This window comes from Poecilia mexicana, unplaced genomic scaffold, assembly GCF_051168715.1.
Source record: "Poecilia mexicana isolate PSO_F unplaced genomic scaffold, ASM5116871v1 scaffold_13, whole genome shotgun sequence".
Classification (NCBI taxonomy): domain Eukaryota; kingdom Metazoa; phylum Chordata; class Actinopteri; order Cyprinodontiformes; family Poeciliidae; genus Poecilia; species Poecilia mexicana.
In genome coordinates, this window is record NW_028263382.1 from 14,492,693 (window position 1) to 14,781,050 (window position 288,358).

At 38.8% G+C, this 288,358-nt stretch overlaps 10 protein-coding genes and 2 long non-coding RNA genes across 24 annotated transcripts; 5 read left to right on the forward strand and 7 right to left on the reverse strand.

Annotated features, from left to right (window-relative positions):
* The first annotated feature begins 17,099 nt into the window (after positions 1 to 17,099).
* On the forward strand, positions 17,100 to 17,672 carry LOC106914381 (uncharacterized). The gene is made up of 2 exons (XR_001417587.2): positions 17,100 to 17,365; positions 17,444 to 17,672. It is a non-coding gene; the product is annotated as an uncharacterized LOC106914381 (long non-coding RNA).
* A 12,279-nt stretch (positions 17,673 to 29,951) lies between these two features.
* Positions 29,952 to 74,524, forward strand: ecel1 (endothelin converting enzyme-like 1). The gene is made up of 17 exons (XM_014981130.2): positions 29,952 to 30,802; positions 31,986 to 32,054; positions 34,278 to 34,388; positions 34,483 to 34,575; positions 36,759 to 36,883; positions 51,704 to 51,926; positions 56,172 to 56,270; positions 56,749 to 56,823; positions 59,371 to 59,474; positions 60,277 to 60,335; positions 62,015 to 62,066; positions 64,969 to 65,036; positions 65,457 to 65,581; positions 67,953 to 68,018; positions 69,137 to 69,232; positions 71,837 to 71,913; positions 72,044 to 74,524. The coding sequence occupies exons 1-17, from the start codon at positions 29,957 to 29,959 to the stop codon at positions 72,141 to 72,143; spliced, it is 2,388 nt and encodes a 795-aa protein (XP_014836616.2). The 5' UTR covers positions 29,952 to 29,956; the 3' UTR covers positions 72,144 to 74,524.
* A 2,772-nt stretch (positions 74,525 to 77,296) lies between these two features.
* xaf1 (XIAP associated factor 1) lies at positions 77,297 to 81,579 on the forward strand. 2 transcript variants are annotated; one of them, XM_014981128.2, is made up of 7 exons: positions 77,297 to 77,424; positions 78,038 to 78,173; positions 78,288 to 78,344; positions 79,045 to 79,267; positions 79,360 to 79,427; positions 80,197 to 80,433; positions 80,522 to 81,579. In XM_014981128.2, exons 1-7 carry the CDS (start codon positions 77,387 to 77,389, stop codon positions 80,564 to 80,566), a joined length of 804 nt encoding a protein of 267 aa, XP_014836614.2. In that variant the 5' UTR covers positions 77,297 to 77,386; the 3' UTR covers positions 80,567 to 81,579. The 2 variants fall into 2 exon arrangements, with proteins under 2 accessions (XP_014836614.2, XP_014836615.2); XM_014981129.2 differs by having other exon boundaries at positions 80,200 to 80,433.
* Positions 81,580 to 82,394: 815 nt separating this feature from the next.
* On the reverse strand, positions 82,395 to 86,862 carry tekt1 (tektin 1). The gene is made up of 7 exons (XM_014981099.2): positions 86,697 to 86,862; positions 86,424 to 86,589; positions 86,155 to 86,283; positions 85,888 to 86,034; positions 85,240 to 85,465; positions 83,867 to 84,063; positions 82,395 to 82,648 (listed from the first exon to the last, which is right to left on the reverse strand). The coding sequence occupies exons 1-7, from the start codon at positions 86,860 to 86,862 to the stop codon at positions 82,489 to 82,491; spliced, it is 1,191 nt and encodes a 396-aa protein (XP_014836585.2). The 3' UTR covers positions 82,395 to 82,488.
* A 2,248-nt stretch (positions 86,863 to 89,110) lies between these two features.
* inpp5ka (inositol polyphosphate-5-phosphatase Ka) lies at positions 89,111 to 100,473 on the reverse strand. Of its 7 annotated transcripts, none has more exons than XM_014981127.2 (14): positions 100,327 to 100,473; positions 99,390 to 99,465; positions 97,082 to 97,186; positions 96,598 to 96,706; positions 96,366 to 96,482; positions 95,676 to 95,851; positions 95,493 to 95,604; positions 95,269 to 95,378; positions 95,151 to 95,177; positions 92,115 to 92,334; positions 91,619 to 91,756; positions 91,466 to 91,549; positions 91,279 to 91,383; positions 89,111 to 90,525 (listed from the first exon to the last, which is right to left on the reverse strand). In XM_014981127.2, exons 2-14 carry the CDS (start codon positions 99,455 to 99,457, stop codon positions 90,436 to 90,438), a joined length of 1,461 nt encoding a protein of 486 aa, XP_014836613.2. In that variant the 5' UTR covers positions 99,458 to 99,465; positions 100,327 to 100,473; the 3' UTR covers positions 89,111 to 90,435. The 7 variants fall into 7 exon arrangements, with proteins under 7 accessions (XP_014836613.2, XP_014836612.2, XP_014836610.2 ...); XM_014981126.2 differs by having other exon boundaries at positions 99,390 to 99,518; XM_014981124.2 differs by lacking the exon at positions 100,327 to 100,473 and adding an exon at positions 99,781 to 100,263.
* A 3,508-nt stretch (positions 100,474 to 103,981) lies between these two features.
* Positions 103,982 to 119,451, reverse strand: LOC106914375 (phosphatidylinositol transfer protein alpha isoform-like). The gene is made up of 12 exons (XM_014981121.2): positions 119,299 to 119,451; positions 117,412 to 117,442; positions 111,784 to 111,929; positions 111,437 to 111,528; positions 111,204 to 111,211; positions 111,051 to 111,125; positions 107,522 to 107,599; positions 106,958 to 107,035; positions 106,743 to 106,853; positions 106,498 to 106,620; positions 105,049 to 105,106; positions 103,982 to 104,964 (listed from the first exon to the last, which is right to left on the reverse strand). The coding sequence occupies exons 1-11, from the start codon at positions 119,313 to 119,315 to the stop codon at positions 105,059 to 105,061; spliced, it is 807 nt and encodes a 268-aa protein (XP_014836607.1). The 5' UTR covers positions 119,316 to 119,451; the 3' UTR covers positions 103,982 to 104,964; positions 105,049 to 105,058.
* Positions 119,452 to 120,591: 1,140 nt separating this feature from the next.
* Positions 120,592 to 148,383, reverse strand: LOC106914374 (large neutral amino acids transporter small subunit 4-like). The gene is made up of 14 exons (XM_014981120.2): positions 147,645 to 148,383; positions 144,641 to 144,856; positions 138,735 to 138,954; positions 138,599 to 138,654; positions 138,420 to 138,496; positions 130,502 to 130,594; positions 130,244 to 130,377; positions 129,180 to 129,391; positions 125,658 to 125,801; positions 125,239 to 125,365; positions 124,555 to 124,687; positions 124,130 to 124,203; positions 123,806 to 123,929; positions 120,592 to 123,718 (listed from the first exon to the last, which is right to left on the reverse strand). Exons 2-14 carry the CDS (start codon positions 144,798 to 144,800, stop codon positions 123,557 to 123,559), a joined length of 1,716 nt encoding a protein of 571 aa, XP_014836606.1. The 5' UTR covers positions 144,801 to 144,856; positions 147,645 to 148,383; the 3' UTR covers positions 120,592 to 123,556.
* A 1,782-nt stretch (positions 148,384 to 150,165) lies between these two features.
* On the reverse strand, positions 150,166 to 208,576 carry LOC106914373 (unconventional myosin-Ic). 5 transcript variants are annotated; one of them, XM_014981114.2, is made up of 32 exons: positions 208,348 to 208,576; positions 173,591 to 173,746; positions 172,612 to 172,727; positions 170,141 to 170,339; positions 169,817 to 169,897; positions 169,381 to 169,560; positions 167,892 to 167,990; positions 166,070 to 166,180; positions 165,062 to 165,133; positions 164,779 to 164,898; positions 163,945 to 164,018; positions 162,644 to 162,749; positions 161,700 to 161,780; positions 160,757 to 160,848; positions 160,570 to 160,664; positions 158,535 to 158,581; positions 158,370 to 158,450; positions 157,766 to 157,871; positions 156,233 to 156,350; positions 155,149 to 155,262; positions 154,948 to 155,024; positions 154,797 to 154,865; positions 154,611 to 154,695; positions 154,331 to 154,490; positions 153,967 to 154,050; positions 153,772 to 153,865; positions 153,639 to 153,694; positions 153,424 to 153,559; positions 153,256 to 153,326; positions 153,063 to 153,160; positions 152,356 to 152,455; positions 150,166 to 152,190 (listed from the first exon to the last, which is right to left on the reverse strand). In XM_014981114.2, exons 1-32 carry the CDS (start codon positions 208,435 to 208,437, stop codon positions 152,164 to 152,166), a joined length of 3,195 nt encoding a protein of 1,064 aa, XP_014836600.1. In that variant the 5' UTR covers positions 208,438 to 208,576; the 3' UTR covers positions 150,166 to 152,163. The 5 variants fall into 5 exon arrangements, with proteins under 5 accessions (XP_014836600.1, XP_014836602.1, XP_087867848.1 ...); XM_014981116.2 differs by lacking the exon at positions 208,348 to 208,576 and adding an exon at positions 203,681 to 204,144; XM_088011722.1 differs by lacking the exon at positions 208,348 to 208,576 and adding an exon at positions 203,061 to 203,624.
* A 3,234-nt stretch (positions 208,577 to 211,810) lies between these two features.
* LOC106914371 (uncharacterized) lies at positions 211,811 to 213,831 on the forward strand. The gene is made up of 2 exons (XR_001417586.2): positions 211,811 to 212,999; positions 213,068 to 213,831. It is a non-coding gene; the product is annotated as an uncharacterized LOC106914371 (long non-coding RNA).
* A 1,349-nt stretch (positions 213,832 to 215,180) lies between these two features.
* LOC106914370 (uncharacterized) lies at positions 215,181 to 221,919 on the forward strand. The gene is made up of 5 exons (XM_088011731.1): positions 215,181 to 215,253; positions 215,418 to 215,588; positions 216,831 to 216,923; positions 217,357 to 217,497; positions 219,780 to 221,919. Exons 4-5 carry the CDS (start codon positions 217,434 to 217,436, stop codon positions 221,465 to 221,467), a joined length of 1,752 nt encoding a protein of 583 aa, XP_087867857.1. The 5' UTR covers positions 215,181 to 215,253; positions 215,418 to 215,588; positions 216,831 to 216,923; positions 217,357 to 217,433; the 3' UTR covers positions 221,468 to 221,919.
* A 7,738-nt stretch (positions 221,920 to 229,657) lies between these two features.
* Positions 229,658 to 244,677, reverse strand: ywhae1 (tyrosine 3-monooxygenase/tryptophan 5-monooxygenase activation protein, epsilon polypeptide 1). Of its 2 annotated transcripts, XM_014981110.2 has the most exons (7): positions 244,587 to 244,677; positions 243,441 to 243,695; positions 241,511 to 241,710; positions 239,378 to 239,484; positions 237,028 to 237,234; positions 235,696 to 235,832; positions 229,658 to 230,828 (listed from the first exon to the last, which is right to left on the reverse strand). In XM_014981110.2, exons 2-7 carry the CDS (start codon positions 243,502 to 243,504, stop codon positions 230,776 to 230,778), a joined length of 768 nt encoding a protein of 255 aa, XP_014836596.1. In that variant the 5' UTR covers positions 243,505 to 243,695; positions 244,587 to 244,677; the 3' UTR covers positions 229,658 to 230,775. The 2 variants fall into 2 exon arrangements, with proteins under 2 accessions (XP_014836596.1, XP_087867869.1); XM_088011743.1 differs by lacking the exon at positions 243,441 to 243,695 and having other exon boundaries at positions 244,587 to 244,649.
* A 1,156-nt stretch (positions 244,678 to 245,833) lies between these two features.
* crk (CRK proto-oncogene, adaptor protein) lies at positions 245,834 to 259,935 on the reverse strand. Its single transcript, XM_014981109.2, has 3 exons — positions 259,134 to 259,935; positions 256,511 to 257,079; positions 245,834 to 250,486 (listed from the first exon to the last, which is right to left on the reverse strand). Exons 1-3 carry the CDS (start codon positions 259,345 to 259,347, stop codon positions 250,349 to 250,351), a joined length of 921 nt encoding a protein of 306 aa, XP_014836595.1. The 5' UTR covers positions 259,348 to 259,935; the 3' UTR covers positions 245,834 to 250,348.
* Positions 259,936 to 288,358: the final 28,423 nt, after the last annotated feature.

Consider the following 288,358-nt stretch of genomic DNA (forward strand, 5'->3'; position numbering starts at 1 on the left):
CTTTGCTGCCTTATTATTCTTTGTGTTAGCTTTCTCTTTGTATGTGTTGTGTTCAGAGCTTTATTTGGTTTTTGAATTTCTTCAACTCTGCTTATTTTTTTATTCCTTTTTCACTGTTGGATTTAGCCCTTGGATTTCCCCTCACCTTAGCTAAGTTTACATTAGCAAAGTCCCTTGATTGCATAAAATGTATTTGGAATAAAAAATCAGAATCTATCATTTATATGAGCACAAAATTAATCTGGCCAGGATGCACTAAAAAACCCCCACAGAAGTTATATTTTCATTTGTGCTGAACCTAAAAAGTGTGTATTATCTGTGCTTTCTGAGCGGCCAGAGTCGATCCAAGCCAGGTTCTGACAATTTAGATGTATATTTTCCAATCACATAGTGCTATTTTATACCACAATCAAGTAACTGTTATCTTTAGTTGTTCTTAAAAATTTTTAAAAAACACTTACAACATTTAATAAGCATAAAAAAACAACTTAAAATAAGTGTATCATTTAATCATTGCTGTATCTGACATCTTGAAAATGTCCTCTGTCTCTTTAAGAATCACTTACCTTTTGTGACATTTCTCCTTCAGCACGCTATCACAATATTGTTTTATTGAGGCTGTTTAAAAACGTTCTTCTGTTAAATAAAAACAAACAAAAAACTCTTTTTTTCAATTTAATCCATGTTATATCTATTTTCAATGTCAATCTGAAATATCCCACTTCCAAAAACTGGACTACAGAAATACTGTAAATGCAGAGAAGGGTTTTCTTCTCCTCAGGAGTGGGAGGATCTTTAGCATGGAATAAGGTGAAATGAACAAATTTTCAGTGAAAAATATGTTAATTGGGTTTAACTCAGTTCAGTTCTGCCATATAATAATCTGCAGTGTCTGCCATATATAATTGATTCATGCTCATAGTTCACTATCCAGAGATTCTTAACAAAGTTCATCGCTCCAACAGGAACAAGTTCCCCTTCATTCAACATATTTTGGCTGAAAAAAAATAGTTTAAAACAGTATTTAGTTCATGACGTCATTCACAAAGCGACATATTGTTTATGCTAATGCATATAATCTGTTTTATTCAGTCTTGCTGTCCGTGCCCACATAATCTCTATGTTATAATGGCTGAATTTCAAAAACAGCTGTTCTCATTCACAAATTTTAATGCTGAGTCTGAAATTGTGATTGAAAGCCAGTCAGTCCATTTAGACTACATTTGTAACTGTGGTCACTTTCAACCCTCTTATTATCATCCCATCAGTGACGACAGAATTTGGAATGAGCTTTTAGTGTTTTTTTTTTGTTTTTTTTGTGCAGTTTCACTGTATAAAATCTTAATAAAATTATGTTAAACTATAAACTGTGCTGTTATTTTAGCTATTTACCTGAAGTGTTACAGAACATAGCTAGACCTATTCCTCCCTCCCATAAACAATGAAATTGCAAGCTAATTTTATCGTTTTGATGAGACCTCGGTGAATATTCCTGAGACAGATCAAGCTATCAATATTTTGTCCTCACAAAAACGTTGCAAAAACTGGCTCCAACAGTTGCCCACACCCAGACACACAAACACTCAGCTGCCAGGTTGCCTCATAGGAAAATGTTGATGGTGTTTCTGCATGAAGTATCCAAAAAGGCAGGATTACTTATTTTTTCACTGCAAATGATGCCCCATGAAGCAATATTAGGAAGAGATGTTCTCTCTGTTACTGAAGTAAACAAAACAAAGCAAAAGAAAACAAAAACAGCATAATTCCTTCTTACTCAAGATGTAGCGTACCAAGTCTTTGGTGCATGAGTCCAAGTCAAGTCTGACGTTGTAGTTTTTGTGACTGAAGTGCAACGTAAGACCAGCGTTAAAACTTGAGTCACCATCTCTAGAATAGAAATTTATATGCTAAATTCACATTCATAACTGTGTTAATAAAGGGTGGAAATGCAGTATAACATTAGATAATCTGTTAAAAAAAAATAAAAAAATCAAGGTCCTCTGCCTCCTGCCTGTGGTCCTACTGCCATCTGCAGAAATGCTCCCAGTCAAAAACAACCAATCAGAGACAGGAGGTAGGTCTAAGCTCTGTCAATCAAACTCATGTACGCGCTGCAGCTGTGCTAATGGGAGAAAATAACTTAGCATTAAAGGAAATCTGTTTACCAGCTGTCACCTTTTTCATGCTAACTAGCTAGCTTCATTGTAGGGGCGTGGGAGTGGTGTGAACACAAGCATGATTGACAGCACTAAGAACCTCCTTCTGCCTCTGATTCATGTTATACTGTCAGGACATAATGATAGTTTTAAGAAATATATTTTTCTAAAAGTTGCATGCAGCAGCTTTAAGGAAGGAGATTATTTCAATTAACATTTATACAAATCATGCTGACTGCAATGAGTTCAGGTAACTCGAATAACCAGACATGTCATTTTTCATAGTGACTTGTATAAGGTAACTATGATTGCGCTAATGAAGTTACTTTGCAGTTTGACATCAAAAGGCTGGAAAATATGTATAATTGTCAGTAAAAAAAAAAAAATAGGCCTCATACTCTTATTTATGGTGACTGGAACCATGGAAACTAGAATTAAGGCTCTGTGTAATATCAAATGGCACTTAGGATGAGAATAAAAAGGCAAAGAGGGGGAAAATACATTTTAAATGAGTGGAACATTCTGAAAGGAAACAACTAGAATTTAGTGAAGAAGCATATTGGATATTTTAAGGTGTAAAAATTGAAAACGATGGAATAAAATCAGGATGAAACAGCCTGTTTGTGTCTGGGTGAAGGTGTGTAAAAACCATCGCTCAGCATCAGCTGCATCCTTTAGGCGAGGCTGTATTGACAGGTGTTGTCAGCAGGGGGCCTAATCTAGTTTGAGTTTTTTTGCCAACGGCGTTTGTACCCATGTGTGGGCAAAGACTGTATAAATTGGGTGGGGCAGCTGTCTCTACGTTCATTTTCTGTATCTAATATTTGTGCAGCAAACTATTGTTTATTCATGAGGAATATTTTATGGTTTGTGTGCATAAGTTATACTATGTCTATCAGCTCAATATCAGCATTCCAATCAATTGTTTCCTTATTATCCTGACTGAGTGTCCAGTTAGCTGTCTCCAACATCAAACAGCACCTGAAATATTGACAAGAGAATCAACAGACAATTAAAAATCAGAGGGAAGACGGGATTATTAATTATTGGTGTTTGTGTAAATCATTGAAATCGGTCTGCAAGGTGTTGATCCTCCTCTCTGACAGTTTTGGAGCTCCACACCCGACTGACTGAAGGCAAAGGACTTATGAGGCATGGCAGGGGGACAGCCTGCAGCTCCCTGCAGCTTTGATTGCCCCATTTGGTGGAATAGAACTACACCAATACCGATGATGGATGAGTAGGAAAATCGGATGGTGGCTAACCGTGTCTGAAATAACAACAAATATATTTCCGGAGATCAGAACAAGCTGTAAACATTAACTACTGTATGTGGAGAATTGAACACCGTGCTGTGGCTTTCACTTTGCATGCTTTCAGCAACGATGCAAATGTGTGGAGATCAGATGACTGTTACAGTTTTTAACCCCAGCTTTTTTATGCAGTTATGCCTTTACATGTTCCTTTTTTCTACACTTGTAGACAGTGTTGACTACCAGTTTTATACAAACATGCTTGAGTGGCTGACAGTAGATTACAACACTGTGACACTTTTCATTTGCGTCTTCATTATGATCTAAAGTTAAAGTCGGCAAAGGATAAAAATGAGAAAACTAGATTTGTTAATATGGAGGAAGGCAGAAAAAAAAGTTTTGTAATTCTGATTCAGCTTATCCAACTGAATGATATATTTTTAGTGTGGGATTTTAAGTTCTTTGACTGCATCCAAATTTTTGCTCCCAGTCGTCAGAAAAAGCCAAAAACTCTCATCTTACAAATGCAAACTGATACATATACTTTGCACATCCCAGTTGTCCCAGGATATGTTTTGAATCCATATACCGGACTTCCCACTCTCATGCATGAGATGTGTAATAGCCACAGATGGAGAAGCAGAGAAGCCAGAACATTAAATTCAACTCTGGATATTCCTTTTAATTATCAAAAAGACAATTTCATTTTAGCATAATTAAGGAATAACAACACAATAACTGTTGGCTCATAACAGTGAATAATAAAAATCCCATCATCTTGTCAGTCTTCCAAATGCCAACTTCAAGCACTAGCTGTGATCACACAGCCAGTCCCTCTCACTTTACCAAAAGAAACTACAGCAGATCGCCGAGTGGAGGCTCAACCTACAAGGTTTCAGTTGTTCTGTTTCTTATAAACTCAGTTGGGAAGGGAACTGAATTATTATTAAAGTACTTTGAATAATTTGTACATTTTGTGTTAAACTGAATCAGTTTGTGCTGCACAGTTGGTGAAGATATAGCAGATTGGATTGCTGTTTTAGCTCTGTCTGGGTTCTTACTAAAACATGCAGACCTCCCTGACCCTTAAATCCCTTCTATCGCCCCCAGAAATCATCTTATTAGTTAATAGAGCACAACTGTGTGTAATTTAATCCCAGTGCAAATCCATCTGTTCTGTGAAGGTCTCAGAGGTTTGTTGGAGATCATTAGAAAACAAACAGCTTCATGAAGACCAGAGGTCACAGCAGGGAGAGACCTGTGAAAAAATTAAAGGGGTTAAGTTATAAAAGAATATTCCAAGCTTTGAAAAGCTCACAAAACATTGTTCCGTCTATAAACTGAATCAGGAGGAATTTGGCACAATTGGAAATGTTCCGCGTTTGTGGGGAAAGGCTTAGCTTTGGGGGATCTGCAGTGATCCACAGCTCAGGTGGGAGAATCTGCTGGCGCGACACAACATGAACACTACTGGTAAAGCAAAGCACAACACAAGACATATAGGAGACATGGCAATTATGTGAAGCAAAGTAGTAAAACAGAAGTTTTTAGCTAAGTACAAAGTCCTGTAGGTGGCAGCAAACTATCACTGCATTTTACGGTTAACATGACATCCCAATGGTGAAACATGGTGGCCACAGCATCATTCTATGGGGATTTCTTTACGCAGGGACAGCAAACTGGTCAAAGTAAATGGGAAGATGTATGGAGCTAAATAAAGGGCAATAGTGGTGGGGGGAAAAAACAGATAGATGGTGTAAAAGACTGGAGAATAGAATAAAAGTTTACTTGTGAGGAGGATATTGGCCCTGAACACACAACCAGAGTAAAATATGGTTATGATTGAAGCATATTCATGTGTTAAATGATTCACTGAAAGTCCAGCTAAATCTAAATGAGAATCTCTCCCATTACTTTAAGAACTGCAGCTCAAGCTCAATCTGACTGAACTGGAGCTATTTTTCAAAGAAAATTTGCCTTCAGATTTGCAAAGTTTGTAGAGATATACCACGAGACACTTGTAGATGTATTTTCATTAAAGTATTGACTCACGGGAATAGCAACGCATGCCATAATGCTTTATTTACAAAAACAATTAAAAACCACACATTCTTTAATTTAAGAATTATGTGCTACTTTGTGGTCACATAAAAGTAAGTCCAAAAGGTTTATGTGATTTTAAAAGACACTGAATGTTATATTGGTTTTAGTACCTGATAAGAAACACATTTAAAGTGATACAATATAAATAGAAAAACAAGTTTATTAAGATGGCGACGGCAAGCAAGAGCTTGTTTGATTGTGTGAAGTCCAAACAGAACCTCATATGTGAACTGAATATCTTGACCATCTATGAAAATGGAGACACGCACACTGAGGCGGTGACGGGAGGAGGGCGATGTGATCTCTGGGAGCACATACAATTTAATTACAGCTGCCATCAGACTGACTTACAATTATACCTACACACCAACCTGTACCCCAGCCTTGCTTTTCTTTTGCATAAATTTAGACCTTCCCACATTTATCTCTGAACTTAAAACTCTGCCACTGTTTTCCACAAATACTCCTCATACAGACACAGAGGTACATTTATGCCATCCAAGGGGGAAAAAGCTAATATGATACGATGGGTCGACTGCAAGTGCACAACCATGGAGAGACAGGCATACACTTTTTAGTTTTTTTTTTTTTTTTTTTTTAGCTTTAATGTAATCTTGCCTCAGCTGCTGGCTTCGTTGGACTGATGTAAATGAAAACGGGTATTTATGGTTTTCAGAAAAGATGGATTGAGTGGAAGGGAGGAGGGAGCGTGAGGGGGTTACAGCCCTGAACTGACTCCACTCAGCCTATCAATTGGTGGAAAGGGATGAGAAAAGGAGAGAGGTACAGTGTGTGTGTGATATCTGAGGGACTGGGGGGGGGGGGGTGTGTGTCTGCATTGGATCAGAAGTGGAGGATGGGTAAAGACTTGTTAAATGGATGGAAGGAGATGTGGAGAGATTAGTAATAAAGGGGGAAAGGTGAAGAGATTGCATGAGGAGAAACGGAAGGAGGAGATGAAATAGAGATTGGAGACGGTGTAGATTAAACAGATTGAAAAGCGAGGGATTGTTTTTCCTTTTCATTTCACATTGGTTTAACTTGCCAAGAGGAGCAGTCAAGTCCGACTGTCTGAGTGCGAGTCTCTGTGCAGAGTGCAATGTCGCAGTGTGATATACAGTCTGACTATTACATGCAGAAAATCCTCCCAGGAGGATGCTGTAATGTGGGCAGTAACGCAACACTGTCAACAGAGGAGAAGCAGGAAAAGTCAACCTATGTGTTCTGCAGAGATAACAATGATGACAAATGCAGAGGTTGCACACTGTCATGATCAAACAACTGAGTTTCTAAAAGTTGAGTGCTTCAAGGAAAGCTTTGTGAGCTTTTATCAATGAAAGAAAAAAAAAGTCCCCTCTTGAGTTACAGGAGTAATTCAACTGTATAAATAATTCACCTGGGATGGAAAAATACTTAAATACTAATAGAACTCCACAGAGAAATCAGACGATGCTGAGACTGCAATGTTTCAATTCAGTTTATCTACAGAGCACCAACTCACAACACTTCATCTCAGAGCACTTAACAAAAAAAAGTGAAGCCCATCCAATCATACATGTATTATCTGAGTTTCTTTACTCTCTGTATGTGGTGATGGCAGCGAGGAGAAGAAAGAAGAACGTGCTGTTGCAGTCTGTGCAACAAGTCAGAAGATGTTTCTGGCTAAAGACAGAGTTATTGTGTAGTGCAGAGATTGCTCAGGACTGTTCATCATGTTTTCATGTAATGAAGCATCCTTCTCTTCGAGGCCATCCTCTGCTGTTTCTTGAAACAGTTCAGGTTTTTTAAGGTCACTGGCTTTGATGCTTCTCTTGTTCCTTTTATATGCATCACTTTTGCATCTTCAGTCTCGTCTGTTGTCCAAGGAACAAACTCGAACAACAGACTTAGACCCTAGATAAAGACACAAAGGTATTGATGTCCTTCCTCATCTGCACCTCTTCTCCCTTCACAGAAATTTTGGTTCACATATTTCTGCTTCCTCTGAAATTTGCAGTCATCTCCTTTGTCCTTTTCACGTGTTGTTTGGAAGTAAGAAAGATCGCAGTTCTTGGTTTTTCTTGTAGTGCTGCTGTCTGACTGCATTTGGGTAAAAGTATTGAAGAAATCTCCACCTCTTTCACATCTTGTATCTGGCAGCATTTTGGGGGCTTCAGCAAAGAAAAGAAAATACACCTGTAAGCACTCAAAATACAGCTATTGGCTAACCTTTAGCCTCATTTCAGGTTTTCTATGACCTTTGAACCAAAGGCCCATTTCACTGGTTCTAATAAGTCTGTGCTGATATCATAATCTGTTTTTCAAGATCTGAAATACCAAAACTAATCAAACCTGAAGTGGATAATTCCATATTTAACAAAGATTGTTTAATAATAGGGCTGCAATGCATGCAATATGTCTTAATATTGATGAGCGATATGCCTTGAGATACATAAATATTCAAAACCATATTTCTGCTTTGGGTTCATAGCAAACATAGACCCTTGATAATGACAAGTCTGTTCATCTCAGTCACAAAGTTTTGTTGGAAAACTTGCTTCTGTCTGACTTTTTGATGTTTTGGTAATGAAACAGTTCAGCTCTAGTTTCTTATTGACTTGGCCACCTCTTTAGCTTTTAAAACATTTTATGCTGCATTAAACAACAAATGTTACCAGATATATCAGGAGCAAACAGACCCTGAATGAATCATGCTTAAATAATTACCAAACACCTATTGCACTCCAGTCTGGTGAAGCACTGCCTCACTTGTCATCATGAGATGTAAAGTACTAATAATGATAAGAGAAAGTCAATTTATCCACTTGACTCTTTAATAAATATATTTTTTGTATGATTTCAACATTTCTGTGAATTTATGCATTTCCTGTTCGAGTACATTTGAGAAGAGCGAGGTGAGGCCGAGATAAGTGTGACTCACCTTAGTGTTTATGTGTTTATCTTATGTGATAAAGCAAACAAATGACTAACGAACTGTTAAAGTCTGGTTCTAATTACCAACCAGGATTAAGTCAACAAAATAAATTGAGTTTGTGGACAAAGACATGAGCAACAATGTGTTAAGATATTCAGATTTAGATAGTTAATAGCTTTGGAAAATAGCAGAGTTGTGGGAGAATAATCAAGAGATGCAATGTGGATGGAAAAGTACTATTAAATATGCACATTAATACATAATTGAATCAGGGCATGCAATACCAAAAAGCATCAGAACGTGTAGAGAAGAGGGACGTAACTAGTTTAGAACAAACCTTACAGTAGAGCTCATAATAAAACATCAAATTTACTCTTTCACTTACTTTTAATTCACCTTTATTTCTGTCATAGACAATTAACAATGGTCTATATGCATTACAAAATTTCATCATGAGTAATGAATTACTGAGGTTAATTTTCTGTTGCTGAGAGCATCGGTAGAGATCCGTTTTCAAGATTTATCACTGGGTTAACACTTTGACTGGGTCATTCTAACACGTGAAGGTTCAATTCATCAACAAGGACAGCAGTAAACAGTGTTACCTGTAGAGAACAAACCAACCTTTGTTTCGTACAAAGGTCTTCTAGCCACAGGTTAATTTACAAACCCATTTCTTGGTTGGACCTTTTTTAAAAAGGCAATAAAATTAAAATGAAAGATTCCCATCACACACAGAGATCCTGAAATGCTGCGACCATTAACACGTAGATGAAAACGCATATTAGAGAAAACTAATTCTCCACAACAAAGTAAGTTGGTATCTATCAGCGTTCACATATTTAGTTTTCTTTCAGACAAGTTTATAATTCACTTGGGAATTAAAAACTCTAAGATCTGTTAACATTTTTATTGCTTACATCTGAGAACCTGTAAATAAAAAGGACATTTGAAGTAAATGATGTTTTGGATCTTACTGGTTTGCAGTTTCCCTTTCACATGCAGGCCAAAAAAGTCGATTTTGCTCTCATCTGGCCTGAGATCTGTGACCTCTCTCCTACATGGCTTGTGGGAAACTGTGAAAAGGACTTTTGATGATTCTGATTTCTGGAGTTCGTGACTAAAAGTTGTCCTGTCAACAGATTATCCCACCTGGGCTGTGAATCTTCTGCAGCTCTGCCAGAGTAACAATTGGCCTCTTGGCTGCTTCTCCAATTCATGCTCTCCCTAATTGATATTCAGTATAGGTACGCAGAAGTATACCCATGGCTCCTCTCTGTTTGTTCCTCAAAGACAATGAAATGTATTAAAACGTACAGCCCTTAGATGTTAACAGAAGTTTTTAAGAAAAAATAAATGTTATTTTATTGAAGCACTTTACTCTCATCCTCTTTGTCTTAATGTGATGGTGAGCAGCGATCGGGATGAGCTTCTGTCAGTGGGTAGCTGGAACTCCACAGTCAAATTAAAACCCAATTATGTTCTCATTTCACGCTTTTTTATTGGACCCATAATGGAGAATTTGGAAATCGACACAGTGGGGAAGGAGGACAGAGAAGGAGGGAAAATTGAAGTAAAAGAATCCAAACGAGGTGTAACTATTAACTAATCCCTCCTGGTTTCTTTCATTTCTCTCCACCTCTCTGTGTGTATATTTGACTTGCTGCTCTGAAAGCCACAGTAGCGCTCACAGGGAGGATAAAAGAATCAAACAGGCAACCAGCAATGAACAGGATGCAAATGAAGAACTTGCGTGCCGCAGCATTTCTATGCCAACATCCAGACTCAGCTGTTTTTTGTAGGCAAGAGTAGGTGATATTTTAACAAGTCCTAATTGTGACATAAAATTGCTTTCAGTCCCGAGCTGAGATCAGAACACAGCAAGCTGGACAGACTTTGTTTTTACATCAGATATTGTTTTATTTCTAACACAGAGACCTGTGTATTTGTGCAATTTTAAAATTGTAATTGGACCTATTAAGGGAAAAAGCTACAAAAACCAGCCTAAGTATATGTAAATTAACAGTCTTAACAGGCCTAAAACAGACAAGTCATGCTGAGAAATCCTCTTAAAACAATTCTGCAAGGAGAAGTGGAACAAAATTCCTCCACAGTGATGTAAAAGAGTGGCCTGACATTTGTTGCAAACTCTGGATTGCAATTTTTTAGTATGTTGTGTTATAAATAAATATGCAAACAACTGTATATATTTATTAAAAATAATAAATTAGGATTTATTGTGTTTTCTCAAATCAACACAAGGCACACAGGGTCAAATATGCCCATTCCCCAATCATTTTTAGTTAAATACCTCTAACAAGTTGCATTCACTCACTTTTTTACGAAAAAGAAACTTCTGGCATAATCTTGCAGGAGTATTTCACTTAAAATGCTTTGTTCCTTGACACTGGGCAAGAGTTAAAGCCCAGTTTATATAAATAAACAAAAAACAAAGTGATTTTGGCATTCATCCCCAAAAAAGCACCATAATGATATTCCTAATAATTAAAAGTAGGCATTTGGCTCTTCCAAGTTTGTTGTAAAGGGTCACATTCATAACAAATTCTGGATTCTGGATTCTGATTCTTTAAAAGTAAAGTTGAAATAACATAAAATTTTGTCATGACTAAACACAGATATAAACTTTGCAACTTACTACTGTTCTGCATCATTATGTTTTCTAAACAACAACAATAAAAAAAGACGCACGCACTCAAGCAAACACACATCTTCTCCTTTTTCCCTCTGGTGTCCTCTCTGGGATGACTGATTGATTGTACAAGAGAACACAACCGGCACAATTAGTTCATCTTGTTAGTGCTTCCCTGGGGGCCATGTTGACATGTTAGCCTCCCTCTTCACACTGACACACAACGGTTTCTCCTACTCCCCCTCCCCTCCACCTCTTTTTCATTCTCCCTCATCTTTTCAATCACTCTCTACACTCTGACTTTTGCCATTTTTTTTGTCCCCAGCCCTCTTTCACCTCATGCCCCTGCCCCACCTTTTCTCTGTCAATCAGTCAAACAGCACCTTATTAGCCAACACATCCACATCCTTGCTTCTCTCCCGCCGCTGCTGCTGCTGTTGTAACTCTTTTAATTACAATGAGTTAAAAATTACGAGCCCAGAACGCCGAGCCGCTTGGCAGGTTTGCTTTAATTGGCTCATGTAGTAATTCCGGACAGAGGAATGGGAGTGGGTCGCAGGGTGGGTCGCTCATGGGTGGCAGCGAGAGAGATATAGAGACTGACTTTCAAATGACCTCCTTAATCAATTGACAGACGATGGGGAAGCTACTGCAGCGCTTGTTTCCACTTGCTCTGCCCCGCCCTTCAACCACCCCTGATGAAGTTCCCTTCCTCACTCACTCATCTGAATATTTGCTGTGTAATAAGACCTGCATTGGCTCTGGTTTGCACTTTTAAGAAAAAGTGATGGCTGCATATCAGTGTTTGCCTACCTGCACCTCTGTTGGTGGCCGGTTCCGTAATTAAATCTCAGCTGCGGGTCCCTTTTGGACGCCGTACGTTTTTAGATTCAAGATGGAAAAGGGCCCAAAGACAAGCCGCACATACACATCCCAGCAGCATTCCACTTTCAGCCATGAATTCATAATGATTTGAAATGATTTATGGCCCCACCCTCCCTCATATGGTAAGCCACCTCTGGAAGCACTCTGCTATATTAAAAAGGAATGCACTGCTCCTCCACACCGCTGCAAGAGGTAAGGCTGGTCAGCCTAAACAAGTCATAAAGCTCTTCTTGCCTCAGTAGATCCTGAACTGTGGCTGCTCCACTGCAGTTCCTTCTGGGCTGGCTCCGCCCATCCAATAATACAGATATATTTGTGTCCTTTGCAGCAAATGTGCATTAAAATGTAGGTCGCTCAGAGGCTAAGTGGATATGTGTGTGCAGATGGTGACAGTGACAAAGATCTAAGTGATGATGGCAGCTGACCAAAGGATCCATATAGGGATGACATCACCCTCCAAAGAAAAAGAAAAAAGGAGGGTTGCTTTTTTTGTGTGCAAACAACAGGCTCAGAATAATAATGTAGGAGGAGATCACTGCTGCTCCTGAGGCTCCTAATCTATTGATGCCTCCACTCCTGCACCCTTCAGTGTCCATAGCTCTTCTGCAGCTGGCCCTTTGTCATGGGGTCCTGACACCTGTCCTTTTCACATGTTCACGAGTTTTTCCTCTCAAAGTGCAGGTTACCGGTCGCTAATCAGGTCTCTGCCTTCTACAATCAATTTGGTGCCACTTCCCCTTCAGCTCCAATCTGTCTCTTTTTTTTTTTCTTCTGGTTTGTTTCATTCAGTGAACTGCTTTAAAGCTGAGCGGATGCCGTCCCTGACATCTTGATGAACATATATTTCCTCAAGTAAATGTAAAGAGTAGCCATCGATGAAATTACTTATTTAGAAGTAAAAAAAAGTATTTGGCTTCTCAAGTACTGGGTAAGTGATCAAAATATCAATCATGTAATATTTTAAAATTGCATCATCAGATGGACCAAAATATAAAATTATGTGAAACCTTTTGTATTTTTAGGAACAAAATGAAAATTATTATAAACAATTTACAAAATAATCAACAAAATAAAAAACTCCAAATAATTTTCTTTCAGTGTAAAATTTATGAAACTTTAATAAAAACTGCAGCTGTGTGTCTGTATCTGGTGAATTTTTGGTTAAAACAAAAATTTTAACCCCATTTTAAATAAATATTCCCCCCATTCCTTATGGGGGGAATATTCTGTCCCCAAAATTTCTGACTGAATGAAATTCAGTCAGAAATTTCACTCACGGAAGAACCAAATATTTTATAATAAAACTACTCAAATAAAAGTAGATAATGCACATTAAAAAATATTCCTAAATGTATTTTTTTTCCCAAAAAGTTACTCAAGTAACTGAGTAAGTGTAGTTACTACCCTTCTTGCCCAGGCTGTTTGCTCAGGTGGGCTGCCATGACTATATAGATGGTGGGTTGAACTGAAACTGGTTGCACTGGATTTTCTCTTGAGGTAAAATTGGATGACTGAAAACCTTCACTTGTCAGATTTGTGTCTGTAAAAATTTTTTAAAATAAAATCCAAGTATCCTTTTCCTTCTATTTCTCATTTATTCTCAACTTTCTGTTGATCAATTAAAAAAAAAAAATCTAAGTACAGTATGTGTTGAAATGTTGGGTGCGGCACCCATGCAGAAAAAAAAAATGTTGCATGCGTGTTTATGCTTTGAAGGTGTGAAGGTGTGAGAAGTCAGTAATCTGTAGTAAGTGCAGAGGCTGCTGCAGGCTGCCAGTCATGTAGAAAATGCTCTCATTTGTTAAGATTAACTACAGCAACATCTCTAAGCCAACGCCTTGCTTATTTCCTCAAGTCAAAAGGCTCCGTGTTTGTCTGAAAGTTTCTTCTTGTGACTTTCTGCTTAGTTTACTTCCCTGTTTCTCCTCCCTTCACTTATCCACCAATTCTCTCCATCCATCTCTTTCTTTCTCGGCATATCTATCCTATCCATGTTGCCTCTCTCTCTTCCGGTTGAAGGAGAGCTCTTTGAGGGTCCGCTGACTTAATTAGTGTAATGGGGTTTTGACACTTGAGACTGAACAAGTAAAAAAAGATGTAGAAGAGGGATGGAGAAGGGGGCAAATGAAAGGACATTATTAGTTTTATACAAAAGCCTTGGTTCACAAATCTAACAAAAAGCACCCATTGCTCCATGGAGGAATGGTTTGCTGGAACATTTGTTGCACTTTTTACAATTCCTTCATTAGTATGAATGCTTAATTGTTCCATTTGTGTTTGCAGGAAATAGCAACTTTTTGGGCACATTTCCTCAGCAGTCAAGTATTCTCAAGCCTTTCTCAGAAAAAGAAAATCCTAATTATCCGAGTTTGTGATTTTCACCTTGTTTATGGTCTCTGTTCTTAACTGCAGTTCAAGAAGTTTTCAGAAACCATTGAGGGGATTAACTTAGTTTGCAGAAAAGAAATTTGTCAATTTTTTCTTTTCCTATCAGAAGGAATATTTTTGACATGCTTCTTGAACTTTTGTGCATTTTGTCACACCTGAAAGGCATAAACACATGTCTATTTAGTAAAAAAAAAAAGAGAGAGAGAGAGAGACATGGATTTCAAAATGTTTCAGAAATTTGAAAAGAGTGGAGTTTATATCTACTACTTAAGTCTCTTTGGATCAAAAGTTTGTTTTACCTCCCACACAGCTTCTGGTGAACTGCAAATAAGACTCCATTTAGATTTCTTTCAACAAGGGCTTTCTTTTTACAAATCTTACCTAAACTTAACATTAAAATCCACAACTTATATTTGTCAACCCTCCAGATTCATTAAGGGCTTTTCTGACTAATAATATTCAGTCCCCATTAAAACAGGTTGAAGGTTGTGATTGTTGTGAAAAATGTTCCAGGGGCATGAATTCTTTCAGAGGTGACTGTAAATCTAACACATTTGTATTCCTTTGGAAGTCTGGTTTCTACATGTTCAGCAGAAGATATTATTTACAAATGCTGTCCCTGGCTGCACAATCTGGACCTAAAGGAAAGGGAAATAAACAAGAACAGATGAGTAAAAGAATGATATGCACAAAACAAAGAAGTCAGGAAGAACGTGGCTGGAGAGAAGAAAATTGAAAGCCAAGTTCTTGTCCATCTGCTTTAGGGTTTATTTACATTTCAGATATTTTCTCTGTATGCTGTCTGGCAGATTCATAAGGCGGAAAAGCATGCAGCTATATAAAGCAAATTTAATGTAGTTATTATTTAATTTGAACTGAACTGAACATATGCAGTCCATATCTTTAAGAACATGTTATTGCCATAAACTGCTGGAAGTCTTATACTCTAACTGAAGTGCGGTTTAACTCTACAATGGTGAAAACTCACGCTTAGTTATATGTCCACAGATTCATTTTCTCTGAGCTCATATGTATTCAGCAGAATATTGTGGTTTTACTTTTTATTCAGCTCTTATTGAAATGTCTTTTAATTAAAATGTTGGGTCAGTATGCTATTTATTTTCTATAGTTGATGGTTTGATGCTGATCGGTCTACTCTTACAAACTGGAATAAATATTGTAGGTTTATTATCATGTGAGAATGAGTCTGTTGTTTTTCTGTCAACATATTTCCCACCTGGTTGTGTTGCTGTGTTGTGTTTGGCACCCACAGTGGTACCACATGAAAGGTCAGGTGTCTTTAGAAACATAAGACTCAGATCTTTGAGGACTACAAGTGTAGGCGGGAGGAAAATAAGAATAATTTTACAAAGCAGAGACTGGTTTTTCAAGGCATTTGTTTGTGGAGTGTTTGTAGAAATGTTTTACGATATGCAAAGACAATTTGAAGTTATACAGTCATATTTATTTAAAACTCCACCTCTTTTGGACGTTGAGATCGGATTTTAATTTTTCTTGCACCTTCCATGCTCCCCTCTACAGCAGCATGCAGGCACGGTTAGGAGTAAGACACTCGCGCTGCTTCCATAAATAATCAAATGCACTTGATTAATAAACTGCATTATCAGTAAATGTGACCACCTCTAAAGATTCGGGAGTCTTAGCAGTTTGCTTATTTATTGCTTGAAGACGTTTTACTATACCAAGATGGAAAAACATCAGTATTAAGATGGGAAAAGCAACTGTTGCCTGTCATCAATTTCAACCAGGGTTAAATGGCCATTTCCATACAATCTGTCATACTGAGTGAAAGGATGTTAAGTTGGAAGATGAATATGACTTTTTTGGAGCCATATTCACAAGCTGACATCAGTACTAGGAAAAAGTACGTGTGGCTTGGATTCTCAGTTACTTTTCAATTAATCGTATTACCTCTCAAACAATATTTTCAGTATATGTCGGACCAAAGTAAGGCTGCTGGCCCACTGGGTTCTGTACCATTTTTGGAGTAAAACAGACAGAGCACATCAGGGCTAAAATACCTACTTTCAATCCTGGTGGTGGAGGGCTGATAATTTGGGGATTACAGAGTCAATTCCTGTGTCAAATGTAAAATTATCAGCAAGGCTGCAGAAGCCTGGCAGAAAATGGATCATAAAACAGGACAATGACCCTCAATTAAAGCTGAAAATCTTCAATAGCATGGCTGGCAGATAGTTTATGTTTAAAAATACATTGTTCTGTATAAACACTCTTTCACTCATAAACCTACACAGAAGTGTTGTCAAAGCTCTCCAGCCTTTTGCTTCAATTAGAAATGGAATTAAGATCAAATCATTTGTATGGCTTCACATTCCTGCCAAAAATCCAAGGAGCGCATTAAGCATGTATTAATCAAGAACACACAGAGCTGAAACGTGGCCGCAATACCATTCATTGAAACAAAGAGTGAGCGCTTTATACGTTCCTCTGGCTTTTGGTAGGAATGTGATGCCATAAATTTCTTTAATGTGAATTTGTTACTTACAGGACATATATTTATACAATAGCTGATTGACTGCAGCTGTAGAGTTTACTCTGAAACAATTGAAAGTGGCTCACTGGCCTGACTTGACATTTCACTGACATTGTTCATAAACCTACTGTCATAAATTTCTTGTTTCCTGCCATGATTCGTGTTGCTACTCTGTTCACAGCTCCTCCCTTTGCTGCTGATTAGCTCTTTGCTCTCACCTGTGCCTCTGCTTTAGTGCTGCTGATTACTGATTGCACGCACCTGTGCTGTTGCCTATATAAACTCCTGTCCCATGGCCTTTCTTATGAACATGTTCCAAACCTGTTGTCATCTTCCTGACCTCCACCTCTGCCTGCTCCATGTTTGTACTACTAGTTTCATGTGCCTGAATATTGATTATTGCCTTGTTCTGCCTTCCATGTCTGCCTGTTGCTGGCCTCAACTATTTGACCCACCATTTAGTTAAAGATTACAAGCAAATGGATCATTCACTTCCTCTTGGTAAGGCCAGATCATTGTAGTGGAGCGTGTGAATCATGTTACCCCTCTACTAAAGTTTTTTCTTTCTCCAAAACATAGAGCGCACACAGTTCCCAGCGTATAGCGTGTTCTTGGGTGAAACAATCCTTGGACATTTTGCTTTCCTCCAGGGATTCAAGACAATCGAGGTCAGAGTCACCGTATATCTGAGGAAACCACCTGACATCCTATCTTCTTCACAGTCTGACCAGATGGCTGCTGCTGAGAGACCATTACATTCCAGCTTATGCATTTCCTACTGTTTCAATAAACATTGCTTTGACCATTACTGGGTTGTGATTTACATCTTGAGTTCAACTCGTTGAACTGTAAGACCTTATACAAACTAGTGCTTTGCATTATTCCTAAGAAATGAACGCTAAAATTGTCTGAGAAAACTTGGGCTTAAATGGACATTATGTCCCTCTGATTTCTGGGTGTCCCCCTACAGCAATCAACCAAACCTATAACCTGGGGATCCACAAATCTAGGCCTCAAAGGCCTACAGGTTTTAGATTTGGCTCTGCTTCACCACAAGCAAGTCAAATAATCAGGTCATCAGCATGACTACGGAGAAGTTGATTGCACACTGAATTCAGCCATTTGATGCAGGCATGTTGAAGTAGGAACAAATCTAAAAATTTGCAGAACACTGGATCTGGAGGCCTGGATTCGAGGACTCCTGCTATAAATGGTCAATAAGAACAAATTATATTTTGCTACGGGCCACTTTGTTCTCTCTCTGCACTGCTCTCATCTGGCATGCTCATTCCTTTTCTCAGCAGCTCGTTGCTGTCCCCTTCCAGTTCCTGCTGCATGTCTCCTTTTGCCGTTGGGCTCGTCCCTGAGTTTTGCTCCTGCCGGTCTGTCTCCACCCATCCTTCTATGCCCTCGCTGCTCGTTTGTTCTGCTTGTGCCTGCTGCCTTGTCAATCTGGTCTTTCTATGCCACTGCATCTGATAGGGAAACACCTGCACATTCAGTGTGTTCTGGCTTGAGTGGGTAATGGCCTAAAGTTTAACACAAATATAAAAAATATATACTCAAACTAAAACATACAACACAGCAAACTTAAATAAATCCAAAGTTCCCATCCTCAGTTTCTGGCTGAACTGCACATTTGTGATGAGAGAAACTCTGAGATGATTGTGAGAAGGTGCAAATTCACTCTCTGCCACATTTTTTTAAAATCTATATATCCAGTGCACATATTCCAAGTTTTTAAAACTTATATTTAGAAAGCATTTTAACAACCTTTTGCCACTTAAATCTGAGTCTGATGAGGACAGATTAAAATGCTGCAGAAAATCTCAATTTAGCAAAATATCTAACCGTGCTTTACAATGGTACACATACACACACACACACACATCTGCTTTAACTCCTCCAGGCTGGAATCAGCCTATCCGACAGCTGGGGCAGGGTCCCAGTAGGGGTACAATCAATATAAATGGTGCTCCCAGCTCCCCATTAGTCTGTCTGAGAGGAAGATGTAGGGGGTGGACACACAGGGTGGGGCTCAGGTGCTGAGCAGGCAGGTCTCCTCTCGTCTTATCCAAGTTGTACCTTTTGGGCAAACTGCCTCCATCCATCTTAAGCCAAACTAAACCCAAGAGCTACCTGGAGGCTAACCATCCAGTTCTGTTTTAGCCTTTGGACAGGAAGCACAAGTGTGTTATAATGTGGTCCACCATGGTTTGTGTATTCCTTTGAAATCAATTAGCGTAGTTTTCTAAGTTCTTGAAATACAATAGTCTTTGCGTTGGACTCATCTCTCTGAGATTTCAGCTTCATTAGGGATCTTGATGAATCAAGTGAACCAGGTCAAAGGAATATTTTTAGAAACTCAGAAATAGCGTTGCAGTATTGAGCTTATTGAAACTCTTGGATAACCATCAAAAGATGGTATGTTTGCATAAAGAGGTTTTTCAGACCAGCCTTTTTGTATGGTATTTAGTTTAACCATTTTAACAATCCCCATGGCCCATAGATCTTGTCCCTGTTGTCTCCACATGAGGTAGTCTGGATTTCTAACTGGGAAGTGGTTTTGTGTACAATAAGGCCAGAAGTGAACGGGTTTCTTTGCTTGTCCCGGTGGCAGCAGGTGTGTAAATAACATCCCAATATCAAATACGGATGAATCAAAGAGCTGAGGGACTGAAACACACACTGCCTTCCCCTTCTTCTCATCAGCACATTGCTCCCTCCCTCTCTCACTCATGAGAGTGGGGCACTTGTTATAATTCTGGGTCTGTAGGCCGCATGTGTTGCAGCATAATTTTGCCAAGTGTCCTGCTTACATGCAGGCTGACAGCTGCCCACATCCACTGCTTCACTGAGCCGAATTACAAGCCAGCAGGCCTGGTTTGCCTGACATTATTGTTTCCTGTTAGGAAAATCAGTGCATTGCATGGTGGGAAGAGTGCAGCGGAATGGACCCAAAGAAAAGGTAATTAGGAAATAATTTTAAAGCAAGTTGTCAGTCTTGCAGTGGGTTGCAAAAAGTTATCATACTGTAACCTTTAAGGTTTTAGTACATCGCTACATTAGAATGTATATCATCACTTTCCTAAAATAATTGCCAAAGTCTTTTATTGCCAAAAATGATTTAGGCGGGGGGGGGGATCCTCACCTCTTTCTTTCCAAAAGATATTAAAGGTAATAATAAATACTTTGGGCAAAAACTTACTGAGGCCATTATTTTAGAAAGGTGACCGACATAAATAGTCTGTGAATTGTGAGCTTTTACTAGATCTAACATTTTTACAAGCATAAATCTGTAAAGTGTGCCGTGTAAGTCTGTTCAGTCCTCAGAACAGAATACCACTGTACACTTTGTAGAAATCATTTGTTCAAGTCTTCCCACAGATCCTCAGTTGGATTTAGGCCTGGACTTTGACTGGTCCATTGCTTGGTCCATTCTACAAATGAGTTTGTGCTTGTATTTAGCTTGACCCAACTTCCCATCAGCTATCATCTTCTGCTCTACATCTAATAAAGAAAAGCTACCTAGCAGCATGATGTTTTGCTCTCATGTGAACAGAAAACAGTTTTTCCAAATGTTTACTATGATTTCCAAGCTTCAAACATCTCCTAGAGCACTAATCAATTCATCATCCAAAAATGAAAAGCCAGCACACCATCAATGGTGTCAAGCTAAACTTATGGGTGAGCAAGAAGACCATTAGAGAAGCACCTTAGAGAACCATCATTGCTTTGTAGGAGCTGCAGAGATGGACAACTCAGGATGGGAGAATCTGCCAGTAGGACCATTATTCATGCACTCCTCATATTTGGTCATCATGGTGTTGTGACAAATGGGAATTTAACCATAGTCATGCAGGGGAACAGAAAATATTTGGAAACACTTATTCTGGTCACATGTGACTAAAACTTTATTTACTGTTTTACTTGCAAACTAACAGTTAACATTATCTTGAACACACCATTCCCATCATTAAAGTAGTGGTGGTAGGATTATAATGAGGGAATGCTTTCCTCCAGCTGGGACAGAGGAGATGGTTAGTTGATGGGGAGATGGGTGGTGCTAAATCATGTAAACATCTTGGAATAAGCCTTGATAGAAGCTGTAAAACACTTTGTAGACAAGAGAGACTGGGGTGGAGGACAACAACCCTAAACATAAATCCAGAGCTATGGAGGAATGAGTAATGAAGTTTTTAAGATAACAAATGAACATTCATGACCTGCAGATCAGTGAATGGATTGATTTTATCCAGAGGCTTGGTGGTGGGCCAACCTTTATTTTCATCAGGTATGAAAACTGTAATTGAATTTTAGCATTTCATGTAGAAAAACTGGTGTGTTTGTTTTTGTAACTCCCTGAGGTGCAGTTTCTTTAAACATGCACTCATCGATGTGCATGCGTGCACGCCTGTGCGTGTGTGTGTGTGTGTGTGTGTGTGTGTGTGTGTGTGTGTGTGTGTGTGTGTGTGTGTGTGTGTGTGTGTGTGTGTGTGTGTGTGTGCGCGTGTGTGTGTGTGTGTGTGCGTCTCACCTTGTTAATGAAGCATTCCCTCCCTCTCTCCCTCCCTCCTCCTCTGTCCTCATACATCGGAGGCTGTGCGCTGCAGCGGCCGCAGAAAGCGCCGCGGATCCTGGTGTGTGCCGATCTCCGGAGGGTCCCGGATAATCCAGCTGGACCCTCAGTGGACTGGATCTTCCTGCTTACCCAGAAGTGGGGGGGTTTCACATTCCGTGCGGGGATTTTTAATTCACTCAGCGCAGGTAAGCCGTTTTAGTACCACAAGTTTTCTTCACTCCGCGGACACTCACGTTCCACCGAGGCTGCTCCTCTGGGGGTTTGCCGCCTGAGAGACACGGCAGATGGGGTTCAAATGATAGAGAATGATGGTGAAACAAGTGGAAGCGCCCAGAGATAAAGTGAATAAGTCGGAGACTGTGTGCCCTGGTCCGCTCCTGTCTCTGCGCACATGGTCTCAGTTTAGGATGCGCAAGCGACCGAAGTTTTTGTGTAGCCACCTGCTCATATGGAGACTGAGTCTATTTGTTAGACTAAACATTACATACTTTCTGCTCTTATTGTACATCCAGAATGCCACACTTAAATTCTCTGAATGAGTTAATTTGCGAGCGAACCTGTTTCCAACGTGAATCGTTGCGTCCTTTCAGAGTTATTAATTCATAGATCATCGGAAAACATTTGTGAATTGTAGTTATTCAGATAGAATATATATTAAAAGTGTTTGTACTGCAATGAGGTTGGATCCCCAGACCTCCACCTCCCCCAGGTGCGTCTTTACGCGCTGTCAGTTCAGTCGCCAAGGAGAAGATCGGACACCAAAGCGAGTGTAAAACCAAACTGCTTAAAGAAAAACAAACGGAAGAGTCATGCGTCCTCTTTGTTTCTTTTAAATCTTTATACCCTACAGGAACTTCTGGAAAATGTGTTTGTAAAGCAAATCCAATTTTCTGAACTGATGGTTCTCTCCGCGTAATACTCAACCTTGTTTAAAGTTGACCGAAACCCCTTTACATCTCTCAAAGTTTGAACTTACAATTTTTAAACAGAAAATGTTAATTGGAACAAGAAATATTAAGTAAATGTTTAAAATATGCTGCCGAGTCAAAGAATAAACAGGCGCGTCAGAGTTAAAGTCCTCAGTAGGTGTGTGCTCTCACTTTTACTGCTGTTTAACTTCAATTTTAAATTATGTTCATAACCGAACTACGCTGATTAAAAATACATTTACCCAAAAAGTTTGGTGTAATTATTAGCAGAACTGTTGTCAATTTTAAACAATACATCTAAATATTGATGCAGCATAAATAAAATTCTAACAAACTATTATTCTCATTTTGTTATCTGGTTGGCATTCTGTGTTAAAAGAGAAACAAAAAGCTGAAAGAAACATAAAAAACTGAAAGAAATGAGCTATTGTCATCTATATTGCCAAGGAGACTTGTAAATCTTTCCACTGACAAGATGCGCTGTTCATTGGTATTGACTGGCTCAAGATTAAGGAGCTCAGCCAGCTACCAAATTTCATTTTTGAAACCAGCTAAAGTGGATTCAAGCTTACGTTCTTGTTCTAACACAAAAAAACTGTCTCAATCACAAGTCTGCTGGAAGTTCAGTAAATTATTTCATACCTTCATACTAGAACCCATAAACACATAACAGTCTTAGCTTACTGTTCTCTGCTCGTTACCACAGGTGGTAACATGTTATTTAAGGTTTAGGAAAGATTTGTTATCAAAATGAGCAAGCTGATGTTTTTAAAATTGAACAATTATCAGATATTGCATTTAAAAACTGATATGCTTGATTGCATTTTAATTTTAACGACTAATATTTAATGCTGTCCAAAATTCATTCATTCATTTTTACAGTGTAACAACTCAGATCAGAAGCAGGTCGTGCACTTTCACAGAAAATAAAGGATGGATCAACAAAAGGGATTTGCATCAGTGTGGATTCAGAAGTGGCTACACTGTAAATAAAAGGACAGACTTGACTTCATTAACATTTTTAGATGTTATCTTACCGTTACCGTCAACCCTGATACGTCAATTATATTTTTCATATAAGAAATTATCTTCATCTAAGATACATTATCACTTTGGGTCTTCTAATAAAGTATCACAATCTGATACTTGTCATTTTCAACTATTGTTATGTTATAATAAAAAAAGAGAGAACAATTGAACTATTAGAAATGCTTTAATTCACCTTGTGTGCAAGATTCAATACATGCATGCTTAAACAGCTCCGCAGAAGAAGTTCTGCTTGAGTACAACTCTAAGTAGGATGTTAGTACTCATGAGCAGTGTGTCCAAATGGGTAGCCCATACAAATGCAGCGCAGCGCTCTGCTGCAGCCTCTGGCGACTGGTGATAAGACTCGAGGGGGCTGACTTTCACTCTGAACCCTCCGAGTGTCGTAGCTATACTGCTCACGGGGAAAAGCTCGGTGACCATTTTGATTAAGGGATAATAAACCCATTTATAGAGGGCTTGCAGGTGATGCAACTTGGCGGAGAGAAGATAAAAGAAGAGGGTTGCTTCTAAGCCCTTATTTCTGGGTACCACAAAATATCATTACAAACTGCAGCAAAGAGAGAGCAACTTTTTTCCTTTCTCCTCACAGAAAACTTGCAGTTGCTGCTTGGAGTAAAACATGAGCATGATGTGTTCTGACCAGTGATTAGATGAAGAGTGGCAGAGTTATTATTAATGTATTAATATCATATAATCTGGGACTCCGCTGTGAAGAGTTAGCAGACAGTTTTAACCTCAACTGACTTTCATCATCAGAGTGAAATCTACGAGACCACAGGGAGCAGTTTGGATCTCATAAAGTCTCAGCTTCCCATGACTCCAAAGCGAAACCATAATCAGCTTCCATTTGCCGAGAACAAGTGATATTCTCATTTTAGGAATCTGAATTATGTGACAGGTAACCTTTATGATCTGAAAATTGTCATCCATCAAAAGTCTGTGTGACAGTGATGTGAACCTGGTTCTGCACAGATGTTTCTAAATTAAGCACGAATTGATACAACGTGATTCAGAACTTCAACCACCGTGATTCTTAAAATAGCTTTTAACATTTCCATCCATATTTTACACATTTATTCTCTGACTTAAAGTTCGCTCTGTTTCTTGTTGAAGTTAAAGAAAACGTTTTCGTTTCTTCCCCAGTCGCAACTAGTTCTTGAGACATTTTGTCTGATCTTTGAGAAATTCATGAATTTGTTGCTCTCAGCTTTGCAACAATAAATCATTATTTGTTGTCGCAGCAAATGACAGCCATACTGAGTTTTTAAGACCAAAAGCAATTTGTGTATCTGTTAAAAATTAAATAATGAATGATATGAAACAGTTTGGATACACAACATGAAACTCTCACAATTCTTTTCATAAAGTTAAAATGACCTTTTTTTATTGCTTTTGCAAATAAAATACATTTTTATAAATAAACACTAGCTTTTAATCTGCAACCATTGTAAAATAAAATAACAGAATAAAAAATATTTTCTAATTATAAAATGGTTCTAATGCCAAAAATACATTCAAAAAATGCTTGTGCGGGTTTCAGTCAAACTATTTAGATTTTGATCAAATTTGTTCCAGACTCATTAAAGAAATGTGATACAACTCTTTTGTTAAATGCCAGCGCTTCAAAGCGGAGCCCAAATTAACAGCTTTTATTGACTAAAACTTGTGGTATTATCGCAGTGTTTACAAAGTATTTGAATCTTGTCATTTTGTCAGTATTTCCATTTTCTCGTTAGTACCAAACTGAGGTGAGAGCAACGACAGCCGTGAGCGCTGGCCTGTTGCTGCTGCAAGTGACTCTGTTGCAAATTGGTCACAGGTCCGTACCTGCAATGCTCTGAGAGGTTTTCTCCTGCATTTTATCTGATTTATGGTGACTGCGAGAAATGCACTCCTAAAAGCTGATTCAGGTTCTGTTCATTTTGCCGTTTCTGTCCACGGCTGTAAACTGTCACGCAGAAAAGATCATGTTGAGCAGAAATGACTTTGTTCTCCAAATCAAACTGTGGTACAGCTGGGTGAGTAGGATCGAATCAACTCAGTGTGTGAAACTAAAATATAGACCTTTTTAGAAGGGTGTCATGAGAATTAACAGAGATTGTCTATTTGTTTTTATTTTTGTCAGATTTGCAGGAAGTGCAAACTTGTTTGTTTGGGTCAAAAAGGATGATCTACAACTTTTAAAATGTTGGAAGCTGTTGCTCCACTTGCTCCATTGTTTAGTCAAGTGTATTTATGCAAATTAAATGATAGAGAAAAAACAGTATTTACTTACAAATGATAAAAAAAAGCATTACATTAGCTGTTGTTGCTGCTTGTTTTCCCCTTCTCCTTTTAATTAGTATAAATGCTCAACTAGGAGTTGGAATCAGGAGTCTATTTTATTTATTTATTTGGGTCAAACACTGAAAAGTTTGCAAATCATTGTGCTAATGGACTACTAATGGGTATTCATACATGGAGGAGGGTCAACGTAGTGTTAACGGGATCTCTGTTCCCCCTGAAAAGCCACACTTTATATCAATAAGTAACTGATGTATGGTGACTTTTTGACAACTGCTAAGGAGCTGTGCATCAGCTGTGCTGTATCAGTGCAGCATTTAAAGGTGCATGTGACAAGCGAGAGCGAGAAAGAGGGCGTGCATGTGTGAGTGTGCTGCTGCATTAGTTTAACTCTCAGATATTAGGCTCTGTCATGTTTGGTAAATAGCCATTTATCACGCAAACCTCTCACTGCGATGGTACCCACAAGATCCAATCCATTAGCCATACATTAAATGTCCACCCAGCGTGCGATCATCTGTTGTGTGTGCACGTGTGTCTCATAATTTATTATCACACTTAAGGAGTTGTGACACAGAGATGGTGTTTGCTAGAGGAGGGAAGTTGCACGGAGAGTTGGGTTGCTTCATATTTTGAATTGCAATCCAATTTCCTTCACATTATAGTGAAGAGAGGGCAGGAGTCTGTGTGAGTGGCTGTGCTTTCCTGGACCCAGAATGATTCTCATGGGGTGTGTGCATCTGTGTAACAATGCAGAAGATTGATGGATGATAGGGTGGAGTGATAATGACTCTCCACAGACACAGAATCCTTGAATCTCACTGAGTTTTCTTTCCTATTCTTCTCACTTTGATATACTCAGTTTATCCTGCTCTAGACTTTTCACCTGCAAGTCTGGAGCAGCGTTAGAATGATGTAAAGAGCAAGAGGTCACCACGGTTCCACAGGCTACGTACAGAAGATGAACAAAGTCTGAGTGTAAGAAGGGAAGCCTTGGGCAGAAAGGGAGATTCCTCTGTGGTACTGAGAAATATGTCACTTTTATTGCCTAGTAAGCATTTTCTGATGTTTTATGATTGCTCTTAAAAGTTTGAAGTCATTCTCTGTACAGTAAAATAATCATTTATTTGATTATGATAATCAGAAAAGGTCATTTTAGATACCAAAAAGCCATAAACATATTTTAAAGTCACATGCACATGGTTCTAAACTAAAAGCTAAAGGTATTTACAAAAGCAAAGACAGAAAAGCAAATCGTTGTTAGTAGTAAGAAAACGCTACATTTACACTCTGTGTAAAATGTGGTAAAATTTGAGATCTATTTTTAAATTAAAAATGACAAGTAGAGTTTCTTTCATTTTATTTGCCTATGATTTAATTCATATATATAAATACGAGATATATGAATTATTGTGCCTTGTATTTATTTATTGTAAAGCACTTTAGTTAATGCAAAGCATTGTTGAAAGGTGCTAAATAAAGATTGTTAAGTTTATTATAGGAGTAAAAGTAAATATCCTTATTTCCTGTATTTAGCTGTTAAATAATCCACTAATCTTACAGAGTTCATTATTATGCCTCATAGAATAAAACGTGGGATCCACTTTTCCTTAGCTGTATTTTCCTTATCTTTATACAACACTTAAAAAAGTCAACCAACAGCTTGTAAAACAAATCAAGAGCTAGACCTGCATTCTCAGTGGCGATAGCAGGGATCAATTTTTACGAACTGCCTTCAGAGCTTTCAGCAAGTGGGTTTCCACACACACTAAGACACTCTCACACACACTTTCTTTAACAGTTGATTAACATAATGCATCATCCAGCACTTTCCACTAACATCAGCCATCCCAAAAAGTCTGTCCCTAATGAAGATAATGAAAACTATTTTTCCATTTTTTTAATCCCCTGTTTCAAAATGCCTTAAATTTTTAAACTCCTTAAGTCTTAATTAGCTTAGGTGCCAAAAAAAGAAAACATCTCCAACTGTTTGTTTGTGATTATTAATTTAATCTACTAGGTCATTCTTTGAACACTGTCTTCTGTGGGACAGAATCAATTCCCTTTGTTGGAGAATTTGGGTCTTGCACAAGTAAACTTAATAATACATCAAAAGAGAGAAGTATGAATTACATAAGAACTTAAATTCTGCATTTAATGTTTGCAAATATTTGTGTAGTGTAGCTCAGACCTAATAAATGTTACTCTTTTGCATGATTCCCAGCCTCTTTTACACCTGTTTAAATAAGAAATTTAGATTTTTGAACTGATGAAGGCTGGGTTATGAATAAGGGAAAAGAATGCAAGAATTATCTACAACTTTCATGTAAGTAGGGAAACGCCTTACCAGATTTGCAGAACTGTATGCCCAAAGTCAGGATCTCACTTTTGCACAATTCTACACAGGAGATTTTGCAGAGCAACCTGTGAATAAAGTGATACAAATATAATATTTTTAGTGTGTAAGTTTTGCAAATATATTTCATTTTGCAAACAATACTCAGAGCTATGCTAATTGTTGAATGTGCCTGACAATATTTTCAGTTGTACCTGTAATTCTAAGCAATTCCAAGAAAAACTTTATTACTTTGACTAAAACAGCTTGAAAAATAAAATAAATCACTGATTTAAAATATCTTACAAGTAAATGTATTAGAAAATAATTGTTGCAGACTAATTTACACTGAGATTATTGAAATATGATGGCATAAAATTCATTTAAGTCTTATGATGGAGTAGTTAAGAGTAAACCAAAAAGTATTATCTCCCTACCAAGGATATTCATTGGCATACATCTCTACACTGGAAATGCGATTTTGTCCTTTTAGAGACAACATTAAAGGAGATGGTTGTTGGTTGGGCTGGTTTTCTAGGAGAGGCCCTAGAAAACGACACTGGATCAAAGTAAAGGTTTCTGCTGTGCCTTTGGCAAGATCTGATCAACAGAAGAAAATTACAATACTGGCTTTTAAATTTAAGCCATAGAGGTTACAAAGTATTGAAAAACAATTAGTTCCTTAACTGAAGTATAATCAATCAACACATTAGAAATATTTTGAATTAAATCTCTGTCTCCAATTGGCTAAAGGTAGAGCTCAAATTCACACAAGAAAAATAACCATGCAGACACACATGCCTAACTGAAATGGGCTATCTTTGGTTTTAAAAATGTTGCACATATATCAAATATGATTTAAAAGAAATTTGCCTTTGGAATTTGACCCCTGAAATTAGGTTTCTGTCCCTTTAAGAAGCTTGTCCTCTTTGTGACTCTCCGACTTCAACACATCATTGCAACATTTCTCCATTAATAGTTTAGGAACATTCTTGGGAGAATTAGTCTGTGTGATCAGCTCAGCAGATGCACAGCTCCACCAAGCGTTTGCTTTCTGCTGCTGCCACTAGTCTGAAGGAGCTGAGCAAGCTACATGAAGGCAAATAAAAATTCCCATCCTTCATCCAATTAAACCAGGTCCTCGAAGAATCCTGTTGTGAAAATGGCCTATTTTTTTGTTTGTTTGTTTAATACCCCAAATAAGCAGCTTTGCTGGACTGATAAATGGCGGACAGGTTGAGAACATCTGTCTGTTCCTGTTGATGCGACAGAGGCAATAAAGTCTGAGTCCCCCTGCAGTAATATTAGTTTACATCAATTTGGACTGACATAAGTCAAGTTATGGTTATTGTAACACCTCTCCATGGCCCAGCTGATGCCCAGCTCTTTGCTCGCCATCTCCAGTGATCTGCAGGCAATTTTAAGTCACCCAAGGGATACTCTCTGTCCCCTGTGGGATGACTAGCACTAATCAATTGAGCAGCTTGAGCTGACAAACAGAGGCAGACAAGGAAGGGAAAGATGCGGCAAAACGGATGTTATTCTGTCATTCTCTGTTGTGCTGTTGGATTCAATTTCCTATTTCTCTTGTGAGTTACAGCCCTCCTCCGTCTCATTTCTATTTTTATTGACAGGTGACCTGAAACTGATTGCCAAGGAGGAGGACGGGAGAACAAATGGAAGGACACCAGAGAGAAAGTGAATAAGAAAGAGACCAGAAGCAGGACCAGAAGGTTTCCAGTCTCTTTCAATACAGGGCTTTGACTTAAAGAGCAGACAGTGGGCATTACCAGAATAAAAAAGGTAGGCTTTAGACACATTTTAGTCATGAGGACATTATTCTAAAGGCAGAAAAACGTTAATATCCCAACTTTTTTCCCTTCAAACCTTCAGTTACTACCAGATCTTTTGTGATGGAGAAGACATACTCCCTAACTGCCCACTACGATGAGTTCCAGGAAATCAAATATGGCGGTCGCTACAGCAGCGACATCCTCAGCAATGGCATGACCCTTCACTTGGGGGGCAGCCTGGACCGCCATGTGGTCCGAGGGAGGGGCAACACCTGGTCAAACAGCCGAAACAAAGACCTGAGCGGCAGCAGCAGCGGGGGCCTTCCTCGCTGGAGTAGGAGGGAGAACTGCCTCCTGTCTGCGTTGGTCTTTGCTGCAGGCATGTGCCTCATCCTGGGGAGCATGCTGGCTCTCAAGTACATTTCACTTGATGACGCGGACTGCAAGCAGGACTGCCAACACAAACGCTCCCTTATGCGGGCGACTCGCTTTGTTCAGGCCAATATTGACATAACCATACAGCCTTGCCAGGACTTCTATTCCTTTGCCTGTGGAGGCTGGCTGAGGCGCCACGGTATCCCCGAAGACAAGCTCAGCTATGGCATCATCACAGCTATCGGCGAGCAAAACGAGGAGAAGCTGCAGCAGCTCCTTCTGGAGCCGGTTCAGAGACATGGGCCAGACTCCGCAGAGCGGAAGGTCAAGGAGTTTTATCGGTCCTGCATCAACATCAAGGATATTGACAAACTGGGGTCAAAACCCATGACAGAGGTGCTAGACAGCTGTGGAGGATGGGACCTGGAGGGAGCTCCTTCGGGCCCTGCTGGGTGGGAGAGGGAGGACGCCCCCCAGAGGCCGGATTTTAATGAGCTGCTCTACAGGACGCAGGGGGTTTTTAGCACTGCCGTCTTCTTTTCCCTCACCGTCAATGTGGACGATAAAAACTCCTCCAGGAACGCCATCAGGGTGAGCTCAGAAAACTAATTAGGGTTTATAAATGGCTTATCTGTATTTGTCTGCTCTTGTCTTTTTATTGGCTCTTTAGGAACTTTAATGGCATAATCATCTACCTTATCAAGCCCTGCTGTCTTGAGAAAGCTCTGTTTAAAATGCATAATGTCATTTTTTTGGCGAGGAAGGGAAAAGTTTACACGTTTTATGGATCTCAGAATGAGACCTCTGTTCAGTGTAAGATTACCCAGTTCAGTCAGCATGATTAGATTTTGATTCAGGGGTCGTAGGTAAAGTCCAGATCTCTTTTATAAAAATTGTGAAATCACCAATTAGCTTAGAATCAACAGCTAATTCTGATAAAAAATGTTAAACTCACAACTTCACGCCATGTTAATTGCAAATTCCCACACCACACGCTCATCGGGTTGTGTGTGTATAGAGAGCATGTCTGGGTAATGTTAGCCTAGAGGAACAGCCCTTTGAGCCAGTAAGACTAAAAATGTGTGATGTAAGGTCAGCATATTCACCAGTTATTAAATTAGTCAACAAAACAATGCAGTTTAAGAAGTAATTCCTTTCTTAACTCAAGATAAATGTCTCAAACAATAAAAACAGGCTCGGGTAGCCGTATCTGGGCTCATTGTCATAGCTTATGCTAATTTTCGCCTTACTAAAATCAGCTTGACACCACTTCAACTTTGACATACATCACTTTGTAGAAAAATGGTGTTTTATTAACATGAAACCTCGTTCAATGAGACTTACACCCCTGGTGATGTGTAATTTTGATCCAGTCACATTTTGAATACGTTATAATGAACGATTATTAAATCTTAGAGTTCATAGGCAAATGAGTTGGAGTGGGAAAACTGAAGGGTTAAATTAACTTGAAAATAACACAACAACCAAAATCCACAAATCATGTTTTCCACAATAAACTGCAAAGTCTTTATCTTGGCTGATGTGTGAAAATAAGAGTTGGTTAACTGTGTGAATTATTAATTAAATGTTATGAATAATTCTGACAGGCATTCAGTGTGTTGAATGACAAGTTGGCGTTACAGCTAAGCTTTCAGTCATTGACTAGATCTGAATGTGCATCTATGGTGTACATTACAGGGAGACATAGAGGAAAACATATTTAAATTTACATCAAATTGAATTCTTAACTTTTTATTTTTCCGTGCTTTTGCAGATTGATCAAGAGGGACTGACTCTGCCAGAGCGAAGCCTCTACCTCGGTCAGGATGAGGATAGTGTGAAGGTGAACAAAGTTCAGTGGTCTTGCCTCTTTTTTTATGCCATCCCTGTCATCTTTTCCCCTCATTTTAATCCCTTCATTTCACCTATTTTAGTCCCTTACTTTGCTCAAATTACTCATTCACAGTGCCTCTCAGAAGTATTCATTTGAAACATCAACATTTTCACATTTTTGTCTCTTCACACACACAAACTTCAATGCATTTTACTGCTTTTCAGTGACAGACTAACATAATTGCATAATTACAACATGGAAGAAAAAATGTCCCATTGTTTAAAAATCTGAAAAGCTTGACTTACATATGTTTTATCCTCCTTTATTCTGATATATTTTTAGAAAATGAGAAGCAACCAACACAAACATTATCTTCTGGTTTGTGTCACTTCACATCTAAGGGTGTTCTCACACCTGGTAGTCCAGTTGACTTGGTTCGATTGGGAACCAAAATTGCAACATTTGTTAAATTTTCAGCTGGCAAAGTTTGCTTTCACACTGCACCTTGAAATTAATCTCTGAAGAAGACATGAGTCCAACTTCCTTTTTTAAGAAATGTAAATAAAACTGGAGTGGAATTAGATTTTCGCATTTGTAGGATTTCTCTTTTATCTTTGGTAAAAGGCCACAAGCCATTTCTCATGCCAGCACTACACACCTGCATTTGTTTTGGTTGTTTTTACCCAGAATTTGCAGCACTACAAATCCTATTTGCTTGCCATTCACATTATGCATTTCAACTGTACCAGAGTTCCCTTCAACCAAACCAAGACTTTGGTTTCTAAGAGGACCAGAGTTTGCTAATTTTTGTTTCTTCGTCAGTTTTATTTTGCTTTCACACTTCCCCGACCGAATCAGACTTTCTAGGCAAACAACCAGAGTTTGATTTAAGCGGACTAAACAGGGCTGGAGTGAACTAATGACAGATAAAGGTTGGGATGTTCAAGAAAGACATGCAGGGAGACTCTGTCCACTTCCTGACATCGCAGGAACAGGTTCAGGTTAAGGGAAAGTAGGATGTTTGTTGACTTTAAGATTCTTTGTAAGAATCCTGAATTGTTGTGATAGCCTCAGTGTTGGATAACAGCTCATCTTCATTCAGAACCAATTTTGTATCGCAGATGTCTAGAGCTTCTCAAAGGGAAGTCATACAGCACAATTAATTGGTAAATGCTCTAAGCAGGGAGTGAAAAAGAGTAAAATAAAAATAATCACACTGCTCTTGGCGTCTGTCTGTTTTATTCAAACCAACATGGATGGCTCTTCCACTGCATCTGCCTTGTGCACAAGTTGCATACTCACAAATCTCCCAGAACCCCCAGCGTTCATACCGAGTGGGTCGTGTTTATGCTAGAGCCTGTCTGCTTTATGTGAGTGCAGGATCCTCCCCCAGTCCTGTCCTTTCTTTGGCTGACAGAGATCTCTTGGCTTGCTTCAAGGAATCATTACCTACTGTGGCTGCTTAAAACTCAACAGCTCAGTTCATCTCTCTACATCTTGTCAAGTCCTGAATTCCTTCCTAACTCTCCTATCACCCGGTATCCTGCACACACATTTCCGTCTGGTAAAAACCACAGCCTTAAATCAAAGCAACCACATAACATAATTATGAACAAATAACATAAACATTCAGGTTGGGGACGCATCAAATCCAACTTATGAGTAGGAGAAAGAGCGCCATTGTTGCAGGTGATTCTACAAAGTGTTGAGTTGGGCAGCTGATTATAAATACATACAAGTCTTATTATATATAGGAGAAGTTTTTTTAAACAAAAATAAACAGTGAGTAATTTTTTTTCTCCACTTCAAAATTTAGCTGGCTTTAAACAACATTCCAAATAAATACAGAGAGGCTGGTGATCCCATTATAACAAATTGTGAAAAAAAAGAGAGCTGCAGGAAAACAAAGAGTTCGTTCTCCACTCTTTCTTGACCTCCTGACCTCACCTGTAATATTTATCGTATTTTTGAAACTGGCCTTGATTGTTTTCCCTGCTGCCCCTCATTCAACCATTTCCCCCTAAATCCTCTCTGCCTTTACTCACCCCTCCATCTGGCCCACTTCACTCTCCCCTCGTCCTTCTTCATCAACCCACCTGTTTTCTTCAGCCACCTACAGTGCTTTTGTTATCCCTTCCACTTTGCCACATGTCACCATCGCCACCAGTCATTACTGGTGCCGTCGCCGTGGCACCTCCTGTCCGTCAGCGCTGATGTCACTGTATTTCCCAGATCCTGGCAGCGTACAAAGCCCTGATGGAGCGCCTGCTGAGCATGCTGGGCGCTCACAATGCCACACAGAAGTCCAAGGAGATTATAGAGCTGGAGACCCAACTGGCCAATGTGAGCTGAAAGAGCGCAGCCTTTTGCACACGTGCAATCATGCATGGTGGTGCTTGTGCATATGCTTTGTTTAACCATGTGTTTCTTTCAACAGATAACTGTGTCGGAGTACGATGACCAAAGGAAAGACATCAGCACAATGTACAACCGAATCACCCTTAGGCAGCTGCAGCGCATCGCACCTAGCGTGAGCGCACCACACACACATGCACACATGCACGCACGCATGGAAAGACACACACACACACACACGCGCGCGCACACACGTGCACACACACACACACGCGCGCGCACACACGTGCACACACACACACACACACACACTCACACACAGACAAGGCATTTATATAATATACTGCAGGAAAAACGTATTTGTCTCCTGTTTTTCTTTTTTTCCTTTTTTGTCATGAAACTTTTTCAGATCAGCTTTGTTTTTTAATCAAAGATAGCATGAGTACATACGAAATGCAGTTCTCAAATGAGGATTTTATTAATTTTGAGAAAAAAAGCTACTCAAACCAACCAAGCCTTATGGTTTAAGGCACAATAGCCCTATTGGGTTATCGTCATCTGATATTTAAATTATAGTGTATATCTGAATAAACAATAAAACAAAAAGGTATTTCAGATGGGGAATCATTTTTCACAGCACTGTACGCATACAGATGTTTTTGACAAAAACTTACATAATGGATTAAAATTCGAGTTCCAGCAGAGCATTTTGGGCAGTGATGTTAGTGTGTGTGGCTAAGAAACAATGAAACAGTGAACACACAGAAAGAGAGACGCCTAAGAAGCTCTCAAAAGCTGAAGCAGGGAAGCAGATTGAGATGCAGATTGAAAGAAAATGTTCAAGAAACAGAGAAAAATGAGGACACATTGGGGGGTATTCACAGAAATAGAGAGAAGTAGGAGGAAAGGAACAGGAGGTAAAGGTTAGGAGGAAAACAGCGGGAGAGGAAGGAGGAGGAGTCTCTTGAGGTGTCTCTCCTTGCTTGGAAAGGATGGATGAAAGTTGACTTGGAAGAAATGGAAACTGGGCAAAAGATACAGAGCTGATCTTAAGGAGATCAGCAAACAACAGCTGCAATAAAAACTTTGCAAAGGCTTAACTCAAGTGTCAATAAAGGGGGTGTGAGAGAGCGTGACTGTTGTGTAGCAGATTGGATGATGTTTCTTAAAGGCAATTTGTCGCAGCAATTTATTCGGAATGAATTACTAGTTCCTCGCTGCTGCCTCATTAACTGGCCAGGTTGGTCTTCTCAGTAGCGAGTCTGCAGCAGACTGATATACAATACACAGGAGAGTTAGCGTATGTATATTGTAAAACGGAGTTACATTAAAAGCAGTGTTGGGGGACACTTCAAAGGTGGCGAGTAATGGCTGTGAATGCTTTGAAAATAGGAGGAAGAGTTCAGGGTTTTTTCCCCCCATCTTACAAAAGCTGAGTGACAGCTTGAGGCAGCAAGTAGAGCAAGAAGGGATAGTATTTTATGCTATTTTAAAAAACTACATCGCTGTCGCTGGCATCTTGTAAAGAACAAAGATAATCTGGGAGAACACAATGATGCAAAAATATCCTGGAAGTAGAAAGCGGTCATGCCTGTTATGTTACATCTTTAAACAGAAAGAACTGGATAAAAAATAAAATAAAACCAAAGCTCTGATCAGTGGGAAAATGCCTGGTTAGCAGTAAAGGGGGCATTGTGGCAAAACATCGTTGACATTTTTACCTCACTTTGAACGCATCGTGTTGAGGTTTTCTGAAGCAGAGCAGATTAAGATCAGCTGTTGATAATCACCAATCAGAATGTGGCCGATTTCTGTTTTTTTTGGAAAGCTTTGTTTTACAATACCAATTTTACATGATTCTGGTTTATCAGCAACTTTCTTCTGACCACTTCAGCCTCAGACGCTGTGAGCTTTCAAAGGTGCCATGCGCCGTTATTAATTATGCATATTAGGAGCAGAGTGGATGTAATGCTGCATATGTGGGAGCGCACTAGCTCCAAAATAGGGTTCAACCTTTTTAAAAACAAAAGCACAACAATTAACTGTCATTAGCGTCTCAGATGAGCAATTAGCACAATTAGTAAGGATATTATGAAAACCCCAGACTCCATGTGCATGTGAAGACCCAGAATCTGCTTTGTTGTGTTTGAAGCTTTGAACAGGTTTTGAAATGCTGACATCACACAGACATAAAGTGTAAATATAGTTTAGAGGAATTAAAATGTACAGCCACCACTTAATGACCGGTTTGACCACAGTGTTTTACATGACTGTAAATAAATGCAGCCAGTAAGGTCTTTAATGAAAGTCGCTTTTTTTTTTTGAGGGAGAGTAAGACTTTTGGGTTTTCTTCCACAGCTTCACTGGAAGCGATTGTTGGACCGAATTTTCCACGACAACTTCTCTGAAGACGAAGAGATCGTAGTGCTTGCCACTGATTACATACAGAAAGTCTCTGACATCATCAAGAACACTTCAAAGAGGTGAGGAAAGTTAAAGAAGTCCTAAGTGTGGAGCCAGGGTGGGGGAGAGTACGATGATGGTAGGGAAGTGTATGGAAAATTGATTTCATTAGACTCATTCAATTTAAAGTCGGGTTGTTTTATATGTGTGTGTGTGTGTGTGTGTGTGTGTGGGCTGCCTGTGGTTGAGGCCTGTCACTGGCGTTTGGAGCACAACACCAGTCACCAGATGTATAGATTAGCTTTTTAGTGCTGCTGTGCATGTATTTGTGTATATATTCGTGTTTGTGTGTGTTTGGAGAGAGTCACTGTTGGGTGAACTTCCAGTTCTACTGCAGCTGATTATTATTGATCTGCACCCACACCTTCCACACCTCCTGCAGTCCCAGACAGAGGCACATGAACAGACCCCCGTGCATGTACACACTTTCACCTCCTTCTTCTTCTTGACAGACTTCAGGGGAGGCCTTAGAGGGCTGCTGCACGTCAGGGTGTGTGTTTCAGCCAGTGACAGCTCGCCGATAGTCACTCTGCTCCACACGTACACACAATGGCTCTCAGCCCCCATGCATGGCTGACTGGCTGCATGACTGGCGGGTGGATTTCTTGCTTGTCATTTCTGTCTGAGGCAGGATGCATGTCCGTGTAACAACATAACCGCTTTAGACATTTTGGTAATTTCATGAATGGCCGGTTCATGACGCTACCGTCTCATTTAGTCCTGCCATTCCTTCACCTCCTCTCAATGATTCGACCATACCTCCAAATGTTTTATCCTGCAACTTCTGATTGATTTTATGCAAATCTGGGGCTGGATAACATATTGATTGCTTATACACAAGATATATAATCAATTTACCAGAAACATTTCCACTTAAAGTCATGGTATGAAATTGCAAATTGACAAAAGTCAGACTATGGTTGGAGATGACTGATGGCTTTTGTTGGTGGAAGCTAAACTAATCAGCTAATGCAGTAATAGATTACCTTATCAGAGTGATCAATGGAAAAAGTTCTTTGTTGAGCTGTGGGCTCTCAGTGGTTTTCTGAGGATGAAATACCCCAAACTGGTGCCAAGGATTGTTTGTTTGGTTTCTGTTCTTGCCCACTAATCAGTCGCATTTTCACACTCAGCAATGCTTTAAAAATTAACATAAAATTCTGAAAACTCACCCAACAAGTCAAGGTTGTGAATTGTCTTACTGTCCAGTTCATTCTAGTGTGACTGTTGCTTTAAAAAAAATGTGTGTTTTGGAATATGTTTTTGTAATTAAAGACAAAAACTGTATAGTTAGGACAAATAATTGTAAGAGCAGTCTGAGATTTAAAAATAAAAAAGGATAATAGGCAAACTGTATCAAATATTTATGCTTTGTGAGTTAAGAATTGGACAATGGATAAGGAAGTAAACAATATTAATTTTGAAGATTGCTGACACCAATTGCAGGCATGGGTCTCTTACCTGACATGGGTTTTAAAAAGCGAGAACTGTCCCCTAAATCTTCCTGCTAAGGTGGCAGAGACACAGGTCACTGGACATTTAGCCATTCTTCACCTGCACCAGGAACCATAACTCAGATTTCTGCAGTGATCATTCATCTGCACTTTGATACCTGGAATGAGCAGATCTATTTCAAAAAGGTCAGCGTGGTTATCATTGCGTTTTGAAATGTCAGCTGACTAATTTGCCTAATCTTTGCAGATAACAAAGACCAGCAGAAACCTTTGGTGTCTGAAAAGGTTTCCAAACGATTTTGTCACAAGCAGCTTGAGTCTTTTGCTCACGATCAACTTCCTTCTTGCTCAACATATGAACTTGTAGGGAAATTAATAAACACAGATTAATATTCACTGTTAATAAAATGTACTGTTTCACCAATATTTTTGCTTTGCTGTGTGTTTTGGTTCTCTTTATGCTTTTTGAAGAAAGAATCTGATTGCTTCTTGTCCTTGACTATGTAACCTCTGAGCTCATTTGATCTGGTCCCTCTCTGGCCTCGTTTACACTGAGCTAGAGTTTAGATCAGGCCTAACCTGTCCGAACCCAATCTGATCTGACTACTTAGCTTTAATTATAGATCCAAGCTCAAAGTAAGCCAGGCATATTATATTAATTAAGATTTTACTGCTTTTGTTTAGAGCATAACTTGAGTAAACAGTGTAACTTCTGGTGTTTTTAGCTTTTGTTTTACATCTTCCAACTCCATCTTGTCACTTGATCTAACTGCAGGGCGAGTCAAGTGCAAATTATCTGGGATGTGTGACTGATAGGAGCGGAGCAGGGCGGAGCTGTGTGCGCATTAATGTGCAGTGCACAGCACTCGCTACAGTCTAATGAACTTCTGCACCGTACTTACTTCACTTACTTCACTGCACCGTACTTACTTCACCTAGTCAGTTAATTGACTGAAGTCAATTAACACGACTTTATATGGTGCGTTTATGTTTGGTCTTCTCTTCGCTGGATGTATTGTAGGTTTAAACTCTTCACTGAACTGGTTCTCAGTGAAACTGTAACATTTTTGTTGTGATCCAGTCGCTTGTTTGCACGTCTCCAGTGACCGGAGTCTCTGACATCGGCACTTTTTGAAACCAGGACTTTTTGGGAACTCTCCCCATGGAGGGATGAAGTTCCCTGCAGGTGTGAAAGGGCACACAGGTGATGCAGATAATGAACAGACCTGTGAGGCAAAGCAGGATTGTCGCCAGATGCTAAAATAACAGCGCCAGATAGTGGCCTGGCATGACATTGGATTTAAGGGTTCTTAGTCTCATCTACAGTGATGTAGAGCCATGTAATTCTGGAACATTTCCCCAATCGACATCAGAAAATACCAGCAGTTTCCAGACAGCGTTCTTGTGTAAACAAAGCCTCTGTCTCCCAAATCCCCTTATAGCTGGAGTTGTCTGTGAAACATAGAGAGACAGCAGTGGAAAACATTGCTGTCTGAGCCCTTTTTAGGAAACTGAATGCCTTCTTGGAAAGCAGAAGTTGTCCTCACCCCTGGGGCAGCTGGAGTAAAAGGTTCACCCTGCTAGGCTGAGCTGGAGAGCAGGAACGTCTCCATTTAAGTCAAATTTAATGGGGAAAGAAAATGGTGGTTTCACAGTAAAAATACAAGAATTCGGGCTAAAAGCTCCATTTACTTTGCACAAATAATCTTGACACAGGCAGTACACAATAGTCTGGAATAATCAAAATAAAGACAAAGCCTTTTCCTGCATAATAACAGCACTCTCATAAGAAGGCTGAGTAATTTCATCTGTGGATGACTTGAACATTGACTGCAAGTTCTGTGGAAGATGACTGTCTTAATGACATCATGTGCACTTGACATACATTAGCTGCTCTGTTTCATCCTAATATGAGAATTTTCATTTCATGAGGCAACTAGCTGCTTCTTTAAATGCATCCTGGAAAGAAGTGCATTTAAAAAGCAACATGAGTATTTGTCAGAAGCTTGTTTTTTAGTCTTGTTTTCAGAGATTTTTTTTTTATATGGTTACACCAGCTTCTCCAGACACATTTTCTTTAGAGCACAGTGGTTGCACGTAAAAGAAAAAAAAATTCAGTAAGAAAGAAACTTATTTACAAATGTAATAAAGTTAGTCTGTTTGCACAGATTCTCTGTCAATCTTTTGTACCTGCTGTTTGCTTTAATTATGACTGCTCTAGTGCAGGCCAGCTGACAGCCTGGCCTGTTCCCAGGACAAGATAATCTTAAATGAACCCCATCCACTGTATTCTGCAATTTGTGGAAAATTAACTAATATTTACCATTTCAAGACGTGATTGACACTGCATTCTGTCTCCCTGTTTTTTTTCTCGGGTAAACCAAGATACGTGCAAATACTGTCATACATAGAGATGTTACACAGAAATTACTCATTAATATTGCATAGAGGAAGAGTAGCGAATGCTGCAAGTCAATGACTGGTTGCGGTCTACTGGGTTTCCTTGGAAACTTTTTAAGCTACTTTGAAGAATTAATACTATTTGATAACTAGAATCAATCTGACTGTATGACTGAATCGAAATTGTATTTTTTTTTTTTTGTTTGTTGTTAAATGCTTTGAGAAAGCATTTTTTGTGAGCTGGTTTCATATAAAGAAACTGATTCATGAGGTATTTACCCTCCAAAAAACTGTTTGTTTGTTTTTTTCTAAGGCAAATTTGATGTTATCTTGATGATGTGATTTCTACTTAATTTTATTTTTCTTTAGTTTGCTCTCATTTTTGTCAATTATGTGCATGTTATCTTAAAATTTAGTTGTTTTTTTGGTTGTTTTGCCCAGATATTACAGGATAATCCACTTTGCTTAGTGCGGTACCATTCCTGCTTTCACATCCATTAGGCTTGTTTAGCTGCTCTAGGTCTGGTACCATGTTGTTTACCGATGCTGCCTCTCAGCTGTCCAACCATACATCCCTCTTGATGGCTTTTGTAATGAGTTCTTCTCTATATTTCAATCATCCCTCTCTACCTGTCATTTGTTTTCTCCACGAGTGTCTAACTGACGGTATGCTTTTTCCATTTTATCACTCAGTCAGCATTTGGCAGAAATGGGTTCCGGTTTAGAGATACAAGCACTTTGTGCTCAAAGGATGCATTCATCGCCTTGGAAAACTTGACTCTCCCCAGCCTTAGTTGCATAAATTGATCACTGGTAAACTGCAGTGTGTTTGGTAGTTTTTTCCTCTCTTCCTGTGCCTGTCTGGTTGGTGAAACTCTACAGAAGCTTCAGTTGGTTCCTAGTTGAGGTTTGTTTCCTAGAGCAGAGTGCGAGCTTTGATTAAACTTGGCCATTTGGGAACATCAAGCTACAGTGGTGAAAGAAAGATCGGCTGAACCAGAACTCTGTCAGTGTACACATTGTTCAGTATGATAAGTAGCTCGCTTTGCCAAAACTTCTCACAGATATAAAATGCAAGTTGAAGGTACAGTCAGTTGTTAAAATATCAAAACAATGTCAAATTAATATTTTAAAATTCCCAAACTTCAGCACTAAGCATTATGAAGTGGCTGTATTGTATAATAACGCAGACATTGCTACCTTATACATTTCAATAAACCTAACCAAATCTCCAGTCATTTCTACTCTTTAAAAGTTTTGAATTTGAGAGTATAACTGAGTCAAATTAATTTCACAATTTGTAAAAACATGCACTGAATATGTTCCAAACCCTGCTTGTTGTTTACCCTTACTCATATTAGTTAATGTTGCTGTCCTGTGGTTTTAAGTGCCATTGTGTTCCTCCATGTCTTTTATCAGGGTTGCCACGATGTTGCACTTTTACTTTCCCAGTATTAATAATTTACTCTAGTAGGACCTTACCCTCTTTCTGACTCCTCCTCAGTCCTCCTGACTCAAAGTTTTCCCCCCCTCTCTCTTATCCTCTTCAAACTTTTTCTCCAATCATCTGCTCCTCCCGTTGTGCCCATCTGTCTTTCTTCCTTCCAAACCTCTCTCTGCATCTGTCACAACTCCGTCTGATAAAATCGTTTTCCTTTCAGTTCTTTTTCATTTCCCAAGCAAACTCTCCTTTCACTCTATCTACGCTTCATCTCTGCCACTCCTGCAAATCTTCATTTTCTCTCTCAGCTTCTTGTAACAATTAATATTTTCTTACACCTCATCCTCGGTGAACTCCAGGACTGGTTTTTTACCTGTTTCTGACTCCTAAAAGATAAACTGTTGGAATTTTAGACAGACTGGGAGAATAGAATTGGTATGTTTTTTTATATTTTGTCTTATTTGTGTTATTTAGGACCTTAAATAATAACCTAATTAAACAAACTCAATATCCTCACAACAAAAGTACATTTTTTATTTTGTCTGTTTTTTTTTCTTTTTATAAAACGTTAGAAAACTTCATAAGAGATGCATCCACGTTGCCTTCTTATTGCAACTATATGAGGAGTTTGTTCTTGAAAGTTTTGATTCCTTTAAATTAATGTAGAGCAATGTTGAACATATGAAAGTTCGCAAAGATGGTTAGCATTGATCTTTTTTTTAATATGAGAAGGACAAGTCTGACATTTTGCTGCTGAGGGGAACCAGCAGCAAGTCAAACAAAGATACTCTAGAATAGATACTTCATTCTTCACCTCTTAAATTGTTGCACTACATTATTAGTAAAAAAAAATACATTCATCAGACTGCAGAGCACAGAGCCAATGTTTTATCAGATTGTTCCATTTCTTTCTCCCATTTGCTTTACTGATCCTGGAAAAATAAAACTCTTTGAGGAAGGTTTACGCGACATCTTGGTGCCAACACTGAAACTCCTAAGCCTCAAATGTAGTGTCTTTCTTGCTCTTTCTTTAAAACATCTGTAACACTCCCTACTGAGAAGTATGGCATGGGTCGGTGTGGTCCAGTTTGCTGCCATTGTGAAAGCGACCCATACAACCAGTCCGTACCGCACCATTCCTGGGCCCCTGCCTGTTGTAGGACAATGGTACAGTACGATTAATGTAGCGCTACTTGGGTCACACAAAGTCTTTTGACTGGGGGACAGAAAAACTTCACTGCTTGACCCCACAGCTCCAGGGTCATGAGTGGATCACGTCACACTCTGCTTTAACCTCACCGCTCCAGTGAGAGTCTAACTGGCTGTGGAAATGCTTTCTTGGGGATGCGGACCATAAAGTAGTGTACTGAACCGCACTGACCCATGCTGTACTGCTCGGTGGAAGCGAGGCATCTCAGTGTTGCATTTTCTCTCTAAGCTGTTGTCCAGGTGAACAGCTGCACCTTTCCTCTTAACGGAGGGTATTATGTATTTTCCAGGCATATGGTACACAATGAAGTAACTATATTACCATCAGTTGTTATGAGAATGTTGTATGCATCAAAAATTACTTGAAAGAAATCTGATTTCACATCATAGCCTTGTCTGACGCTTTACAAATGGACCACTGTCTCTTTAAGGAGCTCCTACTCTTTCCAACACTACATCTTCAGTGCGTTATCACAACAGGGCTTCTCCAATCTGTTCATTAATGCGGTTTATAACTGTTCTTGAGAGCTCAGCAGACGTGCAATTTCACTAGATGGTCCCTAATTACTGCTGCCACTAGTCTGGAGGAGCCGAGTGTGGGGATCACATGACAGGGGTGCTGTGTGGGGTGAAAGTTCAACTGGAGACTGAAGCTCCAAGGAGTAGCTTTGTGGAAATATGCAGCTTTTTTCCACAAAGCGCTGCCAAGGATTTATGCAGCCCTGAATGGTTGTTAGGGGAGATTAAAGGATTTCTCAAACATGCATGGAGGAATCAAAACAACACTTAAGTATGTTTTTGAGGAAATAACATTGCAGCATGACTTAAAACTTTAAAAAATTGATTTTTCATCATATCCGCCCTTTAAGATGAAAAGAAAACGGGGTTATGATCCTTCTTCTAACACGACAAGCTTGCTTTTTTTTCCACCTTCAAGATGAGGTGATCGTATTTTCATCGTGACACAAAGCACTCCACTAGTTCGGTACTCAGCAATGACAAAGCCCACAGCTCCAGGGTCATCAGTATGTTCAGTAAATGACCAGACTGTACGAGCTTTAATGATCCTCTGGAGCGAGGCATCGCCCTCTATGATGCACAACCTGTCCGTTTTGAACACAGAAGCCTTTCTGTCAGGTAGTGAATAAGGTGTAGAAGCATCCACCTGTATTTTCCGGCTAAATTGTGTCATAAGCACCGGGGAAATCAAAGAACATGATCCCCACAGTGCTCCCTAAAGAAGGTGGATGATAGCATCTTGAAGAACTGCCCTATGGCAAAAAAGCAAACTGCGGTGCGTCCTGAGAGCAGCCGACTTGCTTTCCAAGGTGCAGAATTTGAACTGGGCCAGGACTCTTCATGGCTCAGCCGTGACGCACGCTTTATGCTGTGTCCTCATGGAACAATTGTCTCTCTTTGTCTCTGCCAGTGCCTGAGTTTGAGTTCTTGAAGTTAGCTGCTGTGAAGTCATCAGAATTAAGTCCCTTAATGCTTGGGTGACGGATGTCTTCTGAGCTGTTTTTAATTGATTCAATCACTCCCAGGACTCATTGATATTTTCAACAAACTCAGTAATATGACATCTTTCTACTACAGGTGACAAAATGCATTTTTGACAATAACCTCACAGAGATTCACTTCAGAAAATCCTAACCAACCAGCATTTTCTGGGCCGCAATTTGTGTTGAACTAAAGCAGAAAATGACTAAAATAAGTGCAACACAGCATTTCTGACTTTCTTTCTTTAGATGTGGAAAACATCATAATTTTCTATTTGAAGCTCTTGGTTAAATGAAGATTATTTTAAATCTGAGTCTGTGGGGGATATGAATAATTTTAAACTGTAAATCCCGATGGATAGGGTTACTAAAACAGTATGTGACTCTATTCTTAATCCATTACTTGTTGCATGTTCACCTTTTGTTTCAGATCGCTTCCTGCCTTTTTTAAAGCTTTTTATCATCCTCTCCATCGTTACAACACAAATTCTTATTTTTTCTCCCCCACTCCATCATCCTCATGCTTTCAGATTGATAAAATTCCTGTCATATAAGTCTACTGACAATAGCTGTAACCCCTTGATGTCTCCCCTTCATCCATCCATCACTTTTTCTCCTCTTCTTTCTCCCTCTCGTGTGTGTGTGTGTATATATGTGTGTTGTTCCTCTCGCGGTTGTGAATGCAGCCAATCCATTAGTCAGATGAGCGGACCTCCAATGAGGGGGAAAGCATAATGACAACACCAGCGCCTCCTCCACTTTCAGCTCCCTCCCTCGCCACTACCGTCTGTTCTCCCCGTCACTCGTGAGTGCGTGTGTATGCGAGTGTGAGGATTCAGCGTGTGTGTGGGTCTGTCTGTTTGGGCCTTGCAATCCGAAGCCTAGCAGGGGGAGTCTGTTCGCTGTGTGTTTACTTAGGTGAGTTTGAGTGCACTGTGTGAGTGTTCATGACTAATCCAGAGATGTAAAACAGCAGCAATTGAGGGTTCACTCCCTGCTGGGCCCATCAAGTATTTTCTGAGAAAGCTTTTCCCCAAACAGTAGATTTTATGTTGCGGTGGCTGTCAGCTGTCATAGTTGGATTCCCAGCAGGGCCTCCTGAGCTGGAAACACATGCCGTTCAGCTACCGTAAGGTATTATGTATAAAAGTCTTACTAAAAGCCTTTTTCTGTCTGCGTAGAGTTTGGGTGGACAGCCTGGGAATTAGCATATCTCTCTAATTACTCTAATTTAACACTCGGAAAGATCAAACTCAGAAAGTTGCCCCCTAAGTGTCCATCTAAAATGAAAGCGTAGCTGGAGTGAAGTTTGGAATAGAGGAGACCCTCCCTCCTCCATTACCTGCATGGTCATTACCTGCAGTAATGTGTTAATGTAGTGCAAAGGGACAGTGTCTTTTCATCTCCTTAACTAGCTCCATTAAAACCCATTCAGCTAATGAGCCTTCACTCAGTCCTGTGGTAATTAAAGCCTATACTGCTTAAACTGTGCAGCTCTCTGACAGACACTTTCATTCCCCTCTGCTGTGGCTCCTTATTCTCTGAACAAAATCTGCTCTAAGACAGTTTCAGTTTGTGCACCATGCAAGATTTCTAGCAGCTAAAGAAGATGCAGTAAACGCGTCTTTTAAAATGATAGATTTTTGTAACTGGAGGCTGATGAATAATTTCACAACTTTTTATACATTCAACTATTTTGAAAGAAATTATATTTACATATTAAAAAGCTTTAGACAATCGTTCTGCATAAATGTGCAAACTCCTAAATTGCTGGTGTCCAAAGATTTTGCACAGTAGGCCAAAATCTGAGAGCTAAGTTCTCAGATTTTTTATTTGGGAAAAATAATTGGAATTATTTTTCCCAATTAAGAGCAAAATAATTTTGTTGTTCTTTCCGTTTTACCTGCTCAGCAATAAATAAAACATGGAATATTTATCAAAAAAAAAAAAAATAAATCTGAAAAAGAGTCTTAAAATAAGATGAACACTTTAGAAAAAATGTCTAATGTTTTCTCTTTGTTTGGCCTAAAATATGTTTAGTCTATTCCCAGAGTCATGCAATCACCTAATACTAGCGCAATGAACTTATAAATCTTGACGTGGTGAAGATAAGTAGCTGAAGGTAAAATTTAACATCAGATTTTGAACATGTCATGGTTTTTGGTGGCAGGACGGATGCGAGTACTTTAGAAACTGTTGGATTGTCTAACATAACCACCTCTCAGGTTTACAGAGAATGACGATGTTGCTTGTGCGTCAGATTTACGGGTGTACCAGAAACACATAAATGCAAAGGTTCCACTTTGTACTTTTGTATGTACAAAAAAAAAGTGACTAATTGTGTTAAAATCTTTGACATGCTAAAATCTATGTAATTAATGAATCAAAATGGATGCTTTCAGGTCCCGACCCTAAACCAAGTATGAATAATTTACACAAAACATGCTTACTTTGCTACTTTGTGCATGCATCATGAATTGTACTTGATTATTAAATAACAAGCCACAGAATTATTCATTCACGTCTGCACGATAACGGTAGGCAACAGAAAGCTGCTAAATCTGTAGACAAACATCTAAGAAGAAGCACAACGAGTTTCAGATTTTTAAAAGCTGTTTTCAACTCTGTGGCTTTAATGGGGTGTATAGGTTATAAAATGGTCTGGAAAGTTACATCATCCAGCAGCAAAAGCACTTTAACTGTGTATTTTGACCAATCTTGATCTCAGAGAGAGAAACTGCATTAAGCTACAAAACGATTATGATGGAGAAATTTCAAACAGTTTTACCTCTTTATGATGAGCAGCTGTACTCATTAGCCCTGTTTGCATTGCTAACTCTAACATCACCCCCATATTTATATTCTAGACATCTACATCTTGTGTCAGTCTTCCGACAGACTGCCAAGTTTTTCTGATCCTGCACGCTTCATGGTACATCCACAAGAGAGCAATATTCTGCATTAGTTACCCTCATGCTTCCTCTGAAGCTCTGTGTTGCTGCTGTAGAGCTCCAGTTGTCTGTAACAGTCCCACACAACTTCCACTGCTCTCAATGTCTGCAACCAGCACAGGCTGTAAGAGACGCCTGTCTGGCATTTTCTCCCTTTTAACACCAAAATATCTCCGAAGCACAAGAGAACTGAAGAGTTCTCTCCCTAATAGCACACCGTTTCCAACCGTTTCCAAAATAGACTCTGGCCATAACAAGAATCTTTTAATCATTTTGTAGAATCAATGAAATCCATCTACTCATATTTGAAGCATCAGTTGACATGCAACGTATGTAATGTTTTATTGTTTTGGTGTGCAGAGTAAAATAACTCAAAATATGCCCTGCATCAACAACACAATCATGGCGTTGGGGTTGGTGAATTGGTCGGTGGCCTCAACTCGCACTCAGTCTAAGATTGATGTCAGCATTGTCTCTGATAACAATATTGAATCCGACTGGCCGCGCTCCACAAGAAGCAGAATACAGGTTGCGTGTGAGCCACACAGAACATTTTCCCTTGCTTATGTCACATTTGCAACAAGTATTTCTTCCTTTCAATTTGGTGAGCGAGGCAGAAATCTAACAAAGCAAACCTGAGAGCTCCACAGTTATTCTTGTTTTGTCACCTGCTGCATCATATGCTGCTATCTTACAACGATCCCAATGTGGCAGTCGCAAAGAACAGGAAACGCCCACGAACACCAAGACAACTGCTTTCCTGTTTTACAGCCTTGAATAACAAACATCTATAAATTAAACAGTTTCGCGGGGTTGGTTTTAATCATAATTACCTCATTGTGGCGTGTCCCCAGACTGTCGTCACTTTTCTTCAGAGATGCTTCAAATAAAGCTGCTCAACCACCGGCCCCAGAAACGCATCGGATACATGTCTTAGTTTCACCATTATCATATAGATGACTTCCACATAAGTATGATGGCTTTACTTTACACACACACACTCCCAAACCTACACCACTAGATATTCATACTGGGCATAGCTGCAGTAGAAAGAGCAAGTCAAACCAGTAACTGCGCTAATAAATATATTATCATCAGCTCATTGTCCTCAGCTGTTACCAGAAGTCCAGTCATTTACTAAACCACCCACTTCTCTCCGTCCTCCCTCCTCTTTCTTTGCCTGTTAATTAAATTGTCCTCACAATTCTGCTGTTGGACCTCAGGGTGCTGTTGCCAAGGCACTTTTGACTTAACATCTGTCATGCATAAGCAAAATTATTCATAGAAACAGCAACAACAACAAAAAAACAACAACATGCCTGAAGTTTAGCATGCAGCTTCACAGCAGGAGCAGGGGGCATTTGTCCCTGCGAGGCAGATTGGATGCACGGACCCAGTGGGAGCACGAGGACACACCAGCGCTGCATCGTCTGGGGGGCAGAAGACGCAGCTTGAATACGTACATGAATGATCCATTTTCTCTTCCTCTGCTTGACATTTTCCTCAGCCCTCTGCTGCCTCGCTCCTGTTAGTCCGTCTGGATCGGAGGGAGCTCTTAACTGCTGGACCCCGCTGATTTCTCACTGTTCAGCAGTGCTTCTCTGACTCTGCACATGAGAGAAGTAGTAAGAGGTTTGCTCAAGATACAGAATCCTGACTCAAAAACACGTGAATTAAATAAGTAATTAAATGAAGCTACACCTTATTTTAATTCCCGTATTTTCACAATTTATATGAAAAATAAGACAGGTATTGTAGTTGGCCAATGCTGTGAATTTAGCTGCAGATTTGTCAGTTTGGGCTTAAAGTAAACTAAAAGAAATATGCATCCTCAGGCAACACTCTGAAGCTTTTCACATTTATAAGAGGATTTATCAAAATTATTTGCATTTAATCTGCCACCAAATAGGATTACTAAGGTAATGACATTGCCTCAGTTGAATAAAACTAACCTGTCTCACAACAGCCTAATTGCAAATCAAGTTCCATAGCTTCAAGGAAAATGTTAATGTGTAGTTTTTCTATATACAAACCTTTAAGTTTGATTAACAACAGGAATGAAGCTAAATCCCTCAGCTCTTGATGCGATGCAGTGGTGGAGCAGCAGTACTGTAAAACAGAGACTCATTAAGGATCTTCTGTAGGATAACATTGCTAAAATTAAAAATAAAATGAGTGATAGATGATTAACAAAGTCTGGATTTCAGAGGTATAATTCAGAAAAATCAGCACGACATTCCCTTGAAATAAAAATTTTGACTTGTGAAGATCTCATTTTCAATTGCTGTGCATAAAGTAGCACGGATAATTCCAAGTTTGCCTTTTTCCACATTTCAAAGTTTGTATATTTCATACTTTAAACTTTGTTTAATTTTGTAGCAACCAGGAAGTATTTTCCAGCCCCTAGCAGTTTGGGGGGTTTTTTGCAGGATTTTCCTTCCAGCTTTCTTGTCCTGTTGAAGAAAATCATTTCAACAGCATAATGCTGCCATAATGGGCATGGGGTGTTGAGGCTTCCAGGTTTTCTCCCACACATAGTATTTATCTGCGAGCTAAAAAGTCTGGTTTTGGAGGAATTTCGTCCACATGGTTTTCTCCATACATGACTTGCTGCAAAGTTTAATTGGGACTTCTTATGTCTTTTTTTCAACAATGCTTTTCTTCTTGCCACTCTTGCCTGATTTGTGAAGTGCACAACTAGATGTTGATCTCACATGTCTTGCTAGGTTTGCTGTTTTGTTTTTATTTTTGAATGAACCAAGGCCTTCCAGATTTTCACAACTAGGGATATCAAACTCTGCTTTGAGCTTCTCCACAACTTTGTCTCTGACCTGTCAGGTGTGTTTCTTGGTTCTCTTGATGCTATTTGCTTAATAATGTTCTCTAAAAATACATCTGAAGTTTTTATACATCATTTGAGTCCCTTACCAATCAATAGAATAGGAGAGAAATATAATTTGTTGTCCAACAATTTATGTGCAACAGCAGCAGTTAAAGCAAATACTTAGACACAAACTGAACATAAAATGTAAAAAAAAAAAAATGGAAAAAACAGAATATGAAATAAAAATACTCTAGAGCAGTGTTTCTCAACTCTGGTCCTCAGCATACCCCTGCTCTGCATGTTTTAGATGTGCCTCTATTTCAGAACAGCTGATTCAAATGATTGCATGATCATCAAGTGCTGCAGAAGCCTGTTAATACAATTCAGATGTGTGGCAGAAGGGAAATACCTAAAAACATGCAGGACAGGGGGGCGGTGAGGACCAGGGTTGAGAAACACTGCTCTAGAGTAAGGTCAAAATAAATTACATCAATACTGTGTAGTTCTAAAAAACATAGTGTACTCCAGTCCTAAAGAACATGCAACTGAGTTGGTTAATTTCAAAATGTGCAAAACATGCATGTCTGTAAAATATAAATAACTGCATCAGCAGAGATGTGCAGACACCAGCAGAAATGTTATTCATATTGAGTAGAGTTGTACACATACCAGCATGGATGTAAACACTTATTGAGTTTGTTGCGAGCAGTGATGCATCAAATGGAGCGCAGCAGTGTCAAATAAAACAAACCTGGACTATGAAGCATGGTGATGGTAAAAAGTCCATCCAGCCATTTTCTCCTACCACATAATCTGGTTCAAGGGTTATGAGAGATGGACATATTCCCCGAAGTCACTGGGTAGGAAATGATCGACATTTCGATCCTGACATGTGTAGCTTACGATGTATGTCATGGGAAGTGGAAGTATTGTGTTAAAATAATGTTTCACTTAATCCTTTATTTTTGGTTTATTTCAAAAAATGGTTTTATTTCAAAAAACCCTTGACAGAAGAAACGTTGTGGCAAAAGACGAATAATGTATCTATTTTCTCCTCTTCAGGGTTCTGCATAACTACATGCTGTGGCGCATTGTGGCAGCGCTAAGTGAGCACCTGTCCACCGCCTTCCGAAGCACCATCCACGAGTTTTCTCGAGAGATCGACGGCACCGAACAGCAGCTGGAGCTGGGCCGGCTCTGCCTCACTCAGGCCAACAAGCACTTCGGCATGGCTCTGGGGGCGCTGTTTGTCAAGAAGCACTTCTCTTTAGAGAGCAAAGTCAAGGTTGGAATATATGCAGACCCACGCCTCTCCATCTGATGGCTTTCATTTAATCCTTTTTTTTTTAAATCGCTTGTTTTCATGTGTCATAAAATACTCCACACTTTGGGTCACATTTCTGACTAGAAAGACTATACACTTGGTTACACAAATGAAAGTTTTCAACAATTATTGTTCTAGAACCACTAAAATGTTCTTACTCTGCTGGCAGCTGCTCTGGCTATTTTAAATTAATTTAAATCAATCTCTAAAAAACACCTAAACCAACATATTAAAAGGACTTTGCATAGGTTCCAAGTTTGCTACAATCACTCTAACGTTATCAGAAGGACCCAGTGTGTTTCCTGTGTTTCTAGGGCAGTTCTTACCAAGCTGCGGTAAATATCATTTTTCACAATTTAACAGTGAACAAAAACACAATCAGCTTTGACAGCAGAAAATAACAAAACTTATAGAAACAAAGCTTTTGTCAAAACACATTCTAGCCTGCAGCTACGACAGCTCACACTGTGAAGTCTGAATACAAACATAACCATGCGCTCGCTTTCTGGTGAATAATAACTCTCTGTTTTACTTAGCGGTATTCCTGAATTCAAAATGTTCTGTAATAAAATGTCCACTCTGACCAGGTCCAGGTAAAACTGAAAGCATTTCTGAAATGGAAGTATTTAAATACCTTTCAGCAGCCCACATCATACCCTCAGTTAGATTGTTTCTAATAGAAAACTAAATCTCCTTTGGCTAATGTAGAAAAACATAGAAAAACAGAAACATATTTTTGATTCAGCAAAATTGTTATGAACATCTATTTTCATTCTCCTCCTTTTGGAGGTCATCATTGTATTATCTTTATTTGAGTCTGCAGAGACGGTGTCCAGCAGAGTATTTTGGCACGGCTCAATGGCTCTGATGGCTGAACTGGGATGTTGAAATCCCACCAGCACTAATCTCAGGCATCTACCCTGTCTAGTTTTGTTTGCTGCTTTTTTCCACTTTGCTCTCTGCCTTGGTCAGTCCCAAACATTTGGCATTTACTACTGTTTCACCTGAGTACTCCTCCATGATTTTTTTTTTTTTTGTCTGTTGTCTGTTCTAGGTCATGGAGATATGGATCCCAACATGATTTCCAATCTATATAACTCCATGTTCATTCTTTAAACCCCACCCTGTGTCTCCTTCGCCTCCTCCAATACAGCTACTCACATCATCACAGTAGTCTCTTATACAGCATTTCTGTTCTTCAATAACCTTTTAAATTTCTACCAAACTGAATTTTAAAGCATGAAGCATTTTGACTAAATAAGCCGTGGATGCTAATTAATTTTTCTGGATGGTATCTTAATTGAAAGTTAAATTCCTGAGCTCCTTACGTTCCAGTTAAGATCCTAATCAGATAACAAAACTAACTTTCAGAAGTGCTTCAAACTAATGAAGCCTTTTTGATTATTGCTAGGGATGAAAGCTTTTCATGATCAAGCATTTAGCAGCGGCTGCTTAACATCTCAAAACAACAATGGTTTTGAAGCTTGATGCGTGTAAATCTTGTGTTGTGTGGACGGGATGGAAAGGTTTGAGTGAACGAGCTGCATTTTTGTCACTGGCCATGCCAGCAGTGATTGATTCTTTGTTTAGCTTGCCTGTTGTTGTCATGACCACACAGGTAGCCGACCTCATTAAACATCACTCAGGTAGCCTACCTTAGGCCAGTGACATTGTGTGCAGCTTTCACTCATTTACAGATGCTGCTTACCTCAGCATGAACAAGAATTAATGAGCCTTCAGGAGCTGCAGCTGAACAACAGAAGGCTGCACAAGACTGGCTTTCTTGCTAAGCTTGTTATGGTGATTGGCAAATGTAGAGACATCTCGTAGGAGTGGCATTTTAAAAAGCACACATCTAAATAGGTAAAGAAAGGTTAAACACAAAGCTACTTCACAGCATCTTTATCTTCAGAAGCAGAGATGCTAACACGTGTTAACATATTGTTTGTGCAGACACTCAGATTTTCTGGCAAAATTCATATTAGGCTCATAAAGTTGTGACCTGCTGATACTGACGTTCTCTAATTTCTCTTTAAAAACTATTAGCAGATATGTTGAGTGGTCAGTCGTTTGTTATATTTAAAGCACAAGCTATCTTGCACTGTATAATAAAGAAATACATTTTTCTCTTACATCAAAGACAAAATCAATAAATTTTTGGATTGGAAATATTTTTTAATGTTAGCATGATTAGCACGATGAAAAATGCAGTCAGTGTTCATGCTATGGAAGTAAAAACAGCTCTGGATAAATTGAGAGACAATTGCACTGACCCCCATTGAAAACATCGTGGTCTTTCCACCAAATATTAATTCCTGAATTCTTCCTGAGTTAAAATTAGTATTGTTGTTTCTATGTGAATATTATCATGTCAAATTTTGTGCAAATAAATACAAAATTTTTGCTTGGAATTTCAGAAACATGCTGTCAGTAGAATAATTTTAATTTTACTTAAACATATACCTATAAAGAGAAAAATCAGATAAACTGATCATTTTAAGTGGCCTCTTAATTTTTTCCAGAGCTGTGTGTGTCACCAGGATTTGAATAAAAAATGCCACTGAAATTTTAATGTTGTGTATTTGTACTTATTCAGATTCTGGTGACTCATATTTTCTTCCATAAAAAATGCTTATTAGTAAGCTGAAATATTCCAACCAACTGTGAGACGGAAACAAAACTATTATTTTACCAATTCTGAAATCCACCATCAGCTCTAAATGCTTTCTGAACTTTTTTTTTTTTTTTTTTTTTACAAATTTGTAGTGAATAATTAACATTATTCATCCTAACCAGAGGGAGAGCATTGCTGAAAGGATCAATCAGGGTAAATGGGCAAATGAGCTACTATTACAAACCTCCACTGTTACCCAGTTTGGACAATTATAACTTAGATTGAAATTCTTCCAGTAATGGGCTCTTGATATTATCCGCCCATTACAAGTAATCTTTTTACCACCTTTAACTTGAATAACTGCTTCTCATAGTTTTACATCAACGGGTCACTAATCCAGACAGATCAAGGTAAAGGTTGATTAAGTCCACTCACTGAAGAAAATAAAAACAAAAAATAACCTGAAACACAGTTTAATTCTAAATATATTCACATCCCCTGGTGATATGAAAAAATGTGAAGAGTGTTAATGAGCATATGTTGTTGATAAATTCAGATGAAAGTATTGGCTGGGAGTGAAACTGGGAGGTCCAATTACCCAACATCTTTACATTTGGTAATAAAACAAATAGCAGGAAAATGAGAGACGGTGATCTTGTGTTAATCCAGTGCTAATCTGTGCCTTTTATAAATATGGAGCCCTCTGTTTTAATTTGGGAGTTTTAAACATGTCACAGAAAGTTTTAACTGGGTTTGGTCTCCAGGAGCCCACCTTCAATTCTTGATGAAACTGTATTTTTCTCTTCCTCAGGAAAGATGGTGTCTGATAGTTTTACTTTGTTTCGGACTCAGTGCTTCCGGTGCGTGCAATACAAACTAATAGAGCAAATCAAGTTTTTGTTTGACATTTTCCCATTGTCTCTCGCCCGAAACCTTCGCTGGAGATAAGCACCAGCACTCCTCCCGACCCAACTAGGGACAAGGGTGTACAGAAAATGGATGGATGGATTTTCCCATTGTATTATATTTACCGAAGTTTGGCTTGCTTTAGTCGACTCATTTGATAGCAACGAGTTATCTGAAAGCAGTCCATCTTACAGGTTCTGTAGCAAACAAAGCTCTGTATCAAGTTCATGTTTCGAGGAAGTGGTTGGCCGGTGGACTGTTGCACTTACTTTTTTTTTTTCTCAGCAGAATGCATTATGCAGACAGGACCAAAAGGAAAAGGCCTGGTATTTATTTATTAATGTGATTGGGCCAGCCTGGTGTCATTAGGCTAGTGGTGATGGGTTGGTCAGACCATGTCCGCCCTAATAGCATTTCGGCCCACCGGGAAAATGCCCAATACGCCAGATGGCCAGTCTGCCATAAGTACAGTTGCCTTTAGTAGAGCAGTAGTAGGGGAGAAGGAAACTGGACCAGGTATAAGGACCTTAAATGATTTTCAATGATATATAGCCAAGAATGTTTATTTGTATGACTTCCTTCAACCTATATTTCAATCCTATTGATGTCCCTGCTTCCTGCTCTCCTACAAATGATTACTTTAATTATAAACTTACTGCTACTAACTAGCTCTATTTTCCCTCCAGGTACAGAAGCTGGTGGAGGACATAAAACATGCCCTGGATCTTCGGCTGCAGGAACTGGACTGGATGGATGAGGCCACCAAGGAGGCTGCCAGAGCAAAGGTTTGAATCCTAAACTGAACCTTGAAATCACAAACACGACTTCCTGTGAGATCCGATTAGTACTTGAAAAGGTTTTAATAACTTCTTTGTGATTCTTTTCTTTTGAACGAGTCTGACTGATTGCTTGGTAAGATAGAAATGTGATAGGATACATCAAGGGCTTGACATTGAGAAGTGAGGATTGCCTAATCCGGATCTCTCTGTGGTGCTGATTTAGGGTCTGCACTGCAAGATATCCTTTCTAATACTTTTACAATCTAAAGTTATAATCCTTTTACAGGGGCATGCTGAATATAAAGAGCTTCTCTGTAATCCTATTAGACTGGGTTTGCTTGATTAGTTGATGCGCACAAGAGAGCGGGTCAGAAACCAGGGACATATGTGGAATATTCAGTTGCTGCAAAGTGGATGTGGAATTTTGTTTGACCGATTTGTTTCTTTCTTTCTCCCATCGTACCTCACTGATTTCATCTCGCAGCTCAAGCACATGATGGTGATGACGGGATACCCAGACTTCTTGCTCAAAGATGAACTCATTGATCAGGAATATGGGGTGAGTCATGGACCTCCTATTTCACTTTGGCCCATGCAGTCATCCAGTACCCACACATCATCCCTTCCAGTCATTCTTCCCTGCATCCAGCTCTTTCTCTTGAGCACTGGAAGGATTTATCTTCAGGTGGAACCGTCATGCATCATCGTGATTGAACTCAGTTAGAGAAAAATCCACCATCATTTACAGAATCATGATGGGACCATTTATAATAAAGAAGCAGTTAGAAGGATTGTTGATTCAGACAGGTCCAAATAAAACTCTTGTCAAACAATATGCTTAGAAAGGACGGCTGACAAATAACTCAAAAGAAATAAAGGATTTTCATTAAAATTCTGCATCAAAGTGGTAAACATGAAAACTAGAATTAACAATGTCCTTGGGAGAGGCAAACTCAGAGTGGTTGGACACAGCAGCTACTTAAATATTTACACACCTGGATATTTTCTGATTTTTCACATTGCATTTTAAGGTTTGCAGTTGTGAAAATCATTTTTGCAAGACAGTGGACATTTGCTCAGAGATATAACAATTTGACATGGGAACACCATCTAGGTTTCCACTCAAAATATTAGCTAGAAGCAACAGTAGTGACCAATTACAGCACAGGGTAAACTCGATCTGCATAAGTAGTATTAATTGTTGCTGTGAAAGTGTAGTTTCGAGTCAACAAATGTTGATTTGAATGTGTAGATGTAAATCAAGTATACAGAGATTGCAGAACTTTTCTGAAAGCTAATTATGCCGTAGGAATTGGTCCTGATGATGGAGTATAATAGCTAAAAGCCTGGAAGCTTGTGGGAACATTAGCTACAGAACAATTGCATAAAATCTCATCTGGAAGACAAACCAAGCATTTGTTTTAGTTTAATTATGTTCATATTTTACCTTCAACTTGTTATGAATAACTGCAACCTGCAGTGTCACATCCGGCTAACTCTGCAAAATGCTTTGATTTTCTAATTAATATCATGAATCTAACTTTACCTATAAACACTGTACTTCTTCTTGAGAATTAGCTCTACTAATTTTATTAACGACACATCAACGCAAATTCGCTAAAGTCTGGGAAGATATTATTAGGGGAGAGAAACTTGAGTTTCTGCTGTTACTTTTCTGAGTAGTTTCCTCTCCAAAAATCCTGCAGCATGTTTTTAAGTAAGTTTATGCAAATAGAGTTCCCTCATGGGACTCAATCATTATCATAGCCCTTCAATTCGACATCTACATTTCAATTTCTGAGTTGATGTGCACTGCCTACAACATCTGCAACAGGTTTTGAAATGTCTAAGTAAAAAAAAAAAAAAAAACTGCTTCACTTTATCAATCCTCTCCAATTGAAGCAGGTAGAACAAGCTTGGAGAGATGCCTGTCCAAAGTGAAGAGGCAGATTCACAGTGAGATAGTGTCTAGCCTTACTGTTTTTTTCCCCCAACATTCCTGCTGTGAGTTGTCATCAGTATTTATATTAGAATCAGTAAAGGGATCCAGATGCTATTAGACAGGGTTTTAAAAAATTCCCAATCAAAGAAAAAAAAGAGGCAGAGTTTGACATCGCAGGGCTAGCATTGCTAGAAATGTGGAGTAGAAATCTTGTGAAATTTTTCCTGTGTGTTGCTAAGTTTATTTGTGAATAGTTTCTGATGAAGCAAAGTTATTAGTATCTTATATCACAATTCAATTTTTTTATTTACCTAGCAAATAAGTGAAAATGCGAAAATGTGTCAGGGGCCACTGAAGTCGGCCGAAGTGATTTTTTTCTTTTTTTTTGTGTAATCTTAGTCTTTCTGATATTTGCTCTCTAATTTTCCCTCTCTTCCTCAATAAACTACAGACCATTTGACAAAAATCAAGTTTTCATTATGTTGTCTACATGTGTGTGCTTCTTCTGACTTCACCCTTAAACACTTTACTGAAACTTTAAATGTTTACATTTGTGTCACTTGGTAATAGCAACGAGTGTTGTAAACTGGATCACATGGTGCATTCAAAGACAAGAAAAAGATCAGATTTTTCTGTTTCCTACCGGATATTCACTGGTTAGAGCCGAAGAAGCTAAAAATGGAAAGATTCTGGTTTATCGGTCGAGTTCAAAGTACTGCTTAGATCAGGAATCTGCAAACTACAATCCAAAGAGCCATGTTTGTCTTTAGTTCGGTTAAATAAAACTTCAGCGCTGTAAATGTTACATGATGCTTTTAAGAGAGAAATTATGAATATGATTAAAATGTACTGTAGGAAATGTGTTGCCATTTAAGAAAAAAATAATATTTCACTTAAATGTATGGGTTTCATAATAATTAAAAGCATAAATTATTTGCAAAACAGGATGAATACATTTTCTTCTATGGGAAATCTATATTAAAATCCCAGTTTCTAATCTAATGCAAAAAAATAAATAAATAAAAATAGATCTAAGATGTTCTTTTAGTGTAATTATGCAGTGGAAATTCATTGCAATTTTTCCAAGAAGAAACTGTTAAAATCTTAATTTGTTATATTTATTTATTTATTTTCTACATATAAACTTGTGCTCTTGCTTTGCAGTTTGATGTGAACAAGAAGACCTACTTCAAGAATATCCTCAACAGCATTAAGTTCAACATCAAACTGTCTGTCCGGAAAATACACGAAGAAGTGGACAAGACGGCGTGAGTGTCACCCTTTAGTTCTGTGATTCCCAACATTATCCTGCATGTTTCAGACGCATCCCTTCCCCTGCTGCGTGACTCTCAGGTGTCGAACATGCCTAACATGTGTTCCCAGAAATCTCTCTATTGCCACGTTTGCTGATGTACCTCTAAATTAAACACACAGATCCTAAATCATCATAAACAGCTGCAGAAAATCCATTTGACGTACTTATCTGTAGCAGCCAGGCAGCAGAAGAGTGCTGTGGGACATACGGTTCATTTTTCTAAAATACAGCCCTGCTCGGCTTGGATTGAGTGCATTTCTGTTATGACAACACATTACAGGCGCATTAGTATTCCAGCATGCTTGACACAACGGTATCGTTAGCCCACACTCACATACGCCCTCTTTATCACCAAAAAGTGGACGTTCCATCACTCACTAGGTTTTGTCGGTGTTAAATAAAGACAGAAATCGTCTGTCTTGTCGCTTCTCCACCGTCTCTCCTCAGTCCATGCAGAGCCATCACTCCTTTAGCTGGAACAAGGGCATCTTAGTCTGTCGGAGTTAGTCATTTGGGGGATCTATGCCAATCGATTTTACTGGCTTTAAGTGGATTACCATAAAGGAACCATCCATGTTTTTGTATGCACAGAGGCGCGTCAGCTGTGGAATGTTACAGAGTGGATATCTCAACAGGGGGTTTGGAGGGATAAAGGCAGCTGTGTTTGCGATTCTGTTTGGTGTGTTTGGAGTGGATAGAGTGTGAGGGGATCTTGTCTCTAAAACCTTTTTTGTCCAATTTTTTTTTTTCCTCAGGTGGCTTCTCCCCCCACAGGCTCTTAATGCCTACTACCTGCCTAACAAGAATCAAATGGGTGAGTGCATGACTTTTCATTGTTCATGGCCATACAAGTGCCGGATTCTGCCACAAACAAGCACGCACACACACACACACACACACACACACACACACACACACACACACACACAAGGGAACCCTTCCTGTGTTTAGTCACAGACAATTACTCCGTGTTGCTGTCTGTTTACAGCAAGTCAAACACAATGACTTCTGGAGGAACAAAACAAAAAAACATGTAAATCTCCCCATACTGTAATCCCCCTCATTCCTCCCTTTCTACAACAGTTGGATGTTTAATGCACCCCTGAAGGAAAAACAAACAGTATCACCTTCCTGAGCTTGAACAAATCTAGCCTAGCGCTATCACCCCTTCCTTCGCTCTTCATCGTCTCCCAGGATCGGTCCGCCGTCTGTGTCTGCCTGAAGGATTCAATCTCTTCCAGGAAAATCAATGGCGTGCTCACAGACTGATGCTGGGGGACAGAAGGAGTTTGACAAACGCAGTCATCAGAGTCCACTGGAATATTTTTTTTCTAAGCAGATAAGCTCTTACTCCTCTCAAGTTATCCACATTTTTTTCATTTTCCTTCCTTGTGTTCACAGTTTTTACAAGTGTAGTCAAGTTTGATTTTAAGACCAAGGATTTCTGCTTTCTCAAAAGTTGTTGCTGTATCACAGATTTCTGCCTCTCAATGTGAACCTTTGCAGGCCGTTTTTGAAAAAATAACTTCCAGGTGTAGTACCAGAACGGTTTTGAAGATAGCTCTACTATAAGCTGCTGTAGCACCTTTTCTTATCTTGCCATGTATGCTGGCAGATTAAAACCTCTATATTTGAACATGAGAAAATGAAACAGATTTTGTGAAACACCAAGTTCTCATCTTTGAAGTAGTTACGTGGTTTTTAATGTACTCCTAGTTGGAATAGTCTGTGCATGTCTGGTTCAATGGTGTGGAATATATTTTGTTCAACTGAATCAGAAAGGCATATTTTACTTTTCCATATCTTAACCTTCTTGTTGTTTTTTATTTTTCAAAATTATGCATACTAAGCTGACCTCCTAAAAGTAAAATTCTAGTGACTGATAAAAGTTACAGATAATCAGTCACTGAAATAAACCGAATGTAGCACCAACAATCACGTTCACTTTTAAGATGTATCACTGGGCAAAGTGAAAAATCTTTGGATTTCCATTATGTTACATGAAATATGTGTGTGAGAACGGTGGCTCGCATGTTTTGGACGTTTTTGATATTTAAAAAAATTCATGACGCCCTGAATTAGACGAAGATCAACTTATGTAAATAGCAGAGTTTAGAAGTTAATGCATTAGTAATGTTATTTACTAAGGCTATTCATTTTTCCTGTGCCACTAAAATGTAAGGCGGATGTGCAATAGTATGACAATGTATTAGAAGTGTAAGCAAAACGCATATGGCTTAAAGGCAACACAGAACTGCATCACATTAAATATACATTTTCTTTAATCCAAAAGATATTCATGGATAGATGGATTTCTTTAGTTTTGCTTTTTGGGAACATTAAAATAAACATCTCTTGTTAATTTTTGTATTCTTACCACCTCATTCATGTTCTGACCTGAGCAAATTATCCCCGTCTTCTTTTCATTATTGAGTGAGTAATTTCTAAACACTTGTAACTCTCTCATGTCACCTTTTTCTATCTGTCTCACAGTTTTTCCTGCTGGCATCCTGCAGCCCACCCTCTACAATCCTGAGTTTCCACAGTGAGTATCCCCGCTGCCTCTCCACAGAGAGTCCACAGCCGCTCCGCAGCTGCAGCAGAGGTCGTTAAAACCCGCGTTAGTCTGGAAACCCTCTGCTTCTCCTGACGTCCCAGCACACCTGATTAAACCAATTTAACTGCCCACCAAGAGCTCAATTACTGAACAAGCCACTGCTAATGGAACAGGTGTCATTGAAAGGTCGTCTCCTAAATTTAAGTCTGTCGAGTAATTTGATGGAGCATGAAAGAAGATCACTTCCCTGTCTGTCGCTGCCTGATCTAATGCTCTCACTTGAGTTTCGCTATCAGATGAGATTTTTCTAATAAAGTACTAAGGAATTACAGTAACAGAAATATTGGCTACAACAATTTGTAATGTTCAGAGGTTAACGTATCGTCATTATAAGCAGATAGCACAGAATAGAGTCGAATTATCATCTATTTGTCTCTCAGAGAGGACATCCAGGTGTGCCAGCAGCAAAGTGAAAGGCAGACTAAAGAAGACATACACATTTTAAATGAAGCAATCCTACAAAGACTGTACAGTAAGGTCACATATGCAGTGTATGAAAGACTGTACAGAATAAAATAGCTGAAGCAGAGTCTAAGAAATGTGCAGAAGCACCAAGATGATCAGCGATGCTAAAATGAATGAGAAACTAGTGATTCTACTTTTACTGCACCATAAACTGAGTGTGCTGACCAAGAAAGAAAACCCTGCTCCAAATGTAATACCTTTAAAGCTGCAGTAGATAACTTTTATTTCAGAAAATTATGTTGTTTTTTTTATATTTATGAATACTGTCACTATGTCATGATGACAATATAATATAAGACATACAATCTGAGAAAAAATCGACCCTTTTCTGCCTTCTTCATGTGATCCTATTGCCATCTCCAGAAATACAATCACGCTCATGTACACGCTGCTAAATATGTTAATGGTGGACGAACAACTCACCATTACAGTAAAGCTGTTTATCTGCCATCATTGTTGGCCATGCTAACTAGCCCCATTAACGGCTGGAGCTGTAGCACAGCAATGAGCAAAGGGCAGGGTATGAGCAGTGCATACATGAGAATGACTGACGGCACTAAGACCCTCCTCCTGGTTCTGATTGGTTGTTCCTGACCAAGCAGTGCATTTCTACAGATGGCAGTAGGACCACAGGGAGGAAGCAGAGGAGTTTGACTTTTGTCTCCTATTCTACTGTTACAACATAGTGACAGTTTTAACAAATATGAAAAACAAAACAAAAACATATTGTTTATAAAAATTAACTACTTTAACTTTAATTTTGACTGAAATTTACCGACACTATCTCACCTGTAGTTTTACAACTCTCCTGAACAACTAGATACTCACAAGCCTAAACTAATTAGACCTAGTGGCTGGCGCATTCAGCTTTTCCTTACATTTTTATGTCTTCATTAGAGGTTATCACCACTACTTTTGCTAGTGGTAGCTATGCATGCGAATCGATTTTAATTAATGACTGAACCAACACACACACACACACACAGACACATGTCACCGTAAAGTTATTACTGCAGTAGCCTCAACCTCCCATATAGACTCTCACACACACTCACACCTCTGCACTGATGTTGAGCATAATGAAGCTTCAAACAGCCTGTAAGTTTAGCAAGGGAGTCGGCCCAGTGTGAGGCAGCTTATCGACTAGCTGTCAGAAAGTCATTTTCAGATGTAGCCATGTGAATAGCCTTAAGTCTGCCCTCTCATCGCTCTCTGGATCTGCATGTACAACACACACACACACACACACCTCTCCCGCTCCATACAGGGTTCAGGGAAAGGGAGGGGCAGCGTGAGGCTTTTTGGGGAGGACATTGGAAACCTTTGGGTACTTACGTGATTTGTGCCATTTTTTTTTTTTTTTACCAATCAACAACTAGGGAAATTAAGATTTATGTTCCAAGTCCCTCTATGGATTTGTGCATTCCTTGTGAAACATATATTTGATCCTTTCTAATTAATGCAAGCATAAAAAGGTGGCATTGCTTTGATTTGTATTCAATACAAATCCAGAACACATGGATTCAAGCAAGGTCTCATTTGCTCAGTTTTTTTAATCCTGCTTGGCTAAGCAGAATTTCCAATGAGGACAAGGGGACACAAGCAAAGAAAGCCAAGTAACTGACAGCAATGAGACACTTTAAATCGGTCAAATGGCTTCTTTTTTTGCCAGAAGCTTTAAAGGGGTCATGTAAATAGCATTAACTTTGAAAAATCAGTAGGATATTAATTGTATGTTGGGGAAATGCCTGTTAGAGGGCAACTTTAAGAAAAGTGTAAGGAAAAAGTGTAGCTATTAGTAAACATTGATAAATGTCTTACAGCATTATTTATCAATAAAATTATTCCCATTGCACCACCAGTCAGTTACATTAGATTCATTTGTCACAATAAGACACTCAAAGTGCTCAATACCAAGGTTATAACATCAGGGGGTTTTGAACTAGCAAATCTTACAAAATACAAACTTTTCAAAAACAACAATAGATTTTATTAAAAGAACAATTGAAATCATTGAAACACTTTATTTCTAAGTGCCGCTCTATCTACTAGATTTCTAATTGGAAATGTCATAAATATAATAATGTGGCAGTGTGTGTCTGTGTATGAGGGTGTGATGCAAGGACAACAAAACCATGTGATCACTCCGTTCTTCAAACAAGATGGCTGCTGGAACCGTGACATAGGAACGTCTGTATGTTGGCTAAATAAGATCAGGACAAACTGAACTCATAATGTCAGATTCAAAATTTAAAAAAGTTAAATCTAACTCTCTGTAAAGTTCATCAACAGTTACCACTGTGAGCACAGCGGCTCGATTAAGTTTGAATCTCAGTAATTTTCCATTTTCCCATTCTGCTTCCAGATCCCTGAACTACGGAGGAATAGGAGCTATCATCGGCCATGAGCTGACGCACGGTTATGATGACTGGGGTAAGAATGAAAACCTCTCTCTCCATATTTTATTGCATAAAACAAACGTTGTTTTTTTTTGCCATTTTTTTACTTTGCATCCTCACTGTGCTTCTTTATTATTTACTTATAACTTTTGATCCCAGTCAAAAATTACCAGGACGCTCATTCGATATCTGCTATTCACCTAGCAATCAGTTGAACAACATAAGCCTCTTAAGATGGTGCATTTTATGCTTGCAATATAAAGGGGTTTAATCCACAAACAAACTAAGGGGAACTTGCAGTATAATTTGTTCTCCAAAATCTGGAGCGACAGCATGTCTGGCAGCTCTTTGACTGTGGAAAAAAGTTATAGATTATGCTGACTTCATGCTAATATTCAACATCCACCCTCACTTTTGCCCTTCATCTTAGTGATGCAATGGTTCATGTCCCTAGGGGGCCAGTACGATCGCTACGGCAACCTCAAACAGTGGTGGACTCAGGAGTCCTACAGAAAGTTCCAGAAAAAGGCCGAATGCATCGTCAAGCTCTACGATAACTTCACTGTATATAACCAGAAGGTGGGTTTTAATCCATACAACACAAGTAACACTGACTGAAAATGCATTTGATTTTATTTCGTAATGCAGTTGATATTTGTGCATATCTCTCACTGAGATATAGTGATTCTATTTGTTGAAATAACTTGTAAATTCTTAATTTCTGTCCTGTTTAATGGAGGCAGGCGACTCTCACAACATACGACTAAAACTTGTGATACGACTCATCCGACCGTCCCGGTTCTGACTTTCACTTCATTCATTTGTTAGAGGTACAGAGTTAACAGCATTCTGGTGGACAAACGGCTTGAACTTATTCTGTGGCTTCAGTAATTTTAGATGTTTTTCAGTATTTTGGATGATAAAGACGTTCATTTCAGAAGTTTAAAGTGTTTTATCAGCAACAAAATTATGCAAACAGTCAAATTACAGTATAATATTGATACCGAGTCTATATCAGTATGCAATCAGTACTAACATGATAAGATTCATATAGTTTCAGATTCCCTCTTTAAATTTTACACTATTTTTGTATTGCATTTTCTCAACTCTACAGTAAACATAATTTTGCTTCAATTTGCTCTCATGACAATTTTTTTATTTAGAAAACAACACACAGAAATTAGTTTTGTTTTTCTATTGGCTTTCTTTATCGTGTTAATGCTATTAAAGTACTTTTTAGACACCAATAATCTTTATTTGAATTCTGTCCTAAGTTTTAGCAAAATATTTTAAAGGAAAAACCACAGTTAGTTTGAACATATATCATATTTAAATAACAGGTATCGGTAAATTACAGTTTTATTTGAGCTTCTTAGTTATCACTTTTTTCTTGTGACACCATGTTCTGTCATGTTGGAAAATATTCAGACATCACTACATTATATTGATTCTCAGGATTTGAGCCCATCTGCTGGTTCAAAGGACAGTTTTTTACTAATTAAATTTTTTAATTAACTGAATTCAGCTGCATTTCTTTACAGTTTAACTAAACTGAATCAGACTGATCTGACATACTTCACATTGAATTGAATTCAACATGATGAAGAGCACTGGTCAGAGGACTCAACGCCGGTTGCACGGCAGCCTCACTTCTGTCAGTCTGCAATCTGACTTGATTAAGTACTATACAAATGCAGGCAAGTTCCCACTATAAAATACGTAAATATTCAAAAATCCCATTTAGAAAGGATTTGTCCATCTTTGTACGTCTCACAGGGTTTCATTCCATTCTTGATGTTTTTCTTGGACATAACATGGTTTATGCTGCCTTGTTGTAAACAAGACAACTATCTGAAAGCCTTCATTTCAGTTTCTGTTCAGACTATTCTGAACAAGCTCTGCTCTGGTGGGAACATACTGTCATAGTGGGGTCGTCTGGAAGAAATGTTTTGTTTTTTTTTCGTTGTTGCTCCACTTCTTGATCATCTTGAAAATTAAATTCGTGTTAAATTTGTAGCAGCATTTTCTTTATATGCGAGACCTTTTTTGTGAAGTGGTGAAGGCTTAACATTTTTCTTTAAAGGTTGCTATTGTAAACAACTATCATTATCATCAGCTGCTCATTCCTACTTAGGAATGTCTCCAGCTGTCAACGCGTGAGAGAAAGTGCAGACCATGGGCAGTTCTGAGACGTGAACCCAGGATCTTTTTGCTGCTAGGCAACAGCGCTGCCCCATTTCTAACTGAAGATGCTGATGATGCTTTAAGGACATCTGTTCTTTTTATAGCAATCTACCAGTGATTAGTTTGATAAATTGAACTCAGCTGGACTGTCTTACAGCTACATTTCTGCTTTTAAATTCAAGTAAATAGTTAGCTCACTATTTTTCACCAGGGTAATGTGTTTTTTTTTAATGTTTTTAAATAAATCTCTGACTTAGAATGATTTGAAATGCATTCATCTTATAAATCTACGCATATAAAACAAAATTGTACAAAACTGGCAAAACAACATTTGTGTCACTGCCAAGCATTTTAGCCACAACTGCATGAAGTCAAAACTAGCTAACAAGTGTTAGCTTAGGGAATAAAACAGGAAGTGGTTCCAAGAAATCACAATATTTGTCCAAGAACTAATATGACGACACTTAACAAAAGAGCGATGTCCAATTTATTGCATCATTTTAAAATTACGAAATCAAAACAAAAACATCTGCTCTCTGTTTCATCCTGCTTCCAGGTGTAGCTACGTGAACTTGACTTCCATTATACACAGCATGAAGGTTTGACATGTAGAGTCAAAGTGACCTTTGACGTGAGTCACACAAAACTGCAAGCCCCACTGGAGCACTTACCGGTGTTTTGTAGCACAGATCTCCTGGTCGCAGTGAACTTGATATTACAGTCCTTTTTACTGTTTATTAATCTTCCGTCCTTCCTGTGTGTGCAGGTGAATGGCCGCCTGACATTAGGAGAGAACATAGCCGACATGGGAGGACTAAAATTATCGTACTATGTAAGTAAAAACCTGTGTTTGGATTGAATTATTCTTTATGAACCACCCTAGTTTGTTTCATTAAATGAGGAAAGGCTGAACTGCACTAGACTCGAGATAAAAGATCTGATTTAGTTCAATTTCATTCCTTCAATATTTTTATTTCCTTAGAAAGAAAAATGTGGATCTTGTATAATTCTCTGAGAATATCAGGTCTCCACTGAACTGAGGAGTATTTAATACTGGTAAAAATAAAAGTTAATCCCCCTACAGTTACATAATTCACATGCGGTGCCGTGGAAAAAACATTCAAACCTCTTTTTCCATTAATATCATAAACTCTTATGTCGCTCTTTGGGATTTTATGTGACAGATAAAGACAGAGTGACACATAATTGTGAAGGAAATACAGATTTTTCAGAAGAATGGGGTGCATTTTTATTCATTTTTAATTACTTTGACACCTCTAAATAAAATTCAGCAATACCAGATGTCTGCAGAAGTTACCTAGTTCCTAAATCAATTCCACTTTTGAAGGATTTAATCTCAGCTTAAATGCTGTGAAGAGAGAATTCGCCTCCAACTTAAAAAAAATGTGGTAAATGATCACAAGTCGTAATTTGTCAAAACTACTTTATTTGTGTTTGCTTAACTTGACAACTTAATAATCAGAATAAATTAAGTTGGATAAGCTAAATGTGATTCCTTGTGACTAATTAATGGATCTCACTTGTTTGTTAGAGTACATTGGTGAGCAAACGGCATCATGAAGATTTTCGAACACAATAAACAGGTCAGGGAAAAGGTTGCGGAGATGGAAGAGTGGTAAGAAAAAAGCAATAGTTGGGGGAAAAAACCCTCTTTGTGGTTTTCTAAAAACCGTGTGGATGAGACAGCAAACGGGATACAAATACATCTCACGCTTTCCTATTCACAATTCTGCACTACTTTGTACAGATTCCTCATATAAAATCACAGTAAAATAAGTTAGTATGTATTTTGTAGCCTGCTTGAATGTTTTCTGCTACATCCATTTTCTTACTTTCCTTTGAAAAGTGAGAAACATCCTAACATCTAACTCGAAGGTTATTTGTTTTTCTATTTCCTGTCAGTCATTATCCCTTCACTTCTCCTTGCAGGCATATCAAAAATGGGTGCGGGATAACGGTCCAGAGAGGCCCCTCCCTAAGCTAAAATACACCCACGAACAGCTGCTCTTCATAGCCTTTGCACAGGTGAGGAAGTTTGTCTGCGGCTCTGTTTTTCTTTACATTTACATATCAAATCATATCAGGTGCCACTCTCAGCTGGAGCTGGAAGGTAGAGGACAGGTTGTAGGTGTCACACACCAGCATTAGCTGATAGATACATTAAGTATTAGAGGGATTAAATCAGCAGAGCCTTGATGACAGCACGGTGTCTCTGAGCGCTAGACCACCCCTGATCCTTTTAAGTATTACGTGTCATCATTGAAATTCAGTGGTTTCATTGAAATTCATAGCTTAATGTAACCGAGGCGGAATCTGAAAACACTTAAGAATGCAACGTGGTGTGTTTAGGCTCATTTTTTAAAACTCCTGCCCTGGGGGAAGTGTTATGAAAATCAGGAATATGTGCTTACATTCATTTGAAATGTCATATGCGAGTGTGAATAAAAACGCTTGAGGCGATGCAATCACCTCGAACAAAATGAATCCGACCCTCCAACCTGCACAGCAGGCCGACACACGTGTCTTATAAACATAAGACTTATTAGGTGTAGCTGCAAAACCAAAATAAGTTAAGAGAAATGTAATCATCACAACATGAGGACCTTAAAAGTATTAATCACAAACAAATAGCAGAGTTTTATTCCATTTGATTTGTCGTCACCTAAGGAAAAAGTCAAACCACAGTTACTCAGCGTTCGACCGCATCAACAAGAGAAAACCGTGAACCAGAGAAAGCTGTGTTAGATCATTTTTTTCATGTCAACATTTCTGTACACAGAGGAAAATTAGAAAGTATTAGAAAAAGAAAAAGAAACATTTAAACTAATAATTTTTTATGTTACAGTACCATGATCCCACTCTGAAATTTCTAAACATAAAAACTTTACCTTTAAAGCTAACCCTTGAGCACATTTTAGTTTTTTAATAAAGTGGCACACAGTTATTGATATCTCTAAAATCCTTTGTTAATATATATTTAAATATTAGATGAGCATTGTTTTCAAATTATCACTATTTTATGTTGATCAGAATTCTGAGATCGAAGTAGGAACTACTGTTTCCTGACTTCTTGTTTCTCTGGGGTATAATTATGACATGACACAAAGACCAGTTTCTCTCAGCTCCTGGCTGCTAAGCTGAACGATGACACTTATTTGTTTTTAACTTGCCATCATTCACAAACTAATAAAGGTATAAAGTTGGCAAAATTCTAACAGGTGAGTTTAGATGAGACTAAAGTTTAGTTTATAGGCATCAAACACCTCAGGTGGACGAGGCATGCATATTCTTTCAAGAAACAAAGAAGAAACGAAGCTATTTTTGTTGATCCAACTCTTTGAAATACTCTCTAGTTGTTTCTAAACATATTTACAGTTTTGCCTCAGATTGTGGTTTTTTTTTATATATATATGTAAAAGAACCATAAAGATGCACTTTAAAGTTGATCACAATTTGTTGACTTTGGCTTATCTTCCAGCTTCAAGTCAGACCTAAGGCCTTACTTGGCTGTGGGTCTGAAGTGTGTTTCTCATCGCGGTGCTTCATTATGCTGGAAGATGCTCAAGATAATCACCTAATTGCTTGTGGATTGTTTCTGGTCTGCCCTGCTGGGCGTCTTTATCCCACTCTTCATTCAGCATTGTGTCAGACTACCTCACAACCAGGAAGATTTAAACTTCCTGCAGAGTTTCAATCTTTAATTGATTTCTTTCTTAGTTATTCTAAGCTGAGAAATCAATTTTCCATGTGTTAATGTACGTCTAGCCACTCTTCACATGCGATTGCCTTAACTTTTTGCCATGTATGAACACTTCTCTCGTCAACTTTTGCTCGAGTCCTGCCTTTAAAAAACATCATCCACTGATCTTTAAAAGGCATAAGAATTTATCACGATTGCAGAAAAGCTGTTTAAAACACCATAAAAAGTGGTTAAGTAAAAGCACAGCAGAAAATATCAAGAAAAGCATAAAGTGACCAGAACTACAGCTGCAGAAGCTCTGGTATTTTTTCTAATTTATTGTGGTACAGGGATGCTCATAAGGTCAATGCAATAAAACTAACTGTAATTACATGCTTTTATAGCTTTTTCATTTCAATTCTGTTCCAGCCTGTAGCTCCTTGATCTGTATATTTATTTTACATGATCACAAATAAAAAGAAATAAAGCTCGTAAAATACAAACGACACAAAAGCTGTTGGAAGAGTGATGACATGGTGTTTGGAGCACTGACCTTTGACATCAGTGCATCAAGGCTAAAGAAAAATCTCCGTTTTTTTTTTTTTTCTTTTAGTTGCCTGATTCCAGTTTTTTAATATTCTATGAGCAAAAGGTCTACCCCTTAGAGTTCTCAGTTCATCCCTCTTCTGAATTGCCAGTAAGCCACCACATAGATTTTTTTGAGATGTCTTTAAAAAAGTTTGTTTTTAAATCAAGAAAACAGCTTGTTCTCTGTTGACAGCCAGTTTGTCATCTTAGTATGGTTTTTAAAATTACTATTTAGAAAAATCATTCTAAAGGTAGACTGTGATTTAAAAGTCTTTCATATTTTCACTGTGTTTAGGTTTTCCAGCTCCAAAGTGATATAAACCCTTCAAGCCACTGTTGTACTGTTGTTGTTTTTCTGTCAGAACTGGTGCATGAAGAGAAGATCTCAGTCCATCTATCTGCAGCTGCTCACTGACAAGCATGCACCAGAGCACTGCAGGTGACATTTTTATCAAATTTTGGTCTTGAAAAATAATTCTACTATAAAACATTCATGAACAATGCGATATTTTACACATTCCGGATCACTTTTAACTTCTTTTTTTTTGTCCTGTTTGCTTCCCCTGCAGGGTGCTTGGCAGCGTTTCCCAGTTTGATGAGTTTGCCCGTGTTTTCAACTGTCCCAAGGGTTCTCCGATGAACCCTGTGGAAAAGTGCTCTGTTTGGTGACCCCAGTGACCCTCGATTTTCAAGATCCAAACAAAACTCACCGTTTCGTCAGACACATCACACGTTCCCGAAGCTCATCAGGGAGGAAGCGGTGTTCAGACCCTCTGCATATGGATCCACATCATCATCACCGTCAGTGACTGAGTACCACTGGTCTCACCAAGCATGAGTCATGTGACTGTAGCTTGTGTACAAATATCATGTGATTATAAATATTTTTCTATGTTTACATTTATTTTGAAATCATCTATTTTTCTATTTGGCAGATATCTCATACATTATGTTTAGGATTCATAGAGTTGTGTTTCAGGTTAGGCGTTATGTTTTCTTGTTTGTTTGGGGGGGTTTTTGTATGAAAAAGACTTATTTCATATGTAATGAAAAAATAGTCAATTTAGAGTGAATATGGATTTGTAGCATCTTAGTGCCAGCCAAACAATCAGGAAGTATCCATCTGCAGGCGTCACTCTCAGGCTCACTACCATTTCCAGTTCACAAATTGTTTGCTCTCAAGCCAGGAAATTAAACCTCATAGTAACCTTGCTGTGGCTAAATTCATATTTTTATTATCCTCCAGAGAAAACACGTTTACATACACTATGAAAAGATGCGTACACATTTGTTTTGTTTTGTTTTTCTTACTGTATGGTATTAGAGCTAACTGAACTTTTTCTGTTTTGAATCAGTTAGGATTAACAGACTTATTTCAATTCACTACAGCGTGGAAGATATTAAAGAATTTGAAGAAACCCAGACGATGTCATCCGAGTTAAATGGAGGCATAAGTATAAACATGCTGTTTAGGAAAGAGACGGGTTCTGTGTCCAAAAGATGAGTGTAGTTTGGTGTAAAATGTTTGTATCAACCCCAGGAAAAAAGCAAACCTTGCAAAGATGCTGACTGAAGCTTGTAGAGGAGTCATCTGCTGTGAAATGAGTCCTATACCAGCATGTGGAGTAAGGAAGAATCCTCTCCAGAAGCAACTAAAAAAAAAAAAAAGATTATAGTTTGCAAATGGACTGAAGGACAAAGATTTTAGTGTTTAGTCCTGTGACCAGTGAAACCATCCCAACTGTGTACCACAGAGGTGGCAGCATCATGTTGTGTGTATTGAGACAAGTGCACTTCACACAATTGATGGCATTTTGTAGAAAGAACATCATGAGTAAATATTAAAGCAACATCTCAAAACCTCAGCCTGAAAGTTAAAATTTGGTAACAAATGGATCTTTCAAATTGATATTGTAACTAATTTTATACTGACAATTAGTTACAAAGTAAGTTAAGAACATTAAAGTTTAAGTTTTGGAGTGGCCAGTAGAAATCCCTGATTTCAGTGGATTTGCAGACAGAGTTTAAAAAACTGTGTTTGGGTAAATAAGTAATAATATGATATAATAAAATTGGCTAAAATTCCACCAAACTATTGTGAGAGCCTCATGGGAAGATACTAAACAAATTCATGCAAACCTTTTATTTTAAAGTTGTTTTTTTTAATTATTATAGTTTTTAGCAAATATAAATAATAATAATTCTGGTAACCATAACTGATCTAACCAGAAAAAGGTTAGTCTAATTTAACAGTTAAAAAAAAAAAAAAAAAGATGTTCTTATTTTATATTTGTATGTGAATGTACTAAAGTACTTTGGACGGATTTATCCTTTCCAACACAACAACAGAAAATGACATAATGTGGATTGCAAGGCCCTGGAGTCGGGAACCTGCAGTTTTTAGAAAACATTTGCGTTTTCTCGCTCTGGGGTTGGAATTTAATGTGTTGCATCGCTGCCCTCTTGTGGCCACGGAGAGCAATGGTCAGTGTCCAGCTCGTCTCGACTGTTGTAATTAATGTTTGCCTGCATTGGTCTTTCGTTACTGTGAGTGTTTGTAAGATTTTTTTTTTTTTTTTTTTTAAACCTGTTGACTCACGCTGAGTACTTTTCTCAGGATTTGTAGCAACACGCAGCACCAAAGAGAGAAATCGTCTCTTCAGTCCTTGCTGCCAAAACAGAAGATCTAATGGAGGTCACATGTTACATGTAACTCATCACAAAACCCAACACCCTGTACAATAAAGTCCAACTGTAACTATAAAGAATCATACATTTGTACACAGTGTTACTTTTCTATGAAGAATTTGTTATTGCCAAAACAGATGAATGATTAGACTCTTTGTACAGTGAAGACGTATATCAGATGTAACGGTCGTTGAAGTGAGTGCATGTTTCCATCCAGAGCAGCGTTAAATTCTGATCAATTAACATGGAAGATCACACATGCGCCTCAGTGTACAGCTGCTAACCCACGTGTGGCTGCTCTCCTTCCCTCTCTGTTGGTCGCTGTTTAATGTTCTAATAAAAGCAAAGGCTCACTCACCGTGTCCAGGTGGTTAAATAACTGCGTTTTCATCCAGGTTCTCAAGCTCAGAGTGATGTGAACTAAAACACTTGGCTTAACATTGTCGGGCATTGAAAGTTCACCTCTCCAACTCTGCCTCTGGGTTGTTTATGACGTGCAAAACCTGCCAGAAATCAATACAACATAATCTGTACAAGCTAGGATGTTGTCCTATACAACATACAGAGCCTTGCATAAGTTGTTACACCACAAGAACTTTTATTTATATATATATATATATATATATATATATATATATATATATATTTGTTTTGTTTTGGGGTTTTTGGGGGTTTTTTTTCCAACATTACATAAGCAAATTGCAATGTATTTGAGCTGGAGTGGCTCTTTATTATTTTAACCCATGTAGTTAAGAATAATTGTGAAATGTCCAAAGATCCAGTGAATATCTTTAAACATAAATAACATAATAAATGCAAGTTTGAGCAGTTTTATTCGTTGAACAGATGCACATATTTTTTTAGATCTATTTTTCTTGTCATTAGGTTGGAATCTACGTGTTTTTAATATAGTTTCTACAAAAATAGCATCCCACAGAAGAAAATGTATTCATCCTCTTCTTGCAAAGGTCTTATGCTTTGCCTTGTTATAAAACTCAAAAAAACTGCATAAAGTGGTTGTTCTTTAAGAATGACAACATATTTCATATTCTTCTGGATTAAAAATGATTCTGTTTGAGCAAAGTTATCAGAGTATTCATTAAAGACAATAACATAGCAGTAACGTCATAAACTTGTTCTTACTGTCGCTGTGTAACATCTTTCCTTTAAGCCCAGGCTTTCCAGTGGCCTGGGCTTAAAGGAAAGTATTCAAAACAATTGCATTGATCGACTGATAATCAGTAAATGTCCTCACTTTTAATAAATAAATAGATTTTCAAATTTGCCATTCTGTAACAATTAAGTGTGTGAGCACAAAAATAAGGCGACACAATTTGCAATAGTATAAACATTTAGTTATTTTTTATTTGTCACACGATGCCACATAAAAACAGCATTTTTTTTTACCATGTATTGTAAACAAAGCAAAAGTTGGTAAAAAGTATTTAGTCTTCCTGTCTCCACTGATCTGTGTACTGCATCAGGAAGAAGCAGCTCAGTCAGCACTATGGATTTTTAATAGATTTTGTGGAGGCGTGCATATTTACACTGATGTGTAAATCACTCAGCAAATGATTCCCTACAAATAAGAGACCCAGTATAGAAGATTAGGTTTGCAGAACAGTGTTTGGTGGCATAATTTCAGTCTAAAATCACTGTCATTTTCTTAACCAGGATAAAACACCTGCGTTGTTTCTTTATGCTTGTGTTAAAATAGAAACATGACTGATTTCTGTTCAGGCTCCAATTAAAAACTTTTACCTATGGGAACATGCATCTCAGATCTTCTGGAAAATAGTTGAGAAATTGAGATTTAGGAAGCTGGTTGACCTAGAAAAGAATTGCAGGGATTTTTCTCATTTTGATTCTAAAATTTCTCATATTTCCCTAAAAAAAACAAGTGTGCAGAATTAGAAATGATCTGATGCTCCCAGAAGCAGGTAAAGTGTGCCATCCTTTTGAAGTGGTATTTCATACAAAGAGGAAACCTGATGACTTTAACCGGGACTATTGCTACCTTGTCTTTTTTCGTCAGTACTGAACGTAAATCTAAAATCCTCTTGTTTATCATTTTGTAGTTCATAGGTTGGAGCCCATAACCAAATAAATGCAGATATAAAGTGTGCTTTGTTTTTGCGTTCTTGTATGAATTTCTCCACATCACTATAACCACCAAGGAACGGACGGTGACCTTTGACACCAGCTCCTATTTTATAATCAGCTCAGTTTGACTGCATTGTACTGTAAGGAGATGGATTGACTTAAGAAGAATTAGGAGCTGAATATCACCATAACTATGAATTCAGAAACATTTATGACAACGTATGAAATGATGCTCTCTAATTAAACTGAATTGTGGAATATTATGCACCATTATAACTCAATAACACATTTTAGGACAGATGATGTCTGGATTTGAGAATATCCTCTCAGCAACTGGTTTGCAGCAGAGTCAGATGACATTAACTGTTTCTTTTAAATCAGGAATTTAATTTTAAACAAGAAAAAATAATAATAATTACAACCCATCTTATCTGAGAAACCTGCTGCTTTAAAATGTAAATTCAGTTTTCTCTCATACTGTTTCATGAGGATTCTTTTCATCAAAAAAGAGAAGCCAAAAGGAACGTGCAACAGCAAACCCAAAATCTTTCTACTCAACTCACAAAACCTAAGACAGAGATAAAAAGAAAGAAACAGTAGAGATAAAAAGAAAGCTCTGCTTTCTTTTTAGATGTGAGAATGTATTCAGCTGTTGAGTTTTTACTTTGGACAAAAACAAAACTGATTACTGAAACCGTTTCAGTTTTGCTTCAAGAATTTTAACAGGTGCTGTTCTAATAAGCAGCCATAATTTCCCCATAACTAAAAAATAGATTCTGGTGAATTGATTCTTGTTTTAAAAAAACAAGTTATTATTGGTCATAAAGGGCGTCTGCTAGAAACTCTGTGCTTCTGTTTCTTTCGTCACACCTGGTGAAGCCGGAAGCAGCAACTGTATTTGACTTTTTGGTATTTGAAACGTTAATATGTGAGTAATATGTGAGTAAATACAGCAGTCAATACAAACCACCACTCAAGAGCCTTCAGCGCCTCCCGCTGGTGAATCGGAGTACGTGCAGCCTGACGGAGCAGATGATTTCACTTTCTGTTTCGGAGAAACGTGATTGAACTTTGCGTTGACATTTCAAGACAGTTCTTCCCACTCTGAGCAACAGCTGTCGATGGAAAACACAGAACCAACCCGAACCTGTGAAACATGGTAAGAACTGACACAGAACTGCATTGAACGATGAATGATTTACGTTTTGTTTTATTACCAACATAAATAGCCTGAATACAGGTTCTACACCTTGGTTCTAAAACCAAGGTTCTGAAACCAAGGTGTAGACGCCTTGGTTTTAGAACCAGTTGTTCACGTTTTTATCTTATCTCAGCCCAACATGAAGTTCAATGTTTGAGAGCATTTAACTTTCAATGCTCTGAAAGTTAAATGCATTGTTGGGCTAAAAGGAGCGCAGGTGCAAAAAGAAAGGTTTCACTTCTATGTGGCCTAAGTTTGAAATGACATATTTGGAGTCGCTGGGTAACTTTTCTGTAGTTCAGTGAAACAGCTGGTCAGAGTAAACAATAAGTTAACTTTCAAGTTTTAAATGATTTCTACCCCTCTGATCAGAGGGAGTCATGTTGTTATGACACTCCAGTAACTCCTGACTCCACTTTTAGGCTTACACGATATAACCCTGTGGAGCTTTCGGTCCTTGATAAGAGAACTTCCTGGTTCAAAGACTCTCAATCTTTACCAGGTCATAAAATAATTTAAAGTTATCCTTAAGTATTTTTCTCCTGAGCTTGTGCTTTTTTTTTTCTTTTAGCCACAAGGAGGTGGCAGAGGCCAACTTCCCTCTGCATGAGACCCACTGCAAACGATTTTTGAGTGTCTGTCCTGACTGTGATGAAGCTGTCCCCAAAGACCAGCTGAGCCAGCACAGAGAGGAGCAGCACACCAAGGTGATCATCCGCCCAGATGTATAAACTACACCACTTTGTTTTTTTCCAACATTTTCCCTGCAGAATGACGCTTATGTAGTTATTTCTTATTGAACCATTTCTGTCCATCTAAAGGTGAAATGCTCCAAATGCAACAAGAAGATTGAACGGTGTCACCTTGAGGATCATGAGGTGAGTTCTTTTGAACTAATAAGAAGGTTCAGTACAATGTCATGTGGAGGAACATCTCACATCTCAACCTTGATGTCTTTCTACATCCATTTGTTTTGTTCAAATACATCCAGTCTTGCTGCTTTGGACTGAAACATTTATAAAAAGTTGAGGTTAAAGACGTCTAGGGCCAGGAATGAGATACAAATAGATGATATTGCAACTAAAGTAAAATCTATGGTTAAAAAAAAACAGCTGTATTTTTGGTATCTCTAATTCTACATGAACCTCAACTTGACTTTAACTGACTAAAAACTGATGGACTTTGCTTCAAAGCCCAGTTAATGACTAGAATTTACCAATTTAAGTGAACTCTCTTTATGCTTTTCAGTGTAAGGCAAGTATACTTCACTATGCTATTCCTAAATATAGTTTATAAAAAGTAAACCTCAACTACTTAAGTAGTTAAGTAGTGTAATATCAGTCAGAAAGAACTGCTTGGATATTATTTTTCAAGGGTTAGCTTTGTCTGTATGGATGGACTATTATGCTTCATTATGATCTCTCTGCATGCAGGTCTTAGCCACCAGTATCAGAAAGCTCATGCAGACTGTTGGGAGTTATTTGAAAAGACAATTTCCTGTCAGATCATGACACAGAGTAAATGTATCAGCGTGTGCGACAGAGCAAATGGATCTTTCCAACTGTGCTCTGCTTCCAGGCGGAGGAGTGTCCGGAGCGTCTGCAGATGTGTACGTTCTGTGAGCTGGAGGTGCCGTGGAAGCAGCTGGAGGAGCACAGTGTGGTCTGTGGGAGTCGCACGGAGCTCTGCAAGGACTGCGGTCGCTACGTCAAACTGACTGACCAGTCAGAGCACAGTTCAACCTGCTCAGCTGCCGATAAAGAGGACTCGACTCAAACTCTCAGCAGTGCATTAAATACAAGTATTGAAATGGACCAGTTCAGCCCTGAACTCACTTAATGCCCAGAATATATTTCCCTCCTGCTTAACCTGAGCTTTTCTTCTTTGTCTCAGCGGAGAACACAGTGAGCTGTAGAAACTGTGGGAGATCATTTCTGGAAAAAGAGATAGACCGTCATGAGGTATGTTAAACATGTTCCATTACATTTCCTTAAGAAATTGTGAATTGGACCAAACTGTGTCCAATTCACAGTTTGATCCAATGTAGATTATGCAGTTCATAATTCATATTTTGCCATAGTATTGTCATAAACCTCAAGGTAATGTGTAATTGTGAAGTGGAAGGAAAAGGATGCAATATTTAACTTTATTTTTAACGGGTAAATATCTGAAAAGTGTGGCATGTATCTGTATGAAGCCCCTCTGAGCCAGTGCTTTGTAGAACCACACTTTGCTCCAACTGCAGCTGCAAGTCTTTTGGGTTCAATATCCCTGGTCACCACAGCATGCTACTGCCACTACCATGTTTCACACATCTAAAAAGTTCTTATCTGACCAGATTTTTTTTCCCATTGAGGCTAATTTACCTTTGGGCAGGTATTAAACAGACCTTTTATTAATCCCACACTGTAAAAATAATCAATGCAATTTATGGTTAAAAAAAAAAAATTGTAAAATATCAACAGTTAATACTGTAAAATTCAAAACATAATATTACCGCAGAAAATACATGGAATTAATATAACTCAATAAACATAAATTTCACTTAATTTATGCAGTCATGAAATTCAGAAAACAGAATTTTATTGTGGACTGATAGAAGACTCTAGACTTAAATGTTGTGTTTTGTCATCTGTTGATCCTGACCTGCATCGCCACAGTAATATTAGGATTTATAGTCTCAGGAATTCACTTTGACACGTATCTGTGTCTGTCTTTCTTTCTCACAAGCAGCTGAGGTGTTATCAAGAGCTCTATGAAGAGGTTGACACCAAAGAAGAAAAGTGGCAGGATGAAGATGACTTATTCAAACAGCAGAGTCAAGACCAGCTGAGAAGTGCTTATAAAGCCACTTCCCAATCACACGCAGGGAGACAGGGTCCGTGGGTCAGCGGAGACCAGGACCAGATCAGCACCTGCCCACACTGTCACCTGGCCCTGCCGCTCCCAACACTGAAATGGCATGAGGTAAAATTCCTAAATCACACAGGTTTTCTTTTATTTATGCTAAATATTTCCTTTGATAACAGTGTTTTTCTTCTTTTTTGTGCTGTAGGCAAAATGCAGAGTCAATGTTGTCTTGAAAGCCAGAGAGTGCTAAGGACAGAGAGAAGTCCTATGAATGGATCTCCTGAGAATAATGACAAACACAAAGGCCATCCATTGTCTCAGCTGCCATCTTAGAATGTGTGTTTACATTTGTTTTGTCATTTTTATTTTCAGCTGAATCATCTCTTATGGGATGTTGTGTATTTTCAAGTCATATGAGTGACGATGCTGTTGTGTCCATGTTTTGAATATTATGTCTGTACTGGAATGACGGGTGTGAAGTCCACAGTGTTCTGGTGTGTCAGCACTTGTTTTAGTTATTCGTAAGTAATGATCTGAAGATGAATTTTATAATGCTATTTATTCCCCAATCAAATCCCTCAAGTGACTAAATAGTAATTAATTACATTATTCAAAGAAGGCAACAGTATCAGCTTTAGCATCTCCCACCTCGCCGTTCCTCAGCTGAGTTTTATCTTCATCACTGCAGACAGAGCTCTGCATGGCATAGCATGAGATTAAGTAATGTTATTTTGTCATTGCCATGACGTTCGAGTAATACTTGTGTCAGTTTTGTGGCACGCTTAAGATTTATATATTAACTAGAGCAGGGGTGTGCAAGTCCAATCCTCGAAAGCTACCATCCTGCAAATTTTAGAAGTATCCTTACTCCAACAGACCGGGATCAGTTCTACAGAGGCCTGATAACGAGCCATTCATTTGATTCAGGTGTGTTGAAGCAGGGATGCATCTGAAAGTTGCAGGATGGTAGCTCTCAAGGACTGGACTTGGGCACCCCTGAACTAGAGCATACACTCATGCCTCCAAATCTTCTGACATTACTAGGAAAATAAAACAAAACTTTCTAGCAGCCTGTAAAACCGGGAAATCAAATTTTGTAATGTATTTACAATAGTGCCATAGAGACATCAGCTTCCCTCTTGTTTAAACTCCTGACATTCAAAGGAAAGTGTGAATTCATCCTGACAGAAGAAACAATATTTGGTTTCATGATATATTTTTTATGAATACGAAACTACAATTAAAACAATCCATTATTGTGAATTTTGTGTACTTTCATTATGTCATTTCTTAAAATATTGTCTTTTAAAAAGTCAACAACTACTTTGGTCTTTTAGTTTGTGTTTGGAGCATAAACTACAGTAGTTCACATTCCATACCCTACTGTCATATTTACACACTCACTGCAGTTTTATCTATTATCTATTTCTGCTCAATGTATTAAAAAGTTGTAAAAAGTCTTGTCTCATTAGATTTACAGTGTCCTCCACCAGTGTTTTTTATTAGAGTCCAAATCAAAGTAGTGATTTGGAAGGGAAATTCTGCATGTTTATAACTTTTGTTAAAACATTTTCTAAAAATTAAAATCTAAAAATTGGGTTCACCAGTGTGTAATTTGGCATAGTATAAGCCATCTGTTTTGTGACATTTATAAATCTATTTGAAAGGCTTTGAACGCCTCACAGAGCTTTGTTCAATCCATCATTTGAGAATAGAAAGAGAAATGAACTAAGTCGTTCAAACAGAGGATTAGTCTGAGAAAGCAGCCACGAGGCTCATGGTAACTAGAGGAGATGCAAAGATCCACAGCTCAGGTATCTGTTGCCATGACACCTTTTAGTTGTCCTGGCAACTGAAAGTCCAAAAAAGTTTATTGATGAGTCAGAATGTCAAACCATGCATCACCTTCCTTCCACTTCACAATAAACCCCTACTTTGGTGTTGGTGTCTCACACAAAAGTCTCAAACTACAGAAAAAGTTCAAAAGGTATAATTAGTTTTGCCAGGCAGTGTGCCGACATAAAAGCTTTAGTAAGTGATTTTAAACGAGAAAAGTTTTAGTCACAGAGTAAAGAAAATTGGTATTTTACATAACTGTATTTATTTTCTGACATATTTTACATGCCTGTATGTATCCATAACATTTACACATGAAGATTTGCTGCTGATTGGTCAGACGTGGCAAATGACGACGGGCTCCCTAAGCTGCATGCAGACGACCTCATCAATGTAGAGAGAGTTGGCTTTGATCTCGATGTTTTCCTGCAGCTCCAGCTGGCAGCGAACCAGCGCCCTCTGCTCCTCCTCAGACAGAGCCAGTTCCTCACGTAGTCTGACAGAACAGAATAAAAAACAAACACCCATGTCATGACGAGCTCTGAAGTGCAATTCTTATGAACAGGAACTCTGAAAACATCTATGAAACTAGGAATGGGACGGTGGGTTTCCAGTAATATTCCGGTAAATGTGCTCGGTATTTCTTTAAATCCTGTAGCACTCACTTTAAAGCTCTAGAAATTTTAGCCATTCAGACATTACTTGGCAATATTTAGCAGATGGTAGAAACAGGGTCGAAACGGAGATTTGACATGATTTTCAGATATAAAACATGAGTCGAAGGCTATCCTAAACTTTCTAAATGAAGATTTAGTCAAATAACCAAGAGGCTGGAGGATAAGCTTTATCTTTACAGTTACTACTCCTGGAACCAACAAGATTATTACTTAAGTTTTTTCTTCATTCAACTATAGAAAAATTCTTGCAGACATGCAGCTTTTAATTTACTATAGTAAAGATGTACTGTTTCAAAACTTCATTTGGAAGACAAAAGAACTGGATATCATCTGTATAGCAATAATAGGAAATATCCTTAAAAGATGACAGTATCAGGTACAGCAGGACAGGAAAGGGATCTGTAAATAATATTGATTTATGACAAAAGTGTGAGGATAATCATTTTAAAGATGATCTGTTATACTTCCTTTAACAGGTTAGATCAAAACATGTTCATTACACTTTTTGCACAGAATCTTTCTCAGATAATGAAATTTCAGTCTGGTCACTTCTGCCTATTTAGAGCTTCTTCCAGAATGAGCTGTTTTAGTGTCTCTTATTACTTTAAATCCAAATAAGCTGTTGCTGGCCACAATCCCAACTCAATGTTTACACTCGCTTGTGAAAATGCCTGCAATCAGACACACAAATATGCAACTATACAAATTTGAAAAGCAGAAGTAGAGCCTCCTGCACAACCAACCACAAAAAGAATGCAGCAAGGGGTTTCTGGATGGTAAGTGAACAACAAAACACACGTCTTTTCTATTAGTCATTACAGGGCACATGCAGCAGTAAAACCAGCTGACCAAACATGCTGGCACTTGGGTTTTTAAGCTCAAAAGGTTTTTGAAATGGCTCATTTTCCACACACCAAAAAACATGAACTTATTGCTGAAAATGGCTGGGTGTTTTTCTAAGCACTTGGGTTGTTTTCAGAAGCAAATGGAAGCACACAAACAACATCAATCAACATGTATCATATTGCAGGACTCACTTGGTGATGTGAAGGTTGAGCTGCTCAACCTCGGCAAGGAGCTGGATCTGGGGTGTGTCGAGACACTGCTCTTTGCCAGGCCTCTCTTTGCGCAGAAGGAGCCGGGCCTGGGCCAAACTCAAGAACTGTTCATTCTCTGCGATGGCTGCTAGCAGATCCTCTCTGATCCTCTGAAGGTTGCTAATCTCACAAATGACCTAGAGAGAAGCACCCATAATAATAACCATCAATCCCTGCAGTCTCAAAGATACAAAATTAGACAATAAATCTAAAGCAAGTTGCAGAGACAGTATCGGAGCAAGCAAATGTGCTCTGTATTCCTTTGAATACGGAGCACATTTACTTACTATAACTCATTATCACTTCTTGATTTCATCTTATTGTTGATATGTTTTTATTGATTTTGTTAATAATTCTCTTTTGTTTCTGGTGATAAACAACAATCCATAACTGTCCTACAGCTCTGCTAACTGTTAGGCAGTTATGGATTATTCTAAAACAAAACAAAAGTATGCATTTCCTTTGTCTGGTTACAGACAAAGAACAGAAATGTTTCTGCCCCCTCCATGCTCTTGTGAGTCCACACCTTATCCATTTACTGTCCTTATAGCTGCGTGTATTTGGTGGTATGTCTCCACCAGATCTACGCATCTAAAGACTAAAAGTTTTGGATGAGGAGTGGTTTTCAAGTGAAGCCATAGATTCTAGTTTAGGTTTTTGTATGGACTTTGACTGAGCCATTCTAACATCCCCCCAACCAGATCACCTCGTTGCACATATTTGCTTTGATCCCTTTCAACAGTGACTTTCAATTTGATAAATTTGGGGATTGCACAACTAATAGTTGTCCTATTACATGCTATACTAATAGTTGTGCATCTCTGCAGCTGCTCCAGAGTTACCACGGTTCTCTTGGCTGCTGTTCTGATTAATGCACACCTTGTCAATTTTGGTGAAGAGCGACATGCCATACTCTCCTTCTAATCTTGGAATACTGTTTGTGACTAAACCTTTCTCTTCTAACTTGCCCACAACTTTCTCTCCCTGACACGTCTGTTGTGTATCTTAAATGCCATGAAGCTGTTTTATTACCAACTTCTGAAGCAGACTACATCAGACTGTATTCAGAATATAGTGATACACTATTTTGAGTTGATTGACCACACAACTTTACTAGAAAATCCATGGAATTTGAAGTTATTCTCTTCGTAAGATATACATATTAAAACACCGTTAGTGACATCGGCATTGTTTTGGCCATGTCATAGATTTATGTTCCTCGTTTGTTCAGGGTACAAACGAAGAACATAAATCTCTCTGTATTGTAACATCTCTTTGTATCTTCCTTAAATAAACCGCACATTGAGCCCTACCTTGGGAAGTTTATCTTCCAGTTGGGTCTTGGCAGCCTTGATCAGCTGAATGTTGAGCTGCAAGGCTTCATTAGTAGCCCTGAACTGCTTCTGCATGTCGTCAGCCGACTGCGCCAGCAGAGACTCCACCAGAGCGCGCAGGGACAAAGAGTTATTCTTCTGCTGCTCGGCCCTGGCTATGTTGAGGTCTGAGATGTTCTCCCACTGCTTTGGGCTAACTGTTGCACTGGGAGAGGGAAAGAAAACCATAAAAACAGCTTGGACTGAAAATACCGTCTCTCTCCAGGTACTCCAGCTTCCTCCCACAATAGAACAATGAAATGGCTACTTTTTCATTAGCTTAACATGTCTCCTTGTGTGCTGTTCTGTTGCATTTTGATCAAATGTCCAGTCCTGTCCAAACCCCCACAGCTCACCACCACAACAGGCAGGTATAAGAAATTAAGTGTAGAATCATGGATGGATGACAAATGCTTGCAACATTCTGTCTGCAAATTCCAATTTTTACCTCAAGCCTGTTAGGGGCTTACTATTTTGTGTAATAGGTGCATTTAAAGTAATAAATAAAGAGGGCTTCAAATAACAGGCTTTAGAGTAGCTATACTATAAAATTTCTTGTTTTCTGGGAACAAGAAGCTGATGGTTTACCTTGACAGCATAGTGATGTTTTTCTTGGACAGTGGCAGATTAGGGATTGTCTGCACGGTCATCAAGGCACAAGAGTTGTCAATGTTTTGAGCTTGAAATTTCTCCTTCAGATCCTGTTCTAAGTAGAACTTAGCAGACCTGTCCAGACTGGAGTAATCAAAGAATATCAGTGTCATTTCATGTTCCTGTTTATAAAATATATATATACTCATTCAGTAGTATCATTATAGGTCAAAACGATATACAGATATTAGCCAGAGTTCTCACCGTATCTGCTCAGCAATCTGCTCTAGCACAATCTGAAGTAGACCTGTCACTTCATGAAACATCGAACATTCTTTCAGCAGCTCGGCGTCCACCGCATCATGCACCCTGTCAGAAGGGGCCCGTTTCCTTCTGCAAGCCACACAGCAGAACATTTTCACTCAACAGCTGGGAGTTTAAGCTTAAAGTTACTGACATTTCAGGACAGCTGCCAGATGCTTAAGACGGAAAAGAGAAAGGTAGGCCGTTCGCTTCTGATTTGGTGGTTTCACCTCGCCTCCAGACAGAGAAGAGTGACTTTCATTGCGTCTTGGTTCATCGCCAGGGCCTTCACCACTCTGCTTTGTAAGGCTTCAAGGGCATCAATCTCTGGAATAAGCTCCTCGAGCTTCATCTCCACCTCCTTCCTTAAAAACTGAATGTCTCTGACCCGCTGATCTGAACATCAGGGAGAGAAAAGAAAAAGATCACAGCTCAATTGCAAGCAAGCAATTTCCTTTAATTCTAAACATGAGCCACCACAAAACCCGTCCTTTCCTACTTACCAAGGCGCTTACTGTCACCATTTTGCATACGGATACATGCGCTCTCAGACTCCGACATGAGCCTCTTACACTCTGCTCGAAAGAGCTCAGAGCGGTTCAGGACAACCTCAACATTGAGGAGATCAGGTCCATCAAATTTCGGGATACTCACATCTAGGACAGACATGGTTCTGAGGAGAGACGGATGGAAAGGAGGATGTCAGAGGAGCGGATAACAGAAAATCCAATTATTAATGGTTAAATATAAATAATTTACCTCTTTTATATCTGGGTTTTTAGATGTTAGGGAAAATTTAAAAAAATATTTGGTCTTTACCTGGTCTTAAAATGATTTTAATAAATTTTCAAGTACACAAAAACACAATACATTCCACTATGCCATTATTTATTAAAACATAAATATCATGTCAGTACACTTAGAAAAGGACTAAGCAGGTAATGCTTTCAGGGCTGAAACAATTAATCTGATTAATCATGATGAATCCAATATTGAAATAATCGTCAACTAATTTAGTATACCGTTAATTTGAGTATGCAGACTGTTTGCTGAAAGAACAAAAAAGATTTTAAAAGCCTTTGTAAATTTGTTCTACCCAGAACTCCTCAAGTGGCATATTTTTTAGCTTATGCATGTTCAGATTGTATTAAAAATGTCCTGTTAAGCACCTCTAATCAGTTAATACAAACAATAAATAAATAATTCTTATCCTGTATTGATGTTAAGGCAAATAGAAAGGCAAAAATGGAATTTAATTATTTATTTATATCTTTTAATATTGGATTTAAAAAAGGCTTGAATTAAAAATCTCCAAAATGTGATCATTCTATTATCCAAATAATAGTCAGGATACTCGATAGATTAATCAATTAATAAAATAATCACTTGTTGCAACCCAAATTACTTTTTTAGAAGAAGAAGGCTTTCTCTCTCCTAAAGCATCGTTTTTAAAGTTAAACAACTGACTTACTAAGCCATGCTCTTTGGACGAATGTGGTCTAAAGTGAAAATGATAGGTCATAATGTCCTGACCTAACCAAACATACAGCACATAGGCACAAAAACGTCACACAAAATGTTCAGCAGTTTGAATTAATGTCTGCAGACACCGTTTGAGGTTAAAGGTGACGTAGTCTGCCAGACAGCTAAAGCCTGGCTGGAATTTCGCTATAAAACCACTGAAGCAGTCCTGAAAAAAAAAACTGTGGGAAACAACAATACGAGAGACTGAGAGTTAAAGCTGCTAAAGGTGAAATGTACTGTTTAAAACCTTATTTTGACTGTGGGGATTCGGCCTAAATAAAATACTATTTCCGAATACTTAAAACCATAAAATACATTGAACTTTCTTTTTACATCGGAGTTTTTGTTCTTAAAAAATAAAAATAAAAAACCGTTGACATTAGCAACAAGTCACCCAAACCTGAACCTGTTAGCTAACCAGTGCTCTTTAATACGAACGTAACATTTTTATCTCGACATTAATATAAGTTTATGAATAAATAAGTTCCTGTGTGAAACGCACCTTCTTTCGCGCAGCTGAAACAGAGAAAATGTAGCGGAGATCCCGCTGACCGCAGGCACAAATTAACAAAACAAATGGTTACTATGGCAACCGGTCGGACAAATCCTAAAGCGAGATTCCTCTGCCGAGAGGCGTTTCCCTACCAGCTGCACTTCAACGCAGCATTTGACCTCCGTGTTTTAACTCCATGGTGCATTCAAGTCAAGTCGTACACTAGCATATCAACATTGAGATAATTGCAAAACGATTAAATATTTAATTTTTCTCGTCAAAGGTCACGAAGGTGTTTTGCTACCAGTTGCAAATAAAATTATTTTTGAAGTTCGGTTCTGTTAAATGATCTAAATCTGAGGTGTTGCTGTCCATGGTACTGGACAGTCCATTTGTTTAATGGGAAAAAAATATTCAAATCTGCAGCAGAATCACAATGAAACCATGTGTGCTTTATTGGCTGTTAATCTAACAGTTGGAAGCAGTGTCATTCAATTTTAGAGCATTTTAAAAACCGGGCAGTATAGAACCTACTATTTATTCAGGTGAATATTAATGAAATCTATTATCTAATTTTTATCAATCAATCACAGTTTAATTGTTTTATGTTATAGATGATTCCTTAGCAGGTATTTTTTCTGAATACATCAGTTCTCTGACATTTACAAAGTTATATCCCCAGATCATTTCCAACCTGAGTGCTGTTATTTACCAAAGTGTTAGTAGCTATACGTTTTTGTAAAGTATTAAAAGTGTAAACTCTTGATTGATTAACATTCCTAGATCATCTAAAAATTGTACAAAAATTACAGCAAGTTAGCTCAAAACCGATTAAAAATGCCATTTACCACACACTGTACATTTTCCAGCATGAATAACAACAAACGAATAAAACCAAGATTAAGTAGGGAATTATTTAAGTTTTATTTTTGAAATGTGTGTTTTTTTTTTTTTTTTTTTTTTTTTTTTTTACAGTACATTTGCAAAGAAGCAGCTGACAAAAAGAATCAACAGCAAAAAAAGTTCCGGAGAGCCAAGATGTGGCTCTAAGCTTGTAAAAAGAAAGATCCAAATGAGATCTGAAAAAAATAAGCAATAAAGATGTCGAAAGATTAAATATAAGGTACTGGTGATGAAGAGGTCAAAGTTAAGTTAAGCAGCATACAGTTCAATTTAGACAATTGCTTTAAAGGCACTGATGAATTTACCACAAAACATATACTGAATAATAATGACAAATTTTAAATATATATATATCCATATATATATATACATATATATATATATATATATATATATATATATATATATATATATATATATATGTATATATATATGTTTAACAACATTATACAGTGTAAAAATAGTCATTAAGTTTACAGTGATGCTACAATCTACATTAAAAGGGAATGATTTCAATATTTTCTTTTAAACTCCTGTGGGCTGAAGTTGCAAAGCTGACCTGGAGTCATTGGAAACAGATCCAACTAATAAAACAGCAGTTCAGTTCTCAGTTCTCACTGGAGAGCTTTAAAATCCAAACTGTCAAATTGTCATTTGTCTTTGTACAGCAGCGCGTCTCTACAACAATAATCACCAAATAATTTAAAATCACAATCGCATCTAGCTTTCACACAACAGCAGTGATTTTTTTTTCCATGACAGTACACAGATAAAGAGAAGCATTCCAGAACAAAAACTTCTCATTTTTCTAAACATTTCACACTTTCTGTACACCTTATAATTTAATAAAAGAATCTCTGTTTTTAAGGTTATTTTCTTAGGAATCAGTGCATTGCACAAGCACATACTGGCTCTCAGAAAAAAGTATATAATTGCTGAAAATGTGAAAAGTGTTCACATATAAATTGGTGTAATTGAGATAGCATGGAAAGAGAAAAGTTTGCTTCCTAATTCCCTTTTCCAAGCTGACAGTTTACTGGAGGGTTGCTGTCTTCTAACAGAAGCTGAGAAAATGGTTCCTTCCACCCTGAGCTGGACTTAAGAAAATTCTCCAATATCCTTCGTCTTTACATCTATAAGCTATTGGACATTAGCCAGGTATTAGTACAGCAGTTGGTCTGTCTACCAGATGACCACTCATTCCAGAAAAATGTACCAACCACAGAGGTTTTGGGCTCAGTGGGGATGAGATTCCAAATTTGAACTCTGAGCTGGAGGTCAAGAAACCAGATCAGTTGTTCCACATCTGGGAGTGATTTGCTTCAAAAGTCTTCACTTCTTGCTATTCTGTCCAGTCCACTGATCCTCTCGGGAAACAAGCCTTCTGCCACAGCTACCTTGGACTCTTGGACCTAAAAATATGAAGATTTAAAAAAAAAGAAAGAAAAAAAAGTACACTGAAAATCTGAGTAGTAAAATGTTCCTATATGGAGGATTTTTATAGATTTCACCAACTTAAATTTAAGACTTTTTAAGACTATTATGAATGAAATTTAAGACTTGTCTCACAACAGAAATGTACAAAAGGAAATACTATATTTTATATAATAGCGCCATGCATTTTTTCCATAGAATGAATGTTGTATTGTACTGGTTGGCAACAGAAGTGAGCCAAAGGCATAGACAAAAGTCATCCAGCCAACTTAGACTTGCCAATGAAGATGAAGAAAAGCCAGAGAGCTGGCAAGGGTTTATTAGCAACTTAATCGGTGGTATCCTGGATAGCCTCAAGTCACAGAACATAATGAAGATGTCTCAACTTTTGACTGACAGAAAAGTCCCATGAAAAAAATGAACTACATAAAATATAGGACATTAAACAGTCTTGCCGCAACAAATTTTAAGACTAGTGAGTATTTAACATCAACTTACACATTTTCTAATGAATTTAAGACGTTTTAAGGTCTTAATTTTAGATACATGACTAAGACTTTCTGAGGATGTGTGGACACCCTGCTATGAGTGCTAAGCAGACTGTAATCCAATAGAAATATTAATAACTAACATATTGAAGGATTATGTCCCCAAATCAAAACACTCCATAATCATATCATCATTCCTAGTTTAATGCACACTTTCTTTTCATATTTTTGTTGATCGCTCACCTTAAATGGTTCACTAATTCCAATGATGCACCGCAGGTTGCTGCTGTAGTAACACAGGACACACTCTCCCCCCCTAACCGGGATTTCCTCTTTACCCATGAACACCTAAAAACAGCAAAAGAGTAAAACGCCTCTGCAAACCTTTCCACTCAGACTTAGCAACACTCCAGGCTTCTTTAGCTCCTACCTGCATCATTTCGTTGTTAAAGGCCACTTCATCGTCTTTGACCCACGTGTAGGTGATGTAGTCCGACACGCTGCTGAATCCAACCTGAAATCCAGACATCGAGTGAGTGAGGTAGAAACAGAAACCCTAATGAGCTGCTGGTGGAAGGATAACCTTGTAGAGTCCGATCCAGTCCCAAGTACTGGATGGGAAGGGCTGCAGGGGGTTGTAGAGAACAATGGAGTCAATGTCCGCACTCCAGTCGCCTTCTGCATGCAGACTCACCAGAGGAGTCTGGTGCATCTTTGTCAGCTTTAAGGACAGAGATACCAACTTTAATGGGTGTTTAACAGTAAATACAGTCATTATAAAGTCTCTAACACTGCAGGAGGAAACCAAACAATGTGTATTTATTCATACCTCTAATCTATTGTCAAGATGACAAAAACAAAGTCAATCTTCATTTTGTCATCTTGTCTTGCAGCTCATCTGTAGGCCAAATCTGATATTTTCAACAGTAATTCTTAGCATTGCTATGTATGTAGCCCCCACTTTGGTTCCAAAAACAGAGGACTTGAGCTCAAACTGTACTAATGCAGAATAAAGAAGCAACGCAAGAGAACTAAGCTCTGATTCATCACATTTCTTCCCACTTGATGGAGTTTCTCACCTCCAGGGTGAAGATGCCGATCACAGGTTTGTGGTCACTGATTCTGAACTCCATGTTGCTGGTGTACAAGTCCTGCCGGACCTTCAGAGGATACTCCTCTTCCTCTTTCTGTTGCTTCTTCTCCTTGACATCGTTTTCATCTTGCTCGTCGTTGGGTTGGGATTTAGGTCGGACACGCCACAGAATCCGGTCGGTCCAGGCAGGTTTTCGCTTCTTACCGCTAGACAGGTGATCACAGACGATATAGGAAGGGAAATGTCAATTTGGAAAATAAAAAGAAGCTTGTTCCCTGAGAGGAGCAATACCTTGCAAAGGTATTGATACTTGTTGAACTTATTTGCATTTGATCACATGACAGCTACAAACTTTATAGCTTTGGTAAAGATTTTAGGTGATCAGCCAGCGGATGGTGGTGCCACATTATGGAGGGGACAGAATAAAACTTTGCCTATATTGACATTTTGCTCCATCACATATTTGAATATTTTATTTATGTTAAAGCTGCCTATGTTTAAAACACGTGAAGCATCTTTATTTCCAATCTTTTAGCATTATATTTCCAGTAAATTATTTTTATACAGCAGTCAATCTGAGTGGTGCAGCTGAGCACGTTATTTCTCTCAATTTGTGTAGGAGAAAAAAAAGAAAGTTTGGAATTATGTGTTAACATTCTCTGAGTTGGATATATGGACTCAAATATTCATTTAAACATATTAGTCTATCCTTTTTACACACCCCCTCCCTCATAATGCATACATGAAATACAAGATTGTATGTAGGAAGATCTGTTAAATGGACGAGTTTGTTGCTATTTCTAGCATCTATACCCAGGACGACTGTTAAATGCTAAAGTTGTAGGAATCTTGCTGCGTCTATCCTTGCTGTAAATGAAAACAGGGAAGAGCTCGTGGCGACAACAGCAATGCTAATCCTTTAATTTGACTTTACGGGCAATTTGTTTAAGAAAAAAAAAAAGAATGGTTTGTGTAACTAACTGGTTGTTTCTAATGTTGATCATAAAAGCAAAGTATTCAACCCTGAATGATGCAGAGATTAGCTTCGGACCTGTAAGGGTTCAGAACCCTAACAACCTAATCTTACAATCACTCCTGCTAATACTGTGAAACTAATACAGTCACCGGTCAAGAAGTGGCGCAATCTCTTTATCTGTCCACACATGTTAGATAATAAGCCAGTCATATTAGAAAACATGCTCCCTTTTACATAAACAATCCTGAAAAGCAGTAGGGTGGTGGTAAACAGTGAGGGTTAACAGGAGTTAATACAGGTAACAGATACCAACGGTGCTTCATAATCCGTATCTTTTATTCATATAGCATTTAATACGTACTACTCACAAAAAGTTGGGAAAATTTGGCTTTTGGGGTGAAAAATGTAGAATATGGATCTGTGTTACAACCTTGTGATGGTGAGCTAAGCTCAGCGTTGCAAACCCGATCGTCTTGGTCTCATGATTTCAAAATGTGAACAAAGAAATTCATTGAGTGAATCATGGATCAAACACCTGTTGTGAATTTTGTTGTTAGGCCATGAAGTTGAGCAAAATGCACTGAAACGTTAAACAGTTGGATGTGTGCAACAGTTTAGAGAAGGTCACATTAAGTTCACCTGTAAAGGTTAAAATAATTTTTAAGGGAACTTTGCCCTAAAGTCATATATCACTAACTCTTCATGAGCAGTGTGATTTCACTATTCATATATACGTGAAATACTTTTATGATTTAAATCTATTAAATAATCTAATGAAAGCTCTTTTTGTGTCATAGTGCTTCAAAAACCCAAACGGTCCTTTCCCTAACATCCGAAATAAACTGGAAGAAAAAATACCTTAGGCTTTGTGTGCAAAGACGGGCTGAGTTTAAAGCTCATAACCATATCTGCTTGTTTCAGTTTGCTATTATCTTTTAGCTAAGGTTTAAATATGATGCTTAAAATATGTCACTTTTACTAGGAGGTAAAAGTGGTACATATGCACATTAAAGCATGGTTAGATGAATTAGGAATGGGCAAATACAGAGCCTATCTAAAGTATTCATATCTCTCAAACTTTTTTGAGAGCTGAATAAGTATCTTTTATAAAAATATGTTTTCTTCTTAAAACCTTTACTATGTCATGACAGCATAACAAGAAATAGAAAATCTGTGAGAAAAATTGAGATTTTCCACCTTCTTCTCCCAGTGCTGCAATTGCTAATGCTAATGCTAATGCTAGTGCTGACACCACTCAGCCAGAAACAACCAATCTTGTAGCCCAGCAGAGAGCTACGGCGCTAAGATCCTCCTCCTGGCTCTGATTGGTTGTTTCTGACAGAGCAGTGTATTTCTGCAGATTGTAGTAGGACCGCAGAGCGGAGGCAGAGGAGCTCGACTTCTTCAGATTATCTGTTTTATGTTGCGCTGTCAGGACATGTTGACAAACATGTAAAAAAAAAAACCTGTTTTTATAAAAGTTAAACACTGTTTATTTCAATCAGATTTTGTCACGTTACAGCCACAAACTTCAATGTACATTTCAGCCCAAAATTATTCATAGCCCTCACTGACTTAGATCTTAAAAGCATGTTGGAAAATAGAGGTATCTCCAAAAACAATAAAACTGTGTGGAAAAGAGCATAGATATTTAATCAAAGCAAAAATAATTTACCTGGTTTTATTTACATTTTATTAAAATTGTCATGTCAATAATGACTTATAGTTTTATAAATAATCTATGGCAAGATATTTACTGGCAATATAACAATCAAATCCTTTTTATAATTCGTGATCAGGACCCTGATTGGATCACCCCAAAGCTATTACCATCACCTCCAGTCAGATGAAACATACTGGTAAAATTAAATGACAAGTAAAACTAAATCTGCAATGGATATGAATAACTTTGGCCTCACCTGTATGTGCAGTGAAATTTGTGTTTATAACATGGCGAAACGTGGAAGAGTTCAGGAGTATGAGTGACTTTAGAAGGTCCTGTATTTTAGGGAAATGTGCATATGATTAGACTTTAGGAATGCTTACTTAAAGCCAAACCATTCTGTGTAGAATCTGAAAAGTTAAAAAGAGGCGAAGATAAAATAAACACAAATTAGAAATAAAATGATGATTTCGATCATCATGATGATTTTAATCCGAGTACCTGCTGTCATAGGTATCTGAGTTCAAGTCAAATTTGTATGTGGGCTGAAAGTCCAGCGGTCCTTCTTCAAACTCCTGCAGCAGCTTCTCCTTCTTCTTCAGCATGATCAGCTGAAAACACAACACGTTTTTTTCACACGGCATCATCGTAGCTACCCAAGTACTGACGGGTGACCCCTGGATTCTCTCACAAATACGAGCTGAAAGACGGTGAAAGAGTCCAACCTGGTCATGACTCCACAGCAGGTTGTAGGTTTGGTTGTTGATACACGAGCGGACAAAGTGCATGCCGTGGTCCTGGATCCTGAAGTTGAGATCTCCGAACCAGAACACCAGCCTGATCAGAATGACAGCAGAAATTAAGAAAACATGTTACCTGTGCTGTTTGAGCAGCGTGTGTTTTTTCACCTGTGGTCGATTATTCTTGGAGCTTTCTTGCAGTCGAAGGTCTGCGTGTCCATGATGTGCTCAAACTCATCCATCCTTTCATTTGCATACTTCATATGAGCAGCCAGGTGGCAGTTGAGGAAGCAGAGCATGTGTCCATAAAAAGACAGACGAACCGACACACCGCCTTTGTTACCCTGACAGACAAACAGGAAGGGAGAGAAATAAAACAGTCGAACATGCAGGAGTAAGAGGAAAAACGTACGAAGCACTGAAACGTACAAAAATTTCCTTCTGCTTTTTTGGTTCGCTTCATGAACCAAACAGAATAATAAGGATGCAGTGTGGCTTAAGGAACTACTGGACTAAAAATATAAATGTGGAACTTCAAGTTTCTGAGTGCGCATTTGAAAATGTGCTCCTCACGTTTTTCACATTACAGTTTTTATTTACTTTTAACAACAAATAGTGACACATTCTGTTTTCAAACACTCCTGGTGAGAACATCGCTTGGATTCAGAAACAGCTTAGGCCCTCTTTTCACCCGATTACAAAGTCCTAATAATAAGAGTAAAAATACAATCGTGTGTGTGTGTGTGTGTGCGTGTGTGTGCGTGTGTGTGCGTGCGTGTGCTTCATTTCAATTGAAATTCAATTCAAAACTCAATTTGAATTGAATTGACATTTTCTATGTGTGTCTTTTCCGCTCACCCAGTAGCCAAATATGCCGGTGCGGGTGTAGGTGGCCTGGATGTCTCTGATGAAGGGGACGTGCTCCAGTTTGGAGAAGAAGAGCAGCAGCAGACCCTGCATTCTTATCGATGACACCTGAAACACGTCGTTTCACAACATATGCAACCCTTAGTTTGAAAGTTTTCACTGTTTGTTCTCGTTTACCATGCAGAATATGTCCATTGTATGGATTTGTACGGAGGAAATGTACCTTGATGTAATTCAACGGAGCTAGTGTGGAAATAAACAGCTGACTCCAGGGGTCGTCAAATATCATGTCCGACACAAACCTCACTGGTCCTGAGTAAACTTCCTGCAGCCTGAGCACATACAGGTATGACTGTCGGGTATAAATGCACACAGAAATAACTTGAAAGCAATAAAAGTAATAATACATAAAAATGTACTGAAAATAGCCTACGAAAATCTGACATTGCATCTGAATTGTCTTTCAACAGAATAATTTAAAAAAACAAACAGGCCTGGACAAAAATGCTGGTACGTGTAACTGAAACCAAACAATTTCTGTAACTCTTAATGAGACGGCAGTGTTTGATTTTCATTGCTCCATTTTCATTACTTTTGTCAGTTTCAAGTTATTTCAGTGACCATTGTGGGGTTTCTTATTCATTAACAAAGGCCTACTAACAGTTTTGCCACTTGAACATAAATGAAAAAGAAAACTTCAGCCATACCCTATGACATAGAGGTCAGGAGTCTTTGGTGAGTTCAAGTGGAGAAGTGAGGCCACATCATCGGGAGGATCAGCCGTCGCCACGTTCCACGTCACCATGTGAAGTCTGGAAGATGGAAAAAAAAAAATGAAAAAAATGAATCAAATGAATTAATTCAACCTGCTTCGACTTATTCTGAGAACCTTTTGGGTCAGCGCTTCTCTTTAACCACCAACCAAAGAAAAGCTCATCAAGCCTGACCGTGAAAGCTGTTACAATGGCAGCAGTGAGATACCGCCGCCAGAAGCAAATCAGGCTGCTACAGTTTATTTAGACTCAACTCAGAGCCCGGACTGTCCTGATCTTAACCAGAAAGATTAAAGCAAATGGTTAAACTGGAAAGCTACAATTAGAAGAAAAATAGAGGCTGTTATTAAGGACAAATAAAGAAGTTTGTTGAGAACACAGAGGGGTATAGATATAAAAAAAAATAAACAGAGCAAAATTCTTTCTCTAAAAAAGTGATATCTGGGTCCAGCTTCTTCTTGTTCCACCTGAAGTTGTCCTTTTTTGGCTTGTTGGCTCTCTTGGCACAGGAGAGGAAGGCACTGTCCAGGGTCTTGACCATTTTCTGGTGCAGCTCGGTTTTGGGGTCCAGGTCATCCACGCAGGTCATCAGCTGGTTTAGCCGATGGCGCAGAGCCAGTTTGCTCGCCGTTGACTGTGTGGCATCAGAAGAGAGGGTGTCACTGCGGACGCGCCCCATGGTTCCCAGCAGACCGCTGATTTCGTCCATTCTGGCTCGAGATGCAAAGTCCAGTAAGAAGTCCCTGAATCCCCCACTGAGAAGGTTCTAAAGTTATCTGAAGGACTCGGTGAAAAATATCAAAAACGGGTTGATTAGAGAGTGAATCAAGGGAGCTGAGAGCGGTTTTACTGTAGAATCAAACCACCAAAAGGGAAGTGGAGAAAGTCCAGGGACAGGGAGATTAGGGAATTGGTTCATTTGTCTACAAGTCGCCTTTGTGCTCTGAACTCTACCTCTAATCTCACTGAAAAATGTCCCAACAATAGGCCTATTAAAATAATTGAGAAACCACGTTGCAAACGAGAACAGAGCTGCTCCTGCCTCAGCTGGACGGCAGCACGCTGGCCGCTTGTTTCACTCCAAATCCGCATTAGGTGTATGTTGTTGAGCAACCTAATCCGCCCGTCAGAATGAAGCGAAGTGGTAAACAGTGCTCCGGGTTTAGTGTTACAGCACATTCAATCCTACATGACTCACGCAATCGGGCTTTTTAAAGAGATCCCTGGAGTGCCAGGCACGGCACAAAGAGCAGATCCACTATTTACAGCAAAGCCTTTGATTAAGAGAAGAAGGAGAACAGCTTCATGTTGACACTTGATGAAGATACTTTTTAACTTGGTGCTATAATGTAATGGAGGATGACATGATGAAGAGTTTAACCCTCACCTCACCTATAATTATGAGATCTAGATCACAACAGAAATAACAAGACCATGAAACAAGTTTCACCAGTAGAAAGGCAGCATTAAAAAGAGTCGCTTGAGTTGGTTCAAACATCTGATCAGGATGCCTCTGACAATCCAGCCTCATCCCAAAGGAAGAAGATCCTATGGGAGGTCCAGGACTCAGTGCAGGGAAAACATTTTTGTGACCTTCTGTGGAGCCCCTTATGCTGATGGGTATGTGGCTATAAGTGATTTCTGTCCAATCACAACACTGTAAACAGTGTGATCCTTGGTGAACATCGCAAATTAAGCAAAGAACAACAGATGAATGAGTAGATGAATCAATGGAGACCCTTCTTGCAACTTCAAGGTCTTAAGAGATCTAATGCTGACAGTTTAGTACTAAATATAGCAGCAAGTACAGACCTATAAGTAATGCTACAGCTAAAAATTTGTAATTTTGTGCAACTTTTTAAATATATTTGTATCTTCGTGTGAGCCTACGTGCTTCGATCCTGGTGTTACACATGAATTTTCCCACCATGGGACAATGAAGGATATTTCTATTCTAAAAGTGCAGATCATAGGAAGTATTTCAATTTTGTTTGAAAGATTCTAAAGCATCACAGAAGTGCTGCAAGCAACAAAAGAGCAATGAACAGCAAAAAAGAAAAACAAGATTAACTTTTTGTTACTGAGGATGCGCACCACGCATCATCTCATTTCACCCAACACTGTTTACCAGGTAACACTTATTACCTGGTTTCTAACTTGTGCCAGATCCAACTTCGTTATTACAGAGCAGGACATCAGTGTGACTTTATTTACTTGTTTATTAACCGGAAGAAGATCCTACCTGAATCTTTCACTTTCCTTCTCCAGTGGCTGATGATCATCTGGTTGCTCCTCGTTCTCCTCCATCATCTCCACGCCTTGCAGCACCAGATGTAACAATTCAACTCCAGATTCGTGCCCTTGTAAACAGCTAAACAGCCAATATTAGACCTAATATATTTTATTATTTCTTTCTTTGCTTCTGTAAACTTTAGCCATTGGTCCCAAATACTCTGGTGATGTGCTTTTGTAACGAAACACAAGGCTAGCTGCACTGCGCAGCAAGCTAAAGAGAGTCCTGTTTTAAATTAAGTACGAAATACCCGAAGCAACAAGATGCACCAGAAGTTATATTATCACGTACAACCTGAAAGGCTTTGGTAATATTTATTTTGGCTTTAAAATCAACTTACGAGATGGAGCATAGCAGTCAGAAGCCGCAGAAGTACAGTATTGTTGTTGTTCCCGCCCCTAACCGGAATGTAGGTAGTTTACTGTCAAAATAAAAGACTTACTCTAAGAGCTGCTTCTTCTATACGTCAGCGTGTTGGTCATATTGTGAGTGGCAAGGTCGTTTGACTTCCGGATTTAATTATTTCCATTTATTAATTTATCTCGTTCTTATAACACCAATGATGGTGAGACAAAATATTACTTTAAATCAAAATATGAAAGAAACCGCATTTCCTGTTTCTATTCTAAATACTTCGGAATATGCGTCCCAGTAGGGTTATTTTCTCAGATTTAAAGTGCATTTTGAAAACCTTTAGGTAGGTAAACAAGCTTTTCATTTAGCCCACATTGTAGAATTAAACTTTTTTTATTGGTCTATATTGCAATATTCTAATAGTAAATGTCGTGTTGCTTAAGCTCAAATCAGAAAGTTATTTAAAACATAAATTGTAGTTATATATATGTCCGGTTCTAATAAGAAGGAACATGTGAAATTTGATAAATACCAAGTTTTCAAAGAGGAAATAGAAGTTGGAGAGTCAAGTCCTCAGTGATCTTCGACTTTGAGCTGCTACCCACACTGAGGGAGTGGTTTCAGGAACATCCTCTATCTCTAGTCATTATCTTACATGTTCGTAGGACTGCCCTCTTCTGGCTTGGTTTAGGGCACAAGTGTCAAACTCAAGGCCCGCAGGCCACATGTGGCCCCCCCATGTCATTTTATGTGCCCCGCCTCCCAAGCATTTTATAAGCCGACATTGACTTAAAATAGGTTTTGAGCACGAATTGACTACAAACTACATCTCCCACAATGCATTCCGATTGTTACCAGCCAACATTGCGGCTTCTCGCCACTAAAGAGCATCAGTCACCTCAAGCTGCTTATTGATTTTTCCCAGCGAATAAAACTCAGACATCGACAAACTAACATCAAAACGTCCAAGAAAAGAAAAATCTATTTACAAGTAAGACTGTGAATGAAGATGTGTGTGAGTTGGTGTCAGGGCGGCAGGTCGCGCTAGTCTTTTTTTGTTATCTGTTATCTTGACCGACAACATAAAAAAATCGGTCATGTACTATTTTTATCCGTGAAATTACAATCATATTAACATCGCCTATTTAGTCGCATTTTATGCGCTTTAGTTAATATTCACCGTGAATCCAGATCCCATCACAAATTAAACAGATAAATGCATCTACATTTTTCTCGTAGTGACAAAAACCACCCCAATAACTTTTAATAAATTAAATTAAGCGACTTCACTTAAATTAGCATCACTTCACCCGCTGGGGTCTGAAAGCACTTCCTCTTGGTCCCCATCTGCATAAAAATCTGCGCTAATTCATCACTCAGTTGGATCTGTCTGATCCAAACAGATCAACTGAACTCTGTGAGTGTTTTACCCTGAGCGGTCCGGTGTGCGCTTTTACCAGGATTATTTATTTATTTATTTATTTATTTATTTATTTATTTAGCGTGTTTTCGCTTCTCCGAAACGGACAGATGTTACGTCTGCAGCTCCTCCAGACCGCCGCTCTCCTGGGTAACTTCCACCCAGAAGGCTCCATTTGTTAAATCCGCTGGATGAGTTACTTCCAGCGGTTTCTAATTCTTCGCAGTCCGCAGTGGTTGAGCAGCGGACTGCGCATGTTACAGTCTAATTAACTTTTGCATCTTTATTTATTTCCTCAAGATAAACTGCTGGCTCCTCAAATGTATTAACACAAAGTTGCATTCTCTTTAGTTTTCTCTGGTCTGTAATGGAGGCTTGAATTTAACGCGCCATTTCAACCAAAGGTTTGTAACGCGCTTTCTAACCATTTTTTATTTGTAAGTATTCATTTTATTTTTGTATTTATTGTGAAGTGTTGATTTTATTTTTGAACCATTTTTTATTTTAAAGTGTTGATTTTATTTTTGTATTTATTGTGAAGTGTTGATTTTATTTTTGAACCATTTTTTATTTTAAAGTGTTGATTTTATTTTTGAACCCTTATTTATTTTGAAGTGTTGATTTTATTTTTGTATTTATTGTGAAGTGTTGATTTTTATTTTTGTATTTATTGTGAAGTGTTGATTTTATTTTTGAACCATTTTTTTTATTTTAAAGTGTTGATTTTATTTTTGAACCCTTATTTATTTTTGAAGTGTTCATTGTCTGAAAGACCTTACACATGACTTGCCCCTTATGGGGTTTGAACCAATGACCTCAGCATTACCAGCACGGTGCTCTAACCTGCTGAGCTAACTCACCTACCTTACAAACTGTTGAGTTTCCATGGATTTAAGAAGAACTGACATGATCTTACCACAATGTAGATTTGATAAAAGTGCTTATATTCTAATGTTTTTCAAAACAACATACATAATCCAAAATCCAGAGATTTTGTATTTTGAAGTGTTGATATTATCTTTGAACCATTTTTAATTTTCTAGTGTTGATTGTATTTCAGAGATATATTTTATTTTAATGTGTTCATTTTGTGAAATTAGGCACAAGTATAAGTCTGACAGTTTGTTCACCAAGTTACTGTGCTCTCTGAGAGGATCTGTAAGTATTTGACATCGTTCCATGCCCATTGTTTACATTAGTCTCTAACAAAATGTGGATCATCTACCAGGAACACTACAAAGAGCGTGAGTTTCTGTAGTGTAGTGGTTATCACATTTGCTTCACACACAAAAGGTCACTGGTTTGGAACCAGACAGAAATGGATTTTGCATGTTCTATTCATCACAGGTGTTTACTAAAGGTCAACAAGGGCTCTGTGGCGTCATGGTCTGTACTCTGAATCCAGGCATCTGAGTGCAAGCCTCAGTTGAAATTTTCATGTTGCATCTCACATCATCAACTTTGGAACCTCAAACTGAAACAGAGCAGAGAAGTTCAGTTCCTGTAGTGTAGTGGTTATCATGTTTACTTCACACGCAAAAGGTCTCTGGTTCGAAACCAGACAGAAATGGTTTTTGTAGGTTATGCATCTCTTGGGGTGCAGTGAGACAAGAGCCTTCCCCTTTTGTGATGGTTCATTTGCCAATCGACTTCAATGTAAACTTCTTTGAAATCGAAGCTACTTTACTTCAATTACCAATTGACAGTTCTATGGCGTAATGCACATGTGTCAAACTCAAGGCCCGCAGGCCACATGTGGCCCCCCAGCATTTTATAGGCCAATGATTGACTTAAAATAGGTTTTGAGCACGAATTGACTACAAACTACATTTCAACCAAAGGTTTGTAATGCGCTTCCTAACCAGACGCCCCACAGCGTCCGGTCCATAACTCTTCAACACGCTGACAGCTCCCGGTCAGAAAGACGCTTTTAGTTCAGAGACCATGAGATGATATTCAGAAAGGATTTTTTTAATTATTTGATTTCAGTTGCATAAAGTCTATAATGTCTGCCCATGTGACTTGTTTTTATTATTTGTTTGCTTACCTTTAAACACTGTTGTAATTTTTAAACTGAGCAGTAATTTTACATCCATGGAAACTCAAATGTAATATTTAAAACTTTGATACATAAAATCAGTTATTTAACAATATGAGTTGGTGTTTAATTTATTTTTAACATTGTACTTTTATACATTTATGCTAGGGGCGCCCTAGTTTTCCAGAGCTACCATCTGCAACTTTAGATGCATTCCTTCTCTAACACACCTGGACCATTGACTCATTATAAGCCTCTACAGAACTGAATGAGGGAAGTCAGCCTTTTGCCTGGGGTGTTTTAGCAGGGATGCACTCCTGATTTGTACCGTCAATGTGGCCCGGTGAGGGTGGCCAATATGCTGAAGTGGCCCTCGGTGAAATTGAGTTTGACACCCCTGGTTTAGGGTAACAAAAATAAGGTTGGCTTCAGAAGTAATGCCACAAATCTGCAAAACGTTGCACATCTACCATACTGTGTACAAACGTCAGCAGATCAGCTGCCTTTTGTGATTTTTATCAACTCAAATGTGTATAGTTTTGTTCGCCATTGCACTTTTTATTTTTTGGTGTAGTTATGCAATGAAGATCCACATTTCATTATCCAACTGTGCTTTTATTGTCAGTGTACATTTGCAGCTGCAAAAATTTGATAATGTATCCTTAAATGTTTCATTGTGGAAATAATGTGCAAAAACCAATTTCTGTATTCATAGAAAAAAAAATAAGCTGAATCAAAGTCATCTTTATTTTGATCATTACAGTAACTTTTCTTGTAAATATACTTTAATGTTGAATCAACTTTTTTCATGCGAGCAGAGAATGACTTTCTGCTCCTCTTAATCTGATTCTTCCAGAACTCAATGTCAAACTACATGTTGCCAGTGCAAAATGTCTTTAATACAATGCACAAATCCCATAAAACTCTAGAATATTTGCAATTGACATGTGACAAGACTCATGACAAAATATATATTTTTAAATCTTTAACCAGTTCAGCTTCTTGGAGACATAACACTCAAACCCTGATCTTTATTATTAAGTGCTGGTAGCTCATGAAAGTCAGACCATAACATGAAAGAGTCATTATTAAACACCCTTATGTGTCAAAAAAATATCCTCAAGTTTTTATTGTCTCAGTTGACAGAGACAATAAAAACTTGTCTCCATGGCATGATTGGAGGCACAAAAAGTGGAGCAAATGATAATTTGGACAAAATTAGGAAATAGCAGTGCTGTAGAAAACATCACAAAAAGAGTATTCCTGATTCCTCTAGTTACAGTACAAAAAAAGCAACACTTACAAACATTGAGAGAAAAGTTTTCCTTACTGTGGAAAGTAAACAATAAATCAGAGAAACAATACAAAATCAAGAGGATTAACAAATCCTTTATGCCCAAAGAACCCACACCGGTATGTTTTAAAAGTAGTTACGAATAGGCATAAACAAGAACATTTAATCCAAAAAGTAGGTCTTTTAACTTGCATCTTAAATAAAAAAATAAACTAAAAGCAGCCGTGGTCAAATTTAATAGTACATAAATATGCACGAGTGCTTTGCAATAATGAGCTCTTATTAAGAGCAAATCTTTATTAAGATGTAAGGGGAGGTATTCTTGATTACGCCGAGGAAGCCACTGTAGTTCCAGTCAGCCTGGTGAGTGGAGAGCAAGCTTGCTGGACAAGGTCAGGTCCTCCAGTATCACATGTGTCTGGGTAGAAAAAAGGAAGACAAAAATAAGACTAATTCTGTTTAGAGGAACATCAATTTAATAACGAAATTATTTCTGACTTACAGCTTTGACATCACTCATCAGAGGCACCCATTCCTTTGACCGCCTCCTTTTCCCTCATCTGTTGACAGTGAAACATAGTAGTGAGTGAGAAGCATGCACAGTTACAATTTGCTTTTCTTATTTGTACATTTTGAAGACTTTTTTTATTTTATTTCTAGTGTTAAAAATATATTCAATGTAGAACAAATGATTCCCACTGAGTAAATGCTCTAGAATCAAAGAATGTTGACAAAGAATATTGTCAATATTCTTTGTCAATATTCTTGACAAAGAATATTGACAAATCATCTAATGTGCATCTAATCTGCACATTAGACGATAAATCATCAGCTAATGTGATGATTTTCACATCACCACATTAGATGATGTGAAAATCAACTAATGTGCAGATTCATTACAGAAAGCAATATTTCTAGCCTTTATTTCTAGCTATTTTAATGATCATGACTTACAGATAACAAAACTTCAAAACTTAGTGTCTTGGGAAATTATAATAAAGTATAAGATCAATATTAAAAAAAGGATGTTTTAGGCACAATTGTGAGCATGTTCATTTCTATGCACTCAACACTTGATTGGGGCTCCTTCTGCATGAATTACTGCATCTATGCAGCTTGGCATGGAGATGATCAGCCACTTTATGGATTGAACGGATTTTGCTCGACTATTCTCTCTAGATGACAGCTGATTACAGGTGAAAACAGTTAAAAGTATAAAATACAGATAATCCTCTCTCCTTCAGACCAACTTCAGATCCCTCATGTTGATACAGCCTTTTCTCTCCACTGAATTTACTATGAATATGCTCAGAACCAGTAGCCTGAACAACCAGCTTACCCTCCTTGTGGAGGAGGTCAATAAGCCTTCTGAACATTTGTCAAATACATGATTGTGTGACCATTACATAACATTTATACATTACAACTCTTTTTCTTTAAATGGGGTAAAATCTAATATTCTATTTTTTTTACCATTATCACCAAAATGACAGGAAATAAAAGCTTAAAATATTTAATTTCATGTATATTAGATTTAAATACGAGTTTCACTTTCCTGAAATTGGGTTTAAAAAAAGTTATACTAATAAGTTAGGTTAGTATTTTAAGTTTTGAGATTAACCTGTATGGAGGAGAAAGTGGAGATTGCAGTTTGATAGTCATATCACTAGATGTCACCAAAATTAGAGTTTAAAAAAAGGCATTTGTAAAGGTGGATTGATTTTGTTTGATCCATTCAATACATGCAGTCAAATTTAGATAGATTAAATCTGACACATACTTTAATTTACTCTTACAGTACACAGTTCAAAGAAGATGGTTTTAAAATATTTGTATTAGGTCATATCCTCTGTATGAAGTGATGTACTAAGTCTTGCTCACATTAACTGGAACTAGAGATGCATCGACATTTGGGCTGATATCCGAACAAATCTGACTACATTTCATTCACCTCATCTAGTTCCTTCTTCGTCTCCTCCTCCATACGACGTATGTCGTCCATCGACAGCTCAATCCATTTGTCAATCCAGCAGAACAGCTGCCTGTGGAAGTGGGTAAACAAACGCTTTTCCACCTGGACACAGTGGGAGAAGTGGGAAACAACATAAATTGAAATGGAGGGAAACAGAAGTCAACAAACTTTACAGTAAAAGCCCATTTCTACAACAAATCAAAATATGACAATATTTCTTTTACTTTTTGAATGAAGCTCTCCATCTTGTTTTGTAGTCCCAGCCACTTGAACTCAACAGTGACTAACTTGTAGGCACACATGTGAGGACAGTCTTTGTTGTTGGCAAGCTCAGTCTGCAGATTTAGACAAAAAGCAAAAATTAACAACTTAAATTAACTATGTAAATAAAATAAAAAAAAACTTTAAGGTATTTTAATCATAAAATAATATCCTGCACCTGCCACCCAGTTTTCAGAGGGCCTCTTCCTGTCTTCTCTGATTTAAAGATGGCAGGATCCTCTTCCTTTTTGTAGTCCTGTAAAAATCAAGGAAGCATGCAAAATAGCATTGAGACAAGCGAATAAGTAGTAAACTCCTTTACTGAATGGTAAGCAAAGACATTCAACTTTCCTGGGTTCCACCATTTGTATATTTGCATAAATCCAAGTAGATTGAAAAACATCCATAAAATCTGGATACATGCATTTTCAGCAGAAATCTCATTTTTCATTATACTTTTCTTCACATCTATAACAAATCTGTTGGATATATGACACAGATGGCAAACTAAATGCTGCCATCTGTGTCCCTTTATTATTTTAAGCCATTAACTACCAATCAAAATGCTTTTTATCTCCCTTTTTTTCTTTTAACAAAGCCATTATAACTTAATTTTTGACCTTATAACTTCCTAAAAACTAAAGTAAAAACAGCTTCTGAAGGTTAAATTTAGAAGCATTAATCAGGGAAGAAACTGAGCTGAAAACTCGGCTTGTTAAAGTTTCTAAAAATGTTTTCTTACCTTTTCAGCGATGCAGCTGTTATCTGCAATGTCAATTTTAACAACTTCAACTGCATCCCATTTCTCCACTTTATGTACCTGCAGAGTAGTAAAGACATTTTCATTGTTTCATTGAACAGAGAGGACACAAATAAGTGGCAGCATTAAAACAGAAATAGCCAATTACAAAGCAGATGCGCGCTATGAACTCTAGCTCTTGCATTGATAATCTCTCACACATTTGCCAAATGGGGGAGCAATCTGAAGAGAAGTAGTTTAAATCCAGGGGTTTCTGGACAACTCAGAAGATTTTCTGCTTTGCTTGCGTCGTCTTCAACATATTTCGTTGACAATAAATGAATATGAAGCCCACTGAGCTCATTGCAACAACCGGGGTAGTGCGTGTTTTTGGAAATGTGGACATCCAGCTGAAGGTCACACTGATTTTCACTTTGAAAATTACTGCTAAATTTCTTCTAAAACAATCTTCATATGTAAGCTAAATCTATGAGGAAAGAGCCATCAGAGTGGAATGAAAAATGGGCCAATTTTTTATCCAATTAATTGTTAGAATAACTAATTACTGAAATAACTGGATCCCTAATAATGACATACACTAGGGCACGGCAGTGGCATCGGGGTAAAGCACGACCCACGTATGGAGGCCTTAGTCCTCATGCAGTCTTCACAAGTTCAAGTCTTGACCCGATGACCTTTGCCAAATGTCTTCCCCCTCTCTCATAGCCCACCTTCCTGTCTGACAACTGCTAAAGACTACCAGAGTCGACAAAACCCTAAAAAGAAAAACGGTAGTCATTTCACACAATATTCCCATTTGTAATTCAGCTCCTTATAAACTAATATTAACTAATAACTAATATGCCTGTATATTTTAGGACAGAACATTTTCAGTGAATATTAGTGACTGAATCATCTGCTGCTTCAATGCCATATGGTGTCCCACAGGGCTCAATTCTGGGCCCACTGCTTTTCTCTCTTTATGTACCGCCTCTGGGTTCTGTCCTCAGGAAACATGGGATTTCATTTCATTGTTATGCTGACGATTGCCAGATTTATTTGCCCCTGAAGCAGAAGGATGTCCATTCCATCAAACATCTCCTGGCATGTCTAGGTGACATTAAAGCTTGGTTGGCCTTGAACTTTTTAAATTTTAATGAAAACAAAACAGAGGTGATGGTGTTTGGACCCAGTGGCTCCTGTGAGTCCTCCTCTGTTGACCTGGGACCCTTGGAGGTTTATTTTAAACCTGTTATTACAGATCTTGGTTTTAAAGTGGACAGTGATTTCAAATTGGACAGCCAAATCAGAGCCGTGGTTAAGTCCAGTTTTTATCATTTAAGGCGATTGGCATCAGTGAAATCTTTTCTTTCCAGGCAGCATTTTGAAACAGTGATCCACGCTTTTATTTCGACTCGATTGGATTACTCTAACTCACTATATCTGGGAGTCAAGTCAGTCGCTGCTCTCACATCTGCAGCTAGTACAGAATGCTGCTGCACGACTTTTGACAGGAACTCGAAAGAGGGAAAACGTGACCCCTGTCCTAGCCTCACTTCACTGGCTGCCTGTATATTTTAGGATTCATTTTAAAATTCTTATGTTTGTTTTTAAATCACTGCATAATCTTGCCCCGGCTTACCTCTCTGAGCTTCTTCACCCCTATATACCCTATCGGTCTCTCAGGTCTGCAGATCAGCTGCTCTTGGAGGGACCGAGATCAAGAAGGAAGCTCAGAGGGGACAGGGCTTTCTCTGTCATGGGTCCTAAGTTATGGAACGACTTGCCTTTGCAGGTTAGAGAGGCCCCTTCTCCGTCCACTTTTAAAGCTTGTCGTAAAACCCATCTATTTTACTTGGCTTTCAACTCCAGCGGGATCTAGTTTTAAATTGTATGTTTGTTTTTAAACTGTAAGAGTTTATATTTTTTTTATTATTATTATTTTTTAGTATTGTTATGTTGTGTTTTAATGTACAGCACTTTGTATAAGCTGTGGTTGTTTTAAAGTGCTTTATAAATAAAGTTGGTATGGTAATTAATATAACAAGCTGATAGCTATTCAGGATCTTTTCTTGGGTAAACATGGTGCTCAGCAGACATGCAGCTAAAATGCAGCTCTGCACATAGAGATCTTCATGGTATGTTTATTCACATCTTCTTATTGGTTCATTTTAATGTGCTGATTTACTACCTGGTGGTCAATAAAAAACACAAAAAACAACTTATGTGTAGCAGGTTTGTTTGTGTTTTAATCATTCAGTAAAAAGTGAAGTTTGGAAACAACTGATCTGTTTGTACATCAGAAACCTCGAGCATCCTGTGTGGTTTTTAAGCACCCTGATTCACAACTGCAGTGGAGCTGCTGGGTTATACGTGCAGTTTTCGTGGCATCACATTAGAACATAAACACAAAGCTTTATTGTGTCACATTAAGTACCAGAACACATGGGCATACAATGACTTCAATTCTAAATGAAGGATAATATTCATAATCTGAAGAGTACAATATCTGTGTGTTCTGTGTCAATCTAAGATTATTTAATATTTCATTTTACTGCTTTAGGCAGAAGGCAATGGAAATAATTCCCTCAAAATCATGACCGTCTGTGTAAACTTTAATGGGTCATTTTACTGCTATTCTTTTAAACTGATCTTAGTGCACAGGTGTCAAACTCAAGGTCCGGGGGCCAAATCTGGCCCACCGTAGCTTCTTATGTGGCCCTATAGATAACAAATTACATCAATAAGTCCCTTTTCACAAATCTGTAAAATTCACACACACAAAAAAATCTCCACATTTTTCTCTGATTTTACTGCAAATTTTCTCAAGATTGGTCTAAAACATTGAGTTTAAGTGACTTACTTGATGTCAAGTTATAGTCCATTATAAAAAGTCACATTTAACATCATACACTAGGACAAATATCATAAAAAAAATCCTTATAAAAATGTGTAAATTGGCATCACAAAACCTGTACTTTTGATTGCAAAAAACACTAAAGCAATCACAAAATCTTGGAGGAACCATTATTTATTGATATTTTAACAGTTCATTTGTTTGTTTTTTTTCAATATATTTTTAAGAACATTCAGATTTTTGATATGGGCCAAAATGAAAATTAGTTTGACACCCCTGCCTTAACGCTTCTGACTAAAATGTTTAGCGAGTACTTTCTTGGGTTTGCATCAAAGATAGTGGGACACTTTTCTTTTTCTCTTCATTAATTTTACTGACAAGATCATAAAAGTCCCAGCATAACCCATCTAAAACGGTCACATTAATTTTTAAAATGATAATGACTGTGGCCTAAACCCACAGTTTCACACATTCCTCCTGGTCTGCCTGGACTTGAACTGTGAGCTCACTTGTGGGTAATTTAGTCTCCAGTGGGATTACTGCAGAAACTATTGGCATAAAGGTTTTGGGCTTCAGACAAACAGATTTCCCCTTTACACAGCCAGGCTTTTTGCTTAAATGTTCTCTGTAAGTTAAAACCTAAATCTAATAGCAGTGGTGGACATTGTGACTTACGTTCACTTGCTCGCCCATATCAGGCTTGTGCCATGTCTCGATCTTGATCATGAACTTGTCTTTCATATAGGTGTTCTGTAGTTACAGGACAGAATGGTCAATGAGCATGGAATATTAGTGTGTCCAACTCAAGTATGATTCACAAATACTTACTGTAAGGACTGTTTCAGAAGAAGCAGTGGATGGTGATGGAAGAAGAATTACGAGAAAGAAAAGAAATTTAAAAAGATATAGTTATAATCTGCAGATTTCAACATAACCATACTTTCTTTCACTGAGGTTTATCTAAATCTCTGGGAAACAGGGTTTGAGAAGGAGCTGATCACCCATGCTGAGGGTTCAGTGTGTCACATGTTGCTGTATGTGTGCACTGCAGTGTGACTTACTTGTACGGCAGTAGGGATATGCATTCCAGGCCTTCTCGTGGACCTCAAGAGAACCTTTTGGAGCGATCATGCGGACGAACGGCGGCACTTTGCTGCAGAGACAAACGTGCAAAGTGACTTTTTTCTTGAAAAATATTCCTCTATTGTCATACATTTTATGCTGTATAAATTGAACAAACCCCACTCTATATGCAACATGTATACAGACATACTAGTAGAAATTAATTTAAGGTTTTGCAAAGTTCAACCATAATTAACAACAATAATGATAACTTTGGCATGAAGGAAAGTCAAAGTAAGAGGACTGTGACATGCATGAGGGGTTTGGCTAGCCAAAGGTCACCTACCTCTGCAGGTGGTAGACCTTATGGGTGAATTGCCCCTTCTCTCCATTCTCCTCGTATGGCTCATTGACGAGAACCTCCACACCTTCTCCTCCTCCCGTCTCATTTTTGCTGGCTTCTGCTACTGCGTACAGCTGCCCCACTTGGTACTGAAAACAACCAAGAAATCCATTAAAAAAAAAAAAAAAACTTGCTCAGTTTTGAATCCAAATCTTTTTAATAACAGCTCTTTCTTAAACTTTTGTAAGTACAAGTTTTGAACCACTTATAAGTAAATATTGTTTCATTTTCTTTATTAGAATAATAACACAAAAAGTCAAAAAAATAATTCCTACTTAATATTCTCACATTACAGCGATAAATGTCAATGTGCTCCAGGGTTTCCTCCAGTGCAGTATAAGCCTGGCGGGCCACCAGACTTTACTTGTGCCCCCACCAGGCTAAGCATTGCTTAGTTTATAAAGTTTTTTTTTTTATGTTTGCATTTTTTAAGACATTATAGTTGGTGTTCAGGTATTAATCCTCCAATAACGCATAATTATCAAGTGATATATTCAAGTTTCCTGTCAACTGTAAACATTTTTAACTCAAAAACACGACGGGCCGCTGGAAGAATGACTGCCCCAACGCCCAACCACCGGGCTTAGCAAGTTTTCTGGTAAGAAAATGTTTCTTACCTTTGTAAAGTAAGAAATAGAAATCTAAAAAATGTAGAATGCATTATTCCAATACGCCCCGTTTCTAACTGCCTTTCAATGCAATTACAACTGCAAGTCTTTGGGGTCCTTCACCACTAGTGATGCACCAATATAAAAAAAAATTGGGTCAAACTGCTGCTATGGTTGATAACCAATATTTACTGATATGTTCTATACATTTCCCTGTGTAAAATCAACCACACCACTTAAATTGCTTTTCTGCTTCAGTTAAACACTCCTACCATCCTGCACTGCCTTACAATCACTGTTATATGATTAAGCAAATATCACACGGTCCCTTCAGAAACATGTAAACAAACGGCAATATAATGGAAATTAAAACCAGTTGTAAATATCAGCCGATACCTATATAAAACTGGATGAATCGTGTCTGCAAACAGAAATATTCAAGTTTTACCACAGATTTTTAAGTGGACTTAGGTCTGGACCTTTCTCACCTTCCCTAGCTAATCTGGCTGTATGCTTACAGTCGTCATCCTGCTGAAAGTTGAACCCAACTCCAGTATTTAGATCCACCAACTCTGATGCTGAAGAAAGGCATCCCAACATCATAATGCTGCCAGCACTGTTTCATATTGGAGATTATGTGTTCATGCCACAGTATTCTGCAACACATGTGCAACACATGTTTGCTGTGTCACTTGGTTTGTGGCAAACTGCCAACAACATGACTTCTCTTAGTAATTTCCTTTTTGTTTGTGTAGTGCATGACTAACAGTTGTCCTTCAACAGATTCTTGCACCTGAGCTGTGGCTCCACAAGAGCCACAACTTATGTCTTAGCTGCTTATTTATGCCATCTTTGCTGAGGGGTCAATTGAGACAAACGGCCAAGTCTTGGTAGGTTTGCAGATGCGCCACGATTTATTGTCAGGCAACAGATTAAACAGAGCTCAATTGTTGACATAACTATGACTAATTAAGTAATCCAACAACAGTTAACGGGAGTGAACAGCCTAAAAAAAAGGCCATTTGTTGAAAGAATGTCAGAGTAGTAAACTGTACAAAAAATAGGTTTTACATTGAAGAATTAAAAAAAAAAATTATTTGAGAATATTTTCTACCCAGAAATCCTCAAGTGGAAGTTTTAGCTTAACCCATTTCAAATTCTGTAAAAAAAATTAAATAAAAAAAAGTCTGAGTTCTTCACATGTACTTGTACATAAAAGTACTTTTTAAATGCAGCAAAAAAAAAAAAAAAAAAAAAAAAAACAAGACGTCATGATAAAGCATACAGCAAAGGAAAACTTTTTGCATTTTAGGAAATAAAATGTTTATTTTGTCATCTTAAAAATCCTTTTTTATGCATTTCTAATATTGTATAAAAATGTTTTAGTGGCTAAATGAAAAATCTGAATGTGCAAAGTTTTTTTACCTGATGAATCATTAAACTAATCAATAGATAATATATTACTAAATTAATCAGTAGCTGCAGCCCCTGTTTGTTCACTAAAAACCTCAGAGACCTTCACAGAACATCTGGATTTATACTGAAATTAAAACACAAGTTTGTTCTGATTGTGGAAGGTGAAGATCTGCCTTGGCCTCAAGTCTCTCTCGGTCTCCGATAGATTTTCCTCCTAACCTCTCCAACCAGTTGGAAGGATTCGTTTCGGGTGATTTGCAAGATTATCTTTAGAGTTCAAATTCATAACGCACTCAAATAAAATTTTCTTTATGAACGGAGTCATCAAAACATAACCATCTCAGCATTGAGATACTAATTATCCCCACATGCTGGACAGCCAAGGCTACAAAGTTAGTGTTTAACTAGGATGCTACATTTGCCAACTAAAGTCAAGGATCTCTCTAAACTGTTGCTTTGAATGTGTACCAACATGTCTCGGATGTAGTCAGAGATTTACATCTGTTTAAGTCTCAGAGAAGAGCATGTGATGAATATGTAAAGCACTTCTAGAAGAAGTCAACACAAATAATCAGGTTGAAAATATTTCAAAAGGTGCTCTGAATGGCAGGAAAGCTATGAAAGAGAAGCTTATAAAGAGCCACAATGACCAATCATAAACAGTTTTTCAACCACTACCAATTTAATACTTTTTCAGAAGAAAAGCAGCTGAATGAGCTTCTCTCAAACTTGTCTTTCTTCCTCCCAAGTCAGGCAGAACTGCTGTAGCACTGGAAACAGTGACCTGCTCCTTGGGAGTAGTCGGCTTCGTCACACACACCGACTAAACAAAAAGGTCTGTCGGCTGTTTTATGCAACACTGAGACGTCTGGTCCACTAGGGCAGCTGCTGTGTCATCATGAGGCGTGCTTACTAGTGGGCTACAGTTGAAGAGGAAATGCCACATCTGGTGCTTCAAGCAGCCCAACCACACACATAAAAAGCCATAATCTTGTTTTTGGATTCAGACAAACCCTCTTCAACTCAGAGGCAAGGCGTTGCTACAGCCCAACAACTTGTTTCGGTAGCACTGGATGTTCAGCTTCTCCTTTGTGACCAGGAATGTTACCTGCCATGCAGAACCAGTCTGACTTATCAAAGACAAGAGCAGACAGCTCCCAGGAGGAAACAAACGGTCATCAGCAAGCAACAGCCAGAAAACAACAGTTACAGCTTCAGGCACAGAACTGCGTCTATCAGGCTGGTCAAAGGAAAAGACAGCCTGCTACAGACCGACAGGGTCAAGGCGTGTGTTTTAAAGTTGAACAAAAGCCACAATGACGAAAGTAAAAGGCTGCTATGGACTGAGTCACACAAATAAACCTCAGAATAACTAAACTTCAAGCTTTTGAGTCGGAGCTGAATAAACATTCTGCCATTCAGAATGTGTGTCATTTATTTTTTTGTTACAATAATAAAATTAGTCAGGCCTTTCAGTTTTAACCTCTTTTTCATTGGATTCATCGCAGATTCAAGGTAATTCATTTAGGAAATGTGCATTTTTGGATGTCTGAGGTTTCCAAGTCAGGATTTGTTGTCATTTGTTCCAGATTAGATCTCCATCTAATCTGGGATCAGTTCACAGTCACTTGAACCAGATTCTCTGGGGGAATCCAAAGGCGTTCCCAAGCCAACAGAGAAACAGATTCCCTGCAGCGTGTCCTGGTTCCTAGGGATGCTGACAATTAATCAACTTGCAATTGTTCATTAGATTAAAATTAGTTCCAATCAATTAACTAATAACGTCCACTTAGAGCATTATCATCCGGAAGAATGTGCTGGTCGTCATTCTTAAGCAGACCCAGTAGGTGATAAAAAAAAAAAAAAAAGAAACAAAGATGGCAGGGCAATCCCAGATCAGCAAAATAATAATAAAAAACTGAGTCAGATGTAGGGTGCAAAATGCAAATTATACTGTTCTGTTTTCAAACATTTTATATGTTCATTCAGCTGAGCTGCATGATGGAGCGGCATCAACTTCTCAAACAAAAATTACTGATGTGCTACGAAGGCCAGAACATGATACTAATGTTTTATGTAAACATTCAAACATAAACAGCTGATTCCTTTCTGTGACTTGTGATGCAGAATGCCCATATTTTGACAACTGGACACAGTAGTAGCATTTTTTAGACTCTGATTTCTTGCAATTATCTAAACTACAATATATCCTGACCCTTTTCATTCAGTAATTCAGCTGATTATTTCCATTTATCTTGTTTAAAACCTGATAATTTGATAGATTCAACTGACTCAAAATTGAGAGTATTTTAAATAGAAGGTTAGTCAGTAATCCTGAAAGAATATTATATCATTTTGATATAAACTACTGACCATAAAAAGGCCAGAACTGAACTCTGCGTTTCTCTGACTGTAGACACCCTTGATGTGTTGGCATGCATTATTAATCTGTAACTCCCCAGATGAAAACTTCATGAAACCTGATCTAAAGGAAGGGTTCCACTTTTTTAACTGTTTAGCGCTAGATGAGAAGCCTAGCTCTTGTGTCAGAGGGATACATTCATCTGACCCAAGCATAGTGTAATAGGAACCAGTTCGGCCGCTAGAATGGCTGATCCAACTTTGGGAAGTAAACTCTTATTATTCCACCTCGACTCTGTCAAAAATATAAAACGGGTAACAGTAGCCATCCGTTTGAGTTGGATGATTTTGAATGTTGAAACTGCAAATCCACAATAAGCATTAGGATTGCACAAGGCATCCCTAAATTATATCCAATGTGATCCAAGTCAAGATGGCGTAAACATCCCTGTTCCTCAACTATCAGGTGAACCAACTTTCCACACTGAGGGGAGGAAAAGCTGGCCACATGCTTGAGTGAAATGCTGGCTTCTGCTCTGTGTGGCACACTAGGGAAAAAAAAAAGACTTCTCTGTTTTACATGACATTTGGATTAAAATGCACAATGAATAAAAAGGGAGGGACTCATCTAACAGTGCAGGGAGAGGTGAAGAAACAGAACCTGCTCACCTGAATATTCAGGAAAAACCACCATTACAGTAAATTAACCCTGACCAAACACACACACGTAGCTAACACTTAATCTTCAACAGTGATTGATCAACTGTTCAACTGCCATTGTTCTCCAACATGAATCATCTTGAAGAGGCAGCAGGGTCAGAATCACAAACTGAAATAAGTCAGTCACCAGCATTCGCTGCCGTTGCACACAGTGGCGTGAAGCCATCTTTGCTCATAAATAATCACCAGCTGCTTAGGCAGGAAAACTAGAAAACATATTTTCAACATCAGAATGAGCGAAAATTCCTACATCTTAGGAAAGCTGCCGATAAAAAAAAATTTGGCACAAAATTCTGACAGCTGCATCTCTGACTGTACAACAAGTAAGTGAGAAAAACAAAACATTCTGCAGATAAGACAGCGGGGATCCAACACATATCTAAATATAAAACATGTACACTCTGTTGAGGTCAATAATCTTGTATTTTTATTGATACGACTGAAAGTGAAGTAAATAAATGAGTACCTCCTCGACTGAGATGGGCAGGACAATCTGGCTGTAAGAGAGAGAGAGAGGAAAAGCAAACATAACTCATTAGAGGACACACATTAGCAGGAAGTGATGAAAACACACTAGTTAGATTTACTGCTGAGACATCATATCTGTACAAGGAGAAATTATAAAGCTTTTCCTCTTTTCAGTCAAACAGTGATTACATAATCCTATGGGGTTTATAGGAACAGTACAACCTGCAAATACTAATATTTACCCAGGATAATTAAAAGTTCCCAAGAAGGTACAGTAAAGGCAAAGCCACTTTCAGATTTAAGCCGGGTTTCATTGTAAAACTACTAACTACTATATATACTTCTTTTTCTGGAAAGAAAAAAAAAACACACTTTAATAGTATTAAACACTCCTGGATAGTATATTTGATCCATAGTGAAAGGATGGCCTTCCTGGTCCACTCAGAGATGAGGAAACACCTGCATTTATGGCTTTTACTTCAACACACAACTCATCTAACTTCCACTACACGTGAGCTGAAATATAGAGTAGGACTCAGTGAGATAAGGTCCGTCAGGCACAGGCGAGTAAACCTCCAGGTCAACAGGTGAAAACCAAGGCCTCACCCCATGGATCACACAGTTATAAAGAAAAGATACAAACATATGTTTATTTTTCCTGTTTACACACTGCTCAATCAGAACGTCGATGAAAAAAGTGCACTTATGCAATACACAATGTACACTGGGAAGTAGCAAAGCATGTGATCTTCTGCTGGAGTCTCCAGTATCACAGGAACTACACGAGCAGGAAGAGGAAATTATGAAGCCGCAATCAAGACGTGTCCCGTAAAGTGAACAAACAAGTCTGTAGTTTTTAGTGGAAACTTTGCCTTTGAGTGCCTGTATGCGTTCTTTGTCCTCCTATACAATAGAGAATTAATGACGAACTGTTGTCAGTCTAGCGGAGCTTGAATATTTCATAAGACAGATCAGAGTGGAAGAGGAGCTTTTAAGGCATCAACCTGTTCCCTACTGGGCTAAAATAAGATCAGATGTTCGGATTCAAAAGAAGAAAACAAACAATTGAAATGGTTTCATGTTCTTCTAGCACTAGCATGACCTAAAGGCACATCCAGCTTTATTAGGGATTGTAATTAACATGGCTGAGCCTGGTAATGTACTTTGCACCGTGGTCAGATGACAGTTAGAGCTGGACGTCGTCCCAGCAGTGATGTGCACATGACAAGAAGTGATAAACTATAGGAGCTCAGAAGCCCAAACACTTGTCTTGTAAGGAAAGTTTTAAAAGAAATGCAGCAACAACGTCCTCTTCTAAACTTGCAGGTATGTTTCATTTAATGCAGTCCTACATTTTATTAAATAATGCTTCTTTTTAGCGTGGGATAATAGTTTCAGGAAAGGAAATGGAGCGAGGGAATACCTCACTGCTCCGTTAGCCTCCGTCTCCCTGTTTATTAAACCGCTCTGAAGCCCAATTTCAACACTTGACTCCATTGTACCGCTGTTTCAGGTGCAATTTAGTAATCCTGTTTAAGCCGAAGTTTCATATACTCAGGTAGGCGTTCACCTGGACTTATTTCTAAATACTCTTCTTTGCATGTTTGCTTAACCAAAAAAATTGAGAGAAACAGGAAGAAATCTAAATGAAGTTCTGCGTATAACAACTCCGGGATTAGATACTAAAATATGTGAAAAGACGCCGCCTTTGAGGGAAAAAAAGCAAATAAAAGTGAGTCATACAGTACGAAACATTCACTTTTCATTTTTAAGGTCTAGTTAACAATTTTCTAGCAGTTCAATAGATTTTATTTTAGTTCAAACTTTTCAAGTCGTCGAAGTGAAATGGAAACAAAGCACCGACTTGAAGTCAAAGCGTACTTACAACTCTTTAATCAGCATGGTGGCTGTGCGTCCGTCCAAACGTCCGTGTCCGAGTGTGGAATGAGCCGAACCGAGCTGTTCATTCACCGCTTTGAAGGGACTTTTCTTCCTGTTAGATGCCGTGTGTGTAGAAGGGGCGCGGCCGAGGAGAGGAGGAGTCCCCACCTAGTTTCAGGTAACAAGCAGTTGCGTTCAGGTTTTGTCGGAAAATAATCAACCAGCTTTACCAGTTTTTCTCGAGCCAAACGTTTCGCTTCTGGTTTAAATACGAACCAAATGTATGCACCGCACAAATAAAATGTAGTTTCATACTGCATGTTGCTATAAAACTACTCTTTGTTTTTATATCCACCCCTGGAATTATGTGAAATTGACAAACCAGATAAGTGACTATTGATATGCCCAGTATGCAGTGGCGGTGTTTCTGACATGGGCGATATGGGCAGCCGCCCAGAGCGGCCTGAGCTCTCGGAACACTCCCTCCTCCTCTTCACACACACACACACACACACACACACGCACACGCACACACACACACACACACACACACGCACAAACGCATAGACAAGCCTCCTAAACCTCAGACCCAAAAGTTCAAACCTCTCTTGCCTCAACTTAGTTTAAACAGAAGCAGAACATCCATGTCCATAGCCACCAGGAAAATGTTTGTCTATTTCATTTAAGGACTACATTTCAAAGAAATAATGAAAATTCAACTGTGTTTAATAGAGTTATTACGTCTGTTATTCTTGTCCCTTATGAGTTCTATCTGAATCTTGTCTTAGTTTATTGCTAATTTATTGCCCTCTTGCTGAGGGCAAGAGAACAGATTTTCTTGGAAATCTGGCCAATTTTCCAAGAAAATTGGCAAGCAATTGCTTCTACTAACAAAATCATTTGCAGATTAAGACTGGAGCCAGCATTTGTTTCATAAATGCAAATTACAAACAATTAAGCAATTTTTTTTAACACTAAATGGTTCAGGTATTTTTTCTCTGGTTGACCTGGAAAAAAGGTTGTAGTTTTAGTTGTGTCAGTCACTTAACTTCATAAATTGAACAAATAGGTTTAAAAAGTATTTTAATAAAAAAGAATTTGGGTCAATTCTATAATTTTTTTGGCAGCCCAGCTGTACATACATAACAATGCTGTCTAAATATTACCTTTAACATGGAAGTCTGAGACCTACTGATTTAGAAAAGTATTGTTTCCCCTTTTCTAAATCACTTGAAAACGATTTAGAAAAACACTCAAACACTCCTGTTTTGGTGCCATTAAAAACAGGAGACAAATATACAAATAATTGTTTATTTCATATATTCAAACTTTTTTTTTCCTTTCAGTTGAAATAACATATTTTGAAAAGTCACCGACAATAGTTACACTGTGGAAAAGACCAAAAAATAAGTCATACAAGGTAAAATATCATGGAAATGCACAATCCTGTAAACTCAGAATGGGAAAAAAGTAAAGACAGACATGATAGGAAAAAATACAAAATGTCAAGTGGAGAAAAAAAGGTATATCTTTTTTTCCTCTTATATCCCCACTTTTACGCATCACACCTACATAACTATTAAAAGCTAACACCCAAAATTCCTCACCAGAAAACAAAACAATCCACTGAAATGAACAAGAATACACAAAATCGCTTTGGGGTCAGGGTTCGGTGGGATGAGGCAAGTAACCTAAGGAAGTCAGTGACTCCGTTCCCATTTTCTCATCGCTTGTTCAGCACAGGCTCAGGTCTCACATTGGTTAGCAATGCTAGATGACTTTCCTGTAAATACTGCTAATATAATACCAGGAACTCAGAAACAGAACACTTTAACCCAAATTCCTGCCTCTGAGTTTCTTTTTCATAACAACCCCAAACTATTTGCGGAAGGAGAGGAAGTGTTATCAAAATTAAATCTGAATGAGGGACAAATTGTGCATTTCAATTTAAAATGTCTGATTTCTTTAAATAACTGTGCAATTCTTCTAGTAAAATATGAATACATTCTGTCTAAAAGGAATGGATTGTGAACTGAGAGACAAGACTCTGCTGCATCTTCTGTGTGAATAAAGGCCAAATGTGAAGCAACGCCTCTTTTTTTTTCTGATTATAAAAAAATAATAAAAACATCTTTTAGCTTCTACAGCATGAACAAATCTACATCCAAAAGCCCTGGGTCTACATTCTTTCCACTGTGCACCACCATTAAGGAGTCGTGTGTTAGAAACAGCAACAACAAGCTGTGCAGAAATATGCAAATAAGGTCCATTTTAGACGTTTTAAAGTGCATTATGTGCTTTTTTTTAAAAATCCTCACTGAAAGTCTGTCGCTGGGAATACGTGAAGGCAGCAGAGTGTCATCTCTCAGTTCGGCCACCTGTAAACGATTTACATTTGCAGACGGGGCAGCTGAAAGTGATTATCAGACAGTTTTACAGATGGAAGGAAAGAGGGTCATCCTGCCTGGATTCACCTTATGACAAGCTTCACTGTGTGGCATCTACAGTCGGCAAACTGAATAATATTCAGCACATCATGCTTCTCTTTTATTTGTCTCTCTAAAAGACAAAGAGTCTTTCTTGTCTGTGTTTGAGCTCATTACATTCAGCTTTTTTTCCCCCCTCTGAGAACAATAAATCATTGTGGTTTTCTCTGTCAGGCAGAGGCCTGTTGCCATTACAAGACAACCCTTTTAAAACAGTAAAAGTAATTTACAATGTTTAAGTACTTGTAATGAGAAGACACTCAATAAAGAAGTACCACCCATCGTTCTTAAGGTAACGCTGTTTTAAATCTAGTTGGAGAGCTACGAGTGTGCAGAAGCAGACTGCAGGCTAGCTACCAGAGCTGATAGCTGCACTAACCAGCTATTATCAGCTCTTATACTCGTCTTTTAAGAGCAGAAAAAAAAACAATATCCTCACATAAAAACTAAATGTTGTGGTTCTGTATTCAACATAATAATTTTGGCCATGTAATACAGTTTTGTGCAAATACTGTGAAATTGTGTTAGGTTACCACACTATGAGAATCTCATTCCAGCCTATGCCTAGTTACCATCAAGCAAATTGCTGTTCCCAGGTGTACGACAAGGAGTCAAGCTTCCCTGAGCTGCTGCTGATGGTGCTGAACATCAGGTTTTATGTTGTGAAATCACCATGAAACGTATACGAAACAGGAAGCAAACGCTACATGAAACTGCAGCTACGCTAACTCTTTGGAAATCAACCTGTGAAGGAAAAAAAAAATTTATATTTGATTTGTTTGTTTGCAGTACGACCACCTCAGCTCCACCGTGAAACACAAACACATTTCTGGTATTCTAACTAGCACCGTCCACAGTGCAGGAAGAGACTTGGTGAAATGAACACGTGTATTTGGATGAATGTCCAGCGCCCACCACTGCACTGAAATACTTATTGCTGAGATGAACAAATACTATAATTTCATTGTGTATGGACACTACTCTGATGTTTTAAAAAAAATGTGCTGTCTATCTGCTCTAAACATTCCTTCATATTACGGGGTCATGATTGAACGTCACACAGAGACCCTTATCTAAACTAACACAAGATATGACAGGTTTGTCAAACGACAAGCTGTGCGTAGATCTGTTGTCCTGCTCAGGAGGCTGAGTAAAACATAAACAACGGATCAGCACTGTCACTGGGATCATGCACTGACAATATAACACAAACACAGGGGCTGCTGTGTTTCCTCAGTGACTTATCAGTGTGTTGTGCCCCGATCTCAAAGCTGTTGCATTGTGGGTTTCTGCTGAGTCCAACAGGAGGAAGTGGAGATGACAGCACAGAGGATGCTGCTCAAATTTCTTTGTGAACACAAAAAAAGCTGAGTAAGTGAGCAGGAATGCAGCACCACTGCCCCCTGCTGGTTAAATTCAGATCCACACTGTTGATATCAGGCAGCTGCCATTTTCTGTGCTTCTGAATACAGAATGGCAGGAGTGAGAAGGAGGAGGAGAAGGAAGAGTGATTTGGGGAGAAGTGAACTGTCTTTTCTCTCCCTTTGTAGTCAGTTTTGGATCATGATTGGAGGAACTGTCATCTCCCCGCAGTGTTTGAGATTGTGTTGGCTTTTTCACAGAGCATCACAGAAGGTGAAACTAGTTATCACAGTGTTCACGCGTGCAGAATCAACAGTTCGATATATGTGTCCGTGTACAGGTTCACCACACGTTCCTCCTCCTCTCTGTGCCATACTTGTTTATTTCTAAAAAACAAAAATGTCTTCATCCTTTCTACACGCTGGCCTCCGGCGCGCTGCCATTATTCATCTTAACGTAGACCTTGGGGTCGTCGTTGCGCTCGTCTCGCAGGCGCTGGAGGTGGCGGCTGTGGCACAGGAGGTAGAAGGGCAGGCAGAATCCCAGCATGCTCAGCACCAGCAGGCCCACGTTCACCTGAGCATCAGATAGACAGTGATAAACGGTGATGCAGAGTAGGGAACTACACTCCATCATGCTGGTGTCTCAGAGAGTGTGTCTTACCCATAGAGGGTCTCCCTCCAAGGGTCCCACCATGGCCATGAAGAGAGGCTGCTGCAGCAGAGCGAACAGAGCGCTGATCAGGGACTGCATGCCTGTCAGGCTGCCAAACTGAGAGGACGGGTACCTGTAGAGGACAAACAGAATGTGTCAAAGGGTTCTTTGCAAAGGTGATTGTTACAATGTGAGCATATTTGGACTGAAATGATGATTTGAGTTGAGTACTCATAAAATATAAAAAGTTTTAGAGGAATGAATTCTTTTCCTAAACCAAATTTGTAGCCCTTTTTTTGCTGCAATCATCTTTTAAACATGCCCCACACTTACACAGCAGCATATAGGCCTCCGACAGCAGAGTGGATGAAGCCTCTCACTATTGTGTGCAGGACGAAGGACAGAATCTGTAAAGAAAAGAGAAAACAGACATGTTGTCCTTTAGCAATCATTTTACAGCACAGCAGGTCTATATTTAGCACCAGCTGGCTTTCATCTTTGATAAAGGCCATTCAGAACCAAATGGATAAATAAGAAGTAATATTAACTTTATCCAGTAGGTGTCAGTAAAAAACCAAGAAACATATTTTGCTTCAGCGCTTTTGCAGCTTGGGTTGAGAGAACTGCCTGTATCTGCAGTGTTACCCCTGAGTGGAGCAACAGAGGCACATGTTTGGAAATGTGAATCCCCAAATATCTATAACACTGCAGAGCAGCAACACACACACACCCACACACACACACACACAGTTTCACACCTGAAGCGGGAGGTTTGGTATGACGCATGTGACTCCGAAGCCAACCAGCAGCAGGTTGGTGAAGATGAAGGCTCTAGTTGCATTGATGATTTTCTGAATCTTTTTGGTTGGGCGCCGGGGCTGGCCAGGCTCACTGATTAGAGGAAAAGAAATTAAATTAAAAAAAAAAAAAAATCAGAAAATGAAAAGAATATATGTTTTAGGACAGAAATATTTAATCGGATTAGTCGTTTTTTGAAATCATCAACTAATTTAGTAATCGATTAATTGTTAACTGGAGTACACAGACTCCAGAAAGTCAATTTGCTGAAAGAACAACATATCCAGGTTCAATCAAAAAATAGTCAAAATATCTGTCTGATTTTTTTTAGCTCCAGGTGCGTCCTTTATTACAAGTGATCAAGTTTACACTTAAGTAATTCTATGTTAATGCATTTTAGCTAATAAAATGTTTATCATTTAAAAAAAGGAAATTACTTGTTTATTAGTATTTTTATGCATTTCTAATATTGTAAAAGATAAGCTTAAGTAGTTAAATAAAAAATTGCAAGACTGGTAATTTTTTTGTCTGATTAATTGTCAGACTAATTGGTAGAATAATTATATAATTGTTAGTTGCAGCTGCCATGTTTTATCCTGTTTTCCAGCTGTATCTTCTGGATCTCTAAGAGCTTGCACCCTCACCTTTTGACAGTCTTGTCGTTCTCATCCTCACAGTCTTTGAGCTTCCAGTCCATCACGTATCCAATCACAGGAGAGGTGACCAAACACAGGAGCTGGAGCACGCCAAAGATGGAGGTGTAGACGCTCACTGAGGAACACACAGCAAACACACAGTTACTCATTATGCGTTCAGACCAGATCCGGAGCACAACAGAAAAATGATGCATGTTGGACAGCAAAGACAGCTGAGGAGGACAGACAGTGGAGGAGGGGATGGATGGAGATGTTAACCGGGCCTCAGCACTCTTACCCACTTGCATCCTCTCCACTGTAACAGCAGCAGGAAGCAGGCATGACAGGGACGTCCAGAGGTTAAAGATAAAAGACACACACAGCAGCTTCTGCATTTTTATGTGCAGCTTATGGGTGGTTACACTCACCTGTGTTCAGGTCTCCGTCTGTAAGGGACTCCAGGATGGTATTCATGGCTCCCATGTAGAATATGAGTCTTAGCTGTGTAACGCACATGGTGATGAGGCTCAGCAAGAAGATGGGACTGAAGATGCTCCTCATGAAAGACTGGGCTGCAGAGAAGATGAGGCGAGATTTAATAAAATGCTTTAAACGAGGGATCAAAAAGACATTAGACATAATAAAAAGTGTGATGTTTGACTGGTTGTGGCAAGTGCAGGTGCTCACGGCGGGTATTTATTTGGAGATATTTCATAATTTGCACTCGGTGCACCCAATGCAACTCTGTTCTCTATAAATTACTCAGTGGTTCAAGTTATGCAACAACCCCCAGGGCAAATCTTATAGCAGCCAAACCTTGACTTTATCTCATCCAGCAGCGGGATGCCACTTCTGCACTCATAATCTCTCACATCGTCTTCTGATCAAATCAACAGGCCGATAATGAGCATTAACTGAGCATTAAGTGAGGACCGAGGTCAGAATATGGCTCCCCTTAGAGGAACTGATGATGAATCAAATGGTTGTCTTTTAAAAGTTAAAATAAACAGTGGTTGGGCTTGTAGAGATTTGTCTAGTATCACCCGGTGACACATTTTAATTATGACCTTATGCAGGTAAACAACTTTGTTTTTAATCTAATATTAGGCTGTGATAATAGGGGTTTTATTTAACATTCATATTTTCTTTATTTCGGTTCCCACTGAATGAATCAGATTGCAGCTGCTACAGTCTGGTATGTTTTAAAAATGCATACATAGCCTATTGTAAGTTTGAACGATCTACAAGTGTACACATCAACACACATGCTTGATGACTGGTGATACGGTGTCTAATATTTCAGCAGCAGGAGATCATAATGTACCTTGCAGACAAGTACAAGCATGCCCGACTTTCAGTTCTCTGCACTTATTTGATGACATAAGACTGCTCCAGTCGTTTATTTTCAAATGCATCCGTCTTGAAAAGGTTTTCAATTTTCTTTGAGATTTTCACATTTTGTCACTTTACAACCTCAGACCTCAATACACTTTAAGATGTAGATTCTTACCAACTGTTAGTTGGTAGGAAACAGATGTTTTCAAAATTTCCACAGCTAAAAATCTGAAAGGTGTGGTGTGCTGTTGCGTTCAGATACTTTCAGTTAATGCATATTACAACCACTTTTTATTCTTTTTTGGTTTATGTCTATATATTTTGCATGCAGGCCAGAAATGTTTATGCTTGGTTTCATTTGACCAGAGTCAATTCCTTAGCAGTAAACTGAACTTTTTATGGTGTTCTTATTGTAACTCTTCCAATGAGGCCAGCTTGGTAAATTAACTTTATTTATACCATTTGATATATTCGATTGCTTGCTAAACAGTAATAGTTTTCTAAAGGTCTGGTTGACCTGTTGCTCTATGACAGAGTTACCACGAGTGTCTTGGCTGCTTTCCTTACATTCCCAGCGGCCTGCTGGTTAAGATGGACACGCTCCACATGAATTAAACAATACTCTGTGAGATGTTCAAAGATTTGCGTCTTGTTTCCTCCCCTTTGTTTCAGTCTATTATATAAAATCCCAGTAAAATACATTGAAGTTTCCTATTTTAATGTAACAAAATGAAAAGTTCAAAGATTGTGAATAATTTTGAAGGAGAAATTGTCATCTAAATATTCCTGCTGCCTTCAAGCGCCATGGTGACGCTTCTGAACCTGAATTAGGAGCAGGAGGATCCAAAGAAAAGCAGACAGTGGATAAAGTTGATCATTAATGAAGGTTGTGAATATAAATGGAAAATGGACACTTCTGTCCATATGGTGAAGTACTACAACATCCAGTTAGTGGTGAGTGCACAGATGGAGCAGGTGGGTTTATTGCCTTGATCAACAGATACGCATGTCAGGCTAATCACTGGAAATGTTTGGTCATGGCCACAAGAAATTGGGATGTTTTCCAAGCGCTTTTAGCCATGAATTATTAGAATCTGATCACGATCCATTAACCACGGCATCGGGCAAAGAATAAGCAACCTAGGACTAATTTGTTGCAGGTTTCCATTGCAGGTGGGTTTTTAGAAACGCACACAAAAAAAGAGTTTGTTTGTTTCTGAATATCAATCAAAATGGGTCCTGTCTTATTTCCAGAGAGAGAAGCCAGTGAAGTTTACATACCAAAGTAGTACACTCTGGTCTCTAGTTTGTTATTACATCCACATAATTTATGACTGTTACAAACATACTATGAGCAATTTTTAGATAAAGCCAGAACTGATTAATAACCAGCTAAATCAGAAGAAGGTCGTGCTTCTTCTCTACATTATTTCCATTCAGAGAATCAAGAACTTCAAGAAACCCATTTCTTAATGGCTTTCAAATGTAACCAGATTTTGTTCTTAGAACTTCCTTCTGGTTTGAATGTCTTTTATTCCTTTGTTGTCTATCCTTTGCCATCTATGTTGCTCTTTGTAAAACACTTTGGAGCTGACCTTGTCGTTACGAAGTGCTACATAAACAAAATTGACATTGACTGTACAGTTCTGGACAGCTGCTCTCAATAGACATAAATATGAAGTGCACACATGTTTGAACCAGTCAACCCCAAACAATGTCTCTCTGGAGCTCCCTGCCAGAGCGCCACACCTGCTGAGTGACTTTCCTAGAAATTAGTCTGAACTGGTTCTACGGTCTATTTGGTATCAAAAGGATCAAGAGGGAACCCACCAGCCTACCGCTGGGAGAACCTGACCCTGAGGAAGAATTTAGAGGCCCAGTAGAGGCCTGGAGGCAGAGGTGACGGGGGTCGGTGTAGTGTGGAAGTGGGGCAGAGGGTTCTTCTGTAACTGCTGCATAGGCCAAGTCTCTGTTTATTATGTAGGGCTTCCATAACTAAAAATCTGAAGACCGTACAGGTGTTTTTACAAATTTTTTACACAAAAAGAATGTAAAATGGTTGTTAGCTTGGCTAATCCATTATTTTCCTTTTATGCATCAGTTTAATCTACAGTTTCTATCGCTACAAGACTGAGTGCTGAGGTGTGTTCAGCAGATATGACTACAGGGTGCCACTAGCTTGTTCAGGTTAAAGCAGTTAAAATGAGCTTAAAGTGATATTTCATTCCAAGAACCTCAAAGTCATGAATCATTTCCATCTTGGCTCCTCCAGCAACCTGATACCCAAGACGCTCACATGCACATCATTGTTTAACTGACCCAAAATAATTGTGGATGATGTTATTCGGTATCAAATCATTTAGGCACATGTTAACAGTTTTATTTTGGGATCCTGGCTCCCTCTCAAATGAGCACGCTGTTAATATCCAGCTTGTTCAGATCAGATGGGAATAAAGCCAAAAAAAGTGAAGCTGAGACAGAAATCCCTTTTGTGGCACGGCTCTGGTTTTACTACACCTTCAGAAATTGGTTACCTCTTTCTTTTTACTACCCAGCCTCAATCTGATCTGCACCATTGCAGAATTTCAAAGTGAGATGTTCTTTCTGTAACTTACACTCTTCGCTGCCTTTGCAGTTCATGTCCAGGTCTACGGTGGACAGGCACAGTTTGTTGGCGTCCTGCGCCGACAGATCTGTGGATGGCTGCTGCGGCTGCTTTATTGCATTGCCCACACTGAGTCGGCGGCCCACCGTGGTCACCTGCCGGTAAAACTGCTTCCCAGTGATCTTGTGGTCAAAGCCCAGCCAGCTGAACTTGATCTTCACCCTAAAGGGACGCATGAATGGGTAAGAGACAGAGAAGGTTCCTTGTGAGCCCAAATATCTTGCAAACATGCAACATGACAGCTGAAAAAATATAAAAGAAGAAAAAATGAGTGAACAGAGAAAAGAGGGAAAACACCTTTAAAGACCAGTTTGAAAGAGAGCAAATCCTGCCAATCTCCTGGCTTTAGGTTCTTTCCCCTTTAGGGCTCAGTGGGTTCTGCTGCTTTACAAGAGGATTTGCCACACTGAAGTGAGCTGGCATATCTATGCAATCTGCTATGTGTGTATTTGAAGGCTAAAGTATCCATGTCTCATTTTGTAATGACCACAAACTGTGTATTTTAATTGGACTTTATAAAACAAGACAACACAAGGAGGAGACTAATGAAAAGAACTTGGATATTTTGTAATTAGATCTGAGAGAATCTGGCTAGAGCAGCAATGATTAATCGATTGCTAGTGATTAATTGATTATTGAAATAACTGCTGAATAATTTAGTAACTGAAAGAACAACACCCTCAGAGCACCTTCAGAGGGGTATTTTTTAAAACAGAAGGTGGATCCTTTGGTAAAATGATAGAGTGAACTGAAGGAATTTTTTCCTTCAGTTCACTCTGAACAAATCCTCCACACTGTAAAACATGGTGGTGGCAGCATCAGGTTGTGGGATACTTTTCTGTAGTAAGGATAGGGATTAAGAAAATATTTTTATCCTTTATTTTTACAATTTTTTTATTTACTTCATGTCTACATTGGTCTATTCCCAAAAAACATATTAAAACACATTGAAGTTTCAAGTCAAAAAGAACGTGTGCAGGACGCGGACAGAGTGAGCATGTCTTTTGGTCTTACGTAAAGTCCATATCCTCTGGGCCTGGGAAAGGCTCCAGAGGCCAGTTGATGAAGCAGTTGAGGAAGACGAGGCCAGCGCAGCCGGCCCAAACCACCAGGATAGAGATGAAGGAGGCACCTAGATCATAAATCACCTGGAGGCAGACGAACAAAAACATCATAATGGAAAATCAATAACCCATCTTTTGCTGTCTTTTAAGAAGTAATGGCTGAACAAACTGGAGCAAATCAAGAATGGCGTGAAGTTTGAGGACTTACCTTGATGCCAGGAAACGTGACGGCAGACGAAGCATAAGATCCGATCATCAGGGCGATGAAGGTTGACCTCAGGTCTCCAAACATGTTGGGAAGCTAAAAAACAAAAACAAAAAAACACATGCACCTATTTGTGATGGTCATATTTCTCTCAGTCAGATTTGCAGGGTTTGAAGTAATCTGACAGGATCTTGGTGCATCACTTCTATTATTAATTTAGTGCTAAACTAGAAGTTAACAAGCATAAATGAGGTTATGTGATTCCACAGGAAAATGGCTCCAGCATCAACATAAAACGTGAAAAATGCTCTGGGGGGAAAACATACAGTTGTTGATTTTTTTAATACCAAAGAGCACACAATGCTGTTTTGTGCATTTCCTTTGATGTTTTTTAGTCTTTTCTGTCTCATCTCACCACAGGTTTGCTGTATCCTGAGTTGCAACAAACTTCCCTCTGTCTGCTATTTTCTTTAAGTCTTAATGAAGCTGCTGATTATTTAAGCCACTTCTTAATAAATCGCTCTGAATACAAATACTCAAACTTTTTCATATCAGCTACAATTTGAACAACTTTTCTTCCATCTCACAATTGAGCCCAATTTTGTTGTGTTTAATCACCAGAAATTGTCAAGAAACGTTACATTGATTTATGTGATTGCATTGAGACCAGATGGTGGAAAAGAAGCAGAATGACTGCTGCTGAATGTGAGCTGAAAGCTTTTCTCTGCAGGAGTAAAGCTTTCAAGCTGATACACAAAATTATACCTATTGGATTTCCTTATCTAAAATCAGATTTCAGCTTGTGCTTCAAACAGCTCTGGAGGCTCTACACCAGTCCTTGTCAACCAACAAAAGGTCACTGACTGGAAAAGAGTGTGGTAAAATACACACACGTTAGCAGACGATGTTGAATCCCACAGATTTCTGATAAAGCTGTTCAGTAGTGAACTGAACTGGGTGAACATCACACCATCTGTGTTCTGGTGTTTGCAGCAGTGGAGTGAAGAAAAAAGGCTGGGGTTGCACCAAGTCATGCACAGCTCAAAAAGAGGACACCACGTACTCAACCAGACGAAACGGTAAACGCTGCTCTTCAGGAAGTCAAAAGCACAGAGGAGTGGATGCATGTCTGAGTGGTTAATTATCTCTGTGATGTACGTCAGCCTCAAACATTATTTGTTGCTGTACTTTTGTGACATTTGAATTATTTAGAGTGGTTTCTAGAAGCTACAGAACGCAGCAGTGAAATGAGGCTGATTGTTAAAGGCAGTATTGTGGGTCACGTATAGTTTTTCTATCCTTCTCCAGCTTGTCATGATTTATCCATCCAGATAAAATGTTCACCACAGGTGTCTAGATTAACCAGCTTCCTGAACCTGCTCAACCCAGACAGATGCCATCCTTTGGACTAACTGGAGCATAAAGTGAGATCCCAAGAATCGCTGTAGGCCCCAAAATTCAAAGCAAATTAAAAACTTTCCATGTCCTCTGCAGCAGCACAGAACCAAAGAAGTCTAGTTTGAAAACTAGATTTAGGGTAAGATGGTTAACCTTTGGTCCAAAAGGTGGAGACAGTGGATACGTTCTGACCCAAAGCTGCTTTTTTTGCCCAAATGTGATCTATACCATTTTTTTTATTTCCTTTTTAAAAATAATGTTTTATTGGCTCCAGTGGTCTTCTTTAATAGTTGTCAGACAGGAAATCAGACATGCAGCAAAGGTCATTGAACAGGGGCGGCCATGTTGAGGACTAAGGAGTCGCTTCACCTTTGCACCACCACCATGCCTGAAAAATATGTACTTTTAGGAATATTTTTTACTGCGCTGTACTATTTAATTTTACACGAGTAAGATTTATGGATACTCTGGCAACTGTGACTAGCTTCACTGAACAAAGAACAAGTTTGTTTTAACCATAAATTCAGCAGGCAGTGACACACACCAGCAGTTTTTTGTTAAAAGTTTCACAAGCTTTACACTGAACGAAACTGAGTTGGGAAAATGTTTCTTTGATTATTTTGTAATCATGTTATTTATATGAATCATTTTCATTTTGGTTTTTAAAATACCAAAATTTCCACATAATTTAATATCTTGGTCCATCTGATGGAAGTTTTAAATAATAAATGATTGATGTTTTCATCAGCTACTCAGAACTCGAGTAACTTCTTGGATGGCTACTTTTTACTTTTACTTGAGTAAAAATAGGTAAAGTATTGCTACTCTTCATTACAATGTTTCTATACTCTACCCCACTAAACACACAGCAAAGCACAGGCCTGTTTTTGTGTCACTCTGAGATTTTCTCAGGGTTACTACGAGTGTAAGTCAGTTAAAACCAGCGTTTCCCAAAAACATGTGACAACCCGGTCTGGGCTGCTGCTCACGAAAGACGCAGTCTGGATTAATGGATTTGGTCGCGATGTGAAGTGTGAGTGAGCATGTAGCTGGGAGGAGCAGCTGCTCGGCCTGATGAGATGAAGATTAAAGTGTTTTTCTAGCTGGAGGAAAATAAACCAGATCATTCAGGCAGTCAGTGCTCTGTAACTGTTACACATGGAGGAACAAAGAAACAGCTGTGGGTTCAGACCACAACGCACACAGCTGTAACTTTAACGGGAACAGTCCCAGAACAGAAGAAACGACATGACTGACTCTGAGCATGCTTCATCAGCTGACTAACATTCCCGTCATTTCCTAAACAAAAGTAAAAAAAATATTCTTTTAAATGTGCTTACGTTTAGACTCCATGCTGTTATTCAACTGTAAATTTTTTCAATAAGGTCAATGATTTGATCCGTTCCTATTCCAGGTTGAAAAAGTCATGCGACAATTCTGTGAATTTTAAACGCATTAGGTGCATGAGGTTGAATTTATTGCAGATTTTTTCATCTACAAAAAGGTTAAAATTCTACACACAAACTCCAATATCAGATTATACGCCCACTCAAGTCTCTTGAGGCATCAACAAGCTTCTGGCGTCATTCTAGCTCAATATTTGATCACTTTTCCTGGCAATAAATAATTACTTAACAGGGCTGAGCAAGGAGCTTTAATGTCATCGTCTTTTATCCAATCCAAAATCTGTTTTGATGTGCGTTTGTTCATTTTTCTGTTGAAACACAAAGTTTTATCAAAGTTTAAACCATCTTAAACAAACAGCCACTTTCAAATGAATGGGAATTAATTATAAAGTACAAAAAAAAAAAAAAAGTAACCTTCAAGGCCCAAGTCCATTATAAACACCAGAGTCAGAATATGTGAAACAATATGATAAAAATTCAACTTTATGGACTAAGATGGACCCAAAATTAAGCTCAGAAATTTTCAGCCAAGTGTCTTTGGTAGTAAACTCTGATAAAATAAGACAAAGAGATCGTTGGTCTCTTCGACAAAAAGAATTAAAACCCCAAATTAATGTAATGTCATATAAGTGGATGTAAATTGATCAGAACTGTACATAACAGGGTTTCACTTGGTAAAAGCTAAAGGATTTAATAACTCCCAAATTTATAAAAAACATAAAAAAACAACAACAAAAAACAGTGACTTAAAATTTATGAAGAGTCTTGAAATGTCTTCAATACAGTATTTAATTTCACTTTAGGATTAATAAAGTATTTTGAATTGAATACACTGCATGTTATTGTTGACAGTAGGCATCACCCAAACTTTAGCTTTTATTTTATATCCATGTTACTGAATATTTCAGCTTTGATAGAACAAGAATGCAACACTAGCAGAGTCAGTAAAGTTTAATGTTTCAGTCTATAGCTGTTTTAGGATGTTATCACATGAGGCAACTCTTTGCACTGAAGTTTAAAATTACTAGATAATCTAGACTCGGAGCAATCTTTTCTTTTTTTAGTATAACGTACAGTCTGAGTTAAGATCATTAATAATGAATCGCCATCGTCTTTCCCCGAGGCTCTTAGTCTCAAGGTGTTTTTCATGTTGAGAATTCCTACTAGGTTTCCCAAAAGAGAACAGTGGCTTGTGTTGGTGACTTTTAATCATCAAAGGAATGTGTTTTCTATGTTTCTCAGCCTTCAAAGTACACCATGTGACTCCTCCTGATCAGTCTTTTAAAGTGTTTGTTTAGGAGATTTTGTCCCCTCTTTTACCTCAGCTGCTCTTTTCTGATTTGTCACTTTGAAACTTTACTAAAAATATTAACACCTCTATTAGTTTACTAACCTGTGCTACAACACAAATAATAGGTTGGGATGTTCATCTGCACAGATACATCAGGGATGGTCTTTGTTATTGCTTCTCGACAGACTAGTTTCTTTGTCAACTTTCCAATAAGTGGATCCAATGCAGGGAATCTAATATTTTGCTTAACTAAGCTTCTTAAATTCATCTTAAATGTGTTGATTTTTTTCAATGATTTGCCAAAATTGCAGTGCTTCCTAGCCACCACTTTGTGGTACAGCTTTAATAAAGGCTTATCAACATCATATAGATTTTCCTATTCATCTGCCTTACAGGCAAATGACCTTCGACCACCTTATTTGCTTTTTCCTTGTCAACTGACAAGTCATAAAGGCTCTTCTCTGTACATACAGGAGTTTTGAAACTTTATCACCAGCTCTGCGTTTTGTCAGCCATCATTGTTCAGTTGAGTTGCTGCAGGCAAAGGGAGCGGCTTAAATATCTGTTTGCAGCACTGTCGTGCAAAATTGTAAGCCAACTTGGGTAGCTTAAAACAGCTCTTTTTATACCCTTAAAAATATTGTTGTTCTTTTTATATTGGCTTTTTAAACAAATCTACACTTTAATCAATCTGTGGTTCGTTTGCCTAGAAAGTCCGGTTTGTTTGGAAGGTGTGAATGTGCCATCGAACTCTGATGCGGACCAAAAAAAGCGAACTCTGGTCTACCTAAAAACTTAGGTCTCTGTTGAAGCGAACTCTAGTGCAGTTTGAATGCATATATGTGAATGCTAACCAGACTGGAGACAGCTCCAAAAGCATGAAGGGTAACATATAGTGCAGGGCATTCTGGGTAAATACAACCAAAACATACATGAGTGTCTAGCGCTAGTGTGAAAAATGGTTTATCGTTTTTCCACAGAAAAAAAAAAAAAAGAAATCATGTTGCAAATCGGATGCCACTCTGGTTTTGGTAACATTTCGTCTTCTTTAGAGGTTGTTTGTGTTGTTTCCTTCAGTGGTTCTCAGTGCAGCGCCACCACAGGTGAGGAGTTTAATGGGCTTTTAAAAGGGTTTGATAGTTTCATTCAACAGTATAGTGTGAAAGTGAACTGCACCAGCTGAAAATGTAGCAAATGTTGCCATTTTGGTCTCCAGTCGAACTGAGTCTACCTGACTAACAGGTCTTAAAACACCCTGAAAGCAGCTGTCAGTAATGTTTACCTACTTCAGTCCTGGTGAGCTTGCATTTAGTCATCTTTTGAATGAGAGGGCTGAAGGTTATCGGTGCAAACAGAGGAGATGAATGTGTGTACCCCATCCATCGTTATTGAGAATATTTCAACAATTCCTTAGGCAGAAGGGACATTTTCCTAGTCTAATTTTTTTTGTCTAACCCTTGACTAAAACTGGGAACATGTTCTACAAACAAGGTTTCCTGTGCATATTTTGGAAGTGGTGTTGGATAAGACTGTGTGCCGAGTGTTGAAAACTAAAGTGGACAGAGCAGAATGCATTGTGACTATTAGACCAAGGAAAAGGAGGGGAAACATGCTGAGCCACTTAAACTAACTGAGTAAAAAGAGGAAACTGGAAACGGCTGTGTGAGAGAAAAAAAAAAAAAACAGTAACGAAAGGAGGAAGAAGGTTTTTTTTTTCTTGCTGCATCGAGTGGAAACTTCAGCTGCCAGAACCAGCTCTGACCGGTCCTGTCCTGACGCATGAAGCGGGACTCCTTCCATCATAAAGAGCAGCCAAGTGAACTGGAAGATTAGCAAACACCAGCTGACGAACAGCAGACAGCATGCCTCCATCGACCTGACGTCAGCTTCTTCTCCATCTTAAAACACATTCCTCGCACTGCAAGGATTCCTCATGAGATTACATCCGTCATAACTCTATCCAATCCTTACATCCTTAATATAACGACTAACGTCTTCCAGTTCCTTCTACTTTGAAGCTCATTCATGAATACTTTGAATGTCTTAGAACCATATCAGCTTCTGCTTCATCAAGAGGGGTGTGAGGAAGTTGATCACTCGTGTGACCTTTTCACACAGTCCAGACATATGAAATATGCTTGGTGCTGGGTAACAGACAGAGCCTCACGTGTTGCTGTGGGTGTGGTACTGAATGTGTACCATTACCAGAATAGAGGGGCTTCTGTTTGAGAGTTTTTTAAATGGAAATAAGAAGGGCTTCTCTGAAACATAGGATGTCATTCCATCCAGATACAGGCCATGTTTTCCCTTGGAGGCTAAATGTGGCCAAAGAGAGGGGAGGATTGGGAAAACAACAGGCAGGGTAAAAAATAATCCAAGAAAGAAGGACTACATTTCTGCAAAGTTTGACTAACTAACTAGAGATGATGCTGGATTCGGAGATCCATTCACATAAATGACAGAAAAGGTTGTTAAAGCTCTCAGTGTTGGCCATGTCTAATAGAAACAGATAAAAACAGCAACTAATTAGAACATTTCCCCAAGACCAATGGGAAGCTGTAAACCACAGCCTGTGCAGACACACCTGCACACACAGCAGCATCCACAAACTGTTGCGTACCCGTGACATGCTTTTAACAGCTGCATGTGGGTCCCGCCTCGACAGGACGGAGGAGGCAAAAAGCAGGAGAGAAGGAAAACAAATCCAAGACTGGAAGGGGGGTGGGGAGGTGGAGCAAGATAGATTGAGAAACAGGGGTGTGTGTGCGTGTGTGTGTTAATTAAAGTCTCAGCATAACAGCAGAATTGGGCGGAGAAGTTCTCCCGTTGCAGCTTCCTGTTTGGATCTTCCTCGCCAGTATGTCTGAGTGTGAGCGAGTGAGTTGTTTAAAACAGAATGTCCATTCTGCCACAGTTCAAGGAAAGCGTCATCATGCAGACACAATGTACCACAAACCCAAACACAGATTCTATGTGTAACCCTCATATTGTTGTGTGCCATTAAGGTCGATACGCATCCGGCAAAATACAACAATCCATGTTCCTTTTGCGAATGAAATAGTAATGAAGAGTTTTCTGGCTTCAAACCACAGCAGTGAATAATAGATCACTGAAGCTGCCTCCATCCTCACATGCTATCTCCTATGATGCAGCACAATCTGAGTGATGATATCATCCTGGTCACCGTATCTGCTGATTGGCAAGCTGCTCTGCGATGCACACATGTGCTCTTCCCTTTCTAAACAATTCTGCACAGCAATCTCTCATCTGTCTTCTCATCTCATGACAACACTCTTCAGTGTGGAAGTTGTAAATAGAGAAGGAAGACAATTTAAAAGAAAATTACACTTTCTAAAGTATTTTAAGACACGTCTGCAATTTACTCAGGATGCAAGAGAGAGTAACAATTTTAATAAGATAACAGGAAGGGAGAACAAATGAACTTTTATCTGTTTTTTAAATCACAACACCTTTGAATTTACAAACTGCATGAATATGTTTAAAGAAAAGGAAACTGTGGAAGAACCCTTTGAGTTTTACAACAAACATCCTTACGATTGGTTCATGAAATGTTCATTTCCATGTCCTAAAACAAGATGGATGGCTGTAAACTCCAAATTTCAGCCGTTCTACTCTGGAGAGTCACAATATTTCCCCTTGAGAACAGAATCTGGAGCTCTGCTGTGTGTGTTGTTACATCCTCTTTAACAAAATTATTATTAGAGGAAAAACAAATAGGGAAAACCTTTTTGCCTCTCCAATTAGTTCCCCTCTGCCTTTGCATGTGTAAGAGTAGCTAAAATAGGAAAATATAACTCGTTCTTACCGTCAGAGAGGTAAAGGTCATGCACATGCCTCCAAAGCCGTTCATCGCCAGAGCAAAGAAGATCAGGATGGAAAGATCTGAGAGTAAAACAGGACAGATAAGCCAAATCTGACTTGCTTGAATAAAATGTAGATGTTCGAGATCATGGAGGGCCAAACAGAACACAAAAAAATACATACTGTGAGGATTGCTGGCACCATAAGCAATTAGGAGGCAGGATAAGGCGAAGCAGGCACTGGGAACACAAAGTTATAGTTATGCATAAGAAGAAGAAGACATTTTTAAATGAAGAGGGAGTTCTCTCTCTTTCCTCACCTTCCTAGAAGTCTTAGCTTACGCGGACCATACTTGTCCATAACAATGCCCAGAGGCAGAGTAATGGCTGACAGCAGGAAGGAGCCCACAGTGAAGGCCAGATTCAGCATCTCATCCTGGTCTTTGCAGATGGGCCAGTTATTCATCAGCAGGAACTCCTCTGCCTCGCCGTCAGCCTCAGACTGGGATGAGTTGGAAATGTTGAGGTTGGAGCTGTTTTCTACAAAAAAGAAACGAGGGAAACAATTTTTTCTTTACATGTGAATGTATAAAATGTTTTATTCTTATATTTTTGTCTCAACCGCTTCTAAAATGACCCAAGCACTTAAACACACACACACCATTTTATTGGCAGTCAGTTAATGGTTTTAGGTGTCTGGAAAATGAGCCTTTCCAAAAACCTAAATCACAACTGACCACTGCACCATTACTTAACAACTCCAGCATAGCCTCACCTAGCAACCCAAGCAAAGTCCAGCTAACTACCTAGCAACCCCAGGAAACACCAGCCCATCACCTAGCAACCCAAGCAGAGCTCCAACACCTTTGATCAGGTAGTTTTACCGCTGCATGTGCTGTACAATGGCTGCTGGAAAAGTGTATACTAGGGGTGTCCAAAGTCGGTCCTCGAGGGCCGGCATCCTGCATGTTTTAGTTCTCTCCCTTGTGGTAGTAACAAACTCCTCAGCAAGTCAGTGTTCTCCTTAGGCCTTCTAATGACCCATCATTTGATGCAGGTGTGCTAAACCAGGGAGAGAACTAAAATATGCAGGAAACCGGCCCTCGTGGACCGACTTTGGACACCCCTGGTGTATACTGTTGACTTACCATCCAGAAACCACTTATGGGATCCTTGTTGGTTGTGCAGGAGGCTCTATTAATGCTTTTCAAAGATGTATGGTTGTGCAATTGCTCATCTGTTTGCAGCCATTTTCACGTGGGAGTGTAAACGTTGAGTTGAGGGGCGTGGCCAGCAGCAGCTTATTTGGAGTTAAAGTGACAAGAGGGCCTAGAATAGCACAATCTGAAAAAAGCTCAAAAGAGGCAGAACTGAGCAGACTTGGGTCTCCTCAAAGAATAGTGGCATGCAAAGAATGTAATAAACATGTTTTGTGTTCAAGGAAGAATTATAGGTCACCTTTAAAACCACTTGTGTTACCGTTCATTTTCACGTGGCAATGTAACCCTGAAATACTAAAGTGTAGTATTACCTGGTGCTGACACACTCAGGACATGTTGGTAATATATTAGCTTTCAGACATTTCGTTGGTGAACATTTCCATTATTGCTTACTGGGGACGAAACTTCTGTTACCTCACTGCCAATGTCCCTTGCAGCTGACCAGCTGATTGAAAAACCAATGAATTAAAGGTTGAGTAAACAATCCAGAGGGGGGAAAACTCAATCCTGGGTAAACAGCCCCCAGAAATAGTCATAGTCTGAACTTTAGTATGGTGGAGGGAACTTTCTGTCTCACTCCCTCAGCTGAATTACTGGTAAACACAGTCCACCGAGTTCATTTGGAGTCTATTTCTGTCCTGATGCTCTATCGCTGTGTCAAAATCTGTTGGTATAAACAGATAGATGGTGTGCTGGGAACACAGCCGACAGGGGAACAGCTCATCCCCCACCTTGACTTGCTTGCTATAAAAATGTCACAGAGCCTCATGGAGAATCTGCATTTCACAGCCCCTCCAAATGCAAGGAAACCATTTTCCAGAGACAATTTTATTCCAGTTAAGAGCTTAGCTGTCAAGAGCAACTAAGCTCTTAACTTTATCTAATGAACAACGCATCTGAAATTGAGTTTCCTTTCTGGGCTCAGGCTGAGAACATAACGTTGGTTTCTCTCTTCGCTGAGTCAGCTCACAGCGAAACAGGACAGGGAAGGAGATGTTGACGCCAGCAGCCCTCTGGAAAGGGAGCTGTGGGTGGGTTCAGAGCAACAGGAAGCTCAGATGTCAGATGAAATGCTTCCTGATGTAGAAAACTTGTTTGTGTCTATAGAGGTTTAAGTAGGCGAAAGCCTAACTGGATTTAATAAATATCTGATTGCTGAAGTGTTTAAATGCGGATGCATAAATTCACAGAGGGATGTGAGAATGCTGGATTTTTGCAGCAGGCTGATTTTAGTTCCCACAGTTAAAGCAGAACTGAGGCGATCAGTCATCAGAACCCGGCAAAATGATTGACATGAATGTGAAGATGTTTTTCGACATTCAGTCAAATGTAGCCACTTGTCCTGTGGTCAGATAGGATTGACAGCACCTATAAATATATTTTGTAAAATTTTACAACAAATTCTCAATTGGTTTTAGGTCTGAAACAGATGTGAAGGGGTATGGATACTTTTGCATTTTAAATCGGAGTCGCAGTCTGCCTTCATAAGGTAGAACAGATTTTGCCGAGTCAAATGATAAGTCATTTCATACTTTAAATAGCATCTTATCACCAACAAAGTTTAATTAAGTGAATCCACTTGGTATTTCCAAAACTTAGGTGAGGGGAGTTTAAAATGGAAACTTTTCATTATGAGCAGGATGACTTGTTCTCCCAGCAAAACTGGTATCTGAAGTGTTTTTGGAGCATTAAGTGCTGACTGTGTGGCTAAACGCAGCCAGCAGCATCTGTCCCTCGGCGGCTCCGCCTGCTGACTAATCAAATGATCGCAGCAAACCTGAGTCAATAGGGGAAGAACCCTGCACAGACACACACAAATACCAGGCAGAATTGATCCTCCTCAGTGAAAGGTCCCTCTGTGTTTACTGCACACCTGCTAAACTTTAGCAAACTCTCCTGTCAACACCATGAGGAAAAAAAAGTGAGTCTGTCTCTTCACATGACCTTTTCTTTCACAGCTGCATCATGTGCAAACAAGCTCTCCTCCAACACATTTGGACTAATCATTAGGAGATTGTGTCAATAGAAAGCCCTGAGATACCGCTCACAGTAAAAGTTAAAACAATGCCGTTTTAACATCTCTCCTCTGGCGGCAGAGACGCCGTCAGAGGTGAGATGTCCAAGAGATAAACTTAACAATGGTTGTTTTAAACAACAGAGGGAGGAAAAAGTACCAGAAACAGGCTTCTGTTCTAACAAACGGTCCTTGAAATAATGACAAGGATATAGTCATTATTATGCAGATTTAAAAGGACTCATTAGATAGTTATCTGAAGGCCTACATAGAAACAGACATTTTAACCATTCAAACGTCCCGTGTTTGTCCTTTGTTAAAGACATTCTTCTTTTAGTCAGAAACAAGCTTTTCAGATGACTGATTATGAATATTTGCACAATGAGGGACACTCTGAGATGACGCAGAGATGAGTCAAGTTAGAAACTTAAAGTGTTATGCATTTTGCCTCTGTCTAACCTTTGACACAGATAAGTGGAACACCAACAGAAAAACCACAAAACGAGACCACAGCATTCATGACAAACAAGCATGACAGCAAGGCCACATAATAGAAATAGACACTAAAAGACACAATAAAACAAACCATAAGTAAATATGACCCATAATGTGTACAAGGTTTTCTGCTCATTCTGTGACTGAATCTTACATCCTTTTAATCATTTCACTCCAAGACAAATCTGACAACTGTCTTGCAGTCATATGACTTGAAAATTGAGGTCAGCGGTAATGTTTTTGGGGCTTTAGTTGGCAGCTGACTACATCAACAGAAATCCCAGACTAGACTTCCACTTGTGTCAGTCAGACTTCCCCAAAAAACAGAGATTTTAAGGCTTAAAGGTTGCAGAGTGTTTCGAGGATAGGTTTTAGATAGTCTGACAAAACAATGTTCTAGGGAAGTATTTGGCAAACCAAAAAGCTGCAGATATGCTGCATAGCTATGCATCTTCATATATTCACGGAGGTCATTATGAGTTAGTAAGAAGCCAGTAGCACCCACAAACATATATGCTGTGACATTTATTTAAAGATCAGATCTACAGACTCTGGAGTGATGTGAATTTTTGTGGGTTGAGTCACTGTAATCTGTCAATCATGCAACGATCATATGATTATTCAGGTGTTACTTTTCTACCTTCCACAGCAACTAGATGTACTCCAGTGCACATTTTAGTTTGTATGCTAAAATTTGCACATTTTCAGTGAACTTTTTGTTAGTAAATATTAATTAGTGGATACCCAGAAGGCATTGTACTTCTGTTGGGTTCAAATGGTTCTTTCCTAATGAAATCTAAAGAACCTTGTTTTTTCCAGGGCGCCGTCACATAGCACTAATGCAGACAGCAAACTGAAGTGGAGAATGGCCAAAAGCAATTTAGCTGAAGGTCAGAGAGTCATCTGAGCCTAAAGGACAGAAAGGACCAAACAGTTTCTTTTCCAGTAAAGCTCGGCTGATTTTATAGTTACTTTAGTACAACAAAGGTCTGCTTGTTGCACAGCTGATAGAACAATGACAATGATGTATATTTGCATTTAGTGCAGGTACCCGAGATGAAATCACAAGAAGTCATGCCAGTATTTTTTATCTCATGACAACAGATGAACTTCCAACACTCTACCAGTGTAGAGCTATAAAAATGAAGGAGGTGAATTTGCTTATTTAAAAAAAAGAAAAAAAAAAAGATCAGCACAAGGCAAATGTGTGGAGCAAATGTTATTTTAGTAAAACTTTTAAAAGATTGTTTTTCATAGCAAAAATGTGTTATTACAGGTTTCAATATCAGGGCTTCAGAATCCACCATAAAACCCTTTTCATTGAAAAAGCCAAGAGCACAGCCTTGTATACAACTCAAACGTATATTATCTCATATATGAGATAATATACGTTTGATAGATAGAATATGGTCCTCAACAAAAGATCTGTGTAATGAAGTTGGTGTAAAACTTCAGCATCACTTCCAAAAAAATAGGCCTTTGTTCACAAAATTTAAAAGTTCTTATCTGAATGTTCTCTTTTAGTGCAAAACAAGAGCTATTTTCTCCCAGCAAATAGTTTGAGTCACATTTCAAACGTTTAAGACTCTGCTCTCATCAATTGTGCTAGTACTTAAAAAACAATAGCAACTAGGACAAAAGACCAGATAATGTATGCAGATAGGTGAGAGAAATTAAATTATTTCACACAAATAGCAGATTGGGTTTCTATCTTTCTCCCTTTGCAAAACTGTGAAAAATACACAAAAATACAATAGGAGGATGAAAGAAAGCTGCTAAGCCAGAGATCATGCAGTTGATGGAGATAGACCAGCTTTTATTTTATATCCTGTTGCACTTGCACAAAAACACCAAGGCAAAACCCCTTTAAAGCCTAATGAAGGCCCCCTGAATGCAGCAGCTCACCACATATCCTTTGATCATAGTGAACAATGGACAGAAAGAAATGATAATGAAATTATCTTTGTTTTATTTGACCATGCAGAGCTCCGTATTAAGCTTATTTAGAGGCAGTTCACTGCAATTCAGCATATTAAATAAGTAAGTGTGCTCAAAAGTTTGCTGATAAATCTGTTTTCATCACACCTCAAGACACTTGCTGGTAAAATCACATAAAAATTGTTGTAGTTTGCCCCAAAACCTGCAGAAATTCATCAAGCTAGCACAACAGAGGGTGTTGCAACAGACCTGTTTGGATGGTTTTCTCATTGTTGCTCTGTGCATACCCTGAAGCTCCATAAAAATAACTTGCAAACTCTAAATTAAATCCAGACCGTGTTTTGGGGGAAGATAGAGGATGAAAACGGGCTGGCAGCAATTAAAATACACAAAAAGCCCTGCCTGCAGATTTCTACTGCATCACAAACAGCCAAAATTGATGCAATTTATTAGTCTGATTACTTTAGAATACTGCATTAGACGTTACATAGAAAGACAGACATCTGCACCGATCTAACCCCCTGGTCATAAATGATAACTCGGGTAAAGGCAGACGCACCTGGAGCTTTGCACAGGTAGGAATAGAAGCCCTCAGATTTCAGCATGATGAGCAGGGACGACCAGCCGAGCAGCACAGCAGAGAAGAGGAGGTTTTCAATGACCGCCGTGACGGCCATCCACCAGCGGCGTCTGAAAGCTGTAGCGAGGGTTGGAGCCATTTCTACTAGCCTGGAGGCACACTGACCGGACCTGATATAAGGGAGGCTGCAGGTGCCTTAAAGATAAGAAGAGGAATAAACAGAGAAGATGAGTCAGAGTCATATTAAAATATGTCAAAATGTCGACAAGAGAAGCTCTGATCTCCCTTTTCTTATTAAAACCAGGTGAATCCATGTTTTTTAGGCTGTTAGTTTGTGCTAAAGTAATTCCCATTCTTAATATTTTTTCTTCCCTGTCCTTAAAAGGCAGTTATAAGTGGAGGGATATAATTTGGCTTCATTTGTAACAAACCTATGTGACCAGCAAGTAACTGAAATCATGAGCCTTAATTTATTTAATATTTGGAATTTGAAGCAAGTTTCTTGAAACAGTAGTATTAATTTCCCACTTTGCAAATTCATACATTTCATCCCTGTCTGCCTTCACTTTGTACACCAATCAAATAATTTTGTGGCACTGTATTTAAACCACTCATATCAACTCATTTATGTTTGGAGTTTAGTATTTTTCTGAATTACAGAAATAAGTAGTCACTAAAATATGCTAATTTTATAAATAATTGAATGCAATTTTTTGTTTTTCCCAAAAACTGAAGTGGGTGTTATAGCTGACAGACTGAGGCCCTGATTAAACCAGAATAACTCAAATTAACTTCCTTCCTGCATAAATTATCGATTGAAGTTTTAAAACAGTCTTCTTACATGAAGTACGCTATTTTTTAACAATCAAATTAACAACTTCACGTCTTAATGAAAAAATGTTTTGGATCAGAATTACCTCTTTCAAAAGATTTCTAGAACAAATACTTGGATTATTTTAACTAAATAATATATTGCATGTTTTAAAACTGCCTGAACAACAACAACAGCTTCAGGTGACTTTTTACGCAACTACCAAGTTCAACTCTTTGTTCTCAGCACTGTAATGACGGTGGAGAACAACAAACAACTGAAGCCTCAAGCCCCACCTTTAAATATTCATTGCTACGCCCACATATATGTCTGATTGGCTGTAAAGTTTATCATCTCTTCGCTTATTGGCTGCTGGGGACATGGCTTGAAGTTACTACACGTGAGACGGTTGCTGCATTCTTGACTGATGGGAAAATATTGCACCGAGATCTTTTACTGACAAAAAAAGGCTGCTATCGTCCGCGCCTACGCCTCAAATACTCGCATACAGAATTAGCCTTCTCATTTTAAAATCAGTGAAGCCGTACTTGGTTAAAGAGGTCAGCTAGATAAAAAGGTGGCACCGTAATTCCGTCATGAAAAAAAACGCTCCACTTTAAAGGTTAACGCATTTTATTTTTTTTTTATTTTATCCACGAAGCTTGAAACTTACATGTGTAGTTAAAGAAAATACGAATGGAGTGGAGTGGAGGGGATTTTTTTTTCTTTAAGAGAAAACGTGTTGTTTACTGAAAACTGCACTGAACGTGAATGCAGCGCGAGCTGAAGCCAGTTCGAACCGGTACGGCGCGAGACTGCTCTGTAGTTGTGCACGAGCGCTGCTGTAGAGATTCTGGCAGCCGCAGCAGTCAGTGTGTAGGTGCAAACAGAGCACCAGTTTAACTACATTAACAGGCAAGGTTCATGGTTAAAAATAAAAATATTATTATTAAATAATAGCTTGAAAATGATGACGTAAACAATATATATTATACATATTATAATATAAAGCAGCGACTTAAAGATAGAGGCTTGAAATGTGCTTTTTCGACGAGGTTTACAGTTTTCAACAAAGCATTTTGTTAGCAGGAAATTAGTAGACCCTTTGTGGGTGCTCCTTTCTGCATAAACTAATTTTTTGTCTCCCCTATGTGAACAATAAGCGATATATAAAATAACAAAGGCGCCATTTTACTCTCATTTGGCATACCCTTTGTCCCTGAGAACAATTAAAGAATATAGAGCTGGAGGAAATGCTGGCTTGAAACTGGTCTAAACTGGACTGAAATCATCTGCACAATAACCCCCCTTCCTCCTCTCCATCACACCCATCCATCTCTTCCTATTTGAAGTTAACTACGACGAAAACATGGCGCTTCCGCCGAGGAGTTTGAATGTCAGAAACACACATTTATTATTTCTTAATATGAATAAAAATATATAGTGTAGAACTTCGACGCCAAATTGTATCGCTCTTAAAAAGAAACAGAGGCATTTTAATTTACGTGTTATTGTTCGTGGAATTATTCATTGGACTTCAATGCTTTTATTGTGAAAGCATTTCTTAGTTTTTTCCGGATTTCTTTCCGTCTTGACAGAGCAATTAAAGCGCTCAGCTGTTCAGTGATAACCACAGCAGCGAGCAAAACATCCTCCTGGAACAAAGAGTTCAACACGGGCAGCAAAGCACAACCAATTTAAATTATGCATAGTTGCATACTAAATTTTAAAATGCACGATACGCTCTTTCTTCTGCATTTAATTAAATAACTTTAATGCAGCACTGAAAAATGTCTGAGTTCCAGAGTCACAGATATCTGTCAGCCTATATAACTAAAAAATGGCGACAGTAAGATAATTTTACTGCAACATATTTTTTTCTTATAGTTAAAATGTTGACGAGCAAAAAGCGGAAGCTGTCTGTGCCGATAAATAGTAACAGTCCTGAAGTTCATGCAGTGTTTTCGGACTGTTGCACCGTCATTTAATGTAACCAAGAAGCAGATATGAAGAGAAAGCGACTCAGAGGTGACGTGAAAGCAGCAAAATGCCTCTAATGTCATTACACTGTGCTTTCTGAAAGCCAGTCGCATTAGGAGACATCCTGTACTTTTCTGTCGGGGCTCCGCTGTGAGTGCGTGGAGCATCTCCGGTAAATGCGGACAGCCTCACCTGAGCGCGGTGATGCTCGGGGGGGACAAACGGGACCGCTCCTTCAGCCCTGTCTCCGCGGCTCCAGGCGTCCCTCGCTGCCAAACAGACTAAGCAGGGATGGACAGTCACCTGCGGGGATGTCTGTTCGCTTTTCTTCTCTCACTTGGTTTCTGTAATTTTGGTTCTTCTTTCATTGCTGCTGTTTTTATATCAGCTGCAGCGACACCGCACAAACAACCGAGCCTCCGTATTGGTCCGTGGCTAAGCTGAGAGACCACCCTCAACCAATCAGAGAACACCAATATTACATATGTGCGGTGTTTCCCAATGTTTTTGCTTCGCGTGGAGAAACGTTTTTTTTTTGTTGTTGTTTTTTTTTAGAATGACTGGATGTAGGGATAATTTTCCGAACCAAAACAACTTTTAAATCAAAGCAAAAAAAAAAAAAAAAAAAAATTACACCCTATATTTAAAAAAAAATATTTACTAAATCTGAAAACTTCTACATAGATCTCTGATTATTAAACACACCAAGAAAAACAAAGTTCTTCTATTGCACAAAAGTGACTTCTTTACTCTATAGACTCTGCAGCTAACTTTTGCTTATTTTTATTTTCATACTTTGAGAATCCAAAATGGTTTATATCTTTTTAGTTTATTCCGACACTTGTAAACACTTCCCTGTGCTGCTGCTGCCCACACTTGTAAACACTTCCCTGTGCTGCTGCTGCTAATACTCCCATCATCGTGTGAGTTGACACCCTGTTTACATCGCCTCTTCATACCAAAAGTGCAGTTCCTAGAAATCAGGGTTCACATGTTCCGACTGAAAGGGAAGAGGGGGTGAAGACTTTGGGGCAGCAAGGGTGACATCTAGTGGCTACTTAATAAACAGGAAATTCAACACTGGAATACAAAAATATCCACACCCTTGATCCACACCAGTTCTTACAATACCAAGAACTGGTTGTAAAAATCCAGTTCTTGGTATTTTTACAACCAAGAACTGCAGCGTGTTTTAGAGGGATTGTGTGGAAGAACACCAATTACCACATACTTACAAAGTGGAACAAAACAATTGTGGATTTCAATGTTATCTTTTTTATATTTATAATCTAAAAAAAATGTCAGTCCTTTGTAGGACCACCATTTTTTGCAATCACAGCCACAGCTGGAGGTTTTTTTGTTTTGTGGTGTGTGTCTATTAGTTTTACACATTCTGAATTGTGTTTATTTGTATATATTTTGTTATGCATTGTAAAACAAACTAAAATCTCTTTAATTACAAGATTTTACATTTTTGGACATAATGAAAAATGAACCAATCTTTTTGATGACCAAGATAGAAGTCAATCCTTTGGTAAAACACAAAGAAATACAGAAGAAGTGAATCAGAATTTATATAATCTTAAATAGCTGTAAAATAAATAAATAAATAAGCCTAAATATCACTCCTCCATCACCATGCTTAAAAGTAAATATAATGTTCTGTCTGTTTCATGTGGTGTTGCTGTGATTAATGGCAACATAATTCAATTAAAGGCTTATCCGTCCTTCAGACATTGTTCCACAAGTCTTCTGATTTTTTTCAGATCAAACTTTCCAAACTAAAGCTGTGTTTACAGAAGTGCAAGACAACACCTGTCAGGACTGCAGCATAAAATTTGCACCATGCAATTTCCAAATTGGGCATCACTTAAGTTGAAATAAACAGACTTTTAGAAGGTATAAGATTCATTGTCAATAATCACTTTAATAACACGGAGTTTGTCCAGAATCAAAATAAAGATTCTGGATAAACTCAATGTATCAATGTTTTTGGAAGAGACGGAAGGAGTTTTGTCATTGCTTTTCTTGTCATGAAATGATTTGGCGCCCCCTTGTGCTGAGTATGTGCCCCTTGTTTTCTGTTGACAAGGGCAGCAGGGAACCTGACTGACCTTTCACCCCATTCAGCTTATAAGTCAGGGATCTGCAGACTTCAGAAACCAAGAAGGTGATTTTGCTCTAGTCCAATTAAATGAAACTCATTAAGAGCAGCGAAATGTTATGACCTTTTTTGTGAAAAGACAACTTTTTACTTCTACAACTTTAACTTTTTCAAAATGTTATTAAATGTTTATTACGGGAAAATTGGGGTCTTTTTAAATGGCTTAATTTTATTTCTGTTTTGGGGGTTTTAAAACAGACAAACATAAAATCTTAAAGAGAGAACTAGTACATTTTCTTTTAAAACAACTTGATAATGAGAAAAAAAATATTACTGCAAATTCAAAGCAAGAAATACTAGAAAAACCTGGTAAAATCTGCATTTGTTATATCTAGAGTTTTTAAAACATATATATTTATTCTGCACTTTTTAGCCAATACATTAAGAGCCATTGTAGAAGGTCCAAAGAACCATTTAATTAGATTTTGAACTTTGGTGTCTCAATCTCAGCAACTAAACTATTGTCATTAAACAGTTTCACTAAGCTCCCAATTTTAAAATCTCAAATGGCTAAATAAGTAAAAATCCCCAAACACTCACCAGATAGTATTATTTTTAAAAATGTATTTATTCAAATTATAAGTATTATTTAGTGTGTTGGCATAGTTATACATTGGTTGTACAGTAAAATGAGCCTGAAAGCAGGAGTGTATAAATCAACAAACATTGGACTTGGTTTGAATAAAGCTTGTACAAAGAAGCAAACCACAGACAGTCAGAGAGGGATTTATATCAGCCTGACTAAAAGAAGGCACATGAACACAAAGTTAAAAGCTTTTTTTCCCCTCCCTCATCAAACCTCTCTCTACTTGAACCGCTCACTTAGAACAGACATCACAAACTGTACATCTACAAACCTCTCCCCACAGAGAAACAAACAGGACATTCATTACAGACACAATTTAGCATATTAATCACACAAGAAATCAACCAGATCTTTGGCTAATAAGTGCAGCGGCACAGTCTCGTATTGTAGAACCATGATGCAGATGAAGAGTTCTTTCTTTCATGGAGTGAATTTTGGATAAAAAGTTAAATATATATATATAGGCTATGTATATACTCTGAGATTGTTTGAGGAGTTTTTCACCACCAGTCTTTGGTCTAAACAAGGTCAGAGCTGGAGTTAGACAGCGTTGGTTGTTGCAGAACTGGTCTTCTGGGTGCCTGGGATTAAAAACTAGACAAATCCTCTACCTAAGACTCCAAGCTATGGATTTTTAGTGTTAAAGGCATCAGTATTTCTTCTCATTTCTTTTCTCTCCAGAGCAGCTGGACTGTTGTCATAAAAACTGTTCTAGTAAATATTTGTGTCAGCGTTGAGCCTGATGCTAACAGAGATGTTTATGCTAGCCTTCTTTAAAGAAGCTAAGCTAGCTACCTCTAGGATGTTCTGTAGATTTAGATTAACGACAGAGTGGCTTTATCAAATCTTCACCCAAAATGTGAAACTAATCCCTTAAAAAGAAAACATTTTTACAACATATTTATATCTTTCACTTATCTTACCGGTGTTTTTGGTGTTTGTTTGTGAGAAGTTTAGCTAAAAAGTCCCATAAGTCACAAAATATAGTCTGGAGCCAGAAATGAGGCTTTCTCTAGAAATATAGATACACAAGAAGAAAATGTGTCAAAATTAATTATCGCTGTTGTTTGTACACGTTGCTCAGACTCCAGCCAGATTAGACCAGTTCAGGTGTTGGATGAGGAGGACAGTGAGACTAAAGCTGCATTTAACTTTTAGTCAAATAACTTTGTGAGAACAAATCTCCTCTCTGTTGAGTGCAAGAGTTTTCAGAGCTGTTAAAACAACTGATGAACTGTCCTAAAGAAAATAAAAACCAGGCTACAAGGTAAAACATGGCTGTGCTTTATCGTGCTTTTTTTTCCACCGTTCTCTTATCCACATCTCACTTACTTTGGTCATCTTCATGCAGATTTTCAGCAAACTACAGCAGCTGTTTCTAATGATGAATTTCTCTTCCTCGTCTCTTTACCCTTCCTCATCCGCTTCCCATGCTTCCAGCCTTGATCTGTACACCTTCATAACAATAAGTTGTCTTCCCCAGAAAAGCAGAAATTAAGTGGTCCAAATTAGAAAGCAAATAATAAAAACAGCAACAGGTTACTCTGATCTTCTCCAGAAACTGTTCTCCTTGGTGTCTGAGTCTAGTCTGTCGCTCACTGTGTTCTCGCTCCTGAATAAAACACAACAAGCAGGCAAGGTGCAAGAAAAATGCACCAGAAATATTTGTTATTCCTTGGCCTTATACATATATATATTTATATATATATTTCTTTAAAAAATCAGAATATTCAAACAGCAAAAGTATTAATCTCAAAAATATTATATATAAACATAAATATATCAATTAGTTTAGCTAGATTTTTATGTGTTTTTTGGTTTAAAATTTTAATTGTATGCACAAGCCCGCAAATGTAGAGACAGGTGGCGTCTGATTGGCTAAAGCGGAGCGAGGTCTGCGTTCGTGTGATTGGAGGATGAGGAGCTTAGGGGGTTCCTGCTACGTCCGGTCAGGGTGGCCATCATCTGGAGTTCAGCCTCGGAGCCGTCTGGGGAACAAAAACGAAGTCAAAGGTCAGCAGGATGTGAATAAAGATTCTGTAGCAACAAAGAGTCAGATGCAGCTGGGAAAAAATGAGAGTACTTTTCTTCAAACATGAGACTGTCATACTTCTATAATGGGATGTAAACTGAAAAGAAAAATCCTCTCTCACCACAGACAAGTGTCCGTTCTTTGCCTTTTCCACGTGTAGTTCTGACCCGGGTGTGAAGTCTATGATCCCTTCTTTCCCATTACCTGCTGTAAACTTTATACTGCAGGAGCAAAACAGATAAATGGAGTTACAACAGTAAACAGAGAGGGCAAATGTACAATTTATTTTCTCTGCTACTATACAGAAAACATTCACACACACACACATGATGTGGTCACAAGTGAAACTCCAGGAAAATAAACGTGTGATCAAACTTGCGACCTATTCATTAGAGTCTTATTCTGGGTGTGGGAAAATTTGAGAAAAACTGGAAGAATTTAAATCCTCCTGCAACCACTAGAGGGAGTTATTTTGATTTGTCATCAGAGGAAAACAGCATTCAGAAGGCTTTGTGTAAAACAATTCACCAGAAGTGAACCATTGTTAAGGTATAAAAGCTACATTATACTTTACTGGACAATTCTCACACAAGTTAAACACAGAAAAACAACAACAACAACAACAAAAATTCAACTGGAAATTCAACATGCAATGACATGGATTTTTGTGGTGTATCTTTACGCATCATCAATCTGAGGAAATACAACATTGACGAAGGCTTTGTTTTGATTTTCTTATGGAGATGAAACTATCAATTCATAGCTGATCAATGCGCGTTGTGAACACACATTCAAAGCTAGTTCTGCCGTGTCTGTTCTGACTCCCACCTGCCCTGGTTGATGTTGATGCTGTTAATTTTGTCGGCACAGATGGCGATCTTGGTCAGGGTCTCGATCACATGGTCGCTCTGCAAAACCACGTCCCCCTGGGAGCCAACGGTCACACACACATTTAGCATTTTCACACAAATGAAATGAGAAACATTCTCAGGAAGCTTTCTTGACTCGTCTTTCGTCGCACCTTTTGTTTGTTGTCCTCACTGGGCACGTGCAGAACAAACAAACCATCACTGAGAGAGCTGACCGAGATGCCTGAGACAACAATAATGACAATAAATCAGATCCTGGTTCAGTTTGATCATTTTCCATCTAATCCTCAGATTTATTTCTCTTTAGAGGCATTTCTCACCTTTCAGGGCTCCGTAATCGATGCGCTGTTTGAGTTTGCCCTCCTCGACGATGATGGCGCTGTTCGACGTGAGGAGCAGCTGCCGGGACCGAGACTTGTAGCCCTTCCTGTCATACTTGGTGACCGGCACTGCGTACTGAGATTACAGCAGAGACACGTCAGCATAAAAGCAGAACGCTTCAGCAGTATGAAAAAAAAATAAAGGCTTCACTAACCTTCATCTTCTCATTACCCAGAGCTTGTATTGCTTTGGGGTTGATGTCCTCTCCATCTGAGCAGCAACAGAAAAGGCGGCATTAGATCAAATACTGGATAAAAATCGGCATCGTCTGAATGTTGAAGTCTCACTGAGTCTTGTGCCGACAAACAGCTTGGGAACACTCTGTGGGTAGTTGTCCTTCTTGTCCTTGAAGATCTCGCTTGCGATCATTTTCTGCTCCATCTATTTACATACAAACCAGAGATGAGTGAAGCAAATTCAAAGAGCAGCAAATACAAAGTATAGATTCTAAAGTGAAGGTTGTGACTGGTGACATTTCTCACCTGGTGTTTCCACTCAGAGTTGATCTTCTTGCAGTAACTCCACACCATGTTCTGCATGCACATCTTGCGCAGAAGCTCTGAAGCCTTAAGACACAGACAGGGCTTTCACAACATTGCATATAAGTGCCATCTAAAAGAGTTCACCTCCCATAAACGTTCACATTTTGTCACATTACAAACACAGACTCCACTGTATTTTATTCATAATTTATGTGATAGACTAACACAGAGTAGTGTACACTATAACTTATCTGGTTCTTTTTAGTTGGCCGTGTTTTGGTTGTTTAGTGGCTATAACATCGCAACGTGAAAAAGTTCAAAGGGTATGAGGATTTCTGCAAGGCATTATAATCCAGATTCCCACCTCAGTCAGAGCAGCCGGAGGTGTGGGCCAGCTTTTGTCGAGGACGTTCTTGGGAAGGTTCCTGTGCAGATTCATGAGGAAGGAATAACGCACGTAGTCCAGGAAATACTCGTTCTCTGGACAGCGTTCTTTGTGGCGGTAGATGAATCCTTTGATAAACCTGAAGAAAATGAGGAAATCACGCTGTAATCACTCCAAATACCAAGAAGGCTTTAAAATAAGTATTCATCTTCCTTGCATCTGTTTTTACATCCTGACATACTGCTGTATTGTCTCATACCTGCGTATAGTGTTAGCTGCCTGTCGCCGGCGCTGGGCCTTCCTCCTCGCCAGGATGCCCCGCCACCAAGCCTGGATCGCAATGGCTGGTGGGGACAGAAAAAATAAATAAATAAATTCATTGGACCAATGACATTTAACTGCTGTTTAATGTAAAATTTCAATGTAGAAATGGTGGCTTCCTGACCTGAGGTCCTTAATTTTTGGTATTTGGTCTTCTGGCAGTAGCCTTTCCATCCCGCCTGTAGCTTGGTGGCTGTAAGGTAGGAAAGCGATTTAAATAAATAAAATAAAACTGAAAATGTTGATCAATCTCGACAGAACACCCTGTCTCTTACCAATGCCGTGTTTTCTGGTCTCCAGTGCATCCTCGGTGGCAAACAAAGTCTTTGGGAAGCGGATGAAGATTTTGGATCTGTTGCGTTTAGAAATGAAATGTTACTTTCTACTCTACATGAATAGCCGGAATACTTTGTAACAACACACACACAAAGTTCAGGTGCCAACAGTAACCTCTCACAGATTTCTGCGCAGCTCACCTTCCCAGTTTGTACTCCTCAGGCTTGTATCCCATGTGTTTGACAAGTGTGGACACACCATCAGACAGCTTTCCATTCCAGTTAGGCCATGTCTCTGGGCACAGGGACTTGTACCTAAACACAAAGAAGACAAAACACACAAACACCAGCATGGTTGTTCAGATGTGTAGCTTAACGGTTGAAGAGAACGTAGTGATGGTAAAGGTTTGCTTTTTAAAAAAGTCTCTTTGGCTGCAGGATCTTTAAAGGTGATCTATTATGCTTCCTTGAACAGGTTATGATATGCAAAATGTTTATTACATTTTTTACACAAAATTATTCTTGGATATTGAGATTTTAGTTTGGTCAGTTCTGCCTATTTTGATCTCCTTTCAGAATAAGCTGTATTAGGGCCTCTTGTTACTTTAAATCCAAATAAGCTGCAGTTGGCCACGCCCCTCTGCTCAACGTTTACACATTTATCTGTAAAAAGATGCACAACTGAACAACCATACCTCTTTGAAAAGCAGAAGTAGAGCCTCCTGCACAACCAACCAGAATGCAGCAAGTAGCTTCTTGCTGGTAAGTCAATAAGAAAACACTTGTCTTTTCCAGCAGCCATTGTACAGCACATACAGTGGTAAAACCAGCTGACCAAATGAGCTGGAGCTCCGGTTAGGTTGCTAGGTGACGAGATGGGCTCAGCTGGGGTTGCTAAGTAAGATCACAGTATGTAGGTTTTTTGAAAGGGTTTATTTTTCAGATACCAGAAAAGTAAATGAATAAACTTACTGCCAAAAAAGTTAAATGTTTGTTGCTTTTTGAAACACTTGGGATTTTTTATTTTGGAGCTCTTGGAATCCAATGCAAGTACAAAAACATGCAAATTAGAATTTTTGCATAACCCGCCTCCTTTAAGTTATCCTTTCAGGAACAAGTCTGACAGTATCGCTGAGAAACAAACTAGTCATCAAGGCATAGATGCTAATAGATTGAGCATCCATGACGTTTTCTGAGGGAGAAAATGAGAGCTGCATGAAGAAATGTTTTTGCTGGTGTGTCTTCATTAAAAAATAAAGAAAAAAAAGAGAGAGTGGCTGATCACCTCTGTAGGAAGATCTCATAGCGGCGCCTGTAAGCGAATCCAGCCCTTCTCACCCTCAGGTTCTCCATCAGTCCCAGATACTTGACCTGGTGACGGATCAGCACCTCGTCAAACCGACCTGTGACAGAGGAGAGAGAGAGAGGCAGAAATGAATCAGCCAGCTGGACAGCATGAAGCAGGGAGAGGAGTACGTAGATGGTAAGCAGCAGCAGTAGGAGTAACAGAGGACAGAGGGACAGTGTGGAAACAACAAAGGGCCAAGTGTGGAGAAAAACAAAGGCATCCACACAGAACCTCATACTGTCTCCCCTGATGCAGCAGAAATCGGACTGTTTGGGTTGGTACTGGTAAGATCTGCATCATCATGAGGACCAGATCTTCTTCGGTGGCGTTTACAAAATGTCTTAAAACTCTGACACGTCTCAGAGTACGATTTCAGTACCATTAATGTCATTTGACTTCACTAATCTGAATGTTAAATAAAAAATTACATTTCCACCATTTTGGAACAACACAGCTGTATTATGAAAAAAGATTAACTGTATAGATGCACTGAAAGTTGTTTGGTGGACTGCCAAAAGTAGATCTTTTTGATCTGTGAATGCATAATACCTACGCGATACATCATGCCATATTTTCACAAATAAACAAGCAACCACAAGCCCCTATAATGGATTACCTTGTACTTTTACATGATAAACGTTTGTTTGTTGAGATCATCCACTTTGCTGCTGCCGCACTTTTTGTTAGCCACATCAAAGGTCTGAAACCTGCGGCTCTTTTGACTTTTCACAATGACTCTTGGACATATGGATAAAAGTAATGAATAACCTGTTAATATTTCTAAATATAATTATAATTTAGGATGTAAAAGAGTGAAAGAGAGGAAAACTTTCAATGAAATTACCATGGCATGTGGGCAAAATAAAAAGCAGAAAAACTTAGTTTTATCGTTTTAGAACATGCTGAATTTGGAAATGTTGGCAGTCTTCTGGAAATTTTACTTAGGCTGAGCATCTTCATTTGCTACAAATTACACACAAAGGCTTGTATTTTAGTAACAAATAACTGTAGTTAATGTTAAATTGAAAAATATGATATCTAATCACTATAAAATTGTTTTAAAAGAGTCAAAAACAGATTTAAAGTTTCTGACCTGTCACCCATCATCATATGTAATTAATTACATAATTAATTACATTAATTATGTAATTACTTACATAATTAATGTAAGTAATTAATTATTTATATCACTTCACAAAAAGAAAATCTGAGTTGGTGAGACGAGCAGAGTCAGAAAACTGGTCAGAAAATTCTGATTGATGCGTCTCTGAATAAACATCTAAATAGATGTAAAGACAATAATGCAAAGCTTTATTTTTTTTTTATTTCTACATCCAAAAAATATAGTTCTACTTTCACTTTCAGTGCCACATCTTTAGTTTAAAACCAACTAAAAGGCAACATAAATGCAGTAATTCGCTACATTATACATGAGTAAATAATAAAAAGAAGAAAGGATTAACACCCTACTTGCTTGCTTGGAGTCATTGGGCTTGATGCAGCGGACATACGACGGCTCCTTGGACATGAGGATCTCCATGAGTTTCGCCAGACTGGCTTTGAACTGGGTGGCTGCCTGAAGGGGCAGACACAGACGAACAAAAAAAAGATTCAAGATCGTTAGGAAGGGATGGACGGGAAGGCGACTGGCAAAAGTTGCCGTTCAGAAGAGCTGGAAACGACAAGGAGGCGAGCAGCAGGTTAGGTTGCGCTGAGGAGGACGATGTTAGCACAGCGATGGTCGATGCGACTGGACACTGGGTTCACTGTGGAGGACTGGGATGCCAACTTACCAGCTTGTGACAGTGCCCTGCATCATTATGTGTGTGTGTGTGTGCGTGTGTATGTGTGTGTATGTGTGTGTGCGTGCTGGGCATTCCTCAGTGCGAAGGCAGCTGTGGAGAATCCCCATCAAACAGCCCACTCAGCATCGGAGAGGGAAACACACGGCTGTTTATTGTGCTGTGGGAAACTATGCTGAGAAGCATTCAACCAAAACCAAATCATTCACTCAAAACCAGCAGGGGAACCTCCTGAGAGCACAAACGCAGATGCAGGGTGGAGGACCGCTCACCGTGTCGGGGCGTTTCTTGTCACTCAGCTCGTCTCGGTCAAAACACTGCGTCAGAATCTTGTTCTCAGACAGGCACATAACCTGCAGATGCAAACACATGGACTGACCTCACGCTGTAAAAACAAACAGGAAAATGCTCTGTTCTTTATTCAGTCGGTGTCTAACCTCTTTTAAATTCCTGAAGAGAAGATCGTTGTTTTTGTCCAAAAATCCTAAAGAAAAAAAAAAAGAATGTTTCAGTCATCTAATCACAAAACAACTGGTACCAGCTTCTCTTCCTACATTTCTAACACTACAGTAGGAGGTCACATATGTTGATGGATAAAAACTGAACTCATCCTCTAAAGTCTCTAATAATTACAGGGCGTTTTGCTGCAGGAGAAACTGGTATACTTCCTAAAATAAATGGCATCATGACGAAATACAATTTTGGATAAATATTGGAGCAACATCTTAAGACATCAACCGGGAAGTTAAAGCTCTCGCTCAAATGGGTCTTTCAAGTGGACAATGACCCTAAAAATGCAAAGTGTTTACAAAGAGGCAACGATATACAGAAACCATCACAAAGTCATTATCCCATTTGGAAAAATAAACACTAGTTCTGTCAGCAGGAATGAGCCTAGAGCAAATTTTTACCCGACTCGTATAGTTCAGAGGCAGAGTTACCAAATAATAAAAAATTATGTTTCAATGTAACTATTTAAACAGAAAAAAGCAATAAATGACTGACTGTACAATTATCTCACGTGTTATTCTGGAATCTGGCAGAAGGAAATAATTTTAGTCATTGTAATGTAATGTATAATGTAATGTATGCATTTTCCAGGCAAATGGAGTCATTTTACAGCATCATCTTGTAACGTGTATGTTATATTTGTATGATATTTAGGGCTGAAACGATTCCTCGAATGATTCGAGTACCTCGATTACTAAAATTCCTCGAGGAAAATTTACCTGCCTCGAAGCTTCGTTAATTTATGTTTTAATAGTTAGCGCACCGTGTTCCGGCCGGGACTTCATTTGCGTTGCGCGGAGCTCTCACTTCCGCCTCTGAGTTGTTGACAAAAGCTAAGTCTCAGCGGCATAAAGTCCAATCTTCAAGATTGGCCCGTGGGGATTTTATTGATTGATGATAATGCCCGACTTTTTATCGTTTTTGGGGGAACCAATAAGCATCCTTAAAATGACTGGGGAATGCCTGGAGTACGGCAGCATTTCTCCTCCGGGGCTGCTGGTTGAAAGCGAACGGCGTGAAGAGCGCTGAGGTGAGCGGATAGCCTGAACAGGGCGGGCGGCTGAGTAGCTGATGCTTACCGTGTAAATGTAGCTTTACCGACGAACCGCACAATAAATTTCATATCCCGGTCTGAAGAAACGGGTGGCAGAGCGCATCGTACATGGCTGGTAGATGAGTTTCTGAGTGTGACCAGTGAAGGTGTCGTAAATATCCCGTATTGCTTCCCCCGTGTTCGTCCCCCGGTCTAACGGTTCGTCAGTCCGCTGGTCTATTTCCTCCCCTCCACCCCATGTTCGTTCATTCGCCCTCTCCTCCCACTCCAGGCGGCATTTCCCGTATTTTCAAACCCAAAGCGTGACAGGTTAGGTGGCAAGGTGAGTTTAATTAATCTATTAAACTCACTGAAGATGGATACGTAAACTAAAAGCTGGACTGTAGACATTTTATATAAGCATATTTGTGAGCCTGCCTCTTTGTTATTAAATTCAATATAATTTCAGATTTTTCTATAACTTTTCTTCTGGTTAACTTAGAAAGTGAGCTATTATTGTTACAGGTTAGTTTTCTAAACTACAAAAAAGCAACTGTTAGGGATGCTCAAATATGAACAATTGGACTGATATTGATATCTGATAGTAAAACCGGTATTATGCCAGATTTACCAATATTTCATTTTATAATTTTTTTATCCGATTACTCGATTAATCGTAAGAATAATCGATAGATTACTCGATTACTAAAATATTCGTTTACAACAGCCCTAATGATATTACTTCTTCTAAGTTTTATCAAACATAGCTTAGAAGAAATTTGACTTCCCGACTCGACACCCTGAAATTGGCCTTTGTCTCTTTAAGAAACTCCCCCTATAAGATTTGATGAAAATGTAAACACAGTACCTTTATCAAAGAAGGAACCCGTTTATTGTGATAAAATAATCCATTCAGAAAGCACACACACCGTTAACGTTATAGTTGACCTCCCCAGCGTAGTGCAGCAGTCTGAACTCCTCTCGGCCCATCACCTTCCTGGTCTTTCCGTCCGCTAGCTTGTGACTAAAGAGACACACACAGAGTGAGAGTGAGGATAATCAGCCACATAAATGACTCAAGTTTTCTAACTTGGGTTGACTGAGTGTCAGACTGACGTGACGAAGTGCGGGTGTCCCCCCAGGGTGTCCTCCAGCTTCTCCAAAAAGGTGAAGTCGCTGGCATCTCCAGGTCTCAGACACTCCTCATCCTGTGATGAGAGGACAGGGTTAAAATCTCAGAGGAGAAAAGCTAAATTTACATTTCTGTTTACTGGATGTTCAGCTCTGTTATTATTATTAATAATAATATATTTGTGTGCACTGCATATTCAGGCTGAAACACAAATTTATACCTGACAGACACAAAGCAGAAAACGTTCTGGCATTCTGAGAGACTGATGAGCTTATGATTAATTAATAATGTATGGTGAAAGCTAAATAATTTATAATAATAATAATAATAATAATAATAATAATAATAATAATATATATTTTTTACATTTAAATCTTTAATGTGTAATAAGAATTCAAATCCCAAGTGTTTCGGGGATTTCTTTACAATTGAAATAAATTTCTTTGAGTTGGGTAAATCAATTTAAAGAAAAAGACACAAAAAAAAACATTTTGCATTCATAAAACATCTTAATCAAAATTATGATTTAAATTAGTCACAACTGCAATGAAAAAATATTAAGAATTTCAAATTCCTACCTGCTAAATGGAGCTTTCAAATCTTAAATCTGCCAATGTACTTAAAAAATCTCAACTGTGCTTACCATAAAATGACTAAATAATGCAAAATGATAATTTGTGCTCTATTACATACTTATTTGTTGAAAAGATTTTATGTTGGCAAATAATGACAGAAAACTAAGTGCTTAATGTTGCTATTGCCAATTCCCACCATGTAAAACACAGAGTGGAGCATCATACAGTCCTCAGAGGTCAGCAGAAGAGCATGAGGTCTTTTTCATTTGTTGAGATAAAAGCTTCAAACTTGCAGTGTCTGAACCAATGGAAAGGCGAAGTTTAAACAAGGTGCTTAGGTGCAGCGCCTCACCAGGATGGAGATGATGCCTTTGAACTTCTCCTCCACCAGGTCACAGATTATCTTGTTGTTGAAATACTGGATCGGCTCCCACTGCAAACACACAAATCATTATGTGAGGGCAGCAAAAGCTAACCGATTGTTGGAAAGGTCATGGGGGCCAAAATGCGAACATCGATATAAAACTGGAGCTCCTCTAAAGAGGAGCAGCTGAAACAGCTGGGAGCAGCTTTTCACAGTTCACAGTTTTAAAGATTCAGAGAATGCCAGGAATCCTGGCACACAGACACACCCTGCACCTACATATATGTGAAACACACACACACACACACTCAGAAATGTTCCACAGGCACCGTTAGCTCATGTTAGCTTCGAGAGTTGCATCTTTTCCACAGAGAGCCACCCACGTCTGTCATGACGCATCATAATGGGCTCTTTGAGAGGCAAAGCCAAGATTCTCCCACAACTTGTTTGCTCTCGACACATTTACATTAGACTGAAACCAAGAGCTCTTTGTTCTGACCGGGCAAAACAACACAACAAAAAGGCAGAAACAGCAAAGGACAGAAGAGGAGAGAAAGAAAAAGGAGAAACATCACTGGGATGGTCTTTCGTTACAGGACTGTTCTGATATGAAATCTCCTCAGGAGGTTTTACCTGAGAATGAATTACCAAGCAGTCCAGCATGTGGGGATTCAATTATTCATGGGGCGGTTTCTTTCTAAAAATATATGCACTCAATACAGATGGATCCCATTAGGAGAACGCTGCAAAGTTCAAACCCAGACTGAGAAAAGTTAACAGTGACGATAGAAGGGGATCAGCACTTTCCTACTGGAAATATCACACAGACCGATTCCTCAGATCAATGTAGCGAGTCACATTGTCACATGATTCTGAGGAGATTGGCGTGAACAGTGTGTGTGTAAGTGTACGGAGGCAGAGGAGCTACTGACCGTGATGCCTTCGGCTTCGTACTCCTCCTGCTCTGACTTCAGGGTGAGCTCGATGAACAGCTGCTGCAGCTTCTCGTTGCAGTAGTTGATGCAAAACTGCTCAAAGCTGCAGAACAGAGAAAATCAGGAGGATCCAATGATCAGATTGAGAAAAACGTAACAGGAACTTCAATATGTCGGGCAGTTTTCAGTTTCATTTTTTAAAAATGTTTAAGGACCAGAGACACTCGCTGCACGAAGGGAAATCACCCAGGACTAGAAAGGTTTTCCACATTTTGTCACATTATAACCACAAACAATACCAAGGAACTGGGGCTGAAATAATCATGACTATTGAAATAATCGTCATCTAATTTAATAATTAGTTAATCTTTAACAAAAGTATAAATTCTCAGAAAAAGGCCAATTTCTGAAAGGACAACATATTTAGAGCAGAAATTAAGCCCAAACTGTGCAAACTATACAGTTTGCATTTAAAATAAAGAACATTCTTTGTTTGTAAATCTGTTCTACCTGAAACTCCTCAAGTGGTGTAGTTTTAGCTTCACCTGGTTCAATTTCTGTAAAAAAAAATTTTAGGACCTTTTGGATATTCAATTATTCATAATTTATTTTTTTTATAAATTGCCCCTACACTGTATTAACATCAAGTTAATCAAAAAGGGCTGAGCTTTTCACAAGCAGATGTTAAAAGTAATTTTCTTTAGCTGCAGATGCAATGAAATGTTTAATTGTGTAATTAAAAAGAAACTGAATTATTTCTGTATTTGGATATTTATGCACTTATAACATTGTTTAAAATAAGCTTAAATGGTTAAATGAAAAATATGCAAAATGAGCCACAATTTTTTAATCTTATTAATCAATTAATTGTCAAAATTGATGGAAAGTGTAGCTAAATATAGAAGAATCCTGAAATAAAACCTGTTAGAAACTGCTCAGGTACCAACAGGACAAAAGCCTAAATTTATTCATAGTGGTGGCAGCATTACAATTTTACTTTCAAACGTAAAATTGGGCACAAATTTGTGTTTGTTTCTCACAACAAACCCCAACAAAATACCTTTTATCTTGTGGTTATAAGTTGATGAAAATATTAACAATTTTCCAAGGAATCAAAGTTGTTACAGTGGAGTGAAAAAGCGTTTCCCCTCTTCCTGATTTCCTTTCTTTAATGTTTGAGAGCATCAGACATTAATCAAAGGAAAAAAAGAAACCAGGAAAACATTATTTTACGAGCAGCTTTTAGCAGACTCATTCTGAAGGTATCAATTTAAGATGTCACGTGAAACTATCTTCACCTGTTGTGCTGGAAAACCTCAAAGCCGTAGATATCCAACAGACCGATAACAGAGGCGTTCTTATGAGATTCATCCTGTTGGAGAGACAGAGAAATAAAAATTATATTTGGCACCAAAAACCCAGAGAACATCCATGTAACTAATATTGTATTATTATCAATGAGATTCATGCATAGTAGGGAAGTTAAGCTGGTTATTTACATGTATTTGAGTAACCTTTTGGAAAAACCTACAATTTTAGGAAAATTTTTACTATGTTGCACTTCCTACTTTTACTTGACTAATTTTATTGTGAAGTATCGCTGCTCTTAATTGAGTAAAAATGTTGGCTACTCTCCTCACTGTTAGTAACTTCAGTGAATGAAGAACAAGATTGTTTAAAAAAAAAAAAATTGCCAGACACACCTGCAGTTGCAGTTTCATACGTTTTGTATTATATTTTGCACGATTTTATTTTGTAATTGCATATGTATATTAATTTCCAAGATTTCTAGATACATTTATATTTCGGTCCAACTCATGATGTAACTTTTAAATATTAAATGACTGATGTTTTGGTCAGCACTTGAGAAACCTTTTTTGCAAAAGTACTTTTTTACCTTCTTACTTGAGTAATGTCCAGAACAGGAACAGGTTTAAGTAGCGCTGCTTTTCCTTATCTATAGTTCTGCGGCTCTCACCCACCTCTGGATTTAAGTAAATCTGGCTATAGATGATAATCAAAAAGCAGTCCTTTATCTATAAATCATATTTAAGTTGTGGCCACAAGGTGGCGCCATCCAGCTGCAGAATAAAGACGATCCTTGCAGCAGGGTTTGGTCAGTGAGTTTATACCTTGTATGTCAGCGAGGTGTTGATTTTGTTGACCAGCCAGGTGAAGGTGCGTCCGTACACGGCCTTGGACAGAGCATCCCGAGCCGAGGACGCCTGCTCCAGGTTCAGAGGGCTCACGAGCTGCACACACACACACACACACACACGCAGTGTGACAGAGTAACTCAAAGCTGAGCTGGGACACTTACACATGTTATCATTTCTAACCACAGCAGACATTACACAGACAGGAAAGCTTTGTATACACGTGCTCATCACACAGTGAGTGTGTATCCAAACCTACCTCCTCTCCCTTGGCAATTATCTTCTTATGTGTGAGTGCCTCTGTCAGCACCGTCCCATTCACCCCCAACAACTGGAAAAGCACAGCAACATTAGCACACACACACACACCAGCAGTAAAACCAGTGACAAATCCACCTCTTCCAGAAAACAGACAGACGTCACACCAGTCTGCGGCCAGAGAGGTTTCTCTGCCGCCTGCTTATTATGTCTGTGGTTGGTGGGGACAGCAAAACAGAGGTGAAAATGAACCGAGGGACAGAGACAATCTGTTTTGTGTCTGTAGACTCACATTTGGAGTCGACAGAAAAATAGAGGAAGTAACTTGTCAGCACTGGCAGAGGCACAAACTCTGACATAAAATAGATAAAATGAGTATGTGGTTGTTGTAAAAGAAAATACATGAAGTTATCAAGTATTTTCAGCACATAGTTCCATTTGGTGGCAAAATCAAGTAACTATGCAACCTTGGGTTTTTATAAGAATGCTGCACATATCAGGCATAACTTAAAAGACATTTGACTCCTATAAACTGTCCTCTGTCTCTTTAAGATGCTGCTACTATTCCAACACTCCACCTTCAGCACATCATCACAGCAATGCTTCTCATTATGCCGTTTATGACCGTTCGTAGGAGCGTTGGACTGAGAAACTTTTTGCATGATCAGCTCAGCAGATGTGCAGCTTCACCAGGTGTTTGGCTAATTGCTGCAGCTAGTCGGTAGGAGCTGGAGGGGAAGGAGCCTATGAGTAAAATTTAAAACTTTGATATCAGAAAAATGTCGACCTCTCTTTAAAAGAGCAGTGACAATCCTGTCAGTCTGTTTGATAATAAATCTAAACTGCGGTTTCTATAACTTCGCCGTCTCTGAAACCAGTCTGGGTCATAATCTGCATGCCATCTTATTGTACCTGCTTTCGTTTCATTTCCTCATAAGAATTTTATACACTTATTAAAGCCTTATTGTTTGATCTGGAATGCTCATGAACCGGCTCGGCGTAATCTTACCCTGGCCAGGTACTTGATCTGCGTATCCGACGTAATGTGGGCGTAGCCTTCTTCCTCGCCGTATTGCACGTTGCCAAGGTGAAGCACACTGGCGATTATGTTCAGCAGCTCCTGCACAGAATAATAAAAGAAAAACATTAAGGATGATGCAGTGAAAAAGATGAGCTGCTGGAGGACACGAAGGGAACAAAGGTGAGAAGATCAGAGACGGCGGCGCGGTAAGATCGGAGCTATCTTTACAAGCGGCTCAACTGATAAGCCCCGCTTTGATTAAAAACCGGACAAAGATCGGAGCGTCCCGGGAATGTAGCAACCCACACACACTCACACCTGCTGCTCTCTCTGAGCAGTGGGAGCTCCAAAGGAGCTTTGGGAGCAAGCCCAGACTCACAAATGTGGAGGAAGACTCCCACGCCGAGCAAAAGTGACTTATGACTACATAACAGCTACACGCCGTTCTGTCATCCTTAGAGAGACGAAAATGGCCTCAGGAACACTGAGAGCTCCACCTAAGTTAACATAATGGTTAAAAGTTATTACAGGTTAATATTTTTTTCTCTATTGCTTCCAATATCTTTATTCAAAACATAAAAACTGTGGACTGAAAAATGTGACATATCAGTCGAATTTAATTCATTAATTTTAAGAAAATGGTTCTGATTTCTGCATTCATGTCATTTAAAGTACTGAACTGTATGAGATTTAGAAAAGTCCAAATAAGTGTCATTAAAATCAACTTGTTTTGTTGCTGATAAATTGTCTATATCTTATTTAGGGTTCTGCCACTCTGTGCATTTTGGTGTTCATTTGTTTAGGTCTGCATTAATTTGCCTAAAACCGTCTCAGGGCTGACATCATTACGATGAATCGTGCCCAAGCTGTCAAGTTCTCTGGTTTGTTTAAAACGGATCGGTTTTTCATCACACAGTACGACACACAGCCCTGGTGGCAAGTCAGGAGTTAAATTAGTGAACTGTTATCAGTAGCGTTTCCCAGCGTGTGTGACTGATTTGCAAAGTGGACACAGAGCTGGATGGGTCTCCTCCACTCAGACTAATGTCTGCAAGCTGCAGGACGGACACCGATGTAAAACAGTACTTATGAAGCAGGAGAGGCTCACGGCAGAACTCTGTAATCACACAGGACAGAGCGCAGCGGCAGAACTGCTTTCGTTTCGCCATAAAACTTTCCAATAACGGAAAGAAGTTGCTAGATTTGTAATGCTTATTTAATAGAAAGTTGTTAGCGGGTCTGAGAAGTCGCTAAGCATTGTGACACACTGGATAAGTAATGACACAGCACAACAAAATGTGGTGACTGAAAATAAAAGTAACTAGATCATCAGCATAAACAGCAACTTTAAGTTCAAACCTCTTGAGTTTATGTTGTTCTGATCTCAATTCAGCAGTAGTTAAAAGAAACAGCTGGTTCAGACTCCTTCACAGGACACCAACTCTACCCACAGTCAAAACGCAAATAAATGAGGAAGAGGCGAAATAAAGGGTAACTGGAACGTCTTTCAGTTCCTGGGTTTCTTGTTTTGAGACAAGATATGATTTGGTCCTTAACACAAATGAATGCAAAGCAAATACAACCTCAAAAACTACAACACATAACATAAAACGCACAAACACGCAATCGCTAAGCATTTCGGCTGAGCTTCTGTTATCATGTCATAAATTGTGGCTGACTTAAGGTTGCATATCCTTAAATTTAATACCCATTAAGAACCAGATTGTAGTTTGTGTCGTGATACATAAAAACCAAAAGCTAAAAAGTCTCTGACTTTGTTCTCACCATAATTACATTGTTTGTTTCTTACCTCCACTTCATCGTCACTGAAGCCAATGACAGTCAGGGCTTTTCTCACCACCTTCCAGTCACTGCGGTCGTTGATGGAGCTCACTTTGGGACAGTTGCCCTGTGGGACGCGTCGGACGAGTTAAACTCAAATTTGGAAACCAAGTGAAGCAGAGTTTAGACTTTTTCAACCATGAGAGGCAGATTTTCACAGAGCAGGTGATGCGCAAACAGCTGTTTACAGCTAAACATCTTTGTGTATGCAATATAAACACCTACTTAGACAAACACAGGTGGAAGCTGCTTTGGTTTGGAAGGTGATGGAGAGAGTTTGTGTGAAAAGGAGAGTTCAGCAAGTCCCCTAAGGAAGATCTGTCCTCTGAGGAAAGCCCTTACACTGCTCTGAGCATTGCTCGCTCTGAGCCCATTAACTTGGCCGTCCACTGGGACGCAGAGGCAGGCGTTCGGGACGGACCAAAAGCTTCAGGCAGGTTGGACCAAACAGGGCACTGAAGGACATTTTGCTCTACTGGCTAAAGCCGTTTCAAAGAAAGGTAAAACCTCCAAAAAGTGTCATTACCCCTTTAACTTTTTCACTTTTTGTCAGGTTATAACAACAAATTTACATGTATTTCATAGGAATTAATGTGACAAAGCAATGCATAATTGTAAAATAGTATGTGCTAGTCTGTATGACCCAGTATGTAGCAGAACCATTTCCGTCTGCAAGTTGAGTCAAGTTTATTTTTAAAGCTCATTTCGACAACAAAGCAGTTCCAAGTGCTTTTCACCTTAAAAACATAAAACTTTAACCAATTATGAAATAAGCAATAAAGATTGCATTTTCTCAAATAATCAGGAATAATCAATACATTGATCAACATTCTACTTATTATGAATCAAAGGCAAGTTAAATAGATGGCTTTTTAGCCTTGATTTAAAGGAACTCGGTGTTCTGGCTGTTTTGCAGTTTTCTAGAAGTTTTTTCCAGATTAGTGGAGGATAGAAGCTGAATGCTGCTTCTCCATGTTTGGTTCTGGTTCTGGGGACACAGAGCAGAACCAGAACCAGAAGGTCTGAGAGGTCAGGAAGGCTGTTACAACAACCACAACCACAACAACAACAACAAGCCTTTCAGTGATTTATAAATACACATTTTTAAAATCTAGTATCTCTGACCTACAGGGACTTTAGTGTTTTGGAAAATGTCTTTACCCACATTGTGCTTCTAAGCTAAGCTAAGAATTATTGCCCATTTTTATTTGCTCAGTCTCAATTTAACTTAAGTTTGGACTTTGACTAGGCTCTCCTAGCCAGGGTTTGTGTTCTACTAGCATGTAACCTCAGTTTTAAGTCTTTTAAAGCCTCCAGCTGGTTTTGCTTTGTTTGTTTTTGCCTCCATTCATCTTTCCATTAACTCCCTGATGAAGAAAACCATCAAGCTGCCACCATACTGTTTCGAAGTGGAAACAGTGAGTGGAGGAACATCGACGTGTTTGTCCCACCCTCACCTTAACCAGGTACTGATACTGCTGGGTGTTCCTCTCCAGGCCAAGCCGTCGCAGCAGGTCTTCTTCGCCTCCTTCGATCATCTGATAGAAAATGTGGAAGTTTCTCTCCCCGTGGTTCTGGTGGACCACTCGGGACTTCTCCAGCAGGTAGTTGATGATGTGGCCGCCGACCGGAGCCCCCTGTCGACGGGAGAGAGGCCAGGGACGGCGGTGGGAGGAAGACGAGGAGAAGGAGGATTGGGTAAGGCTGGGGTACTGAGGTGTAGTAAAACATGCAGGTTCCAGAGGGATTTTGTCGTCCATTAAACATATAGTGCACTCATAAAAAAGGGGAGGTGTGGATTAGATGTATTATAACTTCTTAATCCTCAACATATTTTCAATTTCTTTATAAACTTCTTTGGATTTTGGAGACTTTTGCCTGCTTGTTGCTCACCTTAAAGTCAAACTGAACGTCCATGTACTTGCCAAAGCGGCTGGAGTTGTCGTTACGCAACGTCTTGGCATTCCCAAAGGCCTGGCAGGGAGAAAGACACAGCAAATAAGGAAAAGTGAAAGAGGAGAGGAGTGATAAGTGATGGATTATGGAATAGAGATAACAAGACGGTGCAGATGAAGGAATGTGATAAAGATAGGAGGAGAATAAAGAAAAAAGGTGAGAGTGAAAAAGGAATGAAGGACAAAGCTTGTTAAGAAATCTACTAGTAGAGATGATTCTTTCAGCGCTTTGTTCTATAAAAGTAGAATAAAACACAGATACCTCCAGCACTGGGTTGGACTGCAACAAACGGTCTTTCACGGTCTGCACTTGTTCGCTGGCTGGACAGGTGACGGCGTAGTACTGCAGGATCTTTTTGGACGCTTCCGTCTTCCCGGCGCCGCTCTCCCCTGAGATCAGTATGCACTGGTCCTTCCGCTCCGTCCTCATGGAGCGGTAGGCATTGTCTGACACCGCATAGCTGCAGGAGGGGAGGAAGGCAAGAGTATCAGAAGACTTGATGTCTTAAGGGAAGAGGAAGATGAGTTTGGGTGCTTAGTCTGAATTAATCAAACTCTAGTTCATTTGCCTAGAAGGTTTGATCTGTTTGGAGACGTGCGAATGCGCGATTGAACTCTGATGCAGAACGAAGAAGTAAAGTCTCATTCTGGTAGATGTCAACTGGACTATACTCTGGGAATTCTGGGTAAATACAACAAAAACAACCATCAGGGTCTAGTACTAGCAGGAGAAATGGCAGATTATCTTTTACCAAAGACAAAAAATTAATTCAAAAGTGGCTAAAATCTGACACCACTCCACTTTTGTTTGCATTTTCTGAAGAAGAAAGAAAGTTGTGCTCAGTGTCATCACCAGATATTTTTGTGTCGTTTCCTTCAGTGATTCTCGGTGCAGCGCCACTGCAAACGAGGAAGTGAAAAGGTTTTGAAAAGGTTTGGATCCTTTAACACAATGCGGTGTGAAAGCGAGCCGCACCAGCTGAAAATGTAACAAATGCTGCAATTCTGGCCCCCAGTTGAGCCGAGTCTACCCGACTATCAAGTGTCAAATACCTTTAGTTTATCCTAAGACGGTGGCAAAGCAAACATAATCTTGTTTTACAATGACCACTTCTTTTTCAGAGACAAAATCAAGCAACTGGAAATTCACAAAGCTCTGGACGTCTCTCCTTATCTAAGATCAGCTAGTAGGAGGGAAACCCAAACATCCAGCTCATTTTGGAGGAGCCCAGCCAATCACAGGTCAGATTAGTCTCAGTAATCCATTAATTGAAGAGGAATGCACATCAATTCAGTACCAAAGTGAAACAATGCTGTTAAAAGACTTGGAAAAACAGAAAAAATCCAGAATAAGAGCAATGCGTCCCATTACTGGATGACAACGTGTTAAAGAAAATATTGACTTTGGAAAATTCATGCCTGGAATGTGTCATATGCTAGCCCGTCACAGTCGGAGTATAAGCATGAATCATAAAGACCCGAGTGAAACCCAGCTTGTTCCAGCTACACCATCGCTCATCAGCTCCGGGTCGCCATCTTCCTGGTGCTGTTATTTCAGCATGTTTTGACACATTTCTGACAGCGGACTAATCGGTGAAAGATAAAAAGCAGCCGCTTGAATGTTGCTGCACTCGCGCTCGGTGCCGTTCGTGTTTGACACCGGAGTCTGAGCGGGGGTCAAGTTGGGGTCAGAGGAATTCCCTCTGCATGGAGGAAACCTCTCGCCTGGTACCAACACTTGCTCACTTTTCTTTCCAGCTCCCCCCCATCCTCCACCCTTCTAACCTCTCCTCTTCACTGAAGCACATCTCTCTTTCCACACAGAGGGAGAGAAAACATTTAGCCACACGCTCGAGCGCAGACAACGTGAAAGCACAGGCTTGTGAAATGTTCCAGTGCAGCCGCTCTTGACTCTTTATAATGTGCTGGATTGTTTTGGAAGGATTTAAAGGGAATTCCCTGACCCCTCCTGTGGCAGCGTTTCAAACGCTGTGGCCGCAGCCATGATGAATAGAGAAGAGGACACTCAGACTTGTGAAGATGACGTAGCTGAGAAAAGCGGACAAAGCAAATATTTTGTTTCATTTTACCACTCAGACAGTATTTAGCAGTTATGTCATTTGTCTCGACTTATTATCTCACTGTAAGCCTCCTTCACATCCTGAGGAACCTGCTGACTGCTCTTTGCTGCAGGTTATTTTCTTTTAATAATCAATTATTCTGACGACTAATTAGATAAAAAAAGATTCCCACATTCTGCAGATTTTTCACTTAAGCCTTTTTCAAACGTTAGAAATAGATGAAAAGATACAAATTCCCTTTTCAAATAAGAAAATAAATCATTAACATGTGAAAACCTTAACATTAATACAGTGCAGGGCTGATATACTGAGTATTATTTTGAAATAATTGATAAATAACTGGACATTAAAATGTGATTTACAGATTTTCCATTTACAGAATTTGAAGCAGGTGAAGAGTAGAATATATTCACAGACAAATATGGATTTATCTTAAATATAATTTGGCTTAGTTGTGACTTAATTAATGCTTTAGTACGTTGTTCTTTCAGCAAATGGCCTTTTTTGAGTCTGTATGCTCCAGTTAATGATTACTGAATTACTAAATCAATTATCAATAATCGATTTAATCTCGATCAGTCGTTTCAGCCTTATGAGACGATTTGTCCTTTAACGGAGCGAACGCTGCGTACGGAGAGATCCGTGCACTTACATGTGTGGAGAAACCTCGTAGAAGTTGACGCCGCGGTATCGCTCCATGTGGTTCTTGGTGTAGATCTCCAGGTCTTTATACGGGTTCACCGACACCAGCACAGAACCGATGTAAGTCTGAGGAAAAGAGAACGAAGCGGTCATATTGCAATAAAATAAAAACGGTTTTATAAGAAGAACATGTTTGAAAATTGTCAGCAAATTTCTTACATGTGTAAATTATGGCTCTAGAAATTAATTTAGCTAAAGAAAGACTGTAAACTGTATTGAATTTTAACAAAATTAAGAAAACTCAGAATCCCTCTTTTTTTTTAAAATAAAATAAAAGGGCTTAAACACATTTGACAAGGGTTTAAATTATAAAATTTAATCTCAAGAGGTCCAAACGCCCGAGCCACAAAAAATAAATGATTCATTACAAATAATGTTTCAAGATTCTAATAAGTTTCAGAAATCTTAAATTGCTTTAAAAAAATTTTTTCAATACAGAGCCATAGAAAACTTTTTATAATTTACAATTAATTTATAATTTAATTATATCTTACAATTAAATTTACAATTTACAATTAAAACCAAATATTTTTGAATTTCAGATTCATTTAAATGTCCCAAAGCAGCTTAAGAACTGGTGGCTGGTTCTGTTGTACAACGAAATGATGTAGACCGACTTTCACAATACAACTCAAATATGACATTTTTTACTTTAAAACTAACTCTCACTTTCACAGTGAGAGTTTAGCCTTTTTTTTCTTTTTTTTTAGTCTTTTTTCATCTGAAAATTGTGACGCTAACAGAAAGCTGCTTCACGAGAAATGTTGAAAAATAATCGTGTTGTTTCAGTATCCCTGCGAAGGCTCATTCCACCTCCAGGAAAAGAAAAAAAACTTACTGTGTCTCATTAGAGAAAACATGGCACTAAACTTAAATAATCCCATAAAAATTTGCCTAATGTGTGCCGCTAGCCCTCGACATTGACTCACATAGATCAGGTTCTCCTTGAAGCGTTTCCGCAGGTTCTCTATGAAGGCCGCCTCGCTGGTGAAGTTCTCCAGCAGGACAAAATCCTGCACTCCCACCCGGTCTCTGGCTGTCAGGGCCGACTCCATCATAGCCCGGACCCCGTCACTCGCCACCACCTGCAACAAGAGAGTTTGTTAGTGTAACTTAAAAAAATAATACAACAAGCGTTATTCTTCAATGTGCAACACAAAAACCAACGGAGATAAATTAGAGTCTTCGATTTCCAAGAGTTTTTGTGACGGTAATGAGCAAATAAGAAGGCCTGATTGAAAGTCAACCAGCAGAAGAAGAAAAAGTCGACTGTAGGAGGAGGACAGCAGCAGATGGAAGTAGTTCTACAGTCGGTCATGTCAGGTTGAGTCAAACTGCATCATTTATTGTTCATAAGGAACACAACTTAAAAATTTTAAGCTAAATTATAGTGTGCTAAAAAATTCACAGCAGCTGTTCATTCTCAGATAAAGCAATGCTTAACGACTCAATCTCTTCATGTAATACAAAAAAAAAAAAAAACACACCTAGGTTTGATTCAAAGATGTAGGAAATTATAAGCCTTACTTAGTAACATCTACATAATTATAAAAACAAAACCTAGAAGCTTTGACCCTTGTTATTCATAGTGAAACACATATTAATTATTGCTGTACTCATAAAGCTGAACAGTCATGGAGTAATTGTAGTAAAAAATAGACGCACTGAAAAAAAAAAAATTAAATCAGATTGTGAGAAGGATAGAATCACTTTGACCTGAACTGACCCGATATGTGACGGAAACACAGAAACAAAAAATCCAGGCACTGAATGCAGCATATCGAGAAGCTAATGTCAAATTTAATTATTTAGTGCATTTAAAAAACCCGCATCAGACGGTCAAAGTGCTTCACAGTTACATCCACAATGGTAAAACAGCAACAAAAGTAAGTAAAACACAAAATTAGGATTTAAATTACTATCAGACATATCTAAATGATACTAGAGTCTGAGTGGTACGGACAGGTAGAGGTGAGATATATTTCACAGCAGCACGTTTAAAACTTTAAAAGTGAGCAGAAAAATGCCAGCGTTTGTGCTGGGAAGAAGCAAAACCAAAAATGCAAAGGTACAAAATGTTGAAGCCACCAATCTTTTATCAGTGCATCTCTACTAAAGAGGTAGAGATATTGCCTCGTTCAATATTCCAACCATAACAACAAATCTACACCAAATGCATAAACGCCACAGTTGGCAAACTACAACTGTGTGGATGTGAATGAAACAAACACTCAGTTTTTGTTGATGAAAGGCTTGTAAGTGAACTTCTCACTTCTAAAAAAGCGAGATCGAGCCGAGCCCAGATGTGGCGCCAGAAGTGTTGTCGCCCCAAGCCAAGTGCAAAAAAAAAAAAAGACCCACCCCGGTTTCACTTGTTTAAAAAAGTATCACCAGACAAATTTAGCATCAGAAGTGCAAAGTCAAAGCGCAGCACTCACATGTCTCAGCTCATCGAGGCGTTTGCCCAGGAAGCCGTTTTCTAAAATAGTGGCTTGAGTTTTCCGCATAAGACTGGCCAAGTTACCGACATCCATTGTTGAGATGCAGTCAGCAGTGCAAAGTGCAAACTGAAATAAGTTGGAGGAGGAAGGAGCCAGGCTGAGGACAGGACACACAGTAGCACAGCAGGTGTTGTTGTTGTGTTAGGCAGTGCAGAAGACGTCTCCCTCAGGAGGCTACAGCGCAGACTTGGATTGAGAAAGAGATGAGAAGGCTTGAGGGAGGACAGAACGTATTAATTAGAGCAGAGGGAAAAACAGGAGAGGGAGAAAAGGGAAGGTGAGTCTGACGGATGCTGGGTTGGGACTCCAGTCCAGCTCCATCACTGCTTTAACCCTCCTAGAAACTCCTCACTGCAGCCATCTTGAGGCCCATTAAAATCTCCGCGCGCACACACACACACACACACACACACACACACACACACACACACACACACACACACACACAGAGCATCTTATTCAAGTTTCACCCAAATATGCAGAACCACATTTGATCTCAGCCCAAGTGTTCGGTTGGTCTTCCCCAGCCTGAGTTGGTCCATGTCCCTGAACGCATCGTCCGGCATCAGGACAACAAACCTGACACAAACAGCAGCTTCCTGTGCCTAATAACATTAGCTAACACTGCCTGCTCCATTTGTGCTCTTTAATTAACTGAACCAGCCTGTAATTTAACTTTACAGCCTCTCAAAGAGGCGAGTGGCTCGGCTGGGAGGGAAGGAAGGAGGCTGCTGGAGTCTCTCTCTCCTGATGCTCATTCACTGTTGTCTCTTTCAGGCTGAAATCAAAGCTGTACAGTAGACAAAAGGTCTTAAAAACGACACAAATTCAGGGTAAAACCTTCTGATTCAATCCCCAGCCATTTTCAGTAGCGGTAAGAGGTTCAAAAATAAAAAAAAAGAGGAAGTTTAAAAGATGTAAAAAGGATCAGATAATTCAGGATGCTAAAATAAGAGACAGACCTCAGCCAGAGCTGCTCATTTCACTTTTTGATCATTTCACATCCAACTTTTTTTTGGATCAAAATGATATCAGATACCCAAACCATCAATTACAGTTTCAACACCAGTATATATGAAATATATTATAAAATAAAAAACTTATTCCTTTAGACTTCCCTACGAAGAATAAAGTTCTCTTGTCAACCTTCCAACACTAATTTAGACAAAAGAAGATATTAAAACTCAACTAAACAGCTTGATAGGCAGATATTTGCAAAGATGAGGCTAAATTCATACAATTTGGCTTCTTTATCTAAATAACATTTCACCAATTGGCTTTTATGATGAACTGAATCTGGTTTTAGCAGGAAGGATTTGGATCAAATCTAAAGTTGAAGTTTGGTTTATTTCAGATCGTCTCTGTTAGCATCAGGTCATAGCAAATCTGGGTTTTGGTATTTATGTCTCTCATTTTGTCTTTTGGTGTGAAACATCCTCGTCCTGCGGGGATATGCAGCGGATTCGCTCTCATTTTAAGCTTTTAGAAACAAACACTTGATATAACTCATCCTCTCAAGACATTTTCTGATTAAACACGTCTAGTTCAAATCCTGCCTGAATGATTTATTTCCATAACGTATAAATGATCCTTTGCTTTCTTAACACCCATGTTATCAGTGCTACATGTAAAAACAAAGTAACGCAATGAATCAGGAGTGTAAGGAGTTGGGAGAACACCTCTGGGGATCATAATTGTGTGTTGATATGTAACTTTATCCCACACAGCCGTGTGTCTCCCACCACTCAGCTCTGTTTGGACAACATGAGCTCTGGTGACCTATTGTTTCACACAGAAAACAGCAGCTGTGAGCGAGTGTGTGTTGCTACAGCCGAGTGTTTTAACATCCTGGTAATCTGTCACCGCTTTGACTTCATTTTATTTGCTCCTCTCACCTCCCAGTAAAGGAACGGAGCTTCTATGTTCAGGTATTTTACCAGTTCAGATCTTTGAATTCAAAGGCGTTGCTGCAGCTGGAAACGCGACTTCCTCCCCAGAGGGTTTGTTCCTGGGAAAGACTAAAGTAGCAGCAGGTTCAGCCCAAATGTGAATAAAGAACCAAGCAGACTTTACTGTAAAATGGAAGAAAATTTACATGACTTTGCATATTTTATGGAGAGACAGCCTAATTAGAGTGTTCAGCACATTTCTTCTTCTTTAACACATCCTCCTCTGTGTCGCGCTCCATTACTTCACCGTTTCCCAATTCTCCTTTCACCGTTTGGCTTTCCTGAGGGTACCGCGGATCTCCACCCGCTTTCAAGAACTCGAGGCGTACGTGCCTGCCTGGCTGCCACTAGTCGTCATGTTTTCCAAATCCTGTTCAGCAAACAGAGCCGCTCAGAGCCAGGATGGAGGGAGGAGAGCTGAGAAGCTCCCACGCTTCTGAGATGACCGATCGCTAAAATCACCATCGCTCAGACCAGAGCTGAAACGACTAATCAGATTCATCGTCAGCCGATTTAGTAATCGCTAATTATTAACTGGAGTATACAGGAAAAAAGCAGAGCAGTAACTGAGGCAAAACTGTGCAAAAATATATACATTTTGCATTTAAGTTAAAAAGAAAATATGTTAAAAATTTTATAACCTTTTGGGTAGAACATATTATTTTCTTATTCTTTTTATGAAAAAGGAATTAAATTGTGTCTTTTAATGCATTTCTAACATTGTATAAAAAAAAGGCTTAAATGAAAAATGCGGAACGTGGCAATTAATAAAATAATCAATAAATCAATCATCAACTAAAATAATTATTAATTGCATCCCTAGTTCAGATTGAAATATCTCTACATCATCAGATCTAATGTTATTACTGCTAATCTTTGATTGACTCAACATAAAGTAGCTCTTAACACCAACTGTCTCCACGTTTACACTACATGTTCATGTGTGTTATACTTGGACCTTATTTAAATGTCTTTTTCAGTAGAGTCCATCCACTTCTAAAAGGAGCAATTACCAGATTTATGTGCAGTAAAATTACTGTAAATGGGTAATGGAGTGTAATAGTATTATAAAATCAGAAGAAAAGAATTAAACCATTACGATCAGAGTTAAGTAGTAGAAAGCCAGATTTAGCCATTTAAAACATTATTTTTGGAAAGCGTCGCCAGCTGCACACTTAAAACAAACTTGTTTTTCTGCTTGTCTGGAAGACCACAAATGTTAAAAGGACTGAGTTTATTCAGCACTTTTCTGGTCAAACTACCACTTAAAGCGCTTTACGCCGCAGCCGCATTCACACACAGTTCAGTAGGAAACTTGAGGTTGAGAGCAGGAGCACAGAGGCAGGAGACACAAGGAATTTAACACGCAACCTTCCAGTTGCAAGAGTCAACCCACTGGTTCAGACGGTTAAAGTTTATTACTGGAGAGTCAATGCACAAGATGCCAAAAAAAAAAAAAAAAAAAAAAAAAAAAAGAACATATCTTGCAAAAGCATTCTTTTCAACTTTTTTATCAGCTTGCAGCTGCAAACATCAATATGTTTTATTGGAGTTTTTTGTGAAAGACCAACACAAAGACATGCATAAGTATAAACAGGAAGGAAAACAATCCAGAGTTAAAAAAAGAAAAACATTCAAAAATCTGAAAAAAGTGGTGTGCAAATGCATTCAGCCCCCTTTACTCTGATTCTCCCAAATAAATTCCTGTCTAATCTCTTCAGAGCAATCTGGTCAGTTAGTTAGTTTCATAGATAAATACCCTTTCTTGCTTTTTGTCAGTTTTCAATTTTTATTGTACACAGACTAATTGGAGAATAAAAAACAACTCAAGGATCAATCTACGAGCAATCTACAGCACAACTAAGACAGAAAAACATGTAATTATGATGCGATGGCTGAATAATACTCAAAAAAGTCAATTTTACATAATATTCATTTAAAAACCCCAAAATATGAAAAGGTTTAGGAGTTGGCAGTACTTTGAAAGGACTCTGTGCATCTGAACTGGTTGGCTCAACAATTTAGCATAAACTTATGGCATGTTCAATAAAGCTTTGTATAAACCAATCAGACCCCAACGCATGTCAGCCAACTAGAGTACAATGTGTAAGCACATAAAATATAAATAACATATGAAAAATGTCTTGTTCTTTCTTGTTCACATGATTTTCAAAAGAAAAAAGTGTGTAGATTTGCCTAATTTAACTGCTCTCTCAACATTTTGCCCCTTTTTCCACATTTTTCATCTCTGAATCAGATTTTTGGCGCCGATTTCTCCCCTCATTTGGTTCTGCACTGGCTGGTTTAAACAAAAGGGCACAGACTGTAGAAATAAAGACTTAAATTTAACTCAGTCTTAATTTCTAAGTGACTGAGGTTTTAAGTGAAAGCTGGAGTAAAGCTAAACGCACTGTGACCCCAGAAGCTACGCATGAGCTGCTGGTTTTGTTAGGATCACAAGCCAACCACAACATTTTATAAACAAGGAAGTGGTTAAAAAAACAAAACAAGGATCTTTTGCAGAGCTTCCAATCAGTCACGGTCTCTTCAAGCTTGTGTGAATGTGGAGTAAGACATATCCCACAAGTCTGTGCATGTAAAGCTGTCAGCGCTCGAAGCGTTCTCCCACCGCTCACCTGCACAAGATGCAAGCCGTATTACCATTATTTTTTTAGCATTACCATAGAGACGCTCCTCCAGCAAGTTCAGATCTCTCCACACAGCGTAACAACGCTCCGCAAAGCAGACAAACAGGTGGAGCGAGCAAAAATTCACCACACATCTGAGGGCATGTGGGCCAAACAAGCTGGCAGCTAATAAAATCCTCCCAATTTCCTTCCACAAAAATACATTTTAAACTATTCACAATGTTTATTTACTCTATTCTCTACTAGCCACATAAGGATCCAGTTCACAAAAACAGGCAAAACATGATACTGGTTTTCACAAGGAGGAGACAAGATTTGAGATTTAATTTTGGAAAATCAAAGGATTCTAACTTTTTTCTTTCACTTATTCATAGATTGTGTTTCTATGCTGATCTAATATTAATAGGCAAAGTGCACAATTTTTTTTTTAAAACCTTTCAAATCTCCCGTCATGTCACGGTTAGTGTGCTTGGAGACTAGAAGGACATTTGTGTTGAGCAGCAGAGTGCAAGCTAGTTAATCAACCAGCGAATTACTTGTTAGACTCACTGGGGTTTTTTTCTTGATGAAAAGTTCCTCAGAAGTCATCTAGCTGTGCAGAGGTTTGCTAATTAACCCTTCAATAGATTCAGGTGTGTCGAATCAAGGCAACATTTAAAACATGCAGGACATTAAACCTCTGGTTATGACTTCAGACGCCACTGCTCTACAAAGAGCAGAACGCAAAAAGAGTTAATACTCTGCCCAATCAGCATGTTTACATAAAAACTGCCGACTCCTGTCCTGCACAACAAATCTGTGCCAATTCATCAAAATCAAAAAAACAACAACAAATATCATAAAAAATGTTAGAACTGCAATATATTATCAGGCTGAACTCAAGAGATCAAATCTTACTCCTTTGCAATTATTTCAAACTATTCTTAAGAAGTAACATCTATTATCCAGTGGCAATGCTCCAACATTGACACTGGTTAGAACTGACCTGATGGTTGGGTAGATTGAGTTCAATAAGGAACATTTGTTACATTTTCAGCTGATGTGCTTCACTTTCATACTGAACTGTCAACCAAACTAAACCCTTTGAAAAATATGTTTCACCCTCCCGCCTGTGGGGGCGCTGCACCAAGAACCATTGAAGGAAACAACATGAAGAGACATCAAGTGCAACTTCCTTCTTCACAAAAGGTAAATAAAAATTGAGTGACATCAAATTTTTTTAAGATTTCTCCATCTTTTAAAAGTAATTTCTCCCACCAACATTGGACTAGCAGGATTGTTTTGGTTGTCTTTAACCAGAATGCTCTGCTCTACAGTCGGCTTCTTGTTTTTCGAGCCGTCTCCGGCCTGGTTGGCTTTGGCCAGCACAGAGTTAGTCACAATATTCTCAACTTTTTAAAAATCGCATCTTTCTACTCAAAATGTTGTCACACAACCCATCAAAAAGTTTGGAGATCTCTTCACTGCATTTCTAATCAAGTGATGTTAGCTGAATCTGTCAAAACAACCAGGCAACTAAAGAACTACTTCCTTTCTTACTCCAAAATAAAACTGTCCAACATGGAACCACTTACCTCAACAAACTAAGCCGTATTTTGACAAAAACTAAATAGTGTTTCAAAAGAAAAGGTGCTTTAATGTCAAACATGAAAATCAAGAGATCTCCTGCCACACCCCTACAAAACACCACCGTCTACTTTCATTAGAAAGACTCAGTTCCTGTCCTAGAAAACTGAGAGGTAGCGGATACTTTTAACCTACAAGTTAGCATTAGTGAAGAACAATTTGTCATTCAAACAATCTGCGAGAATCCACCAACTTACCTGACACCAGCGAAACTCCATGGAGAGAGGCTGCTTTGTGGCTTTCATATCATTAATCTTTACCCTCAGCCTGATTACATTCCCTTTCTGAGCAAAGAAAAGCTTTTCACAACTCAAGTTTGCCACAGTCTGCAAAGTGACAACCGAGGAAAGCCTGAAGAGAATGAGGCGAGCCCAGTATCAGCTTCTGAGCTGAAGTCAAATGCCTCGCAGGCAACAATGACAAGTGTGTCAAGAATTTCATGGAGTAATATGCAACTCTGGCATGCGTCAGCTATCTGTCCTGCACATACATACCCTGCTGAGGCTCAGTGAAGATTTCTGATGCGGATGAAATCCCTATGGATGCAGAGGCATGTCCCAAAGCATGAAAGAAGTCTTGACCTGCTATATCCAAAGTAACAAGCAGCTAGAATCTACTTCACATTGAAGCACTGACTCTTGGATTCAGTGAATGCAACAGAGCTACGCAACACCACTGTGTGACTGCCTCGCCCTGGGGCACTGCAAACACACACCCATGCCGACACACTCAGAAGTGAGGGCACTCCCTTACAGATATCAAATAGGTCCAACATCACTGTGACAAATACGAAGCAAGATGTGCAAAGATGCTGAGAGGAGACAAAGTTTAAAAAAAAAAGAAAGAAAGAAAAAGCAGAGCAGGTGAGCATCAAGTTATTCAGTCTCACCTGTTTCCTTCAAGTCCAACAAGGTACCATCAAGGTTGTTTCACAATCTGAAGCACAGTCTGGGAATCTTACTTCACAAGTCAGATGAAAGTAACTCCCCTCCTAAAGATTAGTTCTTACCCGTTACCTCTAATTGCAAACTGACAAGTCCAAACTTGACCGTCTCTTTTGCGATCAATCACCCATAAAAAGCCTCCTCGTTAACCACATCCACAGCAACTTTTTCCTCTTTTTCTTACCAAAGGTCTGTATTTCATGGCTCCAGCCCAGCTCTCCTGCGATCCGGACTTACTCTCGTTCCCACTGTTCCAACGGCCCGGCTGTCAGGAATGTGGCCTCCAGCGCCGCGTCACGACCACTATTTAACCGAGAGTTTGTTTTTAGAAGCTCTCCCCTTCGTCCTGAGAGCCAGCTGCCATGGCTTCTCCTCTTGCTGCTGCTCTCAGGCTCCGAGCGCACACCTCACTCTGCCTCCTCTTCCTCTCACCGCGTTCACCCCGTCTTCCTCTCCCTCCCTTTGGAGGAAACAGTCCCTGTGTTTTTGTGACACAGAACCCCCCCCCCCCCCCTCCACCCGCTCCTTTCTTTTTTCTTTCTGTAAGTATTTTCCCTTTTGCCCCCTCCTCAGTCCAGTGGACAACTAGACTCTAGGGGGAAAAGATCGAAAGCGTGCTCCTCATCTTCTTATCGTGTGCACAAACACACATCTGGCCCTAACCACCACTGGAGAGAAGAAAGAATGAGAGGGAAAAACTGCATGCTGATGCCACTGTGGTGAGGAGTGTGTGTGTGTTTTTCTGTGCACGCATCCAAACTGAACCATGTTCGCCTTCTTCGGTTCCTCGCCTCCACTTAAGACTTTCTACTGGCAGAAATATAGCCGTTGCTCATTGTATTTAGCAAACAAACATCCCATATGCACACGAGAGAATTTGGCATTGTTCAATCAGCATCGACACAAGGAGGGTAATTTGTCCAGACCAGTGCAACATGCGCACGTACACACCCGTCCGCTGCAGATCAAAGGTCTCTGTGGTCTAATACATCTGCTTGTTAACACTAATAACATCTGGCATCTCACAGGCAAGGGGCGTGCGTTGCTGTGAACCGAGGAGAGCTTTCGCTACACTTACTGGACTACGACATGGATGTTGGTACAACCTTAGTCATCATTTAAATACAGTGTAGATTTGATAATCTTACAAGCCACTTGAAGCATTTAGTGGTTTTCTCTGTACTCCGAGGGCAACGGACAAAGTTTTGAGACTTAAAGAGTAGCGTTGGACGTATTTGACACGAAGAAAATATGTGATCAAGTTATATAAAAAAACAGCAAACCTTCAGCTAACGCCAGTGAGCTGGAAATGAGGTGCTCTGAAACAACATTTTAAGAAAGAAGTGGAAAAGCCAGCATTGGATTCTGGTCAATACTTTTGAAAACGATTATGTCATAGACCCACCTCTGACTCGCAAACCTGCCAGAATGTTTTATGGAGGTGGGAACTAGAGCCTGCTAGGGAAAATTCAGAAAAGTAGGTTCAGCCAAACACGTAGCCTGAAAAAGTATTCAGTCTTGACTTGAAAGTGCTTGATATGTTACAGAAAGTGGGGGGGAAAAAATGTGTCATACATTTCTTATTCCAACTTTATTAACAGGCAGATTACACACGTTTTACAATAGTTTACACTAAATACCCCAAATCCTAAGATTTTTAACAGAATAGAAACAAGCTTCAGAAGAATCTGACAAACAGTGAATTACTTTTAGAAGTTGAAACAGGTCTTTGAGATGCAAGTATTGCTCACACTCATACTGTAGTGACGACACAGTTGTGATATGTTGTGCAACCCCAATAGGCATTAACATGCATCCTGTGCGGATACAGACACACTGCAGAAACCTCGTGCAGTATCTCTGTCAAATGTAAATAAATTAAGACATAAAACATGCGTTCTTCTCTTCATGTAAATCGATATGGTTTACACTAAAGTCCACTCATCTTTTGCAGATTTATATCTAGGATTCATGAGTGAATAAATAAATTTTTCCCTGAAGAAAGCTAGCCACGACTTCTTGCTTTGATGGAACAGTAAGCTGCATAAAATAGTTGTTTTAAATGGCAGAGTAATTAAATAATTAAATATTGCAGTGGGAGATCTCTCCATGCTCAAATGATCATTCTTGTCCTGGGAAGAGCCGTCTCATTGGTTTCTGAGCAAATCCACTTAAGCTACTATGAGGCATGGATAACAAGGTGTGTACCATTGAGTTGATGTTGCACAATAAACTCTCTGTCCAGGGGAAACTTTTGCAAGAATAAACAACTTCAAAAGTTGTGTTTTCAGTTTCTCTGATTTGATCCAACAGGATTTGGCTTGCTTTACCTTACTCTCTGAGGTAAACATCTCCTGAACAAGCTTTGTGACAGAACCAATCAGCTGCAACCTCACATCAGGAGAACCGATTAAAGTGGGACAGTCTAGTCAAAGCAGCAACAGGAAACATGTTCAAAGAGAGGAGCGCCAGCAGTAAAAGCCAAGTTTTATAGACCTCATTAAGGCGTCTCGCTTCTTTCTTGTTGGTCCGACAGAATAAGCCTCTAATCCAAACAATTAGCACCTGCTTCCTTTGAATGTTGCCTCACCATCTCACCACATGCACTTTTAGTAAGAAGAAGCAGAAAGCGATGTGGAGAAGAAGACAGTATTTGTAGAGAGGTTTCCATCTCTCTCAAAGCATCTCGTTTTACCTCAGTCAGCTCTAGCGAGGCAAAGTCTTCCTCAAGGTTGTCCTGTTCTTGCTTTTAATTAATTTACCTGAAGGTGCTCAGCCCCGAGGGCAAAGACCAAGTCTCCTTGGGAGGAACAAAGCCCCTTTTCAACACCGGTAAACCGAGCAAGAGATTCCAGTACTTATTTGCCATCACAACTCTTGACAGCACCTCACCATTATGTAACTTTTAAAAGTGGAATAATTATGTAATGGACATCGACAAATAAGGTTGTGTGGAAAAATTTCACATTTTGCACATTTTTTGTGCTTCCATTTGGGTCTCTACTGCTTATAAGAAGAACCCAAACACTTACAAACAAAAAAAAAAGACAATCAGCTGTTTTTAAGACTAGCTAATAGTTAAACCACATTAAACAGGCACTGTGCTGTTACCAGAGACGGGCAGAGCACCGAAAGATTTTTCTCCAGAAAGAGAAGCATTACAAGCTATTCAAGAAATTACTCAAGAGCAAAAAAGTATTAGGTATCGAGTAACGCAACAAAACATCAATCATTTTTAATATTTTAAAATTGCATCATCAGATGGGCCAAAACATTAAGCTATGTGGAGAAGACTTTTTGTTCTACATTCAGTAAAGTTACTCAGAGTAGAGTAACCAGAACTAGTTACAACCAAACTCTGGCCGTTGCCTAGCAACCCCAGCGAAGACCACTCCTGTTACCTAGCAACCCAAGAGGCACTCCAGGACGTTTGGTCAGGTTGTTTTACTGCTGTATGGGCAGTACGATGGCTGTTGGAAAGGAAAAGTGTTTTGCTGCTGATTTATCATTCACAAACGACTTGCTGCGTTGTTGGTTGTGCTGGAGGCTCCACTTCTGCTCATCAAAGATGTACCGTTGTATAATTGCGACTCTGTTTGCAGCCATTTTCACGTGCAAGTGTAAAAGTTGAGTAAAAGCAGCAGCTCATTTTGAAAGAAGATTAAAAATAATAGATAGAAATCATCAACTAAAAATAATTTTGCGGAAAAAATGTGATGAACATGTTTAGGCTTATCTTAACCTGTTCAAGGAAGCATAGTAGGCCACCTTTAACTCTTGTCAAACAGAAGTAAAGAGGCAGAGGACAACAGTCTAGACTCTAGCATGCCCTCTACTGGCCACCTCGTGCCTTTTCTCCTCTGCAGACATTGAAGCAGCTAAAATATCTGAAACAATAACCTGTGTGCTCAGCAGTAGAAAGAGACAACAAACCCTTCATGTGGGTTACACTGCATTCGTTCCTTGCCAGGTTTATTCGACGGCCCCTTCCTCCTCCATTACCAGCACATTCAAAGCCTCTGCTGCAGGAATCTGAGTAATGCTTTCCAGATGATCTCACTCTCTCCTTTCATGCGTGTCTCACTCTCACCACAGTGTGAGAACGCCGTGGTCAGACGGAGGGAAGCAAGCGCTGATACAACACCAGATAGCGGATAACACTTGTTACACAATCAACAGATCCTGCGAGTTTCAGTCGTTCATCCCTGCCAGCCACTTCTGGCTGAGGACTGAAAAGGTGTGTGTGTGTGTGTGTGTGTGTGTGTGTGTTTCACGCTGAGGCAGCATATTTCAGCTGCGCTGCAAGAGAGGAGGGGCTACATCTGACCATCACTACCTCACTCAGCTCTCAGACTTTAACCCTTTAATACCGTGCGCAATTATACCTCAGCGGATCCTGGCACTGGACTGAACATCCGGCAACACAACCTCCAATACAGGGATCGTACTTGCTTAGTGTCCAATATGTGCATTTCATAACTAGAAATCTATAAATGATGGGGCATAAAACCACAGAGAGGCTATAAATCCATGGAAACAACACAAACACTGGTTTACACCTGCCATTTGTTCCAGGGTGGAGCATTCAACCACAGCTCTGATAGCCTAGCGCTGCAGCAGGTCCATCCGCTTCACAAACAAAACTTTGGTCACTCTGCCGTTAATCATTACAGGATTTTACTTTGGTCCTGGTGTGCATTTAAGTGTGCCTTTTAAGTGAAACCCTACTCTGATTTGCAGTTAAATACAGACACTTAACTTTAGGAAGAAAACAGTGTTTCTATTTGCATTTTTAAAAAAAGGGGGGATTGTTTTCAGGTCAGCGCATGCGATCTCAGTTCCGTGGGAAACGAGAAACGAGAGCCTGACTTTCCCCTCAAGCTCCAAGTCTCCTCTCTCCCCATGACTTAAATTCTTCTTTCCTGTTACACTTCCTGTTCAAAGTTTGCTCAGAGTCGTCTTGGATATAAATAGCAACTTTCCATCCTCCCCGCACTGCGGGCCCAACAAAAAAACTACAACTTGTAAAATGTGCCATGTAATATGATACACATCGCTCTGTCATGTTTAGCAGCTGCTAATGCGGCACGGCAACGTTACAAAGCTGTAAGATTTATCTGATTCAAGGTGTCCTCTCAGCAGCCAGTAGGCTATGAATATATTTCCAAACCAAAAGGACTTTATAACAGCTCATCGTTGACTTATTCACAAATTACAATCAGTGGTGCAATGCATCCAGTTGAGTCTTTAAGCACGTTGTTTACAATTAAATAAAACCAAGATGAAATGTAGTTAGGGCTGCTTTTACAGAGCAATTTAAAAAAGTCCAGTTCTACTAAAAGAAATTCACCAAACTAATAAAATGCATTTTATTGCTTAATGCAATGTGATTCAAACATCACTGTCAGTCTTAAATTCGAAGTATGAAAAACTTTTTTGTAAAGTGTAAACACAGATGAATCATTTCAAATAAACTTTTAAAGATTAAAAAGAAAACGTTAATGAGGCAATGGTAAATACAGCATTTATATAATATTTTACTTTCAGTCTTTATAGTACAAAAAAACATATTAAAGTAGATATTTCTAATCTACTTTGTTTTTCTTCATCGTGTCATTACTGTTCTTAATCAAAAACTACATCCAATGTTAGCTGACAGCCCAGATTCTGTACTAACAATCACAGATAAAAGTAAGGTTTTTGCAAAGACTGTCAGGTTTTCATTATAAAATAAATTAATAAATAAGAAAATCTTCCTTCCCTACACAATGATGCACTATTTTAAGATGGTTTATTACATATTCTATTGAAGTTTGTGGTTCTAACATCACAAAATTAAATATTCAAGTGGAGCTTCTGCAAAGGGCTGTATCTACCAGAAATAACATGCCATTACCAAGTCATGAGCTTATTTTTTATGTTTATTAGTCTGTATTGCTGCTAACGTGTTTTATTTGTGTCTTTCTCATTTCCTCAGGTGAATTTGTGCAAGAACAACAACAAGCCGTCTGTAAGATGAGCTCACTTCCTGAGTTGCATCACCAATCTGAGCACACCCTTGACTCCAAGGTTGCACAGCTCATTTTTAGCCGATGCTGTAAAGGTTTCATCCTCCACAGAAAGAATGCTGATAGACACTCAAGCTGAAACATCAGTAATACCACTCCCTCACTGCTGATGAACACTAAATCACAATCATCTTTGGCGCCGTGGAGATTAGCCTGGAACTCAAAGATCATGGTGGAGCAGTAAGGCAGATATGTTAACGTCGGCTCGTCCAGAGCTAAATCAAGATGGACAAATTAAAGATTGATCTCCTACGCAATGGTTCAGAAATGACTTCTATCCCTCTTCATTACAGCCAGACAAAATAATCTGTAAGATATTAAACTCCTGACCTAGTGGGCACAGTTCCAACATATTTGTCTTTCCTCCAAAAACAACATATCCGATACTGACACAAGTCACGTCAAAGAAATGCATCCATACAGGGAGGAATTTGGTCGGCTGCGACGTGACGAGAGATTGTCGAGGGATCCAGTCAGAGCGCCCCTGACATTTCAATCTCAGGCTCAATCTCAATGAAAGACACAGCAAAGGAAGGAAAGCGAGAAATACTGTCATCATCAAAAATTTAAGAGGAAATGTTTGGCAATTTGTGGCCTTCTCTTTCACCCATTATGTCTGATTCTGCTGATGCAGAAATACTCCACGGTTTTCACAAATGTTGCTCTTGTACAGTAAATATTTCACAACAAGAAACTTTGAACAACAGCACTTGGAAAAAACTCAAAACCTCTCAACATTTTCTCTGTTTACTGTGCTACAACTAAAGGATAAATACAGGAGAGCCCCACAACTTTTACATTTTCATCTGCAAAAACATTCATATTCACATTTAGAGAACCCTTTTGGCCCTTCTTTGTTGCTCAATACTTTCTCAATGAAGGGCGTGACAATGGCCTAAAGGAGGATCAAACATGAGCTTAGCGTCAATAAATCACAGAATGAGGAAACAATGTTTACTCTTGAAGCGTTAAATACATAAATATATCCTACATTTCAGGACAGAAGGGAGAAAAGAGATCCTGAACTGACACAGGAGAGTAAAACACTGGAAGTGCATGGCAGCTGTGATGTCAGAGCGAAAGTATGTGAGCCATGTGGGCGGCAAGCGAGAGATGGAGAGAGCCGGAGAGAAGTGTAGAAGAAGAACAGGAAGAAGCAGGAAGCTGGTTACACATGGTGAAAATGTGACTGTAAAAAAAAAAAAAAGACTTGAGTCAGTGAATGAGTGTGTTTGTATTCTCTGAGATGACTAGTGGGTCTGACAGGCTGAAGAGATCCAGGCATATATTGACACAAGGGGGTTCCCAGGAGGCCAATTCGCTCAAACTGGCCTGCCACCCACTAGGCCTGCCTCTCTTCAAGGCCCTGATGGTCTGGATTCAGTGACAAACCACAGTGGGTGTGTTGGTGTGCACCAGACCGTGGCAAAGTGAGATTCTGGCACAGCAACACTTAAGTGACAGGAAAAGAGAGCAGCTGGCTTAAAAATAAGTAAATGAAGGAAACCGGGCTGCTGTTTTTTTTTTTTCCCCCCTCTTTTCAGTTCACACACCAAATATGGAGACGCTCTGTGTCCTTCGCACTTAAACACACCCACTTTTCCACTGTGGCAGCACTTTGGTCATGAAGGCATTTCCTAAGGTTTCCCATGTCTATCATAGAGGAGGAATCCATACGCTGAAGTACAGGGACATGTTAGCAGAGGATCTGAGTAGAGAGCGCTAGCATACAATCAGAAATACAGTTCTGAGCACCTTTGAAGTCCAGACAGGCGCTAAACAAGGTTAAAGAGTTTGAAGCTCTGATACAAGCCTGTGCATGCATGTAAGAATGAGGCAGAGCAAGAGTTAGCATCAGTTAAGAGCAACATGCTAATGGGATTTAATCAGAGTCAACACCTGCAGAATGGCTGGAAAACATGGAGAAATTATATCAGGAATAATCAGATTGCAGTTGTACGATCCTATATATCCGCCATAATGACACTCTGAAGCAGGGCAGGCTAATCTAATCAGTGAATGTGGTGCTACATAATTAGCAGGCTGGTAACTCAGTATCAGTTCCAGTCAATCATTAGTTCTTACGCTTCATGTTCAAGATTTAAAGTCCACATTCTCCAGCATAAACCACCACCAAATGATGAACAATGCTACCAGTCAAGAGTCAAGACCTTAATGTGGACCAAGTTATAAGTTATTATCAAACTCTTTCACTTTTTAAAATGTTTTTATTAAGGTTTAAGAACCAGAACCAAACAAGAAGAAGCAACATTCAGTTTTTACGCCCCTCTAATCTGGAAAAAAAACCTCCAGAAAACTAACATTTTTGGATTTTGACTTCCTTTAAATCAAAGTTAAAAACAGTTGAGAGTTTAGAGTTGCCTTTGACTAATAATAACTATAAACTGTATTCTACCCATCACTGTTTTCCTCGTTTTTTGCTCTTTTTCTTTGAATTGCCTTGTTGCTGAAAATGCACTACTAATATTAAAATAAAACTGCTTCGTCATCTACTTCCTAGTTTATCATAAATACAAGAACTGAATTTCACTCAACAACATCTCACTTCCTGCCACCTTTCCCACCTGAGCTGCAGCTCCTCCATACCAACTGAAAACCTTCAAGATTTTGAAATTATGTAAAAACTATATTTTTAATACATTTTTCTACTGCAAATTTTACAATGCCCGTTTGTAAAGAACTTTATTTTACTTTACAAGATCATTTCATCAGACAATGTAAATAGGAATCTGTTTATCTTATAGTTTGAGACTTTTATCTGAAGCCCTTGTTCTGTATCGGATTTCTAAGGCAAATATTATTTCAAAAACAGATTTGGCATTGAGAGTAGCTTTTCTAAACAGCCTGTCAATTAAAGGATATCTACACCGAGGAGCAGAACGAGGAATTCATAACAGGCAGATAAATTATTTCAGCTGCAGGGCAGGTGAAGACTTGTTGAGCTTTTTCTTAACTCTCCAACTCTCAATCCGCCATTTTTTCCCCAAACAAAGTTTAGCTACTCTGCAGATAATCCTACATCTAAATCTCATAGATTGTAGAAGTGTCTCATCGCCCTCCTGGTTGTATTAACACCCACCAAGATTTAGTTGTGCTGATGATTAGAGTCGTGCTGACAGATTTATCACAACAGAGCCTAATAAATTAACACCATGGATATATCATGTTGTGTTCATAAACTGGGTTTTCACTCATACACAGACGCTGTTCGGCTGGTTCCTGTGCCAGTTTGTGTGGTGTTGGCTGTAGACAAAAGTTTAGGCTGGAACGATCAGGAAATGTACGATCAGATTTGACTAACTCTATGAAAATTGGACATGTCAACATGTTTCCAAGTTACTGTATCTGTATGGCATTGTACAGACAGAGCTGCCGGGTTTCCAAACAGTGAATGTCCTGTTTACTCTGACCACTTCCTTCAAGCTAATTAGGCTTTATTCACAGTAGGGACAAAACAAAACCAGATGATGATGACTAATGAAAACATCATAAAAGCTGGTCTATTTCCTTCCCTCACACTGGGAATCCCACTAATATCGCTCTCTTTCCTTTTTCTTCAAATGTAAATGAGATCAGTACTGGTGATCCAACCAGGAAAAAGGTGAAGCACACCCTCTGTTGGAGCTGTGCTTCAAACCTGTAAACAGTCTTGCACTTTATTTTTATCTTTACAAGAACTAAAATCTCCCCTTCGGCCCGTGAGCTGCTGCGTTTACACCAGACCCGTCCTTCAAATCAGGGGGAAAGACGAATGAATTTGAGCACAATTATAGAAATCTTTGGAACTGGGCAGCCTTGGTTGCATTGCTGTAACTCTATCCGTCTTCAAAGGTTGCAACCCCTAGAGCAGTGCATGAAAAGGTCATGCCAGCAACAATCTTCAGAGTGGAAGGAGACTTTAAGATAATGCTGGTTTTTCTACAGCTTCTTGAGGCATGTTTGAAGTTTGAGAGAGCAAGGAGGAGTAAGACCTGAAGCAGATAAGAGGAAGGTCGAACAAAGTGCAGCACAGTTGCTCTGCTAAGGCTTCTCATGGCGTCTTTTGCCATCTTTGAACATGCTGAATGTGGAACAAATGGAGCTAAATATGTAAGGAATATACATGAAGATGAATGTTTCAGTAATACAAGATGCTAAAGAAACCTTAAAATGTCAGCAGTGGTAGTTTAATGCTTTGGTGAAAAATATAAGAACCTCAGTTTTGATTATCTTTATTGGCAGGAAGGCTGGATAAAAAAAAAAAAAAAACAACTTCTCATAAATGCTTCTATGTTACAGTTCTTCACGAGAAATTGGATTCTGTTGAAATATGCATCAATCAGTCGCAGTTTTACAAAACCCAGCAATCGGAAATCAGCTACAACCCTCTGATTGTTGCGTCTCTAATTTGAAAATGTGCCATTTAGGAAGACGGCTCCTCTGAGGCCATCGGTTTCTAATTAAAATGCAGTTGCACTTGATCTAAAGCTGACAGGAGTGGAAATTTATGCGTGAACAGCTTAAATGGAGAAACTTAACACAGACCTCCTCCCTGCATAAGAAGATGGCTCAGCAATTTGATCATGCAGGCTTGGTTGCAACATCTCTATCTGAATCCTCAACACACACACACAGAGTTTCACAGAAACACACTTCATTCTGAGATATGCATCACACCCATTTCTAAATGCAGCATTTAGCCTTTCACTTTTACTTTTTGTTTGCACTCTGCAACTCATAGTCAACATAAAATTAATCAAAAAACACACACACACACACACACACACACACGCACACACTTTCAGTTCAGATACACATCATTGCTGTTCAGAATGCAGCAGGTCATTTGGTTAGAGTCACCCAGCAGTGACCAGACCGCTACTCAGTCCTGGACACATACGAACACCTTGACGTCACCAATAATAATAAGACCGGCAGACGTGGGTTATATAAAAACAAACATGGAGACAGGGAGGGGCAACATGGTGGGGAGGGGATGTGCTCAGATCCAAGACAGCTTCTGCAACACAAATCATGCAAATAATTATTTATGATAAACCAGTAGAAGAGTTTATGGGAAAGTGGGATGGAGAAATTGATGGGAAATGTTTTAGGAGGTTCAGTTCCCAGCCATGATGTCAGATATAGAGCCTCATTTAAAATGACGCTGACTGATCATTAAAAGCTTGTTTAATTGAGAATACCAATTCAAAAAGTGAAGGCGGTCTGACGATTACACGTAAACGATCTGACGAGCGGTGGCATTTATTTTCGACATTCAGAGTTAAAGTGGAGTTTTCTGCACTGCCACACCCACAGTGGCTAAATCCCACTGGGCAGAGATCTAAACAAACGGCTGCTCCATCTCTCCTGAAGAGCAGGATTCTCCAACTCTCTACCTCACACACGCACACACACCCAAACCACCAGGGAAACGCCGAGCAGAACCACCGGTCCACGTTGGACACCAAGCAAAGACTTCCAAGTTTGGGGTGGGAGATATGGACTTAATTTATCACAATATTTTGTGATAATATTATGAAGCAAAAAGTGATAATTAACCATTTATTACTTTTTGAATGACAACCACAGCCTCACACAAACAAACACTGTTCCCATTTGAAAACTGCTTTTTTTAGGACACCAGCCACAGATGTGTGGTTTATACCACTAAACTGCACAGAGACTTCATTTAACCATGTCTTCAAATTAACCGATATTTATTGACGCGCTCGTCGAGAAAAAAACACTTCCGAAAATAGAACAAATAACATTTCAGTAAGTTAGCATTAATTAACATTTCTTAAAGATAGAATAAAGGCCCAGCCTATTCAAATATCTGTAGAGTGGGTCAACGGTGGACAGCAATTTCTTTATCCACAAATATTAGCCCAGAAATTATTCAACATTTCCATGAATTTCCAAGTGCAGAAGGCAGGGAATGTCGATAGCAGCATTAGATGGAAAACACAGGAACAGCAGCACCGTCCAGTGGGGTTGACAATCATTTACCAGCTGTGGAGAAACGCACCCGAAATTTGGCATCCTTTAAAATTTACATTTAACTATCTATATATTTATGGTAGATTTATAGTTTGTAAAAGTCAAAGCCTTTAAAGATGTACTGTCATTAGAGAAAGTCCATGTGGCTTCATACAAGGAAGGAAGGCTAATTTGTCAATGTGGGCTTCACTGGTGATGAGACAAATCAAAGAAACACAAAAATATGTTTCCAACACACCTTTTAACAAGACTTAGCATATGGAGAAGTCCTATGCACTCACAATCTTTGTTTTTAGGTCAAATACAGATGGAAGAGCATAAAAAGAAAGAGCACAGCTTCAAAGCCCACAGCAGCCTGGGCTCTGAGTCACTCCAATGGACTCCAGATGAAGGTGAAAACGATTAGATGGGAATTCTGCACATCAACCTTCTATGCCCTAATAGCTTTAGGGCCAATAAATGCTACAATGTGTGCAAAACGTCCACGTTCTTCAGCAAACATCTTGATGAGACAAAGAATGAACGATTACGGTAGATGCTCCACACTCAGACGTTTGCTTCAGCGATTCCATTTCTTCAGATGGGATACATCTTTGCTTTCAAGACACAAAATTGTTTCCCTTCAAACTAGGGCCAGAATTTTCATTAATTAATTACAGAGATTCCAATGCCTTAACATTTTTAACGAAATCAATTGATGTTTTTCTTTCTCTTGCAGGCAAAGTTTCCAGCTAGAACTTTTGAATACGAGTGTTTCTGGTACAGCCGCAAAGCAAAACGACGGACGACAAAGGTGCTTCTCTTAGTCCAATGGGGGTTAAAATGATTTGAATGCTGTAGAAAAGAAGCTACTTAACCCCAAAATGGCATCGAAATGCTAAACATGTTGCAGCAGCACAGACATACCCAATGCTAATGTTAGCATCTACAGTCCACATTTCTAAAGTAGTATTTTTTTCTAAATAGCTACATCAGATATTAAATATTAAATCCCACCAAAACGTCCAACATTTCGTGGCATTCTACCTGTGTGTCCAGCGGCTCCCACTCTGTTGCCATGTGGCTCCTTTATTTACTCAGTCCACCTCATTCTCTGCAGGCCCAGGGCCACACCTGCCTCCACTTATGTTTGTTTTATCCATGTTTCAAGGAAAGAGTTGGTTAAAGGTTAACAAAGAGGCTCTGAACGAGAGACAAAGCCGTAACCAAGGACGGTGCATTGTCTCCCACAGCAAAGCAATGGAAAACACACCCACTAAAGTACGCCTTAAGCTGATTCACACAGCTAAATTTGCCAATATTTGTTGCTGTGAGCTAGACATGAATTGTTTTAAGCTACTCAATAATGTCCATGTGATAATCCATTGATTTCCTGCTTTAGTCAAATAATTAGCCGGAGTCACCACCAAGCAAATCAGCATGGAACAAGATGCGTTAATGCAGGGTCACTGATTGGATTTTACTTTTAGGAATCCAACATTTCCAAACATTTTGCCTCCTGTGACTCAAAACTCTGGCTTTATCTTTTTAAATAATCGGAATATGGTTGGCTTTGTTGGTGATCAATGAACAACCAGGTTAAAAAGTTCTTCATCTTTGTGACTTTATGTCAGAGCTGTGGTTTGAAAGAGGCTATTAAACTTTCAGGAAGAAATGTTAGAAGCCTAACACGCGCCAAGTGACATGGATTGTATATAATTTATGTTTGTTACTTATGATTTTCCACTTATAGCTCATTAAAATCTGGCATTTAAAATTAGAACAATTTAAAAATATTTTTTTAATAACAGAAATGAGGCACTAATGTAAAGTATAATTAATATCTGCTTAAACGTTACAGTACTTTTAATCTGACAAATGAGACTCATAAAGACATATACTCTGATTTATTGAATATGATTGTATCTTAGTCTGAGGCTCCAGATGTATTCCACTCTACAAATAATTTACATCTCCAGCTAATTTTGAGAAACTCAGAGCTCTAAAAGATATCAAGGAGCCTAATCAGATGCCTAAAAGGCATAATAAGCAAACACAAATGCATCCTAATATAAAGCCAAACTACTTTTTACAATAGCGTTCATTATGAGATACTTTTTAAGCGGTAAAAAAAACAAACATCTCGGCTGACTTTATGGTGCTATAAAGGCCTTTTCCAAGGACTGAATCAAGTTTACTTTTTCGTTCTTTCTCAACTTCATAAACCATACCCGTGTTTGTTTAAACTGTACAGGAGGGAGCTCAATTCTGCAAAATTCAAACAATCATATGAGCTGCAGAGGCATTCATCGATGAAATACAAGCAAACAAGGACACGCCATACAAAGCTTTGTTTCAACAAGGACTCAGATTTGCCTTTGGTGTCATATCACAGTAATTACCAGGTAACCAGGTGTGTCTCAGCTCAGAGTGTATAGATTTGGATTTGAGGTCATGGCAGGAATGACATCAGATCAGCTAAGCTGAGAAAAAGAGTCAAGTAGAATAATCTGCAGATGAAAACAATTAGGAACAAGTCCAACAATAGAAAGGTTAGAATATTAAAAGGTGACCTATTATGTTTCATTGAGCAGGTTAGGATAGATCTATATGCTACACAAAACATGTCCATTATACTTTTTGCACAAAATTATTCTTAGATAATTAGATTTCAGTCTGCTTCTGCTTGTTTTGGGATGTTTTCATGCATCTTGTCACTTTAAATCCAAATAAGCTGCTGCTAGCCACACTCCACGTTTACACTCGTACATAAAAATGGCTGCAAGCAGATGTACGATTGTACAATTGTATATCTTTGAAAAGCAGAAGTAGAGCCTCCTGCACAATCAAGAAGAATGAAAAAAAGAATGTCAACAACTCGTTTTTTCCAGCAGCCATTATACAGCGCATACAGCAGTAAATTAAGCTGACCAAATGTGCTGGAGCTCCACCTGGGTTGCTAGGTGATGGGCTGGGCTCGGCTGAGGTTGCTAGGTAACAGCAATTGTGACTTAACATTCAGGAGGTTTTTGAAATGGCTTGTTTTCCAGACATTAAAAAATCTTTAACTTCTTGCCAAAAATCCAGCTGGGTTGAGGTATGGCTGTTTTTAGAAACAGGTGAGACCCACATAGAAGTACAAATCATCCAAAATGTTAATTTTTATAATAGGTCCCCTTTAAGTTCCTAAAAAGCTAGGTGCTGGTTCTGACCAACATGATTTATGTGAATAAACAAACTGCTTTTATTCCTGAGACCACCTATACTCTATGCATGGGAAGCAGCACCCCAATACAATGATGCACTTCAAGATGTATTTAAATAAACATCTTTTATTGTGCATGGATTAATGTTGGAAGCTATGCTACCTGCACAGTCACACTCTCATGACATAGTAAAATAAAGTCCAAGATAAAAAAAAAATACAGGATTTTAACCAAACACCTCCTTCAAACAATCTCAGAGCTCTTCTCTGCCAGGCCTGGCAGCAAGTACATGCAAAGCACAAGACCAGATGAAACGGGATTACCAGTTATCTTGTTTGAAAGGGGTTAATCTGGGTGCAGGTGAAGGTGTGAGTACAACCGAGCAGGATTATGAAGTGGCTTGGTCAGCAGTGGTGCATGTGAACATGAATGAGCAGTTCTGTCCTCAGATGATGCAGAGCCATGCATAATGTGAAGCAGGTTATCGAGGTTCAGGAAGTGTGTCCCTCGACAAGACTTTAAACACTGCTGATGATGCTGTGGTCAGTCAGAAACCCAAATACTGACTTTATGACACACAAAGTGAGCTGTGTTGGCTGAATCTCTTGGATCAGTTTAAAGATGTTACTTTAGAACCAAGACAAACAGGAGAAAAAAATGGAAAACTCCATTATTTTTGGAGGCACGGATAAGGCATTCCGGGTCGTTCAAGGACCTCCCACCTCTTCCAGCTCATGTCCAAAAATGGCAGTGAATCTGACGTGGGTTTTGACTCACATCCAGGGTGTTTTCCAGTCTCTAAGCAGTCCAGACTATAAAAGCAGAGGGGAAAAAGACGAGTACCTCTCAACGTTTGTTCCCAGGAGTGTGATGCTCACACTGTACTAAGTCGGCTGCTTTTTGCCACAGCAGCATAGGACACTCTGTACGACCTACTCATCATTTCTCAGGTAACGGAGATGCTAAGCTACCTCAGACACGCCCCTCTAATTGCTGCCATTCTACTGAAATACTCTGCAGAAGTTCCCACACACTGCATCTGCAAAACACAGACCTTCAGCAATACTAAAAACAGTCTTCATCTTTTTAACCAAAATAAAAAAGTACATTTGACTCATATAATCCTTTAATTTTAATACAGCACCTTACAAAAGCAAATTATATCAATATTTCTGCTGATGTTGAAAAGCTGCTCTGAGTTTTCTGTAAAGAGATGCCGAAGTTATTATAATAAACCCAGAATGCCTTTCTCTGTCTCCAACTGTCTCTGCCAAGGTTCAAGTCGATTGACATTTCCCTCCAACACATTCCCATTTCAAGGTCTGACTCAGTTTCTGAGCAGCAGCCGTCATGTAAACCGTCTCCCACACATACCATCAGCATCGCTCACTCAGCTATATTTTATCCACTTAATGGAATCGCAGTCTAACCTGATCTGATACGTCTCATGTTGCATTCCCCAGATTTGTCTCACAGGAAATCAGTCCGCAGACATCAGATCATCACTGTGGAAAATAGAAAATCTGTTCATCCCTCTGATGCAGCCTTCCTGACAAAGAAACTGAACACGCGTCATGTTTAGAAAAGGTAGCATTTCTAGAACATTTTGATGAGAAAGCAAAACCGAAAGGAGATTTTCCAGGTTTGGCCAACATGCTCTAACCCTCCATGTATCAATAAATCAATCAAAAGATTGACTTTCAGCTCCAATTGCATTAGGTTCCCATCTCTCTTACTTCTGGGTCAGATTAATCTCAGCTTTTCATTATGAAAGGTCCAAACTCCTGAATGCATCTTGGTTCTTGAGTTGCAACTAAACGCACGCATCACAGATTGTAGCTGAGGCATACAGTCATGGGAAAAAAACAGCAACTGCCAACACAGCTCCAGGAACAACCAATTACATCTTTGCTTACAATCTACAGGAGAAAGTAGCAGTGATGTTCTGGGAATCAAATGCAACTGGTTAACTTATTATCAGTAAGTGTAGCCACATTTCCAAAAGCCAGGGTTTACAAACAGTGCCAAGATGGATACCAGCAATGACACAAGAGACGATGACCAGCAAATTCACCCCAAGGTTGGACAGTGCAGAGAGCAGCAGGTGCAAAACACCTAAAGCTCCTTCTCAGACTCTGCAAGCCCATGTTGGCATGTTCATGTAAAAGTTTGATGACAAAAATAGAAAAGAAAAAACACAAATATGGCGTGTCTGAAACAGCTGATCGCAGGAAGAGCAGAGGTATTTTTTAGCAAGGTTTTTGCTGAAAACGAACCACACAACCTCTTGATTAATCTGCTTTTGGGCAGATAAAAACTACATGACTGAAGAAAACCAGCACTGTTTAATCCATGTTAGTTGAACTCTAGTTTGTTAGTGTAGAAAGTCCAGTTCATTTGGGGAGATGTGAATGTGCAATCAAACCATGTTGTGGACTCTGGTGCACCTGCAAACCTAGGTCTCAGTTCAGCTGAAGAGAACTCCGGCACGGTTCAAATGCATATGTGGATGCAAGCGGACCTGAGTCCACTCCAGAAGCAGAAACCAGACTACAACACAGGGCATTCTGGGTAAATACAACCAGAATGTTTAACAAAACATTTGTTGGTAAACTACAAAAAAAGTTATTTTACCAACTACAAAAGAAAAATGGTACAACCACTAAAATTTGACACTACTCCATTTTAGTTTACATTTTGAGAAGAATTTCAATTTCTTTTTCAAAGAGTTTGAAAGCAAACCGCGCTAGCTGAAAACACAGCAAATGTTGCAGCTTTGGTCCCCAATCAAATTGCATCTGCCAAACTTTTGGGTGTGAAAACGGCTGAAAAATAAAACAATCTAGATGTGCAATGGACCGGTGATATTCCAGACCTCAATACGAGTAAACTTTAATCTACCAAACCGGTTCACATTTTAGGTCACTGAAGTGGAAATAACCCACCCTGACTGTTTCCTAAAGCACAGCACAGGTAGTAAATGTGCTTATGCGGGTCTGTTTTTCCTGTTGCAGAGGTGATGATGCTGATCTTTCTAACGGCCAATCGGTTGGGTGTGTCCTGTGGGAAACTGTCAGGATCCACCTGACGAGTAGCTGACTCCATGTTACCATGGAAAAACCTTCAACTTGTCAACAGCAAGTCACACTTCCCTCAAAACAAAGCACACGCTCCCTTTGAAGCACTTTCTATGTACTTGTAGTTCTCAACTGGATTTAGTTTTTTGTACAAAATTTCCTGAGATGGTTTGTAATAAAATAAATCTGCCGTGAAATGTTCTTCTCTGGAGAAATGGAAGACTAGAGTTTGATGAGATAAACAGTCCAAAGCAAGCCAGGACCAGTCTGCTCACATTTTTACCCCACCCTTTGAATGCCCTTTAAGTGTAAAATGAGAATGTGGGAAAGGTAAAGTGTATGGACATTTGTTCTCATCTATCTACAGTACTTTTGTATTTACCCCTTTACAGACTTCTTCTGCTTTTCCTCTTGTTTTCCAACAACAAGCTAAATTAAATACCACATAAAGATAAGCCGAGTAAAAACAAAAAGCATTTTTTAAATTATCATTTTTATTAGTAAAGGGTATGAAATCTATTCAAACCAATCTGGCACTGTGTGGAAAAAAAATAATTATTCTCTAAACCTATTAACTGGTTGTTCCACCTTTGTGATGAGTTTGTGTCAACTGTTAAAGAGTGTTTTATTTCTAGCATGAGGGAAACCCACCAGCATCTCAATCATATTTAAGTCCATACTTTGACTAGGCCACAACAAACTCTTTGTTTTTTTTCCCCCTTGCATTCAGAGTTGAACTTGCAGGTTTTTGTCTGACTTCTTTAAGCATTTTACTCCAAAATCCTGGTGTAACTTCAGGAGACTGGCTACTTCTTTGAAGGTTCACCACTGTTCCATGTTTTTTTTGTTGTTGTTTTTTTTCTTCCATTAAAGATATAGTAATTGTCGTTATTGTGGTTCTCTGAAGTCGCGACTGACAGATGTCTCTTTAGCTCTGGGCATCATCTGTTGGTTCTGTTTATTGGGTTGTTTATAATTCTGCAGAGTCAACAATAATAATTCCTGGGTTTGGCTGGCAAAACTGAATCAAAACAATTTCACTAATGATTTAACACATGGTGCCAGATCAATTTGGATATATTTTTTTGTCTTAGCAATGTATAATTACATTAATTTTATAATTATATTAATCCACTAAAATAAACCCGTAGCTATCACACTCATCTTTGTTGTTTTAGTGATTATAGATTCATAAACAAAGTTGAATTTGCTGTTCAGGCTTTAACCTCCAAAGGTGACATCTAACCAAACCATTCAGAGGATATGAAGCCTGTGTTTAATGGAAAATCAAAGACATTAATCACAGTGCAGCATGTCCCACTGGAGGTCTGTTTTGGAAAAACATATTGACAGCAGGACATTGATGTTTTGTTTCTGCTGCTTAGTTGTGTTCAGGCAGAACATTGTGCCTTAGGAGGCTTTTAAAGAACAAAAGTTCCTAACCCTCCTCAAAAAGTCAATGTCACTTCATCCTGCCCTGCTTCAAAGCCAATTATTTCTAATAACAAGCTGTCCTTAGCCATCTATTCAATCTGGCCAATTTTTAGGAAACTTCAGGCACTTCTTTCTGGATATTTGACCATTGTTCTCAATAGAAAATTAATTGGTTTCCTGCTGCAGACCTAGCTTAGAAGAAAAGTACACAAACTTTTGATCAGGTCGAGGCTACCTGGATACCAGAACTGAATGACTGGAGTTGAAGACCCCTGTTTTGAAGAAAGGTTTTCTGAGCATGCAAGACAAAGATTGATCCATCTTGCAACAATGTTAGCAGTAGTAAAACCAAAATGTTCAAACTTAAGATCACCAACTAACTGTCGTGGCTGCAAACTATTAAGCATGGCGGTGGTAGCATTATGCTGTGAGGCACAAAATGGACAGATGAGGTCTAAATTCTTCAACTTTACCTCAACAGAGTCCTGGGAAGGGTTTCCAAAGCCCCAGATAATAAGCATATTGAACATTTATGGCCTATGCTCAAAAGTCAGGTACACTGCAAGAAGCCAATGAATCAAAGTAAGTTCCCCACTTTCCAAAAGGTAGAATGATCAAATAACCAGGCAGTGTCGTGGCAGTATCTTGGTGATGCCTTGATAACTCAGCAGATCTAACTACCGTACTAGATTAAATCTGTTTCCCTTTGAGAAGTTTCTTGCAGGAACTGGTTTCACCAAAAAGGCAGGTGTTCCGCAAACCTTTCCATGTTTACAGAACAAACACACATTAACAGGTGGACTGCTGACTCCAAACTGCAGGGACAGGTGTCCAGTAAATAAGAGTCCAAGCAATTGGTGAGATACTTGCAACAACACAAAAACCCCTCATATATTTCTAAATACCTCAAATAATTATAGGTTCTCTAAAAGTTCAAGAGGTCAGGTAAGGAAGCTTGTATTACCTGTTCATTCACGCCGTCTCAGGAAGTGTTGAAAAAAAGATTTTCAAAGCAAAGTTAAGAGCAAATATCTCCATGCAAAAGTACAACAGTAGATCTAATAGTATAAAAAATGTCTTCTCCCATCAAGTAACCTCTCAGCCTCCTGGTGCTGAGGTGTGGGATACTGTTCAGTTAAGAGTCTTAGTCAGTGTCTGGGTGGAGTCTATAAAAAGATAACCACAACCTGAAGGTTGTGAGCAACAAGCCCAATTAACAACTCCAGTGTCTGTCAGTCAGCCAATGGGGAGGTCAGCTGTGTGACACTTAAAATAGGATTACACCAAATCTCTTCCCATCATTAATGTTATTTGTATTCTTATGATTGCTACTTAAGTTTTTTTTTTATCTTGACAGCGTCTGTCACATGGCGTGCATTCAACCCACGCACTGAAACATGCTGCAGTGACACAAACTACTCAGCAGAATCAGTCCACATGTCCCGCAGAGCTGTAACAAATCCTTCTGTTTTGTCGTTCAAGGTAGGCAAAGTAAGGTTAATAATAGCCTACTTTAGAACAGGATAAAAAAATGATGACGGTTGAGGCTAAAAATACGAGTTATTGGGGAAAAGCTAAACATACCTGAGGGTCAAAAACAGCGTGAGTTCCTCCGTTCAGAAGGAGACAGGACAGACCGGTGGTTTGCGTTCAGTCCCCGCGTTGTGTGAGACCGTCAACCCGGTCAGCTCGTTCTCTGTCAGTCTGCTGTGGCCCAGTCCTGCCGGGTTCTTCCCGACCCTCCCACTACCACTCCCAGCGGTTTGCCCACAGTGGACTCTGCTACAGCTGCGGTTTCTCCCACAGCGCCGCACAGCGCACCGTATCCAGCCGTTCACCCGCAGGAAACCCCGGTCACTCCCATAACCAGGACTCGAGTGAAGTAGAACCGCGTTAACGGAGGCAGCTGTCTGTCAGTGTGCAACTTCTGCCGATATTTTGTTCCCCTGGATTCACTATGGGAGTGGTGTGGCAATTTCCCCTTTCCTTTTCTGTCATTGAAGGACAGCTACACCCAGAACTACCAGGAAGTTCACCAAAAACCCGTCCCACTCCTGCTGCTCGAGCCGAGGCGTGTACTGTAATGCCAGCAGCAGAACCGAACCAGCTTTTATATCATCCTTCAGCTCAATGTGAGTGCTGGTCGTCTTCATTAATAAGAGCCCATAAAATATCCATCAGACATTAATTAACTTCATTAACTTTATCGTTCGCTTTTAGTTCTGCGTGTTTGCCCACCAAACCATAAATCCCAGTCAGAAAACAGTTTTACTGGTAATCTTTTTTGCTTTAATTAAACTTTTTTTTCTTTTTGAATGACTTTAAGCTTAAGTAGACAGATAAAACATATTAACAAAGTACTTGTAATATATATAAATTCAATTCATATCCAGGTTATGCAGATGTTTGGTGAGAAATATCGAAACAGCTTTCAGAAGTAGCGCCTACTATAAAAGGAGCTCTGGCGCCATCTGCCGGTAGGAAACTGCAACACCCTGCAGTTAGTGGATATTATGTATCTTCCAGTCATTTGGCTCAGAAGAGCCCTTCTGAGTCAAGAGTATCCATATTCCAGAAATGGGTTCCGCTCAGACTCGTTCGTCAGATTAAAAGTACTTTCTGAAAGCATGTATTAAATATTATTTTTATTAAACCTAAATTTCTGTATTCAAAATATTTTTATTGCTCTAATCTCCACTTTTATGTTAATTATGTGAAAGATAAAATAGTCGGAAATGAACATTGTATCTTATTCCATAAGTTTTTTACATCGTGATTTGAGTTACTGAAATAAACTTTTCAATAAATTTTAATAAATAATTTAGTAATCTCTTTAACTCTAGTACAAAGACTCATAAAAAGACCATTTGCTGAAAGAACAATGTATTCAGACCAGCAATTAAAGCAAACACTGTACAAAGAGTATAAACATTTTACATTTAAGATTAAAAAAAAATAAACCTTGTCTGTAAAAATGTTCTGCCCAGCACTCCTCAAGTAGCACATATCAACCCCTGATTCAAGTTCTTTAAAATTTCATAAATAGATGTGCAAGCTAGTAATAACAAGTTTGCACATATGTGCAAGGTGGTGGATGTATCCAAAAAGACTTGCAGGTGAACCGTCAGGGGGGCTGAATTCAGAGGCACACCACACTTTTTAGAATTTATTAGTGAAAAAAAAATACTTATGTGTCCTTTTCCATTCACTTCACAATTACAATCAGAATCAGTTAATCATCATTAAGTCCAGATTTATGTTTGTTAAAATGTTTTTTTATTAGTCTAATGTAATATAATTTTAAATGTCATGTTTTCAGTAGCTGTAATTGCAAAATCATCATAATTAATAGAAATAAAGGTTTCAAATATTCATCTCCATATAATGTTTTACTAAGGGATAAAGTTTCTGAATTAAATGAACTTCTCAATAATCTAATTTATTGAAGTGGCCTGTATTCACAATTTTCTGATAATTGATCACAAAAATAAAATATACAGAATATTGTCATTGTAAAATTATTCAAGGAATGAATACTTTAACCAGGAACTCATGGTAAAGATGAATATTTCTGCATTTTGGACTTTCAGAACGCAGCAATATGGGTCACACAGAAACCAAGGTGAAGAGCAGATTGTGTCTCTGTGATATTACTGTGGTTATGCAATGTGCACTTTGTTCATGTGGAGGTGACCTCAGCCAGCTGGACAGATGGGCGCACATGAGACAGACTGTAATATGGCTGCACTGCCAGAGGGGGGAGTGATCGATTCAGAACAGAACCAGAGTTGGTCAACATACACTAACACAAGGTCATGTTGGACTGTCTGACTCTAACAGAGGGAAAGGTTGTCAGCGTTTTCCCTCTGCTCCCCACTTCTGTGTGTTTCACGTACTGACCATTTACTGGTTTTACTGTCTCATCATCCAACTCTGTGGGTCTGATGCAAAGACTTTAAGAAACAGGAACTGTCTTCACATCATGATGCTTTCAAGGGGTTTTACAAGATGGCTGAAAATACTAGGTTACACATAACCCAAAGCCCCATTTTTCTTCATTATTATAGTTTTTTAAATGAATGCATGTTTTGCTAATATTGTATTTTATAAAATACCCATATCAGGTGAGTTGTAGTAATATTTTGGGATTTTTTTTAATGTAAACAAACCTCAAATATTAGAAATGTATGAAATTACAATAATTTCTTGGAGAAAAATACAAAGACTCTGGTCAAGATATGTATTATTTTCAGTTGGTATCATCAGTTCGTACCCAATTATGTAAAGAACTACCTATTTACGTATTGTAATTTGCATTAGCAAAAGCATTTTTCTTTAATGGATAAGGCACCAAAACGATTTCCTGGGGCCCACATACCTCTGCCCTGCACATGGCACAGGTAAAATCGCCTCAGATCCTAATGACACGGGGTGATCCAGCCCTGAAGGAATGTGGGAAGGGGAACAAATGAAGCCGAGTTCAGGAATGTGTTTGTCGTTTCCTTTCGTCCAGGCTCCAGTACATTCCACACCTCCCCAGTCATCATCGGGCACAGCCGGCTGCACTCAATCCTCTGACTGAAACTCTAAATCTTACATGAATCCATGATTTAACTTCACCACGTAGTGCCTCGGACCTCTGAAGGTCTGCTCTTTAAAGAGCTCACTCCCTTCATTCCTCAGATGCTCAGCTCATACAGAGGGCAACACATGCTGAACGGACTGAGCGGTACATCTTCTGTTTCCTGCAGGGCAACTTCACAAAGGCAGAAGCTAAAGGTCGAGACCAGGAGATCTCAATCAGACGTCAACATTAAAGAAACCAGCCTTCACAGATATGAGCAACTCGAGCAAAGTTTTACAAAAACAACATAATGCAGATTCTGAGCAAGAAGCTGTTGCAAAAGTTCAGAGTCTACGTTTTTTTCTTATTTGTTGCCAAATGAAGTCATACAGTGAAAAGGACTTGTGGGCCAAAAATGAAGGGGGGAAAAGGAGTAAAGTAATAATGAGTAAAGTCATATTGTTTGTTGGGAAGGGGTGTGTTGCTGTTGATCCAAAATGTTAAATGAGGATTTAATAAGGTTTGATTTATTATAAAAAGTTGAAAATGACTTTTCTTGTAAATTCTGAGCAATAACAACAATATTCAGGTCACTTTTATTGTAAAGTATATATCCAAATTTGATAAATTCAAATTAAAAGCAAATCTGGGTGCACCAAAGCATGCTGGGTAGGTGTGGTCCTCATAAAAGATTACAAAAAGCCGCTGTACTGAATACTTTCTGCTATAGTAAACATTTTCTACTGTAAGACTTTAATTTGTCTGTTCAGTGCAGTGGGTCGGGGTGGACAAACTTCTTGAACTGCGGTCATGGGCCACACAAAATCACTCAATGAGCCACAAATGGCCCACATGCCATACTTTGAACAATCCTGGCTTAGGGATAGAGTAAGATTTCTAAAATTACGGTTAAATTTCTAAAATAACAGGCATACCCTCTGAGCAAATTCACGTTGTTGGGCATGTCTGTATTCAGGAGAGACAAAGTCTAAACCAAGGTTGTTCAACACAGGGTTCGTTTGCAGCCCTAGTGTGAGTTTATGCGGCCCCTCGTGTGATTTTTTTTTTTTTTTTACTGTTCCACGATCACAACTTAAGAGTAAATTAAATAAATTAGGGCCAAACTAAGACTTTTAATTCCAAATTTACTTACAAAAAAGATAAGTGCAAAACAAATTGATTATCTTTTCCACACTTTCTGCTTTCCTCCTGCCTTCATGGTAAACAGAATCACATCTATTCATTGATTCATACTCTACAGTACAACCTGATGCACCCAAATCTGCTTTTAGCTGTTGTATTAAAACTTGGCGAAATTTAGCAAATATTTTCAAATGAAGACTGACCTACACTGTAGTTTATTGCTGAGAATAGACAAAATATTTTCTCTGTATTTTTCAATCAAGCCCAAAATAATAAACCAAACTGGAGGCTTTTCATTTAACAAGGAAAAAACATTTGACGTTTTTTGAAGTTTACAGAAAACTTTGATTATTTGTTTAATTAAAATACTACATGCTTGGTTTATTGTTGAGTAGGCACCAAAAAAAAAAAAATTTTTTTGATAATTTTAGTCTTTAAAAGTGATATTTCTTGACCCTTGAGTGCTTTTGAGCTGGTCACTTTTGCCCACATGACAAAAAGCGAGGACACCCCTGGTCTAAGCCCATCTGACCTTTGAACTTACCTTGCAGCTGTGGCAGTAGTTCTCTCCATTCTTCCCTGGAGGAAGGATTATTTCCCCCGTTGGGATCAGCTGGATCCTCAGCTCCATCATTGTTCCCGTCTCCCCCTTATTCCTGTTCTCTCTCTTGATTTGATTTAATCTTCAGCTGAGCCCAGAGAAAGCCTGACAGAGTGAAAATGCTTCTTTCCACTGGTGTGAGGGAAAATCCTTCTGAATGCAACCCCAAGCAATGCCTGAAAAGGAAACAAGTAAACATCAGAGATCTCCTTTGCTACGTGCCCTCAGCAATATGAAAACGTGAACGGACGGATTGTAGATGTGAGTGCAGAGCGCAGCGGCTGGGGTGTTACCTGTTGCAGGGCGCTGAGCCTCAGTGAGGGCTGCTTCCCCTCGCTGCAGCCAGAGGATGTTTCCTCGCCGGCTGAGGGATCATGGGGAGGATGTGGAGCTCAGCCGGACTGGAGATGGGTGTCACATGCAGAGGATGTGTGTCTTTTGTCTTACAAATGAGTGGAAGTGAAGCCTGGAATATACAAGCTTCACGAGACGTGTAGAAAGATATGTTTATTGAAAAAGAGCCCATATTAGTAGCTGTGTAGTTCTTCTAAAGGTGAAGAATATTGTAATTACCTTTCTCATGGCGTTCAGCATGTGATGTCACGTTCTCACTGCATGACAGCTGGGGTCGGTTTCAGGCCAAATTCAATCTTCATAATTATTTACATTGAATAATTAAACAATAAGCCAATATTTAATGTCAGCATTAGTTATCAATCAGTTTATTTGATTACTCTGAGTTCCTCCTACCATCCAAAAGCAATGAATGGAGGGTGTCATTGTTCAGTACTTATTCCTCCCGTTATCATGTCTGTTCACTCTGCGATTACCTTTGTAAGTTTTGCCTTTTGTTGTTGTTAAAGTTACTTCCAGCCACCTCTGCATTCTGGGCCTATTCTAAACACAGCAAGACGTAAGGTCCCAACAAAACACAATGTAGTTTCTGGTTGTAGCATGAGAAAATACAAGAATAATGGAACGATTATTGAAATAATTGTTAACTATTGGAGTGCAGAGGCTCTAAAAAGGCCATTTGCTGAAAGAAGGACACACTCAGAGCAGTACGGTAATTAAAACAAAACTGTACAAAAATATACAGCTCTGGAAAGATTAAGAGACCTCTAAGAATGATCAGTTCTCTCATTTTACTTTTCTATAGGTTTGTGTTTGAGTAAAAATGACATGTCTTCAAAATTCCAAGCAAAAATTTAGTATTTCTTTGCAGAAAATGAGAAATGGTCAAAATAACAAAAAAGATGCAGTGCTTTCAGATCTCAAATAATGCAAAGAAATCAAGTTCATATTCATTTAGAAACAACAAAACTAATGTTTTAACTCAGGAAGAGTTCAGAAATCAGTGTTTGGTGAAATAACCAGGAGGCTTTCAATGGGGTTCAGTTCAGTGGTACCTTTTTACCATTCAATTGTTATTAGGTTAATAGAAAAAGATAGTCAAAGCATCACCCTACAACGTATTGATGTTAAATAGAGCAGCAAAGTCAGAGTTTTTCCACATTTTAAAGTTAGAATTATTTATTAGCTGCTGATGCATCCTTTGCTTCAAATGATAAAGCGTATACTAGGGATATGCTGTTGCATTTTCAATAATAGGGTATATATGTTATTATTTTGAAAATTATTTGAATTATTTGTGTATTTATATCTTTTTATGTATTTCTAATATTGTATAAAAAATATTTAAGTGGTTAAATGAAAAATCAGCAGAATGTGACCATTTGTTATCCAATTAATTGATCAGCGCTGGGTTTACACCTGTGAAGGAGACCTGCTGCTGCTGGGCGGCGCTACATAGGTTTGTGTTAGAATCACGGCAGCAAACCAGCAAAACGCAAAGAACTTTTCACAGTTTTTCCCTCCAAACTAACCAACTGAGTTGAGTAAAGCTGTTGGATGCAGGTAATGTTAGCTAAAAGATGACTAGCTAACATCAATACAGAACCTTAAGCTTAACAAGTACCTTGTAGGCTACCGATGTTGGTGTCTATTTTCAGCTACGTACATTCATTTTGCCCCCAAAAAAGTCGATGCCCCCCGTCACACGCGTCGTTTCAACCAGACAGACGTGGCTAGTCGTCAAGGGTAGGGTAGTTGTCTTGTGATCGGAAGGTTGGAGGTTCGATTCCAGTTTCCTCCTGCCACATGTCGATGTACCCCTGGGCAAGGCACTTAACCGCAAATTGCGTATTGGTGTAGAAATGTGCGAATGGGTGACTCAAATGTAAAGCACTTTGAATCTTCAAAATGACTGGAAAAGTGCTATATAAGTTCAGTCAATATACCATTTTTTGAAGTAAACTAAATGATTTGAGTAAGAATGACTTAAATCGGTTATCTTAACCGATACTTATTAAATTTGTTTTAAAAAAAATAAATTGAGTTGGATGATTATAATGTATTGAATTGGTTAAATTTAATAAATTAAGTTGGATAAACTTAATTGAATTGCTTGTTACCTATAAAAGCAATTCAATTAAGTTGGTTCAACTATTTTCTTTTTAGAGTGAAGGTCAGTTTGATACCAAAAAAGGTCCTGAGAAGTGAACATAAACAAGAATACAAACACACACGCACACGTGCGCACACACACACACACACAGTTGGTCTGAGCAGGAGTTTCCTTATGGAAACAGCATCCTGCCTCAGACACTTTCTGTATCCACCCTGAAGATTTAGTGTCTGTGATGTATGTGTATCACCAAACTTTTGTTTTTAGAAAGGACTCGCTTTCTAAAAACAAATAAGGACTTGAGCTGTCAGAGAAACACTTCCTGTCCCTACAGACTATAGACAAACCACTAAGCACACACACATATCCCATCCGACAATAGCATCTACTAACAGTGAGGTTGGTTTCCAGGGTTAAAATGTAACTCGGACGCTCCTGTGTGTGAACAGAAACTGTAAACAGCTGCATACTGACAAACATTCATCATTCAGAGGATCTTGCTGACACTTCTGATAACTCTGTGTTCCTGCTCACATTGCATCTAGTTTATCCTGCTATTCATAACATTTTTTTTTCTGAATTAGGTTTAATCCCGGATGAACTCGCTGTTCTTGTTATTGAAAAAGGAAAGTTTCTGTTAAATGTACCCCAACAAGGGCTTTACAGATGTTATTTGACAGGGATTATGTGATGAGTGGTGGAGTTGGCATTCTGCACACTGCTGCTGAGAGAGGGGAAGGGACAGACACAGACATCCTATGACCTCTGACCCTGGCTGGAGGCATTCTCGGCAGCCTGGCATCAACAGGAAATCTGCAGCCTTCACACACTCCTGTGAATGCGCACACACACACACACACACACACACACACACACACCTACACACACACACACACACACACACACACACACACACACACAGGCACAGTCCTCGGAGAACTTACATCTCCTCTCAGCGCCGTTTTCACACAATATGAAGGGAATGAAAGTGAAAAGAAACAATACATACTGCTTGCTACCTAAACTGAAGGTCGTGAAGGATGTTCGTGTAGAAAATCATCCATTCATGAGTACAAAGAGCTACAGAGCTACAGAGGAACCCGAACCTGCACTAAGGTTCGGGTTCCTTCTTCTTCTATAAAGAAAATTTTTTTCTTTATAGTAGAAAGAAAAAAATTTTATATTTTTTTTTCTTCTCTACATCACTACGATAATGTAGAAAACCTGTGCTATATTTCCAGAGTTTGAAAGTTAATAATTACATTTACTCAGTTATATTTAATTGAATAACTTCTTAGAAAACTGTTTTTTTTGTTTTTGTTTTTTTTTACTTGAGTAATTGTATTATGAAGTATTGCTACAGACTTTTTCACTGAATTCTGATTGTTTTGTTGTTGTTGTTTGTTTAAATTGTTTACGCATCATCAGGTAAATTAAAACTCAAATATACCAAGTAAATTTGGGACAGGCTAAAGAGCAGGTTTTCAAATCCTATAAGAACAACTCAATTGAAATACATCTACGAATGTTGGTTAATTATTTGGATTTTGATGTAGATTGACACAGAATTAGAATTCTGAGAAAAATGGCAGAATGCTGAGTTTAAAGACAGAATTCTAAAAAAAATACTGTCAGAATTCTGAAAAAATGGCAGAATTCTGAGATTAAATTCAGAATTCTACAAATAAAAGGCAAAAATTCTGAAAAAAAATCTGAATTCTGAGGAGAAACAAGGCAGAATTCCGACAAAAGGGCAGAATGCTGACAGAAAAAAGCTTAAATTCAGTTAAAAAGAAAAAAAAAAAGTCAGAATTTTGATGTGAGGTCAGATTCCAAAAAATTCTGACCTCACAGAAAACTAGAATTCTGAGGTAAAAGTCATTTTTTTATTCCCTTTGTTTCTGCTGGCTCTTATCCTCTTCCGTAGAAAGCAGAGTTGTTTTAAGGGAATAATCCTGGGAGGGGGAACATAATTTGTCGACGCTATATGACTTAAGCCCACCTCTGGGCTCTGCAGAGCAGTTTGAAGGGTGCATGCAGGACGAGGGGTGCTTCATTTTAAAGCCTCATCCTGCCGTATATATCAGTGGCTGTAACCAGATCCCGCTCAGAACCCACCAGCCTCGGGGTGAGTAAATCTCACAAGTGCTGCCTGAAAATAGCCCTGGCTATTAATAACTGCTGTCTCCACCGCAGGGGAGGAAGTTACTAATACTTCATTGACGTTTGTTCCCGTGGTCCCACTTTGCGAGCAGGAATCTCGCTTCAACAACAACATAACACTGAGGCAGTTTCCAGTTTCCACAGGAAACTGCAGGACGCTGATCTGGCTGCAGATGGAGCGGCGAGCGCCACCGGCTCCTCGAATGAAACACACCCTGTGGAGAACCGCTAATGAGTGGAATGTTGCGCCGTGTTTTGTTCACTCGCAGCGCCTCCCAGGACCGTCTCCTGTGGAAACCTGGAAGCCATTGCAGGATGACTGATGCATTGTCTGATTAGATGGAACCTGCTGCCCTCTTGAGGTTCCACATTACAACAGGACGAGTCAACCTGAAGGCAACACAACAGATGTACAACTGTCCGTCTGCACCAGGTCAATACCTGACAGGACAATTTTAGTATTGCACTTGTTAAATAAAGAACAGATTTTGTACTATTGCAAAATAACTTATTGCTTGTTTCTGCTCAATATCAGATTAAACAGTAAAATCAGTTCATTAAGTTCACCTTATTTTTTTTCTGATCTGTCTGGTATTTTTGCCATATTCATATATTTATCTCATACAATTTTTATTGTTTTATTCATCTTATTACATGCTTTTCATTTAGCCCACCGTTCACATAGTTTGAGTGAGTAGATAAAAATCATTCAAATGAAATCTCTGTAAACTGAACCAAACTGATGTCTGCAGGCATAAATCAAGGAATGGAATAAAATTAATCTTTTAAAATTTAAATGGTAAAGTGTCCCTCATTCCAAGAAATTTTAATGTATGTAATCTAAAAGGTGTGCGTCTAAATATATCAATTAAACTTCCAGCAGATTAGCAGCTATTATCCTGATCTAAAATATAAAATAAAAATAATCTCTGGAAATGTGACAACATGCTTTCTAAAATACATTTTTATATATTATGTATTTCATTAGGCTGCTGCAAAAGAAAAACTTACATGTTAAAGAACACCTACTACCGATAAAAAAATAAAGCTATTATGTTTTTCTTTCCATTTTAAAATCATATAGTTGTCTGTCAATAGAAACCCTGAAAAAGTAAAAAAAAAAATACTTTTTTTTCCTTTTTACAAAGACTCCAATTCTATTTTTCGCAATGTTTTTTCAATGTTTTCTCATATGTTTATAAGTCATACATTGTGTACTTGCACATAATTTATAACCAATACATTTGTTCTTGGAAGCCAGACCGGCTGTTGAAGGTCTGTGGTTTATCCTCAGTGCCTCTAGTGGTAGAAAGAGGTATTACATGAACAATCAGAAAAACAAGCATGTCAAAAATAGATAATTTTCATTTGCCTTTTGCAGCAGCTTCTTTTTTTTTTAGAAAAGAGAGAAAAATAAAAATGAAAACTAGGTCATAGTCAGACAGACTTAACAAAAAGCACACTTGATCAGACTTTTTGTATGTCATTGGATTATTTTGGGAAAGGTGAGTTTTCCTCACATTTCAGGAAAAAATGTTCCATGGAGAAACAAATAAACAAAAAAAAAAACTTGCTATAATTTTTCTGATATCTTCTGAAGCTGCCAGGAAAAGAACAGATTTTACTGATCACTGTAACACATTCTGAGATGCATCCTGTTAGTTGTCTGGTTTCACTTTGCAAAAGGTAAAAAGGATCAAGGTGTAAAGACTGTGTCTTGGATACAGGACGAAGTAAAATATTCTTGATACAAAACTGGTATTGTCATCATGTCACACTCCACCAGTCTAACCATTAAAGTGATTCATCAAAGTCTCTGCTGTGGAGCTAGTTTGACATGCAGAGGGCACCGGAGGAGCTGCTGCACTTCTGACTAGCAGCGCTGCATGGTCCATATCAGCTCTGTCCTCCAAGAGGAACGCACTATTTCCCTCATACTTCTTTAATATTATAACAAATCCTCAAGATCATAGGCGTAGGAACCGGAGGGAGCACGGGGGGAGATGTCCGCCCCAATATTGGAGGGAGGCGCGTTTGTCCCCCCCAACCCCTACCCCAATAATTTCACCGCAGTTGCGAAAAATATTTGATTTTGAAATTTTCTGCTCGTGTGCTTTTATTTTGAAGGCGCACCACAGTCAGCACAGCACTTCCTCCCTCCTCTGAACGGCTCAGAGAGCTTAGGAGGCAGCGGGAGGCACGAGGTCGGTTTGAATGAGGTAAACGGTCTGTCGGGAATATTGCCGTGAATATCGCTTGTTTATAACATCTTGTTAACAGTTTATTTTCGTAAATAGAACCAAATCTTTTTGTTTAAATCGTTTTAATTCTGGAATAGTCACACGTCTAATATTTTACTGCTAACTATTCTGTTCTCACACAGGGGCGTGCTGGACTGAGTTAAACAGATGGCGAACAAAAAACTCCAAACGTCGAACTGATGCTTCTCAAGAAACAAAAGAAATATTATTTAAAACAAAAAACAAAAAGTCCATCTGATGGGGTTGACAATGCATGACGGAGTTGACACAGAACTGAAGGTGGTGACAAACTAGTGAGTAAAATGAAAAACTTGATACATGTGAAGTAATGCAATTTATGTAAAATACATTAAAATGAATTAATTGTACAATTAAGTGAGATTTGACAACAATTTCACTGAAAGAGTCATAAAAACTCTGATGGAGTTGACATCTGACGGAGTTGATGAAATGCCAAACTACCTCAATTTATATATTACTCTGAAGGAGGCCATATTGTAGCTCATCAGGTCCATGAAATCTTTGCAGTTTACCAAAATTAAGCTTTTATTTCACAAAATTTCATCAAAGTTTTGTAAGTTGTCAGTTATGGTGTGACAAACAACTTGGGAATAAAAAGAAGAAAAAACTAAAGAATAACTTAAGCTAACCGGAGCTAACTAGCTCTCTTAGCAATGGAAGAGAAAAGGCGACGTCATGGGGTCCTCAGAAGTTCTGGTTCCCCCCAATAATGCCTGATTTTTTTTTTTTTTTTTACATTCTTTTCATTTCTGACGGTGTTGACAAAAACTAGGGACAAATTTCAACGCAGTTGGAAAATATCTAAATATTATTTTTAATTCAATTTATCGATACTTTTATAATTATTTATATGACTACTTATACTTAATTGTCATAAAATATCATTTTAGCATTTCTTTAATTGTTTTAAACGATTATAATGTGTTGAGTTCTGCTCCAGGACAAGGGCTTTTACAGGCATCTTCTACCAACTGCAATGTTTAAAATAAAAAAATATTCAGCAAACACAAGAAAAATATACATTGTTGTGCTCACATGACCCAGGTTAGTTTAGTCAGATATTTGAAAAAAAATATATTTTGTGTATATTTTATTCAAATTTTGTGCTTTATCCATAAGACCTGTTTTGTCCCTGTTTATCAGTGATTTTCAAGAATCACTGATAAACTAAACTATTTTATTATGAGAAGAGCAGGTCAGGAGAGCCAGGTGGAGTTTCAGGGTGTGAAGATATCAAAATTATATTAATGTTAGAAGAACCAGAAAGGAGAACAAGTGAGAACTTATGTTAGGTTGATTAAAAAAAAACAAAACTTTTCAATATTTTTTTTTATTATTTTCACACTGTAAGGGTAATGGTTATGAGACAATAAGAAAAGGGCTTGAGGAGAGGTTTTAAAATGAGTGTAGGAAACGGGTTACACAGTAAATAGAGTTGAGATGTATAATGTATCCATCTGAAAATCGGTTGTTAAAATTCTCATTCTGTATGATAAAATATATATATATTTCAGAAACGGATGGTGAAGAAGAGCTGAGTGCGGCGCAGAGCGGCCATTTCCTGCTGAGGATCAGTTGTGGGATCGTCTGTGAACTCCAGCGTCCTGGTGAGCTGAAATATTGCTGTGGAATTAAAACTTTGATGAAATAATTCATAAAGTTCTTCCACATGCTTTAAATAACTGCTTTTGTCTAAATCAGCTCTTTGTATTTTGGTTGTACAGTCAGAGGCCACAGCCATGTTTCTGTTATTTTATCTCAGATTTATTTAGTATTTCTCAGATTTAGGTTTTAGTTTTTCTTATTCTGTAAGCTTTCAGCATTTCATCTTTGGTTACTAAAGTTTAGCAGAAGTCTGTATTCTGTTTGTTGAACAAATGTAGAAAGTACATTACTACACATTAAGAAGCCCAGCTATTGTCCTGTGAGGATAACTGGGAACAACTAAACATCCTAATAGATGAGTTATAGAATCACATTGTATTTTACAATGATTTGTAGCTTTTTAACTTTGTTCATTTTGTGGTTCCTGTCTCTCAGCTGGGTCTACAAGTTGACCTCACCACCAGTTCACCCATCACTCTGGTTGTGAAGAGGAGCGGTCTCCATTAGAAGAAATGGAGCATCGAGGCAAAACGCTGGAGGCTGATTTCAACCCCAAAGTCCTGCTGCATAGATTAGGTTTGTATGTTTTCTTATCAGTAATGGTTTAGGAGCAGCTTTCTGAGGTTTATCTTCTTAGCAGAAAGTTGAGAAACAGTTTGTGTCTGTGTTAGCAGATTAGCTTTCTATCTGATGGAAGATTGACTGAATCCCAACGCAAATGAACATGTCCAATTTGATTCATCATTGAAACATTCAACTTTTCTGCTGTTCTTGGTTCAGTGGAGCTCTGATTCCTAAAGCCATTGACGATTATTTTCAGTGTTCAGATCTTTGTCTTTCTTTTTCTAGATAGCTCTCATCATTTAGGGTTGAAGATGAAGCTGAAGTTGGTTTCCAATTTTAGCTTCCAATAGCTAAAGGGCGATTCCACCTAATTTTTCACTTCCCTCTGCATCTTTAATCGACTCTAATTTAAGAACTACTATACCTAGACACTTGGACTGGATTATCATCCTCCCTCTTCAAGCTGGATATTTAAAACATGTTTGGGATTTGTGAAAACTTAATAACTTTCGATTTTCACTTTTTTTGCATCTGGATCACCATAGATCTGCTCTAATTAAAAAAACTACTACACCTAGACACTTCAAATCTGGACTAGATTATTCTCCTCTTCAGGAAGACTCTTTATAACCATGTTTGTGATTTGTGAAACTTTTGCCCTTTTTTTCAAATCTGGACTGGATTATTCTTCTCTTGAAGCTGGATATTTAAAACATGTTTGGGATTTGTGAACTTTTTTCTGATTTGTGAAACTTCACTTCACAGACCACTGCTGAACATCTTTCCTTCCAAAAGCCATCACCATCTACAATAACTCTTTGAAGAATTAATGAGTTACACCACCATTTAATTTCCCATTGGGATTAATAAAGTAGTTTTGAATTAGAATTGAATTTGAAAAAAACTGCATGGAACAAGTGTGAATAGTAGTCTGATCTTTAGTGAAGTTTCACAAATCAGATAAAAGTTTCACAAATCACAAACATGGTTATAAAGAGTCTTCTTGAAGAGGAGAATAATCTAGTCCAGATTTCAAGTGTCTAGGTGTAGTAGTTTTTGTAATTAGAGCAGTTCTAGTATGAAAGAGATGAAAAAAAATAGTGAAAATCGAACTTTATTGAGTTTTCACAAATCCCAAACAGGTTTTAAATATCCAGCTTGAAGAGGAAAATAATCCTGTCCAGGTTTGAAGTGTCTAGGTGTAGTAGTTTCTAAATTAGAGTCGATTAAAGATGCGGAAGGTGGTGAAAAATTAGATGAAATCCCTTTAGCTATTGAAAGCTAGAATTGGAAACCAACTTCAGCTTTGTGGGTTGAAGTCGGTTATCTTTCTGATCTTCACCCAGTTTGAACAAACTGTTCAAATGATGGTTATAGTGAGACTCTCTTCCTGATCAGCTCTGAAACTGGGTATAGAGGCACTTTGGTCTGGGAAGTCTGCATTCAATCACAACAGCTTCATGAACTTAAAGAGCCCTGCTGTTAAGAAACTGTCTAGTTCCTAAATTAAGCAAATTACTGTAAACAGCTTTAGGCCAGAGTGACTTTGTCCTGATTCCCTGTTGGATCAAATATCTGATTCAGAGCATTGATAGTGCAAAAAATGTCACCTTGATGAGTTCATTATCTTCATGTCATCACACCAAAGTGATTTGTTTTCTTTGTTCTGGGTTTTAATTTGTCATTTAAGTCTGTGTAATGTGCATAAAACAGAAGTAGACACATTTTTCAAAAGAGACAAGTTTACATTTAAATTTATGAACACAATGAGATCATCCATCAATTCAAGATGTAAAGTAACATGTTTTGGCAACAAGATTGTAAACAAAAAGTGAAAACTAGCAACAAAAATACCCCATTTAAATAACTCAGCTATCATTTCTTTGGCTTTCTGCTACAGATGCAAGTTATGGATTAATGAGTAATCAAAAGTTAATTGATCTTATTCAGGGTTTTCACCAGAAAATAGACTAAGTTTGGTGGTAGTTGGCCCCAGGATGGTTGATCGCCAACTCATCGAGTTTTAGTAAAAAAAGATTTAAAATTGAAAATATTGCTATTTATCATGTGATGTAAGATATTTGAGACATACTACAGTTGTATAAAAAAGTCAGGCTTAAAATACAGATTTTAACAGGCATTGCTCTTATAGTGAACCTCAGAGTGAACAACATCGCAGTTCAACCTAAAGTCAAACATTTATGTTCGTTAGTTTGTAACACTAATAATGTTGATGTGAATATAAAGCTGCAGTGGTTTATAATGTACATAATTTGCTTCATTGGTTCCTGCAGATGCTCAGCAGATGTTGCTGCTTAAAGAAGATACTCCTGAAGAACATGGTCCAGGTTTTGACCTACAAGGTCCAGAGTCTCTCCCACCAACCATGAATGAGGATGATGAAGAGTTTCTCCTGTCTTCTCACCTTCATCAGCACCACAGAGAGTTACCAGAAGATCACTGTGAAGCAGCAGAACCTATCAGAAAGCAAGATCATGGAGATTATTCTAACTCATCAGAGACTGAACTCATTGAGGAGGATGAAGAGGAGGAAGAAGCTGATGTAAATAATGTTTTCTGTCATCTTGAACAATTGCCAGATTGCAGACCAAATAGTAAATACAAGGGAAATGACAACAAGGTGAGCCATTCAACTAAAGGTTCTCCAATCTCTGAGGATAAAATGAAATTATTTACTTCAAAGAAAACCCTAGACTCAATGAGGAAAGTTAATGTTGAAATGAAGTTTAGCTGTGATGACAATGGTAAAACAAATCCAACATCAAAAAGACATGCAAGAACCCTAGCAGGACATGAACATCTCTGTAAATTGTGTGGCCACACATCTAAAAACAGAAGAAACTTAGACACACACATGAGAATCCACACAGGAGAGAAACCTTTCAGTTGTGATCTTTGTGGATACAGATGTACCCAAAAATCAAATTTAAATGTGCACATGAGAATCCACACAGGAGAGAAACCTTTCAGTTGTGATCTTTGTGGATACAGATGTAACCAAAAATCACATTTAAATGTACACATGAGAATCCACACAGAGGATAAGCCTTTCAGTTGTGATCTTTGTGGATACAGATGTAGCAGAAAATCAAGTTTAAATGAACACATGAGAATCCACACAGAGGATAAGCCTTTCAGTTGTGATCTTTGTGGATACAGATGTAGCAGAAAATCAAGTTTAAATAAACACATGAGAATCCACACTGGAGAAAAACCTTTCAGTTGTGAACTTTGTGGATACAGATGTAGCAGAAAATCAAGTTTAAATGAACACATGAGAATCCACACAGAGGATAAACCTTTCAGTTGTGATCTTTGTGGATACAGATGTAGCAGAAAATCAAGTTTAAATAAACACATGAGAATCCACACTGGAGAAAAACCTTTCAGTTGTGAACTTTGTGGATACAGATGTAGCGTAAAATCAAGTTTAAATGTACACATGAGAATCCACACAGAGGATAAGCCTTTCAGTTGTGATCTTTGTGGATACAGATGTTACCAAAAATCACATTTAAATGTACACATGAGAATCCACACAGAGGATAAGCCTTTCAGTTGTGATCTTTGTGGATACAGATTTAGCATAAAATCAAGTTTAAATGTACACATGAGAATCCACACAGGAGAGAAGCCTTTCAGTTGTGATCTTTGTGGATACAGATTTAGCATAAAATCAAGTTTAAATGAACACATGAGAATCCACACTGGAGAAAAACCTTTCAGTTGTGAACTTTGTGGATACAGATTTAGCATAAAATCAAGTTTAAATGAACACATGAGAATCCACACTGGAGAAAAACCTTTCAGTTGTGAACTTTGTGGATACAGATTTAGCATAAAATCAAGTTTAAACAAACACATGAGAATCCACACTGGAGAAAAACCTTTCAGTTGTGACCTTTGTGGTTATCGATGTAGTCAGAAATCACAGTTAAACAGGCACATGAGAATCCACTAAAGATAAACATTCTAGTTGTGATATTTTAGGCACAGGAAATGAGGATCATATTTTAAATGGAAGACTCTAAACAAAAATATTCTTCTGTTGTGTGTTGTGGTCTGTAAACAAGAGTGGAAATTGATTTAAACAGCAATGTTGCAGTGTTTATTGTGGAGAATTTTGGTGCTATTAAAATTTTTTGTTGTGTTTTCGGATGCATCTCTTCCACTTTTGGTTTGATTTTTTTTATAAATATTTTATTGAATACACTAGGAATTTTCTGTTATATAGCTAGAAATGTGATTTCTCACTGAGTTGTTACTAATAAATCAAATGTATTTTCTTTACTGATTTTTTGTTACTGCTGCAGAGACAGCTGTGCTACAGATGTTCTCTAATCATGTTAACTGCTTTATTAGATGATGATTCTGCCTGTTGTATGTTCAATAAAGTAAAGTGACAAAATACAAGTTTACTTTCATGGGTTTGTTGTGCTTCAGAATACAAAAATCTAGTCTTCAGATTTTTAAGGATCTAAACTGCAGTTAGTTGCAACTCTTAAGCAAAAAAAAAAAAAAAAAAAAAAAAAAAAGCCGCTTCCTCTCTACTGCTGATAAGCTGATGCCACAACCAAAGAAGGTCTTCAGGAGAGTCTCTTGCTCCCCAAAATACCTCAACCTGCTCAGCAGGTGGAGTCTGCTCTGATCCTTCCTGTAAAGAGCATTAATTTGTCAGAAATATCTCAAAATTGCAGCTTATCCGTTGTGGCTGGTCCTGTCATCAAGCCATACATTTAGAAGAGCTGAAAGGTTTCTTAAAAGCTTGTTTCTGCTCCAAATGTAGTCTTTCTTGGTAATGTAGTCCCAACAGTGCACCAAAAGAAGTTCTGGTTTTTGAAAATTGAAATAAGCAATCCACATTGCTAAATTGTGTTTTTATTACACCATTCTATGCCTACATAATTTTTTTCTAAAATAGTTACGGCTCATAATTACCGTATTTTTCGGACTATATGCCTCTACTTTTTTCCCACACTTTTGAACCATACAGCTTGCAGCCCAGTGCGGCTTTTCTGTGGATGTTTCTTCCACAGAATGGAAAAGGAATGGAAAATTTTTCATTTTCCATTCCTAGTGGCTGCTAAAGATCCACTGCTAAAGGGGGCTCTTTAGCAGGAAGTGAATCATTGGAAGTCAAAATTGGAAATCAAAGAAAAACGTGCTAATTTTCATTTAGAACAAGTACATTCTTGCAGCAGGCACAACGGAGAAATGTTTTCAAACTCTATAATGCAGCTTTTAAGTTGAGGGCTATCAATCTGGCAGTACAGGAGGGAAATAGAGCCACTGCACGTAAGCTCGGCGTGTAAAAAACCATGGTTCGCCTTTGGAGACAGAGGGCTGCGTTCTTAATATATCCAGCAGGGTTATTAGGACACAGTCCTCTGCTACCCTCTGCTGGGTCCTTATGGAAAACCGAGAGCGGCGGAGATACCAGCGGTATATTGCCCGGTGCGCTTATACGTTCCCCGCTTTTCTTTTTTTTTTTTTTTTTTTTAAACATTTGTAGGTGCGGCTTATAGTATGGTGCGCACTACAGTCCGAAGAATACGGTATTCATACTTTTGATTACAGGGTTTCTGTGTGGTGGTAAAAGGTAGTAAATTAAATTAGCTCAAATTAAGGCCAATAAAAAGTAGTAAAAATGCAGGCCAGTAACTAAAGGTAGTAAAAAGTAGTACATTTTTCATCATACCTTCAAAATATTTTAAATTTTCCATTGATGCTCACTTATTGTTTTAAGTTTATGTTACTAAAATCTATATATAAAAAAATTATAACTACAGTACTGGCAGGACCTCAGCTGTCACTGATAGACCCCCCCACACCCCAATCTTGGAAAAGTCTAGAATTGTCCACCCCTACCATTCTTAGAACAATGGTTCAGTCCAACTTGAAGGAAGAGCAACAACAGCGCTGAACGGCCGCTGAAGTGAGGAGCTAGCTGTTCGTTGTGGCTCTGCATCACAAATAAAAAACCCTCCAGTAAGTAAATACTTAAAAAAATATGTAACACCTTTTATTTACTTTAACTGGTCAATATTAAGAAACACATTAACAATAAAAATCGGACTGCAGTTTGTTATTTTCTTACTTTGGCTGAATCATGATGAGCTGCCTCATTAACTAAACTGCTACACATGGACATCAAAAGTTCTGACTGGTGAGTTCAGGAGTGAAGCAGATGTAATCATTTTCAGATACAAACACGTCATTGTTGCACTTTAAGTTTAACTGAATAAAAAACTTCATCAAAGAAACATCAATAAAACAGAGGCTTTGAATATAATTATAAATGATTTGAAATGCAAATAATAGTTATTCAATATGACTACATTTTATTTCTGTACGTTAGACTGATAAGTAAAGTGAACTAAAGTAAAAAAAAATAATAATAATAATAACAAAAAAAAAGCAAGATTACACAAGATTAAAAGGAATGTTGACCGTTCAGGAAATTGTCTTGAAATAACAGGTTTACAGGTAAAGACACTGAATCGATTCCAAACAGCAAAGTTCAAACATTAGTTTCAAGAAGTTATCATGACTTTATTGAAATCTATCTGGTAAGATCTGACTCATTAACCAAAAGTTGGTGCCAACGGGAATGTCTAAAGATGACATTTATCCTTTCAAACCTTTGAAGTTTTTGAAAAAACATTATAATTATGGAAAAAAACAAACACTAACTTAAAAGAAAAGATGAGCTTATGTAACTGATATTAAAAATCTGGAATGAACATGAAAAAGTTCATTCCTTAAAGAGCATTAAAATATTTGAGCATTTTCTGTCTGTGGCGATATGCCTTTTATATCAAGACTTGTTCAAGATGCTAACTCATCATAAACTTACTGTCAGATAGAGGACCTGACATAGCTGCACATGAAGCCCACGTCATGAGGCCTCCACCACCGTGCTTTGCGGTAGGAATGAGGTGCAGAAGCCGATGTGGTGCTAAGTTGTCATATTTAGATTACCTTCAAGTTGAAGAACATCCCTTATTTTAATTACAAGAAAAGATGTTCCCCTCCAGTGCTTCTGAACAGGTTGTAATTGTCCAGTCTCTTTCTTAGTTTATCCATTTCTAGTTCTCTACTGACATTAACTTTGTCGTCCACCATGCTAGCTAAGACCAATAAGCAAGGGTGTAGGAACAAGTTTAACATTGGGGAGGGGGGACACATATCGGAAACCTGACAGATTCGTAAACAGCTTGAGCAAAAATGTCAAATAATGGTGTCATTAACGCGTTACTCTATTGACCCCTTGTAACGCATAATCTAACACGTTACTCCTTACAATCCAATGATCAGATTAAAGTTACGTATCCAAGTTACTGTGTGTTACTATATTTGTATTTTTTTTTTACTAAACACATATTGTTGCTTTCTTCTTTTTCCTTGGGGAGATACGTTTCATGTGTAAAACCAGCGACACAAACGTAAACGATAGAGGGAAAAGAGATGCACATTTTCTAGCTGATGGGTTTTTCATTGAGTAATCAAATTACTCTTTCAAAGTAACTGCGCCATCCCTGGTAATAAACTAACTACACTATATATCTGTGTATAGACCTGTCACAATAAGACGAAAAATTGTTCCAGACATTATTGCGATAAACGATAATGTTGCTGTTTTGAGACCATTTTTAAGTAATACAATGGTAATGGCAAAATAATAATGCAAGAACACATTCTGAAAGATCAGTATCATGCGATTAATTGATTTATTGATTACTGTGACAGGCCTGTATGTGTGTTTATCATCTCAAGGTGACAAACTGCCCCCAAAACATCTTCTTCCATTTCCTGTTGAACAAAATGTCTTTGGTCTTTCATCAAGCAAAATGATTTCCAGGATGAACACTCACTTTATCATTTGCCTCACAATTAGCCAGATAAATACTCTGGCAGTACACACAAGCCACCAGATTTTGATATATTTTATTGGTCAAAATATATTTGACTGTTGGTCAAAAATGCATTGATAAAAGTTGACTGGCAATTGACCTGGTTCTGTCTCTTTCTGAAGTAAAAAATAGCTGGTAAAATGGGACTCAGCAGGTTTAAACTCAATACTGTAGTTTGACCAACAAAAATAAAACCTAAAAAATAAACTTTGTTCTTCTTGAACAACTCTCTACATCAGTGCAACAGTTTGCCCTGCAAATATCATTAAAAATTATGCTTTTCACATGTAACAGACATCTTAGCTTCTCACTGATAACTCTGTGTACCTTCTCACTTTCCAGCCCTGCTTTCAGTAACTTCATGTTTCATCTTCCAGTCAAACATGAGCCATGGCTCTCAAAAGGTTGAAAAACATAAACTGTTGCAAAAAAGCCTAAATGTTTTTTTTTCTCCTGTCATTTCAGCCACAAACATTTAATTAAAATATCTACAGTTATGTGTTTCTGTCTCTGCTTCATCTGACTCTCTGCATCCTGTTGTCCCTGCATGGGTTCATGTATTTACAACAGACACTACAGTAATTTACAGTATCAGAATGTGAATTAACTAAATATAAAAAGTATGTTTTTATCATACAGAATTCAGATGGATACATTATTATACATCTCAACTCTATTTACTGTGTAACCCGTTTCCTACACTCATTTTAAAACCTCTCCTCAAGCCCTTTTCTTATTGTCTCCTAACCATTACCCTTATAAATAGTGTGGAAATAAAAAAATATTGAAAAGTTTTTTGCTTTGTTTTATCAACCTGACATCAGTTCTCACCTGTTCTCCTTTCTGGTTCTACTAACATTAATATAATTTTTATCTTCACACCCTGAAACTCCACCTGGCTGTCCTATGTCTTCCCTGACCTGCTCTTCTCATAATAAAATAGTTTAGTTTATTTAAAAAATTAGAACCAGTTAATACTCAATAAACTAATTGAAGACCTCACCAGAGCTTCCTGCTCTCTTCACCTGTCTTCAACAGCATCACTATTCTAGCACTACCATTCTCCTGAATATCTAATAAAGTTAAGTGGTCAATATGATCAGGTGTCACACTGACATTACACTTTAAACAAGAAAAAGGCTCATTTTGCTGCCGTTTCATTTCCTTGTGATGAAATACAACTTAGACATGTAGATACTAATTTAGTGCTGTGCTCCACAACAAAGGGAAAAATCGTTAAAGAACAACTCACAACCACGTCTTTCTCGCTCTCTGCATCAGCGCAGCTACAAGGAGACTCGTTGCCATAGCAACTGACAACGCCGCCACAAAAGTGAACACTCAGCTATTTCCCATACAAAGAGCAGAACATTCAGTCTGTTGCAGTAGTATGGTTTTAGGCTTAATTTTTATTTTGGGATTATTAATAAGTGATTGCTGTGGTAAGAGAAGAAAACTATAAATATATCGCTGCACTTGACGGCTAGCTGCTAGCTCGCTGTTACTGTCTCATAACTCAGCAGTTGTGGAGTCACAATGTCTGGGATCATGAGCGCCCCCTGCCTTGAGGCAAAAGAACTGCCTGCCTCACCTCGAATCCGTTCTCTGCCGTTTCTGATCGCTCCTCAGCACACTAAACACGTTACACACACAGTTGGTGACAAAAAAAACACTGTACATTATATAGATAAGCTAAATTATGGGAAATCAGTCCATATATTAAATGTTTTTTTTAGCCATTTTATTGCCGGCGTACAGACAGGACGAACATGCTCCCATAGAACGGCAGCCAGTGCAGTCAGCGAGAGGTTGCGCAATCCCAGGTGAGGCTCAGCTCGCTGCTGCCTCACTGGCTTCGCTTCCGAGTACTGAATGGGAAAATGCGAAAATTCAGCGATTTTGAAGAAAAAATTAATTGGAATTGTTTAAGTTAAATGAAAAGGAGGTACTTTGTAGTACAAACCACAGGGTGAAAATAGCAATATAAATTATTGTATCATTATTTTTCCATCCTCACCTGCCTCCCCTGACCGCATGCCACTGCTTTGCATACTTCCTCCCCAAAACGGGGGTTGTTTGGTGTACTTCTGAGTAATCAGTGTTTTAAAAAATTTTGGGCCACTCAGAACTTTCTAAGCGCCTCAAATAAAAGCAATATTCAACATCAATACATCATATTAGCCCTGAATTGAACAGGTGTTTGTATTGCCATTACCTTTCCACTGAAAAGATAATGACTTGCTAACGGCAGCTTGCTAACGGCAGCTTGCTAACGTAGAGCTAGCAAGCTGCATTAGTTTTTCTCAACTGCCGTTTGTGGAAATTAATTTCGATAAATCAACTTCTGCCTCCATTTGACGCTTTACCACATGTCTGCAATCAAGTCATCCCTGTACAGTGACTTATTTTTTCCGATTGTTGCGGCCCAAAATTACTCATTTTTGCTGCACCTTTTTAAAAAGTTGCGGTCAAAGTTGCTTTTTATAATGGATGTGAGATTTATACAAAACATTTAGCATAGCAATATGCTAAATGAAAAGAAAACATGGCTCAAATGTAGTCAACAGCCCCATTAGAAAGGTAAAAGTAACCAGCTGTAACCAGATGTCCAGCTGTAACCTGGACATCTGGGCAATTATTCAGTCTTTAAATTATTTTTAGCTACAGTGCAGGAATAATATTTAAGAGTAGCTTGAGATCACAACAACTGGATTATTAAAGTTTTACACAAACTACAGTTGAAATAGCACTTTTTGTTATTCGCAGTAATCATAGAGAGAAGGGGGAGACATGCAGGTCTGGAGTTAGACTCCACACAGCAGCTTCAAGAAAAAATAGCCTGACTGTACCGCTACATCATGTAGCACCTCTAACAGTAAATACTTAATAATGCAAAGAACTGCTGAGAACTAACAAAGCCATCTCTTCAGCAGCAAATGCAACCTTTGCAAAGCTGGATGCTCCGACAGTTGCTGTCTGACAGGCTCCTCTACTTTCAGTCCATCGTCTAATTTTAGCACAGGGCGGCTCTGCCCGTTAGGGTGATGTAACTGTATCACAGAGGTTAAAACTGAAACTGAGGAGGTAAAAGGTTAAGGCCCCTACAGAGGGACAGAGTATGAAGTGTTAAAAATGAGATACTTTCTGGGTATAAACAGACAAAAGCAAAGATTTTTGTGAAAACTAAAACCTGAGCTGAAGTGTTAAGGTGGGGCTAGAGAGTGATCAGTCTTTAAATGGTGCCTTCAGCTGCCTCTGTTCATCACACTGCTGCACTAACCACCGCGCTCAACATCAATGCAGAAACGAGACTTGGCTCCGTCTCAGAACCTGGAAAATATGAATTAATGAGAATCTAAATTAGATTCTGGGGGGTGAGGAATCTGCTCTGAGTGGGAACAAAAATCCAACATTTGTCCATTTGCACTCATGTATTCAACCATTAGGAATTATTTCTAAAAAGCATTTTTCTTCCCGTTTGTTTACTACTACACATCCTGTATGGTAAATGTGTCAAACTCGAGGATCAGGGGCCAAATCCAGCCCACCATAGCTTTTTATATGGCCCTCTAGATTCCAGTGAGCCACATAAAAGGAATCTTGAAAAACCGTTTTGTGCTTAATCAATCAAATCCAGTAAGTTTTTATCTGAATACTGACGAACTAGAACAATGAGAAAAGATTTTTTCATTTCAGCAGTTTCTTTCATTGGTCAGACAAAAATGATTCAGGAGGCATCTCCGTTTTAAAGTCAAGTTGATGTTTTTAGTCTGTTAAAATCATAATTTTTACTTTTCTCAGAAGTGAACAAAGCAAGCTAAAATATTTGGCAAGAATTAAATTTATCAAGATGTTCTACAATTTCAAAAATGTTCCACATACAGAATTGACCAAAGATTTGGTTACTAATTGCACCTGAATGCAGCATAGAAGGGCAGGTGAGAAAACCTCCATCACTGCCATTAGAAAAACTGTGCCATTAGAAAAATTTCCACAGTGTGGGAGAATATTTATATTCCGTACTATTCAACATTTTACTGTGATGAATCTACATTAGTTTCACTTTCTGAAGTGAGAAATTATTTAACTTTACACCACATTTATATAGTTTTTAGATGTTACAGAAGTAAAATGTTCAGCTTTACCAACAAGTCTAATAAAAAAATCAACAAAATCTGAACGGGCAGCACAAACGCTTAGCTGTACAATTATTTACAAAAGAAACACAAAACCAACCGTTTTAATTTATTGTTTAATGTTAATGCCATGCTGTGTTTCAATAAGAACGTTACAGATTCCCTGTCTGTGGCTCCAGTCAGATATCCAGTAGTACAAATCAGCTCCAAGTTACATATAATGAAGCAAAAAAAACCAACAAAAAAACAGGAGAGTAATAAATGAAACAGAGCAAGAAAAGAAAATCTGATTCTAGAGGAGCTTCAATAAAAGTAGGGGAGAAGCAGCAGAAGCTAATGTGTTGCCTGGTGTCTGTGCTGCCCATGATCTCAGCGCTCTGGGCAGGGAGCCGGGTCACACAGACACTTTCACACAGGTGAGAAATCTCCCAATGTTTGTAAAGAACCAAACCAGCTAGAAATAAGTTAGTGTTTAGAGATTTTAGCATGTGTGGACACTTACAGTATTTCAGCACTAAGCACAGTCCAGGAACAGCTACAAAACAAGACTAACTGTAGTGTAAAACATTAAGCACTTCTTTGCCCCACGTGGATATCACACATTCTGCCAAATTCCTGGGGGGAGGGAAGACTATCCTAACCCAACAAAAAGTGGCGTCTGCACTTCTCCAACGCCCCCGTAAAAAGGTCAGATAATCTGTTCGACATGTCACTAAAAACAGAGATAAAATAGCTCCCATAACTAGTATTCAACATTATTAGTAATAAAAGTTAATTTCTGTAATTACATTAAGAAAAAAAATCTCAATACATCCAGCAACTGATAAAAATATGGAGGAAAAAGCAAAAACAAAACAAAAAAAAATACAATAATGAAAACAAAGAACGTTTTGCAGAACTGCTTGTACCAGGACAAAAAACAGCAAACAGGGACCTCTTTCTTTCTTTCTTTCTCTTTCTAGCGTTGGACTTCCTTTAATTAAGTGGTATTTAATCAAATGGTGTCAGGGCTAATACAAAAATAAGAGAAAAATAAACTCATTAACTCCGTGGCCCTGCTGGGTCAGGGAGGTGAGGAAAAAGAAAAGGGAGGGGGAGGCGGCGGAAAAGGAAGGAGGCAGGGAGGAGGAGGATAAGGAAGACAAAGGCAGAGGGAGTGAGGAGTGTGAGGAGGTGAAGGGCAGAGGGGAATCAAGTTGTTGGCTGTTGGTGGCATAGTCTCACTGGGCCTCGTCCTCAACGTCTTGCAGTGTCTCTTTGTTCTGTTCTTCACCTGGGGAACAGAAAATGCATCGTTAGAGTTGCTCCGAGACAAAACGTTCACGGGTAACAAAAAGATGCAGGCAGGTTTTACATTTTGTGTGCAAGCATCTCAACCTGGACAAGAAGGTGAAATGATACAGTGTGTGGTTTAATTTTGACACTCAGGGAATTAAAAAAGGAATTTCAGGGAGAAAACTACAAGAAAACTGATCCAGAAATGACATTCATTAAGCTGTGGAAACAACTGAGCCACCTTGTGTTTGGGAGGTATAATTGCAACAAATTTACCGATTGTAAATTTCTAAACTACATCGGTCAAGTGGGTTTACCGTTTCTGGACAGAAAATGTTAGAGATCCTATTGAAGATGTCCTAATCCAATCCTAAGTGTCCAATCAAAGTCCTGATCAAAGCATTTTTGAATCCTCAGCATTAGATGGTTTTATTTCAGTCACACCCAAAGAGTTACTTGGCTGAAAAATAACTAAAAAAAATTGCATCCTACCTTTGTGCTGCAAACTGTGTTCTGGGCCCAGAGAATTATTTTAGTGAGCAAACAAATCTTGATTTTCCCTAAAGACCTCTATAGAGAAAATGCTTTTTACCCTTCCTGTTTATCTTCGTCACCTGACCTGTTTGGTTCTGTGTGCTCTGTCCAGACAGATTTTAGTGGAGGAGAAAGCTTTACAGAAAGCGACAAAAGCATAAGTCTTTAAATTTTACATCAAAGCAAAGTGCCAACAAAGCAGGAAAACAAGTTTCATCTGCATGCTCAGATTGGAACTGCAGTGAAATGTCAAATTATCAGCAAATCATGTCAAAATAGCGTTAACATGCTAATGTTAGCCTAGCATGTCAGAAAACTGCTGTGCATTAAAAGTCTTTAATTTTATATGTTGGCAAGAAATCCATTGCTGTCCAGATAAAGACACTGCAGCATCTGGACACTGCAGCATTCTTACTGATGAGTGTAATGCACTCATCAGTAAGAACTGAAGAGTGCAGCGTATTATTTTAGTTCCTTTACCCCCTTAGCTAGTACCTACACTGCTGCACTTGGTTTTTAGTATTTACTTGACAGAGTAAAACTAAAAATGCAAAGTTGGAAGACCAACTGTCATTGATTGGCTATGAGACGTTGTCCGGAGCAACGTAGATACAAGAATCAAACCTGGCAACAGAGAGTGAGCGTACCCTGAGCTTAAAAGAAAATGGCAATACTGAAATCAACACCGTGATCCAAAGACGAGATTCAGACATTTTTGATGGCTGATGTGGAACTACAAAGGGAATTAGATGATGGCTTGTCTCATCTAATCATATCACGTTACTTGTCAGGTTGTTTAGCTTCGACTACTCCATAATTGGCAAATGCCAAATCATAGAATGAATCAAAAACATCCTGATAGGACATCGCCTTTATGTACTGCAAAGAAAGTCTGCATGTTCAACCAAATGCATGATACTTTATCATCGTTTTAAATTTCAATAGTACTATAGAAGTATTCTAATGATGCTGGGCAGTTTAACCTTAATCTCAGACTATTTTCAGGAACTAAAAAATGATGCATCATTTTGTTTTAAGGATGCTGTCAAAAAAGGACAAAACTAGATGTGGCAGATAAGACTTAAAGTTAAAAATATTAAATGACTAAAAAAATGTCTGCAAACTGATTCTAACTTCTAAGAAATTCAATTTAATGAAAAAAAAATTCTACAGTTAAACACTTTCTGCAAACAGACGGTGTCTGATGTGATATCATTCAGGTCCACTCTAACAGGGAAGTCTGTGATTAAGTGGGAAAATAAACCTATTAAAAAGGGGCAATGATGAAGAAGTATGAAAAGTAGTTTTGTTAAAGTTGAAGCATTTTGTTTCATTGTGAAATCTCACAAACCTCAGTCTAGTTTCAGTCAGCAGGATTTCATGTAAACGGCATTAAAGAATTTCACACTGTTGCTGCACAATAGATCCAAGATATTATTAATATCAGTAGGAACCATATCAATATTGCAACAGCTGCTTGGACCACCATGTTTGGATTAGTTAATCGTCTAAGTGCATGCAGTCATATTCTGTGGCCCAATAAAATACTTGGCAATGCTCATTGCTTAGAGTAGCAGAATGTTTAACAGAAGAATTAAGCCATTAGAAACTTTTTTTGCCATGTTGCGTTGGCCTCACAGTACACGTAGGAACATACAGTAGAAGCAGCATCACATAATGATAATAGCAAAACAAGAAACCTTTAAATATAAATATATAAAACAATGAACGCCTGGATCAAAACTTCTCTAATGCATTTCTCTGAATGTAGTGGAAAATGGACTAAAAGCATTTTTAAATGAGCCGGAGTGACAGACAGGCAGGTGAGTGGACACAGGTATTAAACTAAGTGAGTCGGTGAAGAGACGTCACAGAAGGCAGTTGTGCGAGTACAGACACACGTAGAGCACGGTGTGGGTGAGCAACACTTACAAAGTACAGTTAACACGAGAAATGAACAGCTTTGATTCCTTTAGGGCTCTACAGCAGAGGGAATGAGAGAGAGACAAGAGACATGATGAGCAGTCGGTGAGAAACCCGCTGCGCTACGTTCGCCTGGCGTCACAGAGTCAGAGCGGCACTTCTGACAGATGATGAGTTTAATGAATCTGGCAGCCATATTGGATTTGATTTGTGCTGGAGAGCTTCTAAAGTCTAAGTGCAGCTTGTTCAGTTTATTTTTTTTCCTAATCAATGAATTACATTTTTATTTCAGAGAACAAACTGAACAGAACAGAGTTTAGATGGTGAACTGGAATTAATTTCAAATATTTATTAATCCTGAAGGAAAATTAGAAGTAGGAGCTCTTATTATCCATGCTTCTTCAGTGAGTCGTTACAGATGGTTATATTTATGAGAAGAATAGATCTCCTGCAGCTGTCAGTGTTGCAGCAGATCTGAAGAAGCCTCTGGCTGAAATAAATTGTAGTTAGAATTAAAGTAATTTTCCCCCACAATATATAGCGTCAGGAAACAGAAGCAGAGATCAGGATTTGAACCTATGACAGCTGTCGAGTTAAAACAGTCTGTGTGTGGGGACAGTCGCTTTTCTGCAAGACCATGCGTTGCCGGAGTAACAATTTCACCGTTTCACAGCAACAGTCACTTTTAATACTCCATATTTACTCAGAAAGCATAAAAGTTTTGATTTAATTTCAACGGCAGGTCAGGGTGTGTGGTTCATTTTATTTGCTAATGCAATAAAAACAGAAACATGAATATAATCAAAAGCTTATTTTTATATTATTTATATCAAACATTCCCAACATGAAAGCATATCGAAGCACAACACATCTGTTACTCCACTGGTAATTCTAAGAAATTGGCACTAATCTTAAATATTTCCAGTACATGAATTAAAAGAAAAAAAACTATCAGTTAAATTTAATATTTGATCATGTAATGCAGGTTTAAAAATATAATTGCCTGATATATTTATTTTAAGAGTTGTGTTTTTCTCCATCGCCGGCATCAGATTGTTCCGAAGGAGGGAAACGAGTTTGCTTATTATTGGGGCTGCACAAAATGTTTAAAGTTCATTATCGTAAATCACTGTAGGCAACATGAACATTACAAAGAACCACAAAAAAAAGGTTGGCCAAGGATTTATGTACAATGCCATCAGGCTCTCCATGTGTAAATTATACCTGGTGTTTAATGCAGCATTAAAGGTTTTATAAGAGGTGATGTGGTACGTGGGACTGATGCTGCCAAAACTAAGGAAACAAAGATGTAAATAAAGAAATAAAAAAAAAAGAGGAAATAATATTGGAAAACCAAATATATTTGTAAATAAATGGTTTAATGATTTACTTCCACATTTATTTGTACTACTCCGACTATTTTCCCTCAGTAATATAGTAATGAGGTGGGCATTTCCATCACTACTGCTTAGGTTGCTGCCTCTGCAACCCGATCCAGGATAAGCGGAAGGTAACGATCCCATGTTTTTTCTGATATCATGCAGCCCTAATTTGACATACATTTTTAGTAAAAATGTAGGTTTGCAGAACAGACTGCTACAGGAGATTCTTCCTGCTCACATCTATGACGACTCTGAAGAACCTTTGATTGCAAGAAAGTCACAATTCTGTATGGGTTTGATCAAGTGTTACTGAATTTAAACATTTAGATGTATATGAAAGTAATAAATTGAGTTATTTTAAAAACAACAAATTGTCTTTAAATGTATTTCCATATGACTATATTAACCAACTATATATAAAAAGGCTATTAATACATGAATAATGATTGACAGAGTGCAAACAAAAAGAAGGAATCATCTGCCCATTGCTTTGATTTATAAATTTCTTTGACACTGTCAAAAGTCCTGGCCCAAAACAAAATTTTAAGCTTGAAGCATCAGATGTAAAAAAAAAAAAAAAGCTGGGAAATTGGAGGCTGTGAAGGTACTCATCACATCCACCTGCAAGGCTATCATTATCTCCCACAGCTGCAGTGAATCGCTACAGTTTGTCATTAGAGGAACTGACTCCTTCTCAGTAAGTATAACAATTAACCAGAGTAACAGGTACTCAAATTTCCCCAGAGAGGTTACACAGGAAAGCTCACCAACATCTGCACTTCCTCATCTCTTTTGGTTGTTGTGTTCAGAGTTTTGAGAAATTTTCTTGTTTTAATTGTGGTAGAATAAAGTCACAACATATTGAATCGACGAAGCAAGAAAACAGGAGATGAGAAACAGGAGATGAGTGCAGGAACTGACCTGTACCAGCAGCTGTGCGGCAACAAGACAGACAGAGCAGCTCGTCGCAGAATCATAAAAGCTTGGCTGTTAAGCTAAAGAAATGGCCGCACGAGGTTTACTCACCCTCTCCCTGCATATCTGAAGTCCATAGTGTCAGGTTGTCGCGTAACAACTGCATGATAAGTGTGGAGTCCTTGTAGCTTTCTTCACTCAGCGTGTCCAGTTCTGCGATGGCGTCATCGAAAGCAGCCTTCGCCAACCTGAGCAAACACACTCCTGATTAAAACCCTTTGTATTCACGTCCAAGTCGGATTTCTCATTCTCATAAAGCATCGTAACAGACATCATGTTCATGCGTCAGTGTGGTGTGGAAATATTTTTTTCTATCTCATTATTCAAATTGGGAATGCATTTTTTAAACATATTTATTAGAAGTGTGCCGATTGATCGCCCACCGATCATAATCAGCCGATTTCTGTGAAAAAGTGTATAATCGGTGATCGCCGATCATGGTCTTTTGTTGCCGATCACACAAACCGATCACCTGCTTCTAATTTCGCAGCCTGCCTGTGCAGCTGGTCTCCTCTTTCCTTCACACTGCGCAAACGGGCTGCAACAAATCCTAAGCAATGTCGTGTGTAACTATGACGCACTGAGTGAATGGGGAAGTTTGCGTGTTGCGGCGGAAAATTGAAGCACGTCAAAATGCATCAACACGACGAATCTAACGGCATAAAAACAGTGCCATACTTGACGGAGTTTGGCTATATCGAGGCTCACTGAAGTAAAAAGACATATGGAGGATCAGACAGCAGGTAAAGCAGAGCACAGCTAGAAACACTCACCCGGATTATCATGGCGGTCAGAAAGCTAAACAAATAACCTGCAAAGTTATTTAAGTCTTCGAGCTGCGATGTAAGACGCTGGTTCTGCTCTCGCTGTTGAACCGCTGCTACGCTACAGGTAGTAATATTTCACAGACGGAGCTTCGCTTCTGCTCCACCTGGTAGTGACTCTCACACCGAACCTCTGCTTAAAGCTGCAGCATCTAACTTAAAAAATCAATTTTACATGCGTCCTTGGAAAAAGTTACTAAAAAGTTTTTGTCTAAATTAAGGTGATTTCATGGTTCTTTTTTCCACATAATGCAACCGGTAGTGCTTATGATTTTAAAAAAAAATTGTGATCGTATCAGTGATCGGCCCTCATGGGTGATCGGAATCGACAGGAAAAAACCTAATCGGCACATCTCTAATATTTATCCCTAATATTTATGCTGATCCCATTTAAAAATACAGGAAAACATGTATTAAAAATAGTTTTGTCACAATCTGATCGTCAGCAACAAGCAGCCCGAGGTGTGGTGCTCAACTAAAATATTTCATCCTCCTCTGACGTGTCAGCCAACTTCCTTCATAGACAAATTCACAGTGAGCTTGTTTAGAAGAGAGTCACCTGCAGGCGCGGTCGGGTGAGTTGAGGATCTCGTAGTAGAAGACGGAGAAGTTGAGAGCGAGGCCGAGGCGGATTGGGTGCGTGGGCGGCAGCTCCAGCATGGCGAGGTCCGTAGCAGTTTTGTACGCCACCAGGCTGTTCTCTGCCGCCTCCTTTCTGTTGTTGCCAGTGGCAAACTCTGCCAGGTACCTGTGGTAGTCCCCTTTCCTACAGATGGGGGGGAAATACGACAATATTACAACAGTTGAAGGTGTTACAAACTACTGACCTACAGATGAAGTACAATATCCAGAAGTTAAACATATGGAGAAATAAAAAAATGCTCTGTTTGTGAAACATGGAGCAGGTAGTTTCATGGTTTAATGTGACATTTTAAACAGCTAAATGGAGAAGACGACCAAATCCTTCATAAGACAGGAAGGCAATAGACTGAAGATAGAATATTTAAAGCGACTGAACAGATCACCAGGATAAAGTGGAAACAACAGACAGAGGCTGCAGTGAAAGGCATAAAAGCAACGATGAGATTTGATGACATCAGTGGTTTACAGTTCATCTGAAAATCTTGTAAAGTGTCATTAGAAAACCTGAGCATTGAAAACCAAAAACTGCCATCTTGGTTTTAGTGATTACAGAACAGAAGTTTGGCATTTAATGCTGTTTTTATTGTTGTAATTTTATGACTTTGTACCGTTATTATATACAGGAAATGTATGGACTTTCAATGCATGTTTCATGATTTTAGTCTGCATTATTAACTCTCCTGCTCAGGCACTACAGATGGAAACTAGCTCAAGCTAAATCTGGTGTAAAGCATCTTTTATTAATGTTTTTTGCACATTGTCCACATTAAATAAACTAAACTTGATAAATTTCATACAAGTTGGGTTTGCAGTTAAATATTCCTTTATTTATACAACTCTGACCCCTCAGGAGATGCACTGAACTGAAATCAAGGCTAAAGCTGTGATTCCCATTTCATATGTATTAGATTAAATCTGCACCTGCTGTTCAAATGATCCACAGCCATTAGCCTTAAATTGTTGTATGGCTTTCTACAGTCTAATATGACAAATGAATAAAAAGCTTTATGGGTTCTGCTGTCAGTGACATTCCAATGAAATCCAACACACATCATTGCTCTGTTTTCTTTCTGCCTGTTCAGATTTAGCAGGAGGTTTGGCATTAGGCAGCAACTTGCATCGGAAGGCCTTTTGGCTTGTTCAGCTGCTTTCAAATCTTAATGGTGCAATAAAACCAGAGTTAAGAGATGTATGCTTAATGAATACGCTAAAAAGTTTCCTCTATTACTGGAGCACGGGTCAAAACACTTAACAAACCAAGTGTGCTGTAGTGACAAGAATCTAAAATGGTTTCAAGAAAGCATCTCTTCTCTGCCGCTGTCACAGTTCACATGAGAGCAGTTGAACCAAGGAACCGTGATCTTTCAGGGCATTTGATGTTTTGGAAAGGACTGTCCTGCAGCACTGATTCAGCAGCTTCCCGCATCACGCCTGAATAAGTGCAGCCAAAGTCTAACAGCGAGTGTGAGCTTTGAGTTCTTCTAACCCGGGTCAGGAGCTTGAATGGTGACGTGTGTGTAGCCATGATGGGGGACAACACAAGTCTCACCTGAACAGACATTTTGTTATGCAACGGTGCTGTGGGCCGGATCAGAACAAGGTTTTTCTGAGGCCTGACGGTTTTCATGGCAGACTGAGCTGAAAACTTGGCAGCACGTCATGGTTTCTAATCACAAACTACTGGTAGATCATGAAAACTAACAATTATTTCAATAATAGACTATTCTGGATATGAATCGGATAAAAAAATTGCCACATTCTGCAGATTTTTTATCCAACCACCAAAGCCTTTTTTTGGACAATATTAGAAATATATTAAAAGATGCATATAAACAAATTTCCTTTTACATAAAAAACATTTTATTGCCTAAAATGCAACAGCATTCCTTTAGTGCTTGATCATTTGCAGCCTCAGACCTTTCTGTTCACTCATCAATACAGTATTTTTTTTTATCTTAAAATGTATATTTTTGTACAGTTTTACAATGATCTCTATTCAATGTGTAATGTCACTAAATGGCCTTTTTTATACTCCAGTAACCGATTAATTACCAAGTCAGCTGGCGATTACTTCAATAATCAATTAATCGTTTCAGCCCGACATGAAACACGTCTTTAAAGTTGCCCTAAAATAAATAAGTGTTTTTGCCTATGAAGCAAACAAGCCTTTGCTACAATGAAAACGGTGCCTCCTGTCCTCTCAGTGAGAACCACAGAGTAATAAGTCATTAATATGTTACCCAACATTCAGAGCAGGAAGCGCATACATTTTGTTGTAGAAGACCTTAGACTCTCCCATTGCTGCAGAAGGGAGTAGGTGTCTGTCCAGCGCGTCCAGGATGTCACCACAGATCGACTTCAGCTCCTTCTCCACCTGCCAGCAAACACACAAGAAACACTCGCTCACAGAAACCCTTTCTACAGCATTCCTACTGCTTGAGCTTTTTCAAAGGGGGAGAGATGTAAGCAAATTAGGGGTCCAACGATTGCAGCTTTCTGGCCGATCACCGATTACCAATCTATTAAAACTCCTGACCTGCCGATTCTGATTTTGGCTGGTACCAATTTTTTATTTAATTTTTTTCTAAAATGTTGCTAAATGTAGCAACATTGAGTTGCCAACAGTGAGATGACTATTGTTAACTGCAAACTGATCTGGTGGGCCGGTCTGCTGGTCAAAGTTCTCTCACAGCAGAGCAGAAGAAGAAAACAGTTGATTTAAATGTCTTTGCCAAGGTTGATCAAATCGGTCGTTAATATCAGCTTCACATGTAAAAATCGTCCGATCACCGATTTCCCAAGATTAGGGAAATCAGCACCGATAAATCGGATGGCCGATAAATCGGCGCATCCCCAAAACAAATGCAAGGAGGCAGAAAGACGGCAAAGTATAAAATATTATGTAGGTCAGTGAAGTTCAAACTTTTTGCCATTTGGGCCAAAATGTAAGGTTGAGTGTACTTAAGGGCCACTTTCCTTAATTAAAACTGAAAAGATTTATTTATTAAAACACTTGTTTTTATGATATACCAAACAGACAATATTTTAATAAGGTAATAAAGCAAAGTAGTCAAATTTTTGTAGAAAATACATCTGTAAATCATCGTTGGTCCAAAATATAAAGAGTATTGAACAGCTGCTGTACCAAATTACAATTTCTAATTTTTGGGGGGCTTACAACACACTCTCTTTTTACATTTGGCAAAAAAAGGTTGGGCAACACTTGCTGGTATAAGCAAATTGTAATCAATGAAAAAATAAACTGTTTATTAAAAGAAAATACTTTGCCTTGTACCTAAATAAATGTTTAAAATTTTATGTGTCTCTAAATGTCAAATTAATAAAAAAATATCTCCATTCTCAAAGTGTTGGCAGAAGGACCAAACAAAATCATCCAGAGGAACATAAATGGCTCCCAGGGCACACTTTGGACAACCGGGATCTAGAGCCAGGAGCAAAACAGTGAATGACTGTGCTCACTGCAATTCTATGGCTTTAACTAGACCATTATGATGACTGATAAATTTCATATCAACAATGGACTGAAACTAACAATTTTAGCAACCAATTAATCTGTTGATTATTCTCACAATTAAAGGGCTAGAAAAAAAATTGGCACATTGCTAAACTATTTAAGTCTTTCTATAAAATATTAGAAATGCATTAAAAATGGGAAAAACACAAATAATTAGATTCCTTTCTTTAAATAGGAAAATTAATAGATTGTTCCTGAAATGCAACAACATAGCATTCCTTCAGTGAATTTGAACCAGGTGAATATTAAAAAATGCCACTTGAGGAGTTTTGAGTGAGACATTGACAGACAAAGATGTTTATATTACATAAATATAAAATGTACATATATTTCAACAGCTTCAGCTTAATTACGGTTTACTTCTCCATTTTATTTTTTTCAGCAAGTGGCCTTTTGAGTTTGTATACTCCAATCAATTAACAGATTACTAAATTAATAATCGATTCATCCCACTTAATCTGATTAAATCAATAACATTTTAAAAAAGTCCTGCTTGAAGCTTTCCTAGTCATTTATATAAATGGAACTTGATGAGAAAGCTGCAGTATTATTCTCAAATGGAATAAAACGGTGACTCTGGAAATGTAGGTGTACTCATCTCGGCATGCCATTAGATCACTGTCTGCAGTCCGGCTGCCTCTCCCAGCATAATAGCTGCTCTTATTCCACTTCATAAAAGCATGAGAGAGTGCAGGGAGGACCCGGCAGAGATGACTCAGACGCTGTAAGGTCCAGTAGCTGCTCGGCAGCGTGCATCATTCACAGGAGATTGTGATCTCACAATCACCAGGGCAAATCACAGCTGCTCTGACGTGACGCGCACAGGCGAGGAAACGAACCGGCAGCTTCCTCCCGCTGTATTTACCGTTTGCCTGTATTCCCGGATCATCTTCAGCTTCTCTTCGCCGCCCTTGTTCTCTTCCCTCTGTTCGATACTGCTGATTATCCTCCAGGACGCTCTCCGAGCCCCGATCACGTTCTTGTAGGCCACAGATAGTAGGTTCCTCTCCTCCACTGTGAGCTCCACATCCATTCCTGCCACCTTCTTCATAGATTCCACCATCTCTGTTAGAAGGGGGGGGGGAATAAACACTTTACAGAGATAAAACTTTCACCGACAGCTTATAGCCTTTGGGTCTTAGAAGAATCATTCATAATAAGTAGCTGACAGGATATCCGCTGTTGGTCAGCTATGCTTCATGATGCAGTGGCTTCATCATCATGCTGAAAGCAGTTCAGAAAAAAACATGACCATCAGACAATCGGCTGTGTGTGACCTTAACATGCATAAAAAAACAGCAACTGACTGACGTTGAACAGCAACAACCTGTGCGAACAAAAATACGAGGAAAAATCAAAAATCCAACTCAGCTTTTAGCATCAGCAAGGTATTCAAGATAAAATTAGAGTACTGAGATGCAAAAGATTATTTAAAAGGGATCAAAGTTGCTATAATGTGACATGTTTGTGACTAATTTAGGATGAGTGAGTGAGACAGCATAAGACTTGGTAGATAAACAGGAAGGGAAAACTTGCTACTTTGTATTCTTTTAGAGCTTTTAACCTGTCATATGTTAGGTTTGGAGCAGGTAAGGGTCTATTTTCTAGTGAATACACATGGAAACTATTTTTTTGCTTTGTAAACACCACTGAACATATTTGATGCTGAAGATGGTATAAAACATGATAAAGCAGGCAGACTAGACAAAAACAACCTAAAGATGCCCATCTTATATGTTCATATATTATAAGAGAAAATTTGAGTCGCCAGGTTGTTGCTCTGCTCCTTGTAGTTAAGCATCTTTTACCAAGTTTGTGCTTTTATACACCTGTTTCACCTTTTTTTTTACACTAATCAGTTTAACAATGGCTGCCTCGTTTTGCTGTGAGCCATTTATTGTACTATAAAAAATTACAGTAAAATGACTTAATGCTTCACCATTCAGCAACATGTGAATTTAGAATAACTTTTAGGAAAGGCAAAAGTAACTTTCATTACATTCCAGTGAGGTTACAGTTTAGTCACCAAACCATAAATCACCCCCCCACAAGAGGTCTCGGTCCAGATCCTGTGAATGAGTCATGGTGCATTCACTTAACGTTGCCGGGCAACGAGTGACCGGTGGCAAAGAAACCCGTCCAAAACAGCCCCCCTTTAACGGCCAGTAAGCGGCTATGACAGCGGCAGGTTTGCACCGGGGTGAAGTAGTCTCCTGTGATCGATCCGCACAGCTCGCTCGCAGGAAACACCCCACCAAAATGAACAGCTGCGCTCCCACTCCCACTCAATAGGCTTCATGCGGCTAATCGTGCATTGTAGCTAGCATCGAGCGAATGTTGGCTCAGATGAAACTGTAAGAGACGTTCAACAGCAGCTCGGTGGTTTTATATCCCGGAGATGCTTATATGGCGCGAACCGGTGGAGCTGAAGCGTTCAGACCCAGAGATAGCGTGGGGCAGGGGAGGCAACCCCCCTGACAGCTCACGCTTCACTGATCCGCCATTTTGTTGTAGCCACATCGCTAATGTTAGCCGGAGTCAACAGCTTTCCTACGATATTATTGAAACCAGCGAGCTTTGTGACGGTTGGTAGGGATTTAAAGTAACGTTACTCTCGTTTAACAATAATAAATGTGGCATGTCAGTAAATAGCTGGCTAAAAAGCGGTGGGAGTAGCAGAGTTAGCTCCTCTTTAGCTGCCCATAGCTATCACTTCAGCTAGTGTTGCTTGGGGGAAAAAAAATCAGAGACATGAACGCGTCCCACTCCCGGGCGGCCCCTAGACTCTCACTTACCGTCATATCTTTCTGCCTGTTCGGCAAGTTTTGCCTGATAAACTAGGTCTTCTCTCTCTCCCATTGTTGAAAAAGATGAAGGGATAAGCTGGCAAGTTGGCAAATAAAAGTGTCAGATCTCTAACGAGAAGTCACGGTGGTGTGCCAGGTCTGTCGGCGGTTCCTAGAAACCAACTGATCGATGAGAAGTGTTCCGCCCCACCGGCAGCGCTGTGTAGGGATAGAAGAAAGATGGCAACCGGTCCCATCCGGGTACTAGGGACACGGACCACCAAAACGTCTTTTTTAGTATGGCAGGCCGTTTAAACACATTATCTCATTGCTCTTCATCTGTAGTAAATAGAGTATGACATCCAGCCTTCTAAAGGATATTCCAAAATTAACAGTGAAAATTGTGACAGCCAATATATTTGTAAAAATACATTAAAATGTAATATCTAACAGTCCGTGAAAGTGAACATTTCAAAATATATGGCAAGAGTGAAAAAAGTGTAGCAATAATCAATAAATCAAAGTTTCCTATTTGTGAAAAAGTAATTGCCCCCCATATAAACTAAACTTGCCAGCCTTGGGGGCAACAGCTACCATCAAACATCTGTGATAATGGGTAAACAGTCTTTTTGATTATCCCTGCAGTTAGACTGCTGACCATAGAGTTTGTCAAGTTTTCTATAATTTCATGGCTTCCCACACTTGAAAAGGAGAACTTGGAGACTTAAGGATTTCACTCAATTTTTAATTTCACCAGTGAGTGTGAATCAATGAAGAGGTGAAAAACCTACAAAAACACATAGAAAGTTTTTTTTAACATACATTTTAGAGATTTGGTTTAAAGTTAATAATTTATCTTAATGACCAATTAAATTTTTAACAGACACACATTTCTTAAACAATTTTAACCATAAATTCAAGTATTAAATTATTTAATCCTGTGTTCGGTTGAATGAAACAAATCCAAACATTTTAGAATTACATTTTTTTTCTTTTCCTCAGGACATAAGTATTTACATTAAATATCTTAAATATGCATTTAATCGAGCCAAAATAGCAGCACAAACTGTTCCTTCAATAAATTCTGCATTTCTTTTTATCAAACCCCAAACCAAAGTCAAATTACATTTCAACTAAGTCCAGTGAATGGCTTACCGGTAGTTTTTATTTAATCTATGTCCTTTTCCCATGAAATGCTGTTTTGGAGGCTGTCTGCCTTCCTCAGCTCTGTTGCAAAAACCAGCCAAATGCTTGGTGGATTCCTTATAATACCTGAGTTGAGGGCGCTGCTGATTGGACCAGATTCCTTTCACCTGCTGAGAAGTGCTGCAGAGTGGCACACTAATGTGTGAGTTTATGCACACACAAATATGTGTTCATGCACTCACATCTGAACCTATGAGGAGATCTGCTGTACAGTCACTTGCAGCGGTTTGAGATTTAATTTTTTTAAAAGTCTGTTTTTAATATAAGCCCTGACAGCACTAGTTTTCATCCTGATCAAGGCATTTGAGAAGAATTTTAGTTCCTGACTAAAATCAACTCCTGGTCCCAACAGTTAGCAGACTGTTAACCATAGTGCTAGCCAGCAAATCATTGTGGATTTTGTGTGGCAGATTTTTATTAATCACTCCCAAAGTTTACACAATTTTCAAAACTGTACAATCAAATTGCCTTTTGCCCTTTACAATAACAACTGCAGTTTTAAGAATGTTTTTATTCAACAAATATTTCAAGCTGTTTTGCAAACTAAATGTCTAATTATAGATTTGGACTTTTGATTTAATCCTGACTGATGACCCATTCTTGATACTTTGAGTTGCTCCTTTTGACTTCCATCTACCCTCCTGCTTTTAGATTAATAAAAGCAGGAGGCAGATATTTACCTTGCAGATATAAGGTAAATATCTGCAAGGTCTTTTGGAAATTTTCCATCGCGGTGGAAAATTTGCAAATCACCGTCAGATCTTACATGGATTGTTGATAGAAGTTGCTCCTGTCGCATATTTTAGTCCATGGAAATGTTTGTGGGCAGAGCTACAAGGAAGCACACTCCCATAATGGACAATCTATGGATTGGACCAGGAAATTTGGAAAGACATTTTTTCCATTATGGTGCTGTAATAGTAGTTGTAAGCCACTACTTCCAGCTGCCACCAATGCTTTTTGAATATCGACTAAACTTCTTTTTCTTCCGCTCGACTTTCCATTAAAATGTTTGCATACAGCACTTTTACCTAAGCCATAACATTCCTTTATTAAAAAAATCAATTTGTGGTCTTAAAGAGTTCACTACTATTAGTTTTTTGATGATAATCTAATTTTCTGAGATGTCTCAAAACCTTTTATAGTTTTTCACTAAATCAAAAACAGGAAGAAGAAAAAAATCAGCAAGTCTGTCATTTTTCATAGGCTTGACTTTATTTACTAGTATATTAACACATTACATGCTACTGAAAATAAAAAGGTAATTTCAATTGTCTTGAAAGAATATAGTGTTATAATAAAATGGCACATTTCGATATTACACAGTTTCCACTGGCACTCTGCCACCTCCTTCCTTCTTCTGAAAGGAAATGAATGACTTCATGCAGGGCTACTAAAAAAATACTTCTTGGTGGTTTCATTGGCAACACAATTTAGATGATGAGTTATGTGGCAGAGCACCTGCTTATGCAGAGTGAGAGAAACGAGGAGGATTTGATCAGAACCACACAGATAAATGGACTGTATTAGAAGCTGGCAGTAAATAAAGGTTTCTCCTCTGAGTCACTACAATATTACAAGAGCAGAAAAAAAAAACAAAAAAAAAACAGAAAAGGAAAATAAATGAAGGCAGGACAGAAAATAAGGTCAAAGAGATGTCTGGGGCCACCTGAAGACCGACGGCACCACAACGCAAACGGTGCATTTAGAGAGGCGTGAACATTTATTAGCACCCCTGATAAAGATGTGTAAAAGGCCTTAAAATAAACTCAGCGTTTTTGAAGCAGCTCAAGATCGCTCTGAAGTAATTAGAACAAATATCAGACTTTAACTTTGAGTGCATTCATTCAGTTTGGGAGGAGATGCTCCTCTTAACAAGATCACCCCCAACAATCCCTTCAAATTAAGTGCAACTTAAGAATCTTAAAACTACTTCAGTGGCATACAGTAAGTGGCCCCTTGGGTTTCCATAGCAACTGTTAGATGCTTGTGGATAATTTAAATAAACAATTAAGTTCATGTTTTAAATAAGACACCTTTTTTTTTTAGCTTAAAATGTTAAACTGTTTATTTTTGGATTAACCGAGTAATTGAATTGTGAAAGTTGGTTAATAGGTGAGTTTTTTCTTTTCAGGTGAAGCCAAGACTCTAAACATTGAGGAATTATAGGTAGAACATTTTTCAGATAATTTTTTTTTTATCTTAAACTCAAAATGTATACATTTTGTTCAGTTGTGGCTTAATTGCTGCTCTGTGTTCTTTCAGCAAAATGACATTTTTTGAGTCTGTATCCTCCAGTTAATTACTCGCTTACTAAATTAGCTGACGATAACTAAATTACTAAATTAGCTGAGATTAATCAATTCAATAATTGATTAATCTCCTCAGCCCTAGTTTGGGATTTTCTTTTTTAAAGGGTGTGGAAAACACACAACAGAAAGTACAGTAGAGGATCTGTGATGCTACAGGCCTGATTTGCATCATCATCATTAGACTGTTTAGTGAATTTCCAGATCATTAAATAAAAACACTGTTGGTTTCTGATGGAAGACTGACAACAAAACTGTTGCACAACAAAACTGTTGCACACAGGATAATGATTAAAAACATGAGGCAATAACAAAAACCAACCTTCCTCCGTGCTCACCGTTTATCACTAACTAAAAATACCCATTCAGACTTGAAACCACTGAATTTCTCTCCCCACTGAGAAAATACACAGAAATTAAAGGTTTCAGAGTAGAAAGCACTATAAGGCGTTTTACACATCTTTACCAGAGGAACCAAGAAATCCCTCCACCCTCTTCACTGTCATCAGGACATGCAGAACATGATCCCATCTGTCCGAATGTTGCTGCAGCGCCATCTGCAGGTGGCCGCAGCACCGCAACAGAGAGGAGAGGATGAGCTCCCACAGATCACGCTTAAAGGTTTTCAGCTTTTGCTCACGAGTCTGCGTCATGATAAATAGTAGCGCTGATGATTGTCACAACAAAACACCTTCCTAAAGAGGCAAAAAAACATTATGAACTACAAACCTCATAAAGAAATGGCGAAAAAGAAGAAGTAAAACAATTAAAAGATACAGTCTGCTTGGGCCTGTGCTTTGGAACTAAACAGGACTTTTAAATGAGGAAGAGCAAAAAAAAAAAAAAAAAACTAATAAAATAAAAAAGAACTAATTTGCTCAAGAAGTTCACAGAAGGCTTTAAAACAAGGACAGGTACCAAATAACACTACTTTCTCCGTCCTTTGACACACACACGACGAGACGTGGACGCACCGCTGTCAGCTTTAGTAGGGTAAATTCAGTGGGCTGAATGCAGAATGCTAACATGATAAGACGGTTCTAACTAGAGTGGCTGGCAGCCTCCTACATTCAGTCTGTTTTACTTCAATCGTGTCCATCGGAGGCCGAGTGAGAACATGCGAGGGTCGGTCAGTTCCTCTGCCACAGAGAGATGTAGTGCCCTCCCAATGTTAAAAATCAAAGCAGCTATGAAGACAACTAGTAAGATATAAACAATACTCAGCATGAAATGAGAACCACAGTTACATCATTCCATAACAATATGTTCTATGAATCCTACAAAGGACTACTTGGTGGTGCGTGGTTGGAGGTGATCGGTGGAGCGAGGTTCAGGTGAGAGAATGTAGTGTTGCCTTTATCCCCACCTCGTCAACAGTCTCGCGGTTTCTCCATGGGCTGCGACTACGTCCAGTTGCTCTTACTGTAGCTGCTGGTTTGGACTCGAGTGTTCGATACTCCATTTAACCGAGGTCTACGCCTTCATGTCTTTTTGGAAACGGTTCGCTGCTGAATACGAGCCCCGCTGCTTCAGTCCTTCAAAGTCAGGGGTTCACACAGGATACTGCTGCATTCATGGCCAGTAAAGGAAGGAGTCCTTCAACAATGAAACGGAGCATGCCTCAGGTCGGGGATAAAAACTCTGAGTAGCTCCGATTGGCTTTTGTGGTTTCCGTTCGTTTTCATCAGAATCAATGCAAATTTAAAGTGGAGAAGTATCGAGAATTCAGCCGGCAAACAAAACTGACCGATGATGATTTTCATACTGAAATATCGCCAATCTTCGGAGTGGAAGCTGTTATAGTCGCAATGACAGTCATTTTTCATACCAGCCGTGGTTAGTCCGCTTTAATCAAACTCTCATTTGTTTGCCTGGAAAGTCCGGTTGGTTTGTGGAGGTGTGAACGCGCAGTCAGACTACGATGCGGACCAAAAAAGCTAACCTAGGCTAAAAACCTAGGTCTCGGTTTGGTTGACATAAACTCTGACGAAGTTTGAATGCATAATGTGAATGGAAGCGGACTGGAGACCGCTCCAATGCAAGAAGTTCACAGGGCATTCTGGGTAAATACAACCAAAACAAACATGTGATTCTAGCGCTAGAAGAAGAAATGGCTCATGGGCTTTCGCCAAAGACAAAACAGAAATCCTACCACTGCAGACTTTTCAACCAATCCATCAATCAATCAGTTTTAATTATAAAGCACCCTTCATACTAAAAGCAGCTCAAACTGCTGTACAGATTAATAAAAAAATAAACCAGTATGGAAAATGTATAAACTGATTTCTACATTTTTACACTGAGAATTTTGTAAAACTCAGTGTAATACACACTGAGGCAGTTGTTCTCATCAAGCTAGTTGAGCTAAAAGCAGCTCAAAACGTCAAATATAATCACTTTCTCTTGTAAAACCGTTTTCCAGTGAATGACATGACGTCGTCTCTTCTAATTTAATTTCTAATGGCTGAAAATGGCAGCCAGAACAGAAATGCATCCTGTTTTTGTTCCTAAGGTTCCTAAAGAGAAGCTGGAATCAGCTAAAAGTTGGTACCAGCAGGTGAAGTTATTTAAAATCAACATTGGTGAATCTCTACTTCAAAGAACTTCATGAGGAAATCTGAGTTCACACAAACAAAGACGGAAAGATAATGTCGGAACTGTGAGCATGTTTAGATTAAAAGGACTTTTTAAAAATAGGTTTAAAATCGAGACGGGAATAGGGAACTGACACCTAAAATTCATGGATGATGAAGACGCAACAAGAGAACTAAAATCATTTCTCCTTATTTCAATACTTGAGGATCTGAATGTCGAAAATTAAGCTGAATCACTAAAATCTTTGAAGACTCATGGAAACCAGTTATTATTAGAGCAAACGTTCTGTTTTCCCATCTGGCATGAATGCAGCCTGAGTGACCCTTAGTGGAAGATTAAAATAAAAAAAATAAAATAAAATAAAATAAAAAAGACAGCAGCCATTACTGGTTTCCACACAGGAAGAGGAAGTGGTTGAACGCTGCGTCAAGGAGTCTCCTTAGGAGCGAGCGTCGATAAGCCGTCCACGGCAGGAACGAGTTACAGGGAGCGGTCGCCGAGTCCGTGGAGCAGCAGAGGCGGGTTCATCTTCCGTGTTGCAGTCTGGGAGAGCAGGAAGGACGAGGAGGAAGAGGAGGTGATTATTAATACGAGTAGAAACGGATCACGGCAGGGTGGAGGGGGTCCGACGAGGGGCCTGCTTTGTTCTTGGTGATTCTCAGAAACTGTACTTGGTGCGGCTAAAAGCTCGGGGACAAAGGGGATTGGGGGTAGTGAGCAGGATGGGTGGAGGGGGAGTAGGTGAGAAAAAGAGAGGTGAGGAAGGGTCTAGTACTAGTGTCCAGGTGGTGGAGCGGCGGTCCGCCCTCAGCTCAGTTCGTCCTCGGCGCTGTGCTGGTCCAGCAGCTTGACGTGTGTGAAAGGAAAGTGGCCATGCTTGCCTTTACATTCGCCCTCCCACTGGCCGTTCACGTTTATTTTGGTCACCTTCACCATGTCGCCCACCTGGGAGGGAGAGGGAGAGGAAGAGAGAGAGAACATGAGGAGCAGAAACACGTCAAACAGAGCTAAGATCAGAGTTTATACAGTAAAATTCAAGCAATTTCAAGGTAAGTTTTCACAGTTTTCCAACACCACGCAATGCAAACAGAGGTTCAATTCACTATTATACATATATCATTAATATAGTATTCTATGTTCTCTAGCGGGGATAATGTAAACTAAAATATAACAAAGTTTTATGTTTTAAAATGTCTTTCACAAACACCTAGTACATCGCAACAAAACAAATTTAACAAAAAAATCTCCCAATTTCTATAATGTTTTACGACATATAAAATATAAGTCAACATTTACTTCAATTGCACAGATCAATAACTCAATAAGCCATTGGGAATAATAAATATTAATTACATTGAAACAATCCAAACAAATTGTGTTTAGTAAATGACCTTCCTGCTCAAATTAAATACTTAACACAACATAAAAAAATGTTTTCTGGCATTTAGCATATTGAAATAATTTTTGGTAATTCTAAATGACCTGAAACAAGAAAAGTTTAGTCTGATTTAACTTCAGATTAAACTTCAGTGAGGGAAAAAATGATTGTGTCTTTTTTTTTTTTTTATCAGGTGAAATATCTGGGTTCAACTATAAATAACGCTTTCCACATTTAGGCTTTTAATCGAACGTCATTGCACAAAGCTGTGCAGTGTGAATATCAAGTACTTTTAAGGACTGTACACAGAAATCAAGCACTTTTCAAACCTGGAAAACGCCTACATGAAATTGAAGTTTTTCAAGCACCTGTCTTGTACAAAACCTGCATGTCGACGTTTGACCTGCACAGGCAGAGGAGCGGCTGGTCCTGCTGAGCAAACAGGTGCCAGCAGACAAGTACAAAGTTCAAGTCGACAAGAGCAGAAGAGGAACAATCCGACAACTCAGAGTGACGAAGATATCTGCTGATTCCTGACAGGAAAAAGCTGCAGGACAGGTTTCCAATCAGACCACCTGTCAGGATTCGTCACCAAACTAACTCCAATCCTTTAATGTCTGGTTTATTTTACATGTTACAACCAAAATTTTATTATGTTTTATTAGGATTTGAAATAATAGTGAAGCACGATTTAAAAGAAGATTTATGCTTGTCTGCATATCAAGGGTTTAATTTAAGATTCAGTGATTTTTTTTTATTGTTTTTAATAATAAATTAAAATATTTATAAACAAATGGTAAAATAAATTGCTCTGTGAGGGGACTCAATTAAAATTAGTTAATTGCAGGGTTTGTAATTAACTGACGGAAATGAATCGCATTTTGATGAAAAATCACAAATCCACAAAATAAATATTTTCAATTCAAAACTCATTTTGCTGCTAAATTATTTAGTAAATAGACACATGAGCTCAGAAACAAATATATTTATTTTTTTCCAGCATTGTGTCCTTTAATAAATTAAAGTTTATCGGTCTTTGAGAGAGCGAACTTGAATTATTGTTCCATTATCAGTACTTTAATCGAAGGTGGTCTCAAACAACATTATTGCACTAATTACTGGTACAATTCCAGCAATATTTGTTATCATAACAGGTCTACTGATCATTTAAAATGTTTTTATTTTATAAACAGACATTAGATCAGGACCAGTCACACTTTTATTCCACTGGATTCTGCAGAAAACCTACAACAAAACCAGAAACTGGCATCGACCCAACGCTTATCAACACTTTACTAAAAATAGAAGGAACATCAGCATTCATATAGAAAGTTAGTCATCTTTACAATTGTTTTAAAGTAGCCCAAGAAAACATTAAATCTGCTGCTTATTTGGATGCATGAATAAACTAGGCACTGCAGCATTTAAATAAATTACAGAGATGCAACACTGTGGATGAACTCTGCCAGTGTGTTTATGATTTCTCAGTAACTATCCAGCCTGTTTACCTGATGTGGTTTAATAACGATGTAGTCATTATTCTTTAGCTGCTAAGCTCCACTTCCAGGCAATCCTCCTCATGTTAGAGCGACCGTCCACTTCTGGTCACGTTGTGTTTTACTCCTACTGCCGATAACTACAGCAGCCCTGAGTTTCTTTCTTTGTCGAGGAGTGTTGAATTATATGCTAATATATTCCACTACCAGACCCTCCACTCTGACTTTGTGTCAACTAGAGGTCGTAATCTGCTGCAACATGGTCTCTCTGTCTGACTGGTCGGGACATCAGGGGAGAAAAAAAAAAAAAGAACAAACGGTTCAAGCTGCAGATTTTAAAGTTTAACAATGATTTTGGTTTTCAATAAAACATTCAGAGCAGATCTACATGATGGACTGACATGTTCACCATTATCAACACGCATCAGACGGAAATAAATTCTCTTAGATCACCTTCATCAGCTCAGGAAATCAGGCTATTTAGTGAGGCAGCTTGTTGGAATTTAGAAGGATAAAACTTTGGGCAATGCTGACATCGTCTCTGCATCAAAACGTTGTAAATTGCCAGAAATCCTCTGGCTTTTATGCTTTCAGACAGCTGCTATGATGCGCAACCGCGGCAACAAGGCATTGTCTTTACTACCAAGAGCAGCTGGTTAGCATCTCATAAGCTCAAAAACACCTGAACTACGACAACTCCAAATCCCACATGAGTTGAAACTGAGGCTGCAGAGAGAGAAAGAAGTTCAATCCCCAACTCCAACGTCTCTCTGCTCGGCTTTCTAACCATAAGGAGGTTTAAAGAGGAGCGGCAAAAGCAAATGAGGTGGATTAGCAGTGTTTACCAACAACTGATGACATCATCTAATTGTGGAATATCATCTCTGCTGCCCACATATGAACTATTAGCACATCATTACGGTCATGAGACTGTTATACAGCTACAGTCTTCAGTCAGAGGCCTCTAGAGTCACTGCAAGACTGACTGCTACTGTAGATTCTTCCCACAACGTCACCATTAATAACGATTCTTTGAAGATATCTGGATCATGATGATGACTTATGACAACATTTAATTTCCCTTTGGGTAAAATAAAGTACTTTTGACTTTAATTTGGACTGACTGAGCCTCAGGCAGCTAACGGCTACCAGACTCCAACGTTCAACCTGTCAGCAGACTTTCAAACCAGCCTGTAGATAACTTCTTGTTCACTTTGATGGCAGGAAGTCTGACTTCCTTTGCAACCTTTGACATCACCAAACCATGATCGACTTTACATATTCAAAAACTGAAGACACAAACACTGGTAGACTGCATAACAATATGATGCCATGTTAGAAGAAAACTGAATTTTGAATCATAAAAACTGATCAATGATGAGCTGTAAAAAAACTCAAGAAAAAATAACTACAGATGCACTGACCCATCTCTTCTGACTGGTTTTAGGTTTTCTTTGAGGTGAATCAGTAATACAAGAGATGTACAGAAGGAAAGATGGATGCATAAAAAGAAGGAAGTTCTCCAACGTCTCCCTGCCTGGTTTTCTAATTACACACCCAGACAGAGATTTAAAGCAAATGAGGTGAATCAGCAGAGCTTAACATCACCTGCTGGTGCCATCCAGGATGCGCTACTGTGGAATGTCTTTTCTGTTTCCCAGAAATTGAGCTGCTAACATGTCATGAGACTGTTATACAGTCTTCAATCAGAGGTCCATTCAGGTTAATTGCAAGACTGACTGCTACTGGAGCATCACCATCCACAACAACACTTTGAAGATGTTTGGATCATGATGATGAGTTAGAACATTTAACTTCCCTTTGAGAGAGGTAAAGTATTTGTAGACTGGATGAACCTGGAAAACAACATTTTCAGACTGCCAAGGGATTATGGATCTGCAGTTTGAGTTTTAAATGTTTCTCAGGTGAAGCAAATGGCTGAAAGCATCGCCTGGTTCTGCTTATTTCTGCTTATAACCCCATGAAATATGTTGCATAATAAGAAGCTGCTTTCAATTGCTCGGCATAGATCTTTAATTTATTTATTTTTTTTTTTTGGAAACAAGGAAACGTGAGCTACTTATTAACCACTCAGTGCCAACATGCTGAGTCACTCCGGGCAGACTCCCATCGGGTACGGGTTTCTTTCCACAGAACAACTTCAAACAAATTTGTCCTGTTTTCAACCTGGTAGATGACTAGCAAAAAGAAAAATGAGCCACAAGCACATTGCTTGTGCTTTGTCAAGACACAAAGGGCCAAACACTGGCTCTGGATGTGCAGCCACACTGTCCAGCAGCGGGGCGTGGGGCGGGGGACGAGTGCATTTCGCTTGGCCTGCCTGCTCATCCCACTCCTGGCTCAGCTGGATTCCAGGCTTCATAGAAACCAGAGGAAATGGTCCTGTTCCCAAACACAAACTATTTCCTTCCCCCGATGACCTGCTCCGTGGGAGCCCCGCTCTCACTTCCGCTTCAGTTGAACAGCCCCGGCACAAAGTGCAGCTTAACCAGCATTAGGAGCAGGGTCCGTATTTTGATAGCATTTGTTGGATTCAAAGCGCCTCTGACGCCACGGTTAGGCGGAGCAGATTTTGAGCGAAACGGTAACATGTTTGTTTCGCTCGCTTACACAAATACAGGGTTTGTTCTACGCATGCGTGGGAAGATGAAAACAACGGTGAACAGCACCGTGATGTGTTGCACTACTTAACCAGTTCGGTTTAACGCAACTTCTGATATGTATTCTACGTGTTGCAGGACTTCTTGGTTCATGGGAAACAGACTACTGTTTTCTAATGAGGTAGAAACTAAAGATCAAAAGCGAATGTGCGTTTGGACGACATGCTAAGATAATAGCACCATATAAGTGGCCTGGCATGACAACTACAGCAGCGTCAAGATGTGTTCGAGGCTCGGCAGTTTCCTGACAGCAATTTTGTGTAAATGTAGCCTAAGGCTGCATTCACAACAGTCCCGTTTAGTCCGCTTTAATTGAGCTCTGGTTCGTTTGTCTAGAAAATCCAGTTGCTTTGGGGAGGTACCTGTTCAATCAAACTCTGATGGGAACCAAGAAGCAAACTCTGGTCCACAAAAAAAAACCCTTGTTGGCATTCAAGTCCAACGAGGGTTGAATGCCAAAGGACCACTCTGAAAACAGGAAGAGGACTACAGCGCATGGATTATGGTTAAATAAAACCAAACAACTGTGCGAGTCCAGTGCTAATGGGAGAACTAGTTGAGTCATTTGCCAAAGATAAACGAGAAATCTTACAACTGCTAAAATCCACTTCCTTTTGTTTACATTTAGCAAAGAAGGAAGATGTGCTTTTGTCTAATTCAGAGGTTTTCTTGTAGTTTCCTTCTGTAGTTCTTGGGTCAACACCACCACAGGTGAAGGGGGGGAACAAGTTGCTCAAAGGGTTTGGTTATTTGACATAGTTCAGTGTAAAAACTTAACATATAATATTGTAAGAAAACCTGCTTGAGGCAACAAAAGACTTGAAACTGGTGACTGGTTCTAATTCCAGGTGACTAATAACCCTAAACAGAAATAGAGCTATTCAGGGAGAGGTTGAATCAAAGTATTTTATTGTGTTGGGATGGTGCAGTCAAAGTCCAGATTGAAATTCTAATGAGAACTTGCGGATAGACTTGAAAAATTGCTGTTTATCGACACTTTCCATCTAATCTGACTGAGCTCCAACTGTCCTGCAAATATGAATGGACCAAAGCATCAGTCTAATGTTAATCAAAAACAAATAAAATGCAGCTCTAACTGGTGTTTGATGCATATCAAAATGTTGAACCACTTCAGTTTACGCACTGATTTAGATTAATCTATCACAGAAAATCCCAATAAGACACACTGAAATTTACAGTTGATAAATTGTGGAAATGTTGAGTTAGAAACTGGCACTGCACTGAAATATGCAGAAAAATCAAAAGAACTCTGATTAAATTCTGGAAATGCCATGTTAACCTTGCTAAATGTTGAAGACTTGGCATCACATTTCAACAATAAGCATCTCCGGAACTGCAGGTAGAAAGAGAGCAATCAGATCAGTGAAAGACAGCGCTATGTCTCCATATTTACCTCCAAGGCCAGGGCGGTCTTGTCGTAGGCGTTGGGCACCCTCTTCTGTATGGCCCTGGCATAGACTGGTCCATTCTGGAGATTCGGGAGGGGAGTGGGCTGGGCGTACTGGCTGGGGTCTCCCGTCAACGGAGCGCCGGACTGAGCCGCAGAGCTGTCCGAGTTCCCTGCAGGCGGCACCGCAGGCAGCCCGGCCCCCGCCACTGCGCTTGGAGACGCTGGTCTGAACTGCTCCACGTACGGGACTGGGATCATCCCCGTTTTTCCTTCAGAGTTCTGGGCGTTCCACCACTGCTCCTCAGGCTTCTCCAGTACTCTGAGAATGTCCCCCATCCGAAACGGGAGATCCTCCTCGTCGTTGCCGGGGAAGTCGAAAAGCCCCCGGACGTACTCATCTTCCAGGCGCGGCGGGGCTTTGGCCACGCCTCGGGCGGAGCGGGGGTTTTTGGACTTGTTCATGGGACCTATCAAGGTAGTGGTGTCCAAGTAGTGGATTTTGTAGAACTCGAGCAGAGCGGGAAGAGACTCAAACTCCTGGTCACCAATACGAAACTTGTGGGGAGGCGAACCTGGTCCGACACAGGAGGAAGAGGGAAGTTAGAACAAATTTTCATTTACACTCATTTTTGTTTTCCTTTGGCTTGAACAACAGACACCTGCTCTGATGCACAGTCAGTGTCTGAGGTCTAAAACTGTCGCAATTAATCAATCGCAAGATAATTTAAAATGAGCTCAATAATTTACATTCTAATGATTAATATCTTTTCCAGAGGCATCATTATCCATTTATTTACGGAGTTCATTGTGCTGTTGGATATCTTTCAGTTCCACTATTAAGCGTTCCTTAAAAAATTCAAGTTTGTTGGTCTCTGACAGGATGAATTTGAATTTTTACACCACTACCAATACCTCAAACATCAAGGTTATTGTTTATCGCAATAACTTCTGGGACAATTTATCGTCCAGCAAAATTTGTTATCATGACAGGCCAAGCAAGGGCCTGAACAGAATTTTCTTGTTTGCCTTGTTATAAACATATGACTATAATTTGAATGCAACTACAAATCCAAGGTTGAATTTTTTTAAATGACCAGGACTCCTGTAGCGTTTTGGTTTGCTTGTACCTCAGGCTGGCCCTGCTGGTTTGTTTTGATATACAACATATAGACCACATGTCTTGAAAAGGTCAATCAAAACTCGTGTCCAGAACTTTGGTTCTTTCCACAAACACTTTGAATCCACTTGTTTTGGTATACATTAATCCTCAGTTCTTCCAAACTTGTTTTTTGTTGTTGTTGTTGTATATTTATTACATACATTTTAAATATCCAAACTACACAAACAAAAACAGAAGAAAAAAAAAGAATGATGAAGTCTCCGTCAATAAAACTGCCCTTCAAAAATAAGGCCTAGTTGAGATCAAAACACCAGACTGAAGAATTGTGTCATCCAGTTTTTGGTAGAAAAGAGAAAACCTTAAATCTTTCATGTATTTAGTTGATTTATTGTTTATTGTGACATGCCTACTAATTACTATCCATACCAGATGCATAGCTTACCTACCGTAACCCAAACAAATTTGATTTAGAACAATAAAATCGAGGCATGCGTCTAAATGTTATCATGTCTGATCACAAACCATGAAGTTTGAGGTCTGTAGTTTTGTGTAAATTAAAATGCATTCTTGAGCACCCCAAATCCTCAAGAATGGGCCGGCCCTGTTGATGATGAGTTCAGAAGTACAACATGCGAGACTGGACTATTTCTGTAACTAGTCATGATGTTGGTGATTTCCAGAGTGACCAGGAAGCATCTTGGTTTCCTTATTTAACGTTTTTCCCTGAGAATGCTGAGGAACAGGTAGGCCTGTAGCAATAAAAGATAAATGAGTTAATTGCTTGATAAATTAAAGTGAACTCAATAATTTTCATTTGGATGATTTATTGCTTTTTCTTTTATCTCTCTTGTTCTCCCAGAAATTGTATGAAAAAAGTCTTCATTGGCCTCTACTAGTTTTAAAAGACAATTTTGTTCACATAGAGGTTTTTTTTTTGTTTCTCTTGTTTTGTTTATTTATTTTGGACATTTAAAAAGGCTTCCAGTTAGAGTGGTAAATGTTCATTGCAATTTAAAGCTTATTAATCTTTGAGAATGTGTTCTTTCATTATTTTGCCATTACTATTACAGTACTTGAAAACTGTCTCAAAACAACAATATTATCATTTATCGCAATAACTTCTGGGACAATTTATCGTTCAGCAACATTTGTTATCGTGACAGGCCTGGACAGGAATCTTAAGCGTTAAACTAAGATAATATTAAGTTCTTGTGAACATTACCTGCACTTTGTGGAGGTACATTTATTTCTGCAAATATTGCACAACCTGTTAATGAAACCATGTGATTTTTAAGTCACCCATGTCTAGACACAATGATATGCTACAACAGACCAGATTATGATGGACTAAAGCACGTCTCATTGTGCATGGCCATCTTTATTCCCTATGCTGGAAAAAGAGTGGCACTATTGCGCCTCTTCTATGGTGCAAGTCATGCAAGAATGGTCCCATCGGTGGCACCACCGTGCACCGAGCCCCTCCACGCCCCCTCTCCTTGCTCTTACCTGGCTCGGGCTTTCGGCTGTTCGTGTTAATTATATAATGCGAGACTCTGGAGTTCTCCGACACCGACAGCACGTAGTCGCCGGGGCTGGTGATGGAGTCCCGGACCAGAAACACGCCGTGCCGCTGCCCCTGCAGCATACACACAGTCTCCGCTCTGGTCAAGCGGCCCCAGTACCAGCTCTCGCGGTCCGACGCGTCAAATCTTCCGGCCATGATCACCAACACAAAGCCGAGGCTTTAGCCGTGGCCTTCCCTGCTCTCCCTCCTGTTATCCACAAGCGGAGCCTTCAACTCATACAAAAAACTTTAGCGCCGAGAGCACGTTCAGTAAACAGGCGACATCCGCAGCTGGCCGTGTGGGCTCCAATCCGCAGATAAAGGAGGAAAACCGCGCTGTAAAAATACCTCCGGTGTGGTCTGTGGTCAGCCCGCTGGTCTACCAATCATACAGCTTGTTTCAGAGGCACGAATGTTGCTACAAACCAGCCGCTGATGACAACTAACTTCAAAAACTGAAATGGCGGATACGGGAAAACAAAAAAGGCCCCACTCACCGGAAGGGACGTAGACTTTGGACGCAGAGCACGCACGACGTCAAGCTTCATACGTCACGATAAAGAGATAAACGCAAAGTTATGTAAACGTTGAAATATTCTTGTAACTATGTTGTTTCTCATACTCTTTCACTGTGAAAATAATTTCTATATATCAAGAAATTTATTTTCCTTTTAAAATGTCAGATTTTGACTTCTTCACGACTTCATGGTCACGTGTTTTACAAAAAAAAAAAAAAAAAAAAAAAAAAAAAATATATATATATATATATATATATATATATATATATATATATATATATATATATATATATATATATATATATTTAGCACATTACATGAATATTGGCTCAGTAGTCACCGAAATAGGAACATTTAAGGTTTCTCCTCTAACAAGTAATCAAACAAAAGCGTGCACATTTTCAACAAGGGAAAAGAAATCTGAATGTGCAATTTATGTTAATGTCCACTAGATGTCACCAACCACACATTAGTTTTGGTTTGTACTGTAACTTGTGTAATATACACTTTCATGATTTTGAATATGTTGAAAATATTGGAAAATATTTATTTAGAAATAAATTAGCTGTAGTGTATTCCCTTTGTCTTATACTGATTTGAAAAGGCCAACAGGCTCATGGAGAGATGTCACCAATCATTTTCTACAGTAAGTTGTACAGTGACTTTGGATATTATGACTGGTTTATGATTTTCTTTTGAGCTCTTCGGCATTGAATGTCAGATAACTTACTTTCAATATTCAAAGAAGTTTAAAAATGCAAAAAGGAATTAAAAAGATCAAAATTCAGTAGCTTGCAAAAGTTTTCATCCTTTTTTTTATATTTTATCACTGTGCAACCAGAAACGTTAGTGTATCTCATCTGTGACAGACCAGCACAAAGTAGTGTGTTATTATTTTAGTGCATTAAGGTTTTAAACTAACATATGATTAAAGTGTATGTTTGTGTTTCATTCTGAATAGAAAATGCAGTTAGTTCAAGAGAGGAAACATTTATGTAACCAGGTTATTGTAGCTTTTTAATATCCCACTCTCAATTGACTTTTTGGGTTTTCTTGCTGAATTGAACAAGCTGCCAAATTACACATCAAAACAATGCCCTCCTTTTTCAAATCTGAAAGAAAATCAATGTTTCTGAGAGCAACTGCATGAGTACTTTTGCAAAGTATGTCATTTACTATTTTAACTTTATCTATAGCACTATCTATTTATCTCCTATTCCACTGAGGAAGCAGCTGTTTTGGTGAAATCAGATAAGTGGCTGTTGCAAAGGAAAGGAATCACAAAGACAAAATAGCTGAGTTACTCTTCCTCTTATCATAGACTTTATTGGTTAGGCCCAAGGCAAAACAGCAAATCACAGTCATACAAATCATCTCGGATTTTAGTAAGTCTATAAAGTTCTTCAAAACCATCAGATTGACAAAGTGACAAAAAATTAAGTTAGTATAAAGAATATTTATAGAAGCATACTGTAGATTGAGGAGCATACAGAGCATAAAGAATCACTGATCAAGAAACGATCCAAGGCCATTCATGCCTACAGATTCACTCCGATGTTTATTTTTCTACACCAGCTCAGCAGAGTCCTTGAGGAGGATGTACAGTATCTTTCGTCGCTTTCTGTAAGTCCAAGGTGAACGCCACGATCGTCTTACTGTAACAGAGAGGGACTCGCCATTCTGCCTCTGGAATCCTACGCAGAGTGCAAGAAGGAAAAAAAAAAAAACGTACTTCACTATAATTTAAAACTTTCCCCCAGAACTGATCAACATATGAGCTTCTCTCACCAAAAAGCTGAAGTACTGCCAAGATTATTCTTTCTATTGAATTTCCTGAATCAGAAGATTCCAATTAATCGCCTCCATCTGTTGATTTATGGAGCTAATTCAAGCAGCGGTCTGGTTGTTTCGATTTGCCGTGACCTTGACATTAAAAGCAGACGTGTGCGTGGCGGCAGCTCATTATGATTAAGTACACGTACCTCCGGTTGGGGCTCGTTGGAAGGCAGTCAGAGTAATCACCGCAATGAACCTGCAAGACCCTGACCCCAAAGCACTGAATAAACAAAGCCCGTTGCTCTGACAGAACAACCACAGGAAAGTTCAAGTACAAGATAGCAAGCAATATTTAAAGTCATTTGTTGTAAAGGGTTCATTCTTTATAAAACTGGTTTTGGAGAGTCGTTTATTGTTCGGGTGGATTAAAGGGATTCCTTTTTCTTTGATATTAGTTGGATGTGCAAAGCTGTTAATATCCTGCTGGTATCAATGAGGTCAAACATTAACCACCTGTCCATAAAAATGTCATCCTGTCACTGATGAACAGCTAAGATGAAGATTCGGTTAAAATCAACCACCGGACGGTTCTGGATGAATTTGTAAGGCTTTACCAGAGGGAAAACATATATTTAACTTTGGTAGAGAGTATTTGGTAAATCTAAGCTCAGTTCTACATTAAAGTCATTTTATGACGTTTAATTTATGGCTGTCTTCTCCATCTGTGATAAGGAAAAGTTTTCCGACCCTTCCAGGGAAAGGTCCAGACTCAGGTGTGTTTATCTCCAAGGTTTCTACTGAATTTTTTTCAAGGCCATTTTAAGTCCTGGTTGTTTTTCAGGTGTGTTTTCCTGGCCTAAGATAACCCAACCTTGAGAGCCCTCACAGCAAAACTGCCGTCACTCCGTCTCGTCGTCTTGCCATATATGCAGACATATCTGTGGGTCTAAATGTGAGGAAATGTTGCTAATTTTGTGGAACATCAAAGGTATGTCTGTGGAGAATGTGGATCAGCTTAATGTTTTGTAAAGTGCAGTGATGACTAAATGTTTACCCAGGGAGGACAAAGGGGAAAGAACTCGAGCTCCATGAAAATATGGCTCTTTTCTTTTCATATTAAAACCACCAATATTTTTATTGTAACTAATTGTCCCTGCTTAACAAAATAACTAAATATAAAATTCAAAAAATAAAGTTGAAAGGGAATAACAAAATTATAATAGATTTTCTCCAGGTGCTCCAGTTTTCTCCCACAGTCCAAAAACTAATTGACTATTAGGTTAATTAGTCTTAGGTAAGAATCTGAAGATGGAAGTAAAACTCAATCTTAAAAAATGTAAACCTATTAGAAATTGTTTCTCACTGGATGCAGACTTTATTTAAACAGACTCTAAAAGCCTTGAATAAAAAGTCACAGCATTCCCACCACTGTAGGATTCTAGAAAAATACAAGTTTATGAGCTGTAAAAATGTTGGCTTATTTTGTAATTTGTGTCTTGTTTATACATTTGTAAGTGATCTGGCTTTTCCTCCGCTGTCTGATTTTATGCATACTCGCCCTTTAGAAATGATTCAATCAGTGAGAATATCATCTGGGAGAAAATGTGCATCCCATTTCACCGTACTGCTAGGAAATTGGCTTTTTCTGTAAAGGCAACTAATGAGTGGAAAACATTGCCTCATGATGTGAGGATCATTAGATCTCTGAGGTTTTTCAAATCTATCTTGGAAAAATAAGATAAAAAGTGATTAAAAATGTAATCAACTATGACTGTGTGTGTGCCAGTGATCAAGTTTGTCTGTCGAAACTAATCTGCACTGTTGCATGTTTCTGTTTTGTTTTACTGCTTTTCCTTATCCTGCAATCTGGTACAGAGCATCAGATGGTGACCACAATGTTTGACTTGTTCAGAATACTGATCACAATGGCATTGAAAGAGGATCTACGCAATAGTGTGATACTGGTAAAACAACCACATAATATTTTCTCTCTCCACCTTTTTCTAAAATCCACCTGGTAATTAAATTAAATTTGGGTTTAATAGATTCTGGTTTGAATTACATCAGGTAAAAGGATTTAAAGCCTGATGATCATTTACGGCACTTCTGGTACGATCTGATTCTGGGAATATCCTGCTGAGAGCAATAAAGAAACACCCCACTGTCTCAAAATTAAATGTGTTATTGTCAATATTTATCCCCATGCTGCACACATTAAGCCTTACACAGTTTTCCAGTATTCCACCCCATGTCTGCGCTTTGTAAAAACCCCTCTCTATTTCACATAACTGAGACTTGATTAATAAAACACTCCAGAAACATGCCTTTGATTGGTCAGCATGGGGTTCAGTGTTCACCGAGCCTCTTATTAAACACACAGTAAAATAAGAAGCCTTGAAAGAGTCGGAAAACCTTCTACTGGCAATGTACGGCCTTTTTTTCTCTCTCTACTGAAGTGTTTTAAGTCTGATAAATGTCCTTAAGTGATGTCATTTGGCCCATCGTTTGATCACTTAAGACTGAAGTCATAAACATAGAAAACATCTGGAGCTGTGGTGGTTCAAAGAGACCATGGCGTGCTAATGTCTGACTGACGCTACAGTCTGATTTGCCATTATCATGACGCGGCTGAATCTATTAGAAACTAACTGCAGTTGTGTTGTGTCAGTGATCGATGTCGTTAGCAAGTTTTACGAGAGAGAAAGTATGAGCCCCATCTTGCTGAGTGAAACTGTTGACTCTAGATGAAAATAAAAAATAATCTTTTCCCCTTTTTATTTAGTTCCACTCGAACATCACATGACTGCACTGCAACATCGGGTCAAAATGAACAACAGAGGCACATTGAAGATCTCCTCTCAGCAGTGTGAAGCAGCAACACAAGCAAGAATTAAGTGCAGAACAAAGTCCGACAGGTGGTGCATCGTCAATCTAGATCTGCAGAAACTGGCATTAAGAGGGTCCGTTAATGTCTAAACTGATAGCACTCATTGGATTGGGGACTTTGATTGGGCTGGACTTCAATATGAAGCAGGCACCTTGGAGTACATAGGCGCTGTAAAGTGTAAAGTGCTCATCAGGTAAGGTTTTGTGCCCAGGGATGCCCGGTTAGATGCATCCTGAATGAACTGAATGGCACGGTGATGAGAGGATTCAGCCATTTGTGTGTTGAGACATGGGTGCATCTGAAAGTTGCGGACTCTGACAGACTGGACTTGCCAGCCCTGGACTACAGAAGTCACGCGAGTCATCCTGCTGGAAGTTAGCAGGATTACTCACCGAAATTATTTTACTGTTGTAGACAGAAAGAAACACAGAATCGAATAGTTTTGTCTGCAGTTATTCATTACCGAAGCAACAATACTGCTTTGAACAAATGAAAAACATGAAAAATGATAAATGCAAAAGCAACAGAGGCAGGAAAAATGATCCCATCTCATCTGTCCTGCTTCTAAAAGGACTTACTTCAAACAGCAGTATTAGTTTTAGTCTAAAACAAATATTTAACTTAACAAGAAAATGTTCTGCAAACTGTTTTAAACCCAGTTTAAATCTGTTGTTTTTGTTAGTTTTAATCTTTCACCAACAAATAAGGAGAACTGTGCTGAAACATATTAACTCATAGGGATAACAACAAGGCAATTGTTCTTACGCACAATTCAAACTTCTTAGGTGAACATTGAGCATGACCTAAAAGCTGCCTTATCAGGAGCCAAAAATATACATAGCTCTCAAATAAATCCTTGCAAACTCAGGTTTATAATTTTAGTTTTACATCCAAGGATAAACTTAGTGCTCCTTAAGTGTTTTTTTCTGTTTAGTAAGACAGTTTGTCAAAAAAACATTTACTTTTGAAAACCTGAATGCCATTTTTTCAGTTTGTAGATAAAAAGTACTTCTGAAGAAACTGAAATTTTAAATGTAATTTTAGTCAGAGGATTCTCTACTATTGATTGTTTCAAGAACTTACTTTCCCATTTCTTGCATTTCTGCACAAAATCAACAACACAGAGAGTTAAAAATAATTTTTTTTGACTGCTTCCTGTTATTGTTTCATCAGCATTATGATTAAGACTTGATCTCGTCATTTAGTATCTGGCTTGGATCGTTCCACTGGCTAAAGTTAATAGCTAGTCTGAGAAGGGCCAAGACCAAAACTGATTTCTTAAATTTTTAGGTTTCTGAAAATGTTATTTAATATAAATAAGATAACTACCTATTAGCAGAGGAGCCAATGGTTATTCACACAGCAAATGGAGGATTGAGGCTGAATGTCAACAGTGATTCTCCTGAGAGAAACATGCAATGAGAAAGGAATATGGAAAAGTTTTCAGGTCAGAATAACTGTCTGATATAAGAGGAAAGTGGTACAAAAGGCAAAAGTTTGTGCATGTTGTGTTGTAAGTATGAGTTTAGTTTTTCATCTAAATAAATAACAGTGAGACCGTGAAAATATCTACCTTCAAAGGTTCATAAAACAGTGTTTGTGTAAATCTCTACGATGTTTTTAAAACTGGAGCAGTTTTAAGCCGGCCCTTCTTGGACTAGCTGTTAGCTTCATTCACTAGTAGAAAGTTATATGCTAACAGAACCTTTAAGATGACAAAACATAAGAGGTACTGGCTACAAAATAAATATTTCTCTCTAGGTTCTCATTTTCTCTGATGTTTCAGTTGACGTTTAGAAATACCAGATTCAAAGCTAATGTTGAAAGCTGCACAAAACTTTTTGTTCCGGCTTCACAGTTCACTTTGTAGCACAGACTTCCTAACGCCCATGTGTTTACTGACCTTCCCTTTATAGTCTGTTTGAAAACGAATACATGCGATACATTTGTTTCTCAATAGGTATTATGTTTTTTTTTTTGTCCCTTTAGTATTTTGTGTCTTTGCAGCTTGGATCGCTGCATAACCCAGCGGTGGTCCAGCTGGGTTATGCAGCTTGGATCGCTGCATAACCCAGCGGTGGTCCAGCTGGGTTATGCAGCTTGGATCGCAAGCTTTGATAAGAGCTCGCAGCTTTGTTAAAATTTTCAGCATGTTTTGAACCGACTATTCGTCAATTAATACTCACTAAGGAAAGTTTCCTACTGGCTTTAACAACTGATGGAAGTTATTCTTCATGCTATTTAATCTACCGGATTGGAAAGATATTGTTATTTTTTTGGGAGACAGGTCATGATTGCCAAACGTTTCTAAACATGCATTTGCTCCAACATTAACTAGTTTCATTGTAGCTGCTGGAGGAATCCTTCGAAAATGGAAAAGTGAAGGTAGACGAAAATATGCAGATTCAAGAGTTTGCATCTTTTGAGTTGTTGACTGCTAAATGTCATGATTGACAGGACTCATACATGCCGGTCTGTATTTTTGTTTTTAATGAACAAGATTTAGTCTTTATGGGACGTAAATGTATTCATGTTTTGTTATGAAAGGTGTGTATATGCTGCTTTGTTTAGTCTGTGAAATTAGTTACATCTTACGTTGTTTGTTTCAAAGCTCTTTAAAAATCAAACATTTCAATAATAAAATTTAAAGATTGTTTAGAGTTATTGTAGTTGGCTTGGGGGTCATAAATGGTCCTATTTGATAAGAGTCTACAGTCTTAAATAGGGTGAATACAGTTGTCATATAATAATATAGAACTGGATTAAATTATATTCACCATTTGAGCATTTTTGGAACCACAGACTCCAATTATTGTACAATGGAAAACAAACTCCTACATCACGGTTTAGTACATGGATACGAAGTGGGAAGGGAAGAAACGGTAATGCGTATGTACCAAATGTTTGTGTGAATTTTAAAAGAGGCAAACTAACGTTTTTAGTCAAACCGATAAGATGACTTCCTTACATGTGGCTCAGCAACACAGTATGAAGTGTTGCTGATTGATTACCTGGTTGTTCAGCTCCACCTGTGTACGAGGCAACATCTGACTTTGTACATATTTACTGCATTTGGATGAAGCTACGTTTTCATTCTCATATGTTTCTCTATATGTCTAGGTCTGTCTCTCTGCAACAATACAACTTGTTCCCTTATAAAATATCTAATAGACTAGTTTAGCTCATAAATATTGCTACTCCAGACTCCAATAGTACTAAATATGAGCTCTTGGTTGTCAGAACCTCAGAACTAAGCTATGAGATATCTCCTCAAACATCTTATATATATTTTGATATTTATAGTACAACCAAAAATACTGTTTATCTGTTAAAGTTCTGCATGATGTTACGCGAGGAGGGAAAGCACAGCTGGGGGAAAGCTACATACTGCTACCTGAGTGCAACCGTTGGGTTGGCGGGGGCTATATATAAACACAGCGCTGGAAGCATGTGACGCACGCTCGCGTACTGAGCCATGGAGTAAAAGCATGACCTAGATCATGAGGAAAAATACTTCTAAATGTTTCATGTTCGGAGATGTGGCCGGTCCTAGCACATCTATCCTCTGTACACATTCAGTCTAAAATAGCAAGTTTTCTTTTGTAACTTCTTCATGGCGACTGGTTTGCTCTCCGCCTGTGAAACACTGCGCACCTGTTTGGTTCGACTGCAGCAGCAGATTTACGCCGGTGGCTTAACTTTTGATTTCTGCTCGTCTTCTGATCCTGGAGGAGGGAAAAGTTTCTCCGGCTTGGTTTCATCTCATTTTGAACCAGCAAACAGAAGTGCGACAGGCACATGTAGGTATTAGCACGATTAAAACAAGGAAGGACCTAATTCAGGGTCAACATTCTGCATTGAGCCTCTATTCTGTGCATCCTCAGGCGTATCGGATCGGTTGGTCATAAATCACCAGCGGGGGCTTTTTCATGAAGACCGCATGCAACGCTGCAACCTGTACTCCCATCACCTCTGTCCACACAGGACGGGACACAAGAAGGAAAACACAAGCAGATCTGGGAGCAGCACTCAGGTTAAATGTTCTGATTGGTCCGTCATGTCCTCCTCCTCCACTCTCGTTGGCTCAACTACAGCAAAGGAGTGCTGGGACTGGCTGGAGCAGGACAGACGGGATGAACGGCTCTGTGTGTCGTCCTCGTCCTCCGCCATCACCGCCCTCCTCCCGGGTCTTATGTCTCTCCTCTGGTCCTCCTTCTCTTTTTTCTTCTCCTTCTCTTCCTCCTCTCGCCACGCTCTCCTGCTCCTCACTGTCGCTCTCCGCTGCTCCCCCAGCGTCCACATGCTGTCCTCCTCGTCGTCTTTGCCCTGAATCTCCCTGTCGAAGTCCAGCAGCTCTTCCATCATCTCCTCGATCTCTGTCTCTCCGTCCATCTCCTCCTCCACCTCCGATCGGAGCTCGCCCATGCTCTCAGTCAGGTTGGTATCGTCCGTCTCCTCCTCCTCTCCGACACCCCTCGGCCTTTCGGGAGGGTCGCTGGCCTGACTCTCGCCGAACTCCAGGATGGTGGGCAGGTTGCCCTGCTTGGGGCAGCGCTTCCTCAGGCTGACCAGGAAGGGCTGAGGCAAGGAGAAGATGTCCACGTTGTTCCCCAAATCAATCCATGTCACACTTGGAAAACTGCTTGGATCCTGAAATGGGAAATATTCACATTAAAAAGAGATGTTTATCTCCATTATTTTTTATTGTTGAGGATCCACATCAGCTACATCAGGTTTAAATACTCTAGTCTTCTTAAAGACTTGAAAAAATGAATTTTACCACACCTGTCACGACTGGTGAAGGTGAAAATAGGGAAGAGTCAAAATGCAAGTGGCGACATGGAATGGTGAAGATTTACTTAAACTCAAAGACTTGACATGGACATAAGTGTTCATCAAACTACAGACATAAAATAGACAAGAATCCCAAGACAAAGGAATGACTAGACATTTTAATACTACGTGAGACAGGTGAGGAAAATAACTAATCAGGAAACACAGGTGAAAAACATGAGCTAAATTAACAAGAAGAATTTAGCTGGCCTGAGGAAAGCAGACTAGAGAGAGACTACAGGAAATAAAACCTTGCATGTAAAGGATGACAGAACCTTCTCAGCACAAATGAAACTAAAGAAAACCAAAACATGGAAACTGGAACATAACAGGACTGAAGCAAAGTGACAATAATAATCAAGGCCAAGACAAGGGAGACTAAGATAACAATGAACAGAGATGAGACCAGCATGAGAAGTAGATTAGCAAGAAACTAATCTAAACAAAACTTTAATTTAAATAAAACATAACACCAATGGAATATAACCTAGAGAAACAAAACATGACACCAGGACAACTATGAACCCCAACCCACAGATACATAAGCAAAGACTGTGAATAACATGAACCCCATGACAAAAACACCAATCCCCCAGACATCATGACAACACCTGATTATTATCAATGGTATAAAAAAAACAAGACAATCCTTTCTGACCTTCAGGGCATCGGTGAGCTCCTTCAGAATAGCTCTGGTGAGTCTGTTTCCGTTCAGAGCCAGCGTCTCCAGGTGCGGCAGAGCAGCCAGCGTGGGGAGGAGCTGGAGGAAAGCCTCGTCAGTCAGCTCGGTGAAGCCCAGCTCCAAGCTGACCACGATGGACGCGTGACGCTGCAGGTGTGCAGACAGACGCTCCATGTCGCGAGTCGTTAGAGGGATGCCAGACAGATCCAGGGCGCCGCTGGACAACGGGGCTGACAACACCGCCTTTAGGCTGGAGACACAAGAACGGAAAATATCTAAGGCGGTGTGGATCAGATCCGTTCAGAGATCAAACTGTTCAGAATTTTTTCACTATTATAAAGTCACACTTTTTGCAATTATAGCATATTTACTATGACTAGTTGTGTAAGACTAAAGATTGCACTATTTTCACAATACGTTCTGCACATAATCATTGTTAGTAGGTCACCAATTGGACTATATAATAATTATATGCATATTTTTCAAGTCCAAAATGTAGCAGGTAATATGTATTTGTGCAATAAGGAGATCAAACCCATATAAACTGCATAATTATTTGGCAGCTTCTCTTTCTCAGGCAAAATTAGCTGAAAATTACATTAAGCTGAGTCTGAAAAATACCTGTCTGGCTCCGACTGGTTGTTTTTGTATTTCTGCAAATGGCAGTAGGACAACAGGGAGAGGGCAGAGTCTGATTTTTTTTCCACAGATTATCTGCCTTGGGTTATACTGTCATATAATTACTTTTACCAAATACAGGTGCTGGTCATAAAATTAGAATATTGTGATAAAGTTAATTATTTTCCATAATGTCATGATAAAAATTAAATTGTCATATATTTTAGATTCATTGCACACCAACTGAAATATTTCAGGTCTTTTATTGTTTTAATTTTGATGATTTTGGCAAACAGCTCATGAAAACCCAAAATCCCTGTCTCAAAAAATTAGAATATTATGAAAAGGTTCTCTGAACGAGCAATAAAAATAATCATCTGAATCAACAAAGTAACTCTAAACACCTGAAAAAGATTCCTGAGGCCTTTAAAAACTCCCAGCCTGGTTCATTACTCAAAACCACAATCATGGGTCAGACTGCTGACCTGACTGCTGTCCAGAAGGCCATCACTGACATCCTCAAGCAAGAGGGTGAGAAACGGAAAGAAATTTCTGAACGAATCGGCTGTTTGCAGAGTGTTATATCAAGGCACCTCAGTGGGAAGTCAGTAGGAAGGAAAAAGTGTGGCAGAAAACGCTGCACAACGAGAAGAGGTGACCGGACCCTGAGGAAGATTGTGGAGAAGGGCCGATTCCAGACCTTGGGGGAAGCAGTGGACTGAGTCTGGAGTAGAAACATCCAGAGCCACTGTGCACAGGCGTGTGCAGGAAATGAGCTACAGGTGCCGCATTCCCCAGGTCAAAGGTCAAGCCACTTTTGAACCAGAAACAGCGGCAGAAGCGCCTGAACTGGGCTACAGAGAAGCAGCACTTTGGACCACTGTTGTTCAGTGGTCCAAAGTACTTTTTTCGGATGAAAGCAAACTTTGCATGTCATTCGGAAATCAAAGTGCCAGACTCTGGAGGAAGACTGGGGAGAAGGAAATGCCAAAATGCCAGAAGTCCAGTGTCAAGTACCCACAGTCAGTGATGGTCTGGGTGCCATGTCAGCTGCTGGTGTTGGTCCACTGGGTTTTATCAAGGGCAGGATCAATGCAGCCGCTATCAGAAGATTTTGGAGCACTTCATGCTTCCATCTGCTGAAAAGTTTTATGGAGATGAAAATTTAATTTGGTCTGGAATCGGCCCTTCTCCACAATCTTCCTCAGGGTCCGGTCACCTCTTCTCGTTGTGCAGCGTTTTCTGCCACACTTTTTCCTTCCTACTGACTTCCCACTGAGGTGCCTTGATATAACACTCTGCAAACAGCCGATTCGTTCAGAAATTTCTTTCTGTTTCTCACCCTCTTGCTTGAGGATGTCAGTGATGGCCTTCTGGACAGCAGTCAGGTCAGCAGTCTGACCCATGATTGCGGTTTTGAGTAACGAACCAGGCTGGGAGTTTTTAAAGGCCTCAGGAATCTTTTTCAGGTGTTTAGAGTTACTTTGTTGATTCAGATGATTATTTTTATTGCTCGTTCAGAGAACCTTTTCATAATATTCTAATTTTTTGAGACAGGGATTTTGGGTTTTCATGAGCTGTTTGCCAAAATCATCAAAATTAAAACAATAAAAGACCTGAAATATTTCAGTTGGTGTGCAATGAATCTAAAATATATGACAATTTAATTTTTATCATGACATTATGGAAAATAATGAACTTTATCACAATATTCTAATTTTATGACCAGCACCTGTATATATAAAAAAACATGTTTATAAAAATTACATACCGCATACTTAAAATGTAGCAAATAAGAAAATAAAACTGTTAAAAAACAATAAATGTTTGTCTGTTGGGGTTGTTTGTCTCGAATGCTGTTTGAAAACATGTTGGAGTCAAAAAATAAATTGAGTTTTGGTGTCTGTATCTGGCAGCAAATTAGCATTTAGGTTCTGACACATAAAAGGAAAAAAATGACCTTAGACGACATAATGAGAAACAACCAGCCATCTTGTGGACTGCAGGGCTGGACTGTTATCAACAGTTAGCAGCTGAATACGTTTATCTGTTCGTGAGCCAGAGGGACTTTAGGGGAATCTAGGACACGGCAGCCCAAAGCAAAAAACAGAGGTCAAATCTAGCTTCCCAAAATGGTTTTGTTCCCTCTGTCTGGTCACAGAGACAGTCCCTTGTTATTGAATTATATTTTAGATTTGATTTTAAGCTACCGGTTTCTGATTGGTTGGGTCAAGGCACAGGAATGTGATGCACTTTTGGGTTTTTTATATTTTTACTGCATCTCTTTAACATTCAATTTGGGTCAAGTAAGGACATCTTCTGATAATCAGACATTTGTTATCCATTCTTCTTCTGTATTCGTCATACACTATGGCTGCCACTAATCACCCACTGAAATGTAAAGATTCAGATTTTCAGAACGTTTCGGTTTCAGTCTGAACACCTGTTAGTATTTAAACCAGGAAATAAAAAGATTATTTTGCATTCTGAACTGACACTGACTGAAAAAGCAACAAGTGGACACGTCTGACTGAACCTCATCTTATTTCTTTTACATCATTTCTGTGTTTCCCAGCTAAGGACATTCGTCTCGGTCGGGATCAGAAGGATTCTCTCAGGCAGAACTTTACAATCTGGGATTTCAGGGAACTTAAGCCATGAATCTCATTAAACTGCAGTTTCCTTCTGCTATTTCCTGCATCTCCAACAAGCCTCGATCGTAGGAGGCTTCTAGTCAAAACAGAAGTATTAAAGAAGTGAAAATGAATCTGTTTTTGTCCAAGCGAAATAAAAATACACCAGTGCCCCTGTAATAGGGTTTTGTTTTAACAATATTATAAATATGAAGTTTGTCAAAATGTGCATGTTTATTCTTTGAATTTATTTTATTTAGTCAACAAGTTGTTTCTTCAGACATTTATTTGTGTTTTAAGTTCAGTTATGCTGCGCTTGACAGTTGGTGGTTTCCATAGTAACCGGTAAATTTTTCATAATTAAGGACCAACTGTCTGTCCAGTAAAGAAATTTTAAATAACATCTCCAAGTAGTCAAATACCTTGGAGAAGAATTAATCATAAAGCATGTCAGTTTCACTATTTGTTTAAAGCATTCAGCATGCTGAGGTGAGCAAAGAATCTATAATAGAGAAACCTGAGATTAGGCAATGTTAGTAATCAAAACTAATATTTGAACCATTATGATGCACATGGGGAGATAAGGGAGGCACGATATATCTGCACTAACATCAGTGTCGGCCGATATTAGTCATTTTTTAATATATTGGTATCCATTCGATGAATAAAACTGGACTGATATTAACAACCAATATTTACTTCCAGCTTATTGTGATTTATTTCTGAAGAGGGTATTTGTTTAGTCATGTGACAGTAAGTGGGTTTTTTTTTTCAGTGGTGAAAGGGTAGTGAACTATTGCATTTGTAAATATTGGTTATCAGTCATTACTGCAATATCAACATTGGAATCGATATTGGTCAAAATCCCTAGTGGAGACAGATAGCAGAGTGATTCCAGGAGGTTATTCTCCCTGTGAAATCACGTCTTTCTATGCCACTGAAACGAAAAGCAGATATGCTAGAGTGTAAGGGAGAAAACATGTAAGTGTATGTAATCGGTAATGAAGTGCTTTAAAAAAACACCTTGAGGCAGATGATGCTGCCCCTGACTGTCTGGGTAAGTGATCTCAAACTACTTCCCACAGCAGCAGCCCTGGAGGGACGCGCACCAACCCCAGTCCAAGCACACCATTTCCTCCTCCACGCTAAGTGAAAGTGTGCTAATTAGTTGACACAGCTGGTGTGGTGATGCCCTCGGCTCTCCGTTACTCCAAGATTGAAAACACTGATCTAATCGTTCCAGTCCATAATACCACCTCCCATGTTCAGCAGCCCCTCCTCTTCCACTCTGAGTTCACAGGACCACCAGAAAGTAAAATTACACACACTTGAACCCAAAGGCAATCTTTTAAGCGCCGCATGCAGTCTGATGTGCTATCAGCATGGAGGGATTTTTCTCCTATGGCTTCATGGGTTGCTTTCCCATGGCTTAAAGCCCCATAGCCTGTCACAGCTCATACAGCTTCCAGTGCTGCTCTCTTCTCATCGATTTGAAGCAATAAACAAGAGCAGGCATGAGTCGCAGAGTGGAAATAAAACAGAGATGAGAAGCTAAAGGAAGTCATGATGTATTTGGCTTCAGACCAGAATCCCACGCCATGGAATGCGACACACTCCTCCCAGCTTCAAACAGGGTCATCCACCCTCTGTCTCAACAACACCCGGCGATACGGTGGAAGGGAGGATGATTCTCCTCTACGAATCTCATTCTGGGTTCATCCCTGGAAAGTAAAGGTATATTTTAAATCTGCAGTATGTAACTTTTATAAAAATAAAAAAAAACACATAGTGAATGTGTCAACAAATATGTAAAACAATAAAATAAAATTTGTAAAAGTTACATACTGCAGCTTCAAGAAATGGTGAGGCTCGATTAAAATGTTTACTCAAGTTGATTGCATGGTGTGTAATTAATCGCAATTAATTCGAATTTTAATCGAAACTCTTATGTTGACCAAATACGCCGCGTTTTTAATTCATGACCCCTTTTTGTGATGCTAATGAATAGACAATTAAATGAATAGACATAGGAGCTCTACAAGAGAGATAATGTTAGCATTAGCGTTGGGGACGTCTGTGCCGCTGCAACATGTTTTGCATTGAGATGGTATTTTAGAGGTTAATAGCGCCGGTGATAAGCTGCCTCCTTTTAGCACAACTTGCACACAACATTAGTTATTTTCCAACAGTCTCATCAGATTGTTTTTTTGAAGCTGAGCAACACCCAACTGGACTTATTCAACTGAAGTCAAGCTAGCTCAATTGAAAAAAAAAAAAAAAAAAAAAACTCAAGTTAACTCGGTGGCACTACAGTTCAGTATCTGTGTATGTGCATAACGTCAGTTTGTTGTTGCTTTTCTGTTGATCTGGTATAATGAGGAATCTAAAATAAATGACCAAAAATCTGTTAGAAACCTGGCAGAATCAGAAAAACATCTTGAACCCTGTGCAGCTCTGATTATTACAGTGACATTATAATAACTTGTGACTCAGCAGCTACTCCTCCTCTTGTCCCCACACTGAGGAAACAGTTAGGTAACAAGTCATTACTAACATTTCATGCTGCTCTTGGAATAAACTTTTGAAATGGTTCATCTTAAGTTCACCACCAATAATAAAGAACTCGTAACATTTTCCCCTAAAGTATGATGAAACATATAGTGTATTTCCACAACAATTCCTAACACACAATTGTTTTGATCACTTTTGAACAGCCTGGAACTGCCCACTTGTTTCCTGAAAAAGACTCATAAAGCGAATTCATGCCTGATGTATGTGAATAAAGCTGTGGAGGCAGAATGTGCATTTATGATATCAGGATATTGCTTTATCACAAGTTTACACCCTCTAACTTCTTTTCTCAATTAACTGTGTGTGTTTTTGTTACCTGGGAGGACACAGGAAGGTGAGGGCAGCGGAAGAAATTATCTTTAAACTCCCGTACAATAAGATTCACAAAGATAGTGTAGAGGCTGTGCACAAGTAAGCTTTGTGTACGTATCCATGTAATTTCAGGAGATGTCACTGACTCCAATGTAATTACCTTGTTCAGCTTTATCAAATCATTTACCATCAGGAACTACTTCTATGCGCAGTCTGATTTAATCCAATCACTGCAGCATGTCATTGCACTGATTAGGCCAATTTCAACCAGGGGCAAAGTGAAAGACAAATCTGCCGCTGAAGTGGTAATCTGGGTGAGAACACTCCAACAATATTCTTCACTGTTGCTTTGTTTGAACCTTCATATTGCCTAAATCAGAGACTGATGCTGCCTCATTGATTTCACCCCTCATTCTTACATCTTCATTTAAGGTACCAGGACAAGATAGTTCATTCACACTCCCCACATATGTTTTTTCTGTATAGTTAGCATAGGCAGCATGCTACTTTTCTTGCACACAGTTTATTTTTTACACGCCGTTGTCTGATTTTGTATTTAAAGAAATAGTCTTTATAGATTTGAGATATTAGTTTCTGAGATTTCTTTAATGTCTGAGCTAACGTTTATCCTAATCTGAGAATTATTACTCAGCATTTTCTGGTGACTCGAACACCTGCATGTCACTGTTTATGTAATTTTTGTTAATTTTGTGCAGATATATAAATATTTATGTATGTACTTATATTAAATAAAAACCTTGATTACTGGGCTATCCAGTAATCAAGCTTTGCTTTGGTTGCTAGGTGACGGGCTGGGCTCTGCTTTGGTTACTAGGTAACGGGGCAGTGCCTACCGATTATAATGTCCAGGAAAAGTGAATGTTGCAAATCAATGACTCTTGAATAATATCTGCTGGATTTCCTTAGAAACTTTTTAAGCTACCTTAAATAATTAATCAAGTTTAATGCACTGCTGCTCTGTTTATGTCTGATTGAATTGAAATTACTGTTCTCTAAAGTGTAGTGAGACGACATCTGTTGTGAATTGGCGCCATATAGATAAAACTGAATTGAATTTAACTTAATTATTGAAACTGCTTGTTCTTTCAGACACCAAAAAACATTAACTTATTGCCAAAAAGCATCTGTGTTGTTTTAAAGGTATTGTGTATTTTCCAGGCACAACGTGCCATTTTATAGCACAATAAAATAACTAGGTTTTCTTCAATTGTTATAAAATTGCTATTCATATAAAATATGACTTGAAAGAAATTCCATGTTGCAGTACAAAGCCTTGATATTAGTACTCTGTCTCTTTAAATCTCCTGAAAGAATCAAGGCAACACTCCAGGTATGTTTTAGATGAGGCAATAACAATATAACATGATGTAAAAGAAAAAAAAAATGTTAAGCACTTGGGTTGTTTTAGAAGTAATAGAGACCCAAATGGAAATACAAAAACATACAAAAAAAGTGATTTTCCCCTAATTGAAATACAAAACTTTCTTTTATTATCAAATCTTCACAAATGTCTGTTATTGCCATTCAAGTTTGTGGTTGCAACATGTCAAATTGAGAAACATTTCAAGGGGAGTGAAAACTTTTTCAAACCATTGTGACCATTCGCTTGAGCCAGCTTTGAGGTTTTTATAATCCCATATTCTAGTTAAGAGCTGATTACTTTATCTTCCCCAAGCAGCTGCGTTTGAGTTGTTATCGCCGCCTGACCAACAGGACTCCATGTGTTTGTCAACAGCAAAACTTCAGATGTTATTTTCCAACATCTCGACAGAAAGAAGCAAACTGACCAGAACACTTTGCTTTCTTTCTTTCACTCATTCCTTGGATGGTGGATTTTTTTTTTTTTTTTCTGAGAGCAAGAGATGCACAAAGTGTCCTTTTGTGCATCTGCCAGCAGTGGGTCTCAGTGGGTAAACCCATTATTCACACAGCTTCCAGGGGTCACTGGGAATAAATATGAGTCACAGACAGATGACAGAGCTGCACTGTGCGGGAGGAACGGACATGGAACTAGCTGAGCACCAGGTCTTTCTTATCTGATTGTAGCGTGCTTATGCTCTGATATGGAGCCATGGCACTGCGCTCGCTGTGCGGCTGCACGTCACGGCACAGCGGCGGGCTTTACATACCACATACCGACAGGAAAGGTTACATCTGAATGCCTTTATTCAACAGTAATACTTCATATGTCTGGGCTGCATAATGAAGAATGATCTTCTGAACTGGTGTGGTATTGTATGCTCAGCAGAAAGAGAGTGGGCAGCTCAGTTTTAGCTGTAACATGAGCTCCATCTGGACACAAATTAAAATAATTCACAGCTATTTTTTTTTTTCTAAGAGAGCAGATCATTCAAATTGATCAAAAAAGCATAATCCTCCTAAAAATCGCACCGGGTCCTGTTCTTTCTTGACTGCTCAAGGCTTTGCTGGCGGCTCTGTTAAAAAAGCCTGTGTATTTTTAGAAAATGGATGTTTGTTTCCTGTGTCCTCGTCTTTATGGCATGAACACACCAAGCCGTGTGCAGCTCAGAGAGGACGAACCGAAGTGTACAATTTGGCACCTTGTATAAAAGGGCAGAAAGAATGACTCACAGGATGAGTCAGGGGAGAGAGCAAAGAAAGAGAGAGATGAGATTAGGATTAAAATAGGAAAAGAACGTGAATCCAAGTGCTTTCAAAGAGCTGGGATTAATTTTTAGTTTTCACTGGCTGTGGACTGTAAATTATAACCTGGATTAGAACAGAATTAACAGCTGAGAGTGAGCAGCTCGAGAATATCAGTGACCGGTGTGGTGAGAGGATTTCATTGATCTCAGTGAGCTCTCGAACATTTATTAGAGACTAAAATGCATTTTAAGCCGTCTCATCTGGACTCTTTTTTTACTACATACACACTCAGCGGATATAAATAAGCCAAATTTATCTCCTGAGGTGTCGAATGGAAACAAGCCAAGCAGGTGCAGATTCTTTCTGAAGTAATAAAGTCCAAAATCAGTATTTTAATCACTGCACTGATTGCACCACTCAGGATTTTCTGATTAAAAATCTCAGTTATCGAAACAGGTACATCACTGTTTTACTCTTTTTTTTAAAATGTTTTTTGCACAGCTGGACATGATTTTGCTAATCTAAATTACATTTTATATTAGCAATAAGCATCGTTAGAAAAGATAGCTTTATTTAAGAAGACCAACACTTCCTTGAAAAATTAGGATATGCTTATGAGCAATACAAAACGTGTTTATTAATTTTTTTGGAAAAAGTCAGTCTCTGATGATGAGATTTCACCCTAACTTGCAGTGCACAGTCGTTGTTTTTAGCCCTTCATGAACCGATTCGCCCAAACTACAATTTTCTTTGGCAATGTGGCTGAGATAAAAAGTGAAATAAAGCCAAGCAGCTCCATTTTGCCGTTACTGGAACGAACACGTTGTTCATTGCAGTCAAATAACATAACACTTGTCCTTTCCATCAGCCATTGTATAGCGGTTAAACCAGCAGACCAGATGTGCTCGTGGGTTGTTGCTAGGTGACGGGCTGGGTTCAGCTGGGGTTGCTAGGTAACGGGACAGTGCCTGTCAATTGTGACTTAATTATCAGGAGTTTTTTTTATTTTAATGACTCATTTTTCAGACACCAAAAAACATTAGATTATTAACAAAAGAGTGTCTGGATGCTTTTATTTTTTTATTTATTTTTTTTTTTTAGTGCTTAGACTGTTTCTAGAAGTAGTAGAGACCCAAATGGAAGTACAAAAACTCACAAAAAGACAATTGTGCATAAAAGGTTCCCTTTAAAACATTTTTCATGTGTATTTCTCAAAGAATGTGAAATGTTACATTCTTTGAGAATGTAACTCAGTAATTCTGAGTACAGATTTACTGTACTCAGAATTACAGTAAATCTCAGAATTACTGTAATTCTGAGATTTTCAAACAAAGCTGTTTGGCAATGAGCAGACAGCTTAAAATCTTAACCTGCTATCAGCTCGCTCTCTCTCAGCCTGAATAAATCATACATCTCCACACGCGCAAAATAAGTTCCCTTTAAATAACAGGACTGCATCTGTGTCTTTCGTTTTGTGCAAAACTTCACAGCTACGTGAAATAGCAAACTATTTCTGTTTAGTTTTTCACCCAATGATGAAATCACGTCAACACATCAACAAATCCAGAAAACTCCAGGGCACGAAGCACCTTGCAGCAGTCAAAGAGCAGAGAGTGTTTACTGCAGTTTGAGATCGCCTATGTTACTACAGGATCTTTTCAACGCGTCCGCTGGCCCGGCATGCTTTGATCCACGGCTGGAACAAAGCGAGCAGAGCTGGAGTGTGAAAGGATACGACACGGCAAATCGATGGCCTCCTGCAGGCGGGAAAATGGGTTAGAAACTGGCAATGATGCATTTCCAATAATTCTGTCTGACACCGTTCGCTGCCAAACCACTGATGCTGCGAGGTCTTTTCATTGTACTCTAAAAAGCTGATATATTTATGCTAAAAGTTCCACTATATTATATAATTGCTGCTTTAGATTAAACAAGATCATTAATTAACCTCTTGTTTACTTTTCAGGCCTCCATTTCTCTTGTGTGGGGAAAATCTTCGATGGTAAATAAAGATCCAATATCCTCTCAGACTGGTTCTGTCTGATAGTGAGGAAACACATAGAAAGTGGGAAAGACCCAGACAGGCTGAGTCAACATTTAACTTCTCCCTCTGCTGCAGTCAGAGCTCAGGCGGGAGGGCGACCAGAAATCTGGTCGGCGAAGCAGCGACAGCCAGCGAGTCGGTGGGCGGCAGCCAGACAGCAAAAAGATCCAAGAGGAGAGAGGAAGAGAGCAAGGAGCAAGGTGTGGGACTATCTGACGTAAACAGCACTCTGTGTGCTCATGTAACAGTGGTTTCCATGGCAAACAATGTTATAGTCGAACAAAACCTTAGAGAGACCTCATTATTTGGCAACATCATGAAAGCTAAACGAGCTACTTGGAAAAAGAGACACACAGTTGCAAGACCCAGGAGGGACACACCGAGACAGACTCCGGTCCAGGCCAAGCGGTCAGCAATCAGACTCTGTTTACATGCTGTTTGTTCAGTCAGAGAACATTGAAGGGAATGAAGCTTCTTGGCGTTCGGTCCCTACAGACCTGCAGCTGCTGCTGCTGCCGAGTTCACTGCAGACAATGTGAACTTGTGCAGCCCTGCAGGTGCTTTATGCTACTGTTGACACGTGGAAACCATTTTCAGTTCTTTTTACACTTGCAATGGTGACGTGAAGTCAAAAGTGCAAGTCCATGAGTATTATGTCTTATATAAGAATTAGGCCTGCAACTAACAATTATTTTAGTAATTCATTAATTTGTTGATTATTCTGATGATTAATAAGGCAGCAACATTGGCACACGCTGCAGATTTTTCATTTAACCACTTAATCCTTTTACAGTGTTAGAAATATATTAAAAGATGCAAATAAGCAACAAATTCAATTTCTTTTTTAAATAAGAAAATAAACATAGCATTCGTTTTGTGTACACTAGGTTATTTGTAGCAAATTACGCATCAGCAGCTGAACAAATACTTCTAACATCAACATGTGAAAAGCTCAGCCATTTCTGTTCGATTTAACGTCAATAGGGCTGGTCTGTTGGAGGAGCTCTATGTAGAACGTATTTACAGACAAAGAAGGTTTTTCATCTTTATATATATATATATATATATATATATATATATATATATATATATATATATATATATATATCTTGTATAGTTTTGACATAATTACTGCTCTGAATATGTTGCTCTTTCAGCAAATGCCCTTTTTTGAGTTTGTATTCTCCAGTTCATGATTAATCGATTACTAAATTAGTTGACAACTGTTTAAATCATGGATTAATCATGATTAATCATTTCAGCCTCAATGCATTCTATTTCATAGTGCTGTGCTGCAGAACAGCATGAATTTACTCTTATCTCTCTGCCTTACCATTCAAAATCACCAGCAACAAATAAATCAATGGTGATAGATCTGCAGCTGGTGATTTTAAATTGTTAGTTGCTGTGCAGGATAACCAATCGAACGTCATGATAGGGTTTATTTAATGAGAAACAGAAGTTGTTTCAATTATATAGTTAATACATATGTAATGTAATCTAATGAAAATACTTGATTTTGAAAGATATTTGATAAGAAAATAATACTTATATTTCCAATTTTACTCAGATATTCACATATTATCATGTGGCAGGAATGTCACTCAGAGCCTGACCTAAGACGTTTTAAAGTTGTTTATTTTTTAACTATCTTCAACTCGCAGAAGCAAGTAAATCCTGTTTGTCTGATTCCCATGGAGGATCACCAGATAAAAATATCTCGGCCCTCCTTACAGTTTAGACATTTCCTTTTCTTGTTTATGTATTTTTTTTTAATCTATGCTCTCACACAAGCTGACTTGTGGCGTCTGATTTTGACAGGCTGAGGCCCAGTAGATTTCATATTCAGAAGAGATTACCACAAGTTCGCAAGAGATTACAAAGTTGCTTCAGAAAGCCTGCAGAAGACATGTCTTTTTCTGTACATTTTACTTTGTTTAAACCGTCATACAAGGTAAAAAAAAAACCCCAAAAAAACATACTTATTTTTGTTAGTTTATCTCAGTCTTTGCTTTGACTCTTTATCCTGATAGAATAATCTGTTCTCATTTATCTTGATGTGAACCTTCTGCTGTCTTCCGCCTTTATAAGAGCAGGGTTCTTATGCTTGACTTATGCTTGAAGTTTCGGATACATCCCAGTAAAAAACAGACATGCGATTCACACAGGAAACACTGATGATCAACAGATATGCAGGCAAGCTGCTGCCGGACTGATAACTGGGTGAGAAACGAGATTCATATGGACTTTAAAATGCATGACTAAACCAAGCAAATTGGAGCCATGAACCCAAAGTGGATGGAAGCATTTCTCATCACTTTAAGTGACTCTGGGATGTAATTAGTCAGGAAATGTTTGTTTTGCAGGAGAGGAAGGTGTTAACGGTGCGTGTGCTCCGTTCCAACAGATGAGCCAATCTAATATCTCCCTGCGAGTCTCAGAGTAAATGGGGTTCGTCTTCCCTCCGGTTAATCAGTCTGGCTGGACTTCCTGACAGCCTCAAGTGACGACGGCAACGCTGCATTGATTAAATCCCTTCCACCGGAGCGGAACCACTTCACTCATTTTAAGTTTCATCTTTTGGTCTCATTTTATTCCAGCAAACTGTGAGTCACTGCTTTAACGGCATCGCCAGGAGCCCACTTGTGTCGACTGTGAAGGCACTGACACACACTCTAAAACACACACAGCAGGGGTCCAGTCTTACGGCCGGTGCTGAATTGTTATTTCTCTGCTTCGAGACTCCAGCATCGGGGTGCAAACGCCTTTAGAGAGGAGGTGACACCTGTTGTTTATGTTCAAAGCAGGAGGAGGAGACATTTTTATTTCCGATTGATCCTGCTTTGTCGCTGCGGTGGGAATTCGCTACAAAGTTTTTTTTCTCTGCCGTCTGCTCCCAGCAGGACATATTTCATGGCCAGCCTCTGTGTTTCGGAGTTGGATTTAGACCATGCTGCAGCACACAAGGACAATTCGATACCGAGTATGAAATCACTCTGCACAATGCATGGGCCCGTTTCAGGCTTAAAGGCTGAACTCGCAGCCATGTTTCCATCCAATTGTTATGGGAATTTTGAGCGAACTTTTAAAATGTTGTAAAGAAAACAAAACGTGGTTGCATTAACTCTTTAACACGAAAGTCAAAAACCTCCTCTGGCAGGCCGAAAAACGTTTTTTTGCAAAATTGAGAACGTTTTTCAAATTTTTACCATTTCCATCAAAAAAACATTGATGGAAGAAAGGTTAGCTCAGAGTTTGTTTTTTTTAATCAAATTTTGTTCAGAAATATTTTATGTAGATGCCTATTAGCTATGTTGGTCACCTGCAACTTTGCAGCAGGACCGTTGGACCTAAGGAGGCCAGCACTGAGGCGTTTTAAGGTAAGAACCCTAAATCACATCTTCAGACAGCTCATCAGCAAAAATAAAAGTTAATTTGCGAATTAGATACTCTTTAAGGAACATTTTGTGGAGGTAGTTCTAATTATTCTTAGTGAGTGTTTCAGGTATTCACTGATTTTAGGTATTCAGATCCACCTGGGGTCGACTGTGTTTTGCTCCAGTGGTCTCCTGTTGTGTCTGCCCAATAAAATTTGTATAATAAGAAAAATTGAACAAGAGAAGCAGTTATATAATATCAAGTCTGAGCTGCTCTTCAGATGGGCACTCAGAGCACACCTGAGAGGATTTTATGAAACAGGCTCAAGAAGATTGTTTTCAATCTGAAACCTGTTACTAAGGACCTATTGGATTTGGGGAAATACGGCATCAGACCCAAGGCTGAGAAGAAATATTGTTCTGAGCGTGAGAGTGTTTGCTCAGCACTGAATAATATTTAATGTTGAGCACAGCTCTGAGCCTTTAAATAAACCTCCACCTCGTGCAGAGCTGAGCTGGAGAAGCAGGTGGATTAGTTTGTTGCTCTTGATACCTTATTTGCATGTTGTGCATCCCGGCTGTGTATAAATTAAAATTCAGTCAGGGTAGCTGCCCTCCTTCGGCTGCAGCCTTTGAAAACGAGTGTTCTCTGCATAGTGCAGGTGTGAGGAGAAGGAGCTGGCTGCCGAAATGCAAAGTGAACAGAAATCACAGCTGTGCCTCACAGCTAAAACTTCGTTTATGGCAAATCTAGACAAAAAAAAAAAAGAATAAAAAAAGCACAAATTAAACCCCCGTCAGTGTAGCACCCTAAGAGAAGGAAGTTGCATAATTTTAAAAAAGAACAAGGCTCAGAAAGGAGGACTGATTTAAACTCTAACTGAGTGTATGACCGAGAGGAAACAAAGAGACGTGAGCAGATTTTTCCATGGCATCCAAAGGGGCAGTAGATGATGACACACTGCTGACATACTGAGATGCTAGCCAAAACAGAGACACATGGCACTCCGTGAGTACACCCTCAACACACACACACACACACACGCACACACACACCAACTCACCAGGCCTGAGGTTTCCTCTTGAGCAGTCCCTGTCTCCTCCACTGGGAGTGGGGGCTGAGATGGTACGTCAGCTGACGACAAACCTTCTCCATCGCCCCGAGAGAGTCTCCCTCCTGTTACGCATACAGACAAGAAACGCACAGCAATCAGCCCAAAGGCAGCGGGCGGCCAGGAAATGAGGGAAAAACACAGGTGCTCAAACAGATCTACTGTCATTTGTTGTGTATTCACATACATCTCACTTCTGTAGCGCTGACCTGGTTAGCTGGGTAACCATAGCGATGATCACGCCTACTAAGAAGAAGGCGCATGGCAGCAGTGGATAAGACCGAGAGAAAACATTACTTTGCATCGATGGAAACGTGAACGAAGTGATCGTATTGTTTACAGAAAGAGGAATTTATTGAAATATATGTGAAAAATTTAAGAAAAGTTAGAGGCACATAATATTTGCCAAGTTCAGCCGAGATTTTCCCTCTAAAACTTTCAGGACTGATTTGAGTTGAAGTTGCAGAGAAACGACACATTCAGCTCCATAAATGAAACTGTTTCTTCTCGCTTTTTGACAGAAAGCAAGAAAATCTTATTTTTTGTTTGTTTGTTTTTGTCTTTTGAAATGGTTTCACACATTATAAACATGAAAAACCTCCATCTAATTTTGTCTGTTCACAAAAACAGACCAGTCCCGATGAATCTCAGATGTTTGAAACCCCCAGTAGTTCAGTAGTTTAAGATAACTGACAAATATACCGAATGTTTTAGGATGGTTCTTTCTTTCCACAAGATAGCTTCACGATATGACTTACTGGAGGTTATGTGGTCCCTTTAGATTGCCCTAATTTGGTTGTTTGACCTGCATGTTTTCAGTTTGCACTAAAGAAATTGGGCTTACAAATAAAATCTGTTTTTTCACATGGATACGAGAACCACTGGAGCAAAGAATTAGTAAACGCACGTGCGTAAACTTATTACTGTCGATATGGGAAACACACACACACACACACACACATACGCGCGCGCAGTCAGTAACGAGATGTACATGACGCACTGATTGGCTGTACGTACGTCACTCTCCATTCAGCACCTGGTGTGGCAAATTACCATCAATTTCAGAGTGTGAGCTCCACATTCTGGGTCGTGTAGTGACTGTGTACGAATGAGTGGAAAATATGAAGCACTTTATCACATCTGTTCACAACAAACGGTGACGCATACAGAGTTTTTCTGTTATTCCTGAAGAAAAGTTAAATTTTAGACGTATTGCGTTGGATCATTAACTGACTCTTTTTTTTGTTATCTGCAAAAGCAGCTAAAAATAAAATGATCATGTTGGTCTCTAAAATCTGAATAAATCTGATCAGCTCTGCTTCACCACAACCATGTCATCTACACTGTAAAACATTTATTCAGGCAAGTATAGGTTTTATGCACTTTTGTTAGGAAATAAATAGACATTCACCGACCCCTTAAGGATCTGTATATTTGAATCTTGCTTTGTACGCAGGAAAAGGAGTTAGACATTAAAGCAAAAAAAAAAAAAAAAAAAAAAATTTCCAGGCAGACTGTTTTAGAAAGTCAAATCATTTTCCCCACGGGGAGTTACATCACATCTCAGTTTGCCAAACAAAGTTCTCATTTTTTAAATTAAATGGAGCGATAATGAATTCTCTGAAGAAACTGTGAAGATGTTCCAGAGAACGGACCTGCTACAAATTCTTATTTGCTCGGTTCTGAAACATTACCAGACCCACTCCACAGTGATTCTCTCAGGGTCGAAGGAGAAACCCAGACAGGAAATATCTCTCAGGTCCTCTTCATGAACAGCCTTTTCTGTGTCTTTTTTTTTTGTCAAATTGTAGAGTTCTCTGTATACCTTTCTGACCAGAAAGCGCCCAGGAACAGCAGATGAAAAAGAGCTTTTTGGCTAGCTCCGGTAAATTTGCAGCAATGCTGTTAAATTACCGAGCCGCTATGAAATTAACCAGTTTTAGCCTGCATTCACGCCAACTCTGTTTCGTCCAATTTAACCAAACTTCAGTTTGTTCCCATAGGAAGTCGGGTTCGTTTGGGGAAGTGTGAATGTGAAATCAAACACTGATCTGGACTAAAAAAGTGAAAAGTGAAATCTGGTTCCGGACTGGAGACCCCTCCAGAAGCAGGAAGTGGACTACAGCGCAGGGCATACTGGGTAAATACAACCAAATGTTTCGCTATTTTTTTGCCAAAGGCAAAAAAGAAATCCTACAACCGCTAAAAATTGACGCCACTTCATTTGTTTACGTTTTGTGAAGAAGGAAGTTGGGCTCACGTCTTCTTCAGAGGTTTTCGTGTTGTTTCCCTCAGTGGTTCTCGCTGCAGCGCCCCCACAGGTGAGGTGGTGAACATGTATTTCAAAGACTTAAAATGTTTATTTGACAAAGTGCAGGATGAAACCGAACCGCACCTGAAAATGAAACAACAAATATTGGACATTTCTGCCAGACTCTCAGGTGCATGGAGATTTTCTACACGTAAATCACTCTGAATAACAAAAATGAATTAAAAACACTGGAAAAAAACTGAAAATTTGTACTTTGTTTCATTAGATTTACTTGATTATTCTCATCTCTAAACTAAAACATAAGCATTTCAACAAATATTAGTATTAGGGGTAAATTTAATATCAATCGAAATTGAACAACATCCAGCAGCATTTTGTTTTTTTAGGGTGTTGTTTAAAAATATTTAACTGCAGTATGTATTTTTTTTTATGAAATGAAAACAGATTCCCATGAACACTTACTAAATATAGTGCTGGAAATATCTTTAGACCCATCTTACTTATTGGTGTTTTTATACCAAACACTGGGCTCTATTTGTGCTGCCTCTGTTACAACGTATTGATATTTTTGCACCAGCCAATAATGCACAGGAGCCAGAAAAGAAAGACAGCAGCAACGATTTGCTGACATTTTGTCTATTAACCAGCTCCTCCATCACTGTCTCCCTTTTTCATCCGCCTGTTGTGATTTCTCTCAATCTTTTTCTCTGCTGATGTCTTCCTGTCTCCGTCTTCCTCCCCTTTCTTGTTCCATTATTGATACAGAGCACATCTGTGAGTATTCCCTGTCTCCAGAGAGCTGATGACCCTTCCTGTCTTCCTCTCACTCAGTCTCTCCTTTTCATTTTTGGGATGCTTCCCCTCCACTTTAGTCCCTTCGGCTACCTCTCTTATACAGTTAGTT

What these genes read in the sequence shown, in the direction of transcription:
- ecel1 (XM_014981130.2), top strand. Translation starts at nt 29,957, where the DNA reads ATGGAGAAGACATACTCCCTAACTGCCCACTACGATGAGTTCCAGGAA. An exon ending in GCCTAACAAGAATCAAATGG is followed by an intron (nt 60,336 to 62,014) that starts GTGAGTGCATGA and finishes TCTGTCTCACAG; the next exon opens with TTTTTCCTGCTGGCATCCTG. An exon ending in TCACTGTATATAACCAGAAG is followed by an intron (nt 65,582 to 67,952) that starts GTGGGTTTTAAT and finishes CTGTGTGTGCAG; the next exon opens with GTGAATGGCCGCCTGACATT.
- xaf1 (XM_014981128.2), top strand. Translation starts at nt 77,387, where the DNA reads ATGGAAAACACAGAACCAACCCGAACCTGTGAAACATG. An exon ending in GAGAGGAGCAGCACACCAAG is followed by an intron (nt 78,174 to 78,287) that starts GTGATCATCCGC and finishes GTCCATCTAAAG; the next exon opens with GTGAAATGCTCCAAATGCAA. An exon ending in CAACACTGAAATGGCATGAG is followed by an intron (nt 80,434 to 80,521) that starts GTAAAATTCCTA and finishes TTTGTGCTGTAG; the next exon opens with GCAAAATGCAGAGTCAATGT.
- tekt1 (XM_014981099.2), bottom strand. Translation starts at nt 86,862, where the DNA reads ATGTCTGTCCTAGATGTGAGTATCCCGAAATTTGATGGACCTGATCTC. An exon ending in TGGTGACAGTAAGCGCCTTG is followed by an intron (nt 86,590 to 86,696) that starts GTAAGTAGGAAA and finishes CCTGATGTTCAG; the next exon opens with ATCAGCGGGTCAGAGACATT. An exon ending in CAGATTGCTGAGCAGATACG is followed by an intron (nt 86,035 to 86,154) that starts GTGAGAACTCTG and finishes TGATTACTCCAG; the next exon opens with TCTGGACAGGTCTGCTAAGT.
- inpp5ka (XM_014981122.2), bottom strand. Translation starts at nt 97,856, where the DNA reads ATGGACGAAATCAGCGGTCTGCTGGGAACCATGGGGCGCGTCCGCAGT. An exon ending in CTCCGTTGAATTACATCAAG is followed by an intron (nt 96,483 to 96,597) that starts GTACATTTCCTC and finishes GACGTGTTTCAG; the next exon opens with GTGTCATCGATAAGAATGCA. An exon ending in GAATTAGTGAACCATTTAAG is followed by an intron (nt 90,526 to 91,278) that starts GTGAGCGATCAA and finishes TCATATTTTTAG; the next exon opens with GTCCAAGAGTCCAAGGTAGC.
- LOC106914375 (XM_014981121.2), bottom strand. An exon ending in ATATGGGCGAGCAAGTGAAC is followed by an intron (nt 107,600 to 111,050) that starts GTAAGTCACAAT and finishes ACTACTCTGCAG; the next exon opens with GTACATAAAGTGGAGAAATG. An exon ending in CTCTGAAAACTGGGTGGCAG is followed by an intron (nt 106,854 to 106,957) that starts GTGCAGGATATT and finishes CTAAATCTGCAG; the next exon opens with ACTGAGCTTGCCAACAACAA.
- LOC106914374 (XM_014981120.2), bottom strand. Translation starts at nt 144,800, where the DNA reads ATGGCTCCAACCCTCGCTACAGCTTTCAGACGCCGCTGGTGGATGGCC. An exon ending in AAGCTAAGACTTCTAGGAAG is followed by an intron (nt 138,655 to 138,734) that starts GTGAGGAAAGAG and finishes TTGTGTTCCCAG; the next exon opens with TGCCTGCTTCGCCTTATCCT. An exon ending in AGACGGAGACCTGAACACAG is followed by an intron (nt 125,366 to 125,657) that starts GTGAGTGTAACC and finishes TGTGTTCCTCAG; the next exon opens with TGAGCGTCTACACCTCCATC.
- LOC106914373 (XM_014981114.2), bottom strand. Translation starts at nt 208,437, where the DNA reads ATGATGGAGCTGAGGATCCAGCTGATCCCAACGGGGGAAATAATCCTT. An exon ending in GGTCAACTATAACGTTAACG is followed by an intron (nt 158,582 to 160,569) that starts GTGTGTGTGCTT and finishes TTTTTTCTTTAG; the next exon opens with GATTTTTGGACAAAAACAAC. An exon ending in ACTCTGAGTGGAAACACCAG is followed by an intron (nt 153,866 to 153,966) that starts GTGAGAAATGTC and finishes GTATGTAAATAG; the next exon opens with ATGGAGCAGAAAATGATCGC.
- LOC106914370 (XM_088011731.1), top strand. Translation starts at nt 217,434, where the DNA reads ATGGAGCATCGAGGCAAAACGCTGGAGGCTGATTTCAACCCCAAAGTC. An exon ending in AGTCCTGCTGCATAGATTAG is followed by an intron (nt 217,498 to 219,779) that starts GTTTGTATGTTT and finishes TGGTTCCTGCAG; the next exon opens with ATGCTCAGCAGATGTTGCTG.
- ywhae1 (XM_014981110.2), bottom strand. Translation starts at nt 243,504, where the DNA reads ATGGGAGAGAGAGAAGACCTAGTTTATCAGGCAAAACTTGCCGAACAG. An exon ending in TCCGGGAATACAGGCAAACG is followed by an intron (nt 239,485 to 241,510) that starts GTAAATACAGCG and finishes GTTTGCTGGCAG; the next exon opens with GTGGAGAAGGAGCTGAAGTC. An exon ending in AAGGTCTTCTACAACAAAAT is followed by an intron (nt 237,235 to 239,377) that starts GTATGCGCTTCC and finishes CCCCATCTGTAG; the next exon opens with GAAAGGGGACTACCACAGGT.
- crk (XM_014981109.2), bottom strand. Translation starts at nt 259,347, where the DNA reads ATGGCCGGAAGATTTGACGCGTCGGACCGCGAGAGCTGGTACTGGGGC. An exon ending in CAGCCGAAAGCCCGAGCCAG is followed by an intron (nt 257,080 to 259,133) that starts GTAAGAGCAAGG and finishes GTGTCGGACCAG; the next exon opens with GTTCGCCTCCCCACAAGTTT. An exon ending in AGACCGCCCTGGCCTTGGAG is followed by an intron (nt 250,487 to 256,510) that starts GTAAATATGGAG and finishes TCTCCCTCCCAG; the next exon opens with GTGGGCGACATGGTGAAGGT.